Source organism: Argiope bruennichi, chromosome 9, assembly GCF_947563725.1.
Source record: "Argiope bruennichi chromosome 9, qqArgBrue1.1, whole genome shotgun sequence".
NCBI lineage: Eukaryota > Metazoa > Arthropoda > Arachnida > Araneae > Araneidae > Argiope > Argiope bruennichi.
The window spans coordinates 53,528,100-53,743,193 of record NC_079159.1 but is presented as its reverse complement, the minus strand read 5'-3'; the positions used below and the strand labels follow the sequence as shown (position 1 = coordinate 53,743,193).

Here is a 215,094-nt window from a genome sequence, read left to right as displayed (position 1 = left end):
TGTAAGTATTAAATTTTTTACTCTATTTGAAGTGATTATTTTTTTTAATTTAACACTTTTATCACTAAAAATAAATTGTTTACATTTTTACTACTAATATGTTTGCATTTCATACCATTGCAGAAAAATCACTAGTGTTAAATAATAATAATTAAATATATGAAACAAAATTGTTTTGGACATGCATTGTTTCCATATATTACTACCAAAATATTGCTGTTAACAAGATTGTAAAATGATAATGTGAATGTTGATGATTGAGATTATGAACATTTATTTAGAGAATTTTTGTATAAATTGGTTTTGCTTGAATTTTTCTACATTGCACAAACAGGAAAGATTTATTTTTTTTAGTATCTTTTCAATCAGCTCATATGTTATGCAACATGCAAGATAAGAAAAATGAGATTGCTCTGCAGGGTAGAACTTTAGACAGTGTGCTATCAAATTGGCATATTTTTACTTTTTGGGTACTAGATGCTTAATTGTAATTAAAATTTTAAAGGATTTTTCCAATAAGTCTGATATAAAAAAGGTTTTTGAGCAGTAAGATATTCCATTCTTCTCCCCTCCCCCCCAAAAAAAAACCCCTACTAAATTATTCCAATTTTATTTCTTATAATTTCTTTTTATTTAAAAAAATATTTTGAAAGATATTTTTTAATGAAGCTATGTTTGTTTTAATTACTGAAATAATAGTCGTGGGTTACAAGAAACTGAAATATATTTTGTGTGTGCATATTTTATCACTGCTATTTAATTAAAATTAAATTTAAAAAACAAAATAGTGTAAACCCGAAGCAATATCATGCCATGTTGTTCTGTAAAAGTTCAAATCTCCTTTAAATTTTTTCCTATATTGTGAAATTACAATTATTTTTACAATTACAGTTATTTTTAATCTTTATAACTGCTGACTTTATAATATATAGTACATTTGAAATGATAATAAGTTAAATTAATTCACAATTATAAAACAATTTTTTTTCCAAACTTTTATTTGAAACGTGTTTTTTTTTACAGATATACACTAAAATGAATTGCAAAATTCATTTTCATAAAAAATATCAGACTAGGGAACTGACGTTATGTTGACTAGTTTCATTTGCAAAAGAAGAGTGGCTTAAAAAATACTATCCCTTATTTTATATATTATTGTAATGAATTTTTAACACTGTATTTTGCTAATTTGGTGACCTCTGCTTAATGACTAGTTTTAACCTGTGCTATTTTAGATTCTTTTGTTTTTGTTATAAACATACATAAATTTAAAAGCTTCAAGACTAATTATATATACTTTCATAAGTGATTCCAGGATATTTTCATCCTTGGATTTTGATTCATAAATGATATCTAATTATATGCAATTTTACTTATGTAAAAGATTGGCATGATCTCATAAACTTAAAATTAAATATGATTTACAAAATGCTTCAAATGCTATCCAGATTTGAACTTTTTACTCCGAGAATAATTTAATTTTTATATCTGTTCTGTAAAAAAAAATGAAATTATTGATTTATTTTACTAGGCTTCATAACCTAGTATTCTTTTTTGAAGTGAAATTTTTAAATCTGTAGGCTCGAACAAAAGTAAATTTTTCTCATCCTAGAACCATATAGAATTTAAAGAAATATTTGTATTTTACTCAATACATGTGATTCATTACAAGTTTTGACTTAATTTAATCACTTCTTCAGAGATATATATTGTGAACAAAATTTATAATAAAATATTTAATTTAAACGATACAAAATCGTTATTACCGATCACGTTGATTTTTTACACCACTGTTCTTTTTTAAACCAAAGAGGTTAGGGTTATCTCTATATGAATCTGAATGAATTTCTACATTCTGGGCTTGTACAAAATCGTTCAAAAACAACATTGAAAACCTATGCACAAAATAATAGTTTTTGGATGCTGGTTCTCGAACGGGCGAACGTGTCGCCTTGTTGAGAAAGTGTTTATCACCTGAAATGTTTTTAGTATAAAATCGAGAGGTTTGTTCACGTCCCATCTCCTAAATCAAGGCCACTTTTGAGCGTTCTTCTCACTGCAAAAAGAAATGAAAATTTTGCTGAATAGAAAATTATTTAAATAATATATATTATTTATTGTCTTATATAAAATTTACGTCAGATGAAAGTTTACTAAATTTTTGTGCAACATGTTTTGGGTTTGATGTTGAATTTACATAATTATATTTTTAGGAAATATGGCAATTTATCCATTTTTAATTGTTGAAGTTAACTGCATGGTATCCGGAAAAGTTTCCCTATGTTGTTGACTCATTCTAAAAAAGTAGCGGAAACCGATTTGTAAGTATTGCACTCAGCCTATAACGTAGTTAAAAGCCACTAGATGGCAGTAGAGGGCAGATCAGAATGGAATAGCAGTATTGCTACTTCGCACTCAAATTTTGAGCCAGTTTCAGCTGGATACGCAAACATTAGTTAAAGAAAGCGTGTTTTTCTCTTTGGAAAGAAAGTATTTACCACTGATTTAACTTTCTTTTGAACAAGACTCTTTTGCCAATGAGGATTATTGCGTATAACGTTTGATATTATACTGTTTATTAGCTTATTTGTAAGGATACATCTTTATATCAGTTAAGTATTTCTGAAAAAAAATTGAAGAGGGTGTGATGTACGCATGTTGGCACCAAGCTAATTCGGGTATATTAATTCCATTGTATGAAAAAAGTTTAGCCAAAAATGGCTCTTGTGCAAAAAAAACAAAACATACGTTATGAAAATTGTTTTATATATGGAGAAAAGAAGAAAAAAGCCGATATAATGAGCTTTAATCCTCTTGGGCCGTCAAACAGTAAAAACGTTTTCTCGTAAAGAACAATCACAGGTTTCTGAAAAGGATTGGATACTTATGCTCTTCCTGCAAGTACTGCCAGAAAACTTTTACAGCACATCTAAAGGGACCTCTCTAATTTGACTTATAGCTTACCACAAACATACAACATTTTCAATTAGCTAGAGGAAGATCTCGCATTGTGAGGATTTTGAGAAATATTTAATGCAGTAATACCAGCACAAAATCTTTTAACCATCAGCAACCTTACAGCAACAACTTTTTAATTAAAAAGTGAAAATCTGTCCCACCAAAGAATTAAATTCTCGTAGCTTCTAGAAAAATTTACAGATGATTCAAATAATGTTTCATTATTTATTATTGATTTTTATATAAATGATAATAAAATGAATTGTTAATTTATTATGGAACTACAAATAAATTTTATTGATTTATGTTTTATTTTAGAGATTGATAATTCTTTTGCATATCTGCCATAATCATTACATCAGTTTGTATTAACCCATCAAATATCCCCCAAAATTAAAGCAGTTGTGTCTTATATACACCGTTTACATTCCACAAGTCGTAGGTTGAGGGGTTAATTAAAGTCTTATAAATTTTTGAAAAATTATAGAGTAACAACTTAAGATTGCATTAAAAGAATGGAATATGTAGGGCGGAAAGGTGTTTTTTCCCCCTTTCCATTCTCTGTTAACCTTACAAGGCAAGCATTCAAGTTTTTTTCATAAGTTCTTAAAGTAACAGGAAATTTTCAAATTAAAGATAAAATTTTGTTAGCTTGTACAATGGAAGCACAGTTTTTAATTAAAAAGATTATTTGATTATATGTCATTATATTTAAAAAATCTATTCATTAGATTGGATTTCTATAAGAAGCAAAAAATATGTATATATATCATTTTAGGTCTTTTTATATAAATGAAAGAATGGCTTACATGATTTTCTGTCGGCATATCTTGCCTTCTTTCTTGTCCTAGGCTCTGTCCTGTTAGGCTGGGCTGTGGCCGTCTTCACTAAGCTCTCCAAGATCTCATCATCGATGTCCGTCGTGCTCTCGTAAGGGGTGGTATACCCTCCGCATCGGTCCAGCATCATCACAGAATTCGGGCGGCTGAGGTTCCCTGCGTATTAAAAATATAACCGCATTTACCCATATTCACATTAGTCTCAAAAAAGGGAAAAAATCTCCTTAGTGTAAAAAAAAAAAAAATGTAATCCTTGGCATTATATCTTAAAATATACGAAGTATAGAAAGAGAATTTGTAATAAAACAAAATGTTCTACCTCAAGTTTTTGACGAATCTTTTTATTTCAGATCTTTCTGAAGTCGAAAATTTTAAGCGTTATAACTCATAAATGTTTTGTGCTACACGAATGAACTACAACAAATTCGTAGTTTTTTGCCATATTTTGAGCAAAATGCATTCACATGAAGTTTGTTAGTTCGATTGGAAATGAATACGATAACTACAAAACGTAAAGAGCTAGTCGAATGAAATTTTGCAGTTTTAGCATCTGAAGAGTAGATATGCATAAAAATTTGAATCAAATCAAAGGTTGACTATTTGTCAAAACTTGCATTCATATGAATATAAAGGCAATAATTCAAAATTACAAAGATTTATGTAAATAAAATTTGGTATGTCACTTTATTACTAAAATTGTAATTATGTGTCAAATGTTGGTTTCAATCTCTCAAAGAAGCGGCATGCGAAGTGAATTCTCTATTTTCTTCCCTGTACTACGGAGAGTAAAATGTTCATATGCAAAAATCTGAAAATAAAAATCTGGGAACTCTTATATATAGCGTGTTTATAGCCTTGTCCAGAATTTTTTGCACGGGAAAGAAAGGGAGTTTCGAGGAGACACTCTTGTTGGTTTTTACAGTTTAAAATATATCGAGGAAATTTTAATTACTTCTGCTTCATTTATTTCTGAAAAATGACAGTTTTCTTTATCATTATAATATACACATTATTTATGTAGTAAATGATAAGTCAATTAATCAAAATAAAAATAATTAAAATGATTTAAGTGAATTCAACAATAATACTTGAAATAAGGCGAAATGTTCATTTTATGTAAGGTTTAGTAATAGTAAAAAAGTTCTCTGACCTAAAGAATGAAATTTAATCGAATTCTTAAGTGAGAAGCTAACCATTAACCTGTTTAGTATGTTTTGAAATAGAAAATCCGTCGATTTAGGAAGTTATTGTATTACCTTCCGCACAAATTCTTTTGCATTAATCTGTAAATAGATATCGTATTTTGTAGTTTTTAGAATTTTTTTTTATCTTTACTAAAAAATTAGATATTAATGTCTTTTTGATGGATTTTGAAAGTCGCATTTGATTTTTGACCTTTTCTTAAGCAAACTCAGAAGAATTTAGTGTTTCACTTTTTATTCATTTCCCTTTAATTTATATTTATTTGAGTGATTTTTTTTTCCGGATCCTTCCGGATAATGGCGAATAAATAATGGAATGTTTTATATATATGAAACGTAAGAAAGCAGCGCTGTGCTGTAGAATCATCTCGAAGGAAATATAAATGTGATGAAATGCCATAAATCCCTTAATTTGTTTTTGATTTTGTATAGGATTATAGATGAATTTATTCTTCAGATAGCCGATCTTTTGAGAGATAATGCGAAAATAGACTTCAAATCTCAATGTAAAAAAAAAAAAAAAAAAAAAAAAAAGCGAAAGAAGAAGTTGGTTGATTTCGCAAGTGATATTATAACTAAAACGCAGCATTTAAGATAATTTCAATTATCAAATCTTGTGGAAAGACATACACAAATGGTACTCAAGAGTAAGTATTTTATGTTTAAATGATTAGAAAGTATTTTATAAATGCCATTATTTTGAATTTATTTCATACAAATATATTATTAACTAATAGCTTTTGGCAGCTTGCTGGTTCGCTAGGGATATTGCTATGAGATCGCCATAGCAACTCCGAGTGTAACGCCCTCTATGGTTGATTTCGAAGAGAGCAAGCTTGAATTCAGAGATGAAACGATAACGAGTTCTTCGACAAGAGATCGAAAAGAATGGACGATAACAGGTTTTTCGACAAGACGGTCGAAAAGAACAGAAGAGTGATTTACTACAAGGCGGATAGTTATCATCTGTAAAGAGTTCACTGTAAATGAATATCTGTGTAATCATTGGAATGGAATATAATTAGAAAAAATTCGGTGATTTATTGAGAATGTCCCCAAATTATTTAATTTCAATTCAATCGCTTATAAATAACTTCATGTTCATGACTATCTGACATTAAAATCATATATATATTCTGTTCATTGCTCATATCAAACATTCTAATGGTGAAAGGACCCATGACATTATAATGCTATTAAAAACACAACTGTTCAGGCAATCTGTCTTCTAATTATCTCGGTAATACACATTCATTTTTTATGTCTTTTAAACTGCACAGATATTAAATAACTGCACCTTCTTCCTTAGTTTTCAACCATGAGAGAAAATCACGCGATTAAATATTTGATGGAATAATGAAAACGGTTTGTTTTTCAGACCAACAATGCAATCTATTGTTGAAAATTTGACATTTAAAAAAAAATTCAAAAAAGTTACGTTTTTAGTAATTGTGACTTATGATAATATTTGAAAGATGGTTCATGTATGTAATGAACAGGCTATTAAATTCGGAAATCGAAATTTTAGTTCCGTATTTCTTTTTACCTGGACCGTTTTTAGGACGTCCTCTGAGGTTTACCATGGAACCCCATTGCGTCAGTCTTGCGTCTTCGGCATCAGATTCCCCTAAGATTTGTCTCAACTGTTGATCATCTCTCTGTTCTTTTGTTGGAGCTCGGAATTTCTCAGCCTGGAAAAATATTTAATGGAAAATTTGTATTCATATTATGAAATGAAAACTGTAGCTGGATAGCTTACATATACATATTCTTTATTGATTAAATATCCTATAAAATTTTTCCAAAAGCAGATATTAGATGAATTTTAGACATGCATGAGATCAGACGTCTACACTTTATATACACGCAGATGTTATTTTAATAATAACACTTATACTGTTTGTTACCGATACTTTCATTCACTTATATTCATGTCTTATCTTGCAATATTGTGATGTCTTTTGGGGAGTTTTTAAATATTCGTTACTTATTTTCCTACTTTTGACACAAGCAAATATATATATATGCAATATTATTTTGTTTGCAGGTTTGACAAGCAGTGAAGAGACTTTGTATTTTTAATTTCGTTTTATTCTCTCTTGGTATATAGGCATGATTTATTTACAAGACGACGCAGGGCGGCACAAAACAGAAGTAAATAAGGGAAGAAACAAATGATCATTAGTCTTATATAACATAGGATTTCCGGCCACGTGCCAATGGAATACATGTGTTGACCTTTGACAAGGGCAACGGAAGTATCACTTTCATTTGATACGTAGTACTGATGGCGCATTATTTTTACAAAGGAATTAATTAAACCGAAAGTGGAATTAGATCAGAAAATTATACAATATTTTACTATGGGCTAAATTACGATAAAGTTTTGGAAATTAATTTGGATTAAATTAAGAGTTTAAAATATCATTACATATATTTTTTTTTTCCTAAAATGTGGTTGTCATTTTACAATGAGTGAAAAATGTTTAGAGACTCTATTCTAGAGAAAAAGTAATTTATGAACAACAGTATACAAGTTTAAATTAACAATCTTCCTATCTTTTAACTACAAATATTAAAAATCAATCATAGAAAACCACGTAGCATATAAATTATTTAAAATCAAGAAAATTTTTCATCAATACTGTCATCCATATATTTGACTCCACCAAAATATACGAAAACTAACAGTATAAGCTGGCTTTTTTTCATTTCCTTTGTAAAGAGTTTAGATGAAGAAATATTTATAAATATCTTACTTCCGTGATCATTTTCCCCCTGGTCTTCTGCCTCTCCTTGAGGGCGGCCGCCTTGTCTATCTGCTGCTGCACCCTCTCCCTGCAGGTCCTGTACTCCAGGGCGAACTCGCTGATGGTCTTGCACACCAGGTGAGGTTTGGCTTCCCGGATCATGTGAGAAGGATAACCCAGAAAAACCATGAGCTTCACGAATCTACCAAAAAACAAATTGTATAACGTGGTTCTTTGGAAATTGCTGTAGTGAAAGACAATTTAAAATAAAGATCATAGGGACTGTTTAACTCCATCACATGCCCATAGTCAAAGATCCATGATATTAAATAATTTTTGCTTTAAATAAAGCATTAGTCCACAGAATATCGATTACTGATGTTTAGAACTTGATTCCGCTTTAAAATATTGGAATTTTAAATAATTTACCACTGTCTGTTGTTGCTATTTAAATCATGAACATGGTTCAAGAAATGTTTTCTGAATAAAAACGGGGACTGTGATGCAAAAAATTTAGTATAATGCTTAACAAGTATTCCCTCATTTTCGCATCTTTTTCAAGAGGTAGGAACAACTAAATTTTTGTTTACCAATAATCAAAATGTCTTTGGTTTTCTTTTCAAATCTAACCTGAACATAAAACTTACGTTTAAAGAATAAAAAAATCTCCATATTCGTTACTGACAGCAAAAAAATTTAATTTTGTTCTGTAAAATGTGTGAAATTTAGATATGTGGTGTTTTTATGTTAAGAAACACCACACAGTCTTTCTAGAATAAGAAGAGAAATATTATTTACATTTTGATTTATTCTGATAGTTTATTCTCCCATTTTTACATTCTTGTATAAGAAGTAAACAAATGAAGTTTTCTAATCAACAAAAAGTTCCATCACTAGAGCCTGATAAATCTCAAGATTTAATCACCATCGACTCAGAAAACATATTTTGGAATATTGATTTTATGGGCGGAAGTAAAAGATAACTTATTTTCCATTTTCTCAATAAACGTAATCAAATGCAATTTTAAAAAGTGATTATAATTGTACCAGCTTAAATAATCTAGCGATTTTACATAAGAAGCACCTTTTGACTCGAAATTTATCATTTCAATTTTTTTGAAGATTGTTATATCAAATTTTTCATATGCTCTTAAACAATAATGTGACAATTTTCATTATAAATCATAACGCAAATTTTTCATTATATGAAATGCGGAATGGATGAACTCACCTATTCAATACTCTTCTGTGAATTATACCCAAAACGATTATTCTTTCTGCGCAGTCATTTAAAAAGTCTGCTAACCTGTAAGAAAATACAATGAGATGTAATATCCTTTGACATTTTAGTTTATAATATTATCGACTGTCGATGCGTGCTTACTATGTAGCTGAAATAAAAATACTCATCAACTCAAATAAGCTTTTAGGTCTGCAAGCATATTCTGTATTCATCCATTAATTATCTTTTCAGAAAATTTAAATTCCACATGGCAAGGCCTCATTCATTATTTTATATTCTCAATTTGTCAGCACACCTTTAAAATTAAATCTCTCCAACCAAGAGAGGCCAGCGTGATGTGCTTGGATAAAGCATGCATAGAAGCATTTCATGTTCATGTAACACACATCAAGAGTGCATCCCAATTTAATGTAGGAATCCATCATGGATCTTCAGTAGAAGATAGCACACGATGTCACAGAGAAGCAGATGCATTGTCATCCAGAGCGTCATTGTCATTCGGTGATTAATCGCTAGGATATAGTTAATACACAAGGATCAGAAAATCGAAGTGCAATTTGAACGCCTTTATTCTGACTGATTTGAATCAAAATTTGACTTAGAAATACAACTGTAATCGCAAAATTCCATACCAAATTCCATATATTGTATTTTTTGAGTTATAATGTTTACATGCTTGTGAAAGTATAGACCTATAAAAGTCATTTCTTTGATGGATTTCTGTTAGATTTGATACACATCTAAATTTATATGTTAAATCTGTATACCAAATTTTTTCCCATTTAACTTGTTTTCAGTTACCGTGTTAAATTATATTTGGACAGCCGAGCAGGCAGACTTCCTCTGAATGGATTTCATTTAAAATTCAATAGAAATCTGTAAATTTAGTGTAAAGATCATACACTAAATTTCATTCTTCCAGCTCGTTTTTGAGTTAACCTGTTCACAGACATAATTTTAAAAAATGCTTTTCGGAACTCTGGACGATCTGAAATGTGAAGATTCTTAAAATTCTTGAGTTCGATTATCACAATGTATACTCTTTGTATACTTCGGATGCAAGAACATAAAAATAATGTTTTCTGATTCAAACTACATTATATTTAGAACTCTATTCAGAATATGTCTTTCTATTGAAGTCCTTGAATAATTTATTAAATGTGAAAACAATACAATATAAAACACATCAATAAGTGTTTAATACCAGAATATATTTGGGGGCGTGTCAATTAATTAGCCTTCATCCTCAATAACAGGCTATTATTTCTTAGTCGTTAAAATAATGATGCATATTCTATGTAGTAAAGATACTTAACAATAGAGAAAAGCGTTTTTTCCAATTTATCAACTATACAACAGTTTAAATAAATGGTTTGCTAGAAGTAAACAGTTTAATAATTGTTTGCTAGAAGTAAATTGTCCAATTCTTTGCTTTTGCATCCGATTTCATCCATTTTTTAAACGTATATAAATTTACTTTTGAAAGCGAAAACAATAATGAAACTTACCTAGATTTATTAATAGGAATACCATCGTGTTTTGTAACAGCTTTTAAATATTCCCAAGAAGCTTTGCATTCTGTTTCCATTTTGGTCAGATTTGCGGAAATCTCATCAAAATCCGCCTGTAAGGAATGAATACCAGCAGTTAACCTCAAATATCTTTCGGCAGTTTAAACCGTTTTGAATTGTCATTTTTATGACATATTCAAAACGGCTATTAGTATAATTTATTGAGAGAAATCTACTAATAATCTATAATTATTGTTGCTCATTTATTTTTTTCTTTTGCAATCACTATTCTTAATTTTTGATAGTTTTATAGTCTTGGTTATGATCGCAGCGCATATTTGAGCAATCATCAGTTTTAAAGGTCAGTAAGATGGTAACTGATATTTTGAATGAGGGATTTTCATGTTTAAGCTGAAATTGTTCAATTTTAGGAATCTTTTTTGTAATTCAATGAAGAAATACTTATTACTTTTTTAACAATAACGTGGTCACTCACACCTTTATATGTATTTATCAATTTAAATTCCTTTTTATTTGTGGTTCTAATTTCAGCGTGCAGCCTGGTAACCACATATATCGAAACAATATAGTACATAGTAATTGCTTGAAATGTGTTATTACTATTATTATTTGTTGTTATGATTTATGCAGATTTTCAATGCACAAAATGGTTTGATATGCGGGCTTTTCTTATACTTATTACGAAAATAATCCCCGATAATAAATATAAGTTCATAATATACAACATTGAAGGATTTTTTGATAAATTGAATAGTAATATGATTATATATATATATATATATATATATATATATATATATATATAAAGGAAGAATAAAGAAAATTAAAAATGTATAATCTGCATAGCGTTACCTCAACTGGCGTAGAAAAATTCACGCATTTGCGTTACCGTAAAAGGCGAAGAAAATTCACGCATGCGCACTGCGTTCTGATTGTTGGCATGGCAACCATTATCAACGGACGATTTAAATTACTTTTAGGTTAGTTGTATGCTTTTGTAAGTAAATTGTATTTATGTTAGTTATATATTTTTTGTATATGCTTATAGTTTTAAGTGCATCGTTTTTTAAGTAGTTTTTTTAACCTGTTTTCAATGATTTAAATTATTTTTAGGTTAGTTGCATGCTTTTGTAATTAAATTGTATTTATGTTAGTTATATTTTTTTTTTTTTTTTTTTGTATATGCTTATAGTTTTAAGTACATCGTTTTTTAAGTAGTTTTTTTAAACCTGTTTTCGACCGATTATTTTAAACGATTCATTTTATTTTCTTAGTGTTTGGTGCATTTAAAATGAAACATTGTTAATGAATCGATCCGTTCATGATGAATCTGAGAAAATTTTGTTGACAAATTCTTGAGATATTACATAAATTAAGAAAGATATTCTTTAGTGCCCATAAAGTTTAAACGCTCAGTGACTCTATTATCAGTAATCATATTATTAAAAAAATGCTTTGTTTCAGTAAAAAAATATTATTATATTAATTGCAGATTAATCCTTTACACTTTAGTTTAAAGCATAAATTCTACGAGGGGTAACAGAAAATTAGAGAGATACATATCACGTTATGACTGAAGGCCTTTATAATATTATGAGTGAATTATATGACTATCAAAATTTGAAGTTTTAAAATATTTTGCTGAAGAATCTATTAAAGTTGGAATTGCATAAAATATTTAATTATTAAAATTTTAACGAACATTAAGATTGGCGAACCGGCTGGTGGCCAAAGGCGGCTAGTAATAAATAAAATTGATATTTGTTTAAATATCAAATATTTTGAGACATACTCTTAAAGTAAAAGCTAGGTCTTGTTTTCATTCATATAATAAATTTATGAAAAGAAGAAATAAAAATATAATGCATCATAGCCTTTTTTTTATCAAACTAAAAACTTTACATTGATCGGAACTTGGAACATTACTCAACTTCTTTAATATATTAATACATTAATATTTAATTCCATAATTAATTAGAGCTTACTGTTTTAATAAATAAGAAATTTAAGCTAGTCTGATATACTGCAGTAAAAATTTGGACACCTTATTTTCAGAAGATTGAAACAAAAATTCGGCGCGGAATTAAATTGTCGTCGCAAGATCACATATCGAATTTCACTTATTTAAGTAATTGCATTTACAGGCATGCGAAAGTATAGAGCGGCAGAAAGTCCACATTCTGACAGATTTGACCCACATTTTGTTCAAAGTTTATATTTTAGATGCTGAACTTGTATATCAAATTCTGTCTATCTGAATTCTATCTCTTGTAACGTATCGTAGACATCGAATTCACTTGTTCTGGAACAGGTAAACAGATAGACTTGTGCGGGTTGAGGTTCGAACCCGCAACGTTAGTGTTCATAGCCGAGTAACATAACCACTAGACAAAAGAGTACTCTCTTCTCCGGAAGTTGTTAACTGGCTTTTGATGTTACCACCACAGACTTCTTATAATGGATTTCATTCAAAATTTGACAATTGTGGACTAAAGGCTATATACCAAATTTCATGCGTCTAGCTCAAAGTGTTTTTTGATTTATCATGTTCACAGGTAGACAGACATAATTCAGAAAATATGTTTTTCAAACTCGCGTAGATCTAAAACTTTGTCATTCGTTAAAATCTGAAATTCAATTTTTTCACGATTACAATACGTTATACTTCATATACGAGAAACTAAAAATAAGTTGAATTTCTCTTTGGTTGTTTCAAATGAAGTTAAGAACTTCGCATATCATCTGTAGTTATGTTAGAGCTCCTTCAAAACTTGAGGAAACAATATCAAGAGATATGTCTACTTATGATTGCACTTCTTACCTTGGACGCGCGAGTCACAGCACCAAATTCAGAATAGAGATTCGTCGTGTCCGGGAACTTTTCCATCACAATCGTGCAGATGTGGTGCAGTAAAGAGTGTTTATGCACTGTGTCTTTCACTTCTGGAACTTTACTCAAATATTCTATACTGAAACCTTTTGCCTGCAGATAAAAAGAAAGAGAATGGATCAGAAAAGGTTAAAAAATACATACGTTGAATACTGTTTGGAAACTGGGAGCATTTGATTATACTTACGTTTGAGTTATTGAGAAAGTTACCGATTTGTAGAAGAATTGACAGAATTATTCGGAAAGTCTTACTGTTCTCTATTTCAACTATGGCTTGTTTGAGATCCATCAGAGGTTCTGCCACTTCCTGCAATATATAAGAATATCGCATGGTAAACAAAAATATATAACTTCAAATATTGTTTAAGCTACGAAAAGAAGTATCTATTTTTATAAAGCTTAGTGTCTGTTTATATGTGTTACACAACAGTTTTTAGCTAATCACGATAAATAACTATGATAAAAATTTGTCACATATGCTGTTCAAAACAGATCGATAAAAATATCAATTACAACTTTTCAAAGTCCAATAATTAATTAGAATGAGTTAATTAAAAATATAAAAAATTAGTGTTTTTCTACTACTTCTCCTGAAATTCACTACAATTCTGAGTGCGGTTAGTAACATTAGGATTTTAAAAATCGCTTTATGTGAGCATTACATACGGATTTTTTCACGTGCATTTTGTTTCAAAGTTTAATTTTTGAGGAAAAAATATTCAGTTATTTTTTCCAAATCAAATTTGATTTCGAGAAGCGTCAGACACAAATTTATATTGCTGAATTAAATAGATAATAATTAGATAATTTCTAGAAGAGCGTGAAACATTTTTTCCGAATTTGAATCGAATTCTTTGCGAATGGAATACATATATGCTATTCACTTTTTCTTATACCCCTAATAAATTTTTTTAATACAACAAACAAAATTTAATTCAAATTCGAACAAGGATGTGTATTTCAAAATGATTTGATTGTTAATCCCTAAACATAAAAACTTCACTATAGTGATAAGGCAATTTTGTGAAAACTGCTTTTGGAATGCCTTATTAAAGTTTTGGATTTCTTAAGTACATTAAATTTCCCTTTTATGGTTTATGATTTCTTTTGTTTTGTGATTTAATAGCGTAATATAAACTTACTTTCCCCGACACATCTGTCAACATTGGTCACAAATATCAATACAATTTGGGAACTGGATATACACGAATATGGAACCTATTTCTATCACGAATTCGCTAATATGCACGGGGCTGATTCACATCAAATATATCATTATCAAAATTTCTTCAGATAAGGTATTATAAAATTTTGGAAAAGAAAGTTTCCTCTCAGAAACTGTCTTTATCGTCTGACTATAGTTCAAAAACGGGAGTTTATTTTCAGACAATTCTCGTGCAATTTAAAAATTGGGCGCTTATCTAATTAAACATTATTTAGCGAAAAGATTTTTAAAAAACATTTGAAAACTCAATGTCTTTTCAAATGTATCTCGACCGCATTGTGTTTTAAGGAATGAAAGAGTATGAAAAGTTTCGCACTTTTTCCATAGTCTCGTAATCCAGTCGGAAGGCCCAAAGCTTCAGCCTAGCTTCTAATTCGCTTATGGAGGCTAGTGTTAGGAGGAATTGTTCTGCAGATCCTAAAGGAATGTCTGGATTTTCCAACTGTGCTTGGACGATTTTATTTTTCTCTTCTTCCGTTGGAAGCATCGTCGTCAGGATTTTCTGAAAGGAAAAAGTAAATAGATGATGATATTCACATTTTTTTTCTCAAACTTTTTGGAGTGAATTCTTTGTTTATTAGAACAAAGTGTAAAACTAATTTTTTTAAAAAAAAAATATACGATAATAAAATTGCATATTTGTTTAAAATGTTTTCATATTTGTTTTATGAATGCATGTTTTCGATGAATTTATTTTTTACTGAACATCCTTATATTAAGTTTTTTTTTATTAGACTGAGTTTATAGCTTTATTCTAAAAAATTATGAGGCACACTATGAACCCCAAGAAGCCATAATTTTTGAAGAGTAATGAAGATATAGAAATTTTAAAGAATGCCTTCGACAGAGTAACATTGTTTAAATAATTAAACTGTGCTTTTTAATTATGTTACTGTATTTAAAGTAGCATATTTTTTCAGTTGTAATATTCAGCCATCTTAAAATTTCCCCCAAAAGAAACAAATATCATGGGAGTCTTTTCCGTGAAAAAAAATCTTGAACTAAAATTTCCAAATTAAGAATAGAATCAATAAATATGGAAATGTAAGACAAATATATTATCCAAAAATATGAGTCATTGTTTTAATGTTATATTTTTCATAAATTTTTATTGGTTACATAGTTCAGTTCCTACTACAAATATTACGTATAAATGAAATAAAATTATGCTTTATTTACAGAACATTATTATTTAATATTTTTGGCAATTAAATTTTAAATAAATTATTTAAAATAAAATAAATTGCTTTATTTGCAGAACAATATTATTTAATATTTTTTGGCAATTAAATTTTAAATAAATTATTTAATATGAAATAAATTGCTTTATTTGCAGAACAATATTATTTAATATTTTTTGGCAATTAAATTTTAAATAAATTATTTAAAATAAAATAAATTGCTTTATTTGCAGAACAATATTATTTAATATTTTTTGGCAATTAAATTTTAAATAAATTATTTAAAATAAAATAAATTGCTTTATTTACAGAAAACTAAAAATTTTTGGTTAAGAATCAAGATTTTCCATCATTTTACCAAAAATCGAAGAAGAAAAAAAAGAATTATTTTCATGCTACCAAAATAAATGTAAAATAATATGATATAAAAGTTATAAAAATGATGTAGTAAAAATTTTAATTTTATAATATGTATGTATGTTTATACATGTGGGAAGCGCTGACAGATCCCGTATCATGTATGGCGCCATGTTGGCCATGTTGCGGCACGTCATTAATCACGTGATGCTTTCCCGCCATTACTGGCAGACGAGAGTTGGGCAGTGAGACTGCAAGACGTGCAGCTCACGCTCATGTATCTTTTATGTTCTATGTAGTAATGTTTTGTCGTTTGTACTTTAATCTTAATAAATATATTTCACATATTAATGCTGGTCGTTGCCTTTCCCCACATACATGTCTTCAAAATATAAAATTTTCTGACTTACATCGATTCCTTCTCTGTTCATGATGGTTGTGTCCATCTTTAATATGGCGGCTTTGATGGCACCTTTAGGAGGAAGCTTTGTCATCCCGATGTTGATTGCGTTGGAACGTTTTGTGTCCAGAACTATAAGCTCGGTTTTCTTCGTACCATCTTGAACTTTCTGTACATAAAATTAAAGAAGAAGAAATGAATTTTGATTGAGAGTTATTGAATTTTTAAAAAACAAATTTGGAAAGAAAAATCTCGAAAAAGAAAATTTATTTTCATAATCTTATTTTATTTTCATAATTTCACATTATATAGCTACCTCTCTTCTTTTTCTCTCTCTGTTTGTTTTAGAATTATTTTAATCTCCACTAATAATAAAGATGAATATGTGCGTATTTGGTGACGCTCCTCCGGGAAGACCATTAGAACCAGAACTACCAAATTTGGCACAATGTGTACTTTAGATCGTAGAAATGTATACCTCGGACAATTTTTAAAAATATTTAATTAAAAATTAATGTTTTTTCTCATAACTTCCGAAATTATGATACTACAAAGATAACTTCCATATCGTTTAAAATTTTTTTAAAAAATATATTTTACTAATACCAATTTAGTTGTCACAATTTTTTTCTGAATTGTGATATTTTTAAAAGTATTTCTTTCCAAATTATTTTCAACAATAAACTTCATGGTTCAACTGGAATCCAAACCATTTTCAATATTGCGTTATCGTATGATTTTCTTCCATTACTGAACGTTAAGGAAGAAGTTTGTTTAATGTTTATGTAGTTTATATGAAGTATAAGAAAGTGAAGTTATATTGTCGGAAACCTTGCCTTGGAACTTCACTCTATTAGGATGTCTATTAGTTTAGGATGAATAATGAAGTGACTTAAATGACAAACATCTAAAGCTATCGAAATAACACTTTTTTTCAGTTTGATGCTTAAAAACGTTTTATTGCAGCAACCAAGTGCATTAAGTCATGCATCGACATTTAATTGAAAATAAACAGCACCAATATTCCTGAGAGAGCAACTGATCGCCAAAAATGGTTATTACTTGATAAAATAGAAAGTAACTGGGATTTTAAAAAAATAAGTTTGAATTCCAGTAGCAGATAACCGGGTTTGCAGAATAACAGAATTTTACTTAAAATCGGTGAGTAGGAAACCTCATTATAAAACTCAAGTTCAATTTAAATTTAATTAATACCTTTTATTCATATATTAATTTGATCTTCTGAAGTTTTCTTAAAAAGTAAATTAAAATAATTAGATACTTTGGGTTTTTTTTTTCGGATATAAGTCAATATGGTGAGACAAAACATAAATCACTAATTACCGGGAAAATGCACAGTTACAAATCAAATTAATTTACTCAATTAGCATTAGTTATTTTCTATGGTACTAATCGAATTAAAAAGAAATAAAAATTTGATATCACAATGATACAAAAATTCCAAGTACAAACTGAAAGAAATAATTGAGATCTTCTTTTTTGACAATCACGTCAGCTATACCTTATGACACACTTATTTAAAAAGATAATCATAGAATTTTGATAATTCTTTAAAAATTTAGATTTACATTGATCGTTGGAATATTGTTCAAGGCAGCATTTTGAATTGACATCGGTGTTTATAACAATCAAATGCAATTTGTGCGAAAAACCAGCATTCATATTGAAAATATTTGCATGAGAAATTTAATCAGAAAATCAAAAGTAAAATTTTGTGCAGAAGTCTTCAGTGGCGATATTACTGAATTATTACGAAGTACTACATATACAACAGGCAATTATTTATTACGGAATTATGTCAAAAAATTAATTCAGTGAATTTTAATTCTTTTATTTCGGGATATTTATGAATATCAGGTGATATCCCTAATTTTGTATATTTTGAAAAACATTCAATTTTTCATTTTTTTAAAAAATTAACACATGGTCTCAAGTATCAAATTCGCAATTAAAAGATGACATTATAATGGAATCAAAGCATAATTTATCCGTACAAAATCATTAATTTGCTTTTCGAATATAAATTTTCCAAATTACAGATTCATTTCTTATTCCTTCGAATGTCTTTTAAGAAATAAATGTTACCAAATAATCTGATATTATTTAAAAATTTAGAATTCTATCTTCTTCTGTGTGAAGTTCTATTGATTTATACAATTCTGAGTATTATATATCAAGTGCAGACTATAAAACTAATGATGCGACTAACTTTGCTCATTATGTCTTTTGCCCTGCTCTCAAACAGATTTTCCAGCCTTTGCGTATCCAGCGGGACTGGCTTCAGTTCGTCCCAGATAGTGCGTTTCTTTCCAGCTCTTTCCATCAGCATCGGTTCTTCTTTCACCTGTAATTGAGATAGTGTTGCAAGTTCCACTTAATTGACATACGACACTTGGCAAATGGAGTCAAGACACGTGATGAACGTAGTCACGTGAATTAGATGACAACTATACGCAGTAATTGAGCTGTAAACTGATATTACGAGTAGTGATTTTACATTCCTTTTCCTTCAGCATGCGAAATACATCTTTAATATGCTGCCATAGCATGAATCATACTTATTTTTTAATTAACTATCTCCTTTCTCTACTATAGTTAAGAAATATCAAAAAAAGAATAATCTAATTATATTATTCGGATCATAGCAGTAAACATGTTAAATTAAATTTGCATGGTAAATTAGACATATATATGAGTTTGAAATGACTTCGTTAAGTACAATAGTAAGAATATATCTGAATGTAATAAAAAATATCTTTATTAATCATTCGTTTGCTCATCATTTAATAAGATCACAGCAGCAGAAATTATTACAGAATTTTCAAACTTTTGAAGGTAATGTAATTTTACAGTTATAATTATACAGAAGAATTGATTGAATTTTCTTAAATATAAACATGAAAAAGTACATTTTATAAAAGATGAAATTAATTAATAGTTTTATATCTATTGATGAAAAAATAAACTGTATGCACTAAATAAATAATTATTAACATGCACTGCCTTATTTTTCCTAATTAATTGTGGGCAGTTAACTCATTTATTTACCATACTTCTTTTTATTACTTTCTTTCTACAGGACAAGAGAAAGGAAACAAAGTAATTATAATTATTTTCGTTAATAATTATTTAGCATTCAACATGCTTTTTTTACAATTATAATTTTAAAATTGAATACGCAAATTTTTATCAAAGATATATAAAGTGGGATTGGAAAATGCCTAGCAATATAAACTTTCTACATAACTTTTACAAAACAAAAAGAAGATTTACCAGCCATTTTTACTAGTCTAATATTTGGTCTACATTTAATCTACAGTTCAATAGATTTTTCCTAATCAAGCATTAGTCTCAGCAAAGATCCTTTTTTTTTTTTTTCAAATTTAATTGCATTAAACTCTTGTAAGGTAAGGCTCATGTTTAGAAGCCTTATGCGGGTATATATTCCCCTTTTAACTAGTTATATTTATTTATATATATATTTATTTATCAAAGATAACAATTTTGGGCTTAAACGTCTTTCTGTCAATGTTACCAGTTGACTGACTGCCAAATGAAGAAATTCAATTAATCTTATTAAAAATAACATTTTCCTCTATCAAACTCGTTTAAAATTCTGAAAACTTAAGGCGACATTATATCTACATAGTTAGAGTCCCTAAACCAAACATTATAGGGTTGACTATTTCCGTCATCAAAATATTGCAATAAATAAGTAAGATTTTTACTATATTCATATATTATGTTACAACTCAATTTTAAAATTAATTCTCAAACCTCTTTCCAGAATAGCTTTACAGTCTTCACTCTCTTGCTAAGCTTGTCTTCTATCGGAGGTGGTTGGTTTTTCCTAAGCCAAGAAGGAGCCACAGGACCGTTCCTGTTCATTCCCCCAGGAGGGGGCGGAGGACCACCCATACCTGGCGGAGGAGGCGGCGGTGGTCCTCCCATACCTGGAGGTGGGGGTGGGGGTGGAGGCCCACCCATACCCGGAGGTGGTGGGGGTGGAGGGGCACCTCCTGGAGGAGGAGGTGGTGGTGGCCCTCCAGGAAACGGTGCAGCGTTAACTGGTCTCATAAGGATGCTGACATCATCATCGTCGCCTAGATCAGTGAAGTCCAAATCATTAATACGGAGTGGACGTCGCATAGTTTGTAGGAGTTGATCCCACTGAAGCTCTTTTACGCCACTTGCAGACTTTCTTAAGTCATGTCCCTGAAATAAAGAAAGTAGAAAATTTCTCAATAACCTGTTATTTTTGTGATAATATAATAATCAATATTTTTTAATTTCTTTAATCGAATAATGTATTAAGATTACGTACATTTTTTAAAAAAATTCTCATATATATCCATATAGAAAATATTGCATATAAAATTCTGTAATTCGATACACAGTTCTAAAAAAAAATCAATGTTTTTCTCACCTAATTATATTTTAAGTTGAGTTCGTTTTTTATGGCACAAAAGCTATCTTTGGCCAAGCTGCGAAAATTCACGAAATTAAAATATTGTATCTATTTATAATAAAACCAAAACATGGAATTTCTACAAAATTCAAATGTAATTATATTTTAAATAAGAAAAATGAATTAACAAAAAAAACCCGGAAATAGCAAAAAATATATAAATACAAAGCAAATGAGACCATGCCGATTTGTTTTCATAATTTATTGCTTTCGAAAAAATTACGTATTAAAGTCTATAAAAGTATATTACAACTTATAGTTTTTTTTATATACAATAATTTATTGCAATCATTTATTTACAATAAATGAAAAGCAAAAATAAAATTCAAGATCACCTACCGAAGGCGATTTCATTTCGTTTCGTGTTGTACCATAACCAGCCAATCCTTCTTTTGCTCTGTTGACCACACCGGGCGTTGTTCCATACCTTTGCCTTTGGGGTTCTGGAGTAACTTTGTTTTCTGGAGCCGCAAATTTATTCTGTAAATCCTTATGACTACTGTCATTTTTGAGTTTAAAAGCTGGCTGGGGAGGCTCTTCAGGCTGTATCGTCTTCTGGCTTTGTCCCCATGTAGGCTTGGGTGCGACTTTAGCGGGCTCATTGATAGGAGTGTAAGGTTGAGGACTTCTGTTCTGTTGCCCATAGAAGGGCTTAGGAGCGGCAGTTGGAGGTGTTGTTGGAACTGAACCTGCGTTTCGTTAAGTAGAAAAATTAGTGAACCAGAAAATTTTTAAATGCATTATGGTAAAATATAAACCTTTTTAGCAAGATTGGCATGGACTCAGAAAACCGATTGAAAATACTAGGATTACTCTATATTTTATATAAACGCCTATTGTTCGGAAAAATAAGTTTTATTCTTTAAGCAACTTTGCTTTATGAATTACGAGTTCATACACTCGTTATAGCTCGGAATAAAATCATTTTCAAATCAAGATTTTTATAATATTATGAGATTAATAAAATAGTTTCCTTATTACAACTTCTTTAATTAATTTTCGTTCGCCTTCTTCTATGTCGTCTGAACAGCTAAATGTCTCTCTGCTTTTTGTCGCCTTACTTTGAATTCTAGGCAGGAGTCTAACAACATTTCATTTTCTCTTCCTCATTCATAGCTACAGATATAACAGAAGTTTCTTCATTCGATGTTTTTTTATTGCTTCTAATTTTAATGTTTGTGTGCTTTACTGTTAAAACATCGTATGGGTTTTTTATTTTTTCCATCAAAGCTCCAGTACTTTAAGTAGGAAAGAGACACAATAATTTTTGGTGATCTCCAACATTAATTATCATTTAAAAAATTTAAAATTAAACGAAACATTAAATAATAATTAAAAATATTATCGGAACTGTTATTGCATGTACATTAAAAGATGTGTATGCTATTAAGAAATAAAAGTGGAAGTAAAGATTTTGTTTTCTGTTACTGTTAAAAAAACACAGTGTGAGAAATACGTTTATCGTGACTGTAATGATATGAAAAAGTATTAGCTAAGAATTTGGTAAAACCATAAAATTGGTTTGAATTTAATTAGAATAATAAAAATCATTTTTACAAATTGTGTTTCATTTATTTATTTTTTCAAAATTTACTTAAAGAAAAAAAAAATGTTAACTTTTCTTTAAGAAGTTATATAAATATCTTTTGAGTAATAATTATTTCAGAAGATATTGGCGAAAGCATGAATAATAAATGTCGAAGATAGACTTTATTAATTAAATATCTGAAGAAAGAATTCAATGACGAATGTATTATAGATGATTTAGGAATGAACCCCAAACGACAGGTACAAATTTCATGTCGCATTATTCACCGTTTATAAGGGTTTCTTGAAAGGGATAGACAAACATGCATGTATTTTAGTAGGAGATGGTGGAGGTACGGGTTTGATTTCTGTTTGGACCTGTTGCTTGACTAAAATAAGACAATCCATTAAAATTTTTAAAAAATCTTCAATACATATATATTTATGATAATTAGAAATATAGTCTAAAGACGATATGTTAATAACAGTTTAGTTTACTCTAGAATATGTTATCATAAAAACTCGATATCGAAATGAAATTTTTTATCTATACGTTGAATTTTTTTTTTAATTGAAGGCCCTGGAATTATAGAAAATTGACAAGTTACAATGGAAGTTATCATATAAGAATACTGATTTGATCTAATCGTAAATAGTTTATATTGCTTTTTTTTATAAATGGACTATTTAAAATTCAGTTATGTAATGGTTTAAAAAATCGTACAATATCAAAGAGTGAGTTAAAGCAGAATTGCCACAAAGAAAACTTCAATTAATCGCAGTAAAAAAAAGTATTGAAATGTTAAATTCCTTATTATAATAATTCCTATGATGAATACTACTTAAAGTGGATTATTAATCATTAAATTGTTCAACAAATTAAAGGAAATATTTATTGTACATAACATGTCAATAACAAAAAAAAAAAAAAAAAAAAGTAAGAAAGAAAAGAGATAAAACGCCTTACAATTGCCTATTATGTCAGGAGGACGAAAAATTATTTCAAAAATTATTGCCTAATCCGGCCCATTAAATCCAGGATTTATTCTAATATTATTAATAATGTGGTATTAAATAATTAGTATTAAAAGTAATTACAGAATATACGTAGTGGAATTATCTTTATTCCCACCTTCCCGCCTATTTTAGCCTAACGAAAAAAAAAAAATACCTAAAGTTATTGTATGCAACTTTATTTAAAGAAATTGATTGATACCAGAATACGAAACCTTTTTTTAGGAAAATGACATTTAAACATATCTCAATAGTGAGTTTGAATGAATAAACTCAATAATTTAAATCAATGATCTAATTTTAATGGATCGATGAAAAAAATATGGAACATTTCGTTACCCGTCAAACTGTTCTGACGAGTAAATCCAGGTTTAGTAGGAGATGGTGGAGGTACGGGTTTGATTTCTGCTTGGACCTGTTGCTTGACTAACGATGTTTCTCCTCTACTCGGTCTTCGAACAAGTGGCTCTTTAGGAGTTTCTTCTTCTTTCTGGTTCTCGAACAGAGATCGCTGTCTGCTGACCAACGAAGGAGCAGCTGAAAGGAATAAGAGTTTCATTTAGAACGAAAATATGATAGTTTCTCTATGGACATAAAATATAAACAAAAAAATAATAAAAATTAATTACGAAATAAACAAATATGTTAAAATTTAGAAATAAAAATTATATGGACTGAATACCATTTTATTTGGAAAATAAAAATTTGTTACATATGTTTGAAATAAACTAAAATGTTCTTCTCATTATTAGTTAAGAAAATGTTTGACAAAAAAAAATACTATTTCTTGTTTTCTATCTCTAAGCATAAATTTAGTCTCTAAGAATAAAAGAAAAATTTCAAAACTATATTAACATGTTATAATTTTAATGATTATTACGCAAATAATTTTGAAATTTGTTAAAAATAAACTATTTAACAAAAAAATTTATGTGCTTTTGATTATTCTTAACAATTATTGAATATGAAATAACAGAAACAGAAGAATAAATCAATAAGAACAAATCAATAACGTTTCAATAAATACTTGAACATATCTTCCATTTTACGGAATCCAGCAAAATTATTCAAAGATAAATTAAATTGGATTAAAGAAAATAAATTAAATTTTCGATAGAAAAAATTTCTGGGTAAAGAATAAAATTTCTACATAGAGAGCAAAACCTCTTGTATAAAACTTTTATGTATAAATGGTGCAATCAAAAGGCTCATATTTATTTTGTTCATAAATGGGAATATCAATTTTAAAAGTATTAATGGTAATAATGGTAAAGTATTAATGGTAAAACCTATTTCTGAGAACTATGTAAAAGAATATGAGCCCAATAGTATGTATGCTTAACATAGCGGAAATTTTTTTCATGTATTTGACCTATAAACCTCTTATTTTCTAAGATGATAACGTTTCTAAAGGTAACATCATAAAAATCGAATGACGATTGTCGCTTGTGTACTTATGACTGGTAAATAGGAATAAATTATTTGTGCTTGATAAAAATAAAGTACCGCATTGTTTTAAAGTCATAAAATGGTTTGAAGTTGACTATGATTTTAAAAAAATTATGAATGATCGCATAAGTTTTTGAGAAATGGTTCATTAACTTTGATAAAAAAAAAGCGCTTAAGTCATCATTTTTGTAGCTAATTACCCGTTCTATTCTAGTTCATTTGAACGAAAATCAACTAATGTTAAGTTTGCTTTCTTCCTGCCTAATATGACAAGGAACCAAAGGATAACCAGAAATTTAAAACTCGTGAAATAAATCCTGAAAGACTTGACCTTTGCATGAATTAGAAAGGAAATTGGTAAATCTTCAATAACAATAATATCGGCCAAAGTATAAGAGAGTGATGAAACTTATAAAGAATTAAAAAAAAAACTATTTGGATAAAGCTGGTTTTATGGAAGACATTTCTAAAGAAAATAAAAAAATAAATAAATAACGAAGAGTAAACAGATACCGAATGTACAAGAGAATTCTAAAAGCAGCTTCTTTAATCAAGTGAATGAATGATGGAATTCAATTCGGACAATTTGTACTCATTCACGTGTCTCTAGTAATGATTGCTTATCCTAGTGATCAGGATATATTAAGCATCCCTTTGACTAAGATGAACCCCAAAATGATAAGAACAAGGATGAATTATTGCATTATTATATCATCTAGTAAACAAGTAACGAAAGCATTCCAAGCATCTGTCCAACAGATTTTTTTCATATGTTCCTGCAAGTATTTTTATTCCTTTGAATAAAAGCAAAGTTGAAAAATTTGAAATAATTTCAGGAAAAGTTTATGTTTAAAAAGGTATTAGAAACTACTTTGACCGAAAATAAAGAAAAATTAAATTTCCTTTTATTTATTTATTTATTTTGTATGTGAATATTCATTCTTTATTTCCTAACATTCAAATTAGAAAATTATATACAAAATGTACATTTATTAAAATATATTCGTTAATTATTTTAAGTCGTCTTTAACATTCAAAGAGAAATTATGAATAGTAGATTTTATAAAAACAAACAAACAAAGAAACATTTCGTTTGATTCTCTATCTATCAGAATTTCTATACATCGAAGTATCTATATGTGTATCGTAGTTTTCTAAGAATTTTCAGAGGTAGATTATAAAAGAAGGCTTTTTATGAAATACATTAATAAAAATATAGTGCATCTCTTTAAATATAAGGATAAAGTAAATGAAGTCAAAAGAACCTCTTGCTTGATGAAGAGCAATAATAGAAGTGTACTTAAATTTCGAAATAGGATAGGACATGAAATAGAATTTTAATCTGAATATTGCTTAAATTTGCCTTGTAACTGTAATAAAAATCATTCTTAAATTTCATTAAAAAAGGATAGGAATAAAAGGAAGCTAATTGATGCTTCTGACTAAAACTCTTTGACTAAGAATAAAATGCATAATATTTTCTTTTGTCTTAAAATTTTTGTATCATGTGATATATCTCTTCAAAACACATACAATTTAAAGCAAAACTTGGACAGATCTTTCCTGATTATAATATGCATATATATCTACTATCCATACAAAAATTTGAGCAAGTAACCAATTCTATAAAACTTCCGTGAAGTGAAGCCCCAAATGCTCCCAAAAAAATTTTACATTCTAAGTAATAGCAACATTTGCTATTTAGTATTGCGCAACAAACGATATTAAAATGAAACTGTGTTCAGCACAAAATTAAGAAAATCAAGCGATTAGGCTACAAAAGGATCTCTTTCGCTACTGAATGCCCATTTTAACAGAAGATTGTGAACTGTTTCAGGAAAATTTAAGACCATTCAGAAAAGTGAAACTAGAAAACAGACTGGAGTAATTTCCGAAATTGTCCGTGTTCCGAGATAAAACTATTGAAATACAAATAAAACTTAGGAATATTAAGTTATAAATCGTGCTTTGCATTTCCTAGAAATCATAAAACGTATAGACAAAAATATTTAATGTATAAAGAAAATCCATTGTATAAATTCATACTGTTCATCAATGTATTCATCAGATAAAAATAAGTCTCTTTTTTACTTACTTGCTCTGTCGCTGTGGAATGCTGGTGGCTTCTCTTTCACTTCGGGCGAAGGTAGTGTTTGTTGGAGCGAGGGATAGTTAGGGTCACTCTGACCGGTCAGGGTGCGATTGCGAGCATCCCGTCGACGACGTAAGGCGGGAGTGATGCCGGTATCATCTGAAAAACATATAATGCTGATATTTAATCAATTCTTGCGAATGGATTTTGTAAAAATAGAAAGCACAATGGGTAACATTCATTACAATTAACATAATACATTATGAATAATCAATCCTTTGGTAATTTTAATTTAACCAGCGGTTGCATAAACAACATAAATATGTGGTTTAGGCATTCGCATAAACCACATACTTATGTATGCGCATTATACATATATTAAAACTACATTTTATTTTTGCTATTCCTTTGAATATTAACTTAGCAATACTTGGACGAAAGGCAGGCCCTTCACAGAAAAAATCTCTGGTTTGAATTCCTGCCTGAGGGGTTACACTTGGAAAAGTCTTCATGCCGGATACATCTTTTCATTCTTTTTTTTACTCCATTTAATTCATTATTGCATTCAAAAATATTTATTTCTAATTTAGTCGAAGCATATACATCTCACTAATCTTTTAAAATTAGTTTAAATAATTATTAGTAAAAATATTTTTAGGGTTATTTGACCAGAATATGCAAAACTATGGTTTAAAAATTATTCTTCGGAAAAATAATTATAAATATAATTGTTTTCTTCAGAATTTAGTCTTTTCTCTTGCATAGAAAATGAAAAGAAAACGATCATCTAAAATTCATAAAAATAGATTAAGTTGGCAAAATACAAAATTAAAAGAATCGGTTTTTAAAAGAATCATTAAAAGAAGAGCATTTCTGAAGTTTGCATGAAAAATTTATTAAAATTCTCATGATCTTGAGCTTTAAAGTCCCGTTCCTATAGCCCGTGCGCACCTCGAGTCCGGGGTATTTTGCCCTCTTTCCCCTCATTTGTAGTTTTCTGGGGCTGTTTGATGTCTATTCATTTTACCGACAGTTTGTGGAAAACTCTCGACAGACGTGCACAGACGAGAGTGGTTCTACAATGGGTCAGATGGCAGATTTACGACCTTATCCATAAAGGCAACGGGACATGGGAACGGAGCTTTAAATGTACTCATTGATTAAATATAAACTGTAATTTACATAATTGCTGTGGTAATCTAGTTAATTTATAGTCAGAAAAAAGAAGTCTGGATGGATTGACTTCTATCCGAAAACCAAAACTATTTCTATTTGATATTAAAACAGATTAAAAGTTCAACCTACCATCAATATCTAGTCCAGTGTCTGTCGATACGGCTGGAGTCTCTGGCTGCTTAGTACCTTCTCGGCTATCCCTGACAAGCAAAAATGTGTAAAGTGAAATCAGAAAAAAGATAGGAATCATAAATAGCCATCTCGCTGTATACAAAGCTCTATGGACAGAATAGAGACATCAGTTAAACAAATAGTTTCTGACGAAACGTCACATGTGCAACATCATTTGTCAGGATCAGTTCGATGTGCACACCAGAATATTTTGCAATGGGATTCACGCTTAAAGGATAATAGATTTTAATTCCGTTTTGTTAATTTGATACAATGACTACTTTCTACAATTAGTTCTGTGATTTCGTGTTTGTATTTTCGCGCATATAACATATGCCCAAAGAATATTGTAATCATTCAATTGTTGTTATATTTTATTGTGAGAATTGGATGAATTTAATGTTTTATAGATTCTTAAAGAATCATTTTTAGAATTGTGTTTGTGTATCCGATTGTGGTTCCATATCCAAATAAATGCTGAGTAACTGCAGTGGCTACAAGTAAAAGAGCATGGAATATCGTTTCACCCATGCTTTGGAACGGTGAATGCCCATGTTTCTGCCTCTATATCCACATAAATATTCAGTAGCTGCAATGTTACAAGTGGAAGAGTATGGAATGGAATTTCACTTATGCTTGCGCTGTGATAACTCAATAAACAGTAAACCAATTAGATAGATGGAATTCTATGAATGGTCTTCGCACAAAAATTGTAGAATGGAGGAAACGCTCCGCCTCGTCCATTCTACAATTCATCTCTAATAAAAAAAGAATTAGAGGGAAAAAAGAAAGACCAGAATATTTGCAATTATTTTTCTGCCTTTAATACTAAATGATATATTACAATTATTTATAATTTTTGTACATATTTTCTTGAGCGTTGCCGCTTTTATCAAAGAAAATATTACAAGATTTAGTTAATGTGTTTATTTATGCACGTGAAATCACTCCTCCAATGAAAATATTAATTATTTTTATATTAGTTGTCGTAGTTAGTTAGGTAAAGTCGTTAGTTAGGTTAATTAGGTAGTTAGGTTAGTAGGAGGTTAGTTGTATATTAGTTGTCATGGTCATATTCAAAAAAAAAAAAATGGTGGAAATCTAGGAAAAAACATTGGGTTAATATTTTCTACATTTATTGTTGAGAGATATCAAAGCAATGAACTCATAATTTGGTATGCTTTTAATTTTATTGATGTAGTTCTAAAACGTTTGATTACGTAAAATATAAATTTTGAATTCAGGTAATAAATGACATTTTTTTAAATGTAGAATTAATTATATATACAGGAAAAAGTCTAAAGCTGAATTCCCGATTCTTTAAAGAAAACTCTGCTTTATAATTTGAATATCTGTGCATTAATTTTTTTTTGTGTATAAATAAAAATTACCACTATTTATTCTCATAGAAATTCATTTATATATTTTAAGATTAAATGAATGATTCTTTATAAGTAATCCTCACTTATTAAACTTTTTTTCTTTTTAAAATTGCTTGTTTAATTTTTGTGGCTGATACTAATTTTTTTTAATTTCACGAGATTATTCAAAAACTGGAAAAATTATTGGTATTATTTATAAATAACTAGGGAAAATATCAGTATTTTTTATAACACTAATTTCGAACACTTCTTTCTTACCTTCTTACCCACGGTGGCGTCGGTGTTTTGATAGAAGGTGAAGTGGCAGGTGGAGTTTTTGGTACCACATAAGCTGGCAACAGGGGTGTGGAATGTCGTCTGCTTTTTCGACGTTCCCTGTTTGCTCCCGATGGAATATTTTTGGATCTATGATGATTAATAACAATATATAATATGAATAAATTATGCAATATATATTTTTTATTTTACCATTTGCATAAAATCATAAAGTAAGAAAGGAACTTGAATTTTTTTAGATTTCGAGCTCACCAGTTTTAACTATTTGTTGTAATTATTTATGGAAAATTACACTAACTTTAACCCGTTGTACCACAGATTAATTCATATTCAGAACATAAGAGACCAAGCTTCGTCCGGCAGCGTTTTTTTTTTTAATTGCAGGGGAGGGGGGATGAGAAAATATTTAGATACGAATCCCATACTGATTACATATTAATATTTTTCAATCATATTTACATATGAACTGGTCATTTAAATAAAAAAAAAATCATGGATGCATTTAGTTTAACATGTTATTCGAATTGCTTAACACAATAAGTACATTGTTGTTATCGGATGCGAGCTGAACGTATTCATATTCGAATAATATCATACAGCGCCATCTCACAAAATTTTTAGGTGCCAGTAGATAATCATCCTGTGGCAACAATGCTAGTACCACAATAATTTACGAGATGGCGCTATATGACGTTGTCAGCATGAGAGCGGATAGAGAAAATCTCTAATAGTCAGTTATTAAAAAATGTTTTTCTTGTGTAAAATCGCATTTTTTTCGAGAAAGACACCTATTTAGATAAACTTGAAAAGCAAAATTTTATCTAAATATCAAATTTGGTCTAAATCTTTAGAGCCGTTTCAGAGATACACGAAATAAATCATATAAGAACTGCTCGTTTAAAGTTATAAGATTTTGGGACAATTCAACATTTGAATTTTTCCACTAATTTTTTATGAAATTAGCAGTATTGCAAAATACAGGAAAAACAGAGTACAAATCTAATTGCACATCTTCATCAATTAGTTCAAAATTTAGCAAAAATTTTCCACTCATGCATGCTTTGAGGAAGATAACTTACCCAATACCAGATTTGTCTGAAAAATTTTGAGATCTCGAAATTGAAAACTTTCTAATAAGAAGTTGTGTTAAATAACAAAAAGACGATTTAAAATGGTTATGTAATAAATATTGATAAGAAGTCTTAAGGTTATTTTTTAAAACTATTTTTGTATATACATGCTGATAAACTGGAAAAGGAAGACACTAGGAAACTCTCAGTGCCTGAATTTATTCTAGGCAGCTCCTTTTGGAATAATAACTCAAAGTTAAGAAGTATAAATCAAAAATAATGAATTCGAAATATAATGAAGTTTTTAAGAGCATTTAAACTCCATTTTATTGTTTTAGATATTAATAAATATTAGGTAAAAAAATTAAATGAAAATCTCAGGAGTATGGAATATATAAATGAAGCAGTCATCAAAATTATCTATGTATATTTAATTATTTTTCAGCCAATTTTAGGAAAATTAAAAGTAAAAAATTGATTATGAATTAAAACTTTAAGCAACTCTTTGATTCAGAATTTTGTGAGCATTTAATAATAATTTCATTAAAAAGAAAAGTTTTCTGGAGATTTACGATTAATACCTTTCAATAAAAGTTCCAAAATATGGTTTTCCACCGTCTTCTCCATCTTCATGTTTTAGGACAGCCTGAAATAAATACTTATGCTCAATATATAGCAACAATATAAGTAGAATTATATTTTATTAATCGATATTTAAGCATCTTTTTAAAAATGTGGGTTATTCAATTGTAAATATAGTAACCATATTTTGCAGACAAACTACTTATCAATGGTTAATCTGATTTATTTTTTTCATGTCAAATCAAGTATAGCATTCTTAATTTCCAGCATTAAGGAATCAAAATTTGTTACATATAATGCAATTTTTAAACAATCAAATTTTTGATATTTTTATAAAGTATTAAAATTTTTGATATGTAATTTTTAAACTATCAAAAATTATAATTGCATGAAATTCCATTGATGAAACCTGATTAATTATTAAAATGTCTGTAATTTCATAATGAATGAATGAATATTCCTTACACTTTTCAAGGTTTCATTCGTCATTGATATTGATGATAACAGCATAAAATCTATGGCAAATGAGAGTGCTATCAATACTTTTTCGTTGTGCTGGCATTTATATAAAAATAAATTGAGTGTCATTCAGTACTAGATTTTAGATAATAATTTTTTACTTGGTATCTTCCTTCATCTTCATATATCATAAATACTGCGTTCCTCTAGTTCTATGGAACCAAATTTGCAACCAATATCGTGAGATACAAGAGTTCCAAAGAGGCAATAAGGTCAGAAATTTTCTTTATTTGAAATTATCTGAATTAATAATAAAGATGAATGTGTGTGCTTGCTTGCGTGAGTGTATACATGCGTGAGAATGTTTGTGTGTGTTAACACTCTACAGGCCATTTGACCTACAACTACTAAATTTGGCACACGTATGCCTTGGAGGTGAATGTGCATCTAGGAGCGAGTTTTTAAATTTTTTTTTAATTAAATAATGAAATTAGAATGTAGGCGTTTTTCCGGAATAACGTCCGAAAATATTAGCGCGCAAAAAATAAATTTTACATCATTCCAAAATTTAAAACAAAAAATCCTTTTTATGATAGAAAATAAATAATTACGTAAATTTTTGATGAATTTGGGAAATTTTTAAAAAAAAAATTTTTTTTTCTAATTTTCAATAATAGATTACATTATTGAACTGAAGTTAAAATTGTTTTCATTGTTTCATCAAATGAAACACTGATTGCATAATAATTTTCAATTATAGTTGAAAGCTAAAGAATAAAGATTTTGTATAGTACTGTGTAGTTTATATGACACATATAAAAATATGAAATTACAATATATCAAAATTTATATGAAAGACACATTTTAAATAGTATCATGGTATCATGGAAATGATTCATAGAAATGATATCATAGAAGAGGTTTGTGTGCACTCACAGAGCTTACGTAAGACAATTAACACGGCTTTAAAATCAAACAATTTGGTGAAATCATAAACATGGAGTTATGAAAAAAAAGATTTATCAAAAATCAAATATATAAGTATTCTCGACGAACCAATTGGTCGCTTGAGGCGACTAGTATATTCATAAAGGTTGTCTCTGTACCTCATATATCTGAAGTTGTTTCAAAAGTTCCTTATCTGTTCCTCCTCTGCACAAATGAAACTGTACTATTTGTTCCATTCCTTGCTCTTCCAGAGCATCGACGAAATCGAAATAGCTGTCTTGATCACCAAAACCATCAGCTACCTGAAAATTAAACAAATGGGAGAAAATTAAATCTTACATGCACTAAATTCCTTAAATGTTTGTAGTAAAATAGTAGATTTTACCTTGTTTATTAAAGTCATACAGTATACGAGTAGTTCGTAGTCCAAATTTTCTTTTTCCTTCAAGTGAAGCATGACGTTACGCCAAAGATGATTACCTGGAAATAGAAATAAATTGTTTATCATCATTGTTTTCCTATAAATATTGCAAATTTAACATAATAGCATTTGTAGGGTAGCATACAATCTGTAATTGTAACAAGCGTGATGCGACACACAAGATGAAAAGATTTTTCGATACAGTTTCGACGAAAAGCTACCGAAGTTAGTATGCATTTCATGGGTAATGTGACATCATTATCAGCTGTTTTTCGTTCATTGTATTTGGATGCGTCTTGATCCAGCCCTTTTGCTGATGTCATTCATTATCAAAAGCAAAGTAGTACAGTAATACTTTTAAAGGCAAGTTCCACCTGTACATTCTTCCTTTATCAGCATTAAAGTCTATTTTGCTTATCTTTGGTCTATCCTTACTTATGCCAGTACCTAGGCCATCTGGGATTTTACAGCCAAAACCAATTTGAAGTAAATACAAGTGCTTGAGGCTAAAACTCTCTGAATGACCTCTCATGCAAGATGGTATTATAACAATATTGATATAAACACGTTGATAAATATTCCACCCTTAAATAATACCAATTCAGATACTATCTAAAAACTTCTACAGCAATTTGGACAATATTCAGAACCCAATACTCGATGAAAAGATCCTACCGATTCCTATTTCATGAAAAGATCTAGAACCATTATCATGCTCTAATTTTATTTAGCTATCCTTGTTTGATTTAAATTTTGCAGTATTTTTATTAATCACTCCAAACTCTTGATGTATTTTTTTTCGCCTCTTATTATAGTACTCACCCTTTTGCAATTATTTTCTCCTCTTTGCCACCCTAAGCAATTGACTGATTTTGATTGGCTCTACCAATTCCTGATGCTATTTCTGACACTCCCCTGTCCATCCAAGATAATACTTGCTCCTAACCCAAAGAGCACTGATTAAGGTACCAGTGATTGAACCAGCAAGATCTCTTCCATCTCTTCCAAGCTTATATCTTGCTAGATCTATGAGTGTGGGGTTTATAGAACCAACGGATCATCTTTCAATTCCTGCCGCTATCTCCATCTCTCAACTGTCCATCCAAGATGACACCTGCTCCTAACCCAAGGGACTCTGGCCAAGTTACCAGTGATTGAACCAGCAAGATCTCTCCTCCGAGCGTATATATAGCCAGGTCTATGAGTGGTGGAATATACGGACCCAGTGGATCATATCTTCATCTTCAACAAGCCCTGGTATTTTCTGATTTTTTTTTCATCATGTCTGCACGCGTATTATATGCTGTACTTTTCCAATAACATTTTTCATTGTTTTAATTATTAGATTTATATTGACAGTTCTTCGACGATGTTAAGCACAATTTTTGTACACAAGTTATTGCTGATATATCACATATAAATGAAATTACATTATTAAAAAATGGAGCCCGAAGCAAGCCTAAAACATTACCATGATACAATGTTCCAGATTAGGAGTTCGAATTCCATTTAATATTTTTAAAAAGAATTCATATGTCCAAATTTCATATCATTCTTCAGGCTGATAATTCACTTACCTTTCTGTTTATCAATTTCAACTACAACGTCTCTTAGAAGGAGGGCATTATTCGGAGAATACTCAACAAACATTACGAGAAGTTTCAAAGCCATCTTGGCAACCATTCGGTACTGAAATATTAAGTAATATATCAGAAGTATTTCTCACAAATATTTTCAAATAAATTTAAAAAGCTAGTTAAAAATACTGTTTATTTGTGGCGTGAGTAGCCAACTGTTATTACCTTAGTTCCAGCAAGGTTGTAAAGCCACTTCAGGGTATCGGAATGCTGGGCAATGCCATTCATACCGTCAACATAAAGCATCAGCTGGCCGAGAGCTGAAAGAAAATTAATTAAAGCTTTTAAAACATTTAAAAACAAGATTTAAATGTTTTTTTATTGTTAGTTTCCTGTCTTTCCAATTCAGGAGAAATCAAAACTAAATCTCTATTAAGTTATTAACTTCCTAGTCTTTTAGAATAAACACACACACACGCGCGCGCGCAAAAATACATGGAACTTTATTGCAGGGGGAAAAATTGAAAATCTGTACGTGAAAATTCAATACTTAATACTCGTTTTCTGTAAATAGGGCTTATAAAATCTAACAAAATAAAATATGATTACGAAATATTTCCCATATTAAGCAGCTGGAGTAGTTCTCCTAAAACTTTCTCGCATGCTTTTTAATAAAAGTATTAACTTAGAAAATATCTTGTATGGAATTAACGTACAATAGTTAGGAAATATTAACCTTTGGCGTTAATTTAGAATTTTTATTGCTAAATTAATCTATCTATCTATCTAAATTAATCTATAATCTATCTATCTAAATTAATCTATAATCTATCTATTTAAATTAATCTATAATCTATCTATCTAAATTAATCTATAATCTATCTATCTAAATTAATCTATAATCTATCTATCTAAATTAATCTATAATCTATCTATCTAAATTAATCTAAAATCTATCTATCTAAATTAATCTATAATCTATCTATCTAAATTAATCCAAAATCTATCTATCTAAATTAATCTATAATTTATCTATCTATCTATCTAGGAATCTATGTCAACTTTGGTCATCCTGACATGCATGAGTCATCTTGGCATGCGGTTAATAGTATCCGAAAATCGAATTTGTGTTTTAGATGCGTTTGTTCCAACCGATTGAACAAAAACTTTGACACAAAATTGCATCTGTAGTCACAAAATTCCATACCAAATTTGATATATTTAAGTCATTGTGTTTTTGAGTTCTCGCATTTACATATTTCTGAGGGTATAAACCAACAGAGAGTCAACTCCTTCTTAATTTGGTTCAGAATTTGATCAGTGTTTACACTATAGATGTTAAATCTGTATGCTGAATTTTATCTATCTAGCCCTTTTCATTTTGTAATTAACGTGTTAACTTATATTCGAACAGCTGGACAGACAGTTTTCATCTGAATGGATTTTGCTCAAAATTGGATAGAAATCTTCAAATTGGGTGTAAAGACTGTATACCAAATGTCATCCGTCTAGCTGAAAGCATTTTTTAATTATCTTTGTCACAGATAGATAGACATTTTTCAAAAATGTATTTTTTGAACTCAGAGAGAGCTAAAATGTGGAGATACATCAAAATCTCGAGTTCGAATTTTTTGACAAACACGACAATTTTTGACAAAGTAGGGACTCTACATACTTATAGGAGATTACTTTATACTGTAAAGGTAAAGCTTAGTGAAAGTAAGGAAAAAAGCAATTTTATTGCAGTGGGGGATGGATTATATTTTATGGTATAAATTGAAAAATTGTGCATGAAAATTTAATATTTAAAGCACGTTTTCCATGGAAAGAGTGCTTACAAAATATAATGAAATAAAATAAGAATATAAAATCTTTTCCACATCAAAAACTTATTTTTATTTGACTTGAAACATTATCCGATGACGCCTTGAATGAATAGATATTTAATCCAAATATCAATACATTAGTATAAAATAAAATTCTGAAAATAACATTATGAAGATTGCAAATGTGCATCAATTCATTTTAAATTAATTATTTCATATGAATAATTTTTTCATCTTCAAGATAGATATTCATCTAGAAGAAATGGAACAGTGATCTATTACATTTTTATCCCTTTAAATGTTCCGATATTTTTCATTATTCATTGTTTCGTGAAAATGATGTGAAACAAATCTACGGAAAATGGATCAGAATAAATTTGTCTATGTTCTAATTCATAAAAAGATAAAATAAAAGGGAAAAAAAGAGTTCAATACCATGTTTCGATAACTATGCCATGACAGGAAATGAATAATCAAGATGATAAAAAAAAAGTGAAATATCTCTTTGCATATTTTTTAATACGTTTCATTTTTGTAAAGTGCGTAGTAAATTTTTCACTCATCTTTTAAAGGTCGAGATTTTTCGAATTTTGTACACTTCCTATTTCATTTTCAATACAAATACAAAATTTTAATATTTTCATGATTTAACCTTCAGTTACTCCATTCACTTAATTAAATTTAATTTCCATGCCCGTTGCGTTAGCAAAATTTGAAACCTGAACTATCCCATATTTCATAATATTTGCAATCATGATTTATAAATTAAAGATTACCTCTTAGGATCTTCGGTATTCAGTTGGGTATGTTTGTAAAATACATGTTAAATGAAAGGATTTGACTTTTTAACATCCAGATCAAAAGGGAAACAAATGTCCATTTGAATAAAGGCTGTTTACAAAGTCAGGTATTCATTTCTCTGAACATGTGAAATTGCCTTTTCAGCTGAATTGTTATAATCCAGGATATAAGTGTAACTCTTGTGTAAGATGCGTAAAATGTGACATGTTGAATGAATTGAACTGTTTTAAAACTTTAATTGAAAATTAAAACTGTTTTTATGAATTTCATCATAATTTTTTTGATATTACGTATATTTTTAAACTGCAAATGTATGACAACTTTATTGGTATATAGTCATGAAGTACCCATTTGAACACCATTAAATTAACTCAAAGATTCTATAAAGTATTTTTTCTTTTTTGTTTCTCTTTAAATAATGATATTTAATTAAAAATTTGTTAAAACCATTAAGAAATATTTATATATTTTTAATTTGATCTTAAAAACGTAAAGGAAAAGGATCATAAAAATAGAAAATCTAGTTTTAAATTCATTTTTAAAAGTGTGTAAAACAGCATTTATTAAATTTATTCTAAATTAAAAAAAAGTGCTGGTGTGAGAAAAATATTTTGTTATAATACTTTTTAATCATTTTTATTTTCGGCTTTTATATTTTATACTAAAATAATAAAAAAAATGCAAATTTATAAGATCATAAATTAATAAATATTCCTTATTATTGCTCAGAGAATAAAACGACTTGGAAATGCAAAGAGTCTCCGAAATCTAAGCTTTTGTAATGCATTGAAGTAAATAACTATTGTTAGACCTCGAGTAATGTTAATGAAAGCAAACACCTATTAGCATCAACACAATAATGAGAAATCTTGATGTCTTAACATTGTTTTTTTCCTTCTTCTTCTCCAATAGATCTGAGAAGCTTCCAAGATTATTCTTGCAGCGGAAGTAAAACGTTCAAAATGAATCATCCGAAGGTGAAAGACTCGTTTTATCTCCGGCATTAACAGATAGTTCAAGCTGATAACACCCGGTGAGAGCAAAATAAACTAAAAGTGAGAACTTGAGAACTAGGAACTGAAAAGAGTCATTAAAGAAGCATTCGATTCTTCTTCAGAAAAGTATGCAGTAAACTGAAATTTGAAACATTACATCGATTATCTTTCATTAGATTGAAGAATTATTTATTATGAAGACTGAAATAATGAAATTCAGATTCAAAGACTTCGAAATCTGTATAAAAAATGAATAATAGCTGCGGTACGTATTGATTTGGCTCGGCGTTATGGCAAAAGGACTTGACTTGCTCATATTGATCTAAACATTGGTTTAATAAGAATCTCACATTTAAAAAAAATAAAAAAATGAATTATTGTGAAAATTCTTAGAATTATATCACATATATGAACTGAACTCATTTAAAGAATAAAAGAGATTGACCGAAAATTGTCCCCTAAATTGATATTTTAAGGGCACAGAAAATGATGTTGCTACAACATATTAAAATATAACTTTTCATGGATATTAATATGACCAAGAATAAGAAGTCATCCTAATTTTTACATCACAATTTTATTAGTCAGTAATATTGAATAATTTATAAAAATATGGTGTAATTTTAAACTTTATTTGAATCAAGTTCTAGAAATATTGAAACTGATTCCGTTCATGCTGTAAATAAAGTTCTGTTTTAGTAGAGTAGCGATAAAAACTGAATAGAAATAGAAGCACATCTGTAGAATTACTTCTAAATATTTCTACACCGAATTCGTGTAATATTATACTTTTTAAAAGCTGCTTATAGTGATCAACTTGTTTGCCCAGATTATTGAATTTTAGGCTATCGAATGATTCAAATGGAATACATTTTAAAAAAATACAGCTTGTTATTTAATACGGCTGAAGAACATGAATTTAAATAAAACAGCATTACAGCATAAATATTACGAAATAAAAGCGAAAATGAAAATCCTGCTACGAATTGAATAATAGGCAAAAGCACGTGCTTGAATGTTTTGATGGAGGAGTTTTAATTCCATCATTACATTTAAAAACATCATGTCAAATCAATTGTTTACTAAATTAAAAACAATTTTACTAAAATTAAATGAAAAATAAAAAATTGCCCTTAAATTTTGAATTTTAATATAATACATTTGAATTTTAAGATAATAAAAAGACAATCTTTCTAATTGTTTTGGAAGATATAAACGCCAATTTTCGTAAGCAATTCATAGAGTTTATTCATCCAGCGATAGCTAAGCCTATTTTTGCCCTCAATTAAGGTTTCTAAAAGAAATATATTTCTTAATTTCTTTTATATCTTCTTCCTTTTGACTAAATGGATTTTTTTGGTGACATGGAGAGAACTCTTCAAAATATTTTTAATAATATTGTGTACCTCCATTAATTATCTGAGTGATGTATTAAATTCAACGCAGCTGTAAAACCCTTCAATGAAGCAATCTGAAATTCGTACCGTGACGTGTTTACAATTGACGGTTGCCATTTTATAATAAATAATTAGAGCGACTTCTGTGCCACGTACATTAACCTTTTATGTATAGATAGATAATAGCACCTAATCAGTTCTGGAATTTAATTGCACTATACAGAATATTCTATCTAATCATGGCTCTATTTGGCTACGATTAGATTGGCTATCGAACCGATACGAATGATATTCTGTAGCTATATCAAATATGCATATCAGAAATATCACAAGAAGTTTATTAGTCTGTTTTGAATGGTAATGAAATATTCAAACTCTGTTTCAAGAACTTTATTTGTCAACACCGAATAAGATCCATGGCAGTATTGTCAACACTGATTAAGATCATGTCACTAGATTACTTTAGGAATATACTAGAATCATTTGCTTTCAATAACAAATTCTTTCACGATCTAATTTCTGTTATTAGTATAAATGTTTACAAATGATTAGATATTATACGTAGAGAACATTTTGTATTTTTATATAAAATATTATTAGAGATATCTAAGCATTTTTGAGATTTTTACTATTTTATTTGAAAAACAAGTGGTAATTTAGATATTATTTTAGGTATTGATATGGGTGTTTTTTTTTTCGCTTTTTTAATCTTTATGTAATGCATAAAGTTGGCATAATTAACGCAATCAATATATGAATTTATTTTCCATTCTTAAATTCTTAAAAGAAGGGATTGAAAAAGTTCTAACATGGTCTAAATAAGCAATGTCGAATATTTTATATATGTAAAAAAATATGATTTTTAATTTTTGTTAAAAATCTAGATTTACGTCAAAAATTATGAACCAGTGACGATAAAATAACAAATTAAAAATAAAAAACAACTGAAAGATCTATCATTTTTTATAAACTATTATAAGATCTTAGTAAAATCGATAAAACGTGAAATATTTTCAATTATTCAGTTAAACACTCAGTTTAAAATAAATAATATGCACCGCTCTTCTTTAAATTCTCTTGCACTTGAGGCGTATATCCTTATGAGAAGTAGTTAATAAATTAATATTGCATACCTCTTAGAATATAATTTTGATTTGTTTGGTCGCCACTAGATGCCACTTTTACGAGACTGTTCAGTCCACCAGATTCAATAAAAGCACTGGCTAGATCCTTTTCATCCTGTAAGCAAAATTAAAACTATTTACAAAGATCTTCTATTTACATCATTATAAACCATATAAGAGAAACTGTACATGAGTTGCAAAAAATACTTTTTATTCAATCCACTTCTCATATGGTATGGGAAACTTAAATGCTATAATGTTTGCAACTATTTTACATTTACTGTTTGTAAAAGATATATTTATAAAAAACATTTAAAATGATAAAGATTGAATTAACTTGAAATTTTCACAACTTCAATCTATGTGTCTAATTTAATTTACAAAACAACTGATGTCTTATAGCTACAACTATAAAAAGTAAATGAGATTTGGGTTTTTACGGTATTTAAAGTATTATACCAAACAGAAACGTATTTTTATAAAGCTGACTAAAATAGTCTTTTTCCTTTTTTTTTCTTTTTTTTTTACCGTTTATAAATAATTCTGTTTGTTTGTTTGTTTCTTATGGCACTTGCCACTGACAAGCCCGCTGTTACGAAGACAGCGATTAAGCCTGAGGGGGAACGTCTCTTATTTTTTATAGCAGTGCCAACTAGGGCCAAGAGTACGACTTTGCCACTCACGCATCATTCATTCGCTTGCACAACCCCTTTTTACAGGAGGACACATTCACACATCTCACAGATAGAACAACAGAAGAAGAACCATGCCCAAACCGGGACTCGAACCCGGGACGCCCAGATCACGGGGAAGACGCGCTACCCCTATGCCAGGACGCCGGCAAATAATTCTATTTATGTTGAGAAAATCGCTATAATTAATCTATAAGTAGATTTCTTGAATTAAATTTTTTTCCTTCTTAATAAATTTTTAGACAAATCTTTTGAAACAACCGTAGCAAAAATCAAATTTGTTACTCAATATTTACATTACCGGTTAAGTTTATAAAAAAAATATTTCATTGTTTAAAATCTGATATTTGAAATTCAAAAGCTTTATTTCACTCAAACTAAACGAGGTTTTTTTTTTTTTTTTTTTTTTTTTTGCAATGATGTGATTACTGCTCTTCTCTTAATATTTGACATATTATTGCTCAGAGAAGATATTTAACATGGTACAAGGAACATCAGCACCGATATGTGGAGAATCGTTTTATTTATTGAGATATCCTTGCTCAGTGCAACTGCTCTGATTTTCCAATTATGTTCGCCTAGAATAAAGTAAGGACATGTTACTTGTCCTTGAATATAAGAGAATGAAACTAATACCGTAGCAGAGGTTTTAAAAAAAGCAGAATGCAACATAAATCCACATTCCATCATAATTTCAGTAGATGTCCTGTAGCTGCGGCGAATTATAAATATCAAATCATAAAACTCTATATTTGCTTTTAAAGAATTGTTTATTGATTTTCATTTCAAATCTATAGATAAAAACACTCGCTTATGTATAGAAATAATAGTCTAATTGCAAATTTCTGGAGATAAAAAGTATTCGTGAGATGGATAATCAACATATATCCAAACATAAGCTCTTTAGAAAATAAGGTCCATTGCAATGCACTTATATCCTACCAGAACCATCTTGTACCTGAAAATGGCATTATAAGAAGAATGCATCCTAACTGCATATGAATTTATATATCGCCGCTTTCTTACATGAATTCATGTTGTGAAAAATAAATGAATCTAACAGAGTACGCTTCATAAACTTTATAAACATTTTTGAATATTATAAATTTTGCTTTAGATCTTCATGCGTTGATGGATCTTATGGACGATCTGCCTGTGCCCTACAATTGGCATGTTCTCATCTTACTATAATCTATACATATATCTAATTTCAGTGAAACATGACCAATAATTATGGAGATAATAAGCCAATAGAGAAAATTTTCTTAAATACGCGTAAGTTGCAAATTGAGTGTAATCAATTACTCTTTCATAAATGAAATTTTAATATTTCTTGAAAGGCAATTAATGAATGAGCAAAGAGAAAAAGTCTTCAGCATAAACTCGTTAACAATATTTTGATTTCTATAAAACGAGTCTCTGTGTACAAAATGTCAGTTGGTGAAATTTTGAAATCTAAATGCATAAAATATTATCGAAGTTCCGTGTTGCAGTGAATTTCAAAATGGTGCATTCATTAAAATTTTCTTGCATACCTGAAAATTAACGAAGTAAATTTCTATTCGGAAAATTTTGTATTCACTAATTTTAAAAAATAATAATAAAATACTTTCTCAGAAATCGCCGTTAAATTATTAAGTCTCTCAAGTAAAATATTATTAAAGCATGTTTATTTTTTATTATCATGAAAAATATTTTTTTAATGATATCTACTATCAATCCTGATAGTAAATGAGAATCCTTAAGAGGCTGAAATTAAAATTCTATAGAGTCGTAATTAAAGTTGTATTGTAATTCGATACTATTTCAAAATAAAAGCCAGTTAGTTGATTGACGCAGCAAAATTTGATGAAGGTTGCGAAATGTTTTACATCGAAGACAAAGAAAAACACCTGCAACGGATTACATTAAATTCCAATCGTGTTAATTGAACTTTGTACTTAAATTTAATAAATATCCAAATGTTTCATTTCAATATTAAATTAAACTACTTCTATCAGATCATAAGTGAATGTTTAAGGACTTGAAACATAAAAATTTATTTTCTGAATTATGTAAGAAATAAATAGTATTAAATGGGTAATAACTCTATAAAAATAGTCTAAGAAGAAATCACTTTTTTTTTGTTCTCGGTTTATAAACTCCTTGTGTGCCAACAAATATACCACAAGGCAATAATTTTATTTAATAACTTTCAATTGATATTTCTTTATTATGCTTTACATTATACTGAATTTTGTTTTTACAAACAGTATAAATACTTCCAGGCAGTACACTGCTATACTGTTTGTAAAATATTTAGTGACATTATCTGTACATAATTTTTATTAATCGCATTTTCACTTTAACAGGTAAGAACAATTTTTAGGAGAGTAGTTCAGTAAAGTAATTACTACAGTCAGAGAATTACAAGTTGATTATGAAAGAACTTGCCGATATACTTCAATCAAATTTCTGCAAATCAAACTTTTGAATTAAAAAAAACTGAATGAAATTTTGAATGAAAGTAACTTAAAGGATGTGCTATTGAATAGAAAGCAAAATCTATCTATCTCCGTTGCGATATTAATGGCAATTTTTTTTTAAAATTTCTAGTAGCAATACTTTTTTAAAGTAATGTAACTTTCACAGAAAAAAAAATATATGATTTTTGTATGGATGAAACTGCAGCATAGAAAGCGAAGGGGTTTAGCAGAGATTTTGAAAATGGAAACCACCATTAAATATGCAGAAAAAAACTGAAAAGCAGAGCAATTTATTATATTTTACTATATTTCCTCCATGAACTTAAACTGTCAACATATAGACGTCACACCTTATATATAAGTAATCTTTATAATCATATTGTATTGCATTGTATTTCACTAACAAAGAGTCCCCTGTAGATATCAGATTTTGTTACTCTATGCCCTATAGTAAAAATGATTTGTTTCTATATGCCTGATTTGTCATTAAAAATTATCTCTTGATTAAAGAGATCTAAAGATTATCTTTTAGAAATATCCTGTACTATTCAAAGAAATCTCAATTATGAAAAGAAAAGAAATGTTTACCACAAAAATTGAAAAAAGAAAATGCGAGAAAATACCTGGAAAACTTGTTTTAGGGAATATAATGTTCTTCTTAATTCTCTGTTATCTGGGGAAGTCATTTTTTCTAAAAAAAAGGAAAAGAAAGAGAATTAAATACTAAAACTATTATATATGCTTATGAAAAATTTAATGATATCAAAAACAACCCTAGTTGAATCATAATTATAATCAAATTAATAATAATAATTTTTAGGAAAAATTAAAATTTTATTACTTTAAAATTTGATTCAGGTATTGAAGTTAAAACATATTCGAAACTTAACCAAAATCATTATTTTGAATTTTTATGTTAAGGATATTAAATTTTTACAGATTTTTTTTTACTTATATAAATAATTTCTGTTTAATATTTCTTAACTAATGAAAATATAGTTAAAATAACTGGTATGGACTAATAACTGGCAATATAATGAACAGATTTCCCTATTTGACAGTTTTTGATTTTTCTGATCATTTATTTAATAATTTGTTGGTAAAAATTCTAATTATGACGATTATTTCGAGCTCAGTTATAAGAAAGCAGACTTCAAAAAAATAGATTTTTGCTGATAAATTGTAACAAAAAAGGTTCATTTCTTCCACAAAATTTTCCATTAGGTATGGACTAATGGTTTACAATTTATTACTTGGATATAGAAATTTTTCGACGAGTAAGCAATGCTCATGTTAAATAAAATGGTCTTTCTTACTAAGAAAGAATAACGAATAATAAATAAAACAGGTTTTTTTTTTCTGAAATTCTTTCAAGTGAATCATGAATTCAATTTTTTAAAGTTTTGTACCACATAAACAAGAATCAAAGATACCATTATAAAAAAAATTCAATTAATAGACAATGCATGCTAAATGGAGTAAATAGAATCATAGAATTAAACTGTTTAAATTAGGATAATTTTAATTATATTTTAAATAACATTTTTATATCATAATAAAATATAAATGTAGTATATTTTAGGTTAAATAACTGGCAATATAGATAAAAGAAAAGATGTATTATTGACGAGAATGAATCCGCGAACTGATCAATTTAAGTTCATTAATTTCATTTATTAAATTTCACGTTGCAGATATGCCCTACGTTTATTTTTAACTAAGAACATGGATAAAAATCTATGTCTTTAAAGATATAAGGAGCTGATCGGAATTAAAAAAACATATGTTGATCGTATTATATATTTGTTTTGATCTCTTTCTTTTAACTAAAACTTGCATGGGTCTTATTTTTTAAATCTCTTTAATGAGATTTCTATCACATGAAATATTTAAAATCTAACTTTTTTTTAGCTGAAACGTTACCTAGCACAATATTTTAGCATATGGCCGTGATGGTTATGCCATAGACATCAATTAAGGGTTTGTCAGTAACAGACTATATAAATATAACGAAATTACAAATAATGTTCACATAAGAATGTTAATGATTGTTCAAAATGAATGAAAAATAGTATTTGCTTTTAAAAACAAATGCCATTCTTTATTCCTTTCGAACATTTATTAATGTTTTTATGTGAAAATTATCCTCAAAAATTGTTGATGATACATATATTATAGAGAACCTTTGAAGTAAATCATTGGTTTAGTCTAGATTCTTAATTAATTGAAATATGAATATAACTTGTTGATTCTCATCTGATTATCTTGATTATTAAATTCTTATTGATTTATTAAATTTATTAATAAACTAAATATACACTTTCAAAAGTCATGGAGTATTAATAATATTTACATATAGCTCTCATATCTCTCTAAAAGGATATACATAATAAGTTATTATTATATGTTGACTGTTGAATGAATGAGTCTTTTGTGAATTACTGACTAGATTTAACCAAATTTGAATCCCGGAGAGGTGTTAAAGCTCTACAAGGAATATAGCTTTATAGACGTTGGTAAAATTTTGCTCTATCTCACAAGAGTGTAGAAATGGTACCACCTCATAGTAGCAGGGAAATAGCAATCTATGAATAATTTAAATGTATGAGCAAACGACTGGCATTACACAAAGGGCTACAACATTTGATAAGAGTGATGCTAGAGGCATATTTCTGATATCCGAGTATGGAGTTTTACGGTGGTTGCAGAAGACCAATTTGAGTGTCTTTACTCAAAGCAGATATCAAAGGAAAAAAAACTTTAGCACTTCACATGCGATGGATCCTAAACGATGGGGAATCCTAGCAAAATCACGTTTCTAATTGCAAAGAACTGATCATCGAATTCAAATGTGGGCAAATCCTAAAGGCCATATCAATCCTTTTGATCCTGTTGTTAAAAAAGCATTGTGCTGTTAGTAGGACTGTGATTCCTTGTATAATGCTCCATTTATGCTTTTGACTTTATCCTTTGGTAAAATAGGCACAACCATTGATAATGAATTGTTAAATTGATGAACATTTTCATCTCTTAATGAACTTCATTTATCGAATATGGTAATGGAATACTTCTGATTAATACTCTGCGTTACCGGCAATACAAACATCAACGTGAATAATAAATATTTCAAATATAAGATTTGGTTATTTAGATCACTAAATATGAACACCATGCATACCAGGAATATGACCGAAAGATTCATTTTGCCACAATATTCACCACATTACCAAATCCTAGATTAACAGACGCCATTAAGATAGCATGTTGAATATATATCCTGGAAATTTCCCTTAACTATTTCGATTGCTACCTATAGAAGAGCTCGAGGAGGTTTCATAGAATATTAGAGAAATATTCCATACCTTTTAGTACCTTCAAAGTATATCCTTTCAGATTCATTAAAAATTATATTCAAATGCAATTATAGTATTTTAATCATTATGTGACAATTTCTAAAAAAATTTAAAAAATGTTACATTTAATATTAATAGCAAAGGAATGCATCATTTCTTTTTCTGAATTATTAAGAAAAATTAGCAATTAGATATCCTTCAGTTTTCCCAATGATGGATGAATTTTTTAATATTTAACAAATATTTTGAAAGAAATTTATTTTTTTACAGCTATAATTGATTTATTATTCTTATTTAAAAAATAATATTGAATAAAAATATATCACTAGACAAAATATAACACTTAATCATGTATGAATCAAAATTTTGGAAATTCGTTGGCGATATTTTTAACTAATTTTTTATGTTAAAAGATACATATTTACCTATTTAATTATTACATATTAACATATTTAATTATGTTTACATATTTAATTATTTTATATTTCATTGCATAATAATTTCTATTTTTCGTTAAAATATCATAAAATGGATTCCTCAAAAATACTTTAGATTCTTTGTACAAAGCTAACACTTTATAAAATTAAATATTTCTATAAAAGTCAATAAAAAATAATGATTTCTTTTCATGTTAAAAATTTTTTTCAATATTAGAAAACTAAAAGTTTGCAATATAAATATTTTTAAAAATATATATACGAACCAATGAGAGCATTTGCTTTGCATATTAACTTATTCTGGGTCTTGTCAGAACTTCTGCGCCTAAAATAGAACAAAAAAGATTACTTAAATGACTGTACAAATATTTTAAATAGGTATTGATACAAAGATAATGTTATATGTTAAAAGTTTTAAGTATGTTTTACATTAAATACTACTTTCGAGAATAATTATGACTTAATTTTTCATGCCTCAGTTTCCAATGATTTAATTTTCTATTCAGTAATTATACAAGACTATACCTCTTGCTAAATGAGTGCCAATTTAGGAAATTCAATGAAAATTAATGCACAACTTTGCCGTTTTAAAACTAATAGCTGAAAGCAGAATAAATATTCTTCTTTGTCCCTTTCAAATAATGTATTTGTAAAGCACAATACTTCAACCACTTTTCTTCGCTATAATTGCAACTAATGCTCGAGTTGCTTTTTTCTGGATCCTCTGAAAATTTTCGTTGGAACTCCCAATTAAGTAATTTAAACTAATAACCAATTATGCAACGACCATTTAGGACTTTCCGTCTCTCTTTTTTTCTGACGCTTGTTGCTTTTTGTTAGTTACGATATAAATGCATTTGAAACAACGTTTTTTGATGTTGCATTCATTTGTTTTAGTAGAAAAGAAGACAACAGTTTAAGTAGAAGGACATAATTTTTTTTACCTGTTATTATCAACATATGTTCCATTTGATAAGTTTCCTCTCTTCACGATCTCGCATTCCTCCGCCTAAAATGTAATTGGAAAGATAAGGAAAAAAAGCTATTTATTTTACCATAGTTATATTTATCGGGAAAAAAAACATCAATATTATCTGAAAGTTATGAATGCATGCTAATTTTTTGTGCTTTCTTTTTATAAAATTGTGTCCAAAATTCTTAAATGTACATCTCAAAATTATATAATATATTCCTTTTGTTAGATCTTAAATTATAAAAATATCTTGTTTGAAATTATATTCTTAAAAGGCTTGAAAACATATATTTAAAATTTTAAGTTTGAAACATAAAAAATCTATGTTTTAAAATAATCTATCACTTTGCATTTAATTTTCAACAATAACAAAAGATGGAACTATTATATTAAGTAATAATTTTACCATGAAGTAAATTAATCCAGTTTCAAAGGGATGTTAAATATGCAATATAAAAAAGAAATTAAATTTTATTGATGTGCAAAAGTGTTGAAACTTTTTTTGTCTAGCTATATTAAAAAATTAAATTATGTATTTAAATGACTGATGCATTATCGTACTTTCCTATAAAGGAAAATAATATGCAGGTAATAAATTCCAAAATATAATGTAAAATTTCACACTGCCGACATTGAATTTACAAAAAAGAAAATGTGCACAAATAAATTTTAATAAATTCTGAATGAATCTATTTATTTGATGCATTTAGCAAATATAAATATTTGTTAAATCTGTTCCTGGAATGTTTTAAATAATAAGGCACAAAGGAAAAGGAACAAAACAAAAAATATGAAATTACTGCATGGATGTGACAAACAATTATTTTATGTCATTCATGATATTATTATAGTACTCCTTAGAATCAAAAAATATTTTTTCATTTCCTGTTCTTTGAGGAACACACCAAATTAATCATCATCGTATTCAAGTTTTGAATAATATTCCTCTTCTGTTAACATCAGTTATATTGTAGGAAATACTCTTAAAAACTGATTCTCTTCTTTTTTGTATAACTTATTAAATTTTCTACTGGCTTTTAATGTATTTTTTTAAAATTCTAATTATATTTATATAATTTATTAAATTTACTATTTATATAATAATTAATTCTATTAATTCTTTAAATAATTTATTTATTTATTCTTTAATGGTTTTGATGAACTATGAATCTCCGGTTTTAGTTTTTTTTTAACATGAACATAAAATTATTTTTATGACACAGATTAGTTATTTATTAAAACTTAAAAAGAGAAACAAGTGATATGGTATAATCTGAAAAACCACTTAAGAGAATAATTTAAATCTTGAAATTTATGTCAAAATAAAAAAAAAAGTAATATTCTATTTCACCTAGAATGTTACATTTTTTCACTGTTGTTATTAAATTTATTAAAAGCTAAAAATTTTTCGCTTAAGTTCTGTCAATATAAAAAGAAATTAAACTAATGGAATTGAAAGAAAATATTGTAATTGATATGCATCAAATATAAATATTGACCTTGTTATTAACTTATCATATATTTAATAAGTCCTTTTTATATAAACAAATAAAAAGATGATATTCTTTTTCTATCATTTTTTCTACAGTAAAAAGCTTAATATTTTATTATTCATTTCATAGAGTAAAAAATTTCGAAACCTCTTCACTAATTAAAATGTTGCAATATCTGGTGATTATGAAATCATATGGAATCAAAATCAAAGTGTGTCCTCAATTGCGCTTAAAATTCTTAGATATCTTTATTGACGTCACAGTTTAATTATATGCATTAATGTTGAAAAAGGTTGTTCAAAGAAAATTTTTGAAAGATTTTTTAATTAAACCAGAAACTATGATAAAACGGTTTCATTCTATTAAGCTTAGAAAATAAGGAAACAAAACAGCTTTCATCACTTTGAATTCCATTCCTTCACATGTGTGACTCAGGTGGTTTCGAAAAAACAGAGGATGTAAACAGATAAATCAAACATCTGTCTTACCTTCCGAATTGGCGCTTTCGTGATGTGTCCATGCATGATGGGTGGCTCGCGGATTTTGACAGACGAGGAATCAATTTCCTCTGGGGCAAGCTCTGAATTGAGGGGTTTGTTTTCCCGAATTCGAACTGCGCTCGAATCTATCTCTTCCGTATATGCTCCAAGCTCCGGCTTCTGGGGTTTGGATTCATGGAATTTCACCTTGGACGCCTCCACCTCCTCCAAGTCACTGCTGCTGCTACTTTCTTCTTCCTCTTCGGAAGATGAGGAAGATGAAGCTGACTTCTCCTGCAACAACGACCCCCATTCAGTGAGTTTCAACTTGACAAACAAATATCTGGAGCAGTGCCACTGAGCGTAAAATTTAAATTTTTCAAGGAAAAGACACCGCAGAGAGGTACGATCTAGATGATTCAAGAAGTGGCAGCCGAAAAAGCTACAGCTTCAACGGATTAACATCGAATGAAGGTTACAAGGTATGTATGTTTAACTCGCATTCGTTTTAACTAACAAGCGCTATTTCAGGAAATGAAGATCATTAGAAAAGTCAGTGTTGATTCGGAATACTTAAAAATTCTCTTTTTTTTAACACATTTTTAATTCGTTTTCTGTTTTGTCTGTTTGGTGGGAATGTTGCAGTCGAGTTTAAACTAACTTCCCAATGAGCTACAGACCTGAAATTTTAAACATAGTTCAGAACTGCTATACAGCTCAATATTAACTACTTATTTGTCTATCTTCTTGATTGTCTATTCGGTACAAATTTTGCAATGATTAAAAGCTTTCAATACCGACAGATTGTGCCATGCCAAGTTGTTATAGACTCCATGTTCTGAAAAATTTGAATGTGAATTTTTTCACAATAATAAAATTCTTGGGCAGTCTGTATAGGATTATAAATCTGTTTCGGAGTAGAAAAAAATATTTTATAGCTTTTAGTCCAATTTATTGCATGTTATATTGATTATTTTTATTTAAATAGATTTTTTTTCAATTTTTCTTTTGAATCGATGTTTATCTGTGAAAATACATTCAGGATTCTTGGTCCAAATTTTTTTAAAAAAATCCATAAAGGGTAATATGGGTGAAGTAATTTGAGAATTTTCTTATTTATCATAATTTTTTATTATTTTGCCACAAAACATTAGAAAATACGCTACGCATCCAAAGCTCTGAATACAGAGTCAACATCTTTATGCATCCTATGAAAATTCTGTCAAGAAATGTTTAACCAAAATTACATAGGATTTTTTATTGTGTTGCTCCAACGTATTAAATAATCATATATAATTAAAATAAGTTACATTTCAGAAGAATTTCAATACATCGGCTATTTTATACGAAATATAATTCATGTTGTTATAAATGTTGGAGATTGCGCATTACGGATATAAAAAATATACGAAGATACTATTAGTGCTCTTCATTTAAAAAGAATGAAGAGCATTAAAATGGCAAATATGTAAGGGGATAAAATAATTAATTTGAAGCAATATAAGACGAAAATATTTTTTATCAACGAATCTTTCTCAATTTAAGATGCTATTTAGGAGACCAAATAACTAAAATAAATAGGCGGTAAAAATATTTTTGGTTTAATGTACGATATACGGTTTTATAGAAATGCAAGAAATAACTTAAATTCACAAAGAAATTCTCTTTTTTCAAAGGGAAACTTTCGAAAGAGAGAGGGAGAAATTTCCAAACTATTACCTCCCTAATGGCATTTTACCGCAATGTTCTGAATAATAATTACTTTAATAATGCTTTTGTCGTTATTTAGTTAATATTATATTAATTTCAAGTCCTTAATCTTAAACTTCAATAATATTAATAACAATTCATAATTATTATATATTTACAATACCGATCCAGAAATACCGATTTGATAAGGTAATTATATATTTGTATATCACGTAAAATTTTCTCCGCATTTTTCATTTGAACAATAGTCTTATTTTAATGTATTTTAACATGATAAAATATAAAATTCATATTGCGCATTAAAATATTAAACCTCGCCCTTCTTAAACTCAACACTTGGAACTTTGATTACAAAAAATATTATTTATGGTTTAAAATGCTTGTTTTCTATTCGATACTGCAAAACATAATATACACAGGTATTTCAAGAGAGACACCATTCATCACTAATGCGAAGTGCGATCCTTTCTGGCATACATTCAGTTGATGAACTCATTCATGTCATGTCTTACTTCTAGTGTTTTTTGGAAAGAATCTTTAACACCATAGCTATATAATTTTATGCTTCAAACCGTGAATGATTGTAAGTAAATATAATATAAATACACTAACTCTGAAGCAGCTCAAGATTAGGATTAATTGATGTAGCTCTCGAATCTGGCATACCAGACGTTAAAAAATATTAATAGTCAGTGGAATTAAATTACTGTCGGATATGTGATAGAAGGAACGTACAAGGCATTCTTGTATAGCTTATTACGCATCTTGAACTTGAAAGCAGTAGGAGATTGGGATTTATAGCAACAATGGCTATTATCACCTGTTTCCAGATGAAGCTTCAGTCAGTTAACAGTTACAAAGCAGTTCCGATGATGTGATTTAGTCCACATTCGAGATTCTAAAGTTCCAGTGAAAAGAAGAGGTAAAAATGGAAGACAGTTCCCGCAACATGGAATGGTGATAAAAGAGTCTCAAAAAATGTTTCAACAGAATGTGGTCAATAAAGTTAGTAGATATTGAAGAACTTCGTCGTTTGAAGAGAAACTTGCAGATTGGTCTTGTTTGCAATTATTTTACCCAGAGCATTTTTGAAGGATATCTTATTTAGGTTTTCAACCAACATAATAGAGGATGCGGTTGCCAAACGAGCCAATTTGGAATTGCTCTTTGAGATAAAATTTATTCACGACAACTGGTGCCACTCCTAAAAAGTTTTATATTTCCTGTTTGTTTTCATTTTAGAGGAGTTTTTTTGCATCTTATTCCTGACTTGGAATCTGGCAATCCAGTTTTGGTTTAAGTAGAAATATGTCGTGTTTATTTTAAGAAACGGAATTTTTGCGTTAGATACTCATCTCGGTTGTACGGATCTTTTATTCAGTTTCAGTCTACTTCATCTGTAAATACTCTAACCAATTTCTATAATCCATATGTAAATAGCCTCATGAAACTCTCTGTATTGTGTTGTGCAAAAATAAACAGATTCTAAAACGAAATTAGAGTTCCGAGTCATAACAACAACATTGAATAATCATGAAACGAAAGTATAATATTAACATTATGTGATGTATATTTAGAAATAATATTCACTACAGAATTGTACTAAATATTAATGATTTGAAAATAAAACTTCTAAAGAAGGCTTGCTATGTTCTTTTTCGCTTTCCGTTTCTTTTCCCAGCAATATTACATATTTTATCTAATTATTTGCCGGGACTTTTATTGTCTGTGTAGAACTAATTATATCTTGATGTTAAGAGTCTATATAAAAGAATCTGAGAAAACTTTAAGTACAAGACCATGTGTTTTTTTAAAAGCCTTTACAATGAATATTCAATTAACGCTGTTCTATTACCATATAAGCATTTTGTTTGAAGCAGAAAGCAGGCTTGAAGACATAGATGACGCATTTTACATTTTTAAATTCATTTTAATCCATCGGGAAAGCATTATTATTTACAAGCAGGCGCGGGCATGACACGTCCGCCACAGCGCGGCACAAAAGCAGAAGTAGGGAAGAAGAGCGAAGTAAATTATCCCTCGTCTTATATAACCTGAGATTTTGATAGGGAAAATATTTCTTTATAGTGCTAATATATTATTAAGATTCTGATAGGGATTTCTGACGCATGTCAATTACATGTAAAGTAAACACAGGGATTTTTTTAAAAAAGAATGTGCTTACTGGACAGTTTTCTATCCCTCCACGTGGAGCGTGAGAATGTGTCGGCGTTTAGCCGATTCAGCAATTTTACAAAGCTCTCTTGAATTAATTACGTAGAGAAAGTGGAATTGGATCACGAAATAAATGAATATTTTAGAATAAAGTCACTATGGGCTAAATTAAGATAAAATCTTGGAAATTAAAGTTTAAAATATCATTACATATGTATAACCTACTTTCTTTAAATTTGTAAAATAGTCTAATTCGCTACTGCACTACATATATATGAATTTTTACAATGTGTAAGAAAAATTTAATAAAGTTCAGAATGCAGAATTAAATTTCTCGTTTTCCCTTCATTTTCGCGTCGTGCAACTATTGCATATTAAACCACTTATTTAAATTTGATTGAAAAATAAAAACAAATAACATTAGCATACTTTGTCTTTAGCCACTTCCTCGGTTTTGAAGCTGAAAGGTTGCTGTTTGCTTGGAGAAGATGAATTAGCAATTCTTGACGATCCAGGACTGACCGGAGTTGGTACGCCGAGCATTTCATCGATGTCTTTACATTGGCCAATAAACAAAGTTAAGTTATCGGGAGTTGGGAGGCTGTCTTTCTTCTGCAATTTTGGCCAGTAGGATTCTCCGCTTGGAGTTGTTTCATTTTCTTCCTGCAGTGCATGTTAGTTTTAAGCAGCATGTTAGTTTAGGCATATAGTATGTTAATTTTAGGCAGCTGTATTTATTTTTATTCATTAATTTTTAAAAATGTGAAAATTATTTTATAAATAATAGCTTGAATTATAGATGTAATTCTTTACACATTTTTAGACAGATTCTTATTTTATTTATATGAATTATTATTTACTTTTGCTGGCAAAATATTACCGAAGCAAATTCTAAAAAATCAAATCAGCTACAATTTTGTAAAGAAAGTTGCTTCTAGTTGCACATTTGCAGTTTCCAAAAGTGCATATGTGCCAATTTTTGGGACTCTAGTTCTAATAGTCTAACCTGCAGAGCGCCAACAAATACACATAGTACATACACACATTCATCCTCAATTTAAGGATCACTGGAGATTTTTTAAATACTTTGGTGGTTTGTTACTTTGCATTCTATAGAAAGCCGGGGGAATATTTGGAAAAGAGCAAGCGTTTCATACCTCACCTGGCATTTTTTCTTAATTTTATAAAAAGCAAGATTTGAAATTTTATAGCAACTTACATATAATAACGTGATGTATCGCGCATATTTCCGTATTGCTTTGAGTAATATGTCCACTCTACTAGTTAGACACATTTACTGTCCGGCCCTAAAATTTGGATTTAAACTCAATATCCGAAATAATTTTAGAAAGTTACAAATGAAATAGAAAAGCTTAGTCATCTAAACTTTTATCAAAGTGAGAAGTGAGAAAAAAAACCGCTTGATTGACTTTACTTTCGGTGTGGTAGCATACCTTGCTATTGAAATTCTAACTAGAACATTCTCTCGAAAGATTCAATAGTTGTTTATTATTTTTTTTATAAATTTCCTAAATGGTTTTCCTAAATATCTATTTTATATTCAGGACCGGGTAAAGTAGGCAGATGCCTATTAGCTGCTAGTCCTTGAATTTTTTTTTTTTTGCGATTCTGTCAAATAATTTCATTTTGTGCTTTCACTTATTGTAAAAAGGTCGTGTACTATTTTCACAACATTCCTAATTAACTATTTTTAGTTAAGTTTTATAATTATATAAAAAATATTTTGCTTTATAATTTAAAATGTCCGATTCTGTAATTAGATAACATTTACACTGTATTAAAAAAAATTTTATTTTTCACTAACTGGTTAAAAATTATTTTAATTTTAATTTTGAAGTGTTATTTATATGCGAGATGCTGAAACAAATTCTATTGAATATGCCCTTCAAAAAATTCTCGTTAGTCCAGTTTGCCTAAATTTGCTGCTTAAAGCTGCAATTAAACGATTAAATTAAAATAAATAAAATTTTCCGAAAATAGAAATTAGGAAGAAAAAATATCAGAGCCTGAGATTTGTAATGCCTAAGGACTCTTAAAGGGCTTAATCCGGTTCTTGCTATAATTCCTAATTTTAAGATGACTGTTTCAGTCAATGCATTCAACAGAAACTGTTATGATTAAAGCATTCAAAAGCATCGATGTACTTAATAATCATTTCAAAAAAAGATGTATAATTACACTGAAGTGACACTGCCGGCTTATTTTATAAAATGTAAGTACTCTCTTTGGTTGTTGCTTTACTTATGATTTTTTAAAAAATTTAAACGGTTCTCAATTATTACTTGAAATAATTAGAAAAAGTAGAATCCTACCGTTTATTGCATGAAATAATTAGAAAAAGTAGAATCCTACCGTTTATTGCATGAAATAATTAGAAAAAGTAAAATCCTACCGTTTATTGCATGAAATAATTAGAAAAAGTAGAATCCTACCGTTTATTGCATGAAATAATTAGAAAAAGTAGAATCCTACCGTTTATTGCATGAAATAATTAGAAAAAGTAGAATCCTACCGTTTATTGCATGAAATAATTAGAAAAAGTAGAATCCTACCGTTTTAGGAGGTGTCGTCGATTTTTGTTCGGTCTCGATTTTTTTATCGTCCGCCTCTTCGTCGCTGCTGGATTCTTCTTCACTGGATTCTTCTTCGGACTCAGATTCCTCTTTCTTTTGTTCGGGGACTTTTTCTTGCATAGGTGGTCGGATTACTTGAGTGGGGCATCGTTTGAGCTATGTAGTACAAACAAACGAATTTAATCCCAATTCGTTCGGAATGTTTTAATAATATTTAAAAAAAATTCCAAAGGCAAAAATGCTGTGTATATTTTTTTTTAAATGAAGGACAAATTAAGAAATTAAACTTTAAAATAAGCAAACTCCATTCATTCCTACAAAAAATATTGCCGGAAATAGTGACAAATATGTTTGTCAGCAATATTTTCCATCTGCCTTTAATCCGTTATTCAATTCTCCCTAGTCAGTACGATTTTTATTTCACAAAATTAAGAACTATCTTTCAATCCAATGCATAAAAAAAGTTAAATTAAAACTTTTAAAATAAATTAGATAAGATACTGAATTATTATTAAATATGTTTTTAGTTAAACTTTCATGTAAGTTAAAAGAAATAGTCCAAAATTCGACGAAGAATAGTTTAATTATAAATTAGATATGTAATGATAAGGTTATGAAAAGAATAATGTCTTATTTCTCAAAGGGTTTCGCAGACTTCATAGCAATGTGATGTAGCAGACGATGTAGAATCTGAAGTTTCATAGTGTTTCAATCAGACAATCAACATCAGACAACAGAAGTCTGGTTGTCTGAGTCAGATTCAGTCTGATTGAGATCAATCTGAATCTGATTAATTTGATAATAATATCAAATTGTTATTAAAAACGTAAATGCCCAATTTAGTTATAGTTCAATTTCACAATATTGTAATTTCGTTTTTTATTCATCTATGGCAAATACACAGAGATTAAACAGAATTGTTATATCTTTGAACTGGCAACAGCCTTGGAAAATCGAGGATTAAAATATTCGCTAAAACAATGAAAATGGTTTGTATTTTAGAGCAATAACAATGTAATCTATTTGAAAAAGTAAGCAAAAAATATATTTTTAAAAATTGCCAAGAGTCACGAAAAATTTGCATTATTATTAAATTGGTCTAGTCAAAAAATTAAAATAGTGTAAAATTCATTTTTGTGTAATAATATTTTCTAGTATATTTTAATGGTGGAAAAACATACAAATCAGCTCACTTTCAATTTATTAAAATTAAAAAACATTTTGCTCTAAGTTGCACATTTATTTTTTTCTTTTTAATGTATATATGTACTAAATTTGTTAGATGTAGGTCAAACGGTGTGGACTGCACAACACAGATACATTTGACACCACTTTACATCCAAGTTGCATCGACTGAGAAGACACATATGCATCTTTATTATTAGAGAGAAGAAATGCATTTTCGTAATATGAAAATGATATCATAAAGGTAGATTGCATCAATGTGCTTTACCATTTATATTTATAACGAAGAAAAAGTGCTAGAGTTAAACAAAAAATTGCAACGTGGTTGCTTATTAGATAAACAAAATAAGACGAAACTAAACAAATGCGAATGAATTTCAAACTACGCATTTTGAGATTGTTTTTTCAAACCATTACCGAAAATATTCTAATGCTGCATGTTTTCAGTATTAGTTATTGCGCAAGGGATTGGAACTGATTCAATTTCAAATGTAAACTACAAACGCTGCGGTATATTTTTAAACTGTGTACTTGAAATCGATAAATTGCTGCTTTCATTTTCGATTTTTTTAAAATTTCAAATACATATTTTAAGAAAAAATTTTAATTTTAAATAAAATATCATGAAAAAAATACATATTTTTTTGTATTTTTAAAGGTCTATAAGACGAAAGCCAAAATCAAACTATTTTATGAATTTCTTTATCATAATTATATTGAAACTTATTTGAACTTCCTATTAAGTTTTATTTTCAAAATTTCCCTAAACTTTTAAAATAAATTTAATTTTACTATAATTTATTGATGTTTACATATCATGACTTTATAGAAATAAATATTGTTAAATAATGTCAGTGAATTTATCATAACATCTTTTATAACATATTTTTGATGAATTTAAATCTAAAAATTACACCCAGTTTATAATCACATGTTGCATTGAAAACAACGATAGTAAGGAAGGTGTCTTCATAAATTCAAAGAATTTACTTCAATATACATTTAGTAATCAATAAAATTCATATTTCCATAATTCTGTTTATCAGATTAACAATATTTGACAGTATGGAACTCTTGTCAAATATGTATTATTATTATTCTTGTTCTGATCTAATAATGCTTTCTTTAAACTAGAATATTTACAGGTACGTTTCAACAAATAATGACGTGACAAAAATATTTTTTTAGATTTTAGAACTTTTATTAATTTTTAATCTGAAACAAAAGATATGAATTTAAACAAAGCAAGTCAAAAATTTATTATTCATTTATTTTTACGAATAATAAAAGAAAATATGTGTGTAATTATTCTTTTTGTGTGTTGGCATTTTGTAAGATAGACAGTTTGATCTAGAGCTACCAAATTCGACACAGATATACTTTGAAGGGAGTGAATGTGCATCTCGAAAAGATTTTTTTTATCAACTAAAACTATCAGCAACCAAAACTAATTTAGCACAAGATTTAATTTTGCACTTTTTAAAAAAAATTAATTATCTTTTAAATTATACTAATTTAATAGCCGAAAATGGTTTTATGAATTTTGACAATTTTAAAATTTGTGCCTCATTTTCAACAATAGATTTAACTGTTGCTATGAAATTTAAACAGTTTCCATCGTTTTATCAAATATTTAATACCATGGTTTTCTTCCATTGTTGAAAGATAAAGAGAAAGTCATTATAAAATATATGCCATTATAAATTATGTTATTATATATGTCATTATAAAAAAAGATTCTCTTTAATCTATGAATAGTTACGCGAGAAATAGCAAAGTAAAATAGCAATACAACAAAATCTAGAAGATAGATGAAACTGTACATTTATATTTTTAACAACATTATGATATCATCGGACTTGAATCCATTAGAACGATTAATGTACACAGTTAACAGAACAAGTGCAAGGCTATTAAAATAGTACAATTATATTGTCTGTCACAATTCTATGTTTAAAAATATTTTCTTGGAGAAATCATGAACATTAAGGCATGCATAGGAGCTTCAATCGAAGTTAAGCAAAAAACCTAATTATCAACAAATATTTTACACTGAATTCAGTTAGTTTACCTTATCACTCTCTTCTTCACTGGACTCTTCTTCCTCGCTCGATTCCTCTTCGCTGCTTTCTTCATCTTTTTCCGGTTCTTTCACATGTATGACGGTAGCTGATCTCTGAACACTGCGGGAAGCATCGCTGCTATCTTTGTCTTCACTGTCTTCTGCCTCTTCTTCTTCTTCTTCCTCTTCTTTGTCACTTGCTTTCTTTTCCTCTTCTTCTTCTTCTTCCTCCTCCTCTTCCTTATCAGATAAAGAGGATGGAGATGAAGATGATTCGGGTTTGGCCGTCTCCTCCACCCCAGAAGATTTGATATCATCGGCAGGATCTATGACTGGAACGACTGGAGTTAAAAGATCTCTTTCATCTTCTTCTAAAAATGAAAAATGGAGTATTAGGTGATAGATGGAAGAAAGTCACGAAAAATTCTTTATTTCTACAACTTTTCTGTAATTTCCATGCATTATTAACAATTTAAATATTTGATTACATTAACTATTCATTCCATTTTGCAAATGTACCTTTGAAAATGCTTATGTCATTATGAAAAAAGCATTGTGGGTATGATCTTAAGACGTTCTATAATAAGAATCGTAATTAAAATAGAAAAATTAATTTTTGAGATTTCAAAAGTTTATAAATATCAACATATATATTCCATGACATCAACATGTTCAGGGAAATCAATCAAGGCTTATTAATTGGAGGTTACATGAAAAATCATTTTACTGGTACTAAATTTAAATAAAAAGTTTGAGAATGATGGAAATCTAATTATACAGAGTGTTTATTCTAATACTCGCCAGATAGTTCATTTCTAAGCCTCTTTTAGATTGGCATATCTCTAATGGCTTTGAAAGATGTTTTAAATTTCAAAAAAAAAATGTTTTATCCTGACTGAGTGCGATAGTGAAGTTTAGATATATATAGAAGAAATGAATACAAAAAAAAGCATAGATAGAATATTATAGAAAAAAATTTAGGGTAAATGCGAAGTTTAGATTTTTATAGACTCTTACACATCTATTAATTATATAAAGTAAAATATATTTTTAATTAAAACATTTTAAATAAAAAAATCTTTAGCGTCTAAAAGTGACCGAGTTATGAAGCATTAAATTTCAATTTTTTAATTCAAGCAATGACCACTTTCAAAAAATGCCTCTCATTGGTTGGAGGATATTTCTTGGTATAATTAATGAAATGATCTAAAATTGTTTAAAATAGTGATATTCAAAGCTTCAGAATTTGGTCAAATTTAATTACCGAAGAACGAGCAATGTTAGAGTTTCAAAATATTTTACAATATATTATTGATAAAATCGAGGGGATATAAATTTTGAGTTTTTTAACTTTTAAACAATACCAATATAAACTTAAACAGCATAAATTACAATTTACTTCATTTAAAGTATTTTTTTTTTCAGCTGTAAATGCAATTGTTGTAAGTTTAAATATTTCACGGGCTCTATGTAGTGCACATTGTGATGTTTGTGCATTGATGTTTGTTTGTAAAAAATATTAATGAATCATATATTCAGTTTTATAAACTTTCTAATAATTCAATAGCATAATAAAACATATAGGAAACTGAACATCTATACTTGATAAAATGTTAATGTTATCTTAGTATTTTATTATTCAGAAAATTTGTATTTTTTACAGATTTATTTATTTGGAAAATAGGAAAATAAAAGTAAACAGCAGACCAGCTTACGGCCCCCTCTTAGCCTATAGCAAACTTAAGCAACTGCCTAATCTCCTAATTGAAAATCCGCTACTGAATATATATATCAAATGATTTAAAAATTAGCTAGTGGGGCACGATTCAAATGAAAATCTTATATATGAATGTATTTCAATACATTCATATCATAAATAAAGGATATTAACAATTCGCAGTATAAAAAAGAAATGCTGTAAAATCTTTAAAACAGAACAGAATAAGAAAAAATATTTTTTTATAGCAGAGCATACAATAAAATAAGGAAAAACATTCCCTGGATAAAATGATAATAAATGTTTAGAAAAATTACAGATATGGGTTTTATGAAAGTTAATAAGTGTATTCTTTAAGTGGCATTAACAGAACGTTTGGGAATGTTGACATTAAATTATCCATCTATTCTTCCAGTAGACTATTCAACGCCTATTCAAAGTTCTGCAACAGAACTAAGAGGACTAAATGGTGTGCTTCGACTCATCGCCTGAGAATGTTTCCTTCATAATTGGTAGAGATGAACTTAGAGATAAAAGACAGTCACTCAAAAAAGGCTATATTCTTTTCATCAAAACAATGGAATGCAATGTAAAAAAGCAATGTAATGTGTTTGGAATGTAAAGCGACAGCATATCAATCCAACAGAATAGTAGAAAAACAATCAAAATTTTGTCACCTTCTTCTGAATTTTCACTACTTTCTTCAGAACTGCTGGAACCACTTTTCTTTTGGGATTGGGATTTGGGCTTCAAAAAATCCGTTAAATTGACAGAAACGGCAACATTTCTGCCGGAATCTACTCTTTCCAGTGGCTGTGGGGGTTTTCTAGGTGGAAATGAGATATGTACGACCTCTCCAGGTGAAGTTAAATCGGAAGATCCATTGCTAGGAATCTTGGTGAGACTTCGAACTGGAGAAGATTCTTCATTGTCGTCGCTTTTCGAGACTTCAGTTGGAGCGTGTACCACCACAGCTGGAGCATCTTCTCTGCTTTCGTTTAGATCATTATTATTGTCTTCAGTTTCATTTGTGGAACTTCGAGTAGCACGCCATCTTTGACGAGTTCTGTTTCTGTTTAAAAATTTCAGAAAAGTTATCAGTAAACATATCGGGGAATTATTTACTACCAGTATTGAAAAATTTACTTAATAATGATATATTTTATAATAAAGAATGCCTTTGGATTCTGAGGACAACTTTTGACGATTTATGTTTATTTTATTACGACATTCTTAAAGTATCTTGTGGTATGATGGTATGATTTTTGCAAACTCATCATACCGTATCTTGTGGTATGATGAGTATGCAAAAAACATGCAAGAAAGGCTATACTGCTGTTAAAAGTGAGCGATTAATCAGGCTATTAGATCATCAGGTAACTAACTCCAATTTACCTTAAATTTGTACTTTAAAATATGAGAATTTGAAAATGATTTCCATATGAATAATGTTAAGAATATCATTCCAATGACTTCATTAAAAAAGGTAATTAATTGTTGAAAAATTTTTTATATTCATCATATCGATTGGGGAAAAATAATTGAAGGTGAAAGATTTCAGAAGATAATTGTGCAAAAGGTCTATCAAACAAATGTAAATATTTTAATGTATTTTATTGGTGAAACTATTTTGTTACTTACTATTTGAATTAACTGTAATTAAAATGACCTTTCTTTTATGTAGAGTCATTTCTTTGTTATTTGAAAGAACTTAATTTGAAATTTAAAATAGAATAAAATAACACTGAATGAAATATTTTTTGAGTTTAGTGGAACGTAAAGTTTTTTAATTTCTTTTTGTTTTCTCCTCGATTTTAAAAAATAAGATTAATATCATTACATTGAATTCAGATGCTTCAATAAAAGCAATGGTTTAGAATTTTTACTTTAATTTTAATATTTGTAGCTAAATAATTTTCTAAAATAAAATATTGTGGGAAGATCAAAATAATAACTGGCTTTAATATAATGCGATCATAGTTTTCTCTCACTGTCAAAAAATTTCAAAGAAAATAGAATTAAGATCATTTCTAAAATTCATTTGAAAGAAAAACATTTTTTATAAATGCAAAAATCTAAGAAAATTAAATCGAAAAACTTATATCATTAAAAAGTTTAATGTGTTTTTTCGTATAAAGTTCTGGCACTAAAAGCCATGAAATCTATTTTTTAATAAATTTCATATAATAATGAAAAAACAGAAAGAAATTGCCGAAAAAAACTTATTATAAAACATAAAAATATATATCTTAATCTGACACTCAAATTAGAATTTAAAAATTGATGAATACAAAGAAAATTTTTTAAAGAAATCCCTCTGGATTTTGCATATATTAGATTTTTTTCTTTGTTGTGCAGTATTTTAATACATGGTTTCTCAAAAATTTGTTCAACATAAAAAATCTTCATTTAAAAGCAACACCTTTTGTTGTCTTCTTCTGATTCAGATGATGATGAAGATGAACTTGATGATGACGCATGCTTTTCTGCATTGTCATCTCTTACTCTTCTAACTCGAGCGTGAGAGGCACTCTTTTTTACTCCTGATTCCATTTTGGATCGAGACCCACATTTAGAAAGTACTCCTACAAGAGATAAGGAATGAATTATGCAATTAAAGATAGTCAAAAAGGAAGTACATCATCATAATTATGTTTCCATTTAATTTCAATAGCATCTCCATTATATGTTAATTATAGACTTATTAAGAAATAATTAATTTCAGAAAGCTATTTGTTTAAAGAGTTTTTGCTTAAATGAATGCTAAAATTATCGATTTTTTTATTAGAATATATTTTATAATAATAAAAATGTAAATCTTTGTAACATCAACCAAAACTTTAATCGCTTAGAGTGCTTGTACAAGATAATTAAAATTCTTTTCCAGTTTAGAATGCAATCTTTATCATCAAAGAGGCATTTAGTAACGTTTTTGGTAGATACTCTATGTTTGTTATGTTACACAATGATGGAATATCAGTCATCCATGTTGCCCTTGCCATCGATGCCCTTGACCCAAATTTATCCTTAAGTACCGTAAGTCTCGCCATAAAGAGCTCATTTAATTGAAAAATTTCAGGAAAGTAAGTTAATTTGCTCGAAAGATTGGCCAGTCAGATCTCCATACCTAAACTTTATGCGGCACATTTGGAAGATTCTTTGGAGGGTAAATGCAATTCATCTTCATCCTCAAAGAAATATTCAGGCTCAGAATACAGCGTTTTCGGAGACTCAGACAATTTGTCACATAGGACTGCCACTGTTATAATTTTCTATACAAATTCACAGTTTCGCAACAAAATAATTAAGAGGTAACAATACTTTGCTATCAATACAATTTTTTGTTCACTGTTGCAATATATATTTTAAATTTCTGCGCCTGATTAAATGTACGTGTAATTATACATTTTTATCATATCTGACATTTAGTTGATTCTTTTGGATCATATCAATTCATGTATAAATAAATGTGGGCCGAAAAAATGCAATTTTATTCGTATAACTTCGAAAGTTATTTTTTCGTAAAGAAGGGTTGGGAATCGGTGAAAATAAAGTAAAGAACAAAAGAATAACTAAACTAATATTTTCCGTCCAGGCACGGTACATAAAAGTAGTAAAAAAGGGCGACATTGACTAATTTTCATTGCACTTTTAATTTATTGTATCTTTCTCTGTTTGCTATACTTTGACATTCTGTCGAGTATTCAGCTTCTTAAAAGTAATAATTTATTTTATCAAAGTCGATGTGTGACTTCCAGTCGCATATTCCCAACCAAATAGAGAAATTGTGTGAAATTATTTCAAAAAGCAATTTTTAATTCCTGATCATTACCATTTCATGAATCATTTTATCGATAAATAACAATAGTTCGATATACATACAAAGTAAAAGATTATTTAGATCTAAAAAATTATCAATCTTATTTATTTTCTCTTTTTATAGTAGCACATCACAAAACCAAGTTCCAAAATTAGAATATCATTTGTTAGAAAGAATGAAGTTTGTAACAAAAATTGAGAGAACGTGGGACGGAAGTTAAAGATCAATTTTTTTTAAAAAATAAATTTTGTTCCTCTTAAGAAATTTAGTCTTGACAGCTAATGTTGCAATAAATAGACGGAAATATTGTAATTTTAAGAATTAATGAAAAGAAAAGGCTTTTGGTACTTTTTATGACTGAAGCGAAAAGAACAAATCAATTTCATTAGATTTTTTTTCCTCCATTTCGTTCCCATTTCAATTTGAATCTTTTTCACAGCATAGCGACGTGAGAAATTTGTAACATTCTTTTTCGATTCAAACTAGAAATGCACTTAGATGCACCAAGGTATCATTTCATTAAATATGTTCAACAACGCTGAAAATAGTCACCAAAAGTGGAATCTGTTTTTATTTTGAATACCAGTATAATTAATAATTGGCTTGTTTAGCAAATTTCTTGTCAGTAGTCTGCAAGTTAACCCATTCTCTATTCTATTCAATTAGTGATAATTTTTACACCGTTCTATTTGCAGGAAGGACATCTTATTGAAATTCTGAGAGCAGTATATAAAATTCCTCTTTTACTCAAAAAGTTATCTAATATATAATATAAAATGCCATGATCCTAGTAGGTGTTGTTCATCCAGAATATTTGTCTTCATTTTGGATTTCTTTAGATTCAAATTCAATTTGAGATTTTATGGCTTCTTATGGGGTTATTAATATTCTAAAATCAATAGAAAAATGCACAATAATTTTTATCAAAAGTGAGAATATTTTTATTTTCAGTAAATAAAAGATGCGTGCCAATATATTTTGTTTAAAAATATCTTTAACCAACAGAATTATGTATAAAGGGTGATTCTAAGACATAGCTTGAATTTAATCTTCAATAGAAGATACTGAAATAAGCAGATTTTGTCAAAGAATGTAAATATAAAAATGATACGTTGAGATATAGTCATATCACTGACTCTCCGACCCTCCTCCCCCGAAGGCACACGGATAAAGAATACTGAATGACCGGACCGCCGCAACGGCAGCATAGGCGGGAACTGTGGTTTAGTTCTTAGAGACATCACCGGCCACGGTACAACCCTTCCCTAAAGAAGTACGCCCTGTCATCGATGGAAAGAGCCAGATCCCCCATCTTTTATGTACCCACCAGGGTGACGAGATCCAATCACCATACCGGAAGCATCTCTCCTCATTTAGAGCCCCCCCCCCTAGAGTTGCTACGTTGAGCTATAGAAAACGACATTCCCCGAATGAATTTCATGTAATATACATAGTAAAACCTACACTGAATTCACGTGATTCCTTTTATATAACTGTCAAGTTAGCAGATTAAGTAGAATGTAATAACTTAGTATTGCAGTAATATGATAGCCTTAACAATCTATAATTTTTTTCCTGATAGGCATGTAATTTTGAAGCATATAAATTTTTATATCATCAAAGGTGAACTATTTTTATTAAAATATCCGAATGTGCAAACAAAACCTCATCTAAGACCATCATCATATTCAATGCACTAGCTTCGGTCATTTTTTAATCACACGTTGCATTATAAAATATGCTTATTTTGATTCCTCCTACCGATGAAAAACAGAAACAGAAAGAACTAAATTTCCACTAAATATTTTTACATATTATTAAACTTGCATTGATTCTGAGAAATGCCAGCGATGTAAGCTACTTTACAGAATTTTACATCCAAAATTAGACAGTTACCACTTCTAGATGGTGATTTCTTCAGAACTTTTCTTTTCCTCTCTTGCTCGGGATCAGGAAGGTGATTTTCGTCTTCCGAAGAAGACGGAGTTGCAGATGAGGATTGTTTATCTGTGCTGACACTTTGGCTACCCCCTAATGTTCTTCTCCTGTTTCGTCGCATTTCTTCCTGTCGACGACCAAATTCGTCTTTTAACTTGTCATCCACATTCATGTTAAGAACAGATTTTCGAAAATCCTGTGTATAAACGGTGAAAAATGGGTTTGAAGACGGTACTTATGAAGAGATATAATAGAACAAAGTATGTATGCAAATATAAAGAAATGCTTCCCTTATTGATAAAAAGCATTTTCAAATTTTATAATGGACTATTATTGATATGAAGAGATATAATAGGACAGCAGAGTAATTCATATATGTATGCAAATATAGAGAAATGCTTTCCTTATCAATTAAAAAACTTTCTCAAACTTTATAATGGACTTATTTTTTATAACAATTTTTTTTATAAAGTTGCTTACTCTTTTACTAAAGTTGTTTACTTTAAAGCTGTAATATTTTTCGATTATTATTGTGCGAACAAGCTGAATAACTATTTTAAGCTTAGTTGTTGAGCATTTAAACCAATAAAAAGTTGTAATAACATTTTATATTTCGTTCCAAAAATTTTTACTCTTTTAAAAGCTGATTGTTCTGTGAAATAAATATATATACGTCCCCTCTGCAACGCTAGAAGTCAAAGAACTCAGCTGAGTTATGTGACATTCAAAGTCACATAACTCAGCCAGTTTTAGCTGCAGAAGAGGGAAGTTTTTTTTTTATTCGATGGGTTCAATAATATTACTTAAATGTGACTAAGACCGAGAGACTGCAAAAAAATTTGGTACACTTATTGAACCAACATAAAATATAGTTAACATCATTAAGCCTACAACCCTGTATATAATAGAATTTTCTCTATAGTTTGATACATTTTGTATAATAACCATAGATCTTGTTATTAAAATATGTCATTTAATACGAATTTCTACTAATTTAGTAATATTCTGGCCTGATTTCTGTTGGATTATTGATTATTACTGCGGGATTATGGGATTATTACTGTATATCAATAAAATTTCTTTTGAAATTATATTTTTCTTATGTGAGCGATGTATATGCACTTTAAATGGCAAAAAATTTTAAATACAGATTTCAAATTTATCGTTAAATGCAATCTCAATTGAACTCTTCAGATCATTTTGCATTAATCGGAAACAGCTTGACACTGAATTTCTTGTTGCTTTGAATCCCCAGATACATTAATGTAATAGCTTAAAAAAATTTTAATGTAAAAAATTCTTTTTAATTGCTTTTTTCTTCCCAGTTTGATTTTGTAATATGAATTCCAATCGAAAAAGTTAAAAAATACTTTATTCGGCTCTTCTGCTTGTCTTGCATTTGGAGATACATCTCTAGAAAAACCACCTGCCGAAACGGTCTCATCTACGGACAGCTGCTTTTTGCTTAACGGTGGTTTAGATGTACTTTCGGGTGACTTTATATCGGTGCTGTAGCTTCTCGGAGAAGGTATAGAATACCTGCTGGAGGTAGAGCTAGGGTAGTATTTATTTAGGTACAGGCTTGTAGGACGTGAAGATATAAACCGCTCTCTTTTCTGAGGAAACTCATCAGCAATAACTTGACAAGAATTTTCACAGGTGTTTTTGTACTTGTCCGGCTGAAAGATAAATTCAAAAACTATTAGTCTGAATGAATAAATGTTCATTTATGCAGTTTACATTTAACTGTTATAAAACGTAAAATAAAACCATTATAGATGAAAAATTCTCAAAAAAATGCGCTAAAACTGGCGTTTAGGTTATCTTTATTGTTACCGCTGTGGTCTATGACCTTTTTAAAACATTAGAAAAAAAGCGGCTAAATCAGTAAGCACGTCAGAAATGCTTATCCAAAAGGAAAAAATATAGAGAGGTATCAATTTGAAAAGTTCCATAAAAATCCCCTTTAAGGGGACAATGGTTTTTGAAGTGAGCAAAGATCTGAAATTTTATTTTTACTGTCTTATGATCAAGAATGTGTTTATATTTAACTAAATTAGCATTATAAAATGTATTATTCAATAATATGAATTATTGAAAGGCCTAGGGAAAAAAATATATTCTCAATGATTTTTCATAAAAAGATATTCTAATTAGATTTAAATATCGTTGAAATGTTCCAGGTATCTTAGTTTTTGTAGAAATTAAATAAAATTATTAATAAAGATTTCGGTTAATCATTAAAAGATCCAAGAGTATGCATTTTATGTTTCGGCCTTATTTAGATAATTATAAGTCGATTTTAGTTCGGAAAAACAAAATTCTTATGAAAATTCAGTGAGTATGCATAAAAATATTTTTTTTTTAAATTAACAATTTATTTAAATCACAAAATCCCACGAAGAATTGTTTTAAATAAATTTAAAGAAGGTAGTAATGAAAAAATAATAGAAAATATTAAAAACTAAATAACCTGAAATATTTTTTAATTTTTAAAAATTATACATCTAATTTTTAAAAAATGATGTGTTTTTTTAAAGTTTTTTTTAAAGATATTTGATGTATATATATTTTAATAAATATGCATAAAAAATTTCATAACTCTTAATTATTATTATTTATATTTTAATTCATTTGTATAAAAAATTTCATAACCTTAAGTGAATAATTCTTAAAGGAAGCGGTTAGAATAAACCGTCCTTTTAATGAGTCATTTCAATAAATAGCGTAAGGCGTCGATTTTTTATTATTAAAACTTACTGTCTCCGTATATTTGATTTCTCATTTATTGGATGTAAGTGGCATATAAATATAATTTAGATCAATTTCAAGAACAAAATTACTCTCTACTAACTATTGAAGATTAATCAGTTGTGTACTGATTAACATCCTTCATGTATGAACTCAAGAAAAAGACGAGAACGAGAAAAAGCGGTGATGGAGTGACGAGAGGCTGTGCGGTGTTATGTGGTAAGACGATGTGTGTGTGATGTGTTTCGTGGAATATGGCCTCAGAAAACTTTTAACAAACGGCTCATTTAATGCTGAAATAACCTTATATCTTTTATATATGTGTACCTGTGATGTGTGCAATTAATTACTTATTAAAACATATTGCACTAAAAGGTTGTTGACTATTATTTGCTCTTAAGAGACGTGTGCTAAAATGGATTATTGAATCATATGTACGATATCTGACTTAAAAGTGATCTGAATTAATATAGTTGCATGTTTTTCAATACTTGATATATAATAAGTTCAAACTATGTTGAATGCCATCATAATTATTTTTGTAAGTATTAATTTTAAGCTAAGAATATTAGTAAAATTTTATGAATATAATTAATGAAATTTTGCATAATAAAAATAGTATAAGGTATAGGATAAAACATTTTTTTCAGTTCTGTAAATGATATTGATGGTAAAAATTTTTAAATGTTGCTGAAATGTTTAGAACGTTGGTGTTTTAATTGTTGAACAAATGATGAAAAGTTTAAAATGTTGTTATTAAAAAGAAATAAAAAAATATAACTAAAAATAAAATTTTGAAAAATATTAATTTATAATTGCTTATAAAATATAAATTTATAGCTAAAATTTTCGCAATTTTTAAATCTACTAAATATATAATTTTTACAAAATATACCTTTATTTTCGAATTTCATTTCATTTAAAAGAAAAAAATTATATTGCATTTTTTTTCTTCCTTTACTATACCTCAATAAGCATGATTTATTATAAAATATTAAAAAGAAAATGCATTGTTTACATTTTGAAAAGTAAATTAAATATTACATATTATTCGTTCTTAAATCCATCAATGACATTACTTACATTTATTTTAATTTTTTCCTTACTAGTTACGGCAATTTTATTCGCGCCTGTTGTTCCATTAGTTACTTCTCTCATAGGGGATGTCCCCCTGGTGACAAGGATAGTTTCATCTGGTTCCAAATCAGATTCGTCCGATTCGGTTTCTTCTTCTTCTTCGGATTCCGATTCGTCTGTCGTAAAATCAGCTGGAGCTTTGCAATTAATCCTGAGAAAAAAATAAAGCGAAACTTAATAAATCCACTAAAGCACTATTTTGGCTATAGTCTTTAGAAGTGAATTTTACTTGAAATGGATAATAACCCTAGTGCGGACGAATAAATACCCCAAAACAATATTTCGGAGATATTTTTTAGAAGTGAATTTTTCTTGAAACGAAGCGGCATTTCTTTGAGACTAGAACCCTCTAGGGGCGGGGGGGGGGAGGGGGAGAGAACTCCAACTTGCATTAACTTTTTCATAGGAAACGTATAAAAAAATTTAAGTATTTGATGTATGCAAAATTATTATATTTTTAAAGTTAAATTCTCCGTTTAATAGCAAATGCTATTGTAACGATACAACATTAAAGAAGCAAAACGTAATTCATCACACATATGCAGTATAACATGTATGCAGTATAATTTCAATAAAATTAACGCCTTCGGGAAATTCTGACAAACTAATTACAATTTAATTTACATTGATACATTTAAATATGTATCAATAACAATTTTTCAATAGAGTGAATACATACTTTTTCAACTTTATGAAAATAATTAAGCTTTCTAAACATATTTTATGTAAATTTTAATAAAATTATGTAATTACTGCTATTTTATTGTGAAATGTTCGTTTTTTTTATAACTTTCATTTTTGATGAATTAACTAAACGATGCAAGTGAGGGAAAAGATTTCAAAGATTTTTTTTTACATTAAGGTATCAAATGAGCAGTTCTTTCAAAGTTGGTTAACGTAAAAAGTGTATCATAACATCTAACTAGTACAACAGAGCACTAGTGTGAGCGATTCTTTGCGATTTCCCAATATTTTCGCTTTGAATACTTACAACTTTTATTAACCTTTAGTCTTCAATTCATCAATGTAAGAACGAGATTAAAAAGCATAAAAGGTGTCTATTGCAAGCATATTGAAATCAAAAGTTTCAATATAAAGAAAAATAACTACTATTGTTAAAAACACTGCTATGTAGCACAGTGATATAAAATAGTTTATTAAATTTCTTTTACTAGTAATAAATCTATTTTGTAATTCGTGCGCTTTAAAAAAATGAAACTGTTTTACCCATTAACTTCCAATTCATGCAAAAATTTTAGTAAATTTCTTTTAAATTATGTTAAAAATACTAAAACTAAAATAACTAAAGCAAAATTATATTAATTTTTTTAAAGTAAAAACGCATTCAAAAATATTATTTTCAAAAACTTTTTATACATATACATTACATTTAAAATACAATATAGTAAAAAATAAAAATTATTTTAATATTCCTTTCATTAACAAGATAAAAAATTCAAAATGGCGGCACATCTACTTCAAAATTTTGTTAGCCAGACGTGCATATAATTGGAGGTTTTTTTAAGAATTTCGAAAAATAAATGGGTTGCTTAGACAAAGCAAAGCACAAATTCAGTATACATTAAATTTAGCCACGGATACGAATTGTAACTCTGCTTTAAATAGAGCGTTAGGCTTTAACATGATTTAGAAAAAAACGTTTATTTTATAATTTCTATCAGACTTTTTTTTAAATTCTAAAATCAAAAATAACATTAATTCTGATTAATAAGATAAATGAGATAAGATGCTCTTGATAATAAAGTAGAGCTTCAGTTTAATTAATATATTATTTGAAAAGATATTAATCTCTCAAATACTAAGTAGTACGATTGAATTGTAACATGGATATGCTTTAATAAAAAGCTTGTAAAAACACATTCTGACATATTTCGAAATCTAAATTAAGAGTTGAAATAACTTTGAATTTTTGCCTCAAAATTTTGAAATATTTTACGAAATAATTGGTATTTAGTTATATAAGTGATTTAATTGTGCATTTATGAATTTTAATTAAAGAGAACTTAAATAAAATCTTTTGTTGTAAACCAGCAATAATTTCATAACTCATCTTGCTAACAACTATCCCCTTTTCAGACAAATTTTAAAAAATTCACCAGATATTTCTGAACCGTATGTAAATGATATTTGATAATGTTACATGTTCATTTTACACTAATTAAACTTATTATGAAAATTTTATAAATTACTGAAACATATTTAAATATAATATCATCACTTTCTAAAATTAAAGAATATGTCTACATTACAGAATAAATTTATTTTTATTGAAAATTATTTTGTAAATGTAAATGGATTTTTTTTTCATGCTCCCGAATTTATATTTTGCATGAAATATTTAAATTAGGAGCTTAAAATCTTAAAATTTAGATATTTTTTACTATTAAGTGCTTGCATGTATTTTAATCATTTTTTCACTTTATAAAAGTATTTATTGAGAAAAATTAGTATAATATATTTCAATCAAAATATTTCCCATCATTTTCTACAACTTTTTCCCATTTTTGTCCAATAGGTCTTGCAACTAATTGTCAGCGATTTTTTTTTTGTTTTGTTTTGTTTTCCAAGCAGTTTTTTGGCATTGACATCGAAATCACCACTCTTAAATCGTTGAAACCAAAACCTACAATTGGGATATAACGGAGAAATATCATCATAAGTTTCTAAAAGTGACTGATGGGCTTCGGCAGCAGATTTCTTCAAATTAAACAAAAAAAAAGCAATGCATGTCGAAAATGCAATTTGACTCGGTCCACGATTGGGGTCTTTATACACTGAATAACTCAATAATATTAAATGAAAAACTTTCAAAATGATAACAAAGTAATAGTAAATTGGTAAAACCCTTATCGTTTATATAGATATTTCGCATGTTTACCAATAGATGTCGCTGATTAAAATACATGTAAGCACCTAATATAATAAGTAAAAAAAAATGCTATTAGTGTCTTCAGTAAATTGATTAAAAGTTCATTAATAAAATTCATATTACTCAAAAGAAAAGAAGTATTTGTGCATTTCATAATGGCAATGGCTAAATAACACATAATTTGAATTTTCAAATGCGAGTCATACATGTTTTGTTCATACATACCTAGATTTGGAATCTGAGTTACTTATGCCATTTACTTTAGGTGTCGCTTCTTCTCTGCTTTGAGATCTGGAATACCCGCCATAAGTGCCATTTTTCAATGCTCCATAACTGTCTCTTCTATACGAATTGTCTCTTGAAAGGCTATTTTGTCTAGACAGATTTCCAGAAATACTGTTTTGTCTCGATAAATTTTCACTTCCGGAAAGACTGTTTTGCCTTGATAATCTATCCGATCCAGTGATACTGTTTTGTCTGCTAACACTTCTTCCATATCCATAGGAAGAAGGACTGTTGTAAGACGAATAATTTGTACTAGGTTTTGCATTGTAGTCTGAGGTATACCCAACTCTGTTCCGGTCGGAGGTGTATCCTGATTTACCATAGTCAGAAGTGTATCCTGATTTCCCATAATCAGATGTGTATCCTGTAGATCTATCAACTGATTTTTCTCTTGAAGGAATTATATAGGAGGATCCATACTTGGACGAGGATGGTGTATACGAAGGTTTGCTGTAGGAGCTGTAACTTGGAGTCTAAAGAAAAGACAGAGCATCAAGTTGAAATGTATTGTTATAGTTAAAATATGAAATAAATTTCAGTAAAAGTACAAATACTTTTTCAGATACTACTATAATATTATTTTGATTTTTACAATAGAAAACAGTTGATTATGCCTTCTTTAAAACAGTAAAGAAAATTAATAACAGTCAATTATGTTTTGATTCTGTTAAATATCGAAAAAAATTGATTATTGATTATTAAATTGATTATGTTGCCAATACAAAAGTAATTACTATTGACATATAATTTTATTAAATTAACTTTGGATTTTCTTAAGATCCTTTTAAATTCGAAGTTAAAAAAAATGAATTATTAAAGTGACTATGATATCTTTAAAAACTATATAGACTAAACCGTGATAAAAGATCCAAAAATACAACATTCTTTGCATAACATTGTGTTAGAATAATAATTTTTTTAAACGCTAGAGGACATAGTCTTTTAAATAAATTTAATAATAAAACAAGTAGCATTTTCTACGAAATTTTTTCAAAAGTTCAGTTGTTTTTAGGTCATTTATACTTGCCATAACCTCACAGCCAAATGAAAAGTGTAATTACGCTTGTCATTTAATTGCACATTGCTTTATAGTGTTCTTTTCTGTCACATTTTTGCAAAACGATCATTATAAAGAATGATTATAGAGAATATTCCAGTTTTGCAAGGCTATAAAAAAAACAAAATACAGCAGACCTTGTTATTTATCGGAAATCACAAATGACATTTAAAAGTTTGGATTCAACACAGTTAAAGGTGTTCAGTGTAAACCCCACCAAAAACACGGACACATCAAGGCGATATGATAGCTTATCCAATACTTTTTCAGCATCTTTCATAGGATGCTTTGAAAGTCTGCAGATATGCATGTTTAACTTCGTCAATGTCAGTTGGTAGCGATGAAATTAACACTTGCTGGTTCATTTAGTCCACTAAAAAAATCAAATATTGCAATACAGGCATATCTTCATCTTTTCAAAGCTTCACACCAAACATTCAGAAAAATTTGTGGGATGAGTTATGGTCCCGCTTTCATATTCTTATTATGTTTTAAGTAAATTCTCAATTTATCTTTCACAACCATTTACTAAGTAATCTAATTGACATGTCTTTACTCTACTCACCTATTATGTCCGGAGGTTAAGAACATTGAGTTAAAGAATTTCGTGACCCAAATCTATATCCTTCGCATTTCTGGGGGGACTCATATTGAACATTTATAACTGTGTTGAATTTAAACTTTCATTTGTTATTTTTGATTTCCGATGAGCAGCAAAGCTGTATTTTTTTTTTTAGCAGACCTGTGGTGAATAGCATATAAGCCAGTTAACAGCTCTTCTACCCGAACAATTGTTTTGGTATAATGGTTTAGTTGCTGAACTGCTAACCATAAGGTCCCAAGTTCTATCCTTCCGCGCATCCAATATCGCCACAAACCTAAAAAGTTGGGATATTCATTTATAATCACCCTGCATTTCAAATTTGGGTTGGAGCAATACATTTGTCAGTACTGGCGCTGAATATCGGAGAACTGTGCACCCGTCCTTTTTGGACGTAATTTTTCTTATAGCTTTATGATCATAATCAATCATTGATTTATTTGATTTTCTAGATGTATGCTCTATTTTGAAACAATATGGGAGCTAATTCTTTATTTTCGAGCCTTGGTCAGTAGACGAGGACGATGTTTCAGGTAACATCACATAATCCAATTTTCCATGCCACATCAAAGTGAGAATTTTTTTCCTCCACTATGTCAGATTTATTGTACACTAAGACAACAAACAGAGGCGGATCATCGGTTGAATTAAATATTGAATATGCGATCCTTCAATTAGGAAATGGGACTTTACTACCTGACCACGGAGGTAAAATATTTTTTTTCTAGTTAAATTTATTTTTTGATTTACATAGATGGCATTCATTCAAAATAATACACATTCAAAAAGAAATACTTACCGTCCCATAACTTCTGGGGCTGTAATAACTTGACCTCTGTAAAAGAGAAAATAATACATATTAATACATAATACAACAAACACTAAGTTTCAATCCATAATTATTACATATTTATATGTAAAATTTGCAATTTTTTATGCTTTAGTCAAATAAAATGCTATTCTACAGCTACTCGATGATTTTAAAAAAATCTAAAGATTAAAGAAAGAAACAAATTAACGGAAAATTATTTATTAGAATAAAAAAATTTATTTAATTGATTTTTTATTTTAATTGATTAATTATTATTCTTTTTATTGTGCTTTCATTGTCTTGGTAGTATTAATAAATATCAATTTTGCATACTTATACGAAGTACTGGTTATTTCATCATTTGAATGCAACTTCCACCAGATTCTTGATGAATGCCGTATTTTGGTTTTGAATTCAAAGAATATGATTCCGAAAAAGTATGACAGCTTTTTGGATTAATTTTGTCATGAGATCAAATCTGATTATTATTCTTTCTATGTTAGCGTTAATATCAACGCCATGCAGCATTGGAATTATATAATCTGTTTATAATAAAATAAACTTTCTAAAATTAATTGACAGTTTGTTATAACAACTTGTTATCGTTCTGCTATCTTCATTCTTTATTTTTGAAAAAGTATACCAGATTTAAAACAGTTTAACGCATTTATTTTTCTATCAATTTTTGAATATTATTGCAATAGTAATTTTTTTCTATATACTTTAACTGTATTTTGTATATATATTAACTGTATATACTATTTTAGGTTCTAAACTGGACTTAAAATAGCAATTGTGTAAAAAGAAAAATTTGCTGCTAAAATTGATTATAATAATAAAAATAATAAATTGTGTGGCTTGTAGTAATTTCTCAATTTTTTTTTTATTTGAAATGAAAGTTTATAAATTCATAGATTCGTCTTCAGTATTCTTCTATTTTTCACTAGCCTCTATATTCGAAATAAATCTCAAAATGAAATTTTTACAGAATTCGAACCAAACAAACTGAAGCGATTTCACACATTTTATTCACCAATTTATCCCATCAGTTTGCAAGCACAGCAAATCAATCGGAATGATGCATGTTTATTTTAAAAATATAATTTAAAATAGTATTGTTTTTATTCTGAAATTGTACATTATCAAAACTGATTGATATAAATAAAGTAATATTGATTTTGTAGACGAGCAGTTGAACATCGAAGACGGCTGATTAAAGTTAAATTTTCTCATAACGTTTCACCTATTTGGCAACGCAAAATGGAAATTTATCAATAACAAATATTTAAAATTTGAATACATAAAAATAAGTATTTCACAAACACGCATGTCGATAAATTTAAAAAGTTAAATGACATTAGATTTTCATAAATATTAAATATATTTTATAAAAATTCTTCATGTTAAACGTCAGCATTTATTATAACCTAATTTTCAAGCCACCTGCACCTTGTTTAAATGAATTTATGAAGGAACACCATAAATGTGAGATAGAAATAATATGACTCATTTTATTTAAATGAATTTATCTTAAAAACACCGTAAATGTGAGATAGAAATTATATATTAATTTATCTCAAAAACACCATAAATGGGAGATGAAAATAATATGTCACACTTTGTTTCTATTAATTTTTCTCATAAATACCATAAATGTGAGATATAAATAATATGTCTCACTTTGTTTAAATGAATTTATCTCAAAAACATCATGAATTTGAGACAGAAATAATATGTTTTACTTTATTTAAAAGAATTTATCTCAAAAACACCATGAATTTGAGATAGAAATAATATGTTTTACTTTATTTAAAAGAATTTATCTCAAAAACACCATGAATTTGAGATAGAAATAATATGTTTTACTTTATTTAAAAGAATTTATCTCAAAAACATCATGAATTTGAGACAGAAATAATATGTCTTACTTTATTTAAAAGAATTTATCTCAAAAACATCATGAATTTGAGACAGAAATAATATGTCTTACTTTATTTAAAAGAATTTATCTCAAAAACATCATGAATTTGAGACAGAAATAATATGTTTTACTTTATTTAAAAGAATTTATCTCAAAAACACCATGAATTTGAGATAGAAATAATATGTTTTACTTTATTTAAAAGAATTTATCTCAAAAACACCATGAATTTGAGATAGAAATAATATGTTTTACTTTATTTAAAAGAATTTATCTCAAAAACATCATGAATTTGAGACAAAAATAATATGTCTTACTTTATTTAAAAGAATTTATCTCAAAAACATCATGAATTTGAGACAGAAATAATATGTCTTACTTTATTTAAAAGAATTTATCTCAAAAACATCATGAATTTGAGACAGAAATAATATGTTTTACTTTATTTAAAAGAATTTATTTCAAAAACACCATGAATTTGAGACAGAAATAATATGTTTTACTTTATTTAAAAGAATTTATCTCAAAAACATCATGAATTTGAGACAGAAATAATATGTCTTACTTTATTTAAAAGAATTTATCTCAAAAACATCATGAATTTGAGACAGAAATAATATGTTTTACTTTATTTAAAAGAATTTATCTCAAAAACACCATGAATTTGAGATAGAAATAATATGTTTTACTTTATTTAAAAGAATTTATCTCAAAAACACCATGAATTTGAGATAGAAATAATATGTTTTACTTTATTTAAAAGAATTTATCTCAAAAACATCATGAATTTGAGACAGAAATAATATGTCTTACTTTATTTAAAAGAATTTATCTCAAAAACATCATGAATTTGAGACAGAAATAATATGTCTATGTCCCATTTTAAACAAGTATGAGAATAGTTTTTTAAAGTAAAAAGGGAAGAAAAAATTGAGTATTAAATCAGCTAATTTGTAGAAATACGTTTGAAGTCTACGTCATCGAACTAGCAACTGAAAAGAACAAAAATAGTAGGAATCTAGTTATAAGATTTTTTTGTTTAATTATTCCTTACAATGATACTGAAACTTGTGGGTAGGGGGAAAAAACTAGTGGAACTTAAATAGATTTTGAAGACCGGAAGTATAATTTGCTTTGTCCTCACCGACGCGGAAAGAGCGTTATTTTTATCTGAGCTTTAAATTTACACAGTTTGGAAAGTCAAGTACAGTTCTAGATTCTTAGCTTTGACGTCTGTCAACAAAAGGCGTTCTTTACCTTAACCCTAGAATGCACGACTTTTTTTTTTTTTTTTTTTTACAAAAAAGAAATTGCGTTTTGAATAGCTGCATACAATTTATAATTTTTTTCTTAAATTAAAATTATTATTTTCGTGAAATATAAAAAAAATTAAAATGTGCAAAATGGCTGCATTCAGAATTAAACAATATCCCAGTTACACAAATCACATTATAACAATTCAACATTAAAAATGAAAGTCTTTTTACCCATGCATTTTTTGCAATGCAAAAAAAAAAAAAAAAAAAAAAAATGAGGGTGTTTTTAAAGGTAGAACTGTTTCTAAAACAGCAATTTCTACATTTTTCCAATTCCCAGTTTAAATCTGATTGTAATACCACTGTCGCCATACATCGGTCTTTTCTACAATTGTTTATCAAAAAGCATTAAAAAAAAGATTTCCAGATACTCATTGTTGCCCTTTGAAATAGTCATGTGAAAATTATAAATGGAAATAAAAACGTGCAACCAAATGGTTACACAATTCAATGTGGAGTTAAAATTATACCGAAAATAGGAGTACTGGAATATCACAGAACTAACAATGTAGAAAAGTATTCAACAAAATATTTTTTTGTAATTAATGCATTCACAATTTTATAAGACGAAAAATTACGATAATGTATTGAAATTTTTTTTAACTTTAAATAAGCCACTGAAATAATATATAACCTTTATCCTTGAAATGCAGCCATGCTGTAAAATTGTGAATAGCATATTCTGGTATTTTCCAATGCCTCCTTATTGGTTAATATTCCATGGTTACGGACATGAAAGTATTATGAGCAGTTTAGAAGCAAGGAATTAAAAATATATACAAAAAATGAATACCGTAACAAATAAAGATTATAAAAGATGGTCATTGTACCAAACAGTCGTCGTAAGCAATATTTCATCTGTATTTTCTCGTATATGTAGTATAGAGAAGTATAGTAATTGTCAAAAAATTCGAACTCGAAATCTTGACAAATTTTTATATCGTTATAGACCTTCCTGAGTTCACAAAACACATTTTTAAAAAAAGTCTGTCTGGGACAAAGATAACTGAAAAACGCTTCAAGCTACTTTGTTGAAATTTGATGTATGGTCTTCACACCAAATTTACAGATTTCTGTCAAATTTTGAGTAAATTCTATTCAAAGGAAGTCCGTCTGTCCAGGTGCTCGAATATAAGTTAAGACGGCAATTACAAACGAAGGGAGCTACTTACATGAAACTCATTACACAGATTTAACATGCATAGTATAGACACCTGTCAAATTTTGAGCGAAATCCAACAAAGGATTGACTGTCTGTCGGTCTTTACTTTCAGTAACATGTAAACGTGTTAATTCAAAAACGCAATGACTTAAATATATCAAATTTAATATGAGGTTTTGTGACTACAAATACAGTTTTGTTTCAATCAGTTGAGAAAAACATGCATAAAATAAAAATTCAATTTTTGGATACTCTTGGCGCATACCAGGGATTAATCGCCAAATAACTCGCCAAGGATGACACGACAGATTCAGTAAAAATGCTAAATTCACACCAAATTTAATATTTCGTAACTATTGTACGCCAATGCCATGCAAGGCGTTTTCTGGCATGGCAGATTTATTAGAGAGTATGCGAGAAAGTTTTAGGGAGACCACTCCCACTAGTTTTCTCATAAATTGACACATTTAAGCAGTTTTTTGTATTATATCAAATCAATGTATGACATAAGGAATGCAACTAATTGTATTTAAGTAATATTCCTACGATTTCAGATTCAAACCATTTCTGTTAAGATTTTTATTAATTTTTTTCCACCATTCTTTAGGTAAATTTGTAAAAGTATTATAAATATCCTCTATTTACAGAATTTAGAACAGTTTAAAAAAAATCTTTTTTTATTTATACGAAGGCATGATTAATCCTTTACTGCTGCTGTAAACATGACGTAATAAATAGGATTCTCTCCACTTTCATTGGCAAATGACGCAACCTGTTGTTGGGGGATTCCAGCGGAATGACACCCTGTGATTCATGATGGCACCTGTCCCACCACACCTACGTGAATTTGTAATGTAATTGTTTATTAATAGGTCTTTTTGTCTTGGACTGCAAAGCATACTTTGTTTCCAGATTTAAAGTTTATAAACATTAGCAATAGTTAAGTTAACGCATGTAGAAATAGCTCAATATTCAAACATGAATTGTTACAAATTCAGTTGAAGCTATTAAAAACTATCAGCAGCCCTCACGTTATTAAATGTGCATTGCGTTTTGTGGATTTTATCTATGTAAAATTACTTCTAAGTTTTTCTAAATGCCTAAACAGGCAAATAGAAAGAAATATTAATAAAATTCCTCTCTATCTATAAGATGCTAATACAATATTTATTTGGTTGCGTTATTTGGAGAGGTCTTTTTTTTTTCGCAACAGAAGTATAATTGGAATAATTCAAAAGGATGAACTATTTTAAAAGTAATAAGAAACAATTTGAGTTCTTTAATTAAATGATCATAAATTGAAATCTATCCCTTGGTCAAACCTGTAATTTGATTGTGCCTTACACACCTGAAAACTCTGCCAAATTAGATTTTCAAAGTTATCAGCCTTTTTTTTTTTTTTTTTTTACTTTTAACATTGTGAAACATTCGTTTTAGTAGTAAGTGGTTCATTCATCAACCTCAGCAATACTGCATCTGCAGTATAAAATACAATAATAATTGTAAATTTTACAGCATGGAAACCAATTTGAATAATAATACAAATGTTATGTATAACTGGAGAAATACATAACAAATGTACTTCCCCAATTTCTGTTGAAACTTTCATTTGTTGTTTATAATTACTTATCGGCACAGTGCAAGAGAGTATTAGAGAGTAGGCACATTTATTTGTAACAACAATTCTTGTTGTTGTCGTTTCTAATGGCACTTGCCATGTACAAACTGACGAAGTTAACAATTTTAAGCCAAGGGAGCGTCTCTTATTTTTAGTAGCGCCAACTAGGGCCAAGAGTACGTCTTAGTTACTCACGCATCACATTCGCTTGCACAACCCCTTTTTACTGCGGGGGGGGGCACATTCACATATCTCACAGATAGAATAAATGAAGAACAACCATGCCCGAACCGGGACTCCAACCCAGGACGCTCAGATCACGGGAAAGACACGCTACCCCTATGCCAGGACGCCGGCGTAACAACATTTGATTCAATTTAATCATACTGGGTCTCATTTGATATGGATTGTGATAAAAAAAAAAATCGTAATCATCATGCTTATTATGACTAAAATTCAATCCAAAAAATATTTCTTCTTTATTATGGCGATACTTAAATATCACACCTAATTTATCTGTTTCCTGAACATTTCTTCTCAGCTGTTTTAAGAATATTTAAGATTGTTGGAAATTAAAAGTACGGTAACTTTTATTGACAAAAGAAATAATAATCTGAAGTTTCCGAATTTCACCGATAACTTTTATTCTTCAAGAAAGAAAGTATTCTCAAGTTTCAGACAAAGGCAAATAATTGAAATGATCACCGTTTGAAAAATCATCGACATTATTTGTTAAAAATTCTAATTATACAACTTATAACAAAGCAAATTCTTTATAGATTATCTAAACAGAATTCGGTCATCAATTTTACAAAAAAAAAATACTCTACTTTTGTTTTGAAATAATCAATGTGAATGAAAAACTTATAAATGAAATTAAAATTAAAGTTCAAAAATTAAACGGCAGTTACATTTTATTTTAATATATAATTTTAATTAAGCATAAAGTAAATTAGCCTTTTTTTGATATTTCAACTTTTGATTTCAATTATATTGCTGGATCAAAAAATATCAATTGATAAAACGAGCCGTGTTTTGCTTCTATATTTTTTGCATCATTTATTAGCAAGATTTTCTAATTTTGCATGTTAGAGGCTTAGACCCTAAATAACAAATATTGGTGAGAATTATTAAAAAAGAATCGTTGAATTTCTTATTTCTTTACATAGAATGTATTTAAAATGACTAATATTAATTATAAATGATTAATCAATGCCATATAGTTGTTTAATCTATATTTATCAGAGGCAAGTGTAGCTGCAATATCTTATCTGCCTGTAACAAGCTTAACTTCCAGCAGGGAAAGTAAATTTTGCTATCATAGTAATCTGTTAGTTTGCATCATCTTTCAATAATTTAAGCATCTTTCAAATTTATTGAAATTTGAAAAATTTTCGAATTTAGTTATTTTTTAAAATTTTCTTGTCTTGGACAAAGAAGCAGGTTTAACCACTCTTCGTTATTTTTTTATTTTTATTTTGAAACACGCTAATTAACTATGGAATATGGAATTAATGACTTCCTAATTTTCTTCTGAACTGACTTGTAACTGATTTCTTAACAACTCGAATAAATCCAAAAACCGAATGAAACTCTAAATAAAATATCAAGTGAAGAAAATTAATTATTTAAACAATTTAAAAATACACACAAAAAAAATTAGAAATCAAGATACTCTGTTTTGTATCCAATTCTCTATCAAGTAATATAAAATATTATGAATTATTACTTAATCCAATAAACATTAGACCGATTTTTAATAAACAATTGTCAGTTTCTAAAATCACTGATTTTTTTTTCTATTTTTTAATAAAAGCAAATTTATATATATATATGTAATGATATTTTAAACTCTTAATTTCAATTTAATTAATTTCCAAGAATTTATCTTAATTTAGCCCATAGTAACTTCATTCTAAAAATATTCTCTTATTTCGTGATCCAATTCCACTTTTCTTCTTAATTAATTCAAGAGAAGCTTCATAAAATTGCTTAGTCAGCTAAACACCGAGATACTTTCACACGCTCGGCGTGAAGGGGTAAAAATGTCCAGTAAGCACATTCTTTCTTAAAAGATCCCTGTGTTTCCCTTACATGTGATCGACATGCGTCAGAAATCCCTATCAGAATCTTATTAATATATTGGCACTGTGAAGAAATATTTTCCCTATCAAAATCTAAGGTTATATAAGGCGAGGGATAATTTATTTCGGCCCTTCTTCCCCACTTCGGCTTTTTGTACTGCGCTGCGGCGGACGTCTTGTCCGCGTCTCTGCTTGTAAATAATTATGCTTTCCCTATGGATATTAAAAAGAAATTTAAAAAGATAAAAAGTCTCTTCACTGCTGGTCACAACTGCATTCTGCTCACATAAAATAATATTACATATTAAAAAAGCCGACAGGATTCGAATTTGTTACATATATATATATATATATATATATATATATACCTTTGTTACTCCTTCCCAAACGATATATTGCCTTCACACTCAGTACGCAAGAATAATTCAAACCACTAAACTTTATTTTACAACTTTGAAGCAATAGAACGAGCTGCAAATATACAACTTATAATTATAGGAGGATAAAAAAAAGTATCCCTCGTCTTTTCTCTTCATAAACCAGAAAGAATGGTCTTTCCAAAACTTTCTCACGTACTCTCAAAATAAAAGTGTTGTCCCAGACAACGCCTTGCATACCACTGTCGTACGATAGTTACGAAATATTAACCGGCGTGAATATAGCATTTTCACTGTATCTATCGTGTGATTTTTGGCGAGTTATTTGGCGATTAATCCCTGAAATGTGGTTAATAGTATTCGAAAATCGAATCTATGTTTTAGATGTGTATTTTCCAACCAACTGGAATAAAAATTTGATACAAAACTACACTTGTAGTCAGAAAATCACATACCAAATCTGATATATTTAAGTAATTGCATATTTGAATCATCGCTTTTACATGTTTCTAAAAGTAAACACCAACAGACGGTCAATTCTTTGTTGGATTTGGCTCAAATTTTGACCGATTGTTTAGACTATTGATGTTTATTCTGTGTTTCGAATTTTATTTATTCGACTCTCTTCGTTTTGCAATTATCGTGTTAAATTATGTTGGACAGACTTCCTCTGAGCAGATTTTTCTCAAAATTTAATAAAAATCTACAAATTTGGTATAAAGACAGTATACCAAATTTCATTCGTCTAGGTCAAAGCGTTTTTGAGTTATCTTTGTCACACAGTCGGATGGACATTTTTGAAAAATGTGTTTTTCGAACTCATTGAAGTTTAAAACGTGACGATTCGTCAAAATCTCGAGTTCGAACTTTTTGACGATTACTTTATTTTCTTTATACCACTTATATGAGAAAGTAAAAACACTTTGTCTCAAAATTATATTCTATGTTTAGCACAGTGCACATGGCACTGAATAGTAAGCAATTTACATATTTCTAAAGTATTATAATTCTTCTAAGAAGCTCTTGAGGTATATTCTAATTTTAGCTCTTATCCGACAACTTGAATCGTTCGTGAGATGATGAATGGAGACTACAATAGTCACTACAAAGGAATGGAAAAAACAAAACAAAATGTGACATTGCAAACGTGATTTTAGTCTGTGATAAGTTGAAGAGATGAAAAAGACCTCCTTTAGGAACCTTGGCTCCGATTTGGCCAGAGCTCTGGCCAAGTTCTTTGTCCTACTTAACTGATATTTGCAGAACGTGGCTTTCTTTTGTTAAGCCTAACAGCACAAATGATGCTTTCAATGTTGATTGAAAAAAAAAGAAAAAAAACATTCTTAAAAAAAAAACAGTCATCAACAATGTTTTTTTCCCTTAGTTTCTTTCAGTTTTTCTTTTTTATCTACTATCTTTCAAAAAAAAAGAGTAATAATATGCAAAATGATATGAAAGATAAAAATTTGCTATAGATTTGAATCATATAAAAATTAAATTTTAATCCTGTGCTAAAATCATGAATATCAATCATTCGCAAATTCTTTTTATGTACAAATGGTCACATATTCTTTTTTAATTTACAGCTGAACCATTTTTTTTTCTGGAAAATTATTAGTTCTCATAAACTAAAGTTAATCTTTTAAATAAAAATTCAGAATTTCTCTAGTTAAGTTTTTTTTTTTTTCGATATTTCAAAAATAACCAAATGTGAAGTTATTTTATATGTTTAATGAAAAAAATGATTACTTCTTTTAATAAAATGTTTTAATGGAAAAATAGTGATTACTTCTTCAATTAAACATTTACTTGAAAAAAAATTACATTCCATGCAGAATAAATATCTAACAGTGTTATAAGAAATGTTAATTAGAATTTTCATTTGCCTTGATTATCGAAATTTCATTCCGTTGTTCAATATCATTAGAGAAATAAGATAGCAGAAAGTTTTTATCAGCACATTTTTATTTTAACCTTTACATTAAGCATTGAAAGAATTAAGCTTTATGAGAAAATCGTATAGCAAAACTAGAATTCATGCATTTTTCGTATTGCCTATAATTTGCTACTAATTAATGTCATGGCTGAAGCTTGAATATAAAAAGCATATAACTGTTATCTTTTATTAGACATTAAAAATATATTTCATTGCTGATTTGAATAATGTGGTAGAAATTGGAGCTTTAATTCTACACTATTCCCTAACAAGGTATTCAAGATATCAAGATGTTGGTATATTAAGTAGAAAGCACGTTATTTATATCGAATAAACATCTGATGAAGCAATATATATTTAGGAAAATACTTTAAAAACTTCTCATATCTGAACAGTAACTCTGTAATATTAAGTGGTCTATGTTACGGAATCAAGAACTAATTTGAATTTTCGATTGAAAACTATGCCTAATTGTGCCCACCTTGTTATGTAAAATTCAAGCAAGTCTTACTCGCCTTAGACTAATTTGTGTAAATTAAGGAACTATGACCTATAAGGAACAATAAATTATAATAACCTTTTGCCTTTAAAAATTCAAATTACAAAACGTATAAAAATCTAAAGCAATAAATATAATGAGAAAAGTAACAAATTGGTGGAAAATGCAAGAAAGTACAAAAAGAGAGCTTAACGATTTGCGATTTTTGGAGCAATAAACAAAATGATCCAAAAATTTTTTAAACAATTTCTTTATTAATTCTTAGCGAGGTATGTATCTATTTTTTATTGTAATGTATATATAGTATCAGTTGAGCATATTATTGGCTAGATACCCTGGAGGATTCTACAATTCCAGTTTAAATTCTACAATAATGTTTTTTTTATTACACGGTGACAAATAACGCTCTACCAAGTTTATTCCAAAATTTTTTCCTGAAATTGAGGACGAAAAAAGAGGAAATGCTCAATGCAGGGGCGGGTTTCCAATTAGGTAGATAATGTAACTGAATAAGGCTCTTAACTGAGAATGGCTGCATGCAAGTCGATTCAAAAACATTTTACTATTTCCCAAATAAATAGTTTGGGAAAAAATACAACAGTATGTATAATGAGATTACTAGTTTCTCAAGTAAAATTTATTAGGTTCCTAAAAATTTCTTTACTTTTACTTAATTATTAGATATTTACAGAAATAGAATATCTGCTTTAATAATATCGAAAACAAAGATGGATGTCGTGTAGTCTAGAATTATAATAAATAAAAACAAATTCATATTCATACAAAGTTAATAAAATAAAAATTATTAACCTAAAAGTAATTATTAAGAAGTAAAAAAATGTGCTGAAATGGGAAACTAAATTAACTCTCAAATTAAAAGAAGGGCCTCATCATGCCTAGGGCCACAAAAAACCAAAATACACAATTGAATCGTTTTATCCCTTCATTTTCAAAAAGATTCGCCAAAATACACCGCACTATGACATTATGTATTAGCATCTACATTGATGAAACATCACAAAATTTGCATACGTGGTGTAATTACGACAATATAACATTCTGATAATTCGTGCATTTATAATGTCCATTTCTAAGATATAACGTTGGTTCGACAATATGATTAACATGATCTTAACCTCATAATGGTTAACTTCCATGATATTTTTGGAAGAATAGGAAAATAATGAGGATTGGTGCTAAATGTAATGGTGCCACGAATCGGATTATAAACAATGTCTATTTTCATATGTGGACGTATGAAAATATATTCGTAAATATATTCGCTTTTCTTGATCAGTCCAGTTGGCGTATTCACGATACCACTTATATACTTTCTCTTTGTTGGAAATATTCAATTGAACACATTTAATCGGTTTGTAAACAAGGAAACCAACATGGTTTATTCCGTTTTTTCCCATTCCAGTAATAGTATGCACTTTTTCCAATTTTACAACAGTTATCCAACTGATGCTTTGGTTTTTAACCCTTTGGCTGCGTAATTCTTTAAAATCACTATTTAGATGCGTTGTTTGCAAATAAGTTCAAATATTTTTCAAAGAAAGTGAACTTATACTATATGTTGGTTACATGATAATAATATAACATAATAAAAATATGTAATCGTAAAAATTAACACTCTAAGCTGCGAAAAACGCGGGATGCAACAGAAAATAGACTGATTGCCACACTGAGGAAATCACGGGATACGCAGCTGGAGAGTTCATCTTCATAAAATGATCCTCGTTTGCAGTAATTTTGGTTGATCGATTAGAACTGGCAAATATTCCCAATTTTCATAAAATCTTTTCCACGTCATTGTAGCTATGTTGTTGGCAATTCCAAAGCCATAAGCAACATCCGTAATTGATCAGTTGTTTTGGAATTCGAATATAATATTTCTACGGATAAATTCATCTTAACTTTTTTAATTCACATCACCTACTTTATCAATAGGAAAAAACATATATCATGCATCCTTTTATTTGAATTTGATGCTGTCACATGTTTTAAATTAATTGCATTTTCATCAAGCAATCATTGAAATCTATTTCTTATACTTGGCAGTTATGTCAACATCCTTTGATCATCAACTTACTTTCATGTATGAAAATTACTACTTTATTTTAGTCCTTTAATTTATGGATTCCAGCGTTTCCATAGTAAAAAAAATGAAATTTTGCAACATTAGAAATTTTTTCTTGAGATGACTTGCAAATATACATAGCTTCAACTCAAAATGTGCATTCGTTTGTTGGTTGGTTAGTTCTTAGTTTCTATTAATAATACGGCCTAACATTAAAATGCACAGCGCAACAAATCATATCAGAATTAATCTGCAAATGAATTTTTAAATCATAAATTTTACAATATTAATTTAAAAAAGAAAGAACAGAGCAGAAAATGAAACATTTTTTTTTATTTGTGGGATCTTTACATTATCAAATGGATCTTTACTTTATAAACAGGAAAGAAAACATTATATGTAGGAAAGAAAAGTTCTTTCTTGCATTAGGAACTTTCTTACATTATATGTAGGAAAGAAAAGTTCTAGAGAATTTTAAAAATAAAAAAAGTTCAAGTGTATATATATATATATATATATATATATATATATATATATATATTTTAGCTTTCAAAGCGTTTTCCTACAAAGTTATAAAGAAATTTTTTAAATTTTTACTGAAGTAAAGGCATCAATATTTCTTATCTATAAAAATTTAAATAGACAATATTCTGTTATTTAATGTTTAAGAATAGTTTTTGAAATTCGTTTCAGCATGATTTAATAAATATTTTTGAACGATTTAATAAATATTTATTTAATCATGCTGAACAGTATTTTCGAATCTCGTAATAGGTAACAGTACATAAATTGATAAATATACAGAACAAATTCCCATTTTCTTGTCACCGAACGAAATTCTAGGTTTCTCCTGAGAAATATTCAGCCTCAGTTGCAGAACACAAATCTAGGTCGGATTCGAGTTGAGAAAACAGTTTATTTCTGTCTCTCGCAGAAGTAGGATGGTGAAATACGGATACCATTGAACTGTTCTCGCAGAAGATGAAATTGCTTTGTGAGCTACTTCTTCAGAAGTATTGTGTTAGTTAAAAGTGCTTAACCTTTTTCTCTGATTCAACAACACCAAGAAATAAACACATGTGATGAACTCTCAGTCCAGATTTCTCATTCAATTTAGATGCAGTTATTTTAAGCAGGATGATTAAGTTATATTTAAATTAGTTCAGTGCGATGTTTTATGATGAAATAGCTTTTCTAACTTTTAATAACATCTTGTTATTAATTTTGACTTTCATATCAGCAATGTTTTCTAGAATCTAAGTTAGTTATTAAAAATTGCAAAGGAAAGAGTTCTCAAAGGAAAATAAATTTGCAACTATTTAATGAATATTTTCACTTTCCTGTGTAAGTGAAATTTTTGGATAACTTCAGAAAATAGAAAAAATGCAAAAATTAATATACAGAATCTTATTTTTAGTATTAATCATTGATGAGACAAAAATTAATAAACATTATTAATTCACCAGATTAAACCAGTCCATTTTTCATATAGTTTGTTATTTATAAATAAGAAGCTTCTTAATAAGTTTCTCATTAGAATGAAAATTATTTATAAACAAAGAATACATATAAATCCATTTTATATTTGAGTTTGATCTAAATGAGAGGATTATCGTTACTTATTTATTTTCAATGGTATTAAACTGAATTTGAGTTTGTGTGTTTAAGGGATGAAAGCCATCTTCGACTAAACTGCACCATACTCGTGATATTAAAATATTTATACCAACTTATAATAAAATAGAATATAGAATACTATTGTACTATGTAATACTATTGTATTAAATGTTACTGCAGAGTACCAATCGCAAGCTGTTACTATATCAATAGCTGGCACTACTATTAATGATTTTATTAAAATGTATTTAATTTTATTAATTTTTTAGAAAATGCATAATACGTTACACACAACTTCTATTTCATCGACTTACTTACGGATATAAATTATTGAAAACGAATTAATTTTCTTTAAAAGAGCTTTAAGTGGAGGTTACTAATTTTTAATGGAGGTTACTAATTTTTTATTAACAATAAAATCACGCCCACATAAAATCTCGGCGCAGTTAACTGAACATGAAATAATATTTTTCAGGTCAATGTCCAATATTTAAGTGGAATAAATAGAATTAATTTGCGATTTATCAGACGATTTAATTTAAATATAGAACCAGATAATTTCAAAACTCTATCTTATTTAACATTAAGCCTTTTTATTAAGTAAAAACTGTTTTATTTTAACTTTCCATTGGAAGCAATCAATTCAAAAGATACCTTTTCCCAACTTTACTATGATTTCAAACAATCTAAGATTGATGAATCGTGTGGATACACTTTTAATGAGATCTTTGACCAAGAGCTTCAATTTTGAAATGAAAATCCTTGTGAAATTGCTTCTTTCATTTCAACACTACGCATTAAGAATTTTTGAAGCTCAAGGGATTAAGTTTTAAGAAAATGTGAAGAAATTCCCTTTAAAGCTAATTTTAGACTAACAAATGTAATTTTTCCCACTATTTTTCAACAGTTGGTCACGCAACAAATCTTTTTTTTATTTTGGAATCTTTCCACGAAGTTGAACTGAGTTGTCAAGCACTAATGTTTTAAGAGAAGATAAAATTAAACTGGCGACCAACAAAGAACTTTCAGACGCCTTCCTTTTCGGCATTTCGGTTGCTTAGAATTCTTTATATATGTGCCCATGGTTTATGAATCTCTTTTTGTGAACAAGTAAATGTGCTGGAATAGACTGTTAGAAAGATAATATGGCGAGAACACAGACTCAGATGATCGAGAAATTGGATGTCTCTTGAAGTAGAAGAACTCATAAAAAATTTCAGTCATTAAACCTTTTATTAGGGACATTTTGTCAAATCTTGTTTCCCGCATGGTCTCTGGCTAGGTCGGGGTATGGGACAGTATTAGTTATCAAATATTATAAAACCACTTTTTTTCATTTATTATATGATCTCCACTTTTTAAATGTTATTTATCGCTTATTTGAATGCCTCATTTTCTCATATAGTCATCATATGTTTCTTTTTGTACATATTTTGTATTAAGATGTCTTTAATTCTTAAAAGATGTATGGTTATTCCTTGTAAGGCTCCCATGTTCTTTAATCCTCTATTCTTTAATTTTATTTATATGTATAATATTGCAAACATCTTAGAAATAAAATATTTTTTTTAAAAAAAAGCATTGTTAACAGTAAAAGTATGCAAGCATCTTAAAAACAGTAATAGTATTTATTAACAAAAATTAGTGACCAGTAATAATAATCTTCATCAAGAAAAGGAAGAAAAATTATTCTAAAAAAGCTGATAGCCAACTAATTGTAGAGACAATAATACTTTTTTTTTTACCTTTACTAATATTACCGAACTTTTTAAAATGAAGTTATAAACAAATTTTCTTCGTAATTCAAGAATTATTCTAATTAAAATTATTTTACTACAAATCTTAATTGATACAAAATTTTTAAAAATAACTGAATCAAATAATCGCAATTCCTACGCATACAATTTTTCTGTATACTAATTCAGAAAATTAAAGAGAAAATTTAGAAATTCTGTAAGTGCTTTATAGAGTAAATTTGCAAACGATTTTTTTTAAACTTTTTTCAAAGAACTAGAACTCTATATTTATATTTCATCTTTAAATGATATCTTTTCTTGGAATTCAACTTCCAGGTTTTTCATTTGTAGAATTTTATAATTTATGAAAAGTTGCAGATATTCTTTTAAGATAAGATTCTTATTTTAGCCATGATCTCTATTTTGGCTTCCGTGTCATTAGACTGAGAAGGCGGAATCAAGGCTGTCGAATAAAGGGGAAAAAAACTACACTGTTGTTCGGTTAGTGAACTTGAACGATGTCCTTCAACTCTTCATTCTAAATGACACTTTTTCAGCTTACTAAACGAATTTTTGCACGAGTTTGTATGTTGCCAGAAGTGTCTTAGGCAAATACTAGTTCGTATTTCGTTTTCAGACAACAGTGCGAGAAAAAAAGAAATTTGACGTGCAAAATAGTTTATTTTCGTAACCACGAGTGCGATACCTCTTCTATAAATAACAGTGTTTTTTCTTATTTTATTATTAATTGTTATTTTTTGACACATCTATAAAATGCCAATTTAAATTTAATCTCAAGTTCAATGATTTTCTGAGATAAGATAAATAGCAAAATTAGTTACGGAACATATCTATATTAATGAGTATTTTCAAAGAATTTTTAAATCACCATAACGAGTTTGTCTTCTATACTATCTAATAATATAAAACCTTCTTGTTTTAGGAAGATGCTATCGCCGTAATTCAATTAAGAGTCCGTATTTACTTCCTGATTCATGGATCTAAGGATTTTTTTTTTGCTGCATGTATTTTAATCTTAATATTAAGAAAATAATTAAACATACGTATAACAGATGTACAAATCAATTAAATGGTTGAAAATTGGATCATAATTTTAAAATATTTCACTTTCTGTTTTTGTGTGTGGTTTGTCTAATAGAGAATTCAATAAATTCATTGATACCTTTTTCATGCTTATACGCTTTCTTTTACGTTTTTAGATTGAATTATCTGCTTATTCACTCACTATATAAATAGTATTTACTTAGTCATGTTAAAAAAATTGATGGACTAAGTCTTATAACAAAAAAAAAGTTTTATTTTAAATTATATTTTTTAAAAACAGAGCATTCTGATTGGTTATCTATATTTGCTAAATGGCGAAATCAGTTGGAAAGTAAAATTCGTAAAATCGGATCAGCCGTTGAGGTTAGGGAATCTATCAAAGTTTTATTTTTTTTTATATATCTTTCTCAAATAATGACAGGAGGATACGTTTTCAACGGTCGCTTACCAAGTATAATGAGCTTTTTGATTTAATATTTCGTGAAATCGATGCACTGATATATCGGGGACTGAATATGGCCGGAGGTATTTATCAGTATTTTCCATAAAGAAGGTAATGTGAAGTAGTATATGTGAGATTTCTCTCAAAAATAGGGGATTTTGAGTGAAAACGATTATTAACGAGATATCTAAATGTATTGAGCTTTAATAAAACAAAAATTTGCAAAATCGGAGCAATATTTAGAACTGTGGAACTGGTTCTTTAGTTTTTTCCAATTATTTTAGTTATATAGATATTTTTACATCTTTATGGAAGTTTCGTCATCATGAAATCTGTGTAGAATATGTCCTAAGAAAGTTAGACAACAAATTAGGCCTCATATTCATGAACACGACATTTCTAACATAAATTAGTAATTAATGAAGAATTAGAATTATAAACATTTTCAATACAACACAATTTTTAGTTTTTTGGAGTAGATTTGTCGAGATACAAATTATGATAAAAATTATAGATCAAATAGTTCAAATTAAAGAATTTTTTTTACATTTCATAATTTCAAATTGGAAAATCTACATAAGAAAAAAGAATAAAAGTTCGGAACCTTAGAATTCTGGAATACAATTAGTGCCTTTAAAAATTTGAAAAGATTGACACTCGAGAATAGAAAATACTAAAAACTATTCAATTTATTTTTTATAAATTAAATTTTCCCCCATTTTTCCATGCATTCGTAATTGTTTAATAAAAGAAAAACAAAACATGCTAAAGAAAAATGCTTATTATATTGAAATCTTTTTCTAAGATAAACTTTTTGAGTGTTGTCATGCTATTTTGCAGAATAAATTTGTAATCTATTGATCTTGAAAATTAAAGCCAAATATATTTCATTTACGCTGTTGGGCGAAGTAACGATTCCAACAAGCCAATTAATGAGATGCAGCCCCAAAATTAGATTCGAATATAATATAAAGCTAATTTCTCTGTCTACCTCTTTATAGTATCCGAATTTAAAAAGCTCATTGATAATAACTTAGTAGTATAGAATGTTAAAAAAAATGTTTTATCCTTTAAAATTTGTTTTAGATGATAAAACAAGAAATAATAGTATCATTTGGAGAATCGGCATATATACGCAAGAGAGTGAAGATTCAAACTTTACTTAAGTAAATATTGTTGCCTCTTACCATAATTTGAAAATGCCCAATATTAATAGTCAACAGATCATTCATTAAAAAAAAAATTATAAGATTGTTTTCTGCTTATGATTTTTTTTTTCTCTTTCTCCCTGGAAGAATCTGAGAAATATGTACATATATTTTTAACAGATATAATTGCTTAATTAAAATGCATTTTATAAAAATAATATTTCAAACTTACAAATAAAATAGATTCTGCTAACGCGTTGGTAATAACTTTGCTCCCTCGCGATTGTTAACAGCTTCGAATAATTTTTTATCTCCGTTTCAACAGCCTATTTCAAAACAGAAAGTGATCCCATATCAAATCCTTACTTGTGCTAAAATATCTATTGTGGCATCTTTAGTTGATAAAAATCATGTCGCATATTCGAAGATTTAATATCTAATACTATTTTTAACTACTAAATTTACCACGTTTAAAGAAATCAAAATATTTTATATGGTATAAAAAAATTATTTCGTAACAAAAAAAATTCGAAATTATAATGTTTCTAAAAAAATTATTTTTTTTTTTTTATCTTTCGATTCTTATACTGATTTTGAAGTGAAATAATTTTCTATTCTGAGTTGAATTCTTGTTTGCACTTTCATACAAACTCAAAAAATTATTTCAAACAAAGCAATTACAAAATATAAATTAAAGAAGCAAAATCAACAGTTAGCTACATCAAAAATGCTTAATTATGTAAGAAAGAAAACAAGGCAGGATTTTATTTCTTAATATAATTGAAACTTCATTCGCAAACGAAACTTCTCTTTCAAAGAATGGTCAAAGCTGTCACCGATGTAAGCTGATACTAGTGGATGGAAGGTGCAATTTCGCAGCTGTAGCATTCATTTGGTTCCAAAGAGAGGCAAGGATTAATTAGAACAGCATAAAAACGCCTGTTTTTAAGTGATGGAGATGGCTTTGGAAAGAACCAGATATTCATTATTTACTTTTATAATAGCATTAATATGGATAAATGGTGAGATTATATAATCGTATTTTATATTTCGATTAATTTATTTTTTGTATTTCGATTTTTTGATAAACGAATAACAATTACTTAAAAAAAAAAGAAGTTTTCTCCAGGTATTCGATAATATTCCTTGAATATATACTTGTTCCGCTATTAATATTAACTGTGAAAAGTAATATTCACCTGGAATTTAAAAAGAACAACACAATATAATAAAAGAAATTTTATGCATTGCTTAAAATCTAAAATTGCATATTTAGTTCTGTAAGACTTCTACTTTTTTTATTAGAGAAAGTTATTTTAAATTTAGCAATAACTTTCATTAGTATCAATTTAGATTTAAAAAGTATTTCAAAACTCGTAGAAGATTAAGAATAATAAAATGAAAATTAAGTAGATATTAAAACTAAATCATTAAAATTTATCCTTTAAGATACGATTGCATTTCTAATGTATTTTAAATTGTCATTGCTTACATCACTTGAACGGAATATTAATTTTTCGAAAGTTATCAATTTTTAAAGCGAATAAAAACATAATTTCAAAAAATATAGGTGATCTTCTTGCAATATATATGAAGTGGGTAAATAAAAAAAAATTACATTGTGTAAAACTCAACAAAAAATTTTCTTTTAAGGATTAAAAAAATATCAAATTAGTTAAAATATGTCTGTTATTTTATTGAAATTAACTATTTCATGAAATGGGGAAACTCGTCCAAATGTCACTAAAAAGCGGTAAATAAATATGTTTTTGCAATATCAAATCTATTCTTGTCTGAATTTAACTTGGATGAAATGCGAATTGCTATACAGAACTGATACTAAATCTGTAAAATTTAAAATTATAAAATTCAATTTATTTTGAAATTTTATGAATTTGTTGCTCAATTTAAGAATATGATTTGAAAATAATATTTAATCGACTATCAATGAATCGTAGCTGATCATTTTTATTATGTCTGTCTGATAATTGTTTACTTTTTCTTGACATTAGTATGCGTGAAACAAATATGTTGCGAACCAGATACTACAACTCAGATGCAGAAAGTAAAAGAAAAGATCCTGAAAAACTATGATAAATATATTCGACCGACGAATGGAACAAATACAACCGAAGTCCATACTGCTTTCATGCCTCGTCAAATCATCGAATTTGTAAGTGTAAACTTAAGTGTTTCGATTATATTTTAATGATAATCAAAAGAAGTATTTTTCAGTAAATGCAAAATATTTTTCTTGAGATGAAAAAATGTTATTACCGTAACCGATCTCTATGTCTTATCCAAGTTTTCACACCAAGCCATTAATTATAACATTGTTGATATTTTTCTCACCATTTCTCATATTAGTTTTATTTTATCGGTTTGGATCACTAATCATTTTTTTTGTAAAAAATATTCTGTAAAAATGTCTAATTATGAATCAATTTGTCAAAATATGCTATTTTAAAACCATCCACCAAAAAAATTTTTATACTAAAATTAAAAGTGCAGTTCTGTAAATTTTTTCAAAATATATTTTTATTTAAGTTTTTTTTTTTTTACTGAACTTCTAATTTTTTTAATCAGAAGAGACTGAAAGATAGCGGATTATTTTTCAATCAATCCAACCGAAAGCGCTAAAATTTCATTTTTAGTGAACGAGCGAATTTGATCTCATTACATCAAAAACCTTTATTAATAAAAGAGATTGAGAAAACATTTTTCAAAAATATAAATTATAGCTTAGACGCTAAATTTAAAAAAAGGAAATAATGGTAAAAATGTGTTTTTCGATCTTTAGAGTGGTGACTCTTCAATATTTCGAGTTCAAATTTTTTTTTTTTTTTTATGATTATAATACTTCTTATATACTTCGTTATATGGGAAAGTAAAAATCTGAAATAACAAGAACGGAATAATAGGGTATAGGCGTTTGTCGAACAAATTTGCGGCATCATTCATACATGTAGATTGTATTTTCAGACTTATTCACCGTTCTTTTTAAAATGAACTTTAAAAAATATGCTTTTGACTTGTGACATGGCGCCGATATGAATATTAAAATTTAACATATTAATTTAGAATATTAAAATTTAATGCATAATAAGAAATTCCTCTCATGGCATGGAATTACAAGCAGGTTTCATATAATACTCAGACTCGTAATTCTCATAGATACATATAAATGTCAAAAATGTAAAATAATATTTCACACCCAAAGAGTGCAGCAAAATAATATGAGATCAACCATTATTTCAGAAATCTCTGTATCTGTTCACTTCCTTACTTCCAATTATCTATAATAAAAATTTAAGCATCAATGCTCTTTTGTCTGTTAGGATTGAGTAAAAGGTACATTATTTTAAAAAATTTAGAGAACTAAAGCATTGAAGTGACTCTCGAATAATAGTTAAAATAAGGCGAGCATCAAATTAGTGAAAATTACTCTTACTATGTCAATATTTTCTAAAACAATAAATCTGCTTATTCAGTGACAATCCTTTTTATTATATTAAATCCTGAAATTTCCTGTTGCCTTCATTTTAATATCGATATGCCGCATAAAATGACATTTTTCCGAAACTTTCACAATTTTCTAAACTCTATTTCATCGGAAATACACGATTTTAAAATGTCGCAAACTCAAATTAAATCTTAAATTATTTTAATGTTATTTTTTATTTATGATAATAATCGGTAGTTCTTTAATAAGGATGTAATGACATGAAAGATCTTTATCCGGTATTTGTCAATGAAATTACAGAAAGCATTTTCACAAAGACTGATTATAATTTTTAACATCTCGAAAGATGTCCTACATTAATTGTTGCATTTGATATTCAGATTTATTTGAAGCCATTTGGATGATCCGACTATCAGATACAAATCGTATGGTGCAATTCATAAGTCAAAACTGAATATATTTTTCCTTCAACGTCAAATTATTATTTTCTTGTATACGAAATATAGAGAAAGTATTGTAGTCTTCAGAAAATTCGAACGCGTTATTTTGACAAATATCCACGCTTTAGAACTACTTGAGTTCGAAAAATACATTTTTGAAAAATGTCCGTCTGCTTGTGGCAAAGATAATTCAAAAATTCTTTGAGCTATACAGATGAAATTTGGTATATGTTCTTTACACTAAATTTGTAGATTTCAAAATCAAATTTTGAGCAAAATCTTTTCACAGGATATCTGTTTTTTCCTGGCTGTTCGAATATAAATTAACAAGGTAACAACAAAACAGAGAGATATATATGGAGAAAATTCAGTACATAGATTTAACATCTATGTTACAGACACTTATCAAATTTTGAGTCAAATCCAAACAGAGGTTGGCCGTCTGTCGGTCTATGATTTCAGAAACTTGTAAACGCGATAACTCAAAAACTCAATGAATTAAATACAGCAGATTTGGTACTAGATTTTGTGACTAAAAGTACAACTCCGTGCCAAATTTTTATTTTAGTCTGTTGGGAAAAATGTGACTAAAACACAAATTCCATTTTCGAATACCATTAACTATTTGCCAGGGATTTATTGCCAAAACAGTTCCCCAAGGATCACGGGATAGATTCAGCAAAAATGCTAAATTCCCGCCAAAGGTTAATGTTTCGTAATTATTGTAGCCAGTGACATGCAAGACATTCTCTACCTTACCCAAGGTCTAATTTTTTTTTCCAGTTGGTGGCACTGTAAAGAGTATACTCACTACTCACTCTGGTTTTTAATTGCTTTTTATAAACCATAACAAAAGCTGACCCTATCTAAATCGTGAACACGATGCTGGAGGGTTAAATTTGTAAAAATTCAAACATCACCGCCCTGTTAATGCAAAATGAAAGTTTTCAACGTGAAGTAATGGGTTAGCTTTGTTATCTGGCAGCGATTCAACAAAGAAGTTCACTGTAAAACCATGGTAGACTCTCAAAGTGGAAAATATATATAATTATATTTCTAGCAAATCTACACCTATAGTATGCTGATAAGGAATTGCCACGAAAAGGAATAGCGAAGCATAGAAAAATACATATTTAAATGTTTCATGAAAGATTTTTGTTTTTTATTATAATTTTCACATTTTTCTAAGACTGATATATTTGATCTAAAGATTCCACGGATTAAAATAAACTGTATTACTAAGCCTTAAAAATAACCTCAAAATTAAATTAAACAATCAAATTCTTTCTTTATTTATTTTATTTTTTTTCTACTGAAACAAGCATGTTGAATGATCATTTTGAGAATAAGGACATATTGACCCAATTTTTTCCACACTTCAATCGACAATATTTGGAAAGGCCTTGACCAACTTCACTCAGAAGTGAAAGAAAGGCTTCTGGAAATGAAATCCTACTGTCTTCACAACTGTTTAGTCTAACTGTTGTTGCTTTCATTCTCTCTTTCAACAGTTAAAATCTCTAATTTTGCTTATGGTGCACCCAAAAAGTTTACAATATCTGTAATAATTTTCATTCCCCATTTCAATAATCCGATGCCAATATTTTAAAAAAAGAAGTATTACAAATAGAGAGGAAATTATAAAACTGATGCACTGAAAGAAATTCAAATTTCGTTGATAATTATTTTAGAATAGATATTTTGAATTAAGAAAATTAATGAATAAAAAAATACAAATAATATAATGAGAAACTTATAAAATTTGATAATGAGAGAAATTGATTAATTAAATCTTCAATAGAGTTTGAATTTTCAATTAAAACTCAAATTCTTTAGATCTCAATGTATGTGTTTTCATTGTTTGCTTCTTTTTTTTTCAAGAAATTACTGTAAGAGCAAATAGAAAATTTCAAATTATTCTTTTAAAGCGAATTTTATGCGTTGCCCTATTAAAAATACCAAGTCTTCGGTGCCATTATTTGGTCCAAACTATAAGAAATAGTTTGGTTCAGAAATTTAATGAAATTTCTTTATACTCTCAGTATCTTTTGTTTTCTCAAATGCGGAATTAAAGGTTTTGATAATACTTAACTCCTAAGGATGAAAGCGATCAATCTTATTTATGATCAGCAAAAATATACGTTTCTACATTACATATTTCGAATACAGGCTAGTTAGATACGTACCTACTGCTTTTTTAGCAAATTTTCTACTCTTTCTAAATTAAATAATTTCAAAATCAATAAAAAGCCAAATCATGGCCATAAAATCAAGCGCACCTTTTCCAATTTGTCTTAGAATCATAAATCATTTGAATGATAGCCATCATAACTGAACAAAGAATTTGAAATCAGAGTCCATTCCCTGGCTACGGAGGCACACCTCAGAATTAGTTCGGCCTCAAAATATTAAAAGGAAAATCCGCCCTACTTATGAGACGATTTCATATCCGCGTACTTGTGATGTTTTCTCCCCCCCCCTCCCCGGAAGAAAGCGAAAGCTATATTCATAAGAAAAATAGAATTATAATATCGAGGGAATTATAAATACTATTTTCTAATGTTTGCAAATTCCAAAATTACAAAGAGTGCAATATTTCTAAAAGAAAACAATGCACTGTTACATACTAAAATTCTGCCATTAATAACTGAAAATAGAAATATATAGAAATGAGTCTAGAAATATATATTAAAATGAAATTATATTTATTAAAGTACAGCAATGGTTTCCGATTATTTTTTAAAGATTATATCAGATTAACTGGTCCACAGTGAATCAAATAACAAAATGTCCGATTCCGTCATTCCCATTATCATGTAAATAATGTAAATATGACGCATCAGAAAGTAGGTAAAACTTAATTGTCAGCAAAATAATTGCTGCTCAATGTAAATGATTGCTGACTTGTCGTAAAACTTAATTATCAGCAGTCATTTACAGGCGTAGAATTAGAAGAAAAAATCTATAGCAGCCTATAGTCCCCCACTCATAAATGGAGCCAGTGGTCATCGTATTAACTGATAAGACAAATTCCATAGAACTTTTTAAAATATAATTGCCATTTCGTAATTGAATATGAAATCTTTACATCCCATGTTCATGATATAAAATTTTAGATTAGATATTTGCTTCTTAATATCTGCCTTTGACGGTAGAAATATTTGATTGGATAAAATAATCTGTTTTAGACAACACTCTCTTATGCATGTACTTATCTATATCATTTAATTTTTCTTAAAACGATAAAGAATTAAAGCATTATCCCTTTTACCTAAATTTAAAAAAATCTCGAACTCTAGTCGAATCTTAAACGTATCAGCGTAATAAGTTTGATTTATCCATTTTGTTGCCATCGACTTGAGTGCATTAGTCGGTACATTCTGTGTATAACGATTTTTATTTTACATAATTTATAGAAGAAAAAAATTATCTGGCTTACTTTCTCTACATTTAATTACCAATATTTGATATGCGACATTTCTTAACTTCAAACAAAAAATATTTTTTCATGTAAGATGTTCGTATTATGCATTCCACAGAAAACATACCAGTCTAAAAACAATATCACACTATGAGCTGTGAAAACTACAAAAGTTGAAAGTTGAAGTTGAAAATTGCATTTGTGTTAAAATATCCTGAATGTACAACACGTGATCATATTAAAGATAACATCCTACTATGTAACTAATTAAAAGAAAGCAAAGTTCAATAGTCAAGATTTCAGTATAATAATCAGTTAAGAGGTAACAACATTTACAAATATTTACTAAACACTTTTTAATTCTTTAGCAGAAAGAAAAGTCGGAATTATCAATCAATTAAATAACACTTCAGAATTTAAATGAAATTACAATTAGTCTGATCTACCTTTTGAAAGATTTCATTTCTAAAGAATTACCTGGTTTTTGACAGAATAAATCCTAAAACGTTTAAAAGATAAAACATGAGATACAATCAGTAGCAACATATCGTTTTTTAATATCTTGTTAACAAATTACACTTCATTTTAGTGCATATTTTTTTTCAGTCTTGATTGGACATTAATCTTATTTTATTTTTACTTTATTCTAGAATGAAGACCTTGCCATATTTAGCGTGGACTCGTATCTATTTATGGTAATATCAATATTAAATTTCAATCACTTTCTTCTAAGAGACTAAAAATGAAATATCTTAATATTTAAAATTCCTATGAAATGCCTCCTTTTTTTTAAAATTCCTTTATAACGCTTTACTGGTCGCACAACAGCTACATTCTTTACAATACAACGTAATTACTTTGATCAGCAACCAAAATTATTATTTGCTTGCTTATTTCAGTTAAAGTTTATTGTTATTATATATTTTTTAAATCTCATAATGCGTGCAATCCAATGTCCCCCTACAGCTACGGCAGTAAAGTGCTAAAGGTTAATAAAAATTTGTGATTTCCTTGGTCGGGAAATAAAAGAAAAAATAAGTGGAGTATTTAAAGAACTTTAGTGTATCAAGAGAATTTAGCTTGCTACAATTTTATAAATAATAAAATTTTTTACCAAAAAATACTCTAATATAGAATACTTAAAATAAATACTCAAATGTAATGTTGAAATAAAATAAAATGAATAACTGATGTATGTTTGAAAAAAAACTGTTAAGCTGGTTCACTATTTTTCATTTTTTTTTCGGCATTAAAAAGTTAAATCATATGGATTAGACAGTTATTTACTCTTTTGCCGGGTTTACACTAGGCCAGTTATAAGATGGCCAGTAGGCAGCGCATGCGCAAAAAGGGGCTGATTTATGTTTGCCACAATTTCATAAGATATTCAGGAGTTCCATGTTAGGCTATAAATGGTCGTTTTGGCGTCCCTGAAATTTTTCTTTTTCATTGCGTTTCGTATTAAAATAATGGATATTTACACAAAAAAACATGGTAAAATTTAAAAAAAGGTTGACATGCCTAATTTGGAAAACTATAGAAAAGAAATGGCAAATGAAATAAAACAAAAACACAACCTTACATCTGAAAGAACAAATAGTAAAAAATGTCTGATTTAAGTGATTAATTTTTTTCACGCCAAAAAACCAGTCAAATTCTACAAAAGCGTACGCAATAGAAAAAAAAATACAATTGTTGTCCCATCTGGGCAATTACTTGCCATCGACCGAACAGCATTTTTCACCTTTTCTACGCATGCGCTGCCTACTGGCCGTCTTATAACTAGCGAGTGTAAACCCGGCATTATAATGAGACTCAACTAGCTAATTGAAATGTTTTGGTTTTTACAAATGACTGACTTATTGTGAAAATAATTTCAAATGCGTGTATAGCATAATTAATTATTAAAATTGTAAAAAAAAAAAAAAAACCAGTATCCTCAATGCAAACATTATGTTTCTTTCTCTAAAACTGCATCTAAAACAAGCATAAGAAAACTACGAATAAGAGCTAAAAATACAAGCTCTTTTTTACAAGACTCATTCCATTATAAAGAAATCAAATTACGCGTAACCTTTCGATTTCGATAAATGAATATCAGTTGAGCCATACTAGAAGGCGCCAAAAAAGCGTAAAAACAAAATTCAATATTTCTATTTATTCTGTAAAGTTCATTGCATTTAATTTGTTAGATTAAATGGTATTTAATGTTAGTAGAGTAGAGAAAAAATGTAATTGAACTTAGAGATAGACATTTCTTATTTATTTTAATAAAAAACTTTATTTCCCTCCAGAATAATTTTAGAATTGATTGATAATGCTGTAATAATAATTCTTTGGCCTCTCTAAAAAGCATTAAAATAATAAGTAGAAAAAAAATTATAGTCGACAAAAAAATTTCAATATAAAAATTTACTAAATAAAATATAATGTGATGGATGTGCGTTAGTACTCAGAAACAAATAACATTATATACTGAAATCGAAATCTTAATTCCTTGAATAAACATTGGAGTTTGCTTTTGAATCATGGAATCATTTTTCAAGTAAAATATAAATTATTTCAGATAAAATCCAGGTAGTTCAGATAAATTGGTAAAATTGAAAAAAAAGAAGTCATTATTAGTAGGCTAACTATAAATTTTCATTCTGATTCACAGACCCATTCGAATTTAGATATTGTAAAGTATTGCATTTTATTGATTATATTGATATTTTTTCCTTATTTTGCCTTTCAAAATCTTCGCAGACATGGCTAGATCCTAGATTACAGTGGAATACAACAGATTATAACGGTTATTTACAACTCCCAGCCAGCATGATTTGGGTTCCAGATATAACTGTACACAACAGGTAAAAACAGAATTTTTTTAAAATTATTTAAACTAAGATTTTCTGCAGAAATAAGAATTTATTATTGTAATGCGACTAGATTTAAGACTAAAATACGGTCCCCAAAGTTGAATTAATTTTGGGCGATTTCCCGCCAAATATAATCTTGATAATTTTACATTGCAACCCTAAATGCCATTTGTTAACGTTTTCTGCTAGCCAAACAAAAGGAAAGTTCTTGGGTGAGAAACCAGCCATTAATCTTAAATCATTCCTGCAATGTTTACTTTTTTTTTTATCATGTGAGAACATGATGTTGTTTTGGTTTGAGGTTTTTGAAGCTACAAAATGCACGGGCAGAAAAATGGCGATTTATGGTTTTTAAGGCATCAATTTTTCGCTTTTAGGGTTATTAGAAAATGATACTGTCTCAATTGACGACTTATCGCCAAATTAAAGTTGCAACCTGTCACGAATGTCCTCCATGTATCCGATTCTCCTTTCTGTACAATAAAGGGCAGGGCTGCAAGAAATTATTGCCCGAAGAAGCACATAGAAAACGGGAATCAACACATAACAGCGTGGGGAGGTATATAATTTTGTATATACCTCCCCAGGTATACCACAACAGGTATATAATAACTTAGTTTTTAAAAAACTTTCATTTTCAATTTTTCTGACTGGCAAGAACTTTTGGAGTTCGAAATATTTTGAGATAGGGAAAAAAAACCCATCACTTTTCTAAAAATTAGCGATTGTGCAATATAATTGTCACATAATTGTTTCAAACCGGTTAAAACTGGTTAATGACTTAAATTAATTAAGACAAATAATGACTTTAAAAAATAATAATATTCTCACATAATAACTTGAAATTTGAGATCAGATTTCAATTTTCCTTTTTTTTTTTATCTTTTTTTTTCTTTTACTATATGTTTTTTTTTTCTTTTACTTTATATATAGTCACAGTCAAAGTGTGAATCCTACTCAAGAAGTTCTTGTAGCTTTCGATCAGACTGGTAGGGTATGGTGGGTTCCACCAATACTCACTCAGACCTCCTGTTCAGCATTAACCGCCGCTTCTGCAGACAAAGTCGAGTGCGTCATTGCGGTCGGATCCTGGATGCATGATGGATGGGAGATTGACTTCCAGCACTCTGAATGGCTTATTTTAGACGAATTTGAAAATATAAATCCCAGGTAAGACTAGTTTTTACTTAAGGCTCCTTCTATACCAAGTTAAACCGCTTTTATTACTTTTATTTTGCAACAATAATGAGATATTGTCAAAAAGCACATTAGGGAGATACCTTTCATAATTTTTGGTAAATATTTTTATTTCACATATTTTATATTGTTGCATGGATACGTTGCGTAAGATCTTATCTAAATTGATAATGCTCGACTTAAATTTGCTAAATTTCTCGTTTTTGTGCCTTTGCAAAGTAAGAAAAAATCAGATTTCTAGACTTCCAAAGCGAAATTTCTCAGAAAGAATTAGTGCTAATTTTGTTACTCTCATTACTCGAATTTATCGTCAATTATTGAATTTATCTTTCAGATGGGAACTCATTGAATCCGAGGCTAGGGTTTTTCGAAACGTAACTTACTATGAGTGCTGTCCTGAACCTTACTTGAGTATTCAAATTTTTTTCCCGATGAGACGACGATCTGTGCCAGCCATAGATGCTACCAGGGCTTCTTGTATTCTGGTCATGCTCCTCACACTTTCTATCTTCTGGCTGCCCCCTGATTCTTCCAAGAAAGTTTTACTTGGCGGATTCCTTTTCTTTTCTCTCAATGTCCTTTTGGTATATTTAGGCAAAGATATCCAATCGCCCACTCTAGCTTCTTCAGCAGGTAAGTTGAATTTAATGGTCTGTAATAATCCCTCTGACAAAAATGAAAAGGCTTCTACAGTGGTGTCTGTAGCTTTGTATTTCGTGTTAAATAAACTACTTCATAATTACTTGAAGAGATCCCCTTTTATGTGTTCAAGCTCCATGTAGAAAATTTTACATTGCGTCCCCCCCCATATATCATATTACTTTCATGATATGATCGCTTTAGATAGCTGAAACAAATACGAGATATATAATAATGATAAAAAAAATTTATTTGTTCAGTACTTCAATTTCTGTATGGGTAGTTACCTCAAAGTTCAGGATGTAATTTATAATTTAATTCTCCTAAAATCAACTTTCTATGCAAATTGTAATAAATATATATTCAAAAAATGTACAGATGGAAATGGGCAAGGTACGCAAGTCTTGATACCTTGCTGGTTATAAAATTATCTACAGTTATCTGTCAGATAAAGGCCATTTGAACCCGAAGTGAGAGTTTCTCGAAACGTGACTTATAATGATTGCTGTCCTGCATCTTAATTGAGCAATCAATTTTTTTTAATAAACCAAGATAGATTCATCTGAAAATATTCTCTATACTTCTATATCCCTTCAAATTCTATACTGATAAATTACCATTTTTATTTATCTACAACAATGAAAGTCCTCTAAAATTAATTGCTTGTCCGGCAAAGGGAAAGGAAGTCAATCTTGAATACTTGATAAGAAGTCACTGGAAAGAAGTCACTTGATGAGAAGTCTTACCATGATACTGCATTGATGTAGGATAGGGTTACCTTCATTCCTCTTACCGGTAGAATGTAATTCCACCGGTAAGAGGTTACGATGGCCGGTGATAGCTATGAAGACTTCATCTTTAATTTCCATGCAGCTGCCGCGATGACACTCTGATGTCTAGTTAGGGCAGAGGTAGTTTACTTACGGTTAAGGTTAAATTTGAGGTTAATGTTTAATCTGTTGAAGTACAGTAATAAACGTTCATGCACTTTGTTTCAAACGCGATAATTATAATTAAATAATAAGATAATGCATTAATAAGAATATTAGTAATAAGTTTATTTCCAAATGAGAATTTAATGCTTTTTATATTTCAGTATCATTTGTGAAAACGACTATGTACTTGGTTGTTTTGGCAATTCTCGTTCAAGTCTTCATTATCATCAAAATTGCTTCTTTGTCTGGCCCTTCTCGTCCGTCTCCAACTATTATACATTTCCTGACAGGACCACTTGGCAAATATACTTGCTTGAGATCGCCATTATCAGAAGACAAAGTATCACTGGATCGTGTGCAACTAAAAGAAGATGCTTCCACTGTCGAATCTTTCACTGTCAGAGACGAGTGGAAACTTGTGGCGGCTGCAGTTGATAGGGTTTTCTTCGTCATTATTGGTATAATAATGATTGCTGTGCACCATTTGTAAAAACAGAAGCTTGCCAACTAGATATTCTTCTTTAATAAAACTGACTTTATTTGAGAAAGAAATGTTGAAGCACTTTGTAAAACAGGCTGAATTATTCAAACTTCTAAAGATCTAAAATCTCTTTTTATTACTTATTATTACTTCGCTCATTTTTAAAAGTATTTTAATAATTGCCATTAATAAATTATGTTGTTATAATGTGATTACTGATGCAGAGTAAAAAATTCTTTCATATTAATTGTTAATAAAAATTTATTTAATCTACTTATATGAATTTGTTCTTTGTTTTGCTGTTGAATTTATGAATAGAAAATCTTTAATAGGACTGAAGCCTAAATAATGTAAGAAAAGGGTCCAAATGTTTGGATATTATTCTTGTATAATTGTTATTTTTTTTATAATGCAAAAAAATTGTTATTTGGATCATTAATTCAGGAAAGAATCATGTTTGGAATGAAACTATTTTTAAGAAATATTTTTTTCTTTAAATTATTTTAATACTTTACAGGAAATTTTCTTCTCAAATGAAAAAATTGAAATTCTATACATAAATAAAAATTGCATATTTATTTCTTTATTTCTTTTACGGTTTCTTATAATTCTCCTCTAAAATTAACGAATCAGAACAAATAAGAAAAAGTCAGAATTTATGTGCTGAATTTAGTACGAAAGATTTTATTAATTAAATTCATTTATCATGCTTCAAAATTTTTCGTCATACGAATACTACGAAACAGATTTTTTTTTTTAATTTTTGAAAAATAATATTTTTTATTAAATACATTCATGCACTTGGCATTAAGTCATTAAGGGATTACTGAATATTTAAAATTGCTTTATACGAAGAATTAATGAATCCATGGTTCACCGTAAATTTTTTAAATAAATAACATATGTCACAATAAGTTTTAATTTAATAATCCAAAATTTTCAAAATCATTTAGTATCTTCTGAAACGAAATAGCATTCTTCTTTCTGTTCATCATTTATTTTTCATAACTGATGATTGATGAAATAGTTTCTTAGCATAACTCTTTTGTAACAACAACTACATAGTTAAATGTATGTTTCACTAGTATAGGCTTATCGTTATATGAATCTACTTGCTCATTTAAGATCTTTTTTTGAATAGAATTTTTTACTGTGTCATTATTAAATTAAATTAGTTAGAACTTTTCATTGATTTTGAAGATACTATATACCTACGTTTTCTCTTGTGAATCAACTATAATTGTTTCGAAGTTGTATTTCAAATAATCGAAACTCGCAAGTAAAATGTTTCAAAACTTGTAAGTTTTAAAGCATAGAAAAGAACGTGATTCAGAATCTACAATACAAATTTTTATTACAAAAACAATTGGCTGATAAATTTATAAGTTAATAGAAAGGCAAGATGAATTTTACGAAAAAATGATCCTTATATTTTAATAAAGTTTTAACAATCATTATCAAGAAAATAGGTAATTAAAATGGCGATTATATTCAGCATTAGTCCACCATTATTTGTCACATTCTACTCGAAGCATAGTCGAAACGAAAGAGAGTGAAATGACTTTTACCATTTATTTGATGTCGTTTGGTCAGAATTATGATTTCCAAAATAATAATAGATTTTTAAATTTTTATTTCAGATTCTTACAGGATGAATTTATATTTTCAAGTAAATTATTAATTATACAATATAAAGGAAAATAAAATATAAAATCAATTATTGAGATTAATTTAAAAATAATTTATTATAGGCATTTACTTCAAGATTTCATTCCTAGTTATTTATAATTTTAAAAAATCAATTACTTTATATGGGCAGAAAAATGAATCAAAATAATAAAAGTTATTATTAGGTGATGATTCGAAATGATTCTATTCAGAATGATTCGAAAGACTACCGGCACATTTTCAACTCTTGGTCAAGCATGTAAAATAAATCAATTTGCATAGAAATCTACAAGGAAAATATCATGTGTGCCCTGTAAGATGAGCTGTTTGGTTTAAAATAGTTGGGTGACTCCAGTTCTACAACATAACTAAAATAGATTGCATTTTACAACAAAAGTCAGAAGCTAGATCATCAAAGATTCGTTATGGTCGATCACTGGAAATGTTCCAGCTTCACAAAACCTTCGGTGTAAACGCGTAAGTAGTTCGAGGTGGTGGGATACGTCTGAAAATCTTTCAGGATACAAACGTATCGGTGCTAGTCCATTTTCATTAGCTAAATGCGTATCTTCCATTTCAGCATTACTATCCAAATGCAACCTCTTTTAACTAAGGTTTATAACGGGAATAACACTGGAATTGCATAATTCATTTAAGAAAATGTTCTGTACTGCTCATAATTTTTCATTTATATGTTCCCGAGTAAAATGGATTTGTTTTGCATACTAGGACCAAGGTGGAATAGTAATAAGGTTTCTGCTTAGGACTCGGAAAATTTTAATTTCGAACTTGATTCCACTGAAGAGCTCCTTGTGAGCCTGGTGAAATTAAATGCATGGGGACCGAACGTTATCCTTCTGATGGCTTGCTCATTCAAGTGTCACCCTCGTCAAGACCCCTGGTTCAAAATTTCAAAGTCCATCCTCAAATGGCCCTTTGTCTAAACTAAATTTGTTTTCAGAGTCTGTCCAATCCTTAAAGATTTGTTGGGGTTTTATTCCAATCTTTAATATAGTATACACGATTCGACAAAAATATCAGTCGATAGCCTGTTATATTGTAGGGCAAATTTTATTTATAACACAAAACTACAAATGCTATATTTATTAAAAGATAGATATACTCTGAAATTAATTAATTGCTAAAGTGAAAAGGCCATTCGATAAAGTGATGAAGACATTTTAAAAAAAGCATTTCTTCTGTTTTTGTTAAGGATATATCAAAATAGTACTCAAAACTAAAAATTTGATTATTTCGACTCAAAGAATCTGCTCATAGTAAAAGAAAATGAGAAATTAGGATTACATATCATGGAATTTTTAAGATCAACGTGTGAATTACAAATTAATATTAAATACTATACTAACTAATATCATGCATGCTTACTATTTACTTTTACACGAAAATGCTGATAAAAAGGAAGTAATCTCCGCAATTAATCAAGAAAGATTCTCTTTTAATTATATAAATCCATAAAGACTGAAAATTGTAAAATGGATTTCATAAGTATTTTATGAAGATTACTGCTAATACGAAATGCTTCTTTTTTCAGCTTCAGTTTTACCCGGACGTACAGTTGTCGAATAAATACAGTTTAGTTCTGGGTTAGAAGCCAAAACGATCAATTGACAGAAGAATTGAAACTATTTTAAAACTTGGCTTGATTCTTATTCCCATTCCTTCATCGCTGGGAATACAGTTTTGCGATGAAATTTTTATTCTTCATCCCGAATTTGCACATTATTCAAACTGAAAAACGATTACTCTTTCTCTTTTTCCAATTTCTGGAAGCAAAACATAAATTTCGAAGTATCCTGCCCATTTTAGCTTAACTGAAAGACCTTAAGGAAATGGAAAATGGAATGTTCTTTTTCTCAGGCGGAGATTTTTTTTCTTTCATATCCTATATCTTTTCAGATCCTTTATCTTTTTTCTAACATATATAAATGAATGAATGGACGGATATTGACCCACAATCTGGTCAAACACGGCTTTAGTCATCAGGTCGTAAATCCGAGATATTTTCCGAGCTACTGATATAATAACGGATATATTGTTGTCAATGCCTTGTACGTCATCGACGAACAATAATTACGAAATATAAATCTTTGGCGTAAAATTATCATTTTTAGTGAGTATATCGTGCAAATATGTATTTTGGATGCCTTTGGGCCGACATTGAAATCAAAATTTAGCAAGGAATTACAGTTGCAATTATCAAATCGTATACTGCATTTCAATGATTTATGTCATAACGTTTATGAATAATTGCGTTTACATGCAGAACTATAGACCGAAAGATAAATTTCACAATTTTGGTTCAAATTTTGATAAAAATATACATTTTAGATTCTAAATCTGTATATCAAATTTTATTCATTTAGTTCTTTACATTTTGTAGTTATCAAAAATAGTTATCGAATAGCCAAATGGACAAACTTCCTCTGAAAGGATTTGATTCAAAATTCAAAATAAATTTGCAAATTTGTACTAAAGTTCATATACCAAATTTTATTTGTCTAATTCAAAACGGTTTTGAGGTATATTCACAGATAGATAGACATACTGAACTCGGGAAGGGTTGGAGACTCGATAATATCTGTAATTTTTTTTTTTTTTTTTTTTTTTTTTTACGATTACAATGTTTACTATGTATTTTTTATACGAGAAAGTTAAAAAAAATGCACAAAAATCACTATTTCAATATCAAAGAAATGATACATTCATACGCAAAAAAATATCGTTATATTGTTAAAAAATTATTGATAATATGTAGTATTATTATTCTTGAATTAATTCATCTCATGAATTTTCAAAATAACGGATTTTTTAAAAGAAGAAAGAATTTCAAATTTATATTGAGATTAAACATATTCTGTCAATGTGTAGCATAAATTTAAATATCGGATTATCACTCATATGATCTTCCATTTTTATATGCGTTTTACAATTGAAAAAACAATCTTAAGCTAAAAGAATTAAAATTATTGAAACAAATTGAGGATTTTTTATTCAAATTATCAAGGCTAATTGGTAATAGTTTTGAAAAATGTATCTTGTATGTATTAGAACATAAAAATGTAAATATTAAAAATGTATGTATTAGAACATAAAAATGTATTAGAACATAAATGCAAGACATTGGCATTTATGTTCTAATATTCCAAAAAAAAAATATGCTTTTCAACGGATCTTTCTTATTCCCTCTTTCGAAAATCAAACATTTCTGCCAGTATTGCACTTGAAACAGATCCTTCTGCTTATAAATAATTATTATGGGCTCTATTTAAGAAGAATCAAAATCATGCATAAAATACCATTACGCATATCATCAAACATTTGAGTGCATATTGAGGATGCTATAAAGTAATATTAGAAGCAAAATAAAAAAAAATGCTGGATGATTAATGGATTTCGTTTAAGCGTTTGATGAGTATCACGTGACAATGAATTTACTCTATTATTCCTCACCTTTATTACAAAGCATTGTAAAAACGAGGGAAAATATTCAATCTTAATTAAATGTTAATCAATTCGTTAGCCTTGACATTCTTGGACACTTTGCTCTGTTACTACTCATTAAGCAACTCCGAAAAATTCTATTCTGAATAGTGATTGTCGCAATCGAAGTTTCTTCTTTGTCGTTCTCTTAAATCTAGAGCGGTTTTTTGTTGTTGTTTTAGCTCAAGTTGTTCACTGTTTAGCTTTTGTTGTTATTTAGCTTTGTACCAAAAAGCTCGACCTCTTGATTTTGCTGAGTCTACACACTGTAGATCTCCTTGAGTCCGGAAAACAAATTTTTGGAATTTTGTCTGTCCGTCTGTCTGTGAACACGATATCTCAAATGCTCCTTGAACTAGATGGATTAAATTTGTCCAACTTTCCAAATAAAAGATATCATAATAAATAAGAAATAAAAAGAGTAAAATATAATAATAAAATTTGGTATACAAATTTACTATCTCAAGTGTAGATATGTATGAATGTTTGAATCAAATCCGTTAAGAGGTTGACCATTTGTTGGTCGATATCTCTGCATATAAATGCTACCTCTTACCTTATAAACCCCTGCAACCTTCATAAACCTCTGTACTGTATAAAGTATAAATGCGGTCAATTAAAAATGTAATGACTTTGGTAAAATTTGGTAATGGTTTTAAGACTACAATTGTAGTCTGTATCATATTTTGATTCCAATCGGTGAGGTAAAAAAGGCTACCAAAGTACATGTTTATTTTTATGATACTTTGATACTAATCGTATTGCTGCTTTTAATTATCAAAAATCGCATTCTAATTGGCTCTTTCGTAACTATTATTCGCCAGTAGAATAAGGTTGATAATACACAAATGCATTTACTAGAGAGTATACAAGAAAGTTCCTGAGGGATCACTCCTCCCCGAATTTTGATTTTGTATGTAATCTTGCAATACAGTCTGAAGTCAATTTATACATTGGGAAGCAGATGGAATAGATATTTTAACCACCATACATATTTTCATTTTCCTCTAATATAATTGTTCCTACATTTAATGTCAAATTAAAAATGGTTTTCAATTTATTTCCTTTTTGATGACAAAAATATGCATAAATAATTTAAACTTTTATCTGCTAAATTCTGCAAGTGATTAATTATCAATTAATTAAGTGAGACATTATTTGGTGGCAGTTCTTGAACACAAATATTTAAAACAACTCTTATTTCAAGCAGTTATCGGACCTTCTAATTTAATTTGAGATTTTAAAAATAACGACTATAAAGATTTAAAAACTATTATTTCTTAAAAACAAATTCTTCAGAAATAAGTGGAACGATCCTAATCGCTTAGTGCCTAGATCATAACTGAACAGTTCAGAGAATTTAAGAAAATTCTTCATGCAAATAGTTCAGAGATGCGCCAAATCCTCATGTGGAGAAGACATGCTTACGTTGCAGGCAAACCTAACTCTTCCAATATAAAACAAAATTCACCATCAATGAAAATTAATGATTCTAGAGTTCAGTACCCTTACTCAGATGACCAAACCTTACTCAGAACAAAAAAAAAAATATCATCACCGAGTTATTCAGAGCTCGAATATTTCCTAATTTTTCAGGTCAACTTTTTGAAGGAATGCGTTAAAAGCGCATAATATGGTTATTTTATCGTTTCACAGCTTCATACAGACGATACGAGACATGAAAAGAATATCATGATATTGAATGACATGTGTAGTGAGCATTACCTAAAAAAATGTTAATATTACTTAAATCAAACATTTCATATGAATTTAATATGAATATTTAGAGATATCGATTCCATATTTGTAGCCATTCCAGTTTTAAAAAATCACATCATTTTGTATTATTAGAAGCGAATTGGAGTTTTTTTTTTTTTTTAATTCTTTGCACGGAAATTAAACATGGCAATATTTGAGTAATTTTTTAATACGAACTGAAAATTCTATTTCCTTTAAAAATGTATTGATATTCAAAAAGTTAGAAATCAATAAATTTCAACAATAACAACAAATTAGGGGGAAAAATAAACAAGTTTATTTACTTCCATTTCAAATTCAAGAATTTCAGAATTTATTAAAAATGAAATTCCATTACTGAATATTAAAAACTTTAATTTACAAAGTACTTTTATAAGAAAACTAGCTAAAAAAATTGCATCTTTTTTAAGAATTGCCATCAAAGTAATACCTGTTGAATATTTTAGCTTGAATTCTTTCTTTCTATCAACTTTTTAAGTCAAGAATGCTTTCGAAGTTATGTTGAAATCGTTTCAGCCTCACGTCAAAATCAGCCTTCACTTCTGTAACCTTTATTTTGTGCGGCATTTCAGAATCTGGCTGTTGTGAGTGACGCGACGGCGCGACGTTCAGTTAATTAACTCCTATCTGACTGATCTTTTGTGTGCTGTCTTTTCATATTCATATTAAAATTCAGACAAGGCAGTTTTTCAGTCATGGTACTAAAAACATTTCGATGTTAAATGAAAAAAAAAATGTTTTGCTTCATAATTTTCAAAAGATCTATGTTCAAGCCTTGCATATATAGAAAATAAATTATGTTGAACGTGACTAGATGATAAATTTGAAGTGCAGCAACAAGATTAAATAAAACTTTGATTGTATGTTATTGTGTTTAATATTTTTAAATATCGCTTTATTATTAAATATATAAGCCTGTAAGTTATATCGTTAAAGCTTGTCTAAAATGCTACATTTGCATATCGTCGGGGAATAAATTCATATTTTTATTGCCTATCTCAGTGAACGAGAAGTACTTTCTTAATCTTTTTATAACTTTCTTGGAAAAACCAGGATTTGAATAAATTATTTATCTTGTTTCTATGTCAATATCCGCCAAGGAATGGATTTTTAAGTTTTCTGTCAAAACATTCATTTTAAACTGAAAAATAGAAATAATTATGAGCGAACCGTCTTCTTTTATCCAGAAGAGTACAATTCTTGCTCCTAATGGCGAAGATGAAGATACAAATTTGCTATTAAATGCTGCTTATAGTAGTTTTTATCGCCAAGATCACGAGGAATCCAATCATTTGCTTTCTTCAAGCAGCTGCTTTGAAAACTATTCAAGCAATCTTCAAAATTCAATTCCAGTTGCTACTCATTTGAATAATTTACAAAAAACTCCAAAGACTGTGTCATTTGTCCATCACATAAATAATCTACGAAGTTCAACACCTAAAGCTTCATCTCTTCTCTCGCCATTTGCTTCGGATGTAACAGAAGTAAAGTTTAAGCTAAAGGACACAAATTGCAAGAACCAGAACACTACGGTATCAAACTGTGAAAATTTAATCCTGGATATATCTAACGATATGTTTGATTTCCAATCCACTACAAATTTTTCACAGTTCAAACGCTCAAGTTATGTAGATTATTTGAATAATTCCTTGAACTGTTCAAAGTTTAAATGCCATAATACTCAAAATGAGACTAGTATTTCTTCGTATTTGAGCGCTAAGGAATTAAAAACTCCAGCAACAAATGCTAAACTGCCTATATTGACAAACAAGACAATAAATGAATCCCTAATTAATTCAGTGAATGAATATAGAGTAACTGAAAATGAATTAGAAATTTTGAATAAGCCAGATTCATGTAAACATGAAGAGATTTTTTCTATTCTGAATGGCCCTGAATGTAAATGTAATGAAGAATTAAACAAAACATGTAATAGTAATTCACTTTTTGCATCCTTTAAAAGTCATGATTCTGATTTAATATCGTTTCAAGATGATTTAGAGTGGAAATCAAACAATAGTTACATTGACAAGATCCATTTAAAGGACTCTTCAAGTAAATTGAATGGTAAATCTCTTTCTAGTGATTATGAACCATTTGGATCAATTGAGCAATTTCAATCCAGAGATATTTCCATTGTAAACGACCTTTATGATGAAACTGTTAATGATATGATGAATGATATCTTAAATCATCTATTTCCAAAAATGCCCAATACATATGTACCACATCATTACACAGAAGAGAAAAATGATTTTCCAATAAATGATGGATCAGATGTTCATAAAGAAGCTTTCTGCATACTTAATAACGCTGAAAATTCGGTAGAAGTTTCAGAAATTACATCCATTAAAAGCAAAATTCAAAATTCAAAAGATGTCATTCCGGATAAAATGAAAATTAATGAAGCAACAATTCGATGTGAAAGTAATACCGATAATGCAAATTCAAAAAATGATTTCAATTTTTTTAACCTTTTAAATAATAACAAAGAAAACATTTCGGAATTTCCTAAGACTTTGAATTTCAGAGGAAGGAACTCGCAAGCAATAAAAATTCAAGAAATTACTGCAAACTCTAGGCTGGCAGGCTTTCCTGGAAAAATTTGCAAAGATTTGACCAATTTATTAAACGGAACGTTTCCAACTAAGTTACAGATATGTTCTGATTTTACAAAATCCAAAGCAGATTCAACAGAATCACTTTTTGTTAATTCCAAACCAGAACCGATCGTTCACAAGGAATATTGGAAGCATACAGATAATGAAAAGTATTCAAGTCACATGACCGGACTGCCGATAAGAGATTGGAGACCTTTAAAAATGGAGTTATTAAAATATGATTCCAAAATGTCAGTTAACAACAACTTTAAAGCACTTGTTGAAAAGTTTATCGAAAATATTATGTTGTTCAATATACCTATTTGTAAAACCCAAGAGATCATGCTAAATTTTGAAGTATATGACAAATCAAGATTACTCTGTAATCAGAATTCAAATTCATTAATACGTACTGGTTTTCTCAATCCAGTCACAATCTCTCTGCAGAATTTAATTGTCGACAAAAGCAATGAGCTGAATTCACATTACAGTATTCATCCGTACGGGAAAGGAGCAACTTCTAAACTAAAACCTCAAGATGCTGCATCAAAGAATCCTTGCATTTGCTTACAATCTAATTTGTCGCTGTCTATTGCAGATGCGCAAAATTCTGCTTTTGAGCGAAATGAAATTTCCCTAAAGATATTTGATTCTATTTCCAACTCAAAACTTCATAATGTCCGTCAGATGTCAAACGAATCAAAAATCTGTGAGTATTTGGAAAATGATAAAGATAATAGGAAGCATAATGGTCTTGATAATAAGGAGGTTTTAAAATCAAAAGTTTTTCAAAATATTTCTAATGCCGCTACATTGGCACCAATAAATAATGAGGCTTTAAATTCTCAATCAAAAAGGTTTGAAGTTTCAAGATTTCCTGAAGACATTTCTAAAACTTATAATTTATTTCCATCAAGGGTTTCTATAAGCACTTCAATAAAATCAAGTTCTAAATCTCGAACTGATTCTTCAGAAACTGTCGAAACTGATATATCTATAACCAGTAATTCAGATTCAGAAGATTCCATGGAAATCAGTGAAGAAGTACCAAAGCATGGAAACAAACGTCTACCACTGCAAGAGTTATTTGACATTGACAAAATGATCGCAAAAGCTGTGATTCAGACTTTTACCGATCTTGGTTCAAGCAGAGGTCTGAAACAATCACAAATTTTGAAATATATAAATCAGCACAAGATGATAAAAATGCATTCGAAAGTGAATCGAGACATTCAGAATTTCTTAAAAGTATCTAATGAAGTAGGAATTATGAGTAGAAAGGGTTTAAGATATTTCTTGTCGGAAGGATCAAACTCTTTCTCAAAAAAGAAAAAAGAAATTAAAAATAAATGTAAAACGGTGAAAACAGGAATGGAATTAAAAGTCAAAACTCCTGCTTTAACTAGGGTCAAAGCAAGAAGAACCACATTAGAAGTGATAACTCCTGAAAAAATTAAAACAAGAAACGTTTCCAAAATGAAAACTTTGAAAACTCCTGCCCCTTCTACAGGAGCCAAAGCAAAAAGAAGTACAATAGCAAGTGAAACTTGCAAGAAAATCAAAACAAGAAGGGCAGCGCACAAAGAGAAAATTCCTGCTCTTACAAGAATCAAAACAAAAAAGGATGCATCCGAAATGATAACTCCTCAAAAAATGAAAACCAGAAAGGCTGCGTTCAAAATAAAAACTCCTGCTTCTGCAAGAATTAAACAATTCAAAAAAGGAATTACCACTTCATTACCCAGTTCATCAAACAGTAAATACCTACTTTTAAGTAACGAAGCGAAATCCTATATCTGTCATAAAACTAAGATTGAGTTAAGGTCTCCCACGATTTATAAAAACTTGAGATCAAGAGTAATTTTGATGAAGAAAGATGCTTAAACTTATTTTTTATTTCATACTGTTTTATGAAAATTTTTATTATATTATTTTTAACTAATTCAAATTTGTTTTACAGCATGTTTTTTTAAATTTATCTTCAATATTAGTAATGTTTTACATTTTCTTAAAAATTTATTTTGGAAATCAGTGTCCTATTATTCCTTAAGAAAAGTTAAGGCAACTGAAAATTGCTAACAATTAAAAAGTTTCTTGAAGTAAACTGTTTTAACTTTTTTGTTAATAAATATTTCCCTATTGATTGATTAGTAAAGGTTTTATTCAATATGTTTTCAAGTTTAATTGATGTCACTTGATAAATAACGTTTTACCACATAGAAGAAGTTTCTCTTTTTCTACATGCGGACATGATTTATCATAAAATATATATTTCAATGATTAGATAAATGAAAATCGCGTAAAAAACTGGCTTTAAATGTATTGCTCAGATTAAATGCACTCATAAAAATTTCAACTTGTATAAATGTATCAAAAATCTTAATATAATAAATGGCTTAAAGAAAACTTTCAAAACTCAAAATTTTTATTTTATAAGTCATAAGATAAAAATATGTAAAATAGTAAAACATAATTACCTTGTTACCATAGAGGGTATTGTAACATTTCAGGGAATAGTTTAATATTCGTCTTTGCCATAGACATTACATTTTAGAAAGTTGTGTTCCGTTTATTTAAAGATTATTCCTAACATTATTAATTATATGGTTTTCGACATAAAAGATCATTCTAAAGAAAAATTTTCTACAAAAGACAATTTTGTGTAGCAATCATATTGAAAACTTGCAAAACTCTAAAATGCATAATCGTCTGTTTTATATTCCACATATAGTATATTCAAATTTTATATTATATTTATAACGTAAAAATGAAATGAAAATATTTTTGTTTGAAGAAACCGCCAATATTTGTTAAAAGCTGGCGATATTTTGAGAATTAAAAACCAGATAATGAACAAACGAATTACTTATACGTAAATGCAATTACATAATATAAGAACTTCTTATATAGAATAGTACAATTTTTAGAATTGTAAATTCATTATACTATATCTTACGTTATTTAAATAAGAAAGGATCTGATTTAAAAAGTAATCCCATAAATTACTTTGCGAAATATGACTCAGATTTTCAATATTTTACTAAATGAAGTATTAACCTAATTGCCGTTAAAAAAACAAGGCCTAGTTCTTTTATCTATGACCTTGAAAAATGTTATCTGTTAGAAAAGTAATAAACGTTCTTTCTTTTTTTTACAAAAAAAAAAAAGAAACCCAAACTTCGTTTACTTTTAACAGAACCGCTTATTTTTTACAAAAAATAAAAAAAAAAGACTAACGGGTTAAATAGGAGCATCTTTATGAAGTAAAGAAATATACAATATGGCCGTTTATTTTCTTAAAAAAGCGTGTGTTTATACCAGACGTTTTCTCGCGTATGTCTTAAGAGTTACGTAATTCTCAGTTGTTTGGCAGCAGGCCTAACTCTTTTAAAATCAACAAGAATGAAGAAAACAGCCCTCGCTTTCTCTTGATGATTCGTTTCATTTTCTCAATATTTAGCTTAAGAATTTTTTTTTCCATTCTTTGTTTCAAATCAATTTTTTTTTCTTTTAGAAATTACTTTTTTTATGGATTTAAATTTAAGACTGTAAGAATATTTTTATGAGATTTACGTGACAGGAATACGAATTCTAATTTACAATAAGAACAGAAAAATATATATTATGTTCCTATTTTGAACTGAAAATAATTCGTTATACTAATTATATAACATATGCATAGCCAAAGACATTATATTAAAAGTTGTAAGAGTCATATTAGTTAATGGAATAGAAATAATTTCAGCGAAATTCTGTAAAATTAAATATCTTTTGTCCTAAATAAAGAATTCTGTCATAAATCATATTGATTACTGTCATTTATAAAATTCAAATTGTAATCAAAAATATAATTTGTCTCTAAATAAGTTTGAATTGCACTGTTTTGGTTATTTATCTAGAATTATCATCCTCTTCATCAAACATTATATATGCCAAACTTTAAATCAATATGATATTTAACTTGCCTTTATTAAGCTAAATCTTTTTTTAAAAAAATGGCTTTTACGAAAATGAAAAACAAAACTATCGCCAACTGCCGTTATCTATTTGTTCAATAAACGATATTCTTTTCCGGGGAATTGTTGTAATTCATTTAATGGAATATTTTGGAATAAAGCAACTTACAAAAAATTTGCTCAGTCATTTTTATGTTAGAATGATGTTATTGACTGTAATTTCTCTACTAATGTGTTGTTGAAAAGCAAAAAGAAAATTTAAAAAAATTTCTCTCAGCAACCTAGAAAGCAAAGGTCGACTCCATATTATTTAAATTACTGTTTTCAAATTTCTTTCAATATTTGGACAAAAATAATGAAATATTGCCTACTGAAGCAACTTTAGATAACAACTTTATAACTATCGTATAAATCAATACTATTGCAAAATAAATAAAGTTAAGGTAACAAATATTATAAATATAATGAAGTCTGTAACAAAGTTTATATTATTAAAAAGCTTAGAATTTTTCTAACAAATTCCAAAAATTGCATTATCTGTCAAGAATTAAAAGTGTATTGCCGACATTTTAAACATATTTGAAAAAATTAATTATCGCGTGCAATTATTCTTCCTTTTAAATAAATGCAGAGAATAAATGTTTTACAATACAAATTAAGAATTTGTTGTTCTGTTTTTATTATTATTATATTGGGACAAAATACCAAAATATCTCATTAATATTAGAAACAATATCTTATTTATTGGACAGAAATCATTCTTATTACATACTGTCGAATGATAGTAAATCAAATATAAACGTTTTCAGATTGTTTAATTGAGCGCTATTACAGTTGCACTTAAACGGTCCATTTATCGAATTTATGAAGCCTCAAAATATTATTAGAAATGCTTATTAGATAGGGCCCCTCATGTCATCGAAAATTCCAAAATTCCTTATCAAGATGATAATTGTTGATAAAGTGACAGCATTTATTTTCATAAAGTATGAAACATATGATATCAATATGAGTCTTATGACGTGTGACCATACACATTGTTTATAATAAATATATCAACATAAAATCACTGCCAAATGTGGCACAAAATCGTTAAATCTAAGAAGTAGTAAATCACCATCGTAATCTGACATTAAACAACAACACATATGAACACAAAATGCGATTCAAACTTTTGCAGCTGTACGTAAGCGGCAGATCCGACGTATCCATTGACGCTGGCCCACATGTTTGTTTTTTCTGTAGTAGGTTTTAAAGATGATATTTACTAAACTCGATCGCCCTCCTCTGCTACAGCTGAAGTTTTACGACGATTCAGCTTTAACCCAGTTGTAGAGTCCATAAATTCACGAAAAAGAAAGAAATGTGCTTCGAATCTTTTGGAACTACGGAAGCCGCAGCAAGTGACGTATGTTTTAAGTGAAGAGAGATGGCTACAAGGAAAAACTTTTTATCTTTTTTTGTAACTCTAAGAAGACATTCTTTAAGGCTGAGAACGTTTCGAAGCTAATTTACGAAATTTGCGACGAAAGAGCAAAATAGCAGAATGACAGTTTGCTTTTGTATTTTAAGGTTTCTCAAAAAAAAAAATATGATGGAATGTTTCGCCTTTGACTTTCACATATTTTTCACCTCACCTCGAAATCAGTTTTAACGTTCATCAAAAATAATTAATGCAATCAAATATTTTCGAATAATATCAGTTAAAATCTTTTTAAAGTGTCCAAAATTACCTTTTTTATTAAATGATTATCACGAACAGTTCTTATTTATATATATTTTCCGAAAAAGAAGAGAACTATTTCTGACTATTCTTCAGAAAATTATTGAAGAAAAAAAACTATTTTTGCAATCTCTTAAATGTTTTTTTTTTCTGATACCACAATATTCATAAAAATTCACTTCTTCTTTCAGCCACGTTAACATACATACAAATAAAAGGTCTAAACCAAGATTTTTTGGTTTTGTTTTTCCCTTTCGATTATTGTTAAGCTGAACTAAATCTAATGTATGCAACATAATATTAATCAAATTATTTCATTATGATTAATGAATGAATGAATTATTTTTCTTTGTTAAAGTTAAAACTTTGCCCTTTTTTTTTTCATCAAATGTATTTTGCTTATTTACGATTATCCGCTTTTGGTTACTAGATATCGCTTGCGTTTAATTTCAACTTCTTTTCTCAACAAAATAATTTAAAGTATCAAACATTAAATTCACGCTATTTTAAAAGCATTATATTTGCTATGTTTATTGTGTGAATGGACCTTTCTAATTTTTCAAGTTCTATGGCATCATGGTGCCATAAAAAGACGTAACTGTCCAAATTAATCTGTCTTTAAATTGCCCGCTATCTTTCGCGATACTGTAACTTCACTTTCCTATTCCTCATATAAACTGCGCAGATAATAAACAAAATTATTATTCTTTAACTTTCATTAACGGAAAGAAAGAACATGAATAAATTTAACAAACATTTGATAAAACATTGAAAATAGTTTCAACTTTAACAATGAATTCTATTATTAACTATTATAAAAATAATATTTTTTTGAAAAATTTATTGAAATTAGGAAGATGCTACACATAACTAAATTGATACCATTAAAAAATATATTTTTTGAATTTTAAACCGTTGTAAAAATAATCTTCGTACAATATTATTTTTGGAAGTTATCACAGATAGACCTTTAATTAGCAAATAATTTCCAATTAAATAAAATTCTATTTAAAATTTCAAAAAAGATCGCTTCGAGATGGATATTTCTATCTTTTAAAGTATATTTATTCTAAATTCAGTATCTTAAGAATATATGGCCTGACTTATTGTGCTCCAGTATACACAGGCACACACATTTCTCTTTATTATTAGTAGAGATAAAATTATTTATATTCTTTAGCTCTGAAGTGAAAACTTCATATAAGAAAGTATTATATTCGTGTATGTTCTATGCGTGTTCAAAAATCTATTAATAGATTAATATTTTTAATTAACTAGCGTATGTCATATTTTAAGAAAATCATACAAATATTTGACTTTCATCAACTGGCATATTACTCAGAATTAAGTTTATTTAGGGATCTAAATGTGGCTGTGGAAATGCGATTCTTTGGACAAAACGTCATCAACAGTTGGCTCTGGGCCTTGCTCACTGGAACATGGCGAAGAGTGGGTGCGAATGATTGCGCCAGAAAATGCAGATGAGGAAATGAAGAATTTACTACCGTCCCCTTCATGCCCCGCTTTTGACGATAACGAGTTTTAGAAACACGAGACACCAGATGCATGTCCCAAAGAGTTACGTAACAAAAATTATGTTTTTCGGAACAAGAATTCTGGTAAAACAACGCATTCATCATAGCTGGAATTCCTTTTCTACTTATAATAAAGGTGTGTGTGTGTGTGTGTGTGTGTGTGTGTGTGTGTGTGTGTGTGTGTGTGTGTGTGTGTGTGTGTGTGTGTGTGTGTGTTATGCGCGCGCGTGTGTGTGTATGTGTGCATGGGTGTTTATATATTTCCTGGTTCATCAATGAAATTTAAAATTTTAGCACAATTGGTTTTGTGCAAGTTTGATATCTTTTTATTGTACAGGAATTTTAAAAAAAGTTCCAATAAGTTGGGAAAAGTATGTGGATGTAAAAGAAAGAAATATAAAGAAAGAACATTAATAAATTTTTGATAAATAATATTCATTGATATCATTTTGGTAAATAACATTCATTGATGTCATCTTAGCAAGTTATATTCATTGATGTCATGTTGTTAAGTAATATTTATTAATCCCATTTCTGTAAATAATATTCATTGGTGTCACTTTGGTAAATCATAATCAATGATTGTCATTTTGGTAAATAATGTTCATTGCTTCATTTTGGTAAGTAATATTTATTCATGCTATTTTGGAAAATATTCTTTCGGAAAAGATCTTTTTATAAAGTCCTGTTTATATTTGATTCACTCTTGTAAGAAGAGAGAGTTTGAGAATAGTTCTCCAATTCTCATCTATCACGGAAAAGATGCAAATTATATTTATGCATCACTCTTAACTAGAAATTTTGAAATTCGACATATTAAACAAAATATAGTTTTGAGTTCTTTTTCTGACTCTGTTTGATTCAATACCATAATATGAGCAAAGTTTTATCATATGTTTTTGAAGAAATTAAAGAAGATTTGAACTTCTAGTCCAGAACATTGTAATATGGCAAAGTTTAGGCCTAAATTCGCTTATCTTTAGCTTACTTTTTTAAAATTTGCTCTGAATTCAATAACAACGATAATGTGAATATAATAATGTAATCAATATCATCTCAATATTCATGAATATAAATCTAGAAAGAAAAATTATATTTTGCCGAAATGAAAAAACAAGAAGTAATAATAATGTGAAATATATATAAAAATATTTTTAAGAATATATTAAATAAAGAAATAGTATAAAAAATGGGTATTAGTGAAGAGTTTATTTATTTATTTATTGAATTTTTAGTTGGTATAAAATGGATTTTGGGCAATAATAATATAACTTGAACTTATAGGGAAAAAGGCTAACATCTTTACAGTTTTTAATTAAAAACTTCACTCTAAGTTTACCTTAGTGAGCACTTACTACCAAGGAAGTAATTACCAGTCAATTTATTATTTCCATCTCTAAAATCGTTCAAAAATGTTTGCATCACTTCGGCAAACTATAAATTTAATTTCATGAACAATTAATTATCTACGTAATGGGTAAAATTGCATACCGGATAATAATAAAGCCAGATAGGCCGGAGTAAAATTCTTAAGATAATCAATCTCTTCAAACTAGAAAAAAACAAAAACAAAAAAAAACAAAAACAAAAAAAAAAACTTTTTTTTTTCCTATAAGACTCTGATAATGCCAAGTGACTAGGATTCTCAGAAGTACGAGAAAAAAAATCAGTTATTTTAAAGCTGGATTTATTTAAGAACTCCTCAGATATGCCATCTTTGACTAGAAGCTTTATTTTCATCATACCTCATTACTATCGGCAATTATACTAATTGCTAATTGTGAATTGCCTTCTTTTGAATGTAATTCCTTTTAAAAACATAGGCTCAGTTTTTATTGAAACAAATGAAATCGGCTTGGCAGCTTGGCCAGTTCTTTTAATGAGCAAACGATAATCAAAATTGTATACGTCATAGAAAACAGAATTATAGCTAGTGATCAAAACTCTTAGACAAAGTATATATTTTCCTAGTATTTCAAATTTGGAAAATGAACAAATCCAAGAGAAGAGCCAGAAGTTGGTGTCAAATAATCATTATACGTTCAATGCACATGGCAGCGCTTTTTCTTACATTATAAAAGTCATAAAATTTTCAAATTTATGGCAAACGAAAAAGTGACAATGAATTATTCTTATTTTTATCTTTTATTACAACTGAAAACTAAACTGTCATCTTCATGAGCTAAGCTAGCAAAGCTTATAATGACTTTACTTTTTATGTATACTAAGCTTAAAAGCTTTGCGGTACAAATTATTTTCACATTTTGTAGATTTTCAATCCACTTACCCTGAAAAGCGCGTTCTTCAAGATAATTGGTAAAAATATTATTCTTAATAAAAAATCAGAAATTTTATCGAATTCGTCTATTGCATTTGTGAAACCTTAAATAATTTTATTTATTTGTCTACAAAGATATGGAGCTATTTTTTTTCTCCTTCTTATGCTTTCCTTTTAATATTTCTTCATTCAATGTATTATATCGAATAATATCAAAGTGTTATAAATATGAATTCGTTGTTTATGTCTCTAAGTTCTTTTGCATTAACAAGAATTTTTCTCATTATGATCTGTGATAATTTACAGTAAATCGCTTGGTTTTCAACGGAAATTATTCTCTTACATTTCCAGCAGTTTTTATTTTGTAATTGAAATAAATCATGTTTGTCTAGTTATTAAATTTCGGAATAAAATTTTAAATGCTAATGTTCTCTTGTGACGTACTTTGCTCATGCTTTAGTCACTTCTGTGATAAAAAAAAAAGAACTGCCTTGTTTACTGAATATTTTATTGTTTCAAAATAGTTAAAGAACAGTTCTAATTGAGTTAAAAATTGTTCCTATTGTTTTCTGTTTTGAATAAATCCAATTTCACTTGAACATGGATTGATATCACGCATTGTCTTCCTTGAATTAAAATGTCTTAACCTAGATTATATCTTTTGCTCTCCTATTTTTTTTTTAAATTTTAGCTGTGTTTTTTCAAATTTAAATTAATTTTTCAATAGAAAAATGACAATTATGTTCAGTTGAAGATTTATCAGATAAGCTGGAGTTTAGTAATCAGTTACTGCCAAATTAAATCATGTATTATGACTTCTTCGTAATGTTTGTATTTCAAAGATTTTATTTTACGAATCATTTCCCTAATATTGATCAGTTGTTTAAAATGGTTTATTACCCATGATGTAAAATAAATATTTTCATACGGTGAATTGTAAAAAATGTTACACTTTAATATATATATATATATATATATATATATATATATATATATATATATATATATATATATATATATATATATATATATATATATATATATATATATATATATATATATATATATATAATTTATTCCTGTAAAACCTGTAAAGAAATTAAATATCCTGTATTATTTCTTAAGTTTCTTTTAAAGCGAAAGAATGGTGATATGCTGTTGTTTTCACTGAAATTCCTTTCTTTAATCTTAAGTGAAGTACAGAAAATATTCCGGCAAATTGGGAAAATAATCAAACAAAATTTCAGCGCCCTTGATTCATTGTAATGAATATAATCTCACGTGAAATATAATGGGAAATGTTACAAAATATATCTTTTTCAGTTTCATCTCTTAATAATCTTCTCTCACTCATAAAATAAAAAATCGTCTGCATCATACGAACAGAATATAGCAAAATTAATGAAAACTTTAAAATTTCATGGAATAAAACTGAAAAATGAAAACCGAGTTGGTATGGAACATCGATATCCATCTTTATTGGGAATCAGATTAACTCAGTATTGGATTGACAAATGGAACAAATTGGAAACTGTTGTCGGGTTTAAAAACTGAAAAAACAATTCTTAAAATGTCACTCAAAATTGTGCAGAAGATGTATGCAATCTACATTACAATATTTTCCATTATATAAACTTTGTCAAGTATGTCTGTTATTCTTTCTCTTACTTAATGATATAAAACCTCAGTATTTTGCACTATTTTAAAAATTCTGATACATATTCTTCAAAATTATACATCTTCCCACCAAGACACCTATTCACCTTGATAATTTTAGTTGGCAACATTTCTCGAATGATAACCTGTCATTTTGCAAATCATGGCATACTCTGTCTGGAATGGCACACGTGTATAGGTCAATACAAGCAAGCAACATGCTGATGAAAAATTACTTACACCGAGCCCGTACGACGACATGCCTGTGTTGTTTCGTCAGTGATAAAGAAGAAATCACAGTTTAGATCCTCTTCCTATCCATCTCCAACGTCTACTGAGAAAATGAACCAGGTGGTATTTTGGTGTACAAAACCTCTCTCTCTCTCTCTCTCTCTCTGCTGCTTGCTGCCTTCCGACTTTTCTGGCACCTATTGTGGTTGTTATAAATAGACCCCTTCGACTCGCGGCTTTCGGTGGAAATCGTAAGGCAAGAGAGGGGAAAAAAATAAAGAATGATATTTGGTGTGGTGGTTTTGACGACTGCACTTTGCACTCTTGTATTTTCAAAAAGATGATCCGCTGGCAAGCAGAAGGGGTTAGGAAGACGTAGAGAAATGATGGAAAATATTTTAAGTTCTTCCAAAAGTTGATGTTTCGTGCTGTTGACTACGTTTTAGACCGTCTTTTAAATCTGAGGTTAAACTTTCATATAATTTTTATAAGTGATTTCATGATCATGTGTGTAGGCTGGCATGAAAACCACCGCATCCTTTATACAAATTGGTTGCAAAACCTTAACAGGCTAGATCATTTCAGTTAAAACTACAAACTGTAGTAAGAATTTTCCTATTGAGTATCAATTTCAATTCTGGGGCCAAACTTTCATATCATTTTTATAAGCAAATTTCATGATCATTCCTAAAAGTTGGTATGCTTTCTGTATATTGAGACATGCTTTATCAAAAATGGTTGCAAAACTCTCGACAAGCTAAATCATTTGAGCTAAAGCTATCAGTTGTTTTAAGAATTTACTTATTGGGTAGAAAGGACTCACTAAAAAGAAACATTTTTAATTCTAATTAGATTTTTAATTAAAAATAAATTTAAAAAGTAACATTTTTCCTCGATTACTCCTGGTCATAATATGACACAAAATCCGTTTTTACACCACTCCAATGATATCAGTTTTATTTCCATTTAATAGTTTCTCCAATTTTCAATAAAAATTTCAAAATATTTTATACATATTTCACAAAACCTTTCATTGCCATTCTTTCACTAACTGCATTTTTACATATGCGTCAGATAACAATGTGTTTTTTTGTGTGTGTTTGCGTTATCGTTATAAAAATTAAGAATAAAATTTTTAAAAATGGACAAATCAATCCTAAAATATTAACATTCTACGATGTTTCACTCTAGATGATTCGAATCTCAAATAATTTTTATTATATTTTAATTTCTTCAAACGGATTGCAAAATTTTAAACAATTGATATATCAAAACACTTATTTCACATTTTATAAATGATCACTTTTTTTCCAAGAAAAACATTTTAGTTTTTATGAACAGAGTGCATATTTTCTTATTTAGGTGTAAATACTGATGTTTCCGTTCAATTATCATAATTTATATCCCTTTGTAAATCTATATTCCACATATGCAGAATCATTCATTACTCCACAAGCAGAACTTCAAGAGTCCTTGACAATCTTCCTCCTGAAGTAATAGATACAGTTAATTAGGTTTTGCAATCTTGAATATTTGCAGATTTTAATTCTTTAAAAAGAAAATAGATGAGCATATATTAAAACAAGGTAAGATAGATCGTACTTTTTAAGCAAAAGATATTTATCGCTGCCATCAATATATAATGCTTTTATTCCTAAATGGATGCTCTTACTAAAATATCTCTGGTTGATTTTACTTGAAAATTTAATTTACATTTGTGACAACTAAAATTTATTTTATTCAATTTAATGTAAAATATCCCTTAAATAGTTTTTTAAGGCTTGTGGAGTTTGAAAATTTCAAGAATTGAGGAAAAAGTGAAAAATATTTAATAAAAAAGGTTATTACAGAATTTTTAGGCAGTTAAATCATCTTATACAGCAATGGCACACGAAGACAGAAGTAATGAATTAGTTCAGAAGACATTATTTGATAATAAAAAAAAGAAACAAATAAGACTATCTACATAAAAAGAACAGTAATTATTATACTAGAGTTCCGTTTATTTAGTTTCGTTGTAAAATTTTGGATGAAGATATTTTTCTTCGGGTATATAAAGAGAGAGGAATTTTTCCACCCATGCACACATAGATAAAAGGCGAAAAAAAGATCCCAAAAGAGTTAAGTTAGTGGTGAAGATAAAGAAGATAATGTTGAGTTGAATTTCAATTCTGGAGCAAGATTTTATTTTTCCATAATGTTTTTATTGTCTTGTGCCAATAGTTCAGTGATGAGGTCTCAATGTATAACATTATAATTATTTTTAAGATTTATGTTATAACCAAGTATCGTTAATTTTATTATTGTCTGCGACATTAGCAATAAGCAAAAATACTTTTTTTTTTCAGTTCTTCATTGAATTTCCATTACAAAGATGACTTCATAATCTCATTTTATAAGTGATAAACGTTGCAGTTTTGCATAGATAGAAACATATACATAATTGGCATAAAAGATTGTCCGCTGTTAATTAAACAGCCTTTCAAAAAATAATTGTGTTTATGAAAAGTGGGCACCATTGATTGGTGTGGTAAGTTCACAACTAAGTTTTTCTCTTTTTGTACTCATATCCATAAATTACAAATATTTGAAAGGACCAGAAAAACAAATGCTCGATCGAAGAAAAAAATACTGATGAAACAGAAGCACACATGTCCTTCAGAATAAAGTGACAATTAATCTATAAAAATGCGCAAAAAAGTTCCCAATAATGAGTGCAGCATTTGATGAAGAATGTAAAAGAAATCATTGTTGCGATATAGGACAGTTCAAAGCCGCATAGAAGTCTGAAATTGAATAGACAATTAATTTTAAGTACTTGAGGATCTAAATGAACGACTAGATCCTAGTCATTCATTTAGATCCTCAAGTAGGTCCTCGTTTAAGTAGATCCTTGTAGATCGTCGTTCATTTAGATCCTCAAGTAGATCCTCGTGAAGACTAAATGAACGACTTTTTACATGTTTGAATAGATTGATTAGAAAGTTTAAAACTCAAATAAACAAGAATTAATATAGAAATAACCAAAAAACTGTATTTAATAGTAACGGCCAAAAGAAATGGGAAGAAGGGAGGGATAGAAACAAATCTGTCATGCCAATTGAGGACGCCAAAGGATGCCAGAATTTCAAGGCAGACGATGAACCGACTATTAGCAAAGCATCCATACAGACCTGCCAGATATATTCACTGCCAAAACTAGTTAGTCTGATTAATTAAGTATATTAATGGGCATTGGATCGGCTTGTTTATAATGTTTTTAGACGATCCACCACCACTTTTTTTTTTTTTTTTTTTTTTTTTTGCAATTTGGCTCTTGGCGTATAAATATATAAGAAAAGCACCAGGAATCCATTATAACCATGAAAATAACATTCTTACAAGCACAAAATGCGTAGCAAAATTGTTATGATATCTTCACAATAATGTCCGAAATTCAGAACATCGATAAGCATCACAGAGATATTGTGCAATATCTTGCGCTAACGGGCATCGAAAACTTTCTTTACGATGATGTTTGAAAGTTTGTTTTGGATGGAATTATTTTGAGCTCTCAAATATACAAAGTTTGTCAAATAAAGTATCAAAACGCTTTTCGTTTTTCAGCAGGTAATTAAAACCGAATTTAAAAAAAAAAAAAAAAAAAAAAAAAAAAAAAAAAAAAAAACTAAACAGGCATTAAAACTGAAACTTTTTGCGTCTTAGAAGAATAGTCTCAAAAAATGTATATAATTTTCATTAGTGGAGGGAATTATATCGATAAAAATTCATATTAACTCAAGTTTTTTCAAATGGTGGCCCACTATTTGAAATATAAATTCAAATTTTCCGGATTCAGTTGGCACAAATACATATAAAATTTTACTATTTCAGTGAATTGAATGTTAAATGGTTAGCAATTAAAATATATGTTTCTTAATTTTAAATGAATCATGCAATTTTTTTCTATATATCTTTCTATTTAATAAATTGATTGAAATGTTACTTTCTACCTGTTAAATTTGTGCTTAACACAAAAATTTAGCTTTTTTAAAAAGGTTTATTAAGAATTTCAATTATTAAACTAATATCTGACGGACTATTCAAAAGAAACGTATAAAAACCTTAATGCAATTAAAAAAGAAGCAATTAAAACACAACTATGCAAAATTTCAGCCATTTTGTTGAATATCAATTTCCAAAATATATATAACAAAATTCTTAAGCTCGCCGAATACTACTTTTTTAACTCTTTTCAAAAGATTATCACAATTTATCATAGATATTATCTGGGATAAAATATCGTTAAAATGAGTGTATGTAGAAAGTGGGGTAAATCATTGGACATTATTTTAGATATAATAAATGCAATTATATTTTAATAATTATGACCCAAAAAGCTGAGAAAAACAGCTTCGATAAGTAGATTCGATTCACTAGCAATTGAATAAAATTATTTTTGAATGTAACATATCAAAAAGTTATAAGACTGGTTGAGAATTCAAAAAATGCTAAGACAAATTGAAATTTTAAAAATAGATTTCAGAAATGCAATTTTTAATATAATGAGAACTAAAAATTGAAAGTCTTATTTCATAAAGTACGTATGAACAATGTTGTAAAAGTATCATTAAATAAAACAAAAGAAAAGAAAAAAGTAAAATAATATATCTATGAATCGGAACAAGTGCTGCTTTAGATTTTTTTTATGGCATCATCTTTGACAATGAAAAAAAAAATTATAATGCAAAATGCTCTTTAAAATTGCTGAATATGTTAATTTTCGTATTTGTAATTTTTTCTGAAAAAGTAATTGAATGAAGATGTCGCATTCAAGGTTATTATAAATGATATTAATTTTCGCTTTTTTATATGTAATGAATAAAATTTCCTCTATCACGAAGTAACTCAGATTGACTTAATTGTATCAAATCGACAACAAAAAATAGCAAATTTTTGTCAGATAACTGAAAAATATTTTGACTCTTAAGCAGTTCCAATGCATAAGGAACGAAGCAACGAAACATCAAAAAATACGGTCTTTGTAATGTTGTTTTTATCAATTTCTACTTATAGTAGCGACATAAGTGTATGTGTTTTTGTGCTCGAGAAAGTTTTGAGAAGACCACTGCATTGGTTATATATTAAATGTTTTCCTTCTACATTTCTGAGAAATTTGGTTAAGATTGATTTATTCCTACAATAATTTTATTCTCCAGATAGAAATGTCAATATCAAATTCCATACCAATTGATCATTTTGTCTTCCTATTCAGAAGGGTTAAGATATGATTTACATATTTACACGTTTCTTACTCAGCGAATAAGGAACGTGTGTGCATAATTCATCATAAAATCTTTGATATTATTCGGTCTGTGTGTTTTTATATATGTTTAAACGACTTATCACTATACTACACAGAGGAAAGTAGATCGGCTTTGACTTAATTCTACAGTAATCCTACTGTCCGAAGAGGAATAACTATGAAACGACGCTGAAACAAACACATATGCATCAAAGGTGCAAAGAGAGGGAGAAAAACTAAACGGTTAATTAGATGCTCCATGTACTGTGAAAACAAATCTTATGTCGTTTTGTAAATGCCATTATGATAGTTATACTATGTGGAGAGGGGAGGGTGTCTACAAGACAAACCATTAGACCTAAAGTTACCACAGATATATTTTGGATATTCTTTATTGGCACAGATATACTGTGCAAAGTAGAAATCTGCACCTCAGAGTGATTTTTTAAAATTTTAATTAGAATTTTATTGAATTAAAAATTATGCAAAATTTTAGCGTTTTAGTCATAATTTTTAAAAATCTTACTTCTTCACTGACACAATAACTGCGGATTGGTTTTGACCTTCCTCAAAATTTCATTCCATGCCATTCTGTTTCTATAATTATTGCTATGATAATATTAGAACAGGTGGAATTACATAGTGTAATAGAATTAATTATATTACACTAATTCCTTAAATTATTATACCCAAAAACATTTTGCTATGTCATCTTATGTTACAAAAAATTAACTTTTCATTTACATGAGTTTTCATACCCTACACCTTTTTGGCAATTTTCAATTAAATTTTTAAAAATATTTCAAATCTAATTTGCAACAATATGTTTCTTTGTTGAAGTGAAACGCAAATCATTTTTTGTTGTTGTTTCTTATGACACTTGCCATGGACAAGCCCGCCGTTACGAAGACAGTTCATTTTTTTGTTGTTGTTATTATTAGTGCTGCAAATATTTGATCTTCCATGTTTCACCCATTATTGTTAATGAGGATATGAAGGTAAGACTTATCTTTTCATGTTAAATAGATATCAGTATAAACCAGGTTTTTTTAATTAAAATTTTATTATACTTACAATTAAGGTTTGATTTCAAATCTTAATTTATGGGATGAATTATAAAGGATACATTGTCTGGAAACTTTCTTATAAAATCGTTTATTATCAAAATTACGTTATATATATATATATATATATATATATATATTTGGGAGATGGGGTATAAATTCAGAATCCTGAAAAACTCCTCTTTAGTAGTTACGAACTTGGCCGCACACAAATCTAGTTTTTTATTTATTAATGAATCAGATTATTTTTTATTTCTCCTTTTTAATTTGATTTGCAGAAATAAATCCTTTTCAGTTCTCTTTCTAGTCAATTGAAGTGAGCAGGAAATAAAAGCTAGGGATATTCTTAATTCAAGGTGTTTTCTTTATTCTTATATGGACTTTAAATTGCTTTTCATTCCAATAGCTTGTAGATTTCAGGTAAATGAATTTATGATAATTAATGATGAAACAAATAATAGTCTTAGTGATTAATTTATAGCATTCTTTACTCATGATTTAAAGCAAATTCAAAATTTGAGAATAATTTAAAACATTTCGATTAAATGCAACTTTAAATGCTTCGCAACAATTTAAAATAGATTATTATTAATTATTAATATTAATTATTTAGTATTAATTGCTTATTATTTAAAAAAATACTTATTAAAACTTTAAGTTTTCACTTATTTAGAGAAAAATATTTTTACCAATACGGCGATTCTATTTTAATGAAAAAAAAAAAACTCATTAGCGAATGCATTATATAAAACTTGAATTTATCTTCTACATTCATGAAATAAACCTAATATTTATTCAAAAATCTAATTACATATTAAATGAGTCTTCAGAATATCCTCTTGTTCATAAGTTTCTTATTAATAAATTAGGAAACGGTTTATTCTGAAATATTGTAACTGAGTTCAGAAATGAACTGAACAAAAATGTTCTGATTAAAGAATTAAATAAGAGAGAAGATAAGAGATGTATTCTAATTAGGCTAATACTAAATTCGCTATTAACTTCAAAAGCAAGTCAGTGAATATACTTTTGTTTTGTATTTATTATTAAAATTTAGTGTCACACTGAAATATTTATCTGGTTAAGTCAAAATTCTCAGTATAGAATTCTGGGGAAAGAAATGCAGTAGTAATATTTTTGTTAAAGTAATATTCCATACTATTAAATATATCAAGAAGTGAATATGTAAGTATTTAATTCTAAGTTATATGCAGTATTAATCTCTTCAATACAAATTATTTAAGTCGAGTGAATACAAACTTGTTGAAAGAAGTAACTAAAATCCTTTACCTTCCGTTTAGGCACATTTCTCAGAAAGCATTTTAGCATGTTTTCTCTCTTAAAATCAATTGGCAATGACTCTTAGCCTTGTAAGTAGATTTATAGGTTTTCGAGAGATGGAGAGTAATGTGATCACCCAATTTCAATCACCCATCCTCCAAAAGCCGGAAAAAGCAATTCAGGTTAGTTGGATCTCCACATCAAGGTCACAAGATTTTTTTTTCCTTCTTATTTTCATTTCTTTTATTTACATATATTCAGTTTATACTACTATATTAATTATTTCTTCAAAACGATTTTAATGTTATAAGCGATGTCTGAAATCGAAACAATTAACGCCTACTTGCTATTTTTCTGATATTTTGACGGTCAGTAAAAAGCTAAATAATTTCGATGAAAACGTTTACAAAAAGGAAAAAATGCGTTTGTAATAAAAATTATTTAAAAAATAAATAATTCTGATACTTAAATTCAAGAAATTCTAGATAGAAAAAAAAATCATACGAGTGGGAAGTTCGATGCGTATAATAATAAAACATATAATATATAGCCAATCCTAAATGAGGATAAAAAAGCAATACTTACAGTTTCATAATTTTATGAATGATTTAATGATTTCCTCCCTCTCTCTTTCCAAACAAAATTGTAGTTGATAAATTGGAAATTAGTTTTTGTATAGCTGAACAATCATTGTATCAAATATAATGCCTCTCAATTGTTGATCGTGAATTTGTTCTCTCTTTACCCTTCCATTTACAGTATCTTCGCTAGAATAATAAATGTCTAAGGCACAATGTAATTTTTTCGGCTCTAGTCGTTATCATCGACTTCACCAGTGCAAACGTAATTCAAGTCATAGTATTATCTTTTTCTTCTTTTTCACAAATTCCCTTTTAAACTATAAGAATCTACTGAAAAATGTTACTAACACACTAATGTTTGTCTGTTTGGAGCCCTCTCAGATGCCTTTGGAGCCTGGGTCATCTGTACCCTCTTTGTCCGTTGACCGCTTACAATTTGTTCATTAGGTTAAAATCTGTGAATAATTGAGTATTTCGTAATATATATGTTAAAAAATGGACTTCTACTTCTGACTTCAAAAGTAAATTTAGGTGGTTCGCTTTTTCGCTACTTATATGCTCTATTCTTGGATAATCTTCTGGGACATTTCCCTTTTTTTATATAAATTGTCTTGGTTTCAATGATTTTCCAATAAAAACATTGCTTTTAAAAAGGGTTTAGCTTTAAACATACATAAAGGTCTTAAAATAATATGTATATTGTATATATAGAATGACTACATTTTTACACAGCCCGATTGAACCTGAAGATTTCGAAATTGCTCTCATTGATGTTATTTTTGATGAATGCATTGTCAAAATACTTAAAAAGATCCCCCATAAGATTATTAGATCGTAATTATTTCCTGAAAAGAGGAATTGCTCCAAGATCACCTCAGTTTCAAAGAAATTTTGCTATATGTTGAGCCTATTTAATATATATTTTTAATGCGAACTTTATAACTGTAACCGCAACTTTACGTTGTTTACAGAAAATATGAGTATTTCATTAATGCTCCGATAAAATATGTATTTTTCGGGCTTTACGCCCATTTAATCTTTATTTTTTTATTTGTAAAATAATTTAAAAATAACAAAAATCACTGAAATATGTCTTCATCGAAAAAAGTAGGTTTAAAATCTCTTTAAAACCTTCTTCTATTCTAAACCTTGTTAAACCTAACAAGGCCAAAGTGTATGTTTTTTACTCCCGAGTTGATTAGTAATTTTTATTTAATTAGCAGTTTTAGTATGAATAATTTTTCTCTATAGTGTTTGTACTTTGAAAGCACATTCTCGTTGTTCTTTTTTCTCTTGTATCTATTTAAATATGTTAGAACAATTAGTAAAGTTAACCCTTCTTAACATTCGTTAAATGTCAAGGACTTTATTGTAAGCTAGCATGTGGGAGTTGTATTGTTTACATAGAATTTTTATTTATTTTAGTTTTTTTATTACATTTGAATGGAAATAGTGAAACTCATTTCGAAAAATACTAGTTAGATGAGTTTACAATATCTCTTGGGTTTTGTTTATTTCCTAAAGTGAATTAATATCACTTAATTCGCTTTATTTACAATTAATCCGAAAATTATTAAAAAAATTTCAAAAATAAATCGGAGAAAAAATGAAGAAACAATAAGGTCTACATCATCTGTGCGTTATCTTTTTTTCGTTTCATAAGTCTATATTTATAGTTTAAAATTAATTTTGTCTTTGTAAAAAAATATGTTCTTATGAGCGATTTGATTGATATGTTATGTTTCTTGATGGTTTTAGATTTCTATTAATTTTATGTTAAATATTTATATTTTTCTGCTAATTGTATTCAGCATATGGATAATAAATCTTACTCTTGAGAGTTTTATTATTTATTTGTCATGATTAATATTAAAATACTTAACTATTTTCAGAAACATAGTTGAATCCTTTGATGAAGCTAAGCGGAACATTCAATAATTCCCCCGTCCATATACACGCAATATTTTTCATTTGCCAGATGCACCACGTTTCCCTCTATAATAGGTCGATTGGTTCTTAAAAGTTTATTTATTTGATATCACCAGATTATTTTTTGAGTATTAATTAAATACATAAAAATGGTAAAAGTAATGAAAGCATTATTAAAGTATTTTTAGGAAATGCAGAAGTTGGAAAAGAATACTTCTTGTTCTTGCTTTTAATAATTTTTTTTTCCAGACTGATAGTAAAACTGGTTCCTCTTCCTTTTTATTTTTAGGAAGAAAAAGAAGATCACAGAACTGTACAATTTGAAAATTTACCTGATGTTATATTATTTAAGATCTTCAGTTATCTATTTATTGGGGATCTTTGTCGTGCTGGAAGGTGATTTAATTTTCATTTTTAAATATTATAATTTTAGATGTAAGTGCCCATTGCTCTGCATGAGAGACTTTTGGGGAAAATCAAATCCTTTGATATTATTTATAATAATTTTAAAAAGATGGATATATCATGGAATATCTTTAAAAAAACTATGGCAAATATGGTTTTTGTACTATTATTAAAATTCTAGTTGATGGTAGCTTCTGTTTAAGATCTATTTAGTAAAGTATCATTATATATGCATAGTTTTCAAGCTGATTTGCTTAATCTGCAGTAAGTGAGTAGTAGTAGAAATGTAATTAATAATCATTTTAGATTGGAATTTCAAAGGTTAAAGGTGATTATTTTATAATGTAATTATTTCCTAATTACTTGTGTGCATCACATCTCTGTAGCTAAAAATTGGTATAAATATCATTGTTTTTTTAAAAATAATTTAAAAAATATGAAATATAAAAATAAAAAGTTAAGTATTTTTCCTAAGCATATATTTTCACTACTTATTTTATTGCTAAATATGCAAGAGCTTTTTATTTGTTTATTTATTTTGAAATTGTTATGTATTCAGTATTGTTTTCTACTTATTGTATTCAATTGCTTGTATGACTCTTTAAAAAAATATGCAATCAATTTACTTTTACTTCTTAACTAATTTTTTTTTCAGTCTTAACATTTATAATAATATTTCATTGATACATTTTAATATTGTTTCTAGGGTGTGTTTAAGATGGTATCATTTAACTCGATGCCAAGTTCTGTGGAAATATGTAGATGCACACGATATGCAGTTAACTTCATATCAGGTGCAGAAGCTGGTTCCCATTCTACCATCCTGTGTTATGTACTTAAGAATCTGTAGCCTTTCTACCCAACAACGAATTCCATTTTTGTCTCCTCACACGGCTATAGAAATAAGAGAACGATGCCCACATTTAAAAACACTGATCATAGAGAGTGCTTTTATTGCTAAGCATGTTCATTTTACAGATATTACTGTGGAGGATTTGCCACAAAAGCTGTCAGTTCTATCATTGCGCAAATCATTCTTCCATACTGACCAATTCTTCTGCAGTGTAAGTCATCCAACTGTTCCAAAAATCAAAGTGTTAGACTGTAGTTCTTGCTGGTGTCTGAGTGATAATGACATACCCTTTTTTTCAAGGCTTAGTGATTTGCAAGAGATTTACCTTGCAAATTGTCAAATTTCTGATGCAGGTGTGGTGACTCTTCTCAAAAGTGTTGAGAACCTCAAAGTTCTTGATGTGGAAAACACTAATATTGGAGGTCAAACTATTTTATCATTAAGTCAGAATTGCAGTTCCCTAGAAAAACTTTTTATTGGAAATACTCAAGTGACAGATGATCATTTGTGTTATATCCAAAGTAACTCTCTTCCCGTTTTACAAATAATTTGTCTTCGAAAAACACATGTGAGCTGTGTTGGTTTGCGTTACCTGGTATCTTGCTTGCAAACTTTGAAATATATGACTGTATCAACTTGTAATATTGCTTCAGATTGTGCATTAGAATTAAGTTTACATTGTTCCATGAAAAAGCGATTAAAATTTGAAACCAATGATGAAACTGGATTAGAATTTTGTGATCACTTTTTATCAAGAAATAGTCAGTTAGAAATTTAATTGCTTTTTTTGGTAGAAAAACATTTTATAAATATATCAGAATGTTTCATTTATATTGAAACTGAGATATTTTGTGATATTTAGTTTATGTTTTTATCATTTTTTAAAAATTTCTTTAAATATTATGCTGTTTGTACTTTATATGAATTAAATGCCACCTTTTCAATTCACATTTTTAGATGAATGAAGAAATTATAGTTAAGCCAGATAGAGTAAACATGTTAATATAGCATCAATGTTTGAGGTATGATCCATATAGTTGCTTAGTTTTGTGTTAAAGCCATTTATGAACTTATGAATCGAATTGACTCATCTTAAGAATAATATTGTAATTTTTCAGTAATTAAGTATAAAACTGATGCTGTTAAACCTTAGTGATTTTAAATCACATTCCAAATTTCGTACATAGATGAGTATAATATTATTTTATGAAATATTTTTAAAGAGTAGGCATTTTTTCCATTTCTCAAATGATACACTTGTGCTTCTTAACAACAGTAATGTATCTATTTACTATTATAGAAAATTGCAGATTTACATTGAAATTGCTTTATATCAATTAAAATGGAAATCCAGGAATACTGATAAGTTTCTCTTGGAAATGTATTAAATGAAATGTATTAATATCTTGTATATTATTTCTCCACTCATTCATTCATAAAACTTGTTTTCATATTAAATTTGTTGATGAATTGGACAAAATTTTTGCTTTAAGCATTGAAAGTTATAAAAAAGTTATCTTCTGTTTATTTTTCTGTTCTATTTAGTTATCTGTTTGTAAAAGCCATGATCAATTTATTTTGATACTTTGAAACTGTGATTTCAATGGCATCATTTTTCCAGTAAAAGAATTTCTGTTAATTATATAAAAATGAAATAATATATGACTTCAGTAATAACATTTTCATATTAGAGTGACTATCTTTTATGAATTAGATATTGAAACAAATAATGTTAACCTTTAATTTTGTGTTATAACAGTCATACCAAAACATTATAGCTAATTTAATTTACAGAATTTGTTTTGAAAATATTTTTGAAATGAATTTTATCAAAGTATCTAAAGTGAAATACTTTCTTATTGTATAAATGTAAATACATACCGTGAAGTGGCACAATGTTTAGCACTATCTATAATTTTAAGCATGTATATATATATATATAGCATTCTAGTGTTATTGTACAGCGTGATTATCTCGCATATAAATATAAATTATTTAATCATCTATCTAAAAGTTATACTTGCTAATCTTGTAACATATTGAAAAATAATATACATTTTTTTTTCTGCCACAAATGTTATTCAGTTTTATTTTATGAAAATGATTCCCTTATATAATATTCTAAATTTAAATCAATTGTACATGTAAAATAGGTAGTAAGAGAAAAAGGAAAGAAAATGCTCAGATCTCTCTTTTTCATATATGTTATTACAGCAAATTCAATTCAAGAGTTGCAATAGATTGGTAATATAGAAATATATAGCATTTAATTAGTTATTTTTTTAGAAGCTTTATTTAATCTTCACTTTTTTTCTTTTTTTTTTTTTTTGCTTTGTATTCCTAATAATTCTAAGTAAATTTTTTCAATTTTTGCTTATTGAAAGATTTGCACCTCATTATGCAAATTAGTATTAGTTGATGTGACTTAACTTTAATAAATGTGTGAAAATTAATGAATTGCTTTGAATTAATGAATGCACTTTTGAATTTCTGGTTTCTGTTGTTTGTTATTTTACTTTAAAAGGTTTTGTTTTTCTGAATAGATTTCTCCATAAAAATAATTGCAAAATTTTTAAAATTCTTCTTAATAATTCATCATCACAAGATATTTTGGAGAGTCACAAGATATTTTGATCATTTGTGGTCAAAATTTAGAGCAAAATATGTGGGTGATAAATTAAATAATTGTATAAGGTTAATTTTTGTGCTTATCCTTTCAAATCGCTAATATTCTAATTAGTGTTTTAAAGAGGAGACTTTTTGTGAATGTTACCATATTTTGATTGATAAATAAAATAATGAAATTACTTGAATTAACTCAGGAAATAGGGTACTTTTTTTTTTTTTGGTACTTATTAATTCACAATAAAAGAGCCAAATGTAGCGCCACAACGCGCTAACGCATGAACATGCTTCTAAAGTATGAGAAAAAAATAAGCATCTGTTAATATTGTTCATGCGGAGTTTACAGGAAGGAAATTGTATTAACTCCAATCCTTCACCATTAATTAATAAGTATCTTTTCTTTTTAGACAACTTACAAATAAAAAAGTTGCTATCATGACAAAATAATCATTATGATGTTAATTTTTTTCGTGCATTATTGTTAATTTAATATGTAAAAGAATAAAAAAATAGAAGTTATTTTACGCTCTTTAATCTCTGTAATTTCTAAAAATGGATACATTTATTCCTATAAAAATAAAATTGATCTAACATTTCCTGTTAATTGAATATATAACAATCTTTCAAAATTTCTAACAATTTTTGTATTTTCCTCCTCTTACCTATATGTAGAGTTAAATTTGACAATTATTGGGGAAGGGGGGATCAGTAAATAAAAATATGCATTGGGAAAAAAAAAATTCGTCATTTTTATTTTAATAGCAGCTATACATAGTTAACTTTCAGAATTAAAGAAAGCTGTAAAAGAATTAAACTGTCAACGAAATTTATTTGAAAAAAAGTATTAAATATGTATATAATGTACCAAAAAATGTCTAGTTATATATGGAAAGAAAAACATTTTTTTTTTTTTTTTCCCCTACTTGGAAATTTAAAGTAAAAATTTAGATCTAAATTAGAGAAAGCACTCGTAGATAAGCAGATAGATAGCAACTGCTATTCTTCTGTTAGAATTAGATTTTTTTCGTACTTAATTTGTATTCCTTCTTATGAATGCTCTGCTTTTCGACTGAAATAGTTCTGCATAATGTTTTAATCTGATTTGGTTCAGTATGTAGAAATTTCAGTTTAGTATACTACATTTCCACTATATTATCAGTTTCCTTAGATAATTAATATAATTAATTCTCTAATGTTAATGGTTATTGAAATTAAATAATTTTCAGAATTTCTTGAATGTAAAATCAGATAACTAGAAAAAAGGAAATCTGGGGAGAAATTAAAAAACAAAACATTTCACAAATTTTATGTTTGAACAAATGTTTATAATTAAGGTTTTAATTTTCAATGAATAAAAAATGTCGTATCATTATATGAGAAAAAAAAATGGATGAAATATTAATTTAACAAGAATTGAACATATTCATTTGAGGTAAATCAAAAATAAATTTAGCATTTTTTTGTTAATAATATTCATTTAAAGTAATAGCTGAATTTAATATTTATGCTCTTTTATGATTTCATGCTGTCTAAATGTAATTATTTTACTACAAAACTTAAATTGCAATTTAAAATGAATGTTATATGTTCAGTTCTTAATTGCGAGCATCCTCAAAAAATATGCTACCGCTGATTTCTAAATGCACCTTATTTTTAAAGAAATTGGATAAGTAATCATAATTAAAAGGTGTTCCATAATAAAGAGAATCTTCTATTTGCTCTCTCTTTTTTGCCCTTCATTATGGCATTTGTTGTGGTATTTAAGTCTTCCAATATTTAAGATTTTCTTAATTTTTCATTGCTGTCAAGAATTTTTGAGATTTTAGAGTAAAAAGAAAGTTACTGATTTATCAATCAAGCTCTAAAAAAATTTAGCAACGATTTTCTAATCCCATTGTTTGGGTTGCAACGAAATCTGTGTAATCCAGGAGATTTAAAATGAATCATGTTATGAACATGTTTCTTACCTTATGTAAAATGTCTGGTGCGAGTTTGTTAATTTACAATGAAAATGTTCAGATTAAATTTCTTTTCTTTCTATCTTTCTTTTCTTTCATTTTTTTTATCTTGTTTCGATTACTTTGAAGTTACCTGAACTGGCTCATATTTAATATCTGTTTTTACATTTTGCAATCTGTTAATTTTGGTAAATTCTCGTAAATTACTTGCAACATTTTATAGGAAATGATCAGATTCTCCATATAAAATGATTTACTGTTTGCTTTATTTTTATGACTATTGAATTTGTGACTTTGCACAAGACGATTTAGAAGTGTTATCTTCAGTTGTATCCAAAGATTTTTATACTTTTATATTATGAGCTTGTAATTGTTTGTTGTTTATGAATGTTGTTTAATTGTGAAGAAATACTACACGTGCATTTTTCTGTAATTCTTTTTATTTTCAAATTAAGTGTTATTTGTGATATATTGAAACATTACAAGCATGTTGATATGTATATTTATTTATACCTAAGTATGGTAATTTTTAATGTTGTTGTTACAAATTTAATAGAAAAATTTCAGTAAGTCTTCCCCTTACAAAATATATGGTATGCTCAATAAAATAATTGTTATGCATTTTCACATTTTTGGTATTTCAGAAAGTTTTGATTGAAATTATTTCCTCCTAACTTTAGTTAAATAATATTTATAAGTAATCATAAAATGTTATTCCTAATATTCTATTCATTAAATGATTTATTTTATTTAAATAAAAAACTTCTAGCCTTCCTTAAAAAAGCATTTTTGTACCTCATAAGCTTTATCTTGTATGTTGGAATAACAGTAAAAAAACTTTTACCCACATTTTTCTTCCATTTAAGATTGTACTATGTAATAAATAAAATTTATTGTGAGTAATAATTATTGTGACTAATAAGTACTGGAATGATATAGAAAAATTAATTGTTTAATGTGTGTAATAAAGATATTTTTCTATAATAAGTTTTGATGTGTTTTCAAATATTATCTTACAATTAAACAAAAACCTTAAGCAATTCTATATTTTATTTTTTTAAAATTGTAAAAATATTAAAAATTTGTTTTTAAAAAAATTTTAGATCTATATTAAAATTACAAGTTCAGAATAATTTTAAATAAAGTTTCATAATCAATATAATAGAGTATTACTTTTATAGTATTTTATTCTGAATAATATTATGATGTAAAATTATTGGTTATATGACCAAACAATTCATTGTTTTCTATTTATTTGTAATCATTTTTTTTTATACAGGGTTCCCATGGTCCTTGCAAACAGTTAGAATTTTATTTTTCTTTACTCAGGGGAAGAGAAAGTACTTGATTTTTCCTTAGGTCTTTGAAAAGTCTTTGAAAAATAGACAAAATGTACAACATTTCTTTCAATCCGTGGTTCGAAAAAAAATCCTGTTAAAAAAATGTTGCTCTACACATTCAGATGGGAGGGAGAGTTGAAAATTAAATTTGAAATTAATTTTCATCGCAATAATTAAGTGAACACATTTTCCAATTATTATTATGGTCAGTGACATTGTTATTAAATTTTTTTCGAAAACCAGTCGCCACTAAGTAAAAAAAAGTTAATGCAGATCAATCTGAAGTTTTTACAGGGCATTTCCTTCTGTCTAACACATCTTTAAGTGAAAATACAGAAATTTACTAAAATTGAAAAAAAATTAAGCTTTTTAAAAATTTATTCCTTATATAATGTAGCTATCCTAACATTCGACGGCTTGTTGTACAGGTCTTTTTAATATATCTATAGCTTCTCACTTTTAATTTTTCCTCTTAGATTAGTAGCCTTTTATTTAAAGTTAAACTAATGTTCCGACTTACGAATTACGTCCCAAAATAGTCCTAGTGTTACTTTAAAACGGGACGTTAATATAACTAAACTAAACTCAGCAGCCAATTCAGCTTAAATCAGTAAAATGGCTATTATGTATTCGTTTCTACATTTTCATAACAATACAAAGGACTATTAGTTTTTTTTTTTTTTTTTTTTTTTCTGTCTCTCTCTCTTCTTGAGAATTCTGCCACATCAACCGAAAAAGGATAGGAGAATGGTCAATCTTTTCTTTCTGTTTAGTTTGAAAGAATAGGAAAAGGGGTGCAGCAACCAGAATTACCTCACATGGAAAGAATTTTCTAAACACCCAGCAGAGGCAGATAGTATTATTATGTCTTAGATGCAGAACTGAAATGGTCCTTGAAATGTGAGAAGAGTTATTCGAATAGCTCTTGTGAGGTTGCCTTTATATTGATATTTTTCCATGCATTCAGGGCATGCATTCTATTTAAAGAGTTAGGTTGATCTTTATGCATATAGTCTAAAAGTTTGATGAACATTCAACCAATCTTGAAACAAGGCAAATGAATTAACACTCTGTTTTGAAGTGGAATAAAAACGAGGAAGTTGAAAGTAGATTTATGCATAGTTTTAATGAGATATTTCTCAACTAACGATATTTTATGAGATTTTCCTGTTCTATGGGAAAATTGGATTTGAGAAGTATTTTATCTATCTAGAAGTATATTATCTATTTAAAATATTTCATCATTAAAATAGAAATTTCGTATTATTGAATGATGAAATTCTAAATGAATTTTCAACTCGTTAATTAATGTGAGTAGTTGTAGCATATATTATTTATTCGAAAGTTCTTCGGTGAGAAGAGAAAATTAAAATTAAAAACTTCAAATTTTTAGAGAGTGTGCAACTTCCTGAGAATTTCTGGAGTACGAGGTTCCAGAGAATGCAGTTACTATTGAGCGAGCATTCGAAATGAGAAACAATGAAATATACGTTGAAAAAGGCAATTTATAACACCAAAGTCAAAATTTTGATTTTTCAAATAAAGATTCTTAGGTTGGTATGAGAAAAGTTAATCTTGGGTTCTTTGGGCACAAAATTTGAAAAAGTCTTATTAATCAGGTTTTTTTTTTTTTTTTTTTCTTTTTTTTGAAAAAACAGATTTAAAACATGAATGTCAGGATTTAGTATGTATCTTCAATCATAAATTTTTGAATAATTTCTTTCTTACCTGTGTATTTATATTTCTAAGTTCAAATCCGAAAAGAATAGCCAAACAAGCCCTGCTATAATAAAATAAAAGCCACTCTTTCTGTTCTTGTGAATTGCAAGTGCCTACAAGAAAAAAATATGTGATTCTTTTAACATTTGGAACAGCATTTTGAATGATATGGCTTGCAATTCAGTAGAATTTTATAAGTTCGAAGTATCCAAAAATCGAATTGATAAGTTTTCATCACAATATGAAAAGGTCGAAAGTATTGTCAGAAATTGTGAGAAGTAATTAAGATTATAATAATACAATTCTATGGTCAGACCATAGTTGGAAAAGAAATTTTTCTGAAATAAAAATATTAAGATTGAAAAAACTTAAGAAAAAATATATGTTGTAAAACATTTAGCTTTAGCAGAAGTAGGGGGAAAAAAATCCAGTTAAGAACAAAATTTTCAAATCATAAAAAAACTATATGCATAAAAATGCCCTCTTTAAAGAAATCGAAAAAATAAAAATTACAATCCCAAAATGGCGAAAAGCATAAGAAAAAGAAACACATTTCAGATAAATTAAATGATTTAAAATCAAAACGTACAAAAATGGAAGGGACTATTTTTAAACTGAAGTTCTGTGAACGAATAGTTGAAAAAGAGAAAATAATAGAGATTTTCTGTGCATAGCAGAGCAAAATAGTTTTAGGAACTGAAATTTTATCAGAGTAATTAAAATCTCTTAATGACGCACTGCTCCCAAACATTTGCTTAAGTAAAAATAAAGATTTCATAAATTGCATCTGCCTCTTTCATTTTTCTCTCCATTTTACCTAGCAGTAGTCAAATTAAGGTTAAAAGATTTTTATGGAATTAACGTTTTTTTTTTTTTTTTTTTTTTTTTTTAAATAATTTTGTTCAACTAATCACACAGTGTTCACTAATTTCATTGTGAATGTGTCTGTAAAGTTCAAATGAGTGAAATTGGCATCTAATAGCTGCCTGATGGCTAGTGGTAAAGGTGCTTGCCTTGTGATCTCGAAATCTGCTTAGAGCTGCAAATTTTAGCTTTTAACTGAAGATGACCATAACAAAGTGCTTTTCCCTTAAGCATTTAGAAGAAATAAGCATGAAAGTAATCATGCATTTGAAAATTCATAATCCAAATATTTTATTTAAATTTATTTCTATATTTAAAGTATTTAATTTTTTGGTCCATGAATTTTTCCCCCTTTTAATAAGAGTGAGAACTCTGCTACAGTTTAATTTGCATTTTATTAGTATTATTTAAATGATTTATTTGCTATTTTAAAAATGATTGCTTGAACTTACTATTATAATTTAACTTTTTTAAATATAAGTGAAAACATGACATAATATAAATTTATGTATTTAAATATTATAATATTCTACATTTTAATATTCTATTAAATACTCTAAAATATAAATTTATATATTTATTTTTCCTTATCTATAGACTGCAAAAATTTCGTACTTCTTTTAAAATTTGGTAGCCTAATAATATTTCTAATTTTTAAAAATTATTATTTAACTATCCTTTAAACCCATTGTTATGTCATTCAAATAATTCAAAAGATATAAAATTCTTATGATTTAATACATAACAGATTGCATACTTTTAATAATTTCTTACAATAGATCTATAGTAATTTTCTATTAAATATTCAAAATGAATTTTCGTATCAACTAGAAGAAAAAAAATATTTAGAATTATCATTAAAAATTTTCTAATTAAATCTTGACAAATCATTATTCTGATTTCGAAAATAGTTATTATATTCATGATTAATAACATTGAAAATCCAATGTAATTTTACCCTCTTGGTATATAATTCTCTTTTTTCTATCTATAGTTGCTTTGATGAGGCTCGCAAAACATGTTGTTTAAAATTGTCTTTGTCTCTTGAATATCGTGTTATCGATTTTTTAAATGTGTACTTACACTGAAAAAGCAATAATGAATATCTTTAGTTTTATTGAAAAAATGTCGTGTAACATATAGAATATATGTAATGCATGCTTTAAATAAGTAAAATGATAAATACAATAAATTTTTGCTGAAAGAGAAGGAATTTATAATAGTGAAGAGCTGACTTTTTGAATTTTAATTTTTCTGAAAATGATTATTTATTTATGATTATTTGATTTTCTTATCATGAAAATGATTATTATTACTTATTCAAAATTTGATATGATTTTTCTACCTTATATAAAGTTAATAAATGAGAAAAATTACAGATTAGAAAATGTTTAGTTGATGTAAGAATTACTGTTTTGCTCTGTAACTGCTGTTTTTAATTATTTTTAGCTGTGAATAAATTTCCTATTTAGTATACTATATCACTTATTATTATATGCATTATTTAACACATTGTAATATTTTTTCATTTGTATTGCATTTTAAATCCTCAGATTAAATGTCATTGAGCTGTAAATATTCACCCTATCAATGTTGCAACAAATAATTTTATTTAAAAAAAATGAATTGGATGGTATAGCAGAGTTTAGTTTAACATAAACTTGTCTTCTATACCTAAAAATGTTACCTTCTTAACAAATATTATTTCAAAACAGAAGAATCAAATATCAGAAAAAATTTCCATCAAAGGTATGTGAGATTCTGACATGTTAAAGTGCCAGGCTTTTATTAGAGATTATATTAATACCATTGTGGATGAATCAGGTTTATTATGTGTGGTACAGATGCATCGAATTTTCGAAATATAGTTGTTAGGTTTGATTACCAAAAAATTATTATAGAACTCCAGATTTTTAATCTTAGTACTAAGACATCTAATTTGATAATTCACAAACTGTTGTTTTAGTAGCTTTGAAAAGAAAAATTAATGATTTTCAGTTAATGCCGGATTAACTACACAAGCCATAACTTAGAGTTCCCACTTTCTTAGAGTGCTGTGGTGGCCTATGTGTAAGGTCCCCACAGTATATTCGAAACCTGGTTTCCACTTCTTCTTCTTGTGTATAATCGACCACCCTGCCACCACTGAACGAAGCAGTAACGACAGGATTTGTTGTGGCTGACTGTTGTCTTTATCAGAATCTATCCATATCACTAGCATTCTTTTTGAGGCTGTTGACCCCCAGTCACAAAATAGCCAATATCTGACCTTCTTTCTTATCTACGCCTTACCGGTTTCACTAAACATGGGTCGGGCGCAAGCTAAATTCTGGTGTCATGGGTCAAAAACCGTTCTGTATGTGCCGTTTTGTAGGTGCCGTTTTCGTTTTTAGGCAGGGTTTTAAAATTATTACTAAACACCTCATCATTACATTAAATATGAAATCCTTCCTAAAACAGCCCTAGTGTTGCTTCCGAACGAGACGTTAACATAACTGAATTAAACCTAAATCCACTGTGTTAAGGGCCCTGAAAAATTATTCAAATGAGCTAGCGTTATATATGTTATACAGAGCTTCTAAAATGGACTAATAAATTCCCCCATATCCCAATTGCTTTGGGCCTCGTCAAGTCTAAATCTAGTTTTATTTTCGGTACTTGCAATATTCATTGGTGGATCTCTAATCAACTAAAGATTAAAGGAACCGCAAGCAGGTCAATTAATTAATTTTATTTTCATGGTTGCTAAATGAATAAATTAGTAAAAAAGTTCAAATTCTATTAATTGCAAAATATTGGGATAATTGTAACTTTTTATCAGGCATAATTTGTCAATTTCTTATATGTCACATTGTGCTCACTTAGTTAATATTTATAAACAGCGAAATTTTACTTCAATTACATTTTATACCAAAGTGGATGTCAGATAGTCTAGGATGATGACAGATTAAAAAAAAAATCACAAAATTAATCTAAAATAAAACATTATATTGTTAAAAATGCAGTGAAATTAGCTTGAAAGTTTATTAAAAGAAGAATGTTCGTTTCCTGGGAATGCTAAATACTTAAATTTGCCACAGGTAATAATTTACATTTGGAATTATAAGTATCTTTGGGTCCAGTGGCGGATTTCCGATTAGGTAGATTAGGCAACTGCCTAAGGTCACCAGCCTAAGAAGAGGCATAAAGGTAGATCTGTTAAAAAGATATTATTAGTCTGTTTTACAAATAAATAAATTTCTTTAAAAAATCTGCAAATTTATTATATTTATTTATAAAGATATTATATAGGATATTATTAACACTTAATTTAGTACAAATGATCAGATCTTTACCTTTTTATTAAATTAATTTAATTATTACAGTATTTATAAATATCGAGGGTGTGTTTAACTAATATTTTGTGCAAACATAGATATCTTGCGTACATATTCATAATAAATGAAGGAATAAATATATTGCATGTAAAATAAAAATATATTAACCTAAAATAGATCATTGACATGTTAAGTTAAAAATGTGACAATTTGTTAAACTAAATTTCCGTCTTATTAGTGAATGGCCTCCTAATGAGTACTACCTAAGACATCAAGATGGCTAAATCCGCTATTATTTGGGTCTACGTCATTATGCCATATTATATGCCCCCCCCCCCCCGGGAGGGCACCTCGAAATGAGGATGAGAAGCTTCCGGCATGCTGGTTGGCTCTCGCCACCCTGGAGGGTACACGAAAAGGTGGGGGTCCAGCTCCTCCCATCAATGACGGGACGTACTTCCTTCGGGAAGGGTTGTACCGTGGCTGGTGATGGCCCTTATTACTCAACTACAGTTCCCACCAGTGTTGCTGTTGCGGCGGTCCAGTCATTCAGTATTATTTATCCATGTGCCTTCGAGTGGGTCGGAGAGCCAGTGATATGATATCATATTATATGGTTTCTAGTATGAATTACATTAAATAAAAATTGTGCAGCTGAATTACTAAATAAGATTTTTTTTATTGAACCGTAAATTAAAAATTACTTTTTACAAACCAGATATACAAAAATTCTCAAGTACAAACTTGTGCTTTAATCATTGAACTTTAAATATCAATTTTTGTTTATTTAAGGAATGCTTGACTGTTAATCATACATTCCTTAAGTAAACTAATAGTATTAATTTTTTATAAATTAATAAAGTAATAGTTTTTAATTTTTATAACATTACTTTAAAGTTTCTTTATTTGAAAAGATATTTTGACTCAAAGAAATTTAATTGTTAAAAACCAGTCTGAGTGGTTTCGAAAATCAGCTGCTTCCTGACTCAAATGCTTAAGTTATTTTAGCATTCTTTCATCAATATTTTATTCTTTGTGATATATATGAACATGAAAATTGCTGATTTCTAATTCTCATGTTGTAATTACTTACTTGATCCGTCTGTACTTTTTGTACTTTGAATCTCAAGCAACATTCATATTGGCTTACTAATATATACTGACTCATGTGTGGTATATTAAATGTATTAAATTAATTAATTTCATGATCAATTTTGCAGGTTTTAAAATAAAAAGAGATATGACATCATGGCACAATATGATCACGTGGAATTAGATAATAAGCGATGTTAAAAATTTGTCGTGTGCTTGTAATATAGTAAAAGATAAGAAATATAAGAAAACATAGATAACAAGTACTATGAAATGAAAAGGAAAGTAAAATCCTGTTTTTAAATCTGTGCCCTAAAATATTTATTAGATAAGTAATCTTTTGAACTAGTTTTTTCAATATGGAAAAATGAAATATTTCGGAATAATCAAATTATTTAAAGTGTTTGTTTTAATTATTTTTATAAAATTGAATTTTAAATTCGAACAGAAATTAAGAATTGTTATTATTATTTTAGTAATTTTTCGAATTTTAAGATGGCTTAAATATTACTTACATAAGATGTTTTTAGATTATTAAAAAAATCCTTAAATTAAATTAATTAAAACGATATACGTCCAAAAGTTCGTATTACACCGCTAATGTATGTTAATGGATTTGCCATAAAAATTATGATGAAAAGCTTTTTGAACTGAATAAAATGCTCTAAAATTGTAGTAAATTTACAAATATTAAAATGTATTTTCTTTATTAATATTGCTTCTCGAAAAGGCGGAAAATATGATTGAAAATTTAATATTGCAGTTTCACTTTTTTTTCTTTCTCTTTTCCATATACGAAATGTATAAAGAGAAAAATATTGTAATCGTCAAAACGATTAAAATCAAGATTTTGAGGTATCGATATATTTCAGACCTCCCTAAATATGAAACACTTACTTTTGACATTTTGTTTACATGCGAGTAACCATAACTCAAAAACGTTTTGAACAAGACAGATGAAATTTTATATGTGGTATTAAAATCAAATTTGTTAATGTCTATCAAATGTTGTACGAAATCCATTTAGAGGAAGCCTGTCTGTTCGACTATCCGAATATAACTAAAAAACAAAGAAAGTAGTTAGATGAAATTTAATACAGAGAATTTAATATCTAAGGAAAATATATATATCAAATTAAACCAGTTAATGGTTTGGACATCTGTGAGTCTGTACACTCGCATACATGTAAACATTAAAAACACAAAAATTTAGATAAATTATATTGTTATGCGATTTTATAACTCAAATTTAATTTCAATCAGTCGAAAAAAGCTTTCAAACTGCATATTTTTTTCGTTTTCTTTACTACATTACGAAGCATAAAATTTTCTTGTGTGGAACTTTGAAGATAAAAATCTCAGCACTTGTGGCGCTATCGGCATTACCCAAAGACCACAAAGAGAAATATACGCCTTGCCAGTATTTGAATTGTCTTTTTTCAATTTTGATTGATGAAAATTTATTAGCAAATACATTTAATCATAAAATAGTTGTTGCTGAATGTAATAAATTTCCCATGCATGTAAGTATTTTAAATGATCTTTTGTCATTCTTACAGCAATTTGTTGTTATTTATAATGGATCTGAATCCAATAAAATAATTATTTTAAATTACTTATAATAAGCGCTTTCATGAACTAAAACAAATTGTTCTTGAAAATAATTTAGATATAATATATTTCTTACATGAACAAAATATTGGGGTCAGTAAAACTATATATATAGATATAGTGCAGATCATTCAATATTGTGTAGTCATCTACATTCAATCTCTTCACATGATTATAAATTTCTTAGAAATAGAGTTGTATCAATTTCATCTCATCCAAATATACTTAACAGATTTATTCTATTTTATTATTTAACTCCTAGAGCACAAAAAATATAACTTTTTAATGTATGTTGAAAAGAAACTTATTTTTTTAATATCTCAGACAAATCTTTAATGGATTAAATTCTTTAAATTAATTTAAATTCATTAGTATTAAATATTTTACATCTTAAAAGTAGCGATTTAATTAGTGCATCTTATAATTCAGGAAAAGCTGCAAATTTTGCTTTCGTATTCATGGCAACAAGGTAAAAATTTACTTACAAAGATGTCCATATTCTGCCTGCAAAAAACAATAACTGCAGAGGTATGACATGAAGTGATAATTTGACCTTTGACTACCAACTGATTCGCAGGGGAGATTGGTTATATTCAACTTCAGTTAATTCTTTTAGATATAACATCATGTCCGTAATTCCCACAAATTATCAGATATTAAAGCTTTGTTGTTTTAATTGTTTTTCTTAACTTCTGTTGATTTCTTATATGGTTATTTCCTATGAAGACTAGTCCTGTAGCATACAGCGATGTAAAAATCTAAATATATGGTTTATCTTTACTTTCTAAATTTGCGGTATTGTAACTCAATTTTTTAATAGTCTTGTAAACTACACAGATTTGAGCAGAATCCTTATATTTTAACTTTCAACAATGGAATAAAAATGTTTCGTGAACAGTGATTTTAAAAATGGAATTTAAATGTTTCATGAAACAATGAAAATGGTTGAATTTCAGAACAACAATGTAATTTATTGTTGGAAACCAGGAAAAAAAAATGCCAAAATTCAGCAAAAATTCGAGTGATTATTAAATTTGGCATCATTAAAAAGAACAATTTTTTGAAATTTGAAACGGTGTAATATATTTAATATGGTGCAATAATATTTTCAGAAGTTATCGCGGAAAAACGCCAAGATTCAGTTTAATTTTCAATTAATTAAAATACTAAATGAAATTTCAAAAAAAAAAAAAATCGCTTCTAAGTGCATATTTCCACCCTCCAAAGTACCAGGGTTATTCGGAAAATAGGATTCGAATTGCCTCACTAATCGAATGTCGCACGAACAGGACAATGTGCATACCCACCTCTCCAGGCATGCCTTGTTCGTCAAATGACGCCATTTGCAGTGGTATTGTTGCAGTATGCTGTTTACAGAATCAAGTCAGAATGTTTAAAACAATTGATAAGCTTGATGGTTGTGAAATGCGGTCTGTGATTCTGCGCTTGATAGGAAGAAACGTTTCAGCAGCGGAAATTTATCTATATATGATCGAGATGTATGGTATCAGTGCGATGAGTGGCAACAAGGTGCTTGAGTGGGTGAAAGTATTCAAGGACGCATGGAAAAACGTTCTTGATGAACAACGATCAAATCGACTATCAATGATCTCAGAAGATTCGGTCAATGTCATGGAGAAAAATATTAGTGAAGATCGGCAGTTCACAATTTTAATTTAAGCATTGGAATTTCCAAATGAGAATGGAACAGCTTTGCCCAAAATTGTCTCTAAAAGTTTGCAATTTCTGAAATTGTACGCACATTGGATTTGCTTATTGAGGAACACCCAATGAAAAAAATCATTTGTGCTCATGATTTTTTGGACCGATATCATATGGAAAGTTATAAATTTTTAGAGGATAATGTCACAGTGGATGAGACGTCTGTTTCTCACATGACCCCAGAGTCTAAGCATCAATGAATAGAATGGCGTCAACAACATTACCAAAATCAAGTGAGAAAAAAAACAGCCTCAACAAACGAGGCTATGACACCATGTTTTGGAATAGATATGGAGTCTTGTTAATCGAATTTATGCAGAAAGAGATAACAATAAATGTAGATTTAAACTGCTTACTTCGCTACCCTGGCTAAACTTCGGCGTGCAATGCAGATTAAGCGGCGTGCCTTCTGATATTTTGGAGCTTTGTTGCTGAATGATAATTCTAGATCCCATTCTACCATTCACATCAAAAATCTAATTAGATCTTTCGACTGGAATAGATTGACCACCCACGTACAATCCAGACTTAGCACTCAGCGATTTTTATTTATTCGGCTACCTAAAGGAGTGTCTTGGTGGAAAGCGCTTCGCCACAAATGATGAGGTGAAACAAGCAGTTAAAGAGTGTTATTCTCGCAGGCGGCAGATTTCAATGACTTAAATCTGCAAAAGTTTGTAGAACATTGTGACGAATGTTTAAACAAATAAGGATACCGTGTAGAAAAATAGAGAATCATGTAAGGAATTAAGTTAAACAAAGGGCTTTTGGAAAAAAATCTGCAATCTTTTTCGTTTTATAAGAAATCCGGCCTTACTTTTCAAATAACTCTCGTATATATGTGCTAAATTTAAAAGCTGTAGGTCAAGGGGTCTGGCTTGTAAAAGCGCAAACGTACACACTCACATTCATCCTTATTATTAGTAGAGATTGAAAAATTAGAAAATCTTTGCCTAAAATGTAATATGTCTATCAAATAAAAGCAAAGTCATTAAAAGAAAAACAATAAAGATATTTTCTTAACCTCTAAATTAAGAGTTCATTGTTCACATCCAAAACTCCTAACAGACCTCCTCTTTTATGTAATGGATACAGTATACTTGCTTAAATTTGTCAGAAATAATGGCTAAACCAAAAAAATTGAGCAAGGTTATATTCTGTTCCTCTTTTAATAATTTGTTTAGTTTCTCAAGTCATAAATATAACTGCTTCATTCCTATCGCTAAAAATCTTAATGGCTTAGAAATGGGTGGAATGGTTCACTACGCTCACGCTTGATTGCCAAACCATCGTGCTCCAATAGTTTTGAAAAGCAAAAATGTTTGTCTGGTCTGGAATTTTTTATTAAAATTTAAATGTATGTGTAAATTTAAAACTTGAATAATATTACAAATGCTACTGATTCTGCAAATTTCATAAAAGTCATTGTCAATTGACTTGGAAGGTACAATCGATATTTAAAGACTATTATAAGTTTAATATTTTCTAACAACTTAAACTCTATGAGGCCGGCTAGTCAAAGAATTCCAGTGCCCCGAAACCTGGAATAATTTTTTGTGCACGAAAACAGAATGGAATCGTTTCTTTCACATGAGCGGCTGATCCCGAATACCCCCCTTCCCCCCAAGTTATGTTCATTCTATGTTTTTAAAAGAAAGTGCCATATTTCCAAAAACTAATTTTGTTGGAAAGAGATTTGGTTTCCGATGATAATCGTTTTCCTTTAATAAAACATTTTGATCGGGGGGGGGGGGTAAAATACCCAATTGATAATGTAAATACCATTGTAATATAAAACTGTGTAATTATTCCAAAATTAATATCTCAAAAATATGAAAGAATATTCTTGAAATTTTTAAATAATAAAGAGCAGCCTGTAAATAATGAAAATCTGTACGCAACGGAAAATCATTTACCTACAGAAACATGCATGATTAGTTATACAGATCAGTTCAATTATATTAACGTCCCGTTTTAAAACAACACTAGAACTATTTCGGGACAGACCTCGTAATTTTGAACCGTGATCAGATAACGAGGACGACACCGGAGCTGGCACTCTCCCTCCCTTTTAACAAGTTTTTAGAAAAAGTAGCTATGGTCTAAGTTTTACTGACCTATAAAACAAGAAATGAAAAATAATGACTCTAAATACAATTAAAATTGCACTGTATTTAAATAAGAGAGTTATTTATTTTTAATGATATTTTTATTTAAATATTTTTATTGATACATTTTAATTCATCTTGTATAATATAACTAAAAAATTATTCATGCCTTTAACCATTCAATAAAGATTGTTTCACAAAAATATTTTATGTGTATTTATCTTCCCCTTGTAACTATTTGTCAGTGTTGGTGATTATGACGAATTTTTAATATTAATTAAATTAGCAATCAAACTGTGCCTTAGTAAAATTATGATTTTTAATTTCTTTATTTCCACCTTTTCTGTATCTCCTATTTATAGAATGAAATTTGTGCAAATATTAACTAATACATTTTTTGAAAAGCTATAGTAATTTTATATGATTTTTGTAAAAAATATAGAATATTATTGTTATTATCGTAAAATTTATTAAGGATCCATATTTTACTTCGTTGCGACCAAGAAATGATAATTAATGATTCTAAATATGAATTAAATTTTATATTTTGGTATTATGTTGTATTGCAATTAAATTATATTTATTTTTGCAATGAAATCGTTCATTTGCATAATTTTAGTTGATCTTAACACATATTGTTTCACATAACTAAATAAATATTGATTTTCATGCAATAGAAAGATAGTTTTACTAAAATATTTTATATGTATTTATCTTTTCTTTGGCATCTATAAGTGTTGATTACACATATTGAGTTGCTAATAATATTGTATTGTGTATTATTGCAATATAATTAAATTAAAGTGTAATAAAATTAAAATTTCAGTTCGCAATTTTTCTTTCTTTTTCCCCCTTTTGTATGCACTTCCCTTTTTTTAAATAATAAATAAATAAAAACAGGAAAATTGGCTATAATTTATAATTAAACAAAACTTGTAAATGCTTTTATGTTTCGTTGAAAAATAAGTGGAACCTTAGAGTACAATACATTTTCGAATCTCACTTGTAATATGAAACATTTATTAAGCGAAACAAATTTTTTGCATAGGAATCAATTTAAAGTAGGGTAATGCGTTACACCTCGTAAAAATATTCAAACTTTTATAATACTGTAATTTATTATTTATAATGCATGCTTTTCTTTATAAGGCGGAAAAAAAGGCATTAGTCCTTAGCTACGCTTCGAAATTTAGCAAATATAAGACATCATTAAATGAACATCGTTAAATGACTTTATAGCGTATATAGCCACTGCCTTATTAAGGGGAAACTTTTCAACGAACGATACAATAATTTCCGATGTTTTCATCATTTTCCTTATTTTATTGTTACTCTGTTGCTTACTTCACTGTTGCTCTGTAATCTCTGTCAACAAGGTTATTTTCGCTTTTGTTGACCAAATCTCCACCATGACTTTTTGCTGTGACACAGAATACAGCTCCATAAGTTCCTTGGCAGTTATGGTTATGTTCTCCTGCCAGCTCATCGATGTCGTTGTTCTGTACCTGTAGATTCAGAATCTTTTTTAGAAACATAATCTCATCAATTAAGAGTACTCGCTTCGCACTCGTTTCGAAGTCATGTTTGACATCGCTATCTGACTAAAGCTTCTTCCATGCAAAAATAAGAAGCATCTTCAAATAATCCTCCAGAACTGACTGATATCCAATATGCAGACCTATTTTGCATGTGACTTCGTTCTTTGAAAGATCGCTCATTAACATAATCGATTTTTTTTCCTTCCTCATTGTGAGAATAACTCTTTATGAGAGATGCTTGTTAATTGAGCTATAATTGTATCTAGTATGCTGCGTTAAATATTATAATTATATACAATTTACAGAATTAGTTGCAGAATATAACCTAGTCCCCTCTCCCTCCAAGAAAATTAATGGAAAGTATTAAACTAAAATTGAATTTATTAATTATTCTTTACATCATTCACTATTTAGTGAGAAATGTTAAATATAGAGGTGAATATGTTTCAAGCAAAAAAGTGTGGCCGTGGTTGATACAATCGCATAGATCCATTGCATCGTGTTTTGGCCTGGCTGGCTTGACACCACACTTAGAAGCTTTTTTATCTGTCGGAGATACTTTCATTTCAGAGTAAGCGAGAAAGTTTCAGAGACACTACTCCCACTGCTTTCTTTGTATGCATGTGTCACGAATATCTGATGACTTACAAGTCGCTTGCATTATACTTTTTTTTATAATTCTCGGGCGAGCAATCCAAAAATGCCGTATTAAACTTTATACTTATCAAGACGTGCATTAACCTAAAAATTATGAGCAAATTTCATTCAGAAACCGTGATTATTTTATAAGACGTATATATTGATATAGTTATAAATTAAACAGCACTAGAACGCTTAGAATTGAATAGATTTTGTTCGGGGTTGAGGGACAGAATAAAGGGGATAGAATAAATAGAAGATTGTTTTAAAAATAAAATACTTTTCTAAATTTAAAAATTATAATTATTTTATATAGGTATTAAATTAATGAGATAATAAAATGTTAACATTAAAAGTTTTAAATTGTGTAATTATTTTACACTTATCATCGTTAACGACCAACTAGTTCGCCGTGAATATTGGATACGTTTAATTTCAATTAAATTTCTTACACATAACTTGCTATCCATGAATTCCTCAACAAAATATTTGAAGTATCAAATTAAAATTGACAATAATGAAGTCATGTTATTTCAATAGCTTCACATCTGTTCTGATTATTGTGTATCTTAACATTCCTAATGGGATTTAGTTCCATGAACATCATAGAGTTATAAAAATCTTCAGTGTCTGCGTAATCTAGTATTTCAAATCTCGGTGGTTTTTTTTTTTTTTTTTTTTTTTTTTTTTTTTTTGCAGTAATTCAACTATATTTTCTGATTCCACATGTAAACTGAGCAGATAATTGGCAGAATATTTCTTAATCTTTCAACAATGGAAGAAAGTTGCATGATCAAATATTTGAGAAAAAATGAAAACGGTTTGAAATTAATTACAGAAATGGAAATTTTCATTAAAAACTATGAAAAAAAAATCGTTTAAAAAGAAAGATTTTCACATCTAAGTTGATATCATTAGAGAGACAATTTTTGATGTTTTTAAGTGGTATAAAAATCAGTTTTGTGCTTGTACATTACTGCCGTAAAGCGCGAAAATTTCGTTTAATTTTTAATTAATTAAAAGGCTAATTTAAATTTTTAAATGATCACTCCGAGATGCATATTTTATTCTCCAAAGTAGGAATATATGTAAAATTTGGCAACTCTTAATCAAATAATATGTCCTGTAAAGAGCGTCAACACAACACTCATTTTCCATAAAAATTTTATTTTAACTCTAGCCGCTTGTAGCGACCAACTGGCTTGCCAAAAATATTGATTATATTTAATTTCTGAAAAGTCGTTTAGATATAATTTCATATCCATGAATCTACCCAATTATCTGCCATTTAAAGCTAATTATTTACTGTTTTACTTAATTTTGTTTATTGCATACATGAACCTATCCAATAGTGATAGTCCAATGACACAATAGTGCTATTAAAGGTACAGATATTCGGTTCATCTATCGGCTAAATTTCCAGATAAGTCACCCTTTTTTTATTACTTTCTGGAATACAAAATAAAGAGAAAATATTGTAATCCTCAAAAAAATTCGAACGCGAGATTTTGATTTATCTGATCGCATTAAACCTCTAAGAATTGGAAAAAACATATTTCTGGAAAATGTCTGTCTGTCTGTCTATGATAAAGATAACTCATAAATGCTTTGAGTAAGACAGTTGAAATTAGGTATACGGTCTTTACAACAAATTTGTAGATTTCTATTAAATTTTCAGCAAATTCCGTTCAGATGAAGTTTGTCTATCCGGCTGTTCAAATATAAGTTAAAATGATTAACTACAAAACAAAAACAGCTAGATGAATAAAATCAGGTACTCAGATTTAATATTTATAATGTAGACACCTATGAAATTTTAAATTGTATCCAACAAACAGTTGAGTATCTGCTTTTCTCTACTTTTAGAAATATGTAAACGAATAATTCAAAAACATAATGACTTAAATACTTCACATTTGATATAGAATTTTGTGACTGTAATTGCATTTTTGTATCAAATTTTTGTTTTAATCAGTTGGAAAGAAAGTGTAAAAAGAACTTTAGTTTCTCGCAGTTTTATTAAGAGTATTCGAGAAAGTTTTAGGGTGACCAAATTATGAATTTTCCCATCATAAATCTATAAGTATAATTGTACAAAACTAATTTTCATATTATTTCAAAATTTTAAAAATTATCTTTTTAATATGTCAACTTCTGTAAATATAATTAAACAATTTTTTTCCTGAAATTTTTCCTTATTTTTAGATAATTTTCAATAATATATTTTATTATTGAAACAAAATTCAAATTAATTTCACTATTTTATTAAATACTTAATCGCATGATTTTTTCAGTTGTTGAAAACTAAGGAAGAACTATTCTATTTATTATTTACACCATCTAATTTTTAAACTTACATTGTCTTAGAGAAATTACAGACATTACCAAACGATTTTTAAGAACGTCCAAAAACTGATTTTCCTGAAAATAATTGATATTTTTAAAAATTTAATTTATTACTGTTAATATCATTTCAGGAGTATCATCGGCCAGTAGGCAAATAAAAAAAATGCCTTGAAAATCTTCAATACTTTCATTTAACTGGAATGACAGACTAAAGATAAATCAATCTGTTCTATGTAAGGAAACTAGCTTTTAAGTAATAAAAAAAATAACAGTTTCATTATTAGTCTTCAACCTTCATTAATAATATTCCTTCCTTCCCTTCCGTCCTTCAGAATATTCGAAAGCTTAGTTTGAGGAAAATCTTTCAGTAGTTTGTATTTCCAGAACATGCTAAATATTTGAGTTTCATTTTTTATTTGTATAATTATATTTTAAATTTATTTATAATAGTAAAAATTTTATAATAATTTTCTTGTTTCAATACATAAACTCTTTGAAAATTTTCCGTACTCTTGGTAAAAAGTGAATGATAGCAGTGTGGAGATATGAATGGGTCCCGATTGTCACTGGATAAACAGTAGTATCAGATCTAATGAGCCATTATTGGCGAAAGGAACAACAATGAACATATTTCCACTTCGTTTTCAAACATTCGAACTGCACTTGAAGTTTAATTTTGTTCGTTAGATTTCCAGATAACATCAAAGTAAGGACGGGTGTGTAAAGAACAGATTAGTCTATGGAGCGCTGACGGATGTGTATAGAACGGATTAATCTATGGAGAGCTGCATCATACTTATATAGCGGAGATTCTGTCGTCGGAATATTTCTTCTACTGGTTCGATGCTAAGAATAAAAGTGAAGTAAGAATGTTCTGTACTTGCAAGAGTCCATTGCTATAGATTCAAATATGATGAAGATTTGTAGCAATGGGGTCATATGACCGTATAACACATGACAAATGTAATGGAAAATAGCATCTAAATATATATCTATATCATTCAGTATTTTGATATAATGTTCTTTTATTCTTTAGAAGGAATGACAAATCTTGTACCATGTGTATGTGCATTCACGGTGTATAGTGTACTATCTTCAAATCTATATAGAAATTGACCCTACTTTTAATCTTCATTTTTATTAATAAATTATTGGATTCGTTCTAGTTTTATTGTAATGGAAAATAAAATATTATAAGCTTTTATATATTTAACAGTCGAAATACAATGAGTTACATCACAATTAAATAAAACAAGAATGGTATTAGTGAAATTTCACGGTTAACTGTAACTAGCTAATAAAAATCTTGAAGTGAAAAGTTTTGCAGACTGCTGTGTTTTGAACACCCACTGTGCAAAGATTGTTTATGTATCAGGGTAGCAAGAAATATTTACAATGCACGTAGATGCAAAAAGAAACCACTTTGCATCCTGTGCTGTTAAATAATCTTTATTTTAAAATAAAATGTTTGAGGATTTCAATTCTTCTAGTTATGGGCACTTGATTGCATTTTCAATTTTTTATGTTTGTTTACTTAATAAAAATCTGCATACCGGATTACATCACCTCTTTCTATTAAACATCTACGTTAATTAAATATCTTATTAATTTAGCCAGTTTGCATTGTATTGGATAGGAAGACTTCAACCATGGCAACTTGTAAACAAACAGCTTACGAACTTATCCAAGATGTGTTTTCACCTTGTATTGCTGTTTTATGTAGTAGTGATGTTGAACAAATTTGTGCAAAAAATAATCTAACATTTGTTCAAATGGTACAACCATTTTGCCGTCTAAATACTGAAGGTAAGATTTTGTTGAGTCTAAAAAATATTAATGAATCAACTTCCTTGTAATTAATTCACCTGCTTTACAGCATCTATTAGAATATATTTTTATCAGTAATATTTAACATTTGATTGCTCTATTTATTTATTTTAATTTTATTCAATATATATGAGATTTTAAACTAGCAAAACTCTAATTCTTCATAAAATTGTTTATCATATCTAAACATTTACAACTATTTATATTTAGGAAACTGATTGCAGGATAAAAGATAGTAACTGTCTATTTTTTTCTGAGAAATAAATTTTGAAAAGAATATCTCTTCTCCCACTTCAAAATAATATCACAAAAATGAAGGACAAATACCTTCATTTAGCAGTATATTAATGAATGCATTTTTATAAATTTGAATAAATAATTTGGGGATAAAAAAAAAAAGGAAAGACATGGGAACAAAGTATATCCATGTACAAATGGGAATTTTTTAAATACAGGAGAATCCTCTTTTGCGAATCACCTTGAACTTATTTTCATTATTTTGTCATACTCTCCAACAGATATGAAAATTGGGTGAAAGCTATGGAATTGTGGATATATAATGAAAGATTACTATATATATATGTGTGTGTGTGTGTGGAAAACTACAAAATACTTTGAAAATACCTATTTCCCAAATCTGTACTCACAACAACACAGATAGTGGAAGAAATTGTAGCATGGTTGGAAGAAAAAACTGGAGTTTCTCTTTATAACAAAAATAGATATTTGAGTTTGTTATGATGTTAAACTGAGCAATGAAGATTTAGAAATGCAAAAGTGCTGATTTATAAAACAAAATTTTAAATGTCTAATAAATAATGTCAATTGATTTGATCAACAAAATTATATATAATTTTTTAAAAAGATATTTTATTTATATATTTAGCCAATAATAAATGTCTGCTAAATAATTTTGAATAATGTTTGAAAATATTTGTTTTAAATATTTAAAATTCTTAGGAAATATCTGTTTTTCAACAATTTGTTGATATAATGTTATATATAAAATATTGATAAGAAGTGCTATTAATTACTGGGTAACCATTGTTGGAAGTTAGGTGTTGTATCGAATTAGAAATTTCCAATATTACATTGTATTAATTAAAGCAACTTTCTGCATCCACTTATTACTATTAGTAGTGATAGCATAAAAAGGATGTATCATGACGACAAAGGGTGGGGAATGTAAATAGTGAAGAAGTTAGGTGCAAGAAAGTAATTCGTGATTAAATGGTAGAATCCTTGTTTAACAGAAGTACAATATTTAACCAGATTTGCTAAACCCAAGTGACTGTTTGTGATGGATATTATTTTAAGGGTTAAATATTCAAGGAAGAATTGAAAACAAATGTAATTTAATCATTGAATAGTACAGATATATAAATATGTGCATTATGTACACAAATAATTATTTTAACATTTAAATACTCTGTTTTTGAATTGCCTAAAAATACCAATGTTAATTTTTACAGGTGGTATAATTTTGAATTATTTTCTCCTAAATTTTCAACTTATATCGAATAAATTTTTTTAGCTTTTAAATTTCTCCAGATTATGCTTAGCAGGGGGGAAATAACTGAATATTATAAAAAAATTGTTAATTTTATAGCTTGCTATTTAAATTCCTTTTATTTTTAGACTTGCATATCCAGTTATTCTAGGTTCTAAAAATAAAACAATTTTAAAGAGTATTATTTGAAAGTTATTAATGTATTTCATAGCATAAGCTTACTTGAAATAGAATGATAGCTTTAATTAATAAGGCTTAAAAAAATCTAAATCAGTTAGTCACCAATTGATTTTTTAGATAAATTAAAGAATACCACAAAATTGCTAAACTGTAATTTTTTAAAGGCAATAAGCTACCTAAAATGGTAACCTAATCTTACTTTTTAATTAAAATTTGGCAAATTTTGTACTTTGGTAAAAACTTGCGGCAAGATTTGATTTTGGAATCTGGGTCTCATTCCTTAGTTTTGTGTAGTTCTTTATTCTTTTACTGCATATTCAAGGTGCACATACTGATGTTTCTTTTTACCATTATTTGTGATGTATCATTAATAGAATGAACAATAAAATGATAAAAAGTACTATGTATTTTATAGTTATGTATAATGTATGGAGTTTGTAGAATGGTAAATAGGGAAATATGTCCTGTTTGTTATTTAAAAACTAACTTTTTTTCTTTGTTTATGTTTATGGTGGTATTGACTAATGAATTAATACATTTAATTTTAAATTAATTCTTATCTTTATTTAATATATTCTCTCTTTGTTTTTATTAAATAACATTTGAGCACTTCCTAACAGTCTTTATAGTTAAGCTTTCAAACTTGAGAGCTGAATGCTTTTGACAGAGACAAATTTAAGAGTAAATAGTGCTTCACACCATATCATGTACTGTTATTTAAAGAAAAAAAAATTATGTCTCTTATGAAAGAGAGGAAGGAAATTTTACATTAATCAGAATTCACTCCTTAACAGAATGTTAAATCTTGCTTTTAGTTATTCTTAAGCAAGAGATTTGTTATACAATTTTTGTCACTACAAAAAAAAATTGATTACCCCCCCCCCTCCTCTTGTTTTACAACAATTATAGTTGTCATGAATATGAAATGTGTGTGTATATACATATATATATATTGTCTTTTAAATACAATAGTAGATCTTAATGTTTCCATAACTTAATTAGAAAAGTTTTAGAATATGAGTTTATATAGAATATTTTATCCTATTTAGATATCTATAATTCATAAACATATTTTTCATTGTATGTATCAATTTTTATTGAATTTCTTTTTTAGTATGTTTTTTCGATTAAAATTTCTGTTTCAAATTATTATTACTTTTATGTACCTTTTAGTGAAATGTTATACTTTATTCATTTATCTTAACTTCATTAATCTGATGAATATATTGATCTGAATTTTACAGCTATTATGATTAATACATGATAATAGTTATATGGAGGAAAGTAACTGGATGCTTTCTTTTATAGTTACCATCCGAGATCCCAACAATGTGCCCTGTACCATCAAAAACTTTAAGTTTAATATGAAACATCTGCATTCTCAGCCGCCATCTCCTACTGCTGGGAAAAAAATGATGCATGATGCTGTTGCTTCAAATATTACATCTGCTACTGATGGAGTTCTAATGAATACTCTGTCTACAGATAATTATTTTCTAAAATATTCTCGTTAGTATATATTTTATCTTCTATTTTGAATTCTGTGTTATTTTAGTCTCTGTTATTTAATATCTCTGTTATTTTAGTGCATTTTTATTTTTTAGAATTGATAAGATATAGTAGAGATTCATTATTGCATCAAAAAATTTTGATGGTGTAGGAACTCCCGCAGTATTCTGCACTTCATATTTGCTGTGTTCTATTTTCTTTAATGTAACAATGGCTTGGAAATTCATTTTGACTTATGAGATTCCTAACATTTTTTAGATAATTACTTACACTTAATTTATAGCATTATTTTCAAACATTTGCAACACATGCAGAAATGGGAAAAGTTTTGGAATCCTGAAATAATAAGCTATAAATATGGATAACATGAACATTTTATTAGTGTATATACACACATATATAAAAAAGTAATTCTTTTTCTAAATTCATATTTAATATTTGTTTATTTTCTTTAAACAGCTTCAACTCCATGGTTTGAAGCATACAGAGAAGTTTTCTTCCAAGTCACATCATCTCCTGAACATGAATTTGTCCATAATTATTTGTCATGTATCCTTATGCAATATTTTTTTTCAGTCTTTACTTCTGTGATAATTTCAATATAACATATTAAATTTATATACGTTGGGTACATATTCATTATAATTATCCAACAGTATTAAAATTGCTTCTATAAATATTTTTAATTAATTTTTTTTTAATTTATTAATTTTAGTGAGGGTTTTTTTTAAATGAGATTTTTTTTTTTTTTTTTTTTTGGTGATTGCAAATGTTAAGAATTATGCATTATTTGAAAAGATAGCATGTTACATATGTGTAAAAATAAGTTAAGTGAAATCATGAAGCCGTCTTAATTGCTGTTTTAATGTAATCGAAAGTTATGCTTTAAAAAGTTTACATTTCAAAAGTATATATTTAATAGCATTAAGAATCATTTATTAAATGCAATGGTTCTTCTAAAATCTGATCTTTTAGCAACCTTTCCCTTCCAGCAGTCCAGCATTTTCAGAAAGGCCCTTGAGGAACGAGAAAGGAAAAATAAATTCTTGCATGTTGTTGTCAGTGACCTTGGTACAATATAAACAATAAGCTACTGCTCAAATTTTGTTATTTTTATTACATATTGTAGAATTTTTTTTTAATGTCATGCAATGAGCATATCTTTTGCAATTCAAATGCATTTTTAAATGAAAATATATTTATCTGACTGTCATCTCAACCAATATCTGCCAGGTTACTGAAATGTTGGAATCAAAGTAAGATATGTAGATTATAGTTAAGTGAAATAAAGCTATAAAAATTTTATTTGTTTAGAAATGATCAATTTTTTCAGCTTATTTGTAACGGACAGATTTCATGTAATATTTTCTGATATATGACATATTTCTAAGTCATAAATGCTTCCTTGACATAATTTAGGTATATTTGTTGTATCATCATCTCATCAAGATCCACTTAGCCAAATCAATGAACTCTCTCAGCAATTAACACAACACCAAAATAATCATAGTTCCAGATGGTTTTTCTCATATGTGTTTACCTACTATCTACTTTTACATGATGTATCCTCTGATGATTTAGGAAAGTAAGTCTTCATGTAGTGTAAAGCCCAGATTAATTTTACTTAAGGCACAATTTAAAAAAAAACCAGTATTTTATTTAATTTACTTTTTATGACTATTGTATTGAGAAAATTGTCAGTAAAATATTTAGTCTTATAAAGCTGTTCTTTTATTATGAGTTTTTGTGCTAATGTTCTGAATTAAATTTCTTTTTTTTTTTAAATTTATCCGGTTTTTATGAGTGAATTTTATTTAATTTGTCTTACATTTAAGATTTAATTTGTCTTCTACCTTAGAGCTGAAGCTGTTTATCAGAGCATGAAGAGTTCATTTGGTGCCACATCTTGTCATTTACTTCAAATAAATTCAATTCCTGAATCTGCTCAAACTTCAAATAATAGTAAAGATTCAAATGATACAGTTATGGCTGATCCTTGGAGCCAGTTCCTTCCAAAGTATTATGTACAAAATGTAAGATTCTCTATTATAATATGTTTCATTGTGTTGATTGTAATATTTAACATAGCTATAAAGAGATATTCGTATATATAAAATTGTATTTATTATTAGAATATGTGTTATGTTAAAGTAATTATGAAATTTGAATGTTAATTAAATAAAAGTTTTTAAAAATAATTGAATTTAAAGTTTATTTTATAAGACATCTATTTATGAAAATATATATATATATATAATTATCATATTTTTGACAAAATGTTTGAAGTTTTATTGTTAAAAAATTTAATTAATTTTTTAATGTGTTTTTTAGAATATATCAAATAACCAGACTTCAGAAGAAAATTCTATAGATGTTACAGATGAATATAAAGGAGGTTTGTTCTATACTTTCCAGAATATTTTTTCCTCTTAATTTGAGAATTGTATCTCATTGTACATTATTAATTTATATTTGCTGAGGTTTTTTTTTTTTTTTTTTTTTTTTTTTGCTGCTAAGAGATTCAATTTTTCTGTTAAAAATGAAGGAATTCTAAAGCAAAATTAAATTTCCATTAGTTGAGAAGGAAATATTCCCTCCCTCCCCCCATTTGCTGAAAAATTTTAACATCCAAATTTTTTGTTTAAAGTACTTTTCTTTTGGTATTTTCTTTAATATTGTTACGAAAAATAGTCCAAATCTTTCGAGTGTGTCTATGGTGAAAGTCTTACTGGTTCAGTAGTAAATAATGATACTTTATTCTGCATAAAAGCTCAAATGCATAGTAACAAAATATAGAAAAGACATATAAAAATTGCTCTTGCAAGTAAGCTTTCATTATACTGCTCTCTCATCAAAAGAATGCAAATGCTCAATCTTGATATAGAAATTTTTCTTGCAGTTAAGAAGTTTTAAACTATTTGTTTTGAAAAATTATTGAAAGATGATAGTAAAACATAAGCAGATAAATTTCTTGTATATCTGTTTATTATGAAAATATTTTATATTCTTCATTATAGTCAGTTGAAATATGTGTTTTTACATTGTATTTACATTATTAGCGCAATTTTCTGCAAAATATGGAAGACTTTTAAACTTTGGAATTTTGTTATTAAGAATTATCTTTATTAGATTATTTCATTTTTTAAATTTTTTTCTGCTCATCCATTTTTATTTTTTATTTATTTATTTTGAAAATGCAGTAAAAAATAAAAAAGGAAATCTTGATATTTTTATAAAAATATTTTGTTTTAATTTGTATAATGCATAAGGGATATAGACTCAATTTTCTTCAGTTAACTAACAGTGCAAAGCCTCTTTTCTTATAAATAAATTCACAAATGTCTTTTTATGGAATTTATTACCAAAATTGATTAATATTTTAAAATAAACATGAATTTACAAATTAAGAGACATTGTAGTCTCATATATCCACATTGTAGTTTCCATCTATAGTGTAATCTCAGATTTCTTTAGGGCAATCTGTCCTGAATGCTACAGATTAAATAGAAGCCTGTATTGATGTTTCTGAAATATAACATTAACAACTGAGATCTTTATTTGTTCGTATCTTCAGCATCTAAATATGGAATCAATTTTCCACATTTTGCCACTAACTTAGCAGCTTCATGGCCTCTTTTCTTTTCAGATTATCAGATTCTCTCAAGTATTTCTTTACATTTTTTCATCTGATATTGCTGGATGCCCCATTACTATTTATTTAAAGCAATACAGGGTCAACAGATGTATTACTTAGGTCTTCATATGATTGCTAACTGCGAAAAAAAAATTTCCATTATTCAGAAAAGATAAACAAATTGGAAAACTATTTGATAGTATTGTCACAATTGATGTGTATAAAAATAGAATTAACTAATAATATTGTTTTAAACTCAATTCTGTTAATTTAGTTGTAACTAAAATTTTATTTAAAATCTTTTTGGCATCATTTTCTTTTGCCATCGAGTGCATTATAAATCTTAATATAATGTGATAAAAATTTTCATTTAATATTTCAAACAATACTGGAAAAACAAACATCAAATGTCATGAGTAAGATGACTCTTTATCTACCAATCACAAAGTGAATAAAATACAATGTTTACATAAAAAATGTTCATATAATAGATATAGATTATCCATCATTTTTTTTTTTTTTTGGCAATTTTTATCATAAATGAATCCATATTCCATATGTATACCATAAAGAATGTGATGTGTCATTAAAATTATGGTATTCTAGATTCTATTTTGTCTATTCTAAATTCTATTTTGTCACTTTCAAAAAAGAAAAATTACTTTAAAATTTATTTTAAAAATAATTTAAAGATTTAATATGGTTTATATTTTTAGTGAAATCAATGAAAATTTACTCTACTAATTGGTGTACATAGAAAAATTCAAGTCATTATTTGTTGCGATTTTATTTTTCTGTGATAACAAAAAGGAAATGCATTGTAATTTGTTGTAATGAATTTATTTTTCCTAATACTCATTACTTGTTGCTGACATTGTTCTGATTGACAAGCAAGAAAATTTGAAAATTCCCCCTCTCCTAAATAGGTGATTCCACATCAAAGTGTATGCAAGAATCTGGTGCCATTCATCATCCACTACTCTACAATTCAGATACAGATGCTTTCAGTTCAGATTCTCCAGTAAGAAGAAAATTTTAAAACTTCTTTAATTTTTTTGAAGCACATATATTGAACATATTGTATGGCATGTATTGAACTTGTCCTTTCCTTATTAAACATAAGAATTCTGCCATTTTGCTGAGATGAGCATAAAATTTTTTGTTCTAGCTGTAATTGATTCTCTAAGTAAATAAAAAATTAATGATGAATTAATTTTCTTGATTCTAATAAGTATATACTATTTTTTGTTATTTAATTTTCTGTATAAATTTATTTAATTTTCTGGGAGTTGGTCGTCTTTTGAGACATTATTTTCTAAGAAAAAAACTCCACTAAACAGTTAATTTTATTGAAATAACTGAGAGTAGGGGGGATAAGAAATTTTTATCTATTAAGATTCCATTTTAAACAATTTTCATTTCCTGCTTCATTATATGATTGACATCACATATTTCTGGAATTGTATTTTTTGTAACAGAAATGATTAAGGGTAATTTTGAATAAATTATCTTTTTTTTTTTTTTTTTTTTTTTTTTAAATATGAGGCTTGATAATTTTCCTACAAGCATTAATATGTATAAAAATATACATGAAAAAGTATATATATAAGTATGAGTATGTAGTAAGTGTTAAGTGATTGGTAGATGGAGTTTTCATTTAAAGCTTATTAATACATTAAATAATATCATTGTTAGTTCAGCATCATTTTATTTATATGTTTTAACCTACTTACCCATACAACCAAATCATTTATAATTTATTTTGTTTCTTTTTCTGTTTTTCTTCCTCTTTCCAAAAATAAATAAATTATATATTTTATAATAGAACTGAATGTCTCAGAATATTTACTAAAAAAAATAATAATAAACTAGAAACCTTCCACTCATCTAAATTACTTTAAATTTGTAACTTTTTGTTTTCAATAAAAATTAAAACTATTTTATCTCAAACGTTAATTATAATATCTTTGAAAATGATGTTGAAGCTTAATATTGAAAGCTTTATCTATTCTTGTTTTTGAATATTCATATTGTTGTATTTTTAAAACAGTTTTTGCTATTATTTAAAATTTATTTAATAGTCCAATCAAATTGACTTGTAAAAAATATATAACAGCTATTTTATTGGTTTATTTATTTATTTACTGTTTCCTATCCAAAAAGGCCTCAATAGAATCAAATATGTTACTAAATAATTGGTGGAAATTTAGGCTCTGATTTTTCATATTTAAATAAAAGTTAGTAAGCTGAGAAAAAAGTTTTTGAAAATAAGGCTGTAGATATTAAAAAGACCTATAAAATAGGCTGTAGTACATTATGATAATGCAATTATATTGGGAGCAAATTTTATAAAAACTGTAAATGTGATAAGATATTTTTTTTTATTGAAGCTAAATTTTTGAAATCCTATTTTAAGTACTTGTTACATAGAAAGAAATACCCAATAAAAAGCTGAAAACGGTACCTGTATTACTTTTTAAAAGTTTGATTTTGTTAGGGGGAAAAGTGTTGCCAAAAAATATATGTAAATACTTTTCTGTCAGTATATATATGTATATATGGGGTGTTATATTATGAGGCTGACAGATTTAAAGAGTTTTTAGAAGGCGACAAGAGGAACAAAAATTTTAATAAAAGATGGTGTTAACAGTCCATGTTTAGTGGGTGCAAATTGCAAAAAACACATGTCAGTTTTGACGCTATGCTGTAGCAACAAAAAGTTTAATAATAACTGTAAAAAAAAATTTTTTTGTTTTATTATTACTTGAGTTTTAGAAAGTGGCTGTTGCTGACATCATTGCATAATCTAAAATTTCGTAAAACTGATTTCTGGATGCACTGGAAGATGCCATGTTCTGCTTTTGATGTCTACCACAGGATTGACAATCCATGCTTTGACATCCTCTGTTGTGTCCATGGACGTTGCCTAAGCAAGTGATTTAAATTGATTCCACTAGAAAAAAGTCACACAGATTAAGATTTGATGATTGTGGGGGCAAGCAATAGGTTCTTCACATCCAGTTCACCTTTTTCATATTTAACATAGAGCTGATTATGCACGTCTTGGAGAAAATGTGCAGGAGCACCTACATGAAACATATGTTTCACTGCACTGCGTGCTTTATGATGTTTCTGGTTGGATGTGTTGCAGAACAACATGGTATGTTGCTCTATTTAGTCTTCAGGAAGCAAGTACAACCCCAAAGAATAACATCAAGGATTCTTGAACACATGTTGACATTAAACCTCTTTTGAGATTTATATAATTAAAAAAAATTCTCTCAGGTGTATAGGTTTTTATTTAAATACAAAAAATTAATGTCTGAACTTTCATTCCTTATTAAAAAAACATATCCGGATGCAGTTTAAAAGACTGGTTTTGGATAGCTAACACAACTTAAACCAATTAAATTCTTTTAGAATTTTTTCCAAATTTTTATACTTTTATGACAGAATTTGACTTTAGTATCACTACACTAATATGTACAGTTTAACTGTGTGTATATAAATAATATAAAAAAGTTGTGAATTTTTTTTTATGTAACTTTTTTTTTTTGTCTTCCTATTAATTTGCTTTTTTTTTCCGCCTTTGTTTATATATTCCATAATATGGTTTAAATATGTATGTATGTATGTTCCTTTCTTTTTCTTTTTCCAGTTGAGAAATTCTCATGAAGATATATCATCTGGTTATACAAATAAATTGTCTAAATCCAGTTGCAAAGTGAAAAGGCATGGACTGTGTCTTACACAAAGTGATATGGATCGTATCAAGTGTTTTGTTCAAGATTATTGTATTCAAGGTCTCATTCCATTTATTGAGAAGCGGGTTAGATTGCTTAGTGAACAGGTGAATCAATTTTAGAAATTAAATTCTTTTTTTAATTATTGAAAATTTCTTAAATTTCAGATAATATAACAATTTGATTAATTAAAAAGTCGTATCTAATTTTTTTTGTAGAAATTGAATACTTTTTTCCACTTTGGCTTTTTTAACATTATATTCTTATATTAATGGCCTCATTCTGTGTCCTTTCAAAAGAATATTTAATTAATTTGTTTTTTATAGAATTTAAATTTCTCCTTTTTCTTTAACTCCATAGTTTGTTTAGCTTCATATATATACAATTTTATAATGTTAATTTATTTTAATAGGTTGCAAATCGTAAAGGATTGCACCGGACCCTATTTGGTGTTACTAAAAAGTTTTTTGGCAATAAACCTGGAGTTCAAAGCCCTGCATCATCTTTAAACTCAGTTGTGTATGTTTAATTTAGAATCAATATATTACTTTTAGTGCAATATAATAAATCTTCAGTTTAATGAATTTGAAAGGTTCAAATTTCAGATTAGTAGGTGCAGATAAGAAAAAGAAATGGAATTTTTAGGCTTTTTTCATCTTTTTAGTATTTAGCTATAATTTTTTTATATTATTAATATTGTGCATATGGTAAATATTTTTGTATTTATATCATTTGTTAAAATTTCAAGTATAATATTCAAATATGGCATATTTCCGCAGATATTTGTGTGGAAATCTATGTTTTAAAAATACTGAAGCATAAATTTCAGTATTTTTTAAAACCAAATTTTATCATTCTTGAAATAATGTCTAATAAATCTATTATATTTTTAATACTTCAAGCACTTTTTGTATAAATTTATCCATTTTATTCTTCAATTATTTATATTTGTTGTGCTTCTCAATATTTACATTTAATACAACTTATTCTTTTATGAAGTTCAGCTTTTTTTTTCCAAGCCTGTGTCATGTCTGAATATTCTACTCTAAATATTGTTTATAACACACTTCACAATTTAAAAGATTTTATCTTATTTGACTCTTTTATTATTCTATTAAAACAAGAGTTTATTATGTTAAAATTGTGTTTGTATTTCATTTTGTATGCAATTAATGAGGTTCTACATTTTATTTTAATTTTCAAAAATTTTTCACAATAAGGTATCTTTTTATGAATTCATCTTTATGAAACATTTCAGTCCCCTCCCATTCTTCTCTTTTAAATCATTATTATTATTTTATCATCTTCACACAATTCTTTTCTTTCATATTTCTAATAATTAATGTGACTTATTTTATTTTATTCATTATGTTTATAATTTATTGTTACTTGATTTTCTGGTAACATATGTGTAAATACTTGTATTCTGAATATAAAATTTTGCGGTTGTTAGATATGGACCTGATGCTCCAGAACTGCAAGTTCGTAAACTTGGGGATTTAGCATTTATGTTCCAGTTGTATGAAGTAGCATATCAAGCCTATCATAATGCTAAAAGAGACTTCAATGCTGATCAAGCTTGGCTTCACTTTGCTGGTGCCTCTGTATGTATTTTTTTTTTTTTTTTGAAAATTTTGAAAAAATTTTGAGTTTATTATTGTAGAATGTAAATATTATTTTTAATAAGGCATAATTTTTCATTAATTGGACCTTTTAATTTTTAGTAAAACAATAATTTTTTAATACAATTTTTTTTATGATGTATCAAAGAAGTATTGTTGTTAATCATTTTCCTCCTTAATGCTGTTTATTTAAATCTTTTGCTCTGTTTCAAGCTTTAAATTTTGTATCTGTTCTCTGTTTATTTTAATCAAGAATCAAACTGTGTGTGTTTTCAAATGATACTAATTATTTATATAATTATACAAATTATTTCTTTTCTAAGATATTTTAATCCAGGCATTATCTGTTTTAATCCAAAATCTGATGCATTTGTACTCCATTAAAAGCCAAGATAATGTTTCAAAACATAAATTATATATCGTTATCAATTATGATTAAACATGTATTTTGTTCTCTGCGTTTTTAAAATTTTACTTTACTTTATTTTATTTTTTAATATTAATAATTAGTGTGTGATTAATATAATGATCATGTCTATCACTAAGTGCTGATTTTTTGTTTATACTTAAATTATTAATGTGTAACTACTTAGCACCTTTTTTTTCTGTAGGAAATGGCGGCATTATCTGTTTTTATGCAAAATAATTCAGCTCATGAATACCCAATGCATTATATGGAAAGTGCAATTACCACATACCTTCATACTTGCAAGTAAGAATGTATTATATTTTTTTATACTTGTGTCATAGTTTATTTTTTTATTTATTTATTTTTTTTAATTTTCAAATAATGATAGTGTTTCAGGGTTAAAATTAGTGGAAGGTTCATTATCCCAAACTTTAAATTTTGCATATTATTTAGTAAATTTAATTTTTATATTTGTATATTATTTTTTTTAACTTCTTATATTGAGTATAAAAGCATTTAGCTTCTAAATGGCATAGGTTTTTTTTTGTTTTTCACCATGACTCTCAAAATGTAGTAGTTGTGACTTCAGCTGTCTTAAATTGCTATACGAATAATTATTTAGTTTCAGTTTTGCTTTCAAAATGTGGAAACTTCTATTGAGCTTGTAAAAAATTTTGACTTTGTGGTTAACTGCCTCTTTCTGCTTTGAATTTCATTGAAAAATGTAAGCATCTCTTTTCTCTCAAATGGTCGTAGCTTGTATGTATTGAAAATAATATTTGAGGAATAAATTCATCTTTATTTTATTTAAAAAAGATCTAGATTTACCAGGTCTAAAATAAAAGATTTATAGCTTTTCTTCATAACTGCATATATATTCCTACTACACCACAGTGCTTCTTTTGTTGTATGCATGCATATATGTATATTTGTGTAATAAATTTTTATCTATCTCCTTAAAATTAGCTGCTTTCTAACTGCTTATATAAATTTTATTAAAAAGAAACAAAACCTTGTTGAAAGTTTTTTTTATCGCAAATATTGATATATGCAAAACTGTAATAGATTTCAATATAGAGTTTTATGGTTTTCTTGTTTCATTAAAATGAAGCAGTTGCTGGCTCAGTTTATTTGTTTCAGAAAGAAATACACTGAAGTAACCATTATGAGTGAGAATACTGATACATTTTATATTCAGAATAGATGCTTAATGTATTTTGTAATATTAGTTATAATTGAATTTTATGAATTTATGCCATAAATTTAGAAATATATATGTCATTCTATCTTTTTTAACCTCTAGCTTTCGGCCGGTACAACAATTGTACCAGATTTTTTTTTTACCTTTCCTTACGGCTCGGTACAACTGCTGTACCAGCAACGAGTTTGAATTTCGTTCCCCCACTTGAACTTTCCAGCTGAACTCTAATTGCCTCGTAAAATCATTTCCCGTTTGTATCGCATCCCTTAGGGTCAGGAGATTTTGTCCAGCAGTTGTTATTATCATTGTTATTAAGTCTTATGAACCCTGCTTTGGCGGTATTTTTTTTAAGTAACATTCCTAAGAGGTATGGAATGAGTTTGCATAATTTCATTTATGAGAAATACTTCTTGTAAACTTCTGTCTTTTCCTCTGTTTCTTAATTTTTTAGGTTTATAAATTCCTTAATATTCTATCTTAATATAATTTTGAAACTTTATAATAATATATGGTTATAGTTGGGCCCATCTATTTGTCTAAATATTTGAACCAAGAATTTACTTGAAAGAATTCACTAATCATTTGAACAAGAAGAATTTCTGACGGAATGGTATTATGAAGGTAATCGGCACCCTAGACAAATTTGAAGCTCGAAATCGTGTAGGCAATGAATAAAGCATAAATGGCAATTTTCATCATCTTTTAATCGCAAATATTTTTTTTTACCGGTATTGTATTATTATTATGTATGTTTCTTTGAAAGCAGATGCGTTTTTAAAAGTTGACCTGCTTTTACCAGTATTGCTTTATTATTATGTATGCTTCTTTGACAGCAGATGCATTTTTAAAATGTTGACTTAGAACTATGATATCATAGCTGTTATTTTCACGAAATGTAATTTTTTCGGAGGAAATTAAATAATTAATTTTTATAATATGTTAAAAAAAACTTCACTCGCGTTTAATAACAGTTTTGATAAAAGTATTTTCTCTTTCCCCCAATGGGGAAATATCACTTCATTCATTCTCAAGTGGGAAACATTGAAGAATTTGACTCTTGTTCTAAGATTAATCCATTATGAAACTGTTAGAAAATGGCAGTTTGTGTTTACAAAATATTGTTTGTATGTTATGTTTGTGTTACAAAAATATTGTTTTCATAAAAATTCTATATAAATTAATATGTTTAAAAATTTATTGATAAATAGTTTATCATTTGGAAATCGGAAACGCTCGTTATTCAGCTTCCAAATGTTGTATTCAGGGATTGCAATATCGGTATACCGGTATTTTGAGCCATTTGTACAGTTTTGTAATACCGGTATCACAAGTTTAATTACCGTTTTTTCGGTATTTACTAGAAATTTTTAAAATTGTCTCCACTATATGTTCAGGGATCACCAACACAACAAAATAGTATAAGTTTTTGTTTTTATGTCTCCCTAACGGGCGAAATTAATTAGACTGTGAATACAAAGTTGCATCTTATAATCAAGAGAAGTGATAAAATAGTATTTGACAACGGATTGTAAAACTCCCCGCGATTTTGCGCATGCATTAGGATAGGTTTAATTCGACGAAATAGGAGTGAGAGAAAAGATGAAAGGATGAGATGTTTACATTTAACAATGAAGAATCGCGGTTTCATCAGATGTAAACATTACAGATAGTTAGTAATACAGAAGGGAAAAGGTACTAATGCACAGTAAAATATTTTAGAGCAATATTTATTTAATATAAGGGAGATAAACATTAAATTATGAAGAATAAATGAAAAATTTCTGTTCTAAAAATTTGGTAATTACTTTTTTACAAAATAATAATTATCTTTTTCATGTTAAAATGTTCCTTTTTTATATATTATTAAATTTTTTAATAACTATTTTAATTCCCCGTTTTCTGTTTCTTGGTCACAATATTTAATGATATTATGTAAAATTTTATTCGTACCATGTCTGAAAGCTTTTTTATCACTTTTGGCTACACATATCAATACAAAATTTTGAGTTAAAATAAAATGCTGTCCGAAATAACACAACACTTACATATATATGAAAAAAAAAAATTGAACTAAAAGTATTTGATAGGGGAAATCCAAGGTTAATGGTGAATACCGGGAATGCACTTATTGTTTCACGTCTCACTAATTTATGTAATGTAATCGTTGAAATGTGGTCGTCTCAGAATCCGTTGACGAACAGTATGTGAATCATCCAAGGAAGCGGTCAAAACTCTATTATTACAGCTCCGAATGATACTACATACACGCAGGATTCGTAGTCTGATATTTGTTCTGTGAGAACAAGGTTGTAGTTGTGAAGAAAGTGCGTAATATTTCAATATCTTTTAAATTGGTGAGTTTTTTATTCATATTGTATTTGCATATCATACGTTAGGGTTCAAAATATTTTTAAGATTTATTATACATATACTCATAAATAATAACCGTATTAATGAATCAGAATAACTTTAAAGAACATAAAAAATCAGTTGATAATACTTCGGTTTGAGTTTATTACTTATATGATGAAAAGAATATGGTGGCAAAATGTAAAAAATGTTCAAGAGTTATTAAAGTGAATTGAGAAAGTATAAGCGGACTCAATACACATTTAAAAACGAAGCATGATACAAATTTGTTAAAGAGGAAAAAATCTAATTACGATGAAGATACAAATTTAAGCGCAGTTTATAAGCCCAAGCCGTCAGGGATTTTAGATTACTTTGAAAAAAGAAAGATAATTTGGATGGAATTATAAATGAAATGACAGCATTAGATCGTTTGCTATTTTGAGTGTTTTTCACTTCTGCTGAAATAAGAAAATCTTTAACCGCCACAGCTTTTAAAAAACTACCAACATCGTTAACACTATAAGAAGAACTGTTATAAACTATACTAACTGTGTTCGTAGTTCTTTGAAACACAAGCTAATACAATTAAAAGTAAATGGTGAAAAATTTAGTCTTACATTTAATGAATGGACAAGTGTAAGAAATAGACGGTATTTAAATATAAAAATTCATTCGGAAAAAGAATTTTGGAATATAGGACTTGTACATGTCTCGGGAAGTGCTTAAATCTAAATTAGCAAAACATGGACTATCCCTGAAGGAAGATATTGTATCCATAACGACTAATGGAGCAACAGTTATGAAAAAAGTTGGAAAGTTGATTGGTGCAAATCAGTAATTGTGCTATGCTCATGGAATTCAATTAGGAATAATAGATGTATTATACCAAAAAAATTAAGAACAGAAGAATCCAAATATTGTGAATATAGAAACTTCGGATTCCGACTTTGAAGAGAGGAAGAGTGATATTGTTAATGAAGATAATGACAATGTAATTGTTGAAGAAGATATTGCTAATGAGAATGAAATATTAACTCATCAAGAATTGTTTCCTATAATTTATAAAGTTCAAAAAAATGTTAAGATATTTAAACGTTCCCCTACAAAAAATGCCATATTACAAAAATATATACTAACTGAAAACAAAACAGAATATATATGTTAATATTAAATTCTAAAACATGTTGGAACAGTTTACTCCTAATGATGGAACGATTTTCGAAACTGAGTAACCCAATCCAAAAAGCAATAATCGATTTAAAACTGCAAATTAATTTTTCAGATAGTGAATTCGACTTAATATCCAGAACTGTATCAGCTCTACTTCCAATAAAACTGGCAGTTAAGGCATTATGTCAGAGAGATTGTAATTTATTAATAGCTAATGCAACAATAAATTTCATGTTGTTGTCACTGAAAGAATAGCATACATCACTATCTGAAGAATTATATATTACATTAAAAAATCGCACAGGAGAAAGGCATACCGAAATAGAAAATGTCTTACGGTATTTACATGATTATAATGATTTTAAAAATGAAAATAAAAAGTAAGAAAAGAGATTAACCAATTCAAATTTGATCAAGTTTATAGTAAATTTTCTTTAAATTTTTTACCCACAAACGTATCCACATTCAGAAGAATTCGGTACAGTTATCGAAGATTATGATGACACTAATGTTGATAGTGAAAAGGAATTGTCTCTTGAACAAAAATTAGAATTAGCGATAAATAAAAAAAAATTCTACAAACCAAAATATAATACAGAAATCAGCTATATCCAAAACCATCCGACGAGATATCGATTTATTTGAAGATGAAGGATTTAGAGGTAAATACTTGGAAAAAGTATATCGCGCATTGCTGACAATACCACCAACTAGCGTAGGTGCCGAAAGAACGTTTTTTTGCACAGAAAGAATGTAATTTTTGCACAAAATTACGTTCCAGGCTTAATGACAGCACAATTGAGGCATTATGTTTTTTACATACATTTCATACAAATTTTCATACAATACATTTCAAAAATTTGTAATAGTACCGCAGACTGTATAGTAATTTTTAAATTTTTTTGTGATTTAATAAATAAGATGTTTCTTTACTTTTTTGTGATTCTTTATATACTGTTATAATTTATGAGTTACAAATTATTTTTTGTGATATTTACACTCTAATAAAACTGGCAAATAAAACAAAGAAACACCTGTGTTTTCTTTCTTTTTCTAAAATTTCTAATACCAGTATTAGAAATGGTATCCCGGCATTAAGATCTAAGAAATACCATTATTGAACTTTTGGTCCAATATTGCCATCCCTAGTAGTATTCCTTTTTGTGAGAACATGATGTTGTTTTGATTAGGGGGTTTTGAAGCTCGAAATTGCTTAGGCAATGAATAAAGCATAAATGGCAATTTTCATTTTCAATTTTTTCTTGGTTGGCAAAAAAAAGTTTTGGAGCTCTCGTCAATCTCAAAAGAAAAAAGCATTGTATTTTTTAAAAGTTGACGCTTTTGCATTAATATAATCACGTGATCAAAAAAATTATCACATGATAACTTGAAATTTGCGATAACAGATATTAATTTATTTTTTTTAATATTTCATATTTTGAAATTTATCTCTGAATTTTCAGACTCCCAGAACTTGCTACAAGAGCTACTTTTTTAAGCACAGAATGCTTGAAATCTAAAAGTTTGTATAGTGAAGCAGCTATACAGTTTGTGCGCATGCCAAGTGAAGCAGATTTACCTAGTGCTTTGTGTTTGGAGCAGGCAGCTTATTGTTACATTCACTGTAAAATCCCTAAAATAAGGAAGTTTGCATTTCATATCATACTTGCTGGTCATCGATTTAGTAAATCTGGTCAAAGGAAGCATGCTCTCAGATCTTATAAACAGGCTGAACAGGTAACATTAGATTACTTTAATATAATTTTGAATAAATCTAGAAATTATTTTAATGTTTGAAATCAAAATATTTGTTTATTTACATATTGTTTAAAAATTTAATGTATAGTTCATTTTTTATTTAATTGATAATTGGTTGTGTAAAATTTAGTTTTGAAAATATTATTAATTTTCATGTGTTAATATTTAGTGGTTGTTTTTTAGAATTTTTTTTACAATCATAAAATTTATTAAGTCTTTATTTTAAACAAAATTATATATAGTCATCATCATTAAATAATAATTTGTTTTTAATTGCTTTTAATACTTACCTTTGTCACTATCCACTAAAAACTGATTTTTCTTGTGTAATGTTTTTTTAAAAAAATACCTTATAAAAATAGATTTTTGATTATTTCAAAATTCATCCATTTCTTTTTAGAAATTCCAAATCCATAAATCGCTAGTTTATAAAAATAACCTAGGAAGTCTGTTTATTTAATTGAATTATTGTTTCATTTATCAGAGATTAGTGTTTGTACATTTGGATTCTTAATAAACTAAACTTTAGGTTATATTCTTTCTTCAGTGGGTTTGCTAATTATTACTATTTTATTTACAATATATGTTATCAAAATAATTGCCAATTCATTTATTAAAAACGGTTTTGTTTTAAGTTTACAGTTTTCAAATTGAAAAGTTTTGAAATTATATTAATTGGTAATTATATTAATAATTGCTTGTTAAATTCCTTAGTTGAAATGAATTTACCTTTTATCATATGAAAGAAGAACTGTATCAACAATAAAAACTAAAATATTTTATTTTATAAATTTTCTATTTTTTTATAGGTATATCGTTCTTTAGGTTGGAATTTTGCAAATAATCATATCAACTTTACAATTGGCCGCCTCTCTGTCCAACTGGATCAACTTGAAAGTGCTTGCTCTGCATTTGAGCCATTACTTGTGTCTAAATGTGAATTGCCTGCTGATGAACAAGCAAATTATCTCAGGGAATACTTATTTGTTTTAAAGGTTGGTTAGTATTATATATATATTTTTTTATTAAAAAAATTTTAAGTGTGTAAAGCATTTAGTAGTGTATAAAATATTTGATTGTAAAAATGTTATTATTTTTAATTTTTTTGAAATGCATCTTTTTTTACTATCAACTGATTCAGTTTTTAATTTAAATGTATTAAAATGTCTCATAATTTTTCTGCTTTTTAATATCAGAGATTATTGTCCCAGAATGCTGCAAAGGAGCTCCCTGTTTTACCTGTTCCTCTTATTAATTCTGAAGCTACTAAAGTTCTTCTGTCTGAAGATACTACTACTTGTAAAGGTTAGTGCTATTGTAAGACATAATTAAGAACTTCTTCCATTACTAAAATTAGAAATTTGCATGCCATCTAGAATCCAGAATATATTCTTGTATTTAGATGAAATTTAATTTGTAAAGGAACGGAGCTCTAAATTATTATTCAGCGGAATCATAATCTGTGTGCTCTTCTTAAGAGTTTAGTTGACATACTTTTATTCTGTAGCACATTTGCTGTGGTGGTCATATTGATTATACTTCACAGTTAGATTTTTTCCCCCATTAGTAGCTCTTTATTTTGACTAATTTTTCCATTAACATATAATACACATAAAATCTCTGCATGTTCATTGTACTTCATAGAAGGAAATTATGCTGGTGGTACCCCTACCCTGCTTGAGCATCCTGGGTAAACTGAATGATTATAATTGCAACAGCACACAGGAAATAAAGTTGAATTTTAGCCATCAACAACCACAATATAAACTCTCGTATAGGAAATATCTCTTGTCATAGAAGTGGAAGTAACTCAGTCTTACAGTATTAATGTTAAAGGAAAGGGTAGAATGTAGAGATATCATCCACCTCTGAGAAAATCAAAAAGATTATCTTAGCAGGCTTGTTTTAACAAATATGCCAAGAACAATACTATATGTGCCTTTGTTAAAATTAAACTTCTAATTTATTTTATAAATATTAGATTTGAAGCATTAATATCTAACATAAAATAAAATTGTTTTTCTTATGGAATGATCAAACATTGAATTAGTTTCAATTAATATATAATTTTTATTGAGTTACTTTTATTGTCTTGTATTTCTTTATTCTAAAAATTTATAACATAATTAAGCTATTAAAACTGTTTATCTTTCATCTTTATTTCCAGATGAATCCCTCTGTGTAAATGGCCGTGGTTTTGATAGAGGTGACATAAATAATAATGTATGGAATAGACTTGAGGAAATAGTCATTACTCGTATTTCTAATAATAATGTTTGCCATAACAATTTACACTGCTTTTCTAATAAAACAGATAATACAACCAAGCCAAATGCTATAGTTGGAGGTAAGTTATTAGTAATTATTGTGCCTGTATTTTGTGTTCTTTCATAAAAAGTTTGCCTCCATGTTTATAAGTGCAGGACTTTCATTATCTTGATTCTTGATCTTTCTATCAAGCAAGTCAGCCAAATTGTTTTTAAAAAATTGAACTATATATTTCATTTTTTAAAAATGAATTTGGGGATATTTTGATAAATTGTGACAAAGTTAGCATAACAGTGTGAAAGCTTGTAAAAGGTCATTAACAGAAAATGAAATTTTATGGCTCATGAAATTATATAAAGAGGGGGAAAAAACTAAAAGCATAGTTCCCTTCCTTATAAAGCATTTCAGTAGTGATGTGAGCATATTGATTTTGCTCACATCACTATTAAAGTGCTTCTTTGTTATATCACTACTGTATTTTAATTAAAAAGAATGTCATTGTATATGAGACAGAAGATTTTGTATAATTGAAATGCTTGAGTGTTTGTTACAAGTATGTTTTAATGTTACAATGAATGTTTTAGAAAAATTCTTTTGAAAATGTCCATATTCATTGGAAAAATACAAAGGAAATAACAAAAGTCAGTAATATTTACAAATTCTCTTATAAAAAAATTTATTAAAATGTTAATACATAACAATATGTGGGGATAGAGTAAACTATTTTTCTACAATGTCTGTGCAGTTGAATATCTATGAGTTTTTGATTATCCGAGGTGATTAAGATCTTTCAGACCACATAAAAAAGATTCTATTGTATATGGTGATATATTTTGTAATCTTAAGATGGGACTTTATGAAGCATTGTCTCTTCTATATTGTTTTTTGTTGTTGTTTTTGTGTTATAAGATACTTTCATTTTATGTTTAATTTTTTCATTGATTATATACAAATGAATACTTTTAGTATTTCATTAAAAGCTATTCATATTTAAATTGGGGCATCATTTTTATAATATTTATAATCATGCATTCCTTTTGAAAAAAAATTGTTTATTTAATATTTAAAAATAAATAGATGTATGTTTTTTAAAATCTTAAATAAGTATTTATATGTATATAAAAATCAATCATTTATTAAAAAGAATAAGATTTTAAAAAATGATTTAAAAATAAAGAAATTTATCATGAAATTTTGTTTACAAAATAATTTATGTGCTTTCATTCATATTTTTTGAAAATATAAATATTTTTATTTCAGAAACAATTAGCATTGAAGTTGTTTTAAAAAATCCTCTTTCTGTTGCTCTTACCATTCAAGATGTGTATCCCTTGTGGGTATTCATACCTCAAGCAGAAACTGGGGGCAATTTAGCCTCTACTACTGTCAAAAATGAACCAGGTTTTTGCCAGGTAAGAATTTTATGCATATCTGTTGAGTGCTGTACAAACAAAATCATTGATTCTAGTACTATTAAATTGAACTCATATTTTGGAAAGTGGAAATGTGCACCTCAAACTGAATCTTTTAAAATATTAATTGATTAAAACTTTGAAAAGTTTGACATTTTTCATAACAACTTCCAGAAGTATTATCCACACTAAAATAAACTTTAAACCACCTTAAAATGTAAAGATTTTTTTTTTCTGAATTTTGATATTTTTCAAAAAAAAAATTTATGAATTGTATACATTTATTAATAATCCTTATATTTTTCTTATAATTACTAATCATTATATTTTTCTTATGTTATTGAATCTTTTTTTCTTTTATTTATATGCAAATCTTCTAAGATATTAAATATATATATCCAATTTTTTTTTTAAATACTGAGATTAATTTCCAAGATAGCTACTATATGATTAGATAAAGTTACATATTAATTGAAGCAGTAATTTAAAGAGCAAATGATGGAAAGTCGTAATAAAAAAAATTATACACATAATTAAATAAATAGGATATGTATAATATATTTAGGCGTTCTTCAAAATTTTTAATTTTATTTTTTAATTCTTAATTTTTATCAATTAATTTGCAAAAACAATTTTGTAAAAAATTACTTATTTATTTTCCTTCTCCTTTTTTTTATATGTATAGATAGATAAGATAACAGATTACATTGAAACCATGGTACTTCCACAAGTCATGATTGAGCCTCGCCAAGAGAAAAAAGTAAGTAAATGTGATCTTCTTATTTCATTAAACATCCCTACAACAGCATATGAAATTGTAATACTTAAACCAAAGCATTTCATTAAAAATATTTGATAATAGAAATAAGATCAATGTGATTCAGATTAACAAATTTAATAAAAAATGAGCTAAAGTCAAAAATATTTAAAAAATGAGATTGTGGGCCTTCTGTATATAGGGAAAATTATAGGATATATATATATATATATATATATATAAATTATCAGTAGGTTTTTTTTTTTACACACTTTCTGAAATTTGAAATTTCTAGATTTATGAAAGGTTTTATCATTATATTTTTCTTAAATATATGTATAGAAAAATGTATAATATATGTATGTTTTATAATGTATGCATAAGTATGTATAAATATATGTATTTTTCTCAAATATTTGTATAGAAAGTATAAATATATGTATTTTTCCAAATATTTGTATAGAAAGTATAAATATATGTATTATTCTCAAATATTTGTATAAAAATAAAAATCAGGAATAATTTTTTAAAATCTAAGTGTAATAGAAAGAAACTGTTAAATTTGGGATGTTATTGTTTTGCATTTCAAATATAAAAGTGTTATATATCTATCGTATACTTTGTAAAAAAATGAAATAGGTATTAATTCTGTACTATCCCAATTTTTAACTTTAAATATATTTTTTTTAGATTCATCTTCTTGTTACTCCTAAACAAATAGGTGAATTGATTGTCACAGGTATTGCTTATAAATTATTAGCTCTGAAATCTCAAGACATTGAACAGAATTTAGATTCTGTTAGTAATAGTCCTTCCAATACACTATCACTCCAAGGGAAACAGTGCTTTAATATAAGAGGTTCACGACTGAATAGAACTACTGAAGAAAGAGCTTCAAAAGCTTACGCCCAAGATAATAGATTAAATATAAATGTCTTAAGCTCAATGGCAAAATTACAGGTATGTTATCAATATATTAAAATTATTTTATTCTTAGTATTTTACTAGCATTTTGGAGTAAAATAATTCTTATTAATTTTTGAAAAATTGTTTATAATTATTGTAATTGCTTTGTAAGGCATTTAGATTATGTATCAGTTTAATTTTCCCATTTTCAAAGTTCCCATTTTAATTACTATTTATTTTTGAATGTTAAATTTGTATTGTTTAATCGTATTACATAAATAAATATCAATGGATGAACATGTATTGTTGATTAAATTGATCGAGTTAAATTGATGTTTTCCAATTGTATCAAATACAAGATGAAATTTTAAAAAATGTATTTTATACAAATTGCTTAACAGCCTGAAAAGCTAATAATCAAGGCAAATAAACTGATCTCCGAAGATGGCTAGTATAATAAAACAGTGATACAACTCTTTTTGTTGTCGTTCTTGTTGAAACTATGCATAGTATGTGCAAATAGCTAGATTCATTGAATGTGAAAGTTATTCAATCAATGTGAAAGGAAAGAAACACACCCAATTAATCAAGGAAATTCATCAGATTAAAGAAACGCATCAGATCAAACATAGAATCAGATTTTCTGTAGTGCTTGATATAGCTTCTCTTTAATAGCAACTTTTCACTTGACATAGTTTTAATTCTAAATTTTGAATCAAGTATTTTATTTTTAATATACGTATCAACAAGTGTCAAAGCAAGTAGTTGGATTTAAGGGTGAAATAAAGGGGGGAAATGATAATTTGTCTAAGCAATAAAAGAAGTTACTGAAATCTGAATATTTTGCCATGATGAATTAAGCTCCACCATTCATTACCATGTCCAAACTTAAGCATATAGTAATACATTTGAAAAAAAATTAAGTATCCATTAAAAATTAATGACAATCTGTAAAAAAAAAAATTATTTTATGTATTACTATTTGAAATGATTGTATACCTATTTTTATGATCTAATATGAATTTATTTTTTAAAATTATTTTTTCCATTTAGCAGGAGAAGGATGTTTCTAACTTTGTTAAACAAAAACAATTAAAGAAAATCTGATAAAAGGTTTAGATATTCTGTTACATTTTTTTTTTTTTTATGTGGAGTAGAGGATTATTATTATCCTCTATTATATTTATATACATATTTTTATTATTATTATTATCATTATTATTTGAAAATTATGGTTATTTTCTAGATATTTTTTTAAGCATATATTTCTCTGAAAAACAGAAGCTACAACTTTTGTTGCCTTTAAAAGAAGCCTGTTCAAAGGTTGTCATAAGATTTATTATATCATTTATAAAAATTACATTACAATTATTTAATGATAAAAATACATCAGAAATCATTTAAATCATTTCTGAAAGTGCTTAAAAATTCCTTCAATGCATTCTACATATATACATCCTAACAAAGTTTCTCCTTTTTAAAGATGCTTCATATCTGAAATAATTATTATTTGCTTTGTGTCCCTGAAGCTGAGTTTTTCATTGTTCTGATTACTGATAAAATTATTTGAATTTTTGATTTTAATTGCTCTTTCCTTTAGGTCAAATTTCTCTCATTTCCATACAGCCTGTTTTGTGGTGAAATTCAAAAAGTAACTGCTCAGCTAACTAATGTTGGAAAACATAAACTACGTAGAATAATCATGGCCTCTCCAAAACCAGGTTTATTTGCAATAGGAAATCCTGGTGAAGTTAATGATTCTGACAGCATTTTGAAAGAAATCTCATCTTCTAGACAACCATCTCCTGTAATAGCTAAATGGGAGGCTGATTGGATGGTGGAAGTTCTAATGTCCGATGGAGAACCATGTGTTTTGGAACCTGGATCTTCTTTAGAAATTCCTGTATGGTTCAAGGGGCCTGAAACACCTGGGGATCATGCTTTAGACATTCTATTTTACTATGAAAGTGAACCTCCTCATCCTAAATTAAGGTAAATAAGGTGCTTTCCTAATGCATTTCTTTCCAAATTTTTATTTTTTCCCTTGCATTGATGTGCGAATAAAATTAATTTCTCTTTGTTTTTGGAATAAATGTTACCTATTTACTATCATGTCTATTTTTTAAAAAAGTAGTTAGCATAACTTTAAGCTGTCAAGTAGACAACTATTTTGATTTAGCTAGTCACTTTGGATGTGAAAATTCCAGATTCAGTAATTTTTTAGAACATTTGTAAATGAATTGTTAAATGAAAAAGTGAGATTTGCATCAGGAAATAAGAGAACATTTTAAAACAAAGTAACATGTTAATTTAAGATTTTAAAAAAATGGAAAATCAGTTAGGATAGGTATCAATTAGTATACATAAATTTTTAGGCAGAAATTTTTGGTTGATATGTAGAAATTTATTCCCTTTACGGAAACTTTTTGAAAAATTTATTTTATTTAAAATGTTAGGTAACTGAGGAAGGACTAATTGATATACAGTGATTTCCAATTTATGGTTAAATTATATCATAACAGATAATTATATAATTAATTTTTTAAAATAATAGATGATTTATTTTGAATTCATTATTTTATTGTTCTATGATAATGAAGTGTAAATGCAATTCCTGCATTATGATGTTAATGTTTAAAGCCTTTAAAAGAATTTTTCTTTATGCCATTGAAGTTCTATTTTTTTCATTTCTTTTTCGTAATATTGTTGTTTTTGTTTGAAGTAAGAAATCAAAAGTGTCTAATAACCAAAATATGCATTATTATTTCTTCAGGTACAGAGTTCTTCAACTTTCTACTGTCATTGTAACATATCCAGTTGTATCTGTTCAGTCACATGCCATGAGAAGTTTCTGTCCTGAAGAGAAATTAAGTAGTTTTCATCCTGCTGCTCTTCCAAGTAGTTTAATATTATCCGTTGAGGTGGCAAATGCCAGCGAGGTAAATCTTTATTATTTTCTTTATACTGAATCTCTCTTTCTGTTTCTAATTGAACATCTTTAATTTCTTGTTTCTGCCTATGAAATTATTTTTCCCTCTTTTGCTTTCAGTATCATTTGTTGTACATTCAACTGTTACTCATATGCCTTTCTTGGATTTTAATTAATAGAATTTCCAAAAATGTCAACTATTTTATTTTATAATTTAGGAATTGAATCAAGTTAGTCTTGTCCAAATATCCTGTATAAGTAAAGATTGGTGCTTTCTGCCTTCTGAAGATAATTGCCGAAAAGGTGAGTGGGGTTTTTATTCGAATTAATTTACAGAATTTATGAATTTGATATGGCTTTTATATTAAGGAATTGTATTATTAATTAATTGCGTTACTTGTTGCCATATTAGCCAAATATCTATGTCATTTTTAATTTTACTAAAGGTTTTTTGCATTGGAATAATATATAAATGTTCCAATTTTAAAAGATCTTGAGATTATCTTATGTTTGTTTAAATTTTAGAAGTTTCTGGTAAACCTTTTGCTATTCCTATAAAAGTATTTTATATGATTATGCTTTTTTTTTTCTATTTTTTTAATAAACATATAAAATCATATTTGTTTGTTATTCTGCATTAGGACTGCCTGTGATACATTCTGAAGAGAGTCTTATGCTAACTCTAAAAGCAATTGGTTTTGATCCTAAAGTCACAGGTAATGATCTAAATTTGAAAACTTTATATGCATTAAATATGGCATTATTATAGCACTAATTACTTTATAAAAATAAAATCTAATTTATTCTGTTGTATTTATCATATAAACAAAATTTTAGTATAAACAATTATTTTATACTATTCACTTAAATTTATTAATTATTAATATTTATACTTTGTAGTATAGTTTGGTATAAAGTATTTATTCATAAACGTAGACAAAGTTTTTAAGGTATAAATTTTTTTCATTTCTAATTCACTTAAATGAATACATAAATTGTTTGAATTTTATATTATTTATAAATCATTTTTATAATTTTGAAATAATATAATATTTATGTAATTTGTTTAACATTTTTAGTGTTACTTAATTTTTTTAGAGGACTTTCTTTAAATTCATGTACTAATTTGCAAAACAATTTTTATTTTCAGATAAAGTTATGTATGGACGTATATATTATTAAAAGAAGTATTTTTGTTAAGTTTTATTAGAGTAAATGTTTATAGATTTAATTTTAAAATAGTTTTATAATGACAGCTTTATTGATTATTTGATTAATACCGTATCAAAGGTCCCTTTTATTCGTTTAACTATATTGCAATTCCTTTTGAAAATTTCATGGTAGAACACATTTCTTTTGCAAAATCATGTTGATTTTTTTTTTTTTTTTTGAGAATTTCATAAAATTAGAAAATATTATGTTTAAATGTATGATATAAAGCATTGTTATTTTTTTATTTGTTTTAATTGATGTGAGATGATGTATACTTAATTATATAAAAAAATTGTTGTTCAGATGCTAATGGGAATAGAGGTAGAGAGTCGTAACCTTGAAGTTACTTTCTCAGTTTTTCTACAAACATAGTAGTTAAAATATTATTCATTAATTTAACTAAATATTGATTTAAAAAATTCTAATTTTGCCTGATTTTACATATAAGTATTTTTGAAAATATGTTATATTTTAATAGCTTTAAAACCAATAAATTTACCATATTATTGATAACTTGAAAAATAATTATTTATGAATGGTGAAAAACATGTTCATTATTTTGTATTTTATATTATTACATATGGTTCTTAATGACAAAATTCTTAATTTCTTTGACTATTTAAAAATTAAATTTGATCAGGGTTTTTTTGTGTTTCACCAGAAAATACTTAATATTATATATATTCTTTTCTTTATAGTATCTAGTCAAAAAGTGAAGGTTTTCTCTCACATTCCTATGGGGAGAGTTGAAGTAAGTGTTATTTAAAACTTTTTAAATTAATATTTAAAATTTTTTCTTTATAGTTGGTTTTTATTAAAATCAATATTTTTTTGAAAAATATATAATTTTACTGCATTAGTATTATAACTCAGCACTATTAAAATAAATTGTGTTACAGAATAGAAACTCTTATAAAATTACTTTAATTATTGAATATTAATAATAATTAATAGTTGTGAAATTGAAATGAAAAATAATAACTTTCTTTTAGTATATTAAAATGAAATTGTTTTGTTATTATAAAAATTATATTATATTCTTCTATTATTTTTATAATAAATAATCAACACTTAAAGTATAAAACTATTTATGGAAAATTTACATGCTAAATTTTCATCTAAGTTTTATATTTTAAATCAAAATTTGATTCTGGGTATGAGTATCATAAAGATATATAATTATGTATGTATTTTCTCATAATTATTATATAATTAAAATTTTTATCTGCTGCTTATAAAGTTCTTTTGCTAGCAATACTGATTTAGTGAATTTTTATTATTTGTTCTAGAATAATTCTCTAATTATATTGAAATATGTGCTATGGAAATTATGTTGACATAAATATACTATAATCTGTTGTAATTAATAATTTGAAAATATCTCTACAGACAGCAATGTCTGTAACACAGAGTTGATTTTAAAAATTTTCCCCATTCTTTTTATCTATGCTATTAGATGAGCAAGTTCCAATTTCCATTTGCACATCAACCAATTCAATTTTTTTTTTTATATTTAAAGTTACTGAATTATATTAATGTTTAATAATGAACAATTGTTAATCTTTAATAATGAATTATGTTAATGTTTAAAGTAACTGAATTGCATTTTTCACTTCACTCAATAAGCCAAAGTCTGCAATTTTTATTATTTTATATTTAAGTTGATTAATTATATTCCGCCCAGGTGGGCCAGTTAGAGTTATTATCAATTTTTTTCTTTCAGCATTTTTTTTTTTTAATTTTGTATTTGGCATTACACTTTTTTCTGGCAGAGCACTATTAGTTTAAATCTATTTTTAGTAGTTAATTTTGATTTGAGTGTTTGTAAAGTTAGTTAATAGAATTTCTAGCGTTTATTATAACTTTTTAAAATTTATTAAGTATTCTACCATTGTGCATGGGATTCCCTATTAAAAATCTTTGTTAATTAAACTGTGTTAGTCAGATTTGAGATCTTGTCAAAAGCATAGTGCTCATCTAGTTGTATACATCTTCTAGTTATTAGATATTAGTTTGTGAGATCATCATGCAAAATATTGAATGAACACTGTGAATTATTGGTAAATAATATACATATCTTTAATTTTATAGGTTGATAACAGTTCTACTCCATGTATAGATTTTAGTCAAAAGTCAAGTCTAGATCTTAGTTCCATAGTGCCTGATGACCATAATCCCTCGAGTTTACCTTCTGTTAAAGAATGTGATAAATTAAGAATTGAACAAGATATGATTCTTTTAGTTGTGATAATATGGAAGGTAGGTGTTGAAACATTGCTGTTTTTTCATTGCTGCATATGTATAAAAAAGATTTTGTGCTATTTTATATGAATAAAAAAATATTTTTTCTAACCTTTATTATCAATTTGGCACATAATGTGCTCCTTTCTTTCTATATAATTTGTATATTTGGTTATATTAACTATTTTTTTTTATTTTAAGAGTTTGTATAATTTTTATCAAATTATTTATGCAGTTGATTTTATAGATTTCGTAAAATTTTTGTATGCTTCATTCTCTTTCAGAAATATTTCTGTTGCAGCTGAGTTTAAAATGTTTATTGTTTATCATTTGTGATAAACGTTTATTTTATTAGAAATTTGATTAAAACTGTATTTTTTTGTGTGTATATGAATAATCATAAAATCATAACTTGAATTCATAAATACCTTTATTTTATCTTTATTCATTTTACAGTAGCTGCCATTTAATGTGATTATTTCCTTGGACTTAAGAATTTTGATAAAGTTAACCAATTGATAACAGTAACCAAATAGGATAAAATAAACTATATTTTTATCACATCAAGAGAAAAGGGAAAATATTTATCTCAGGGCTGTATATAATTTATTTCATAAATAAAAATTTTAAAATTCCTGAATTGTTGCTTATTATCTCTTAACTACAATTATTTTTCCTTAACTATTCATTTATATATAATTTTAATCGTATGGTTCACACTGGGTTTCAGATTAAGAGGGATTTGTCTGATACATTGGGTGATTTTTTTTTTTTTTTTTTTTTTTTTTTTTCTCCACCACATTCATCTTTATTAGAACCATTAACATTTATCGTTAGATCTTGCTTACAAACTGCTCGTGATTGCTCAAAATTTTTACGGAGTAGCAGCTCTGAAATTTTCAACTGCTTCACAGAGTTGCTTTATCTCTTTTTAGGTAAATTGTTACCCCTGTTCAGAATTCCAGTTTTGTTTTAATGATTCATTTTGTGGTTCATGGCTTCTCAAAAGATTTCAAGCCTGACTGGTCATATAGCTGGTCATTTAAACCTATCCAGATCACTGAAATACGGACAAAGAATGTGAATTCCATTTTATGAGAAAACTAACTCTTCTATGCTTAATTACAAATGGATTAAGAAATTCTACAAATGTCATTTCTTAACACTGGTAGAAAATGAAGGATAAATCAATTCTCTGCTTCAAATTTGACAACATTAAGAGATGTATGGAATATTTTTGCATACATTTGAATATATTAGTTCAGAAAATTTTGATAGCATAAAGTGAATGATAATTTTAATAATAATCACATTAAGTGGCATCCATTATATCTATGAATATTAAGTGATTAATTGGCGTAACTCTGCAATTTTTGTAGCAATGCCTTTTCTTAACGAGCACTAGTGATTTTCGAAAAATTAAACTTTTAAGAATTCTTGCGTCTGTTGTGTCCTTCTTATGTATTATTATATTAAATTTCATAATAGACTTTCTTTGTGCAGTAGAACTTGTGTTGTTTGATGTGATTGGAATTATAATTATTCTTAATTAATGGTAATTTGTTTAATGAAAGCTAAGTTATAAATCATGGCTTTATTTATTTGAAAATATAAAAATAAGTCAGCAGTTACTAACTAATATTAACATATTACAAACTCTTATTATTTACCAAACTTTTTATAAGAAAATTCAGGAATATAATTGATTGTCTTTACATTCTTTACATACCCATTGATGATGGCCAGTTACATCAACTACAATATCAGCTTTGTTCAGCTATAAAAAAAAATTCATTTCTAAGAAAAAATGAGAAAATCTAATATTTGCTTCATTGAATAGAGATCCAATTAATTGAGGTTTTATCATATTTTCCAGTTGTAATCAAATTTATTGAATCGCATATAATAATCACTTGTGTTTCTGATGCATATCTAATTAATGTGTATCTAGGCAAAAGTAAATAGAAATGGTGAAGAACGTATTGTCATTGGATTACATCATGTGCCTATACTTAATCTTGATCCCTCGAATGTTGAAATAAAGACTCCTTCTGTTGAAGTAAGAAATGCTATTTTTTTTTCTTTGCAAATTTCTTGTACTTATAAAATAATAAATTATTCAATGAAATTAAATAAAATGTGAAAAATAATTAAGATGTTTAAAACTGTTACTGCTAAAAAGTTGCAAATATTGTTTTTAAGTTACTAATATAAAATTGTAACGTGTAGTTGCTTATAAGATTCTTGAGCATTAAAATTATCATAAATAAATTTCAGTATTCAGTAACAATCCTGTAATTTATTAAATAAATTGGAGCTTTAAATTAAATATACTGAATCTTTCACCTAGCAATCTTAGAAAGCTAATACATTGTTTAAAATTAGATATTGTTTGTGATTCATTAAGAGAATATTCCTAGTAGATCCTATTTCAATTTATAGTGTGCATGATAAAATAATATTTTCCTTAGTTTTATCCATTTCATGTTTGAAATTAATATTGATTATAGACAAGTTTAGAACAAATTGATCAAAGAAATTCTGATAAAATATATTTAGATTTATAAATATAATTGTAAAAAATTATTATGCAAGAAAATTTGCTGATATAAGGAATTTTTTAAATTATTATTATTGTAAATGCTATTCCATCTTCTATAGATATAGTTGTGAATATCCATACAAGTACAAAAACCATGCTCTATTTCATATCTTATTTGTGCATTTATTCATCTACTTCATCATTTGATTATTTCTCTTTTATATTTTCTATCCTTTGTCTTCAAAGGATTCAAAATTTTTCCTCAGCATAAAGATATTAGAAGTTATAAAGCCATAATTTTTTTTTTTTCTCATTTACACTTGAGTTTAAAAATATTTTTGATTAACAGGCCGAGGATATAATACCTGAAAATGAAGAGTCTGAAGTAGATCAACTACATAGTTCTGTGCCTTCTGATTTAGCTGTCACTGCAATGTTGAAATGTTCATTGACACATCCATTTCAAGTTCTGCATAATTTTAGTGAGAAAAGGTGAGAAAGAATCTATTGATGTAAACAGCATAACATAAAGTATTTATTAGATGGAGATTGTTATCCGTATAAAAACAGATAATCTCGGTATAGGTAATACCGGTATATATAAAACAGATAATTTAATGGTATTTAAGTTGCCTGAAAATGAAATTCGCCAGGCTTTTATTATAAACTTCTTAATATATTGCAAGAAATAATTGTGTATAGTTTTCAGAAATCATTATTTGATTTAGTATCCCAATATAGTATATTCTAATTGTGAAAGATGATAATACATCATTTATTTTCATAATATTTTTAAACTTCAAAATTTGAAAATAAATGAAATAAATTAACTTGAAAATAAGCGATAAATCAAAGTGTCCTGTTCAAATGATACCTTAAACTTTTTTTCTTGATAAATCTAGTGCTATATAAATAACTGTATCATTAAAGTTCTCAGTGAAATGTTATTTGCTTTATTGAATTCAAATTAAATATCTGTAACACTAATTTTCTATTTTTGTTAATTATTTTAGTTTCGGTTTGTCATCTTAAAATATATACAGTTCCAATTAAATCACAATGAAAAAAGAATATGTCATCACATTTATTAAACTCATTTTTAAAATATAATTTCTTTATTTCAATTTTCTGAAGTATTATAGATATGTAAATGGGAAAATGAGAAAGGATTTGTTTATGAAATATTTTATGTAATTTTTTACAATTTTTATTTTAATTCATTCTTTTTTATTATCATTATTTTATTTTGCTAAAATATCCAAAAAAAAAACATTCATTAATTTAGTTTGTACTTTTAAATTTTTTTAATAAAAATTGACTGGTAAGACTGGGCCATCAACTACCATTTCAATACAGTATGTCGATACTATAATTTGCGTATACAAGGCATTCTATTAGTTTTTTAAAAAAGGTAATTTGCAAAAAGGTGAAATATGATTATTAAAGCATGGGTTTTTAAGAAATATTTCTTTAATACTTTATGGTATAAAGAACTTTTGCATTTATTAATGAATTTATGATGATTGTTTAATTATTGAAATTTGATACATAAAAACATGCAACAATAATTTAGAGGAATGCTTCAATTTTGAAATAGTTTTTTTAATTAATCAGAGGTAACTTTTTAATTAAATTAATGAGTTTTTTTTAATATCAATTCTTTTATTATTGCTGATTTCTGTGTACTATTTAATTCTTATTTTCTGATATAAAAATGAAATACAATCATTTATTTGAATTTTTTTCAGGGTTATTGTAATCCCTGTTGAATTTGTAGTTCGTAGCACTAGTGATATAGAACTGACTGTTGTCATTGATAATTTATCTCATTTTGAGAGGTAGGTATTAATTACAATTATTATAAGTTTCAGTATAAAAAGTGGAGTATTGATTGATAGTAATTTATATTTTGAGTTGAAAATCTCTTCATTTGATAATGTCATCTAGATATATTAAGACATAATATTATTGTAGTTAGATTTTCAAATGGGGCAATAATGTTACACAGCCCAAAAGGCATTCACTTAACTTGTCAAAGTCATAGTCTATTGGTGAAGGTTGTCTTTTCTCTATCTTCAAGTCAAATCTCAATTTGTCAGTATATTTCAAATCCTGTGTTAAGAGCCATTTTATCATTTAATCAGTCTCTTCTTTCATGCTGTGGACATTTTCTATTTATCCTATATATCTTTCATCTTGATCTTTTATTCCTTCAACTTGGATTCTCATCTCTTCTTTTCTAACTTGGATTATATTTTTCGTTTCTTTTTATCTAAACTGCATTTGTTCTTACTTTTTTTTTTTTTGTCCCTTTTTTCAAAGATTTCTAACTGGGCAGTAAAGTTATCAGTTCTACATTCTCATCCATTTTTCTCACTATCTTGTCAATACAAAACTGCTCTCCCGATACCATATTAGTATAATAATTTAAAATTCTACCTGTAATTGTTAAATTGACAAGTGTTTGGCACAGCTTGGCTAAATCTGGCTCTTGTGCCATTACCCCAAAAACAACAAACTGACAACATTATTACACAATTCATCTGGTGTGGGAATGGCGAAAGTCTTATACATTGGATAATGGAAAACAAAGCACATCTAATAATAAAGCAGCCTATACTTAAACAAAGAATAGCACTTGTAGAAACTTATAGCAGAAGCTGATAAAAATCACAAATTAGAAAACAACAATAATTTTCAGGGTGCATACCCCATAGAGAGTTTGCCCCACAATTAGCATCCAAAGAGAGAATAGCCCCTTGTGTTAATACTTCACTTTTTACTCAACAAAATATAAAACTTTCTTGGTCTCGCCTTCTAATAGAGATAATGCTATAATTCTCCTAATTCCCTTCATTTTTATTATTAAATGCATTGTCAAAGCTAAGGGCCATTCACCTAGTATTCAGTTCAGCATCTATTAAGAATTTCAGTGAATCTCATTTTAGTGAAGAGACTAATATTACTAGAAAATAATTTTAAGAATTTGTAACATAAAATTTGTTGTAATATGGTTTCAAATCCTTCAAAATATGTTTATATTGTATACTCCCCTTACTTATGTTGTACTCCCCTTAATTAATTTAGCCTTCTGTTCAGATGCTGAAAATGATGCATATATTTGTTTCACCCTTTAAACTTTGAAAGTGGCAAATTTCCTAATTCATTACTTGTTAATTGACCATATGTTTTACATGAATAGCTGGCCATGTTTCTTAATGGCAAGGATTGAAATTTCAATTCTGAATATTTTTTTATTATTTATAGTCTTTTTATGTTTTCATTGCAATGCTGTAGTAATTATTCTGGAAGATTCCTTAATTGCATACATATAATTTTTTACTTATTCTTTGTTTAATTGTGCTATGCAATTGTTTGTATCTTCTTATACATGAATAGTTAGTTGCTTTGGTACTGAATATTAAATATATAGAATGCCAGTTCAGCCATTTAGACAGTTAAATAAGTATATCTTTGTTATAGAATTAAAAGGTTTCTTACCATTTTAGCAAAGCAATCTTGTATTTCTGATTGTACCCTTTAATGAATTTTATGATAATATACCTCTCATTTTATAACTGCAATTGTATTTCTTGCTATGATTTGCTAATCAGCTTATTTTTAATTTTAGTAGTGGTGCTTATAATCCTGAAGATGGTTATGGCCATTTAGTTCAAAGATTTACTTGGGTTAATGGAACGAAGAGAGAATTACATGTCAAACCCCATGGTACAGTTCAAGTTCCGTTGCAGGCTATGTTTTGTGCGCCTGGAACTTACAATTTAGGTAATTTAAATATTTTAGTGAATGCTGGCAAGGACAGTTTATTTGTATATCCTTTGCCCCCTTATTTATTAATAATAAACTCATCAAGTATGACATAACAGTATAAAACCTTTTTAGAATTAAAATTATTGTAATTAGTTTATGAAATTCTGTATAATTTGAAATGTAAAATTGAATATTGTTCTAAAATACCTTTATTTGTAAATATGAAAATATTATTATTGAAAACTATTATAATTTTTAAAACCATTGCTCATGATTTTTTCATTGCATAACTTTGATATAATATTCAGATGGTGTGTATTTTGGTAGAAATAATAATAAAGATTAAAACTTATGTTTAGTTATTCATTTCAATGTATACAAATTTATGTTGAATAAATCACATTTTTAATCAAATTTGATATTATGCAATTACAAGTTGAAGTAATAAATGTTTTTAATGCAGTTATATGTTTTGGTATGTTGAATATTTTAGAAATTTTAATTATCTTAACTTTCTAGCTTTTTAAAGGAAGACTTATTTATGAAAATGTTATTACTAATCATGTTCATTATTTTCTGTATAATTTAATGCATAATTTTGTACAAAAATAATTTTCCATTTAAGTGAAACAGGAGAAAAAATTCTGCTTCTTAAAAAAAAATTATCTCATTTAGTATATTATGCCTTAATTATTATAAATATGTTTAGTGACTTTAAAGGAATGACATGGGGTTTGAAATTTTTATCAGTATTATGGTAACCAATAAATTAAAACTTTAAAATTAAAATACTCAAAAAAGTTATGCAATAATTTACATTAAGGATTTTTATCGGAAGGATACTTAGATATCATCTAAGGTTCTGTTTTGTGAGAAGATAATGTAATTTGATCAATAACTTTTTACTAATAATTTTCAGTCTTATTTATATATATATATATATATATATATATACAATTTTTTAAAAAATGCTTCTTTTTGTTTAAAGTATTATTACATGTATGCAAAAACATGTTTCATTGAATTTTGTTAGATAATTTTTCTGAGTAAAACTTGATTAGTTTTCCTCTCAGTTAGTTGATATAGAAGAAAAATCTGTTTCTGTATGGAAAGCATTAATTTGGATTCTTTAATTAAGTTTTTAACTTTTAAGCTAATTTTGAAGTGTGAAAATGATTTAATATTATTTTTTCCATAGACGATTTGTTTTCAAATTTTGTGGTTTATGCACTGTTTGAAGTTTCAATCAAATAATATATATACCTGTTATTTAATCTGTATCTTTCTCTCTTGATTTTTTCAAATGTAAGGTTTAAAAGTGCTCTCTGCCATTAATTGGTATATTTATTTTTGGCCGATAATGAAAATTTCAGTATGTTAGCAAACAAGTTGTTTTAAAAAATTGAAATTCAAAATAAAATAAAAGGTAATTTAAAAAAGGAACTCTGAGCTTAAGCATTCCATGAAATACTTGAGTTTTGTCGGTTAAATTTACTTTAGAATTATCTATTTGTAAATTAATATTTATGATAATTTATGTATATTATTTAATTTTGTGAAGTATGTGACAACTTTTTCTTAATCCATATTAAATTTTCCTTGTTTTCAAGAAATAAAGGGGTGATATATATTTCATTATATTTATAATTTAAAAATAATCAAAAGCAGAAATTGATTTCTCCTTTCACTTCATTATAATTAAGAAGTTGCAGATAAAATATAAGTTTCAAAGAACATTTAATGATAATTTATCTATTGCTCTGAAATCTGTTATGAAATACAAATAAGAGAATGATCATAAACAGAATAATCAAGAAACTGATGCTTGTAGCAAGTTTTATTTAAAATTTGATATAATTGTTTGTAATTAACTCTAAACTTAATTTAGCCTAATGTTAAATTGTCTTTTGAACAGTTTTAAATATCTGTGAATACGTTTTTCTGTGTTGTATAAAAATAGCTATAAAACATTGTATTTTGTATTACTATATTTATAATAATAAAATCTGTTACAAGATCATAATATCTTTGCGTTCTTTCACCAAACCATGTCTCATTTATTTATTGTTTTATCCATTTGGAAAAAAAATTAAACTGAATAATTGCAGAGTTGCCATGCCACCGGGAAAACACAGGAAATTTGAAAATCGTCTGAAAAAACAAGAGAATTTGAAAATTTTCATAAAAACAGGGACTTTTAAGGTCCTTAGTTATTTTCTTCCAATTTAAAAAAATACCTATCTCTATAAAGATTTCAAGAATGAAAGATGGCAGTCTTAGCTTCCAAAAACGAAACAGTATCATTCATGATTCCGTAATGCGAAAACTCACTATTTTTCTATTATCTCCCCTTTTTTTCTGTGTATAGTAGTCCAGTTACTTGTTACTGATTAGCTCCATGAAACTGAGAGCTGAAAATTTGCAGAAGTTGTTTAAATCGATACCCAAATACATGAATTGTCAAAAATGAATAAATAAAGAAAAAAGCAATCTTGCTTTATAACGTTTTTTGTTAAATAATCATTAAATGGTGTATTATGATAACAAAAATGTTTTGTGTTTTATTTCACCTGAGTCCTTTATTTTGTGTGATTTACAATTAAAGAGCTTAAGACATAATATATCCACCCCCTTAGTATATAAATTTTGTTTTGCTAAATTTATTTTAGATAATAAATAAAGCTGATTTTTTCCCCCTCTGAATGTAAATATAAAAGCTTTCTTTTAATAGGCTATTATTTTGCATAATGTTATATTGTTGTTGCCTTTCCATGCTTTTTGCATTCCATCAAAGCATATTCCATTATAAGTAGAGCGAATCCTATTTGCACATTTCTTCATATCTTGAATATATGTACAGGAGTTTTTTTTTTTTTTCTTAAATTTGAGTGGCAACCCTGAATTAATAAATTTTATAAAATCATATTGGCACCATTTAAATTTTTTTAATGTTTTAATAATTTTACATTTAATTGTGTTAGATTTTTTTTAAATTATAAAAATGATTTTTTAGTTTAAGATGAAATGGAATATTCTTTATCATGTTCCTCTGCCATCAAATAATTTTAGTGCAAATTTATATTTGAATAATAAAATTACCAAAATTAAATACTTGATTCTCTCAATAAATACCATAAAATGTTTGAAATCTTAGTAAGCATTTAAATAATTTAGCATTGTTAATTAACTTTAAACAGCTAATGGCATTGAACAAAATTAAATTCCAATAATATTTATATACAAATTATAAAATTGTCAATGACACTGAAAGATTCTATGAAACAATGATGATAATATGAAATAAGAAAACGGGATGTGGATAAAGAGAAACATGTACTCACATTTTTATGTGTTATTATAAGATTGATTTTTAATAAAATCAGAAATAGATTCTGTGGAAAGTCAAATCTGATGTCTGCAATTTATTGGATGGCCTTACACAGAAAAGAAATACCTGGGAAACCAAGTTTCGTTCAGCAGTTCAATCTTACCTACATACAAACTGGTCATTTAAATAAAAAAAAAATCTAGAATGCACTTAGTTGAGCATGTTATTCTAATTAATCGGTATTACAGTATTTATTTTACAATTTAACTATAATTACTTATATTTGTGAATTTACACACAATCTTGCCATGTCACCATGGTCCGATCAGGTCCGAGATGACGTTGTATGACATTTTCAGCATAAGAGTAGATTTAAAAAAAACTCTATTAATTAATTATAAAAAAAAATGTTATCGTTTTTTGTGCCTGTAAAATCGTGTTTTTTTAGGAAAGACACCTATATAGAAAAACTTAAAAAGCAAAATTATAAAATATAAATATATAAGTAAAAAAAATAAGAAAGCAAAAAGCGCGACTCGAACCCCCAACACACGCGTCATTCATGTTGTTCTGACCACTCTACTGCACTGCCCACACTTCGAAGTGGAATACTTATTCTGATAGGTTTTATTTTGGGAGGGGGATCTTTTTCCAGAAAGACACTTATATAAATAAACTTAAATAAGCAAAACCTTATCTAAATATAAAATTTGATCCACATCGTTAGAGTCGTTTCCAAGATGCACGGAATAATATATATATATATACAGGGTGTTGCCGAATTCGACCGACAAATTCAGAGAGGTGATAGAAGTCATCAAGAGGATTAAGAATCGCCATACAACATAAGGTTCCAAACGACGTTTAGTAGGGGAAAATCCCCAAAATATAAGGAGACGAAAATTGTTCGAAAATGTAAAAAATTAATTTAAAAAAATAACAAATGATTTTTGAACCATGAATTTTCTTTTAAGTGAAAGTACATTCTTAAAGGTTATTTTTCATGTAAGTAACATGCCGATTTGATGATACAGGGGGGGGGGGGTCGTAAATTATTTTATTCATGATTATATTCAGGATTTATTTTTGGTAGAGGAATTAATGTTACAATTTTGAAGAGAAGATACCTCACTTAAATTTTTTCTTGCTTATTAAAAGACATGATTAATTTTTGAATATTATTGCTATTAGTAGTGTGTTCAAAATTGCTTATTTGAATAAGAGGCTGAATATATAAAATCTGTGTTTGAATCCAGAAAAAATTTTGAGATAGATGGAATGTATAGAATAGATGACTAAGAATTCTTTTAGCAAACATTCTTGAATCTTCTCTTTCTGTTTGGAATATCATGACTTGTACATTGTACCGAAATATATGCAGTGAATTGGCTGAATTTTCAGTTATAATCATGCATTTCCTAATAGTGAATGAAAACCGAGATCAGGTTATGCATTTTGCTGAAACAGGCGATGCACATTTTGAGACCTCTCATTTAATAAAATGGTCAATTCAGTTTTTAATTTCTATACATTTTTAATTTAATCAAAATATTAATGTTTTATTCTTAGTTTTATTTTTTTTTATTTTTTATTTCACTGACTTTGTGATTCACTGATTTTTCATGGCTCATGATTATAGATATTCATGTTTTGTATATCATGTTATTTAAATGCTCCAATAATTAACATAATGGTTCACATAAGAATTTGATCAGTATTTTATAGTAAACAGAATAAATATTTTTTGCAAATTTATTTATTTGACAACTAACAAAAAAAAAAGTTTTCATCGACCCACTTGCAGCCCCTTCTCAACTTAGCAGTCTGCCTACTCGAAAATCCACCACTGTTGAAAACAAGAGTAAAAGTTTTAGAAGTGAACATGGAAAGGATGTTTTAGTCATTTGTTTTAAGTATATATTAAAATACAAAATGTTTATATGTTGTTCAAAGATTCATTCTGCTTATAATATTTAACAGCCCTTTAAAAGCAATATTTTAATATTAGTATTTAATATATATTAATTTTTATTAATATTTTAAGCCAACTTTTAAAATTGGAGCGTGAGGAATTTAGAAAATTGTAAATGAATGCACAATGGCACTAATGTCTTTGCGCTAATTATTTTAGATAAATGCAAACAAATTGTTTTTCTGAAAATAAATAATTAAAAAATAAATTGAATCAAAGTACTCCATCATTTACTGTATTTTCTGTTGTTATGAATCTATATATTATTTCTCTCATAGAAGGAAGGAAGATTTACAAGTATTGTTTATAAATGAGATGTCAGTAATCCCTGATCTTGAAAATAAAGTTTCAATAAAATACAAGAAATATGGAGGTATCTCTATTTAAATCCGAAATCTTTTTTGGCTGGCTTTCTTCATAATGGCTGCAGAGTATGCAGTATCCCTGCACACCTTCACATAATGCCCATCCCCCCTAAGCCATCAAATTTAACATTCACTTTTTTTACAGTTAAATGCTTAAAAATCTGGTGAGCCTAGAACTGAAATTTCAGCTAGATAAAAGAGGTCAAAAGATAATATTAATACTGAGGGGATGGCACAAAAATATAATCGTAAAAACTCCGATGGCCTTCAAAGATGCCCTGCTGACTCATTTCGGTTAAAATGGGCAACTTACATCAATTCCATCGTAAATTTTGAAATAATCATACAAAATTATGGGGGACATGCAACAAAATTTTAACAACAATACAATTTAGGGGACATACAGCAGATAAAGGAGAAGCATATATTGTAGTCTGTCTTCCTCTAGGGTCCTGTATTCATCAGTTTTAAAAATTATACATTATTAAACATTTTTAATTAAAATTCTGGGCAGCGTAGATAATTTTTTAAGATCTCCAAGATTTTTGCATCCATTTATAGAGATGACCGAACCTGCTTCTATAATATTCTATCCCCCATACAGAGAATACATAAGTGAAATCACTTACACGAAAACCGATATGCTCTTTGGAATGCTGTTCGCGGAGTGAGCTCTCTAGCTGCACTCTGGAGTGGTATTGCTGCTTTCTCTTCTGATTGTGTTGTGAATTCCTATAAATGCTATTCTTTGCATAGCCGCAGCTTCGTTTTTTTTTTATTGGTGCTTCGTGTTTTTTGTTAAGAGTCTTTTTTTTTTTTATTATTATTATTCAACTTGTCGAACTTTTTTCACGCTACGTCTTCTGGATGATTTCAGTAACACTGAGTACCTTGCTTTCGAAAAGTTTTAATGTCATAATTCTTTTTTCTTTGTCTATCAGGAACAAAGATTATTTTTTTAATCTCGTACCTTAGTGCATTTTAGTTTAAATTTCAAGTAATTAATGAGAAGTTATATCAGTGAAAATTTTAAAAGGAAGATTCCTAGTTAATGATAACAATTGATATGTAAACTTAAATTATGTTTGCCTTGTATTTTTCAACCTTTACGAATTAAAACTGAAAATAAAATATTTTTATAGTTAAATAGCATTAATACACTATATATATATATATATATATATATATATATATATATGAAATTAGAACCTATTTCTGAAACAATCTAAATTATTTCGGAAACGAAACTAAAAAAAATTTTCGGAATCAGACTAAAAAATTAAAAAGTAGAAAAAGCATCATTGTATTTAGAGAGCGCAAATGCAGCTACTACTAAAACACAAATGAATCTAGACAAATTAGTAATAAAAACCAAGTTAACAGGGAAAAAAATAGAATCAAAATTAAACCAAATAATAATAATAAAAAAAAAGAATCCGGCCTGAAAACTTTCTCAAGCGTCACAGTCAGGCAGGGATTCAAAATAAGGAATTTTTTTTCTGTGAGGAGTCTGACCTTAGTCCAACAGTATTGACCTCTCGTGATGTATGTATGTATACATGTATGAATGTATGTAATGATATTTTAAAATCTAATTTAAACTTAATTAATTTCCAAAGTTTTGTCTTAAATTAGCCCATATTAATTGCATTCTAAAATATTCTCTTGTTTCCTGATCCTTGTCCACTTTTTCTGGTTAATTAATGCAACAAAAGCTCTGTGAAAATGCTTTAGTGAGTTGTTCCTACACTCCGAGTGAAGGAATAAAATACTGTCCAGCTAAGCACATTCTTTTAAAAGATCCCTATGATTCCTTTACTTGTGATTGGCACATGTTAGAAATCCCTATTAAAATCTCACAGTATATATTCCCAGGGATAAAATTTTCATCAGCGTTTCCTCATTTCGTGTTATGTCGTTCTGTGTTGTGCTCGTCGCCTCTGCTTGTGCGAAAAATCATGTCTCCCGGGAGAAAAGTAAAACGAAGTTAAAAAATCGAAAGTTTCTTCACTGTCATCGAAACTGCCTTCTGCTTCAAAAATTATGCTTGCACACACACACACACACTCCTGCCCCCCAAAAGTGGAATAAGCCTTTACTTCTTTAAATATTGCAATTAGAAATATACTTCCGGATGCGAAGTTTAATCAAATAAGATATTCAAATGTATGAGGATATTTTGATATCTGTGGAGGGTAATAATAAAAAGTTACAAAAATTACATTTTTATACGGCTCACGTAGCGATAAAATGTCAATATGTAAAATAATTTTCTTATATTCATCTTTAAGAACACAAAGTTCCATGTACTTGTGTATAAATTTATATCAGAAGACAAAATTTATGGACTTAGATATTTTTTCCATACCTTTGACCGGTGTTTGAGGGAGTCCTTCACTGTATTTTTCAGTGATAATATATAATACAAAATATTATTATAAGGGCATAATCAAAAAATACTAATACATTCTTTGACATGTATATTAAAGTTACATTCTTTTAACAATACTTGCGTATATGCGAACCAGTTTATCACTTGGACTTGTGACATAAACCCTAGTAGCACATATATAATGTACAATATAATGCGGTATTTAACAATATTCGCAATATTGTATGATATAGTTGAATATTAAATTATATAATATTGTACAATATTGTATAATATTATGCAACAGGATGTGCTACCTGGGACGGCGTCAACTTTTTGAATCTGTTGGCAAAAATCTACAGAGCGTGCCGAAAGCAATTCATCCCTTTTTTCACATTCAATGCCTGAAAATTCGGCGACCATTCAAAATACAGTTATACAGAATAGGACAAATCAAAAAGTTTCTAAAAATGCAAAACCACACTTTTATTGAAAAGTGCCACTGGTTATGAAATTTTTGTATAAAGAATATTCTAAATTTTAAATTAATATTCAAATGTTCCAAAATCAAAATTTAAATATTTCAAAATTTTAAGTTAATAAGTGATAGCTTTGAAAATGAATGTTCATGAATTCAATTAAAGCAACGTTCATTTCTCAAAAGTCTGTGGTGAAAGCTTATAAGCCAGTTAACAGCTACGCTGCACGAACAATTGCTTTTGTATTGTAGTCGTGTTACTGGGCTGCGAACCTCAAGGTCCCAAGTTCTATTCTCACTCATACCAATCCGCAACAGTATATTAAGTTGAAATATTCTGCTGATTGTCGTATTTGCAAAATAGAGTTTTAAGTCATGAACTGACATTTCACATTACATGAAGATAACTTAAAAAATAAGCCAAAATTTTAATTTATTTAATATTTATATAGCACTTCATCTTTCCCGTTTACTTTTTCCAGGGGAGTAACGATCTTGTAGTTTATTACCGCTAAACCATTCTGAAAACACACTTCCACAATTTGGCCAGCATAATGGTTGCATACATTATAAATAGTCAACATTTACAAAAGGTCATTGAAACTTAATTAAATCGCACTTTTAAAAAGTGCACAACTGCCAGCAAGAGATTTTATTTTCTTTTCGGTATTCCTCTCGAATATCTCAAATGTTCAATCTCTCTACTCTTCCTTATAAAATTGTAGCTGCCGGTAATCAGTCTCTTTACAAAGAAAATCTTCAAAACTGCTCTAACAATAGTTGTCATTTTTCTCCCAAATTTTACAGTTTCAAATTAACAGTTAATCGTGTAGCATACTAAGAAAAAAGAAAACGAAGAGCAAGCTCGGACAGGCAACTTTTCGCATAATGTTGATGAAGATGACACATCGGTGAAAAAGGCGGGGATACCAGTATGCGATTTGGTACATATTTAATACCACAATATTTTTTTTCTAGTGTTCTAATACGTAATATAAAATGTTTTTATATCAAATTAATCAAAGTTTCACCATTTAATATGAAATTCTTAACTTTTGAATCACTTTTAACAATTAGGATTTAAATAAACAGCAAAAACCAATTATAATAGAAGAAAATTTTAATCATTTTAAGTAAGCATTATTTTTTTAAATATATTAAAATATTATTCTCAATTTTTCTTTAGTACAAAATATTTTAAAGGGTTTTTTTCCCCCGTCCTAAGTATAAAGGTATTTGCCAAACTGAATAGATCCATTCAGTATGTTTTGCATTTTCTTTTTGATCGTGTGTATATGTATTGTAATTAGCATATGCTCTTCTAATGGATCATTCGAGTTGATGTGTCAAAAATATTTTTTTTTTTTTTAGTAAATATCTTATTTACACAAATGCTTTTATAATGTGTATCATAGAATGTACTATCATGTGTTTTGAAAAACGCCTTTTATTCATTAAATGGATTGAAAACGAAACTACTGTGGATTAACTATTTAGCTATAAAAGGTTCAGGAAATGAACCACCATGTTTGAAGAAATTAAATGGATTCTTTCAAATCTCAAACAAAAAATATGTAAAAAAAAAGACAACTGGGATAACTATCAGAAATTAATAGAAATGAACTCTGCAAGAAATTTCAATAATTTTTATTTTGTATAATTAAGTCTTGATGGATCTTTGACTCTTTCTCTGATGGCTATACATAGGGCTTGGTTCTGAATTCAAAAGGGTTATATCCGAATTTCCAGGCCAGTTTTCACGCAAGTCACTTTCTGACTTGTGTGAAAATATCTGCCATTAATTTCGGCATCGAAAATAAGTTTTTGATGTACAAGAGAATAAGAGATTGTTCCTTGCTCGCCGCTCATAATTTTCTTAGTTTGCTCAGACTCTTACAGTTTTTGTAATTAATAGAGGATTACAGAAACTAAAAAAATGCTTGAAAAATAATTTTGTTCAAAATTTAAATATACTTGGCATTTACTTTTTTTTTAATTACAAATATTTTAACAAGAAATTTTACAA

General features: G+C 27.8%; 4 protein-coding genes across 7 annotated transcripts; 3 read left to right on the top strand and 1 right to left on the bottom strand.

The window, feature by feature from the left end:
• Positions 1 to 1,013: 1,013 nt before the first annotated feature.
• On the bottom strand, positions 1,014 to 131,491 carry LOC129985348 (FH1/FH2 domain-containing protein 3-like). Of its 2 annotated transcripts, XM_056095344.1 has the most exons (38): positions 131,335 to 131,491; positions 77,967 to 78,002; positions 75,450 to 75,982; positions 72,281 to 72,485; positions 69,817 to 70,125; positions 68,405 to 68,642; positions 65,111 to 65,273; positions 63,366 to 63,760; positions 60,981 to 61,342; positions 57,704 to 57,880; positions 55,560 to 55,793; positions 51,255 to 51,539; positions 49,245 to 49,309; positions 48,567 to 48,625; positions 45,134 to 45,201; positions 41,363 to 41,468; positions 35,436 to 35,530; positions 35,211 to 35,322; positions 33,598 to 33,692; positions 33,371 to 33,514; positions 31,805 to 31,869; positions 30,136 to 30,282; positions 28,454 to 28,524; positions 27,152 to 27,307; positions 23,947 to 24,144; positions 21,406 to 21,755; positions 20,376 to 20,813; positions 18,808 to 18,942; positions 16,588 to 16,746; positions 14,956 to 15,141; positions 13,602 to 13,721; positions 13,346 to 13,507; positions 10,501 to 10,616; positions 8,981 to 9,055; positions 7,759 to 7,951; positions 6,546 to 6,690; positions 3,768 to 3,953; positions 1,014 to 2,056 (listed from the first exon to the last, which is right to left on the bottom strand). In XM_056095344.1, exons 1-38 carry the CDS (start codon positions 131,353 to 131,355, stop codon positions 2,010 to 2,012), a joined length of 6,651 nt encoding a protein of 2,216 aa, XP_055951319.1. In that variant the 5' UTR covers positions 131,356 to 131,491; the 3' UTR covers positions 1,014 to 2,009. The 2 variants fall into 2 exon arrangements, with proteins under 2 accessions (XP_055951319.1, XP_055951320.1); XM_056095345.1 differs by lacking the exon at positions 55,560 to 55,793.
• On the top strand, positions 97,697 to 110,656 carry LOC129985349 (acetylcholine receptor subunit alpha-like). Its single transcript, XM_056095346.1, has 7 exons — positions 97,697 to 98,004; positions 98,995 to 99,155; positions 104,957 to 105,001; positions 107,055 to 107,158; positions 108,101 to 108,337; positions 108,699 to 108,997; positions 110,100 to 110,656. The coding sequence occupies exons 1-7, from the start codon at positions 97,935 to 97,937 to the stop codon at positions 110,426 to 110,428; spliced, it is 1,245 nt and encodes a 414-aa protein (XP_055951321.1). The 5' UTR covers positions 97,697 to 97,934; the 3' UTR covers positions 110,429 to 110,656.
• Positions 131,492 to 137,488: 5,997 nt separating the features above from the next.
• Positions 137,489 to 144,086, top strand: LOC129984795 (F-box/LRR-repeat protein 12-like). Of its 2 annotated transcripts, none has more exons than XM_056094752.1 (3): positions 137,489 to 137,607; positions 141,754 to 141,860; positions 142,576 to 144,086. In XM_056094752.1, the coding sequence occupies exons 1-3, from the start codon at positions 137,602 to 137,604 to the stop codon at positions 143,498 to 143,500; spliced, it is 1,038 nt and encodes a 345-aa protein (XP_055950727.1). In that variant the 5' UTR covers positions 137,489 to 137,601; the 3' UTR covers positions 143,501 to 144,086. The 2 variants fall into 2 exon arrangements, with proteins under 2 accessions (XP_055950727.1, XP_055950726.1); XM_056094751.1 differs by lacking the exon at positions 137,489 to 137,607 and adding an exon at positions 140,505 to 140,642.
• Positions 144,087 to 166,920: 22,834 nt separating this feature from the next.
• Positions 166,921 to 205,510, top strand: LOC129984095 (trafficking protein particle complex subunit 8-like). Of its 2 annotated transcripts, none has more exons than XM_056093876.1 (28): positions 166,921 to 167,407; positions 170,427 to 170,627; positions 171,087 to 171,176; positions 172,047 to 172,212; positions 172,486 to 172,660; positions 172,959 to 173,022; positions 175,188 to 175,282; positions 177,920 to 178,111; positions 178,417 to 178,523; positions 179,458 to 179,608; positions 180,238 to 180,338; positions 186,222 to 186,495; positions 187,326 to 187,511; positions 187,713 to 187,821; positions 188,684 to 188,863; positions 190,045 to 190,196; positions 190,882 to 190,956; positions 191,644 to 191,913; positions 193,460 to 193,851; positions 194,633 to 194,798; positions 195,007 to 195,091; positions 195,430 to 195,504; positions 196,699 to 196,751; positions 198,092 to 198,259; positions 200,193 to 200,300; positions 201,133 to 201,275; positions 202,532 to 202,621; positions 204,418 to 205,510. In XM_056093876.1, the coding sequence occupies exons 1-28, from the start codon at positions 167,251 to 167,253 to the stop codon at positions 204,665 to 204,667; spliced, it is 4,275 nt and encodes a 1,424-aa protein (XP_055949851.1). In that variant the 5' UTR covers positions 166,921 to 167,250; the 3' UTR covers positions 204,668 to 205,510. The 2 variants fall into 2 exon arrangements, with proteins under 2 accessions (XP_055949851.1, XP_055949850.1); XM_056093875.1 differs by having other exon boundaries at positions 204,415 to 205,509.
• Positions 205,511 to 215,094: the final 9,584 nt, after the last annotated feature.

Bases quoted from the DNA above. Each gene is read 5' to 3' on its own strand.
- LOC129985349 (XM_056095346.1), top strand. From the start codon at position 97,935: ATGGAGATGGCTTTGGAAAGAACCAGATATTCATTATTTACTTTTATA. The intron at 105,002-107,054 runs GTAATATCAATA...AAATCTTCGCAG, and splicing joins TGGACTCGTATCTATTTATG to ACATGGCTAGATCCTAGATT. The intron at 108,998-110,099 runs GTAAGTTGAATT...TTTATATTTCAG, and splicing joins CACTCTAGCTTCTTCAGCAG to TATCATTTGTGAAAACGACT.
- LOC129984795 (XM_056094751.1), top strand. The intron at 141,861-142,575 runs GTGATTTAATTT...TATTGTTTCTAG, and splicing joins GATCTTTGTCGTGCTGGAAG to GGTGTGTTTAAGATGGTATC.
- LOC129985348 (XM_056095344.1), bottom strand. From the start codon at position 131,355: ATGTCGTCGTACGGGCTCGGT. The intron at 55,794-57,703 runs GTAGGATTCTAC...CATGCACTGCAG, and splicing joins CGACGACACCTCCTAAAACG to GAAGAAAATGAAACAACTCC. The intron at 7,952-8,980 runs GTGAGTTCATCC...GTTTTTTGGTAG, and splicing joins CACAGAAGAGTATTGAATAG to ATTCGTGAAGCTCATGGTTT.
- LOC129984095 (XM_056093875.1), top strand. From the start codon at position 167,251: ATGGCAACTTGTAAACAAACAGCTTACGAACTTATCCAAGATGTGTTT. The intron at 179,609-180,237 runs GTATGTATTTTT...TTTTTTCTGTAG, and splicing joins TTCACTTTGCTGGTGCCTCT to GAAATGGCGGCATTATCTGT. The intron at 191,914-193,459 runs GTATGTTATCAA...TCTTTCCTTTAG, and splicing joins GCTCAATGGCAAAATTACAG to GTCAAATTTCTCTCATTTCC.